The 284,466-nt window shown below is 37.5% G+C and overlaps 27 protein-coding genes across 49 annotated transcripts in view; 16 read left to right on the top strand and 11 right to left on the bottom strand.

Moving 5' to 3' along the window:
* The window catches only part of LOC124409573 (nitric oxide-associated protein 1), a 3,229-nt gene extending 168 nt beyond the window's left edge, over positions 1-3,061 (top strand). The window contains exons 1-5 of the mRNA XM_046887279.1: positions 1-1,228; positions 1,344-1,640; positions 1,764-2,070; positions 2,176-2,393; positions 2,561-3,061. The exon at positions 1-1,228 is cut by the window's left edge and continues 168 nt beyond it. Coding sequence (XP_046743235.1) covers positions 1-1,228; positions 1,344-1,640; positions 1,764-2,070; positions 2,176-2,393; positions 2,561-2,742 — 2,232 coding nt within the window. The 3' untranslated portion in view covers positions 2,743-3,061. The remainder of the gene's footprint in view (positions 1,229-1,343; positions 1,641-1,763; positions 2,071-2,175; positions 2,394-2,560) is intronic.
* Positions 3,062-3,149: 88 nt separating this feature from the next.
* On the bottom strand, positions 3,150-5,841 carry LOC124409577 (spermatogenesis-associated protein 6). 3 transcript variants are annotated; one of them, XM_046887285.1, is made up of 8 exons: positions 5,271-5,841; positions 4,841-5,200; positions 4,656-4,775; positions 4,475-4,575; positions 4,243-4,308; positions 3,724-4,137; positions 3,507-3,581; positions 3,150-3,332 (listed from the first exon to the last, which is right to left on the bottom strand). In XM_046887285.1, exons 1-8 carry the CDS (start codon positions 5,316-5,318, stop codon positions 3,191-3,193), a joined length of 1,326 nt encoding a protein of 441 aa, XP_046743241.1. In that variant the 5' UTR covers positions 5,319-5,841; the 3' UTR covers positions 3,150-3,190. The 3 variants fall into 3 exon arrangements, with proteins under 3 accessions (XP_046743241.1, XP_046743242.1, XP_046743243.1); XM_046887286.1 differs by lacking the exon at positions 4,243-4,308; XM_046887287.1 differs by lacking the exon at positions 4,841-5,200.
* A 99-nt stretch (positions 5,842-5,940) lies between these two features.
* Positions 5,941-6,697, bottom strand: LOC124409585. Its single transcript, XM_046887300.1, has 2 exons — positions 6,373-6,697; positions 5,941-6,211 (listed from the first exon to the last, which is right to left on the bottom strand). The coding sequence occupies exons 1-2, from the start codon at positions 6,612-6,614 to the stop codon at positions 6,052-6,054; spliced, it is 402 nt and encodes a 133-aa protein (XP_046743256.1). The 5' UTR covers positions 6,615-6,697; the 3' UTR covers positions 5,941-6,051.
* Positions 6,698-6,851: 154 nt separating this feature from the next.
* On the bottom strand, positions 6,852-34,761 carry LOC124409570. Of its 4 annotated transcripts, none has more exons than XM_046887272.1 (14): positions 34,589-34,761; positions 34,426-34,492; positions 22,280-22,393; positions 21,753-21,952; positions 21,188-21,658; positions 20,569-21,076; positions 19,265-20,450; positions 18,641-18,985; positions 18,074-18,450; positions 17,645-17,941; positions 17,414-17,449; positions 16,799-16,959; positions 8,474-12,932; positions 6,852-8,411 (listed from the first exon to the last, which is right to left on the bottom strand). In XM_046887272.1, the coding sequence occupies exons 3-14, from the start codon at positions 22,375-22,377 to the stop codon at positions 8,330-8,332; spliced, it is 8,220 nt and encodes a 2,739-aa protein (XP_046743228.1). In that variant the 5' UTR covers positions 22,378-22,393; positions 34,426-34,492; positions 34,589-34,761; the 3' UTR covers positions 6,852-8,329. The 4 variants fall into 4 exon arrangements, with proteins under 4 accessions (XP_046743228.1, XP_046743230.1, XP_046743229.1 ...); XM_046887274.1 differs by having other exon boundaries at positions 18,662-18,985; XM_046887273.1 differs by having other exon boundaries at positions 34,426-34,761.
* A 742-nt stretch (positions 34,762-35,503) lies between these two features.
* LOC124409580 (twinfilin) lies at positions 35,504-43,103 on the top strand. 2 transcript variants are annotated; one of them, XM_046887293.1, is made up of 5 exons: positions 35,504-35,775; positions 35,973-36,050; positions 36,470-37,129; positions 37,264-37,382; positions 37,981-39,282. In XM_046887293.1, the coding sequence occupies exons 1-5, from the start codon at positions 35,751-35,753 to the stop codon at positions 38,143-38,145; spliced, it is 1,047 nt and encodes a 348-aa protein (XP_046743249.1). In that variant the 5' UTR covers positions 35,504-35,750; the 3' UTR covers positions 38,146-39,282. The 2 variants fall into 2 exon arrangements, with proteins under 2 accessions (XP_046743249.1, XP_046743248.1); XM_046887292.1 differs by lacking the exon at positions 37,981-39,282 and adding an exon at positions 41,912-43,103 and having other exon boundaries at positions 35,512-35,775.
* Positions 41,017-44,606, bottom strand: LOC124409582 (RPII140-upstream gene protein). The gene is made up of 4 exons (XM_046887296.1): positions 44,334-44,606; positions 43,860-44,114; positions 43,484-43,732; positions 41,017-43,365 (listed from the first exon to the last, which is right to left on the bottom strand). Exons 1-4 carry the CDS (start codon positions 44,498-44,500, stop codon positions 43,245-43,247), a joined length of 792 nt encoding a protein of 263 aa, XP_046743252.1. The 5' UTR covers positions 44,501-44,606; the 3' UTR covers positions 41,017-43,244.
* Positions 44,607-46,244: 1,638 nt separating this feature from the next.
* On the top strand, positions 46,245-77,727 carry LOC124409006 (probable cationic amino acid transporter). Its single transcript, XM_046886393.1, has 14 exons — positions 46,245-46,527; positions 60,238-60,388; positions 62,369-62,522; positions 64,480-64,710; positions 70,222-70,430; positions 72,423-72,594; positions 73,490-73,673; positions 73,903-74,027; positions 74,108-74,358; positions 74,416-74,661; positions 75,828-75,972; positions 76,369-76,462; positions 76,902-77,029; positions 77,328-77,727. Exons 2-14 carry the CDS (start codon positions 60,242-60,244, stop codon positions 77,666-77,668), a joined length of 2,427 nt encoding a protein of 808 aa, XP_046742349.1. The 5' UTR covers positions 46,245-46,527; positions 60,238-60,241; the 3' UTR covers positions 77,669-77,727.
* A 22,332-nt stretch (positions 77,728-100,059) lies between these two features.
* Positions 100,060-171,917, top strand: LOC124409007 (latrophilin-like protein LAT-2). Its single transcript, XM_046886394.1, has 8 exons — positions 100,060-100,110; positions 103,000-103,210; positions 143,280-143,385; positions 166,115-166,374; positions 167,831-167,932; positions 168,324-168,510; positions 171,132-171,218; positions 171,834-171,917. The coding sequence occupies exons 2-8, from the start codon at positions 103,032-103,034 to the stop codon at positions 171,885-171,887; spliced, it is 975 nt and encodes a 324-aa protein (XP_046742350.1). The 5' UTR covers positions 100,060-100,110; positions 103,000-103,031; the 3' UTR covers positions 171,888-171,917.
* A 14,313-nt stretch (positions 171,918-186,230) lies between these two features.
* Positions 186,231-190,266, bottom strand: LOC124408477 (putative uncharacterized protein DDB_G0271982). Its single transcript, XM_046885422.1, has 4 exons — positions 190,089-190,266; positions 189,349-189,456; positions 187,910-188,623; positions 186,231-186,964 (listed from the first exon to the last, which is right to left on the bottom strand). Exons 1-3 carry the CDS (start codon positions 190,143-190,145, stop codon positions 187,943-187,945), a joined length of 846 nt encoding a protein of 281 aa, XP_046741378.1. The 5' UTR covers positions 190,146-190,266; the 3' UTR covers positions 186,231-186,964; positions 187,910-187,942.
* Positions 190,267-190,632: 366 nt separating this feature from the next.
* Positions 190,633-193,515, bottom strand: LOC124408478 (cleavage stimulation factor subunit 1). The gene is made up of 4 exons (XM_046885423.1): positions 193,400-193,515; positions 191,932-192,829; positions 191,659-191,752; positions 190,633-191,379 (listed from the first exon to the last, which is right to left on the bottom strand). Exons 1-4 carry the CDS (start codon positions 193,468-193,470, stop codon positions 191,135-191,137), a joined length of 1,308 nt encoding a protein of 435 aa, XP_046741379.1. The 5' UTR covers positions 193,471-193,515; the 3' UTR covers positions 190,633-191,134.
* Positions 193,516-193,721: 206 nt separating this feature from the next.
* LOC124408479 (ribonuclease P protein subunit p20) lies at positions 193,722-194,669 on the top strand. The gene is made up of 3 exons (XM_046885424.1): positions 193,722-193,923; positions 194,213-194,381; positions 194,456-194,669. Exons 1-3 carry the CDS (start codon positions 193,747-193,749, stop codon positions 194,563-194,565), a joined length of 456 nt encoding a protein of 151 aa, XP_046741380.1. The 5' UTR covers positions 193,722-193,746; the 3' UTR covers positions 194,566-194,669.
* On the top strand, positions 194,669-195,300 carry LOC124408480 (transmembrane protein 203). The gene has a single exon (XM_046885425.1). It carries the CDS (start codon positions 194,704-194,706, stop codon positions 195,115-195,117), a length of 414 nt encoding a protein of 137 aa, XP_046741381.1. The 5' UTR covers positions 194,669-194,703; the 3' UTR covers positions 195,118-195,300.
* A 1,366-nt stretch (positions 195,301-196,666) lies between these two features.
* On the top strand, positions 196,667-201,294 carry LOC124409316. 4 transcript variants are annotated; one of them, XM_046886859.1, is made up of 10 exons: positions 196,667-197,005; positions 197,526-197,736; positions 197,862-197,970; positions 198,111-198,212; positions 198,430-198,694; positions 198,809-198,970; positions 199,053-199,655; positions 199,774-200,207; positions 200,299-200,506; positions 200,627-201,294. In XM_046886859.1, exons 1-10 carry the CDS (start codon positions 196,978-196,980, stop codon positions 200,845-200,847), a joined length of 2,343 nt encoding a protein of 780 aa, XP_046742815.1. In that variant the 5' UTR covers positions 196,667-196,977; the 3' UTR covers positions 200,848-201,294. The 4 variants fall into 4 exon arrangements, with proteins under 4 accessions (XP_046742815.1, XP_046742814.1, XP_046742816.1 ...); XM_046886858.1 differs by having other exon boundaries at positions 196,669-197,005; positions 200,618-201,294; XM_046886860.1 differs by lacking the exon at positions 198,809-198,970 and having other exon boundaries at positions 196,669-197,005; positions 200,618-201,294.
* A 358-nt stretch (positions 201,295-201,652) lies between these two features.
* Positions 201,653-209,596, bottom strand: LOC124408451 (protein shuttle craft). Of its 3 annotated transcripts, XM_046885362.1 has the most exons (11): positions 209,461-209,595; positions 207,929-209,320; positions 207,656-207,829; positions 207,052-207,441; positions 206,651-206,932; positions 206,152-206,442; positions 205,616-206,079; positions 204,952-205,482; positions 204,759-204,865; positions 204,513-204,653; positions 201,653-203,174 (listed from the first exon to the last, which is right to left on the bottom strand). In XM_046885362.1, the coding sequence occupies exons 2-10, from the start codon at positions 209,244-209,246 to the stop codon at positions 204,542-204,544; spliced, it is 3,669 nt and encodes a 1,222-aa protein (XP_046741318.1). In that variant the 5' UTR covers positions 209,247-209,320; positions 209,461-209,595; the 3' UTR covers positions 201,653-203,174; positions 204,513-204,541. The 3 variants fall into 3 exon arrangements, with proteins under 3 accessions (XP_046741318.1, XP_046741317.1, XP_046741316.1); XM_046885361.1 differs by having other exon boundaries at positions 201,653-204,653; positions 207,929-209,307; positions 209,461-209,596; XM_046885360.1 differs by having other exon boundaries at positions 201,653-204,653.
* Positions 209,597-209,628: 32 nt separating this feature from the next.
* LOC124408452 (histone acetyltransferase KAT2A) lies at positions 209,629-213,451 on the top strand. Its single transcript, XM_046885364.1, has 5 exons — positions 209,629-209,726; positions 210,323-211,320; positions 211,435-211,995; positions 212,075-212,799; positions 212,876-213,451. The coding sequence occupies exons 2-5, from the start codon at positions 210,344-210,346 to the stop codon at positions 213,067-213,069; spliced, it is 2,457 nt and encodes an 818-aa protein (XP_046741320.1). The 5' UTR covers positions 209,629-209,726; positions 210,323-210,343; the 3' UTR covers positions 213,070-213,451.
* Positions 213,452-215,448: 1,997 nt separating this feature from the next.
* LOC124409774 (actin-5C-like) lies at positions 215,449-217,506 on the top strand. The gene is made up of 5 exons (XM_046887604.1): positions 215,449-215,751; positions 215,832-215,966; positions 216,093-216,471; positions 216,794-217,029; positions 217,093-217,506. The coding sequence occupies exons 2-5, from the start codon at positions 215,841-215,843 to the stop codon at positions 217,480-217,482; spliced, it is 1,131 nt and encodes a 376-aa protein (XP_046743560.1). The 5' UTR covers positions 215,449-215,751; positions 215,832-215,840; the 3' UTR covers positions 217,483-217,506.
* A 793-nt stretch (positions 217,507-218,299) lies between these two features.
* On the bottom strand, positions 218,300-221,934 carry LOC124409773 (male-specific lethal 1 homolog). Its single transcript, XM_046887603.1, has 4 exons — positions 221,279-221,934; positions 220,070-220,833; positions 219,761-219,979; positions 218,300-219,572 (listed from the first exon to the last, which is right to left on the bottom strand). Exons 1-4 carry the CDS (start codon positions 221,729-221,731, stop codon positions 219,482-219,484), a joined length of 1,527 nt encoding a protein of 508 aa, XP_046743559.1. The 5' UTR covers positions 221,732-221,934; the 3' UTR covers positions 218,300-219,481.
* Positions 221,935-223,195: 1,261 nt separating this feature from the next.
* LOC124409777 (SAP domain-containing ribonucleoprotein) lies at positions 223,196-225,395 on the top strand. The gene is made up of 7 exons (XM_046887607.1): positions 223,196-223,430; positions 223,888-223,984; positions 224,102-224,163; positions 224,341-224,571; positions 224,739-224,867; positions 224,961-225,032; positions 225,117-225,395. The coding sequence occupies exons 1-7, from the start codon at positions 223,380-223,382 to the stop codon at positions 225,210-225,212; spliced, it is 738 nt and encodes a 245-aa protein (XP_046743563.1). The 5' UTR covers positions 223,196-223,379; the 3' UTR covers positions 225,213-225,395.
* Positions 225,396-225,453: 58 nt separating this feature from the next.
* On the bottom strand, positions 225,454-227,618 carry LOC124409775 (formylglycine-generating enzyme). The gene is made up of 4 exons (XM_046887605.1): positions 227,002-227,618; positions 226,732-226,906; positions 226,313-226,496; positions 225,454-226,067 (listed from the first exon to the last, which is right to left on the bottom strand). The coding sequence occupies exons 1-4, from the start codon at positions 227,543-227,545 to the stop codon at positions 225,912-225,914; spliced, it is 1,059 nt and encodes a 352-aa protein (XP_046743561.1). The 5' UTR covers positions 227,546-227,618; the 3' UTR covers positions 225,454-225,911.
* Positions 227,612-229,687, top strand: LOC124409776 (solute carrier family 35 member B1). The gene is made up of 2 exons (XM_046887606.1): positions 227,612-228,362; positions 228,745-229,687. The coding sequence occupies exons 1-2, from the start codon at positions 227,967-227,969 to the stop codon at positions 229,321-229,323; spliced, it is 975 nt and encodes a 324-aa protein (XP_046743562.1). The 5' UTR covers positions 227,612-227,966; the 3' UTR covers positions 229,324-229,687.
* A 3,596-nt stretch (positions 229,688-233,283) lies between these two features.
* On the top strand, positions 233,284-236,141 carry LOC124409779 (general odorant-binding protein 83a-like). 2 transcript variants are annotated; one of them, XM_046887612.1, is made up of 7 exons: positions 233,284-233,440; positions 233,724-233,796; positions 233,888-233,940; positions 234,364-234,399; positions 235,163-235,262; positions 235,697-235,761; positions 235,869-236,141. In XM_046887612.1, the coding sequence occupies exons 1-7, from the start codon at positions 233,384-233,386 to the stop codon at positions 235,884-235,886; spliced, it is 402 nt and encodes a 133-aa protein (XP_046743568.1). In that variant the 5' UTR covers positions 233,284-233,383; the 3' UTR covers positions 235,887-236,141. The 2 variants fall into 2 exon arrangements, with proteins under 2 accessions (XP_046743568.1, XP_046743567.1); XM_046887611.1 differs by having other exon boundaries at positions 235,697-236,141.
* A 1,821-nt stretch (positions 236,142-237,962) lies between these two features.
* On the top strand, positions 237,963-241,664 carry LOC124409778 (general odorant-binding protein 56d-like). Of its 3 annotated transcripts, none has more exons than XM_046887608.1 (7): positions 237,963-238,126; positions 238,394-238,469; positions 238,574-238,626; positions 238,765-238,800; positions 240,950-241,049; positions 241,140-241,209; positions 241,271-241,442. In XM_046887608.1, exons 1-7 carry the CDS (start codon positions 238,070-238,072, stop codon positions 241,425-241,427), a joined length of 549 nt encoding a protein of 182 aa, XP_046743564.1. In that variant the 5' UTR covers positions 237,963-238,069; the 3' UTR covers positions 241,428-241,442. The 3 variants fall into 3 exon arrangements, with proteins under 3 accessions (XP_046743564.1, XP_046743566.1, XP_046743565.1); XM_046887610.1 differs by having other exon boundaries at positions 237,964-238,126; positions 241,291-241,444; XM_046887609.1 differs by having other exon boundaries at positions 237,974-238,126; positions 238,336-238,469; positions 241,271-241,664.
* A 1,424-nt stretch (positions 241,665-243,088) lies between these two features.
* Positions 243,089-249,316, top strand: LOC124409781 (sodium/potassium/calcium exchanger 4-like). The gene is made up of 6 exons (XM_046887613.1): positions 243,089-243,239; positions 245,232-245,668; positions 247,883-248,111; positions 248,196-248,387; positions 248,484-248,789; positions 248,882-249,316. The coding sequence occupies exons 1-6, from the start codon at positions 243,149-243,151 to the stop codon at positions 249,205-249,207; spliced, it is 1,581 nt and encodes a 526-aa protein (XP_046743569.1). The 5' UTR covers positions 243,089-243,148; the 3' UTR covers positions 249,208-249,316.
* Positions 249,317-254,099: 4,783 nt separating this feature from the next.
* LOC124409408 (voltage-gated potassium channel subunit beta-2) lies at positions 254,100-260,137 on the bottom strand. Of its 3 annotated transcripts, none has more exons than XM_046887000.1 (9): positions 259,884-260,137; positions 259,297-259,523; positions 256,879-257,092; positions 256,408-256,535; positions 256,116-256,322; positions 255,923-256,020; positions 254,944-255,000; positions 254,531-254,779; positions 254,100-254,457 (listed from the first exon to the last, which is right to left on the bottom strand). In XM_046887000.1, exons 1-9 carry the CDS (start codon positions 260,006-260,008, stop codon positions 254,356-254,358), a joined length of 1,407 nt encoding a protein of 468 aa, XP_046742956.1. In that variant the 5' UTR covers positions 260,009-260,137; the 3' UTR covers positions 254,100-254,355. The 3 variants fall into 3 exon arrangements, with proteins under 3 accessions (XP_046742956.1, XP_046742957.1, XP_046742958.1); XM_046887001.1 differs by having other exon boundaries at positions 254,531-254,740; XM_046887002.1 differs by having other exon boundaries at positions 254,531-254,737.
* A 5,613-nt stretch (positions 260,138-265,750) lies between these two features.
* Positions 265,751-273,773, bottom strand: LOC124409837 (sodium/potassium/calcium exchanger 4). Of its 2 annotated transcripts, none has more exons than XM_046887728.1 (8): positions 273,639-273,773; positions 269,526-269,699; positions 268,623-268,810; positions 268,091-268,328; positions 267,750-267,884; positions 267,275-267,490; positions 266,515-266,616; positions 265,751-266,353 (listed from the first exon to the last, which is right to left on the bottom strand). In XM_046887728.1, exons 1-8 carry the CDS (start codon positions 273,661-273,663, stop codon positions 266,010-266,012), a joined length of 1,422 nt encoding a protein of 473 aa, XP_046743684.1. In that variant the 5' UTR covers positions 273,664-273,773; the 3' UTR covers positions 265,751-266,009. The 2 variants fall into 2 exon arrangements, with proteins under 2 accessions (XP_046743684.1, XP_046743685.1); XM_046887729.1 differs by having other exon boundaries at positions 273,180-273,701.
* Positions 273,774-278,040: 4,267 nt separating this feature from the next.
* Positions 278,041-283,319, top strand: LOC124409836 (sodium/potassium/calcium exchanger 4-like). Its single transcript, XM_046887727.1, has 9 exons — positions 278,041-278,238; positions 280,514-280,735; positions 281,039-281,226; positions 281,308-281,455; positions 281,840-281,941; positions 282,012-282,062; positions 282,142-282,354; positions 282,441-282,542; positions 282,752-283,319. The coding sequence occupies exons 1-9, from the start codon at positions 278,103-278,105 to the stop codon at positions 283,084-283,086; spliced, it is 1,497 nt and encodes a 498-aa protein (XP_046743683.1). The 5' UTR covers positions 278,041-278,102; the 3' UTR covers positions 283,087-283,319.
* Positions 283,320-284,367: 1,048 nt separating this feature from the next.
* Positions 284,368-284,466, top strand: part of LOC124409838 (cdc42 homolog) — a 2,920-nt gene continuing 2,821 nt past the window's right edge. For 2 of the 6 annotated variants that reach the window (XM_046887733.1, XM_046887732.1), the window contains exon 1: positions 284,399-284,466. This exon is cut by the window's right edge and continues 108 nt beyond it. The gene's annotated coding sequence lies outside the window, so the exon portion shown is untranslated. The other 4 variants (XR_006929546.1, XM_046887730.1, XM_046887734.1 and 1 more) reach the window with 3 other exon arrangements.

Raw genomic sequence — 284,466 nt, 5'->3', positions numbered from 1 at the left:
AAAATTGGCAGCGAAAGTTGTTTGAGGTTAGGACAGACCGGGTACAGTCGTTCGTGGCGGTGCGTTCAAACTGCGAGTATCTCGTCACCGAGCACACAAACTGACGATGTGAATGCAGAGGATGTCAACACCGAATCAGGGGTGCCGGATGAGGTGAGAAAGAAGCTGCTGCTCTGCGAGTATCTAGACTATGAGCAAATAGCAATTAGTCACAAAACACTGCTGGCACTCAATAAGAGAAGGGAGATGCGAGCAAAGAATCAGCATCTTAAAGATATAGCAGAGGCCCCGGTTTACAGCGTTGTGGTGGATCAGCTTCGACCGAGACAGGATGAAAAATCCCTGGAAAATTCTGTTGATGAACAAAAAACAGGTACGGCATCGATTCCGGTTCACATGCCTTACTCCGGTACGAACAAATACAATCCGGTTGAAGCGGAGATGGAAAAAGATCAACAAGTACAACCCAACGACTTGAATGTGGAGTACAAAGAACTCTATGAAAAATACCTGGAAGCAAGAAAGGCGTCAGAGTCGGCCGAGGACTCTGAAATTTTGGACGAGGCAATTGAGACTAAATCTACGTTTCAGCTCGCTGACAATTTGGCTAAAATTCCACCCGATTGGATGACGGATTATGAGGAATTTGACGACAAGCAGGAAGATGAAAACTGGCAATTAAACTATGGTACTCCGAATCCAAACTCCGACGTTAGTTCCGTACCATGTGGCGGCTGCGGTGCGTTACTGCATTGCAAGGATTCGGCTATCCCGGGTTACCTGCCATCGGAAATATTTTTAGCGACAAAAACACAGGATTTAAAATCTCTCACTTGCCAACGATGTCATTTTATGGTACACTACAATACTTCCCTTGCCGTTAATGTTTCTCCTGAAGAATATCCAAGACTGTTATCATCCATTAAGAGTAAGCGTGCTGCGGTCATCTTAATGGTCGACCTGATGGACTTCCCATGCAGCATTTGGCCCGATATATTGTCTATCATTGGTACCCAGAGACCAGTCTTTGTTGTCGGCAATAAGGTTGACCTGCTGCCGCGAGACACAAAGAAGTTTATCCCAAATGTTATTGAATCCTTGTCAAAAGCTATTGTCGAAGCTGGGATACACAAGGCAAATATCAAACACGTTTGTGTTATATCTGCGAAAACTGGCTACGGCATTGAAGAACTTATCAATAACTTGCATAAGATTTGGGAATACAAAGGTAACAATGATATGACGAATATTTTTACACCAATAAATTACTTAACGTTGATAATTCATTGAGTATTTTTCAGAATATGTCTGTACAAACTGGTATTTATCTCTGTACTTTACAGGTCACGTTTATTTGATTGGATGCACAAATTCTGGAAAGTCGACATTATTCAACATGCTGTTGCATTCCGACTACTGCAAGTCACAGGCCGTTGATCTTATCCATAGAGCAACCATATCTCCCTGGCCTGGAACAACTTTGAATCTATTGAAATTTCCAATTTTAAGACCATCCGTGTATCGCCTTCGTTTGAGAGCACAAAGATTGAAGCGTGCTAATGAGATCCATCAGTTGGAGGATAATCTTAGAACTACACGACTTCGTGAAACGGGAGACGTGAAGTATGCACAGTTGATTGGTGCGTGTATGGTAGGAGCGAAAAGTAGCTTGAAAATGAATTTTGATATTAAATGGCAATAGCAAAACCTCTTTTTGCCTCATTTTCATGCTAAACAAAATTGACAGACGAATTTTTTTCCAGGACATATGGGGAGAACTTTTTCTAATGACGACACAGACGATGAAGATGGCTCGAATACAGGTATTGAGAAGAAAAGATTGGGTGTAAACATAGACAAAAGGGATTACAAAAATTCACATTGGTGTTTTGACACACCAGGCACCATACAACCTGATCAAATATTACATTTATTAACCACCGACGAACTGATGGCTACTTTACCAAAGCAAATGATTATTCCCAGGACATATATTATTAGACCAAAATACACAATGTTTTTGGGTGGCTTAGGAAGACTGGATTATTTCGATGGTGATTTATTCATCAGGTAGCCACATGATGTTTTCAATATTTAATTTTTCAACGCAATTACCACCGTTCCGCTCACTAGACAAGACTGGAATTTACGAAATAAAAATTTTTATTTTCTCAGAATCACGGTGTTTGCGAGTGACAAGCTACCGGTGACTATGTGTCGTCTTGAAGATGCAGATTACATTTATGATCAATTATTGACAACAAAAGCCTTTGTTGTACCTACAAATGATCCTGAGCGTTTGAAACAGTGGCCTCACTTGGAAGGAAAAGATTTTCAAATTACCGGAGTTGGATGGGACATGTCTGCGGCTGATGTTGTACTTTCAAGTGCAGGTATATATATTTTGCTTGGAATCCTTTAGTGATGTGGTTAAGACACATATATCCATATTGCATGTTATATTGCCTTACAACAATTGAAATTGATTTTCCTAATACATTTCAATTGCTAAGGATAAATGGTACGATACTTTTTTTGTTTACATTTTCCATCACTCTAGGTTGGGTCGCTGTTACTCCCGGACCACAAAAGACGGCAAATGTGAAAGCCTGGACACCAGAAGGTAGAGGAATCTATCTAAGAACTCCAGCTCTCCTGAAACATTCAGTCAAGCTACGAGGCACAAAAATCAGGGATCTTCCAGCATATCGTCGTCATAAACCAGTATACACCGGAGCATAACAACCAACTATCGTGTTTGCGTTAGGAACAACGAAGTTATAAATTTGTTTCAGATTAGTAAACTACGTTTCAATCAATTCATTTACAGCAATGTAGTAGAAAGCAAGGGAAGCCAGAATTGAAAATTCAATCAAGCCTTCAAAACGTCCAAAAATAATTATTTATAGCAATTACTGATATTTAAATATATTTGAATACTTTATTTAGTGTATGATATAATAATTACTGACATTAAATATGATTCAGTTGTATATAATTTTTATTTGTAAATGTTAAATTCTACCCTAGTAATTGCACACTTTTATCATTACCACCATGACTTCGTATATATATAGTTTACAAACGCAAGGTTTCTCTTACTTGATTAATAGACCATTTAACAACAATTAACAAGAAACATGTTCTTGGGATTTTACCCGATCCTTCAATGTGCAGCTTTCATTCTGCTTCACACTTGGTCAACTTCTTCTGCCCGCATTCTAGCCTGCTTGTACATTCTTTTATAAAATTTCTCCAGATTTTTGTAGAAACCTTGTCTGCCGCTAGTTCTGTCATAATTATGGTCGCAGCTTTGATCCAATTCAGATGTGCTGAAAGAGTAAAAAATATATGACAAACATTTTATGAACGTAATTTTTTATCTCTACTTTGTCATTTTTGTCATACCTCATCCATTTGATTACAAATAGTATCAGAACTAGCACTATATTATTCTCTTCAAATTATAACTCACGGATATTTAGATCATATTTATTTAAACTTACTCATCCTCCCTGTTGTTGCAGATATGGGACAATTTTGCTTTAGCCTTCTGTAGTTGTTTGATTTTTGCTTTTAGTCTGAAAACAGAGTATTCGCTCAATGATACTACTCATGAATAGAAGGTAATCGTGTAGTTGAATTTGAATGGATTTCAATGAATATCAGGAGGCAACTGATCGAGTTACAATGTCATCATTATTTTATCCACTTTTAACTCACAGCAATGTGGATGGGTCTTCGCGTGGACTTGGTGCACTGCTGGGTCTGCACAAACAGGAACTGTACGTTTTTTGCAACGAGGAATGTCCGACATAGTCTGAGTCATTCTTAGCACCATGAATCTTTGGTGAATGCCCTCTGCACTTGCAAGCGTACCCTGCACCCTTTCCTTCGCAGTTGCAAGCAAAGTAGCACTTGTACTTTGAACAAACTGCGCAGCTTTCAAAGACGTGAGAATCGTTGTGTATCGCATCAATTTCAGTATTTCTATGTGGGGATGACGAGGGGCAAGAACACTTTGGTACTTTTTTAATCCCATGGTAGCATCTGTCTGATTGGGAATGTGAGCGTCTGTTCGAGGCACTTGGTGAATACACACGTTCAATCTCAAGACTGCTTGTCTTTTGACTGCAACAACAAAATGAAAATGTTTTTCAGATTTTTTTTTCCAACTTTACAAACAAATCATTAAAACTTTTGTAAAGATATCATCCCCCTATTCTTTCATATGTTAATTACCATCTTGTGCACGCGCTGTGAGAGGGAGACAGCAAGCGCGTAGCCGAATTCTTTCTTCTAGTAACTCTATAACGTATCAATGATAAGTGACATCTATTCTAATCATTACGCTTCAGGAAAATTTGCGTCCGAGGTTTGAAAAACAATTGTAATTATAATGGAATAGTATTTATACGAGATGAATTTTGGCAACTAATTATTATACTTGCAAATCTAGATGAAATATACTTACTTTCGACATATTTGAGATCTATGCCTTCCTTGACTGTGGCAAACCTTGCGTTGTCTGATGATACCTTTGGATGGAGGTTTCCGGCAAAAACACGGTGCATTCTACAAAAACATATTCGAGTTTGAACCATTGTTTTAAAGTAAAATGTGGAGCAAACAGAACCTGAACAGTATTATATTACCTTTGAGTTTATCATCTTCGGATTGACGACATGGGCCCCTGTAGCAGTTGAATCGCAAATTCCTATGACCTCTTCGATCACGGTACGTGTTGAGATTTCAATTTTTGGAGCCAATATTCCCTAATGTTTGAAAAAAATTGATGAATTAGAATTCAATACTACAAGGTTGGAGACAGAAGACTTACTGGAAAGTACTTGGTGGGCTCCATTAACAAGTCGACATCAACTCCAGCCAGTAAGCCTTTGAAGCACGGAGCTGGATATAAAAGATCGACGAGGTTTGTTTCGAATGTAGCTAAAATAACACCTCGACTATTAGGCTTGGACCATTGTATTAGTTCTGCATAAAAAAATTCTTCTTCCAACGAGCGCTGTAAGTCGGCGAGTGTCGTTACTCCGGTAAAAACTTTTTTGAACGTGAATTTATTGTGAAATAGTAACGGGAATATCGGCGTTATTTGGTGAGATTCTATGCAGTTGTTGAACATGTTTAATTGAAGAGCTATTTTCCCATTAGGGCAAAGCCATACGCCGGGACATGTTATCTGAAAAATATTGTAAGTAGAATAAGTATGGATTTGAAGAACAGTCGATAGCGCAGATAGCCGTACTCACCGCATGTAAGTCAAGCTCTATTTTGACAGAAAAGCCTCTTCCCGCCATGATATCAGTTCAACGACTAGAGAACTAGAACTGTCAATTTGACCAAATCTAAATAAAAACAGCGTACCTCTCTGTACCTAAAAAATCGACTTTCACCTCCATTCTAAGTAAAATCACCAGGGTTATAAAATTTGTAACAATACTACGGCGAGGTGTCGATAAAAAATTACTTTATAATAATGACACGCCGGATAAAGACGTGTACAATTTTTATGTTCTAGGCCATCTTGGGTGAAGAGATTGGCAAGATTTGTTTGTTGCTTAGTAACTGTATGTATACATCATAATGTTATACTTCTGTATTGGCAGCAGAGCTTTATCACAAAATTACACTATTACAGGTTATTCAGAAGATTTCCTTATCAATCTAGCAACAACCTATTTTGTTGCAAAAACATTTTAATATTTATAATGCTAATGAAAAAATGTGTCCCAAAGAAATACACGCAAGGTCAATGCAATTCACTTAGAATATCTGATAAGTATCTTTGAAATTGGTATTTCACCTGAATTTCATCTTGTGGAACATATGATTTGGAGCTTGCATGCATGCCCTCTCTACATACATAAATTATGCGCATACCTATGTGATCGTCACGCTTGTCATATAATAAGATTTTTTCATAACAGTAACCCGTAATTAAACCGCGATAGACCGTAGAAATAAATTAATATAATGTATTTCAGAAGGCGTGTTTACACGCAAGAATAATAAAAATACCCTTATATTGTATCAAGTTTTAAATGGAACACCCTTGAATTTCTCCTCCGGAACACCTTTATTCTGATGTCTTATCAGTAATTCATTCTTTATGAAGTCACACTGCTTGGCAGGAAAATATAGTCGTGGATCTTTAGATCTTGGTATCAATGGCTCTGTGAACCAACCGTAGCTAAAATAAAACAGCCCAGTTATAAACTATGTAACATTTCAGAAACTGGTGAGGCGTCATAATGAAGAGGTGTTTCTTAATTTATATTCAAGTTGTCTAACTCGTGATAGTAAAGTGTAATACGTCTACTTAACTTCAAAATGTATTGTAGATTTTCTTACTCCATGTTAACAGCAGGTGGTCGATATTTATAAATGTCCTTCGGCACATAGCTCACGGACTTTGCTATAAGATCGATATATTCTTGCGGAGCATTCATTGATGTAATTGCTTCATGTTTTGCATAAAATTTTCCAGTAATTGACCTGTTCTTGGGTGTGGCGTAAAAAGTTTCCACCAATTTGGTTTCTCGGTTCTCCTTGGCGTACTTCTCCACATAAAATCTTAGTTTGATAGGATCCATGAGTAACCGCACAACTTACTCCAACACAGACTGCATTCAGTACAGCAGAATTTGATACAGAAAATATTGACTGCCAATGTAATACGTTCAATAAATGCATAATAAAATCTACAGTTGACATGCTTGAAAATAGTTGCAGATCTGTGTAATATGAATGCTACAAGTATGTCTTATTGTTTACTAAATTCAATGATAAACGGCTACAAGATGGCTGGGTGGGAATATGAAAGACGATAATTCATTTTAACTCTGCACTTTATTTTAAAATATGTATATCGATAGAAAACACGTACATAACATGCAGAAGACTATGAACCAGTCTGGGAGCAGTTGCAAGTATCCTAATAATAACTTATCCGACTTTCTTCACCTACAGTTACTGGCTCAAGTGATTGTTGTAAAAATTTTCAGCGTAATAACTACATGCTGATAATACAGATTTGCTTAGGCTCTGCAGTATTGACTGTTTGAATTGACATCTATGGCCTCCGAAAACTGGTGTTATTATACCAGAAGTCCAATGTTACAATTGGATCGAGCTACAGATTTTTGTTCAATGCTTTGTTTGAAACATAGAAGTCCCTTGGTAATTGTAAAGGATTCGATTCTTTGATAAGTTTTACTATAAGCATCAATTAGAGAGTATATTTACCAAGAGACTCTAAGAGATTCGAATCATTATTTACTAAGGACGAACAAATAGAAAAAATTAGCTAAAGAGATGTATGTAATAAAAAAAATTTCAGTATATCTTTACGTAAGTTGGAAATTAAATAAAATACACTGCTTGCTGGTATTTATGCTGCTATCACAATGAAACCTTTTGAATCACAAGGAAAACTCCTGTTTTTGCAATAGCTGCCAAATTTTCAATTTATATTCCTATAAACATTGGAGCCGAAATTAATTAATTTATCAATCGTAGAATTATTTATAACATTTTTCTTTATGTATGCAATACAATTATGCGAATCGTTAAGGGCTCATAATTTTTTTTTAATAAACTTTCATCGAAAACATTAACACTACTTTAATTATCAAGATCACACTGCTACGTAGCATAAATAATTTAAATAAATATTAACTTGTATACATTTGACAGGAAATATATAAAAACAAAGAATAAACTATAACTAAACACTCAAAACTTGGTGATTTATCGAGGGGTACTAAAAATCAGGCAAACTTGGCAAGTATATGGTACTGAAAAAATCTGTCAAATGTAGATTCAACCATACACATTCAGACAGTCCCTTGAACTACGATAACTGATTAAAATAGTGCTAAAGATTGACCATCTAAATATGAACAAAAGTCTGCATTTCATTGGCAGATTAATGCTACGTTTATACTTTATCGCATATAATATTTCTATTACAACATTAATGTCCGCATTGCATAGAGAGGCAGCGATCATATAACGCAAATTTTCGTTGTAAATGTTACGTATTTTTCATAAAAAAAGGCTACAGGTTTCTCGTTACCTAGTGTTCTACCCATTTTCATTACTGTGCATCTATTTCGTTTCTCTTCATTTATTGTATATATTGTTCTCTGACTGGAACGAAGATCTAATCAGTAACAAAATATTATTAGTCTGCTGGCAAGATGTTTTGAAAAATATTAGTGTAACTTAAAAATGCTCGAATACTTGTTTGGCGTTTTATTATCCCAATAATATTTAGGAATTGATACGGATAAGGAAAATTTTATTCTCATTTAGTGGAAGTACTCGGCTGAGGTTCAGATGTTGTTGACGACAGATCCTTAGATTCGTTAATGCTCTGGCTCTTGTCTCTGTGAACAAAATTGAATGTTGAGATTTAAGTGTCAAATCGAACGTTGGAAATCAATTATACCTTATTTGGTCCCCGAGCCTCCCATTATTTGTTTCAGTCAAACTCGGTTCTGCCATCTTATCGTCGGTCCCAGTAGTCTTCCATTTTTCAGCCTTAAATTGTGGTGATTCCAAATTTCCGTTGTGGTATCCGTTCCCACGAGTGTTCGGTGAATCTGCCGACGATGGAGTCTTCCTCGATGTTAAGTAATTCGAATTATTCGGAGCTAATAATTCTTCATAATACTCAGCAGTCTTCGGTTCCGAGCTCGACACAGTTGATCCATACTTTCTTGGTAATGTATTGAGATTTCTATTAGAATATGATTCTAATGAATTATCATTCAATAAGGAACTAGACAATGGACTTCTGTACGGTGCTGGGTCATTATTATCTGTGCCATAGTCGGTACTATAACATTTCCTCCGTATGCTTGACGAATCAGACAGAGTTGGAGATCGTGAATATTTTCGCAGTGGATCGTAAGACGAATTCAAACTGCTTCCATATTGTTCTTTCGGTGATCTTAAATCACTGGTGTACACTGATGCCGTACCCATATCCGAATATCGATCTCTGTCAATTGGCGATCTCCTGAATGGTTGAATTTCGTTATTATACATGTTGTAAGATTTCTCCTGGTACCTCTTTGTCGATGATACGTAGTTACTCAATTTATCATGATCATTCTCCCGCGGTCTGTTAAAGCTGAACTTTCTTGGCAGTGTTGAGCTAACAGGAAGAGATACTCCAGGCGGAGGAGCGTTGAGTGATGTTTTTCTTTTTCTGTCATTGAATCTCGAGTAGAAGCTTCTTCGTCTTATTCTATCCCCTACTGATTCAGTTTGATCTGCTCGAAATGATGGAGAACGTGCTGGTGAAGTTGGCGATTGTAATTCGCTTTGGCTCTGGTTCATATCTGCTGAGCATATGGACCAGGAATCAAAACTCTCCGTATCATCTGTAGGGGAAAACATCTCTTCAGGATGTTCAATTGGACTTTCCTTTGGTGGAGGAATGGGATTTGGGTTTAATATAGGTAAGTCTAACTCAAGGTTTTTCTTTGATATTCCTATTTCCTGTGAACACCCATTTGTATTCTTCGTATTGCTAACTTCGTTCTTCTCATGAGGCAGAACCCTAGTAGAATTGAGTGCTGTGTCAGGAAGTGATTGCAATACTTCGGCAGTAGTAACGTTAATTTCTTTGGTTTCGCTTTGATTATGGGATAGTTTTGGGCAATTGAATGATTTGCTGATGTCATGCGAAGATTGAGAAGTGCTATTTTCACGGCTTTCAATGTTACACTCGTCAGCGTCATTGTGAAGCTTTGCCATGTCTTTTGAGCATAACGGTTTGTCGATGATGATCTTGTTTCCTGTTATGTTTGCATGATGAGTTATTTTTGACAAGTTTTGTATCAACTTCTTCGCATCTTCCGGAGAAGTGGATTGTGCTTTGCCATGAGATAACTTTGGTAAATGCGTTTCTACACTTGGACTAGTTTTTGCCAATTCCGTTTGCGTTGAGTCTTTCTTCAAAATTTGTGGACTCCTGAACGTGTGTTGTGGAATTTTTGATAAATCTAGTTTTAAACTATTTCTATTGGACCGTGAATCTGTAGATTTAGCTTGTGGAACATCCTGAATGTTGTTGGATTGATTTTTTTCCATAACTTTTATGCTGCACAACGACGAATTATTCATTTTTAAATCCACAGCATTTGCTGAATTTTCATTTAAATTACTAGTAGACATTTGTGGTGTATCATTTTCTGTAAATGCTTCAATATTTTTATCACTGTTACTTGCGGAGGCTTTAGATTCTTTCAATGGATCAGGTTTGCTAGTATTGTTTTCCATCTTAAATTTAGGATCATCTTTTCGTGAGTTGTCAACCCCATTTGATATTTGTGTATCAGATTTCATTTCACCGGATGACAAGGTGCTTTTCTTGCTCAATAATTTTCGAGGCTTTTCTTTAGGTTCAGACTTGCTTTCCGAGCTGTCTGGTGATTTTTTCACAACTTTCTTGATAACCTTAACAATCCTCTTTTTCTTAGTTCCATCGACAGATCCGGATTCTTTTCCACCTGATTCTTTAGCTTTGACATTTTTTTTTGCTTTTTTCTCACCGTCGTCAACTTTTTCAATAACTTTTGTAGAATCATTTTTCACTAAGGAAGATGCTGTACTGATCTTTCGAACTTTTTCACTCTTTTTTGTTTCAACTTCAAGATTATCCAATGGTTCGTCGGACGGAATAGTCTTCGACTGTTCCACTGGAAATATTTCACCTGAAGCCTGATTTATATTGCCAACTTTTTCAAGCTGCTCAGATCGATTGTCTGTAAGTTTTTCTGGAGACTTGGCCTTCAAAGTTTTTACTTTATCTGAAGAATCATTTTTCTTATCAACACCTTTTTCAGGAATCGACTTTTTAAGCTCTTTGTTTACTTTCTCTGGGGAAAAACTTTTAACACTTGTAGACGGTCTATCAGATTTATGGGCGTCTCTGGCTGATTCCTTCGGAGGAGAGTTCTTATTATTTGGTTTCATTTTAGATATAGATTTCGTTTCTTCTGATTTCTTCTTAGACGATATTAAATCAGATTTACAAACTTTTGTAGGAATTTTACTTGAAGCAGCGAGATCGGCATCAGTCATTGAGTCAGAATGAGAACCCTTGTACGGATTCTTTCTCAACTTGCTGAATATCATACTTTGTGGTCGCTGCCCGTTGGAGGTTGATTTTGTATCAATATTCTTGAACAGTCCTAGTACAGAGTTTACTTTACCCTTCGATGAGTTTAGGTTTGCGCTGTAAAGTGGTAAATCTTCTACGCTAACTGCTCTTTTGATTAAACTGGACTCTGTGCATGGGCACTCTTTCGGCGGCGCAGAACTCTCGCGCAAGGATCGAATTTTTTGTTCAATTAAATTGCCATTATTGACCACAGATTTTGAAGCATCTTCGCTTGACCTAAACTTTTCAAGCTTTTTCTCCAAGGAATGTAGGAAACTGTGCTTCGTAGATTGTTTCTCAAACCTTGGCCTTGTGTCTTCTGAGATAGAGCTAATGTCTCTATCTGATCTGTCATCCTTGCATGAAATCTCTGACTGTTCTTTGGTGATGGAGTTTGCTTCGTTTTTCAATTCTTTGGGCGGTTTTCCTTCTAAAGATTTGTCTGCTTTCGATTCCTTACTCTCGCTTTTCTTCTTAATGAATCTTGACTTTCTGCGCTCATTTTCTGCAGCTTTTTGTGCTTCCTTCTCTTTGACGTATTGACTTTCTTCACGTGGTGTATCAAAGAAATCAGGTCGCAAAAATCTAGATATTCTACGCTGTCCACCAGCTTTTGGATGCTTTCCTCTAGTGTCGTTATCTTTATTCTTGTCAGGTTTGAAGAATTTACTTAGTATCGATCTTTCTGGAGTAGGAGCTCTGGCTCCTAGTGCATCCTGTGATCCAGTAAAAGAGCTGCGACGCGTCTTAATTTCAGTTGGGTCTCTAGTCAATGATCCGGATCTTAATCGTAGGCTTGGAATATAACTACGCCGCCTGTCTGCAATATTGGTTTCCGAAATAGATCCAAGACTTTCTTTGTTGCACTTGTCCGTATCTTTATAACTGGAGTTAAGATTTATATCAAGACTTGATGGGCCCAAATTTTTGAGCTTTGATTCCTTTATAAGATTTTCTGCAGCTAGCAGTCTATTTTCAAAGTCTTTCGATGCATCAGATTTGTATGAATAATTGTAATCCATCAAGTTGGATGTTGATGCATTGGGAGATGTTTCACTTGATTTCGCTGACATGCTAGATGCAGTGTCTACAAAATTATTAATAGAACTAGACACAGACATAGAATTGCCCTCCGAAGTTTGACCAATTTCGTAACCATTAACAACACTATCCACTTTGATATTAGGAGTCTTACATGAGTCATCCAACGTTTCCTCTTGAATTTTATCATTTTTTAAATTTTGAAAGTTTTCTCTACGTATTGCGCCATTGTTTGGTTTCCCCGAATCTCTGTATTTCCTACCAAGCGTCATGACGTGTCTAGGTAACGGTGGTAGTGATTTATCATCATCTTCAAATAGGCTGACACTTCTTCTAGGTGATCGGTAATCTAGCTTGTCAGCCAGGTCCCGCGATACTAATAAACTGTTCGATCTCTTGATGTTTCTTTCAGCTGATTTTCCTCTGTATTCTGTTTGATCCGACGTTGTAGAGCTGGGATTTTGACTTTCGATATCGGAGCCATCGAGTGAATTCATCATTTTTTGAGTAGGTGATTGATAGTTTTTCTCACGAGGTATCGACGGAGATCTGGGCAATGATTGCCTTGTTTGTTCAATGAAATGTCTACTCAACCTTCGTGCTAAGCTCGGCGTGAAGTTTTGCTCTAATGTTTCTTGCGCCTGCTTCCGAATTTGCGATACCTCGGCATCGGTGTTTTCGTGCTGATTTTTATCTGAAAAATTCATATAAAAATGTTGCTAATGGCATGCAGCTCATATATCACCACCTGTAATGGATTTTTATAAGGATATACAGAAAAGCAAATTATATTTTGAGTATGTACACTCGTTTATTTGTACGTACATAAACTCTCCTATAAAATCTCTCAAAAAAAATTAATAAATAACTTCATATACGTTTTGGAAATTTTCTCGCATTTTTATCTACGCTTTAAATACTATTACATAATGACAACTTAAATGATGTATACGTTTCAAACATTTAAATGTAACACTAACAATTACTTCATTTTATGATTGCGTAGAAAATGGAAGATTTTTGATACTGGAAAACTACTGTGGAAAATGTAGTACTGCTTGAATCGAAGATGTATGTAAATTGATATAAAGAAATGAAAATGTTTCATACATCAGAACATGGAAATGTCATATGAAAATAACAGAGATGCTCATTCCGAATTGCGGTAGTATTCTGTATTACATGTATAACGGCATTGCAGTGTGATCAACTACTAGGACGATGAATATCAATATCAGGTAAAAGAAATTATACATGAGCGTACCATAATTTACTTCTTCATACATAAATAGGTTGTTTAGTATACTATAAATAGCATTAATAAAGCATGCTGAGAGCGAATTGTAAAACGATAAAACATTGTTATTTAAACTCTAAAAACACAACAAGTATTAGCCAGTTCAGATCGACAAGTCAGGAACAATTAGTCCTTTCTTGTATTACACAATTACGTAACTATCATTATAAATTTCCTATAACAAGATTAATTCAAAGACTGCAGATGCAATATTTAATTTATATACACATGGTATATGATGTTTAGGCCTCGTACATGATTTATCCTGAAAATCACTTTTCTGACAACTAGCTAGCAAGGATTTATAGCGATTTCAATCAAAGCAAATAGTGAAAAATAGAGAACGTTTTACACATTGTATGAAACAAAATGATATAAAAATGGATCATTTGCATTTATAACAGATTCGATAATATTTTGTACCCAGTCACGCTTGTTTTGTCGCGAATAATGTTTTCCAGGATAAATCAAATTATGAACAAATATACATTTCTTTTTCAACAAGGGTTTACGAACAAAACAGATTTTCAGCTCATAGGTTCACAGCAGTTAGCATTGTGTAATATTTCTTGGTATTTATTTCTCGAACAAATGTTTAAAGTAGATGGCATAAATTTTCATTCATTGCCTTTATGTCTTGTTCGTGTACAATCTTTCTGTCCAATACAGCATGAACTTGATATATTATTACTGATATTGAAGAGAAGAGTTGTTTGAGAAAATAAAGGTGAGTGTATGTGGTAAATTGGCAAGGTTCTGGTTTTATGTGGTCAAATGGACAAATTTACTAGATTAGGTATAGTATAGTACCTAACTTGGTTTTCTACTGGGGATTAGCGTCGGCCCGCCTACGCAGAGTCACTCGCACGGTCGCTGCAACAACCGTCATAAAAGACCGTCAATGAATTATACCACAGAAAGCTGATGCTGACAATTGTAGAGTATATTTTCGGTAGTGGCTCAGTTGTGTTTTTCTGTATGTTAGTCTACTTACTTGCTACTAAAAAAATTATACAAACAAACAAGGCCTTCAATTTTTTTTTTTTCTTTAAGAAATTACCATGTGATGGCAATCTCTAATTACAATAATGACATAATCTGCATAATCTAGATTACAGAGCTTCCTTTATTTTTTTAATTGAACTGAATTTACTTACAGCCATATTTTTTTATAGACAAATCATGGTGAATTTCTTTTTTTATATATTTTAATTAGAATTTTAATTCACATAGATTGACATATGTAAGTGCAGATTGGTTTTCATTTTTGATGTCTCGATTTATGATTTTGTATCATTTATTAATTAGTAAGTTCAACAGTATTTGTGTTCATTTTCAATCGGCTATATATATAATGAAGGGGCCGAGAAGGCATTGTTACAGAATATCTACGAAAAATGATTAAGCAATAGGAGTTGCATCATTCAAAAGCAAGCACAATATGAACTGTGGCGTACCAAAAATATAGTCTGTCAAATATCAGCCAGCAGAGAATAAATAATTAGATTTAATAACTGTTTGAAGAGTCGACGATAGACTTTGAATATTTCAATGAATTTTTCACTAATAGGAGGTTTAGGAATAGTGGAAGAGAGTTTTTGTTCTTCTGTATATAAGGGTGTGTGCATCCATGCTTCAAACTTTAGTAAATTCAGTGAGATAGGAAATATGTCAGCTACTTCAAGTGTTACTGGTTCATCAAAATCAACAATGTACATGACAAAAACTATACAACAAATGTTACAAGGATTTATATTCAGACAGGGTTGGGATTTCAATTATTATTTTTTATAACTTACGCATTTTCGCGGCAGAAATAATAATGACGAAAAATTTTTAAGAATGAACCTAAGGCAAATACATGAACTTGTTTGTCTGCATAGGTATTAGCCTATACTGTACGCTCGTAGCATCCACTGATTCGTCAGTTTATTATAAACAATATTGATGACGCAAATATTTTATTTATGAATTTTCAACTTCGCACACGATTCATAACGTTGATTCCATAGCTTAGAATTTTACCAATATCGAAATTGGGAACCGCAAAAATGTTGCTCGACAAAGCTAATTAAAATTTATTAAATCACTGGATTTTACAGCTAAATGTGTGAAGTTACGATAAAACGAGTTTGGAAAATGAAAGTCAAGAAATTTGTTCAATGACTTTTTTTCAAGCATGTAGTAATCAATATCAATAATTATCGAATTTATTTCCTATCTCAATGGACAAAGTATGATCACATGTTATGTACTATACTGAGTTTCTTGTGCCTACAAAAGTAAATAATCTCTTGGTTAGACGAAATATATTGATAGATAGTTAAAATGTTGTTCAGAATTTCGGATACAATGACAAACGAGAAACTGAGCATGCTTGAAGTATTAAAGTGATATTTTGTACCACCATTCATCAGAATTGACAGTGAGACTACATGGGGAAAAATAAAGTAGAATGATTATAAGATAATCAAATTGTATGCTATGGATACATAACAATTTTAAAAATGATTCCATACGACTAACATGTAATAAAAAACAAAGATTTTGGTAATACCTTGACTACCCACCTGTTCAGGATATATTCCTCTATTTAAACTAGTGTTAGTACCAAAAAAATCGCAAAAAAACATGGCAAGGCAAAAATTAGGAAAAAAAGAATATTTATATGTATACATATATATAATAATATATATCTGAGAAATATACAGCAAAACAAAATTATTCGAAGGAGAAAACAGAGAAGTAATAGGTAAATGATTATAAAAAAAATATACATATGCTTTGTCTATCAACGACTCGACGACAGCTAGGTACTAGGAGATGCATGGCAAACTTCCCATTAAATTTTTTCACTTTGGAAGTTCTATGTGTAATATAAGTATAAAAATTCAATGGGATGCTTTTCATGATTTAACAGTAACTAAATACCCACCTTGATAACTGTACAAATTATAATAATTGTAATGATCGAATCTTTAATTAATGTACTAAAACCAAAAGTAATTTTAGCTTCTGTTAAATCACTTTCAAGTTCCATATAATTGTCAAACACGCAATTATACAATGTAATACGTGTACTGTTCATAGTTCATCGTGGAATAGACACTACACTGCATTTGTGTATGCTATGGTTCCTAAAAATGCACAAATTTCAAGTTAATCACTGCACGCAAGGTGTAATGGATAAAGATATGCCGAGTTTGAAAAAGCAATGTATATTCCACAGTGAGCTGTACAGACATTCTATTGCACGCTTTTACCTCGTGGAAGTGTGTTGCTACCCATTTCAAAGATGCTCTCCCGTGAGGGTGTATTGCGTGGGCCAGGACTGTTCGGAGTTCCTGGGTTTGAAGGCTCCTTTCTGCCAAATCTGTCCGTGTCACGACTCAACGAACGTCTGAACTGCGACTCTGACAACCGCCTGTATCGCGGGACAAAGTTCAATCAACATTCACACGGTAAAGTTATCCCGAAATAAAAATATTTTACCACAATGTGTGATGAATAAGAATTGGAAATCGGTGAAAAATGCTGGTGTCAAAAATAATATCAAATTTGTTTATTTGAAAGTGAATATGAGTGATGGTTAGTGCTTCGAACTATTATGCAATACCTAGACTATTAGCAGTTTTTAAATAATGGAGAAATGGAAGAAAAAAAATTCAGGGAATTTGATTTGGATATAATATATAAGGGAGAGACAAATATTTTAGATATCGATAAATTGAAAGCGTGATGCATGACAAGCGAAGAAAAAATTTTCTATATTACGGGAGGGTCAAGAATCAGACGTGATAATGTGAACAAATTGTGCAATCTATAATCAGAAAATAACTATTCACCAAATCCCTAAGAATTTCTTTGACTGGACTCACGTTATTACAGTCCTTGTCTCGGTATAGCTTTGGTAGCTTGCACAAATAAGCACATTTGTTAAATAAGATTTTCAACTTGATCAATATTTACCAAGAAATGTTTTAAATACCGATTTAATTGCATAAAGCAAATGGTAGTGTTAATATAAGCAATCGATATCAGATCATTTACACATATCAAAATGTTAATGCAAGGGAACATTATTTTGAGAAAATTTCCAACTGTATTACCTGGATAATGGTTCGTGAACACCCCAAAAACCTTGCGACGAATTAGATCCCAATCTACCGAGTAGTCTGCTGCTTGGGAATCCTGTGCTTCTGTTGTCATCTACATTAAGTCTTTGAGTCAAACTTCTAACTCTAGATAATAAAGTGGAAAACAAGTTTTCTGCAGTTAAAAGTTCAAAGCCGTCGTCGTCGTCATCCTCGCCCGATGACAAACTATCCGCATGTTCTGGTGCTTTTCTAGATGGTCTGGAACTTCTTAGCCGGTGCATATGTCGTTGCAAAATATCATCGTTATCTCTGTAAAAGATATTTATTTAGTTTTTAATAAAATGACGCCCGTGATTTTGAATTAATGTCATTCAAAAGTCTTTAGCCTCAGATAGTTTACGATAAAAATAAGGCGAATTCTTTCAATCGAGTTGCACTTGCCTATGCAAGGTTGAGAACGGAGATTCATCTTCACTGGCATCCGATAATAAAGAGCTCATTCTTCTCGGTCGTCCAAATCGTGATCTGGGAGCACTAGTGCTAGTTGGCGTGCTTGCCTTACTTTCAGGTTCTAAACTGCCTGATCTGGGAGTGACATATCCACCACCCTCTACTGCGATAGGAATTATATATTCCCTAGGACTCTTTCGAATTGGTTCAGGTCCCGTAGTAGAGCCTAATGCACTGTCAGTATCGGAGTCAGCTGTAGATTGGCGAGAAAGTGAACCTGATCGTTGCGACATGGAACGCTGCGGCATTGGTGGTTTCATCGGTGGTGTTGATGGTCCTTGCTGTGGAAGCTGACGACCAGATTCAACCTAATGAAAAGATGTCAACAAATTTATTTTAATAATTTATGGTTTATTGAAATATTACTGTTTTTGTTTTATGTGGATATGCTTTAGCGGAAGATTCAAAATCAGCTTCCACCGAAAGATTGGAAAGGTGAAGCTTAGTGTATCTTGATCCTTTGAAAAATCTACCTATTACAATCAATAAAATGTGTACCTGAATAGGTATAATTCTTTCCTTTGGTATATTTTTCATCCTGTTTTCTGGTTCTAGGCTGGAGCTCCTGTTAGCTTGAGGTACGGCAGCAGCGACTGGGAATGCAACCTCTGATCTTTGCGTTCTCAATTTTTGTGGATGGAAGGCGTCAATCTTGGCTTCTACTTCTGATTTGAATGCTGTATTGTCTGGTGATTTGACTCCAGCTAATGTAATTTCGGCCTTGCTGGTCTTTCTCAGTCTAGGTAAGGTGGCACTCTTCAAAGTGATTTCCATTTTACTCGACTTCTTTGGCTCGTCTGGAACGGAGCCACTCATATTTGATGATTCAACTGCGCCTGGCACCTGATAAAACAAATAACACATTTCTTAGCTTGCAAGACGTCATTAGCATCGCACATTTATTCTTGAGAGAGTAATTTTATATTCGTGTTACAGGAAAAATGGAAGTAGTTGTTTTTTTACATTCAATTATCTCTCGTTCTATAAAAGTTATGAACAAAAGCTTCCTTCATCAAATTACTTAAAATTTGAATTTTAGTATTATCTGCATTTGGTTTGAATTTATATAGGCGATACAGGTATTGCAAAGTGATACCCGGTTTGAATTAACATACAACTCACCGCCTCTGCCTGCAAAACTGGCTTTGATTCAAACGGAAACTTGGTCTCAACAGGTGTGGAGACTGACACCGTGGCATTTCTTAAGTCATTCGGTCCGACTTGCACTTTAAGTCCTAATTTGTTGGCACTAAGATTCTGCGGAGAAGTTGGAGGTGATCCATTTGCTTTTTTCATTACCGGTGGTTTACCGATTGCACCAGTGATAATGTCTACAGCACGTTTCTTCTCTTCCTCGAGTTTGCTCTGCAAGTATTTGTCTGCTTTATTGTTATTATTCTCCATACTTGGGGTGTTATTGATCTTTTCCGGTATCTTTTCATCCCTCACAACTGCAGGCACTTCGATAATAACTTTGGATGCACTGTGTTTTGTAGTTTGAGGAGGTGTAATTGACGAAAGACTGGCCTTGCGCTCGAAGGCACGCTTGGCACCTCCGACGTTTACCCCAGGAATGAAAATTTTCTTTGGTTTATCACTTTCAGTAGTTGCTGCCAGCTGGTTGAATTTTTCAGCAGTCTCAAAGATTTTGGACCGGCGTCTCTCAACTGGCCTTGTTGGTCCTTCTGAAGTGTCATTAACTACATCAGAATCTAGAGAAAGTGATTTTTCCTTCAATTTTTTTATTGGCTTCTTCTCATCTTTATTAACTTCCTCGGATTTGACCACAACATCGGAAGAAGACTCTTCACTTTGAGGCACAACCTCGTTATCCTCAGCTTGAGTCGTAGCAGTTACACCCTTTGTCGGTACCTCAGATTTCATGTTTTCAATCTGGCTATCTTGAGAGAGCTTCTCAATTGTCTCATTAGGCATCACAACTGGCTTATCGTCAGGGTTACTTTGTACAGTTTGTTCTATTGATTTTGCATCAGTTTCTTTCTGTTGGTTATCCGCCGTCTTACTATCTACATCTTGTTTCACAGCAGTCTGCGCTGTTTGCTCTGCTTCCTCTTCCGACAACTTTTTACTTATCGGCTCTTCAACTTCTTGGGTTGGTACTACCGGTGTTTTGCTTCGTTCATGACTGAGTACCTTCTCTTTTGACTCTTCGATTAACTCGAGGCAAGCTGCCGCACCTTCAAGTTGATTTATATCAACTGTTTTACTTGTAGGAACAGTTACCAGCACGGATGGATCCACTTCCATGGCTTCCTCTATTGGGTTTGGTATGGGAGCTGAATAATGTCTGAAATAAAATAAAAAATATGTTGTGAGCCACGGGTGGGCACTAAAATTGAAGAAAGTTATAGCAAGTCAATCGATTCTCTTTGTCAACTTCTTAATTATGTGAAGCGATCACGCACCTAGTGCCAGATCTATATTGTCTGGGTTCCCTCTCATCCGTCCTTTCTTTCCGTCTAGATCTTTCTTTCCTTTTAACACCAGCCGCGGCCGTTTCGTCCATAGACGGTGTAGTTTCCAACTTTCTTTTGGCATCACCAGTTGTCGCTGACCTTGGCTCTTCGTCAACCATTTCTCTTATTCTTCTGTCAGAATTATTTTGATCTAATTCCATCAAGCTACCAACGGAATGACACCTGGTTGGAACCAGAGTCTCGGAAGACATATTGCCAGTCGCATCGCCAGCGGCTTGCTGATCGCCTACGACTAATTTGTCAGCACTAGCTGACTGAGGTACCAATGAAAGTAACAGATCCAATCTGACTGGGGTTTGAGCTGCCAAGTCTTCTGCAATATCAAGGCAATTTTGTTCGTAACCTTCGTTCACCCACCAATGTGTGCAAATTTTTTCAACATCCGCTCTTCTCGCCGGACAAACAGTCAGCATGTCCTTGATTAGTGGGGAGGCAGCTGAAAACACAATCATAGATAGTATAGCGATTAGTGAGTCTAATCATCATTAAACAATCTATTTTCTGCTTCCGAAATTGTATCGAATGGATAATGACATGTCCAACTTACGGGATGGCTTTTTTGGTTCGAAATAGTCCGATTGTGAAATCTGTTTGACTAGTCTTTTAAAATTAGAGCCATCAAATGGCATGGCACCGTAAACTAATGTGTATAAAAGTACTCCCAAGCTCCAACAATCGACCTCGGGTCCATGGTAAGGTGTCCCCTTGACGATTTCAGGACTAGCGTATAACGGACTGCCGCAAAAAGTGCTGAGCAATCTCTGCTCGTCAAAAACGTTTGAGAGACCAAAATCGGCGATTTTCGCATTTCCTATTTGGTCTAATAGGATGTTTTCCAGCTTAAGATCTCTGTGGCAAATCTTATGCTTATGGCAATAATAAACAGCTGTGGATATCTGACGAAATATTCTTCGCGCTTCGTGCTCTGAGAGAACTTTTCGCTCGCTTAAATAATCATAAAGTTCTCCACCGGCTGCATATTCCATGACGAGTACCATTTTTTCCCGATTTTCGAAAACTGCAAGAAATCAAAGAATTCATTAAACATTGTGATCAGTGAAAACGAAAGTTCCACACTATTATAACGGTGTATTATTCGAACATTTCTTTACCTTCATATATGTGAATAATATTGGGATGCTGTACACTCGACATGATTTGTATCTCTCTTCGTATCCTAATAAGATCGGCCTCAGTTTCAATTTTGCATTTTTTAATTGTTTTTATAGCAACTTCTTGGCCGGTCTCTTTATTTATACCTAATTGGACTTTACCGTAGGTGCCTTGTCCTAGTTTTTTAATAATATCGAATCTGAAATAAAATGATACACATTAAATATGAACGTACAAAAACCATAAAAAAAATTTTGTACAAAAACAGCTCAGTCATTGTAGGAATGATTATTTTTATTCGGATGGCAGTCTGGCGCCTGTATGTGCCAACAATTAAATTCTCAATCAAAGATGTTGGCACGGAATGCAGGCTACTTGAATAAATGTCAACAACGAATTAACCAGCACTCAATTTAAATAACAAATGAGACTTCTTCGCTATAATGTGAAAAGCTACAGTTCCAATTTAAATGTTATCCCAAATATCAAAGGATATAAGGTAGATCCTTTGATTTTATATGCTTACCGCTGTTTCAATTTTCTTTTATGATTGTGAAGACGCACTCCTCCTGTGCTCTCCATCCCCCCCATTATATTGTGTATACTTGCTTCACCAACCACCATCTTGACTAATTTTTATCTGAAACCAACGTAAAACATGTTCAAGTTACTGATTGGCAGTATAATATTAATTATTACACAGAAATTCAATGCTTGTCCAATACCATCATACAAATCACTAGACAGCTCTCGACTCTTTGTTAATTATACAAAAAAAAAAAAAACTATAAGACACCGAGGCATATTTGAAAAGAACTATAGTTATGCAAGCCCTATAGATAGGAGGTTAAAAAATAAGAATATTTGCTTTGCTTTTTTGTTTTACTTTAAAGATCTTTGGTGATTTATTCACTGGATTTAAGCAGACATCGTGAATTATCAATTACTTGGCTCCTGGGAGAAGAATGGCAAATTAATTTGCATGTCTGTTGCAGATGTCTAAACAACAACCGGCTAAGTGAAGTGATTAATAAGCTGAATAAATTGTTGGGAGTCTGGGTAAAATGTAGATTAAATCCGAGGAGTGTTCAGACACTTGTCCATTCTTGTCACCATGGCACAATTCTTCAGAAGTAAAAAATTTGAAAAGTGGTAAATATGTACATAAAAGAAATGTGAGTCGTATTTCTCGCACAGCTTCTTGTCACATCGATGACCAAAAAGTTTGTTTCAGCCGTGCTTATAGCCGATCTTTTGCGCAAAAGTTTTTATCACTTTTCTTTGAAAGACGAGTAAAGACGGGATTTTCTACGAGATTATCCTGAACTATAGATACCGAGAACGATTCCCTAAGGCATCAGTAACAAAAGTTTACTTAAAAAGCGAAAAAATGTTTAAACTATTCTCTCTTTCTTGTTTCTGCTACTTTATTCCAGTGTACTACCCACGTTCTAAAACCACAGGTATACCTACACGGATTTATCTGTTTCTTCAGTTACTCAGGTGTGAAATCCGACCCATTTATCTAGATCACTACGCATAAATTCATCGTTAGGTGAATGTTTTTGTTTTCTTGTAGAGCGTTTTATTCACTCCCACGGCTTCGATGAGTGAAGAAAAAAGGATGAAATTTGCAATTAAATCTTGGCACACATTGAAACTAAAAAAGAAATGCGAGGATAAGGAAAATCGTTGTCTCCTCAACCTATTTCGCTGAATTACAAAATATGGGTCAACAGCAGCTCAATAATTCCGCCGGTAAGGGTCTGAACACTTATGCCGGTATACAAGAGCAACTGTATCAGGAACTTGAAGCTATACAATTGCATTAGAACAGTGTGACTAATGGATTGTCAAGTAGGCAGAATGGTGAGTCGATTGTTTTAAAAATAAAAAATCGGGTCAGAAAATTTCTCTAGAATACGTTGAAAAACCGCAAATTACCGTCCAACGATTAATACGACAGCTAGATTACACGCAGACCTCTTAGCAGATCGATGAATCACATGAAAATAATTCACGGATTACGGATGATCCTATCTATAGTAATCTAAAGTCTGATTTAAAGCTTTGGATTTAGATCAGCGTGTTTCGCGGAGAGCGGCGACCGCTGTTGACGTAAGCATAACTATACATACATACAGTCGAGATAGTGGATTGTACCAACATTATTCGAACATGCATACTTCTGATAATCTTTTGCGATATATCAAAACTGGAATTCATTCGTTTGAGACGCATCGTTCGGACTAATACCAGACAATCTTTGGCAAGGTCCGATATTTCCTGTATCGTACAGGATGCACAGGGTGCAGGAAGAGGGTGCAAAAAAGAGGCGGGGGGGGGGGGAGGAGGATAGTAAATAGGCGATACATTTTGTGTCTCTGTGAGAGGCGGATGACGCGCTTAAGGTCGCTGGTATAAGTTTGGGTTATATGAATGTGGGCACGAACATAGATGAAAAGAGAGAATGCGGAGGGCTATTTTCGTCGACGAGACGCCGTGTGTCGCCTTGCCGGCTTTTATACATCCACCTCTACCGGCGCAAGCCGTTGGTTCAGGAAGCCCGCGGACCCTGCAGCAGCCACGGCTAGCCATCAAATTGGTAAACCCACGTTCAACGGGTTGTTTGAAATCGCGAGACAGCCAAAGAGTTTTACTAATTTCTTATATTCGGTAATTTTCTTTTCTTTGCGTAGGCACAGCGCAGCGGGAAAATTAACTCGATTTATCGTCGAACATCCAAAGAGTATAAGAACGAAGGGATATTGAAGAAATTCAAACTTCGCGGTCTTTGTGACGTCATAAAGCACTGGCCAGTCGAGTAACACTGGCTCAGCGTGAACCGGTAGATGGCGAAAGGTGCTTTGAGCCAATGAAGTGACGTTGAAAAGTTGTGGAATTTTGTAAATTATATCGTTATACTTTTGTAAGAAAGAAAAAAATGTTTTATAATTATTTATTGTTGCAAAATTTTAACATCGTTCGAAAAATGATGTGTTTGACGTTGAAAGAATTTTTTTTTTTTTTTTAATCTCGTACGTTTTTTGTCAAATTTTGAAGCGATACAAGTAATAAGGTTTGTTTTTTTATTAAGATTTGATAGACGTATTCTAGCCCGAAGCAAGAATTCAAACTGCAATTTGTACGTAAGGCGTATCGCTGCAGGCGCAGATTCCTGTCGACAGAAGTGCAGCGTTGCAGTTATAACTGCATCAGACATTATTAACATATGGAGTAGTGAGATGATGAGTCACGATCAGTTTAATCGGTATAATTAAAAGTGAACTTAAGTTTCGTTAACCCCGAAGCTGTCTGCTCGTGCCGATATGTTAATACAATGAGATTGTGAAGAAAAAACTTGGACAGCTCCAATTTTATCTTACACGATTATGTAATTTAACACGCCGAGGTGATATATCGATTATAATTAAGAAAATGAAGCAACCGCGGGTAATGAACGCACGTTGCTTTACTAAACGTACCTACAACATTGTATATATATGCCAAAACGGTTTGTCAAATTAAAAATTCAAGTTACAGAATCCGCGAAGACTGTATAGTCAGTCCCGACGACTGGTATATGGCTAAAATTATCCGCGACGTATTACACACATGTATAAGCCGAAACGTTACATATAACACGTACGTCCAATTCATACGTGCCTTGACGTAGACGGTAAGTAATTAATTGACCAAGAGCGAATGTGTATTTTATATATGGACATGCGGTATGTATATATAAGCGAATAATAATAATGACGAAAGCAAATCGCAGCAAAACCGGAGTAACATTGAAATATCGGTGTCACGATTTGCGGGATAAATCATTGCGGGGAAAAAACAGCGGTTTCAATTCACCCTGAAGGGACGTTCGGTTACAGGTAACGCGAAGAATTTTCTAACGTAGATACATACATAATGCGTATAATTTAAAAAATTATTTGAACCGAGAAATTGAAAAAATGGAATAAAGTATGTTGAGTAAAGTTATAAACGGTATAAACCAAGGAGTAGCGTTTCATTTCAACGTTGCGAATTGTATATTCAGAAAATATCCTCCTTGTCTCGGCATGCATAGCAACTTTGGACTTGGTCTCTCCTACGAACACATGGAACGAATTTCAAACAGTAGTATGAATTTTAAACAGTAGTACGTAGGCATGAATCCGACCCAGTTCTCGATCTACGTTGCACGATTGCAGAATACACAGTTTACATTTTGTGCGGCGTAAAAAAGGCACTTTCCTTTCAGTAAATGGATACAAGATAATCTCTGAGCGACTTCGAGAAAACCTTCTTCCAGTATAACGCTCTGTCAATTTCCCGAAACCATTAGGCGATAGATGTTATCATCCCCTCAAGGTGATAGGCTCACGTATTATATCGATACTTTAACAAGTACAGAGAAATGAAATTTAACAGTGATTAGAAGGCATAGATTCATAGTTTGCTTAGTTAATGGAAGTGGTTTCAGGAAAAACAGGGGCCTGGAACGCAATTTTTTTTAACAAACCCAAATACGTTAAAGGTGAGAAGCAGAAAATACCAAGAAGAAAAACAAAGTTTTTTTTTATTTTAATTTTTTAAACTATTCGTTCAATTTAATAACGCAAATGAAATATATTAGAATCGATAACGTGTGAAACATTCGTGGGAATACCTCTGTGGTGCAAAGTGTTCAGGGTTAATAAGAGAAAATAAATAAATATATAATATCTATAGAAGTAAAAGAGTGAAATTTGATAAATTTTCGGCACCATCACCAGCGCGTTAGATATTTTACTGTAGACGAAATTTCATTTAAGCGAAAGAAAGCACGAGAGAAACGGATGCGGTATGGGAAAAAGGAAGGTGGAGGAGGGTTAGTGTTTGTACAAGTTCGTATACCTCCAAAAGCTAGGTTGGTGGACATAACGCGATGCTGTCTGCATATTTTAGCAAGCCTGCGGGTTGCATTCATGCCTCGTGTCGATTTTCTCCTCTGCGTATTTTCCGCGCAGATGCATGCATAGATGCATGCATGCACGTGTATAAAGCAGATGCCTGCACACACGGATGAATCTGCCCGCAAATGATGAACTCGGGGGCGACTCAGAGTCGCCGAGTTGTGTTTCATTCAACGATTTGTTCTTATATGCTAAAACGCTCCACCATCGTCTGAACGAACTTACCAACGAACCAGCAGGGAACTATAATAACCTGCAACGAATGGAATGGAACCGATGTTTTTACAACGTAGATGCAAGCAATGCATATGCCGAGATATGTTTTCGTTCCTAAGTGTATATCCTGCGTTCATGGTCCCCGTCCCTCCTCCAAAGATGGAAGGAAAGAGGAAAAAGGAAAAGAAAAGGGAGGCACAACCCTCTAGACTATACTTGGAAGCACGTTTTTCACGTAGAGCTTATCGACGTGAAGTTAGCAACGTTCGCGTAACGAAACATTGGGGAAAGAAATTATTATTTTGCAATTTTTTAGTGACTTTGAAGTGGCCAAGTTTTGAAATTGAATGAATTACCGCTTTGAACTGCATTTTAGAGATTCTTAAAATTACGAAATAACGGGTTTTCCGAAACGTGAATCATCACAATCATGATTACCAAATTCAGCCTTGTCGTTTTTCTTCTATATAGTTTTCTATTTCATCTGCAGATATAACTTTGAAATTAAAATCTACCGATGAGTGATCGCAACCGGGTTGGGATAAGAATGTAAAAATATATAAGAAAATAGAAGGCACAAAATATAGAATTTCTGAAAATCAGAAAATCAATTTCACAGAATTTTAAACTGTATAGGAACAGTCGCGATGAAGAGTCAGAATACAGAAAGGTCAAAGTACGATACAGAAATGTAGATTATTTAAGAATCGCCGGGATTCATACGATTCTACATTTTTCACTGCTGCGTTGCAATTTGTTCTAACGATTATATATATTATTTTGGTTCTCCAACCTTCATCTTTCTACATTTTGACATTTCCATATTACGATTTTCGTCTCCACTTTAAAATTCCATGAAATAGATTGTCGCGTGATTGAAAATTCTATATTTTGATCCTTGTATTTTTGGATCTTTCTATACTTTTCCTCCCACCCAAACAATGAAAATATGTGACGTCATGCCCCGAATGTTTTCCATAATCCTTAAAAAATAAAAAACGAAAAAAAAAAAACATTTTGGATAAACGAATAACGCTGCAGTCCGATGGATTACCGTATATAAACCTGCCATGGTTATCACCGTAAAACACGCGCACCTCATCATCCTCCTCCTCCTCCTCCTCCTCTTCTTCGTCTTCTGTATCGGATTTCTGAACAGCAATAACCTCGGTAAACGACAACGATACTATTTCCGCTGTCATGCAGCTGTTTTTCGTCTGCGTGATTCTCTGGTGCAAGCTTTCCTTCTCTTTTATTCTTTTTACTACAGTAATTATTCCAATTTTCGGTCACGTTATCAATGGCATTAGATTATTGATCCCGTAGCTAATATATCCACACAATACATACAATGTATAACTGTCTAATAACGTATCTGTTTAATTGCAGTAATGAAACCCTAGTAAAAAATCCGTTACACGCGGATAGAAACTCTGTCTGTTTTCTATATGATTTTTGGCACAGTTTCTGTACATATTTATCCGCGTCTAACGGATTTTTTTACCAGGTTAATTACATTGAAAAATGAGAAAGAAAAAATAAATAAATAAATAAATATTTTATTGTTTCAATAAAATTATTTCTACTCATATTTAAAAATAAACTTTTACTTGCTTCAAGTATGATAACCATATGAAATAAGTAAATGTCTGACAAGTATTTCCTCAGAGTGAACTATTTTTTTATTCCTTTCAAATATACTTCTAAAATTCAATCGAGATCTTGTTATAGCGATGAAAAAAAGAAAACTTATTTGCACGAGTCAACGAAAAATTGAAATCTCGAGTGTTCGATAGGTCCATAAAACCATCGGAAGCTGCACCCTCAAACTACTATAGGTACCTAATCGCAATTTCGTCACCGCAGTAACCCAGTAATGCGTGCAGTCCGGAGTGTCTTTCTAGTTTTGAGTGTATATATATGTATATATAAATATATATACCGTACAGCAACTCGGACATGGGCAATCCACTTTTACCGGACTTACATTGGCAGCGTCGAGGTAGCGAGGCGCACGTGTTCGCGTTTTGAAGGCGTTCTCGATACTCAATCGGCGTTACTGATATATTTTTAGACGACAGCTCGTGCGAAGATCGTGTCGCATGGCTCAGGATCCTGCAGCATCGCGTCCTAATGCTTCTGTCTTCGTCGAACAACATCGCCGACATTACAGAGGTTGAAGAGCCGATTACCGTGATCGACGAGGAGACCCGAGACCCATAATCCATCATTCGTCATTCATCCTCGAACGGTCCATCGATCCCTCGGGAAGAATTTAATGGATCCAATCAACCGTTTATAGGTAAGCCTTTGTCCAACCGCGTGCCAATATTTTACGCACGATCGGAGGGAGGAGGACCGTTTTAGAAGTCACTGTGTACGTATGTATCTACCAACCGTCGTGCTCGCTGTAGGTTAATCATAAAACAGGAGGCAGCTGCTCCGAAAGTCCGCAAGAAAATTAGCGATTTCGGTTAGTTTTCATCTTTGCAATAATGGTTTTAACAGTGTTTGAATTACACAGGAAATTGTTGTACAAGAAATATTTTCAGGGTGGTTAAAAAATTTTTGGAAAATAATTCCACGACATTTCCAGGTTTTTTAGAACGTAAAATCTAGCTTTCCCTGACATTTTTCTAGTTCTATTTAAGTTACTAAAATTTCAATCGTTCAACTTGTTAACTCTATATTCGGTTCAAATTCAATTTGAATTTAAGAATAATATAACGTGTACAAAAAAGTCAGTTTAAGCCAATTTTTTACATTCCTCTCGGTCAAACATCGTGTCTCGGTAAGAACTTATTTATTCTCACGCCGATATCAAGTTACCCTGATAGTTACGAGAAAATACACACAACGTTAAAGGTAGTAACGTTAACCCGACTAAACATTACGAAAAAAATGGTTACTTTGCAATTTTTGAATGAATTTGAAGGAGTTTGTTTTTCAAAATGTGACTCTGTTCTGCTTTATCGAAGTTTTTCACAAATTTCAGACTGCGAAAAAAAAGTTTTTCCTAAATATTTCGCTAACGTTATTAACTTCAACTTAACAAAAACACAGTAATCGAATATAACAGTAACACGTAAGTACTAGATTTTCTAGTTTCGGCCTCAGAATTCATTTACATTTTAAACCCAGAACCACGTTTTACTTTTCTATTAAAAAACAAAAAAAAAAAAAGAACAAAAAAAAAAAACCAGCCAAACGTGGTAAACTTTTTGGAAATAGAAAAATTCAGTTCAGTCTTATCCTCATAATTATATTAACGTATTAGGGGTTCAAGGTGTTTCACAAAATTTTGATTTTCGGACTTCTACGGATTTTCACTACCTTATTCGAATGAACATTAGAACGTTTGGCTGCTAATTCTCGCTGCTAACTTCAGCCTCGTAACTTGATGACATATATAATCAAATCCTTGGCTCATACAGCTGTGGTTTTCCTAAAAATTCTAAATATCATTATTATATCATAATTTTCTGCAAATAACCATAACGATTTATTCCGTGCTTCTGTATATATATATCGATTCACGTTTTAGAGACACGATGCACGCGTATATTACTCGAGAGACTTTCATCTGTATTTAATAGTAATACATAATATTCTTGCGTCCGGTGAGCAGATAGGTTGTATTATGCATACAAGTAAGCAGAAGTCGTTTATCATAGTTTTACAAACGATGGATGTATGTATGAAAAATATGTACAGCAGTGAATTTGCGATCACTCTGTGTGGTTTAAACAAATTTGCTTGACAAATTTTATCTCGGCCTTTTCGACCTTTCAACCTGACCAGCTGTGTGGATATGACGGATTATCATTCCGATCCAGAACTTCTGAAATCGTTTGTCGAAAATTTTGTGAAAAGCGTAAATCCGTTGCTGCAAAACCTCGTTTTCACGATTTTCCCAGTTACCGCACGTGACGGTTGCGAAAAGTGAAGAAATTTTACTACTCGTAGAATTTCGCGTTCGTTATTTTCATTCCAAGAATAACGATTAAATTAATAGCCAAGTCAAATTCCTTATGTACCGACAGCAATCGATGAGAGAAAAATAAATTAGCTCAAGAAATGTGTAAATATTGATTATTACTTTCAGCCGTGAAAAATTGATAAAGTGTACGAAAAGCAGCTGTACAAAGTTGAAATTATGATTTTTTTTTTCTTCCTTTTTTTTTTTGTTGCATTTATCACTCTCAGTCGATGACTCGAAATAAACTGAAATACTTCATTCAACCCTGCTAACACGGGTAAATTGTTAATCAATTTATCAACGTGGTTGCATTTTTATATGTCACGATTTCGTTTATCGAGGATCGATAGATCATATGTATAAGGAGATTATACATTGCAGTAATCTTTGGAAAATGTTTTTTTTCTCCTCAGCTTTTCGATTGAATAATAAATTTAAAACAAAAAATATCTTCAAGAGTTTCATCAAGTGAATTTTACATTTGCATTTGAGAATAACGACGTATAAGAGATAAAACGATACTAAATAGTGAAAACTGAATTTCGATTATGGGTTCTGTACATGAGGTTCGTTTCGGAGTCGGCTGCGCGTCTTTCAAACAATCCGTCAATCCGTTTCTATCTTGAACAGAAGCAGCGCGGTTTGAACAGCAAGCTAACTAAGAAAAGCACATACAATTTACACTGCGATAATAAAAAATGTACGCTGTACGAAGTAGTCGAGATCTAAGAAGAAAAGAGAAAGAAAAAAAAAAAGTACTAACAACTTACTTAAATACAATTCTGGTTCAAGAACAATAATTGAAATGGAGAATTAAAAAAGGTTGTAAGTGCCCGCAATCAAAAATTAAAAACAAAAACCATAAAAAAAAAAGAAAACCCGTTTTTTCTTGCTGCATTGTTATATTTATTGCTCGACACTTACAGACCTTTTTTAATTCTCATTTTCATTTACCCAGGCGGTTGGGTGATTGTAAAATAGTAGAAAAATAACAGTAAGTGTAAAATTCGAAACCACGATGGAAAATTTGCGAAAATATCCGAGGGGGGATAAAATTCGCTCTCGAGTCGACAACGAATGATCCAAATGTATAAAGTTGACTAATTTGTGCCATGCTTTCGATGCGAATTCACCTGCGAGCGTTATCGATCTTTCGAATAACCTGCATAGCCCGTGATTGGATATATATATAAAAAAAAAAAATCTGTTAAAACATAACAAGTTATAAAAGCTTGATATTAATAAAAGAATAACTATTATTGTTACACCGCGCGTTTGGTCAAGGTTATGAAAAATAGAAATATAACTCAAGTTATACATTGTTCGCAACCTTGTTGAATACTATCGTATAATGTATTGGCAATTTCTTTGAATATGAGAGTGAGAGAGGGACGCGAATGCAAGGATATTCATCGGTGACGTAATTCGGCACAAAGGTTGCGGTCATCAACTCGTGATTCACATTTCACGTGCGTGAAAATAAAAAAGAAAGAGAGAATGAATAAAAAAAAAAAAACATCGACATATGTATCGTGTAGCGTTCAATTAAGATACTTTATTATTATTCTTATAACTTCTTTCCCTTTTTTTACGTAGTGATCGTTGGAATACTTCAAGTGGGTCATCGTTTCGTTGTTGGAAGTATATAGGTATGTATATGTATACACGCATACGAGATGTTCGACGATGTATTTGAAGAATAAGAAAAAAAAAAAAAGAGAGAGATTAAATCTTGAATAAAAATAAATCGCAAGTAAATGTTGTTGGCCTGATTTTCTCTTTGCTTCAATTATCTCGGCTGGTGTTGCTTACTCCAAAAAACATTTCGATTTACACGAAGTATAATGTAGCCTTTGCGGAGGAAAAGCTTGAGGACACCAATATCAAGATGTTATGCTTATGCATAAAATGAATAGCCGTAATACAAAGAACGAATATTGAATTTCGCGTAGCAGAAATAAGAGAAAGAATAAAAAGAAAGAAAAAAAAAGGGAATGGTCCCAGATATCTGAGAATTCTATACCCATAGATATACTCGTATTTACGTGATACGTTTATTTTGAGAATGTCGGGAATAAGTGAACGGGGCGTGATATTTTTGACAAAAATAAAATTATGCATGATACTTCGCAATCGTTGTGGACTTGCGAAAAATAAGTTTCCTCTAACGTCTCCTATGACCACTGGATGTCCTTACAGTTCCCAGTATGTACAATATAATCCAAGTATATATATATTCGTATAATACATAATACGTAAACGATTGAAAAGCGAAAGAATGTGAGCGAGACAACGTTTGTGAATTTTTTACCCCAGGCTGACGCATCGATTTATTTTTTCTTAATGATTTCTCCAACGCTCAGATTTACGCGACAATATAGGAAATTTACGAATGTTTATTATCCTCAGCGGCGTTGGAATATGAAATTGATTTTGTAATTTCATTGTTTTAGCGCAGACTTCCTTCCTAATATGGAAATTAAAATGGACGGGGTGAAAAATGCCTCAACAAAATTTTCGATTCGAAATCGACGTTACGGAGTGTCCATCGCGTTTGCTTTACGCCGGGAATTCAATGGCGGGAAATCCTACGTTTAAAATAGTTATAAACCGTATACTATCCGCGTAACGGTCACGTTACGATATAATTTCTCCGGCTGGTATGTTTTCGTTTTTTCTCTTTTCTCGCACAGCGTGCATATTTGGCAAACGAACTGAGGAAAGAAACAGCCGAAATAAAAGTTCTCGAACAAACGATGGGTTACATCGAAATCATCGGACCCCGAATGAAATAGTAATTCACTCGAGTATCGTGCGAGAGTTAATGGGAAAGATCGTCAACTATTATTATCCATGTCACGTGGGTATTTGCGTAGAGTGAAGACTGAAGAATACAGTTTCGGGGAAATAAAAGTTGACGCGACGTCGGACTGGAGATGACGATGAATAAGCGGAAATATGTACGTATCGGGAGGTTTGCCGGGATTGTCAGAATCGAAAGCGTAGGTAGGTAAGGTAAAATGTGTCAAAGTGTGTTCTTGTCGCGCATCGGAGTTCGGTATGTAGGTTTCTGGTGGTTAAAAATAGCAGGTTGATATTTAGAAGAGGCCCTTTCTAACGGTGTCGATTATTCAACTCTGACGATCACTTGGAGACAAATGCTTTGAAACAAATGAAGAATAAATCAGCGGCACTGACGATCGGCTACTTTTCAAACGTGGGTTGGAACAAATATACGGGTATTGCCTTTCTTGAACGGGCAGAGAGAATAATTATTATTGGGCAATAGAAAACGCCCACTTACCCACGCCGCGATTTCTTCCTGCGTATGCACACATGCTTCCTATTCTCTTTTTTATTATCGCCTTCTTTTATTTACCCAGATCTATTCATCGCACCTTAGGATAATAGTTCGTGTAACTTTAGGTATAGCTGAATGTATGTTAAACTGAGTTAGAGCGGACGAAACTCGTGAGTTAAAATCGAAAGGCTCTCGAGGAGGTACTATTAATAGAATAAAATTTATACCTTGCTGTGAACTCTGGAGAAAAATTATCCTCTTTTTGTTACTACAGTTCTTCTCCGGTTACTCGGCCTTACATAAATTGTAGAAAAGAAAAGATAATGTATATATATGCCTGGATGGGTATGGTGGTATATAAATATATATCGTAATAAAAGATAAACACACTATTTACACGTCGGCTAATGTCTCTTCAAACACCCCTAACACTGGGTCTTTGTTTCTTTTTTATTTATCGACGATATCACTCCGGTTTTTATTTTCCACCTCGTTTTATCAGACATTTTCCGAGCAGCGATACGCCACACGGCTCAAACTTTGCCACCATCTTTATTTACTAATTTTGGAATTGAAGGGGGGAACGCGGAATCTTGAACCAGAGCGGCGCTACTCTACAGGCGGGAAATTCGAAAACTACCGTCGACTGCGTAGGAAGCCATTGTATTTGTTTACGTTAAGACTATCGTTTATTTACTCATGTGATAGCGAAAGATAACGAATTATTACTCGTACTTTGCATAGACAGACATGTTATTGAATCACTGACGAATTTGTTTCTTCAGAAAATGATTATATCCTATATTGGCACGCTGAGTCATTGTAGATTTAATTCTACGCCAGTTTCCCATGTAATGTGTGGTAAATGTTTAATCAGCGTTATTCCATTGAGTTATGCAACGGTCACGCATCATGATGCTGTATGAAATAACAATCGTGTAGCTCACGCCCTTGAAATGACTAACCATTCATCAGATTTCAAAACTGAGCCTAAAATTATATTTAGCCTCGATGAACGTGTTCAGTATTCCGTTATAAACGTAGTTGACTGACGTATGTACCTATGTGTAAAGTAATTCAGATAAAAATTTGGCTTGGCTCTGCGATTTTTTTCATACACGTTAGTATCTATGTAGATAGCTCCGTAGATTTTGTGGAAAAAAATTGCAGCGTAATCTTTGGCGACGATCAATAGGGTGGGGAAACTCCCTCGCCATTCCCGTTATGCCCTTGAGATAATTGTTTTTTCGAAAGAACCGCATATTATTTTTTGACAGCTATTTTCTTTTGTTACGGAATGACATTGCGGGATGCGAGATTGACGAGGTTTCCCATTGGCTGCGCAAGGCGGGCCGCATCTGTACGAACTTGCGTGGCCAATCAGAAGCCGTCGATGCCGTTGCGCGAGCAACTTACGCAGAGGCTGTAGGCAATAGGTGGTCGTCCGAAGCAGTCTGAAGTACCGTGGAGAAAAGCGGGCTGAAGTGGGTGGGAAAAAATAATAGTTCGACTGGTTCCGCGGAAGGTGAAAGATACCTTCATCAGTCAAATAATGTCACATCAAACGGGAATCAAAGGTAATGATGAACGAGGTATGAGGAAAAAACGAGGTAGAACTATGTGATCGAACGGTATTTGCGTTTGAAATCGTATTTCGAAAGATTACGAGCTATTTTTTTTAACCTCAAAACACGTCGTTATCTCCTCCGTTTTTTCCTCTCTCTTTCTTCTCTTTCTATCTAATTAGTGATTTACGTTCGTCCTCTTTTTTCAGCCAACGAAGCCCTCAAGAAATTATTTGCCAAATGCCGAGATGGAAAGATACGCGTGCTCAAAGTTTCCATCGAAAACGGTGAGGGGACCTTTGTAATGGTTTTTTAAACTTTTAATGGACTTGTATGATACCTTGTCGTTCGTTTTTATTATCGCGATTCCCGGTAGGCGACGCTTATCGCGAAATTTAATGCTTCCTGTGTAGGAAACATAACGAGAAATTCCTAAAAGTTCTATAAATAAAATGTTCATAATAGTTGCTGCATCAGCTCATCCAACCAACTTACAACTCACACTCATTATTTTTCTCACTCTCTCCCTCTTGCTCTCATTCACATTTGACGGTAGACTAATTGGTAATTACGAGATGAATCTACGTGTGATTCTTGCTACCAAATGAGCCATTCAAACTCACGGTTTAACCAGGGTTCTGGCCATGTTCCATTACTCAAAATTTGACCAAATTTAATATATAAAATTATTAAATAATAATTTCAGAGGAGTTGGTACCTGCCTTCTCTTCCAAGGCTGTCGGAAAATGGCAGGACGATTACGACAAGCTGGTAAAACCATTGATCGTCGAGAACCAGCCTACCTACATTCTTTATCGGCTTGACACAAAGTCGCCCGACTCCGGCTATGATTGGTTGTTCATTTCTTGGTCGCCCGACACTGCGGCTATAAGGCAAAAGATGCTTTACGCCTCAACGAAGGCTACGCTCAAGCAGGAATTTGGAACTGCTTCCTTCAAGGAAGAACTGCATGGCACAGTCCCTGAGGACATTACGCTAGAAGGATACCATAAGCACAAAAGGAACGACGCTGCTCCGGCGCCTTTGACGACAGCTGAAGAGGAGCTGGCTGAGATCAAGAAAACCTCCGTGCACACTGATTACAGTGTTGAAACAAGACAGCAGACTTTGAGCGGCGTCGCTTTTCCTGTAACAGAAGAAGCCAAGCAGGCCATCAACGACATTGGTAAAGGAATTACTGAGTATGTTCAGCTGAAAATCGACCTGGAAGAGGAGAAGATACATTTGGTCATGGCCTGCGATGTCTCACTTGATAAACTGCCAACTAAAGTACCAGCCGATTCTGCTAGATATCATTTATACAACTTCAAACATACTCACGAGGGTGATTACATGGAGAATATTGGTACGCATTCTGTCCTTTATGATCGATTAGCTTGGGCGTTTGCTATTACTTGATGAAGGGAAATCATTTACACTGTATTTGTGCAATAATAGTTTTTTTTTTTTTTTAACAACCTTGTAATTTATATCTTCCAGTTTTCATATACAGCATGCCCGGGTACAGTTGCAGCATCAAAGAACGAATGCTATACTCTTCGTGCAAAGGACCTCTTCTTGATCTTATTCAATCATTGGGAGTCAACATAATCAAAAAGGTGAGTCAAATTAAGTTATTTTATTCAATCGCTTTCAGGGTTGCAGCTTTGTGGGTATATAACAGGACAATGTTCGACGAGAACATGCATTTTTATCTTGGGTGACCGAAATTCCTGAAAATTGAATTTCAATAATCTCCAGCGTTTGTACAAAACAAAGAATCTGAAAAAGAGACCGCTGTTGCACACTTTTGTAAAAAAAAAAAAATAAGGAAATCGAGAGGAACAAATTGTGCAAATTACACATCAGCCAGATGTTGGCATTACATTGTTTCCAGTTGTGTAATTTCTAAAATAAATATAAAAACTTGTAAAGTACCATTGACCAAAACATAGTGGCAATTTTTATTTTCCAAAAGTGGGCTTGTTGCTAATTTTCAGACACTTGGTTGTGATTATACGACGGATAACGCATAAATCTTAGAATTAAATATTGGAAAGTGATCATATACAGTTAAACTGAGACAGTCCAGGAAATTTATTAATTGAACTCAGAGAAATTTGTTTGTGCCGTCTCTACTTAGTTATGCAAATATACGAAAATTTAGAATGAGAAACTGTTAAAATTGATTGGATATTTCTATATAACGAATCACAGTTGGAAGTAAATAGCGGCGAAGAGTTAGCAGACATGTTGGAAGATCCTCCGACCATAAAAGAAACTGCAGCAACAACTCCTGCCACTCCGTCAACACCTTCTGCCCCTCCACAAACTATACCTGATAAAAAATCTAAGCCAAAACGCTCGTGTGTCTTGAGTTAACAGGTTCTCTAATGAATTTTTGCTGCTTCAAAAACGGTTCTGACCTTGCAAAGGGATGTAATATGATTTCTGCTTGGAAACGTTAAATTTGCAGTTACAACTATTATCGATAAACTACATCAACCTCAAGTTTGTTAGAAATAACAGCAATCACAAGAACAACGCATGCTGATTACGGCACAAATTTTGATTTTCCAAGTTAGGAAAGATTGTTTTTATGAAATGTTCTACATGTTATTGTGTAGATTGAATTGAAATTTGAAACATTCTAAAAGTATATGCATTTACTGATACTAACATCTCTGGATTATTAGAATTAGTTGTTCAAAGTGATAACGTGCATCTATTTAGTAAATTAGAGTAGACCAAATGGTGTATTTTTCTAAATTCTAATACCAAAATTGGTAAGCCAAATTCTTGTCGAAGTAACTCGTATATACTATATATCTGTGGTAAAGAGAGAAAGAAAAAAGTAAATTACGTACAGAAAATATATCTAATAACTATTTCGATTTTTTTCGATCGAGTATGATGTATCATTTTTTTATTCGTTTGTTTTTTGGAGGGAGATTATTATCAACTTTCATCGCAACAAATTACACGTCTCAAACAGTTTGGAAAATAGGCCCTTACTGCTGGGTTTTTATGACAAGCTTGCATCAAAAATATTTCACTAGTACATTATTTTCGTACCTATATATTAATGTTAATACACGTTACATATGAAGTTGCATTCTAGACTGGTTGGCAGCTTGACGCTTTGTCACCGAATTTTAGCCCTTAGGTTTATTGAATATATAATAATAATGAAATTGTCATGTGCCAGATTTGAGTTAATGCATTAACTGGAGGATTTTTACCTCATTGGAAAAGTCATGCATACATAACCAGAATCAAAAAATTTATAAATAAAATATATTTAATCAATAAAAATATTATATTATAGTAATGATAAATAAAATAAAGTTTATTTCTCAGGTAGCGTGCACTAACGAATACATTTATTGATTATTCAAATTAGTTCAGAATGGTTGCAACTGTTATATCTGCCGCATTGTTTGCCGTTTGCGAGTTTTAAGACGTAACAATGAAAAAGAAAAGTAACAAAACAATTGCTCGCACATAGTTGTTTAATGTGTAAAAACCCAGTATATAATATACCTTGTCTCAAATTAGTTCCTAGTCTCAAATCAAGTGATACGTACATATAAGTTGTCTATTAATGTCTTTAGATGAAATTTAAGGGCCTTAATTCCAAACGTCAACGTCGACACTAAATAGAATTTAAGCGGTGTAGGACGGTATTGTTATAATTTAGTATTTTCAGCAAACCACATATAGCTGAATGTGATTATTAGAGAGTTAGGAAAGAATTCCATGTGCTCTAGCTAGCTAACGCCACTAACCTGACTGCTCTGCATATTCTAATGATAACATTGTGTTGACAAATGATAAAAAATGTGCAAATGTTATTGTTTAACGTCAGAGTTGAGCTATATTCATTCCACATTATCGAGTTATTTGCATTTTAATAGTGACGATAACAATATATATGTATATAATATATATTATATATATATATACATATTGCGTTATATATTATACTCTATACTATTATATTATATTATATATATATATATATATATATATATATATATATATATATATATAATATGACATATTAAAATTCACAAATATATATACGACGTAAGACTGAACGCAGCACATCCCACTTGCTGTATATCTGTGAGCCTTGAGTGCAGAGTAAGACCCAAATAATTTTTGTCATGTGATTCATATGACTGTTTTAATCTAATATTCTATCTCAAACATTCGTATTTCATTTAATCTGGGACGTTTTTTTCTTGCACAAAGCTATTTCACGAATAGCTATGCTCTTTTTGAATTGCAATATAATGTTCTAAAATTTGGATCAAACGCGCATTATTTTTTCAGCGGTTTAGATTTTTGAAAAATCTAATATTAGATTAGAAATAATGTATTTGATGTACATGTCTTGTTTTAACCAAACGAAATCAGATGACTCGATTTTTATTTCGTACCCAACAATTTTTTAACCTAAAGTCGAATATCTACTGAATGTATTTATTGTTTTTGCGAAATATTGACGCGGTTGATTCAAATACAGTTCAAAATCATATATTTCTGGGAAATCTTAAGTTAGTATCGAAGAATCATTTCCTACTAGTTACATGATATTAAAAGATATATCTTATTTCTTGACTTCCCAAGCACTTTGAGATTATGTCCGTGATTAAAAGTGATATATTTGTATCACTGCCTGTAAGAAGCCCAATCTTGTTGTTCAAAGTTTATTTTTATCACTGATAAAAGTATACATTATTACACAATAAATATTTCCTTAGCCATGATATCAAAGGAATATAAAACGAAATTGGTGATTAGATGTTCTATGATTAACGACACGATCGGCGAAACTGATCAATCGTGATTCAAATTTGCCAAAATTGTTATATCTATGTATAAAGTTGACTTAATATTGATCAAAATTTACACAGTTATACAGAGTGGGAGAGTTGTCAGATAGGCAACAACAAGATGATGATATTCGAGAGGCATTCTATTTTTCGTGACATGTATTTTTTAACTCTTGTAGCTTTTTATAAGCGTTTTAAAAATATTCGGATTTTGACTTATGATCTGGGACTTGTAAAAAAATAGGAGAAACACGTATTCTAAAGTATGCAAATTTACGTGGTCACTTTTCTTGCATTTTTATCTACTTTTGGTAGACAAAATAACTGTGAATTCATAATCCTATAGTAGTCACAATCCATCTTAAGAAATTTTTTACCCCCCATCCCCCACCATAGTTGAAATAACTTTTCACAAGTATATACCAGGGTGTTAACGCTCCATGTAGAAATACAATGGCGATTGATTGAATTCACTGAATTTCCGAATATGATATTATCTTGCATTTTTTTTTTTTTATCTCTGTAGTAAACTATATAAATATGAATAACAAAAATGATTTATGGTATTAATCATATCACAAATTTACATTGTCTGCTTTTTTGGAAAAAACGTGATCGTCTAAGTTTGGTACGATAGAACTATATCAAAATTTTTTTGGGCCCAATGGTTTTCTATATGACGCTCAAAATTCAAAATTGTGTTCTGATATATGCATAAGGGGAAAACGCACACGTTCGCCCAGGCGCAAATTACGTTTATAAGTACCACTGTTCCAGGCCAGGCCTATTCTGTAAGATGCGTTCTCTGTATTAATTGATTATTTATAAAGAAAATTTTGTTAAAAACATTATAGGTTCCTTCTTATGAACAAATAAATTGTATATTCTTGCCAATATTAAATATATTATGAATAATAAACACAATTATACAATTTAAAAAGAATATTTCTTACTTTCGTCAATATCTTACTATCATCCACAGTTCTTTCATTCATTTTATTTTGCTATTTACGTATATTACAAATGAAAATAGAGGAATAAAATTCAATAGGTGGGAATGAGTGCCAGGGTGATAACATCATCGTACGGGTACGTAATAGCGTTTAATATTTAGTACTTATATTTTATAAGCTTACAGTATAGGCCTGACATTGGTATACCCTCATTTTTTATTGTACATCATTTATGTCCAATCGTTTCAACATTTGGATGATAATTTGAGCTTGAAATGTCGGAGTATCTCTATTTCTTGTGATTGAAAATTGTAGAAATTTAATTCTGTATATGCAAAATTTTTCGATCTGTAGCTTGAGATTGATGACGGAAAGGAACTAACCATGGAATTTTTGCAAGAGGAATTACATCCGAAAGTCAATTTGCACCGACCTAAGTTTGCCAAACCCAAAGGTCCGCCAAACAGAGGTGCCAAACGTTTGACCAAGATTCAAACTCCAGAAACTACAGAGCAAGAAACTTAATATAAAACTCTTTCATGAATTATACAATTAGGACAATAACAAATTCAAGCAGGCTGTAAGATTTTTGTAAATTGCCGAACGCTTTAAAATTATTTATTCTGCAATATTACTCTGCGCTTAATTTCGACTGTCAAATTCAGTTTTTATTCACTTCTAGTACATTTCTCGTTTATTGTTCATTAAATTGGGAAAAAATCGGTATCCGTCGCATAGTGTAAAATGAAATCTTGATTGAATTAAATTAACTACAGACAAACATGTTTTTTCTCTATATTTTTAATTTGCATGTCGTATTTGTTGTTAACTATCAGGCCTATTCTGTGAGCGTATATAGTATTTATTATACACGCAGCAATGACTTTATTAACTTCAAAACTATAGAATAAACAGCCGCTTCGAATTTCCATCTGAACGTATTTTTAGTATTGGCATGAAAATTTTCAGTATTAATACTTGCCCGCAGAATAGGGTTCATAAATTATTGAATTAGGAACATCTCTCAATGTTTGTGAATTATGATCAGTATTCTATGAAGAATATTTTTGTTTCATTGTGAATATGCATCCTGTAGATCAGAATTTTACAGTCGAATTATTCATTTATAGAGATCAGTACACATTTTTCAGCGATTGCTCAAATTTGATTATGTATTTTATTGGCACAATCGGTATGTAGTTTATTGGAGTGATAGAGAATAAGATTGGTGACTTTTATAATCATTATATAAAAATCGAGTTATCCAAGCTATCATAATTTAATCAGCTGCAGGAAATTGCGCAAACCTAAAGAATTGAGAATTTAACGTGTTAAAATATAACAAATTTATCAAGTATTAGGTTAGACGGGTGTAATTAATGTTGAAAATAACGTAAAGGAATATACTTCGCACATGATCAACACCCATTTTCTTAAACGTACTCATTTACAATTCTGGTGATCATAAAAATGTGCCGTTGCCTTAGGTACCGGTGAATTACGTTTGCATAAGTTACATACATACAATGTACTTTAAATAAACAGATAAAAAACCACATATTAGAAAGTATTAATGAAATTATAATGGTTCTCTCAACAGTTTAAAATAAATTATAATTATGTATAACAACGAATAAAGTCTAATATCTACAAGACCAATGGAAACCAACCTACATAAATTGAGTGACTATGCTTTACTTTTTTCAACCTCTTGCTCTTGTATCTTCAGATTTTCCACTCTTTTGTCATGAAGTATTTCCATTTCTGTTGGCTGCTGGATAGCCTGTGTCACAGCATTCTTAAATGGCCTGTTATCAGAGAAAACATTTCAATTAGAACGGCTTATTCATACACAGTGTATGTAAGTCAGTTAAAAATATTTGAAGAAATGATAACGACACGTTTTAATCAATGCCAGTCTCTTACTTCTCTTTATTTTCCTTCCAATTGTATTGCCAGTATCGCATTTCCTCCATTGTCGTACCACTCAGTTTTAACAACGCTAGAGTCAATGCACCAGTTACACCACCGAAAACTCCTCCCACAGCTCCGCCAACAAGCATTGCTCTAGGACCCAACATTGTTTTATACATCCCTCCAGTTATAGTACCCGCAGTTACATACTCTAATAAGGATGACTTGCCACGATAAACTGCGACGGACGTTGTCAGCAATCTATAATTTTAACACACTTTTAGGGTAACTGTACAATTGGTAGTACGACTTGGCCAGATCTGAAAATCAAAATATTAAAAGATACTAGATTAGCTTGCCGTGTGAAATTTTGGTATAAGATTCTCACACAAAAGATCCAGTGACCAAGGCGATTCTCCATGCCCAGTGATAAGCGCCCTTGCCAAAACCGATTGTAACAGCATCTTGCAATTTTCTTTTTGCCTCAAACATGTTTGTGAATGCTGTCGCCTGATTTCTCTCGATGAAATTTATATATGCCATTCGTGCATTGAGTGAGCCTCCGTACACGAGTCCGACAAATGTTCCAAAATATGTTGCTGTTGCCGCGAAGTTTAGTTCAGGACTTCTGTTTCCATACTCGCTGTAACGTAAACAAAACTGCTGCATTATTTGTCGATGACACGATACAAGGGAATTCGATGTACCGATGCCAAGCAAGAAACAAAAAACAAACTGAAGCAACAAAGGGTAGAACGATTTGAATAGCGAACCAATTAGTTTTGAGGAATGAAAGTGTCCTGCGTTGATTGTAACAACGTTAATGATCATTGCTCTACTGTTAATAAAAGCAAGTACGTACTCGAGGCTGTACATATTTCTTAACCTATCCCAGCCGGTTTCATTTTCGTTCGCCTCCGTTTGAAACGATTTGGCAGTATTTGTCGCTTTATCGGGTATATCATACTGCCAAAACGCTAAATTTATACCCATCAGATACGGTATTCGTCTTCCCGCGACATTTAACATCTCGAAACTATTAAATTGGGAATTGTTGGTCTCGGTATAGCTGTAAGTTTTTGAATGGTGCTATGTAATATAACCTACAAATACAGGGTCACATGTAACGTCTCGATCACGCCATTTGCAAAACTAGCAGTTCAAATTTCAAAATATCTTGAAAATGTCAGGGGCATGCGCTATGGCTGCTCTGCTCTCTCGATAGTGAAGAACACGAAGTAATACTACAGTGAATGCGTGTTCATTTTTGTACCTCTTGTCACGGAAAAAAATTACCTTAGAATTCAATAAATTGTTCCAGTTTAAGATTCATGTTAGAATTGCATATAGTCAGCAGTGAAGATGGAAAATCGATGCTGAAATGTTGAACATGAAATACAAGAGGTTGATGTTGTACATAGTTAGTGCCGTTTTGTAGGCAGCATACAATCACGAAAGGCTTACGGGTTGCATACGTTGAGGCGCATTTCAGTAACATCGATTGTTTAAAGCTACTTGTAGTTATACCTATGAAAAATGCATCACCGCCGTCTGCTGTGCAGCACGGTAATGAGATTAGAGGCTAGATTTACAGCTGGAAGGGGAAGTGCATATAAAATGCACCCATTTATATCTCTTATCTTAACTGAGCCTCCTGCGATGTTTCACTTGCTATTGTTAAGAAAATGCAATTTAGATTAATAACCTCAACTAGTTGTAATTCGAAAACTGTGCAATAGATTCGAATAAAATAATTTGTTTCAGTTTCGATTGAGATTTGAAAATAGGTAGCTCAAGTCCGGTCCGACTACTTTTATACTACTAAGAATGGGATGAACTATTTATGATTCTTGAGCATAATCACGTTATTTTGTTCGAAAATATTCTCTCCAGCATTGAATGGCATATTATTTATGGGCGTTATGGGTATAGTTTACCGAAACTTGGGTTATTTTAAATTAGATTCAAAATTCTAATATTATTCTTTTCCTTTTTTTTTACGGAATTTGAATCGGAGGATGGAACGGAAGCTGCAAATGGTGGTGAAAAACGGCACAGGATGCTAATCCCGTGGTTCCCTCAACGACCCGCTAGGGGTGCTGGCGGAAAAGCGACGTGACGTAACGGCATTACGTCAGGCTCTTTCTCCACCCTCGATGCCGGTGCAGGGATGAAGGAGGAGGACCGTCGGGGGTGGCGAGGGCTGGGGGAGTAGAAACTCGCACGTCAATAGGACCGCCAGTGGCTGGGGTGTGGAGGGGGTGATGGCCGGCGTGTGCCAGGGGGTGGAAAAGGGAACAGGGGCGATAGGGGTGGTTTCCGAAGCGCCGAAGAGCGAGAAACGGCTGCGAACCGTGTGGTGGTACCGCGCAACGCCAGTGTCACACTAAAATGTGACTCGACGCAACGAGCACACAACCGAAATTCCATTAGTTTAGGGAAAAACCGAAGTATTAAAAAAAAAAATAAAGAAAATATAGAAAAATAATTAAATTTAACAAGTGTGCACCTTGGATTATATGCATCCGTTATACCGATAACTGATCACTGACAAACACTAGTCGGAGATATAATACATATCATTTTATCCTAGTTGAAAAAGATTCTCGCGTAGTCGTTGAGGGGGTGAAAAACAAAGAGAAATAAAGAAGCAAGCAGAAGAAAAAAAAACGAAATACATAGAATACACTATAAAGACAAGGGGAAATAAAAATAAATATATATATACATATGTGTTATGGTTAAAAAATTAATAATTTTAATTACTAAAAACATAAACTCTATGTACACACATATCTACGATACGATATTAAATTATAAGTTGATATTGTAAGAAATATACCGAGTTAACGTTAAACGGGGGGAAAAAAGAACTATATTCGTTGAACGCAGCAGTTGGTTCATTGTCAGTTGTAATTACAGTGCGGCGATTCTGCAAGTAAAATTGATTTCCTAGTTGTTTTACTTGTTTTATTTGACGCAATAAATATAGGATTGAAAAATCTGTGATTTGTGCTGCGAAGATAACATTCTCGGGAGACTGTTGCAGGCGACGGGTAAGTCGAATATGTACAATTAATGATTCAGCTCTTTCAAACCGTCTTGCATAATGTACTCGTATATAATGTAGAGCCATTTTGTCAGAGATACAAATGTAATTATAGACTTGCAAGAACTAGATTGATAAGGCAATTAGGCTTGTGTTAAACGCCAAAACTAGCACAACCAGACGGAGGGGTATTCGTCCATGAATATACCCATGAATTTCTACCTGTAGCTACAACAAGACGATCATTTACAAACGTAAACAATTAGCGGTAACGTGACACCTCCAAAAATAAGTAAAGAACATGAATGACACCTCGAAGGTGTATGGTTGTTTAATCGATACAACTAAAAAAAATTTATGAAAACTTGTCACGTTTCCTCGCTGACTGTACAAACGAAGTTTCATACTTCAGAATGGTTCTGAGTGTATTTTTATTTTGTTACTTACGTTTCTATCAAGGATTCTGTAATTATTCTGAGATTTGGGTAGAGTTTGTGGTAAACGTACTTCGGTATTCATCAAGGTTCCATTTCATCCGATCACGTTTGTTTTTCAGTCCCCTCCCCCCAAAGTTATGAGCAGGTACGAAACGTCATTTTTGAAGTTATATTTACAACGAATGTTTCTAGGTAAATAACGGCTGATCATCACAAGAATAATCACCGGTAATTGGCATTCGATGATAGCATTTATATATATATATATGTATACATAAAGAGCTTCAACAACCGCGTGCAGCATCGACATAATGTTCTCCGCAGAAAGGGCAGCAGCGATGTATAACAAAGCTCCATAGTGTCAGTTTTCAGGTCTCGTACCACCCTGCCTCCATAATTAATAATTGCTCGTATCAAGGTGCCCGGTATCCTAACGCTCGGTGTACCCGACTATTTTGTTATAAGTGAAAAATACCGATCGATCAGGGTCGACATGCCGGCGATAAGCTCTCTACAGTGTTCGCTACCCTGAATAGAGTGGTTCCAGTTTACGAATTGTCTCTGAATCATTTCTAAAAGCCATACGATATGAATGAATGAATATTTGATTTAACCTAAGCCTCGGTGGCAAGAGTCCCTTCCGCTAAGTAGAACCGTTTAAAATTTAAATCAGTCGTCGTGTACCGGGCTTTCGACAAATTCGGAAGCATTAGGCGTACGCAGAGCTGAAATACGACTGCTTTTTGAATTGGCTTTGGGTAAATTATAATGTACCACAGAGGCGAGCCGGAGGGTTGATCGGGGGTTAAAGCTCCTTCTTTGTTCTCTACGAGTTTGTGGGAGCGAAATGTAAACTGATAACGTCTTTCAAGATGCCCTTGTTTTCGGTTCCCTTACCGAGGCTTGGCTCCATTGATGTGACCGATTCCGCACGGAAAAACTTTTGATGTGAATGTTTGCTTTATAGCTTATTGATAATTACAATAAAATGTGCGAATTTAGGGGCAATTGAGGTACTATTATAGCCACTCCTACAATAATAGGTGATCATAGTATTGCTTTATCAATTATTGTAACCTTGACGAACAAGAGCTGGTACTGTAAGTTCAGAAACAGTATTGTTTACTGTTGCATAATTGGGAGTGTGAAAAAGTGACAGGGCCAATCATCAAGTTTTCCAAAAGTAACTCTGAAAGTGAGTATTTTCAATAATACAAGTGGTAAGAAATATATCAATCTTCAATATTCTCAAGAAAAACGCGTATTGAATTGAAATGCGTTTATATGACTTTCCGTAATTCCTGGCATCTCAGGGAAATTCTAAAAAACTATACGAAACATATAAAAAGCCATCGAGATTGCTTGGTATGATGATATATATTTTTTCTCAGACAGTAGCACTAATGCCACCTAAATCCTCGCAGTTACAGATTCTTTGGAACATTATTACTCTTACAATAAATTATGTATACTGAGGAAAAAGGTTTTTCCCATCTTAAAAATCGGAAAAAAATGGGCAATTGTTTTTGAATTATTTGAAGTTGATTTGGGTGGTGGGGCAGAAAAATTCGTCAATACCCTAAATAAGGACCGCCCTAATGGATGTATTTCACGTTTTTTTTTACAATTATTTGAATTTGATTTGGGGAGTGGGGCGGAAAAATTCGTCGTTACCCTAAATAAGGACCACCCTTATGGATACATATATGTTAGGTACTTGTTACCCTGATCTCAGCCCAACATTACAAGTAACGAGACGGTAGCTGGGTAGTAGCCATCTATGTAGCATGTTACATTGGGTTTGATAAATGTTACCTTGAGGTTATCGAATTGCGTCTGCTGAGAGGGTGACTGTCCAACGCCTGAATATAACCCAGACTAAGTATCTACTCGGGATTACGATATTGGCTTCTAAGCTCATGTCCCAGACCCCGATTTCGCCGTGAATTCCGTACTTCCTTAGTGACAGGATCAACTTTTACTTTTCTCACGGCTACACAAACTCGTGATGCTCAATTTGAGAGCGGAAACGCGTTAAATGTTCCGTACATCCTTGTCGAACTCGACGCCAGTTGTGTTTGTCGGTAAGCCGTCCGGCTTCAGATTTGTTGCTTTTAAAAATTTACGACACAATTATATATATACTTCTCTGGCTGCGCTGACTGCGGAGTAATTAATTATTACCAATAAAGTACGTCGTTAATTATACCGACGGCTGACCCGCCGAGGCGGTTCACCTTTGTCAAAAATACGTGTATAGGTGTAATATACACTTATACCCATACCGTACAGGGTGTAACGTATCTATCAGAAAATTAACTGCGTCTTATAAAAGTGTCCAACTCTCCGCGTGGGGTCCTTGAAATAGATTTTTATCACTTCGATAAATAAGCGTGAGGAATCGGCAAGATGGTGATGTTACGCGATATGGATCGCCGTTGGGACACTTTTACCATCGCGTTATGCGGTAAATCACCACTCGCCGATCGCAGGGTTTTACAGAATAAATGATAAAATTAAAAAACAGCCGCTGCTCTTTGTGCCGGCGATGGTTGGATGCCCCTTACAATATAGATAACGACAAACCATCGTTACAAGAGTGGGACCCATATCTCTCCCAATTAACGATTGGAACTGTGTGCGTTTCCTCCACGATGTCCAGATCCCCAAGACCCTCGTTATCCTGGATTACGTTTTTATCTCCTTCGCACTAGCGTTCTCTCAGCCAAAATTCTCCAGGCTACACAAGCAGATATACTCGCGGGAAACGGTATCTGTCCGGATTTGCGAAATTCTTCGGCGGAATGAGTAATGAGGAAGGCAGGGCTTGTACAAGCATATAGACCTAACGGAGTTGTTGTACCTGTGATGTCCTTTGTGGAATGTCTGATCGATGTTTCAGCCTGTTGCACCGACGCTGGTTTACAGCTATACGTAGATATATCAGATATTGAAAATCATTGACATGCGTCAAGATAAGTTTTCTCTGTATATATCTCGTCGGAAATTTTTCTCGCGAGTCTATTTTTACACCCTTACCATCAATTCAATCCTCCGTAATTCACGTCCGGATGGAATATATTTTTTTTTTTTACAAATAAAACGATGACGGTGCAGAAGGTGACGACAACAAGGCCGCAGAGTCGATACCCCGCCATCTTGCCGCCCTACGCGTAGGTACAGCAACATTTCCCTCCGGGTATAATACTGGCTGCATTATACCCTCCAGGTTTTTCAGGACATTCACTGTATATATAGTACACGCATGACACGCGCCAGGCGACGACTTTTCGTCTTGATATCGAGCCAGTGATACAGTTGTATTATGCATCTGTCAAAAAATAATATAAACGTGTATATATAATAAAAATAATTATAATGATACTAATAATGATAATAACAACAAAGCTCTGATGAAATTCGCTGGGTAAATTCTAACAATTATCATCCCTCTTCGTGCAGTACAGAGTTCTGTGCAAACAAGAGCTGTTACTTGTATGCCTGGAGCACAATGCTGTGATTGTTAGAATTCTCTCTACGGTTTATAGTTGTTTCGGTTCAGCCAATGGGAGAAAAGAACTGCATGCCATGGGGGGTTGACGTTAGTGGGACAACCGGAAGTCGAGAGAGTCGAGTAGGTAAGCTGGGATAAGTTTGCTGCAGTCGGAAGCGTCATATGATATATGCAGAGCGTGTCTGAAATTCAGTTTTAATTATGTGCATTCAGATGGTTATAGTTGCAATTGTGAGGGATGTAGTTCGATCTGGTTAGAATGTTTCAGACATTGCAGGTGTGGTGAATTTTGCATTTGCACACGTCGAAAATTTCGAGGTTTTCCGACGTTTAACTCCTTCCGCTTTCTGCACTCGTTTTCGCCTTTTATCCTATTTAATTATTCAAAATCGAGTGAAAGAAAATGTAAATTGAAACACAAAACACCGTGGAAGCACTGCCGTATAAAAAATCAACGCGAAGATTTAACGAGATACATTATGTATAATGATTATACTCTTACAAAAAGAACAAACTTTCTGTCTTCTCTTATACGTAAGTATCCGAAGTACCGGTATAACCGCTCTTTTGGAGTTTAAATTGAACAATACCGCCAATCGAAATTCATTTTCCCCTCAAACTCGTCCACCCCCATTGCAAAGTCGTGGAAAAATACGAGCGAACGGAGGGTAGAGAACAGGGTGTAAAACTTTGTCCCAATATAAGGTGATTTCGCGGCTGATCGGAATGAGAAAGAAGAGAGCATCGGTGCGGAAGGTAAAACCCGCAACCCCCGGAGTGTTTGCCAAGAGATATTTCGAGTTGGCAGTCGGCCGTTTCGTAGCCGACAAGTGAACCGTTTTCCGCGGACAATACAGCTCTTTTGAATAGAGGGTGTTCGCGTTTTCGTTCGTTTCGCAGGTTCGTCCGTTTGTTTCTTTTTTTTCCTTCTCTTTCAGGTATCGATCTTCTCCGTGTTCCCTTCGTGCGGAAATACACACACACACACACACACACACACACACACACACACACACACACGGCATACGGATATATCAAAGGCAGCGAGCGAAAGCCGCGTGAATCTCCATTGCTGGGGAGGAAATGTAATGTTCGATGGGTTATACTCGCCGCACATAAACACAATCCGTGCCTGGCCGAATGCCAGGTTTATCTATATACGAGAGAACGAAAGTTCGTGACTAGGAAGCCAAGAACTACCCGAGAAGCGTTGATTCCGCACTGTTACGAGATTAGGAAATATCCCAGCAGCCTAGCTCTGCTGTCTTCCTCATTGTCAGCTTTGGCTTATATTTTCATCCTAATTGATCCTCACTCCTTCCTGGATCTCGGAAGGATACACATATACCCACTGCACAAAGGAAACCAAGTTGTAATTCTGTCAAGGAGCTGCGAGAGCAACGCCATAGACTCACGATTAACGAAGCAATTAAAACTTGAACAAGTGCTAAGTTCGCCGTGCGTCTTCCCGTAATTCACAACTTTACCTGCACCGCGATATCAGCTGGGTTGACCTTATTTTAAACTGAAACTTAGCCGCGTTTAATTTCAAACAAAACATTCACTAACGTGTCTCAGTTACAGGTACGCAGTTAAACGTCCCTCGTGCACTTGAAATTGTGGAAATAATATGCTAATTACAGTCTTTTCACTTTTAGTTCTCCGTCTAAGACCAAATCTGCAAGTTTCAACGAACGCAACCTTGAGTCTAAATTTAATTCAAACAATGTTCAACAGTTGCGCTCATCATATTCTCGCCACTGCAGTTGTTGCGTGCAATTTTCGTGACCTCTCTTCCCGAACTGTAGGTGGTCAGAATCAATGTTCGAGACGATAATTTACGAGCGATTACCATCTGTCAACAGCGTCTGTCTGAGGGTCCGAGGTTCTCGGTTAACCGTGAGAAACGTCCTTGCAGAGAGCAGATCTGGGGTGGCGGAAACGCTCTGGAAACCAGCGAGGAAACGGCAAACGCGTGCGGGTTCGCTTGATTAATTCCTCGCCGAAAGACAGATCGATCGATGTCCAGGGAGAGGTTTACCTCCGATGTTTTCCCCTGATGGGTATACCGGATATACCGATCAGACGAAGGTCCGCGGATTTTTTCGTACGAATTTCTTCCAATTCGTTTCGAATGTATTAAATCTCCGACTAAAAGTCTGCCGCGTCGTTTCATCGGGTGGTTCGATGTGGAAACGATCCGGCCGATTCAAACCCGCGTTCGCATTTCAATCCCGGCAATTCGAGCTAACGACCACTTCATATATCGGCCATCATGATCGGCAGTAGTCGGAGCAAATGTATGGTCAGCCTCTGAAGCGCAGCTGTTGCGAGGCAGTTAACAGTGTCGTAACGGAGGCGTGTTCGGGGTCCCATGATTGATCCGAGAGCGGCAAAGGGCTGCAGGTTTGACGATAAGGCTGGGTAGTATGTAAATAAATTAGTCAAGGAGGTGGAGGCAAACCCTCTCGAATTTCTCCAAGGGGAGGTTCATTTTTGAAGTAACGCGGAGAAACGAAGGGAGGAAGTGGAGGAGGTGGATCAGGCTGTACTTGTATTTATCGGGTGTCCAGAAATTCACGCAAGAAATAAGCTTGAGAGAAAATATAGGCTTGTTTATTAAAAATTGGACATTTTTTTATTCAGTCGTAAAGTTTACAGTACAGGGTTAGGCATTTATCGAATAGCATATCGGGTAAATGCGATCTCCGTGGCTTTGCTGGCAATGAAATTTTCCTGCAGCTTTAATTTCGCGATTTAACGCCGTTGAACTTTATTCTTTGGGATTTTTTTTAAGTCTGAGGTTTATGCCAACAGCCATATTTATGCAAAACGTTCATGAAAAAAAAATGGCCTGAAGAAGGCCATTTACCCGATATACTATTTCATAGTTTCGTAGTCATTTACGATTGAATAAAAAGTGTAATATTTTCAATTACAAACCTGCGTTTTCTATCAAAATTAATTCTTGCGTGAATTTTGGGTTACCCGTTATATCAAGAAGTTAGTTTACCGCGTGGGCTTGACAGCGAAGACCGAGGAGACAGGAGATAGATATGGAAGGTTGGAAACGAGATGATGGGAGGGATATCATAATAAGAGAAAAGAGAAGAGGAGGAGGAGGCATTGCGGGAAGTAATAAGAAGACATAGGTACCCACGTATATTTCCGGTGGAGGAAAACGAGAATAATAGAGAAGCGCGAAGATCAAATGCCCGCAGCACTACTCTTTGTCTGATCCTCGAGGAGAAGAACCGCTGATTGCATGTCGGCACTCACGGTGCGCTTTCTGATTGGCTCCGTTTCAAGTGTGTCTTCCACTCGCCGCCCAACCGTTCCGTTAGAAAATTGAGGAAAACGAGAGAGCGAAAAAGGAAGGAAGAGAGAAATGAGATATGTGGCCAGAGTTTATTCTCCGATCCGTCGTCGTTACCCGCGCGGTATGATAGCGCTCGAAATGTCCTTTTCCGCTGTCGTTTCGGGCGTATCGGGTCTTCTTTTATCGCACCGTTACACCGCCTCGTGTTATACAATATTCCGAGAGATTTGATCCTTTCTCCTCGTACAAAGGAATCGAACGCCTTTAATTTCCGTGAAGGAAACTCTCTCTCTCTCTTTTCCTTTCTGTATTTTAACCATCAACAGCTTCTGCCTCAATTTATCTACCGCTGCGCCGAATTTTAAGAGAAGAATTAAAAAGGGCTTTGGGTGCGTTTTTTTTTTTTCAAAACAAAAGAAACCAAAAAAAAAAAAAACATCAACCTTATCCTTCAGGAAATACTGGCCGTGGCAGATACATACTTTTTGAAGTAAAAAATTGTTTGAAAAAAATGACACTCGCATCCTTTTTTAATTCCCCTCTTCAATTAGCCCTGCAAAAAAATTCTTTTGAGTATATTTCTGCCCTTTATTTCTGAACACTGTGCACTACTCTGTTCGTGACCTGTAATCGAATCAGGGTGAGACAGTGGCGAGTTTGTAAGTCTGCATCAGCAGTGCAGAGCTAAGGGTATCCGTGTAAGAAGAATCGCGGAGATAAATTACGCTAGCGGAATAGTAAATAGCGGAGAAGGATTCGATATGCAAATTCGCGAGTTCCGAATTTCTTGAGCCTTTGCCAAATGCAAAGGCGTACCTGTATCGGGTTCTATCGATTACCTGAGGCGTTCCTTACTTCAAATATAGTCGGCGAGCCTTTCCTTGTCCAAAACACAAGCATGTTTTGATAATTTTTTAAGTTTATCAATTTTTTGGAATCGCATATCTCGTTTCCTCGCCGCAGCTGGTTCTCGTACTTCAAAACTCTCCGTACCAACACTTATTTCCATTAGCGTTTTTAAGTGCAGGATATATTTTTCGAAAAAAAAAAAAATTTTCCTTCGTTAGCAGATGACGAATGCGGGTTTATCGACCACTGCCAGGATTCACGCCGCAAAACTTTTCTCTAGTTTTTCTCCCCCTTTTTCCCATTTTTCCCGTTCTATGGGGGAGAGTCGTCCAAAGGGGAAATTATCAATCAGTGTCACCCACGCTCACGGTGTTTACCGAGTTTTTTGAGTTGTTCATCACCCAACTCGCATAGCGTATGTTAATGTTCATTCTGCTCTGGTGATCGCGAAACCATCGTACCCAAATATAAGGTGCATGCCATGGTGAACCAGGGGTATGCAATATGGACGCAGATTTGAACGAATAATTGCTATGAAACATATATTTCCACCGAAATATGTTATAGATCGATTAATTAGACGATCTTTTTTCTACATTTTTTACACTTTGATTGATCTCCTTTATAGAATGCTACGATTTGGCCTTACCCACTTTCTTTTTTATGAAATCGTACGAATGATCCGAATTCTTTGAGTCACCCCGAGACGAAGAAATACGTGGAATTTTTCAGATAATAATAAATGACGAGAAATAAGTCAAGCGAAGCACATAAGATGTTAAGAAATGCGGTGAAACCGCACAAAGATTGTCAGAAAGTAAAGAAAAAAAAAAAAAAAAAAAAAAAGAAATAAATAATCGCGAGTATATTACAGAATCCTAAGATTTTCACAAAGAGAATTCATCTCTGTGTACGTCTCCAAGTCTGAATTCAGTAGACTTCTGTGCTTTAATTCTTGTTCTCTCTTTTACATTATATTATACGTATACACGTATAAATTCTTTATTCAGACGAGTTATCCAGAGAAATTTGAAGCGAAAAATTCCACCGTGAATATGGCAGACAGGAAAATATGTGTGCGAGGGATTCTTCCTCGCTTGGTTTAAGCTGAAAGTATATAGGGATATTGAGTGTATAATACGACCTCAGTGAGAGTGTAAAATAAAAGTGAGAGGAATCGCACGCCAAGGGAGACAGAGAGAGAGATTTCATTTGATTTATTTATTATGCCTTAGGCATGCTTTTGGCAAAAATGACAAAGAAAAGATTGCATATATAGATACAGAGAAACAAAAATATCAAAAGCAAGAAATGATAAATAAAGAAAACATGAGCATAATACAATAAGATAAATAGGGTTAAGAAGTGAATAAAGCAAAGTAACAAATCATAAAGGAGATACTATAACCAGAGTGACGTAGGCGTTAACAAAATAAGAGAGATAGAAAGAGAGAAAGAGTGAGAGAAAGTATGTTTATTTGATTCTGGAGTGTAACTTCATATAAAAATATAAAATATAAAATAACTAATAATAACCTAAGACCGAATTGATTTTAATAATAATAGAGAGAAAAAAACAAAGTCTAAATCAAAATCAAAATAAAAATAACAAATCAGTATGCGGAGAATCGACAGGAAAAATTGTACCAATCAAACTAGTCCTAGAAATAATAAAATAATCTTTACAAATATAAGCAACACAGAAACACAACTGCAAACCATCACTTATTCAGAGAGTAAGGAGAGAAAGAGAGAGAGAGAAAGAGAATAAAATTTGAAAGCTGTTTTTGCGCGTGCTCTTCCTTTCTTACCAGAGTTTCGTGCAAATAATAGCATCAGGTGGTAATCGCTCTCTGTTCCCTGCGGGAAAAAAGTCGTGACATTAGTCTTCCCTATCGTGGGGAACAGCTTGTCCCACACAGTCTGCATGCGCATTGCGTTGTGTTTGCAGAGTTTCATTTCAAGTAATTAACCGAGCCGTTCGAGTGTGCGTCTGTGGAGGGAAGGGTCGCGCAAACAAGTCTGAAAAAAAAAATTGAGGCCTCGAGTTTTTCGCCCACTTTTAGCCCTTATACGCGACGTGTCTCCGTGGAGAGAATTCCCCGGACATTAAGCTCGCCTCGAGATACAGGCTCGAATAAAAACACACATACCCAATTGCTTCGAGGAACGTTGTTTTATTTTTCATTAGGGTTTCCTTTATTTCGTTTTAATTTTTCTCATTTCACACCGTACGTGTGTAAAAGGTTAACGTTAATGTGGATTTTCAAGATGTCGATAAATAAACGTGGAAATCAAAGGCGCGGTGAATCGAAAAACCACAAATTTTAACTTAAGGAGTTACAAATTCTGAATTGATGAATCGTGATAAAAAGGAAATCTTACTTATGAAAATCGTACAAAGAATGCGAATTTAACATTCGTGTATGATAAGAAAGAATGCAAATGTGATTTTTATGAAATTATATTATCAACAACTGTACTTAGAATCGTGAAATTTGCATGGTTAAATTTTTTTTTTTGCCCCGACAGAATTAACGATTAATGTAAATTGATGAAAACAATAAAGTCAACTAATCGAATAGATTTATTATTAAAATTATTGTTTTTTGCAAAAAAAAATTTCTGCAACTTCAGCTAATACTTGAATCATTCTTGTGAAGATACTCGTTTTACTACAATTGTCACAGCGGCTACATCGAGAAATGAAATGTTTCTCAGAGTGCGGGATATAAAAGAGCAAATTGTCGACGCAGCGATCGAATAAAACCGATCACACACTGAGAGGGGAATCGTAATTCGATCGTGCAAATTACCCCCGAGTTAAACGGCCCCGGGGAATCGACTGCAAGAATTTACTGTGTCGTATCGCCGAGCTGACTTGAACAACACAATGAAAATCAGCCGGGTGGCATCGGCTCGATAACGCGGCGTTACAACGGCGATAACGCGGTTTTGTCCGCGGGTGGCATCCGGTCGCCGAGTTGGAGATTATTTCAGTAATTTTCTACCGAATACAACCCCCGGAGCGGCGCACGATTTATTCGACGATTGGCCAGCGGGTTGTTGTTTTTTTTTTTTGTTTTTTGTTTTTTGTTATTCGTTTTTTTCCCCATCATCCCGTGCGAAAATCTCCGTCTGTAATCCCAAGTACACTCGTTGCTGCGTATGTACTTGAATCGATTCAATCAACGAGGCGGGAACTTAAAGCGATATTTCAACGCTCGTATACCGGGTTCAATTCGCTCTTTTATCCCTCCGTTAAACGCTCGGTTTCAAAATTCACGGGGATGAACTTCAAAGGGGGAATTTTTTGTGTCTCAGAATTTTACACGAGGAAATGGGTGAAGCATTTCCCCTGCATCAGGCAGAGATGAAGGGTGATACATGTATACAGGGATGAAAGAAAAATTTGTTGACCATAAAGTTTTACTGTTTAGCTTGGAAAATAAAAAAAATTAAAATCAAGCCGCGTGAGCTAGCCCTCGAACTTCCTGTTTTCACACTGCAGGTTCCAAATTTAGAGGAGAAGAGAAATTTTATATTAATATGCAATTCGAATTTGGAACCAAAAATTGAAATTCGTAATTAACGAAAATATGATGATTTCTTCGATTTTGGAAATTTAGCCTCAGATTCGTGATCAGTCACCCAACAAAGCTTCGGTCAGCAATTTTTATGAAAATCCAAATATTTTGATGTTTATGTTCAACCTATTGAATACGCCAAATTAAAATTTGGAAAATCTGACTTCAGATTCGTGATTAGCGACCAAAAATCTAATAATACTAATTTTCATTTCAGACCATTCATTCATTTTCAAGATATCTTTATTTTTATTTGATATCATGGAATTCTGTCAAAAACTTTCTTCTTTCTCTGAATACAGAGAAACGAGAAGTTAAAGATTTCAAATCAATTTTTATCCTTTAGCGAGTTAACAAACTTTAGTCTTTAGAAAAAAACTTTAGAAAATCATGTATCGTTAGTTTGATCGAAAACTGAAAACATCCGTTAAAGCCTGTCAATTTAAACCTAATCCTTCTTACTCAGGAGATTTTAGTAAGTAAACATTTTTTTAACAAAGTTTTTTCTCATAGTCCACTGAACGGTGGCTGCATTAATCACTTTGTGAGAAACTCCTCACCATCAGAGCCTCCTTTATGACATTATAATTTAAGCGGAAAAGAAATCCTAACTCGTTAATAACTTGGCACCGTGTGATATACGTACCTACGAGCAAGAACGAAAAGAAACAAGATGCCTGCGTTGTATCGGATGAGGGTAGTCGAGTCTGTTTCTATCATTCGATCCTTACACTTGTAGAGGAAGACCGTATTCCCCGAGATATCGGAAAATCCTTTTACCCTTATTCGACGAATGAGATTCCAGTTTATCTTCTACCTTCCACCCCCGCAATTCTATATGTATAGACACATCCTGTGGAAACTCGAACCTTCCGGATCTTGAGGGATAAGACGACAAAGCGCATCTCGGGCGAATGCTATTCAAGTAGAAATCGCACTCAGGCGTCGCGACTTAAGACCTCCAGCACCCCGGACACTCAGGGTCGGTCTTAAAATCGGAACTTCCGGTTAACCCGGAAACCTTGAGAGGGATCGCTCCGAGTTTATTCTTTTCGAAAAAAAAAGAAAAGCGCTGTCTAATCAAAAAAGAACATTTTGATGAATCGTTTTTGCAATTTCTTCTAAGCTTCCTATATATGCTCGATTACTTGACGTCTCTGTTTGTTCGAAGTGTCGCGGATTGCTGCAAATCGCATAATATTGATCGCTCCATTCCGGAAACTCGCCATTTCAATTCGATATAATTTTCATTAATTATTATCGATGCTTACTGAAGTGAAAATGTAGCCAAGTGACTGAATATCCCTCGTGAGTTTAGGATGTCAGTGAATTTCGAGTAAAGGTTGATGTGCCCTCAACCTCTTCACCTTCCGATTCAAGCTTCAGTTTCGGTGTGTATAGTTGATTTCTGGTTGGTCGGGGGGATTCCCTGACGTTTGGGGGCTCCCTTCGGAGTGCCAGGACTCTCTAAGCTATGACGAGCTTTTAAGCTCCGCGTGTTTGCTCGCGGATCGCAACTTCGATACGACATTCAAGTCTGTCTCCGTAGAATTTGGACGAAGCTGTTTCCCTGTCACTCAAATAATTCTCCCCTTTTGACCTTTTGGCGAAATGTGCGATATGAGCAGTCACTCTGAAATTTGACAGTAGCTGAAAAACAAAGGGAGTCCTAAAAATACGGCTAATTTTTTTTCAGCACAAAGGCAATCATGCGAAAAGCATTCTCGACTACTTCCCTTGCAAGTTTATTTATTCAGTTATGTAAAAGGGTTTGTACTTGTGACCAGATTGCAGAAATTCAAAGAGAGAGTTAATTTCATTGATGCGCGCTTTGAATGCGAGTCTCTTTCGTTAGATTACAATTATTAAAATTTGCTTGCATCAAAGAGCGTAATTTTCGCGCACCGAATATTCCGACGTTGAGGATGTGTCTCGGACAATTTCGTGTACTCGTTAATGAAGATTAATCGCGTGCTGGTTAATTTATGCACCCCTAATTTTCTTGTTGCAGAAACATGAAGCTGGAAATGATGAACAGGGAGCAGGGCTTGCAACTCTTCGGAAAACTAATACGGACAAAGAACATAGAAGGTCTTCAGGGTGACCATGGAAAACCGGGTCCCGAACCGGCTGAGCCACCTGACTCAAAACAGAAATTACAGGTACGCTGTTAGATAAGAAGGTTAGTTTAATGTTAATTAATAGGAGTTTTGACACCGAATAACAGTTTCAAGTCCAACTAGAGACGATTACGCAGTCACTCGATTCTATCCTTAATGAAATTAGAGGTATCCCCCGGAGATAGGGTAGTTTGCGAAGTCTCTCTAATCGCCGACTCCACGGATCATCCCTCGCGTGTGGATTTTAGAACGGTTGGAAATGGGACGAGCTCGTCGTTTCTTGACGAGGAAGTGGATTAAGATTCGGAGGCTTCGGATCTGACGCGGGGTTTCCTTGCCCGGGAGAGAAGCTGTCGAACTGATTGAGCCTCGTGCCTCCAGCCACAACATGTCTTAAATGTTTTATAAGACCGAGTTGGGAGACGAAGCTTGACGAATAATTTATCCTTCTTCCCCATCCGTGGATAAAAATCGCTGACAGGCAAGCAGGGGAAAAATTCGCAACACAGAGTTTGCTCATCGAATTATACCGAATGAAAGATTTGTTCAATTTTGTCCCACTGCGCAATAACAATTAGAACTGTCACGAATTATTTTTCTAAAAATGGTGAAGAAGAAAACAATGAAAACGTGTATGGCTACGGGGTTTCCCGTCCCTCGGGATAATCTCGAGGTCCCGGGGACTTTTTTTTTAACTGTTTTCCGACATCCCGAGCCCAGCTCCTGCACCCAATTTCTTTGTATCGGGAATACAAAGTTCCCCCGGTTATTGTGTTTCAGCAAATAGTCCGTCACCCTGTTCAAAACTTATAAGTTATTCCACTCTAGTCGTTTCGGCGCGTGCGTTGCAGACCAAAACTTTTGGAATAACCTCCGCACCGGGTGTGATTTATTTTTCACCAATTCAGGGCTGTCGTTTTACTTCGCGAAGACTTCCTAAAACTCGCGTGAAATTAGACCTCTTGAATCGGTTTTTATCAATTTTTTTCTTTTTATCTACCCTCAAACGGGCCGAACTTTGCCCTTCGGGAATCCTCGGGTCTTTTGGACTATAATTAGGTTTTGCAAAATTTTGGATTTTACCTTTCAAGCTGAACGTCGTCACCGAGCTTTTACCCGCAAACATTGTGGCTAATTTTCAATCTTAAGTCTATTTAGGTTTTCAAATTCGCTTTCGTTCTGCACGTCTCTTGTCGCTGTGCTTCTGCACACGCTTATCATCGACGTTATTAGCATTCTTATCGCAACGGAAAGGTTGTTAGAGAACCTGAATCGGAGCAAATTCAAGAGCGACACGAAACAGCGTTGTACCCACCTGTCGTCAGCATTTGCCATCCTCTTGTCACGACATACAGCTGTTTGATTTTCTTGAAGATTGTGTTCATTGTGACTGAAGGATTCTCATTTGCACATCAGCTTTGATTTGATGAATGATTTTAAGATTGCTTACCAAAGTAGGTAAGGTAGGTGCTCTCCTTTAAATAATCATGAGAGTTCATTTCCCAACTTTGAAAATTTAACTCGTATATTATTGATCGACCTTTGGTGAGACCGCAGAAACAACCTGGCGAGAATTCGAGACACTTTTATGCACCCGGATTAATATGCAACGGCCTAGAAGTGTTATAAGATCGTGTGAGTAGGATATCGGAGTGGCCACGTCGCGCGCAGTGATAAAATATTAAACCCTCGTGTACGCCATGGTTGAATAATTTACGATGGTTTTGTTGAAAAGAAAATCGGAAAATCTCTTGAGAGCTTTTCCTCGCTCCGGGACAACCTTAGGCACATATCCTTGAGCCTTGGATCCATCCGAGAAGAAATTACTCGTCCTACCTTCACCCTAGATATATAACACACCCGCATACATATATGTACATACCTGCATATACCTACCGGAAGATTTTCACGCATGATTGAAGTCAATTTGAAAAACAGATCGGAGTTCTATAACTCGGACTCTCAACCCTTCCCGGCGGAATTTCACCAGCTTAACTTCGCCCCCGTAATTCTCTGTTACAGAAGTGCCTCACCACCCTGGACCTCACCTCACTCGGCGTTGGATCCTGCGTCGGCACCGGGATGTACCTAGTGGCAGGAATGGTGGCGCGCAGCGTCGCAGGACCCGGCGTCGTAATCTCTTTCATAATCGCCGCCATTGCCTCGATTTTTTCCGGTCTGTACAGGAAGCAATTCACCACCGTCCTTCAGCCCCTCGCATTAATCTTTACGATTAGAAAAGTGCCCGAGGTGTACCACACCGATTTTCTTTTCACTCCACGACACGTTATGGCACATCAGTAAACATTGGGCCCATATTTTTTTGGGTGCCAATTCGGTCGTTCAAAGGGTAAAAACAACCCCTGAAGCTTACCCTAAAAAAATACGGTGTGGAACGCTCTGAAATTCTTGAAAAACATCTAGTTTTGGGAGTAAACTTTAGAGGCTGCTTTTACCTCTTCAACGACCACGAATAGGCACCTAAAAAACACGTGTCTGATGTTTTTTTATCTTCTACAACGTACATCGCAGAATGAAGAGAAGTACACTTCGGGTACTTTCCTCGTGAGTCTCGACCTCTCGCTTACTTTCCCGTCATTCCATTTATCACGCAGCTCGTAAAGGGCCGGTCAAATTCACGAAATTGAAATCATTCGCTTCACGAATTGTTGGGGCCATCAGAGTCAGCCACTACTGTTATGATACATACGTGTGTGTAGGCAGACAAACGAAACGGATATGCTCAGTTTCCCCCGAATCGTCTGCATCGTCCACTTTCCGGTGAGTGGTCAGGTTCCTACAGACACGGACGTGACAGATAAAGTAACTCGGTTCTCCTGGTTTCGCACCTGCGCGTACCGTACATGCTTTATAAAAGTTCACCGAGCCATGAACGGCTCGGAGAAGCTCATGAAAATTTCAATATACTTCGCATCGGCGAATAAAATTGAGGGAAAGAATTTCACCCTAAACGGATTTCGCTGCTGCTACTGCTGTGAAAAATCGCGTTGACATCGAACGTTTAAACATAATACGAAAGACGTGACGAACCAAAATTACTTCTTCATTCTCAGCGAACGAATGAAAAAAAGTTGAAAAAACTAGAATTCTAGTATCCTTCAATTTACTTCGACGCGTGAACGTCGACGTGTAACGATTCCCGCATGAATAAAGAAAGTCCTTAATTATTGCGGCGTCACGTTTCTTACGCCCCTGCAAAAATCCGACGGTTGCTGCATGAAGAGGGATACACACCACGCGGTGTAGAAAGGGTTCTCCTCCAGCTCCCGGTTACAGTGGTGGCTGACCTTTGACCCGTGATCAGAAGCGGCGAACAGGCTAAGCTCGAAATCCTTAGGGGGCACCTTGAATCCCTCCACGCGTTCCTCTGACCACCCTTAACCCTCACCTTTTACATCCCGTTTCCCCGCCGCAGTAATATACTGTCGAATATAAAGTAATAAGCTTCCATTGATGTTGACGTTTCAGCCCTTTGGTGGGGTCCATCCTCAAAACTATAAGATTTTTTGAATGTAACTTACGTTATATATAATCCATTTGACACCAACAAATAACAAGAAACGAGGAACCATTTTGGCCATCTGGAACAACAATCATCGAGAACCAATAGGGGTTAAAAATAAACTAAACAATTACAAACCAATGGTATGCTTAACAATTTGACATGAAAGGATCACTTAAGTCATCAGTCTCTTAACCTACTGGTGCATTTTAAAAGTAAACAAAACCAACGTCTGAGAGCACGAGAAGATTAAGCGATTGACCTTAAGTGGTCATGTTATGTCAAATTCGTAGGTATACTATTGGTTTGTAATTGTTTAGTTTATTTTTAACGCATATTGGTTCTTGATAATTGTTGTTCCAGATGGTCAAAGTGATTCCTAGTTATTTATTTTAGTTTATAGTCGTTGTCAAATGGATTAAGTGCAGCGCAAGTTACGTTCAACAAATGTCATAGTTCTGAGAAGGGCCCCCACCAAAGAGTTTAAACGTCAACATCCACGGATGTTTTTTTACCATTGCCTTCGGATAGCAAGAAAAAAATCTTTTTCCTATGAATTAAGAGGGTAACGATTAATCCTCTATATATATTAATAATATCGTCGTTTCAGGCGCGTGTTACGCCGAGTTCGGAGTGAGGGTGCCTCACACCTCGGGGAGCGCTTACGTCTACAGCTACGTCACGGTCGGAGAACTGATCGCCTTCATAATCGGATGGAACATGATCCTCGAGTACCTGATCGGCACCAGCGCTTGTGCTTGCGCCCTCAGCGCTTGCCTCAACGCCCTTGCAAATGGCGCCGTTTCCGGGGCGATCACCGGCAGCGTCGGCACCATGTTCGGTAAGTTCTTGGACGCCGTGACATACGAGGAGCGATCAGTGGTGTGGCGAATCGTGCAGTCTTATCATATTGAAGTTAGTAACGGTATCGTAACGATTCATGCAAGATTCAAGAAAAACCGTCATTCCGCCATTTTGGAATTGTTTAAAATTCAGTGAAACGTGATAAAACAAAACACACTCGTACTTCGAAGTCTCCGTTCCTTCGAAATCATTGCAAAATTTAAAAAACGGTTATGCTTTCTCCAATTTATCGTTACGATAACGTTACTGACGTCAATCTCGCGCAGTCTTACGAGCTGTGACCGAGTTGGCTGTGCTTAACCAAGCTGCTGCACTGCACCGTTCTCCTTCTTCGCAATCACTGCAGTCATTATCTCTGCAGATGTAACAGCTCGGCTGGGTTGGCTGTAGAAACGGCACGTGCAGGTTACGAACTACGGTCACGCTATCGATTCACGTGTCAGAAAGCTCCGATTTATGCGAGATGGGCTCGAGTCAGAGGAGCTTTTTTCATTCGGGCCGGGCGACGACGTTATCATTTCTTCTATCCGGACCATCCTTAACCCCTTGACTCTCAGTGACACACGTATGGGGAGAAAAAAAAGTTGTGCCACTTTTGTATCATGACACGCATGCGGGCATTAAAAAAAAACATGTTTTACTGAATTGGTTTGACTGTAATTTTTGGTAAATCGTCGTTTTTGAGGTCACTGGATCTATGAAATTTGTTTTCCTAACACAAAAGTGGCACGAAAGTCTCTTTGGTGGTCACGAAGTTGAAGGAAATTTTTGTCTTCTTCGAAGAATTTATATTACTCGAGAAAAGAATCTACATTAGTGACGTACTGGTTCCGTTAACTCTAACAAGAATGTGCATAACGGAAACTCGGCAGACACATGAGGTCCGAAGGGTTGAACCTTTAATCAACTGTCGTTGCACTAATTTGAAAATTTGCAAATTATCCTGTAGGTTTTATTATTCGGAGAAAGTTTGGCCCCGGATACCATCATTACAAAAATTCATCAGCCACGTGTTTTACCTCTTATCTCACAATAACCCCGACTTCCGCTGCGCGTGGAAATAGGCAAATTGCGAAGTTGCACCCTGCAGGACGTAAGTATTTCGTCCTTGGAACGAGGGTCGACAGCGTGCAGGCTTTGAACGCCTGTATGGCATCGAAGGAAAGGTTTGCGTGACTAGAATTCCTGGTAAAGGTTTGGGTTCACGGTGCAACTTTGCATTCACGGTATAAACGGCTGGAGCTCAAAGTGAACTCGTGGAAAATTTCAGGGGGAATCCAGGGTTCCTAGTTTTCCCGGACTTCGGTGTTCGCGGATCTTTCAGCCAATGTCCTTGCGGAGGTTAATGGAAATTTATACCGCCAGAGGCTTCGGAGGATCTTCTCAAGAGCTTGTTTGGTTGAAAAGCACAAGTGCAAACACATGCCAGTCTTGTATTTCCCGTTGCTCTCTTAGCTGAACCCACAGCGATGTCATTTTAGGAAGCAAAATATACCTACCCACCTACTTCCCGACCATCTCGGTCTAATTCTCCCTCGAGTTGGGGTGAGTCGAAGGACTTCTACGAATAGCGAGGTCTCTACCCCTCGGCATTGTCGACGAGAAGAGGCCGCGTCTCGAAGGTTTTAACTTTTAATTAATTTCGGACTTTGAGGGCCGGCGAACCGAACTTCTTCGATGGGATTTGAGGGTGTTGTAGAAATATTCAATTCACGTAAAACGAAATGAAAAATTACTACCCTCGCGCTAGAATTTGGCGTTTGCTTCAAATCGAGCTTTTCATTCATCGCCGTCCACCATCCAAGGACTACGTATTTCTACGTACCTACTCCCGGGGTCCATGTCACCTGAAATATTGTGACGTCAGGGACTTTTCTCGTGAAATCATACGGACGAGATCGATAACGTGTCAACCCACCCCGCCTACGGCTCGTCCTACGTGCCGGTGAATGAGTCGGGTTTTATTAAAGACTCACGAGTCGGGCTACTGCCTAGAAATGTAGTTAAACTGGTGGCCCGGGTCACGACGCGCTATATTTTCACCAAAGTGTCGTTGGGCGTAATGAATATACCGGGAGTTATCGGTGAAACTCACCGCTCAGCGCCTGCAGATATGCAACCGTGGTTGCAGCTTGTATTGCTAAACATTTGTAACGTAACTTGGGTTGCCTATTTGCCGGCGTTGAGTAATCGGTTTTACGGAAAACTCTCGATGCGAGAGTCGAAATTTCAACCAATAGGAGGAAGACTCGAGAAAAAAGAAAAAGGCGATGCAGGTGATAACAGGGTGTAAAATAAATTATCGGTGATTAAAGAGAAGCGAGTTTTCCAACGACCTGCCGCCAAAGTTTTCTTCTTTTGAGCTTTACCGAATCGCACAATGAGACGTAATTCTAAGAGTCCGAATCTCGAGCTGAAGTGTTCCGGTTTACCCTGAAATTTCGTTTCCTTCCTCGGCGGTGTCTCGTTTCGCAGTTTTTAGTGAAAAACGAGATTTCCGCCCTCATCTTTCGCCCCCTCAAAGCTCGCCGCAGGGATAAAAGTCTCTGGAATAAAGATCCCGCACGGATCCCAGGTAACGTAAATCTCCGAGAATCACGTAATGATTTCGATGTCAAGTGGAATTTCCGCGTCAGACGATTCTGAAATCGGATATTTTTCTTTCCGCGAAAAATTCTCCGGACCCCGATAAGGTGCTAAAAATAGCTCTCGGGGTGTTCGGGGATCACGACGAAGTGGCAACCCGGCTAGACGATAGAAAAAGCATGCGAATGCATGTAGGTACATACATAGATGGGTAGATCCGAATAATCGCGATTGCGACACACGCTTTCTCGCGTCTGCGCGAAAAGCCAATCCACCGGCACCTGTGGACCGCATTGATCGTCCTGGCAAAGCTTGTTTCACACTCCGTACCCGACCGCGCTTCTACAATGCGATGCAGCTCTCTTCGTTCTGGGCCCTAATCTCTCCGTGTCATTGTAATTCTGTAGGGGTTGATAAACTAGACGAGGAATTTTGCTCCGCTCATTCTCCTTGCAGATTACAATTTCGCTCTCTTCATTTCTGCAAGCCGCAATTCAAAACGCGCCATGTGCTTTTTCGTTAGACTCCACGGAGATAATGAAAGAGCAGATTTTACATAAAACTGCAGAAAAAGAAGGACGTGTTAGATTTTTTTTGTAAAATGTACTTCGTAAAATGCAAAATTTACTCGAGAGACGGTGGGAACCACGGCGTGCAGACTATAATCTGCTACATTTGTAGTGAAAAATATAATCAATATGGGTCATTTTATTTCACCACAAACCTTAAGGTCTCCCTCTTTTCCCGCAGCTTTCAGTAAAATCTGATCTTTTTCTTCTCTTCGTAGTTCTCCCGTCATAATGTACATGCACTAGACTTTTTTTAGATTGGTAAAATATTTTTCTATCCTCGATGGGTCAGGGTCTGGAACCTACGAAAAATCCTTTCAAACAATATGATTTTTAGTTCAAGTCTATATTGGGTATCTCGTACCACGTAGTGATTCTTCCTCGTTCAATGAAATGACGTGTGAGACAGTTAAAAAATCATTCTGTAATACGGTTTGACAATTCATCTGGCTTTATTGCAATGTAAATAATAACGGATTTGTTTTCGTAGATCATGGAATGTCGGCTTCGGTCTCCCATTTTGAATGAAAGGTACAAAAAGTCCTGATTGTGCTGATATCTGGTTTCTGGTTGCTTCAACGTAAAAAAGAGGAATTATAATTCTTGACCAGAATTTATTCATCCATACAATTAAATACAAACAAGACTGACTCGCGGTTATTATCGAAAATTTCGTGAAATAAGTGGAACAAGTACGTTTTTCTTACATGTTATTTAATCAAATGACAAACGGCTACATGCTATGAGGCAGCTCTTGCTGCGGTTGAGCTAAAAAATCTCATCCCTCGAGATGATTTTTTTACGGTGAAAAAGAGAGAGAGAAAAAGAAAACGAAAAGAAAAGAAAATGTTCGGAACTTGTTCTTGCAGCAGATAAAAATAAAAATAATTAATGTTGTCCTAATTTGAAGCAGGCTATTACGTTCGCACAATAAGCGTTGCTTGTCGCTCATCGGAGAACAATCGAAGCCTGGTATTGTCCGTTCGGCTTTATACTTTGCTTCCGGAAGCTGGCAATCGAACGGGGGTTGGCTGCTGGCTGCTGTGAAGTGAACGGAAGTGCTTCGAGTGACCCTATTCTGAGTAATTAACGAGATTCCAATGTACCCAACCCTGCAGGCCTCGAACCTCGACGTTTCCGATATACCATAAACCACTTTCCCATAAAGTATCAAAAATTATTATGGAGACCACAAAAGCAGCCAGGCATGACCGCCAGCCCTGGATCGATATATCAGGTCACCGAACATCGTATGTAATAAATTGATCAACCCCTAATTAATCTACGTTCCAAGCCCGCTCTTACATTATCGTTGGTGGTGGCAATTTCACTCAGTAACTCCTAAAAATATAATATTATGTTATGGTATGAAAATCTCCGGAGATAAATATTTAAATATCGGAGGAATTTTGATCAGACGAAGTCTCTGTATGAATTTTAGAGTTTTTACACTGCCAATGAGTTTTGCAGGCTGTGCGTTTCGCACACCTTATTCGTTGAAGCTCTTCTTTAAATATTTTTCAACCACTTTGGTTTGGTTCCCAGCAACCGAATTATTTGTAGGGTAATCTGCTTGTTCATTTTTGCTGATGAAACGAAAATATTCAAATGATTTTATTACGAGTTTAACGATCTAAATGAACTTGAGAATTCAATTTGAGCCTGTGTTTGATTCGACTGAAATGTAGTTTAATCAACAAACGGGATGAATAGATTTTGGAACAATTTTTCTCAGTATACCCATTTTCCTGAATTCGTGCAAGTGAAAATTAATTCCTGTTCAGTCAGATTTTAATTTGATTTCAGGTTCCCGGCGTATAATAACAAGAATAAAAAATAAATTAACACCGCTTCTAGAGTTTGCAGGATAATTGAGATCCGAAATTCATGATAAACGTACGAATTTCGCGGAAAAAACGAAGGTTAAAACTTTAACAGAAATTCAAAGACTTTTCGTCGTTTGAAAAGAAATAAGGAAACAAAGAATTCCGCTTAACATCGCATTATAAAATCTTACAGGATTACGAAATAAATTCGCCATAGTTAGTGACGGAATTCTTTTTCTGTTATTATTTATTAATATTTACAAAGACGTGCTAATCTTGAGAGGAATTGAAAAGCTTGCGGAACAAAGATCAATGGCAAAATCTTATACCTGGTTATGTATCATACGGAATGAAAGAAAACCGCGATAACTTTAGAATTCAATAAACAGCATTTATCTGCAGCGGAAATTCTCCGCGGAAAGTTTTGCGGTGAGAATCTTCACCGTTGAAAGAAGGAGAGAGATGTTGATCAATACCCGGCGTGATGATGAATTTCAAAACTTTCAGGACGCCCACCGGATTTCCTCGCCTTTGTCATCACCGTTCTGATGATGATACTGCTCGCCGCTGGCGTCAAGAAGTCCCTGGTATTCAACAACGTCTTGAACGCCGTCAATCTCGCTGTCTGGGTATTCGTGATGGCTGCCGGAATGTTCTACGTTGATACGAGTAACTGGTCCGAGCACCAGGGTTTCCTTCCATACGGTTGGAGCGGGGTGAGAATACTCATTGTTGCACAATTTTCGCCGTCGATTACACACACCGGCTTCTCGCGAATCCCGTTTCAGAAAGAACTTTCAAAGGATTTGATGATGGGATGAAATAGAAAAAACAATTTGCTGAGAAGTTGAAAAAAAACGTGAATGAGCTACTTTGCTAAAAATAGCCACAGCTGAGCGATCGGATGCCAAAGTATGACTTATATAGTACTTTTTGTAGCAGGTGATGGAAAGTTTCATCTTTCGAAATGTCGACGCTTCAGTGTTTAATAAATTTCCACCAATAGCTGAAAAGTCACGTTTTTCACAATATAAAAAAGAAAACAGTTTTTTTGTTTTCTAACGCTTTCTCGGAAAACAATCAATTTACTGTTTAGCCAATTCTGAAACAAGCTCTATATTTATTGTTTCTGCAAAAGTCTATCCAAAAACGAATCTTACATTTAGGAAGACGAGACTTTTAGTACTCGAAAAAAAATGTAGTGTCGCCTAATCTGGATGTTATCTGTTTTCTCTTTGTTTTTTTTTTTGTGTGTCTTCTTTAATAGCCAGTGGACAAGGAATTACCGCAAGCCAAATATCGCGTGCACCTAATACAAGCGGCGGTGAAATAAGGAGAAATAAGAAGACTCAACGGTCTGGGGAAACTAGGGAGGTCGTAGCATTTGCCCCGGGGGCAAATACCGTCTACTTTATCAAAGCGAAACAATAGAAAAGTTTCGCATAGAGTGGAAGGAAGCGAAGCAGCGTTCGATATTGTAAAATTCCACCTGTATACTAGTGTAAGCTGCGCTTATCCGATTATTTTACGCGACCTACAAAGGTCCGGGCTCCCTGTTTTATTCTGTGTCAAAGGAATTGAAACGCGTTCATGGCATTCACATTACCCGGGATCATCCCTCGACTCGTTTCTTTCGAAAGTTTTGATCAATGGTTAATATTCATGCACCGAAACAGGTGGTAGATACCTACGACCAAATCACCGTGCGACCAAAACACGCGCTTCCCTCAACCTTTGCATTATTGTTTATCGGGTAAAGACTGCGACGGGTCTTCGACAAACCGTATTTTAACTTATTGAGATGAAACTGGTGTGCGAAGGATAATTTTGTGAAGACAAATTCTCCTCCTCCTCCTCCTCCTCCGCCTCCGCCTCCTCGGAAGCCGAAGACGAAATAATTAAGCAGAGTAGGGTAAGGTGTTTCTTTTAGATGTATAGAAAGGGGAAGAGAAAGAAAGGGAGAGAGAGAGAGAAAGAGAGAGACATGAAGGAAATAAAAAATAACCCCTACTAGAGTGGTAAATTTTTCTGAATTTCAAAATTCCGCTGGGAGAAGAACAAGATGAAGAAGAAGAAAGAAAAGATGGACGCAAGACTTGGGCTTGATTTAGTGCGGGGAATAAATTTTAACGAGTGTTTATAAATCGGGGTGTCTCGCTTCACGAGGGGCGGCTGAAAGTGCGAGAACGACCGTAAGGCACTCAGCAGCTTCAGTGATGAAATATTAATTATCCGTTGTTAGTACAGGGATGAGCTAGCTAATTTGCAAAGCCGGCATTGCACTAGAGAGAAAAACATCAACAAGACGGTAATAGATCTATAAAAAGCGAACATTGGTAAGTAAAATTTTTCTATTTTTGCCTTTTGGTGCAAATTCTAACGTACGCGAATTCTCCTCGCGACGCGACGCGTGTCTATTATACGATGTACATATTGTATACAGGTATAAAACGGCGGAAATGATCCGCGGCTTCGCTCTCGACCGTAACTCGACAAAGGGTGAAATTTAATACCCCATAAGGCCGACTGAAAACCGAAGTTGAATGTACGCCCGGCTTGAGCGACAAATGACGTCTTTCGAAGAGATAAGATATAAACCAAGTGAAAGCGAATAGTCTTGTACGACGCGGATAAACCAGGGCGTATATAATGTGAAATTTAGAGGGCGAGCAAGCCGGACGTAAAATTCACCCACGTTGCTTTTCCAGGTTTTTACCGGCGCCGCTACGTGCTTCTACGCGTTTATAGGATTCGACATCATAGCAACGACGGGGGAAGAAGCGACGAATCCAAAGAGAAGCATCCCCCTCGCCATCGTCTCGTCACTGGTCATTATCCTGATCGCGTACGTGACCAGCAGCATGGTTCTGACGTTGATTGGTAATTTTCTTGCCATCCAATTTTCACCATGTTTGCAAATGCATTTTACACTATAAGCACAGAAGCACCCGTGAAGCGTATTATTACTTGTATGGCATTTAGTTGTGAATTTCGCGCGTTGTATCGCTTCAAAGTTTATCATAAATACTCACCAGGTTGAACCTCGGAATCTCCGGGGTGAACCGCAACTTTAACGGGCAGGTGGTTGCTTGTGCCAACATTGTTTCATCACACTCTACAGCAACGTGCCAAACCATCGGAATGGAAGCTGTTTAGAATATTACGATGACGGTATATCAGACACGTGCGCGATTTCCCTGAGCTCGTCCCTCAATTTGAAAGGGGGTCGTTTTACACGTTTGCCGTGTCTAATATGTTCAACAGTCGCTGTGACAGGCTGATACTATTATCTATTCTGCAACGTGGGTGGGCCTCACGTAGAGAGGCAGTAAACATTCTTTGTGTTAAGAGCTACAATATAATCTCAGAAAAGGGGTGAATCCGCCAGATAACTGTCAAACGTATAGCGAAAATTGATCATCCAAACTATTGCCGTATTGACGGAACGCTTCTAACCTAGTATAAAAAGTCTTTGAAGCTAAAAATATCCGTTAGAAGTACGTGAGTTTTACGATTTGCAGAATTGCTGAACTTGTAGAACATATTTTGACAAAAGCACATCGCGTGCAGTATGTAATGGAATGTGGTCGTAAGCGCGCTGACATACGACCCTTCGTAACGCAACGTGAAAAGTTGCAGAGTCGTGCAATTCTTATTTCGTCGTCTCCGCATCTCCGCGATAGTGTGCGAAAGTAGTATCATCGGCGAAACACCGAGACGTGATGGGTCGTAAACTCTCGAGCACAAAGCTCAGACGAGACTTTCCGCTTTACAGTTCCGTACGACCAGGTAGACCAGGACTCTGCATTGGTCGAGATGTTCGGTAAGGTGGGCGCCTACAAGTGTAAGTACATCGTCGCCGTCGGTGCTTTGGCAGGACTGACCGTCTCGATGTTCGGCAGCATGTTTCCCATGCCAAGGATCGTCTACTCGATGGCCCAGGATGGTCTGATTTTCCGGTGAGTCAACCTGCGTGTATAAGGGTGCAACTACATACGATTCAGAGAATCGGCATTTAACGTACTGCAGATAAGCCAGCCTATGCAATTCAGTTTATTTATCTATTCGAGCAGTCGAAGTTTATTCGATGTTGTCAGGACAAATGATATTAGCGATGGCCACGAACACGATTCTTCATTCGCTGGCATTCACCCTATTCACCCTATGCCGGAACCGGCTGTTTTCCAGGACACTGAGTCAAGTCTGGCCCACGACCGGGACTCCGGCTCTGGCGACCTTCGTTTCCGGTATCTGCGCAGCCTTCGCCGCGTTGCTGATAAAACTCGAGGTCCTCGTAGAGATGATGTCGATAGGTGAGTGTTGCTTTGAGACAATTTTCCAAGAAAGCGACGAAGTAGAACGAAATGGAACCTGAACCTCGCACCCTTTCCAGGCACCCTTCTCGCCTACACGTTGGTATCGACCTGCGTCCTGATCCTGAGGTACCAGCCGCACTCTACGAACCTCGTCGAGCTGCTTCCCCAGAGTCTTCGAACGCCTGGCAGATCGCCGACGAAGGAAGCCCAGCCGAATGGCCAGGTGGCCTACGGCAAGGACCTCAGGCCCGATCAGCCGACGACAGCGCTGAACCCAATTTCCGGTCCACCGGCGGAAGCCGCTCCCGGGAACAACCAGCGTGTTATGGTAACGGATTGCCCTTCGATAATATGTACGCGATCTTTGATCGGCGTTTTACCGCAGGTACGGAGGATCACCAGGAGGTGCAACAGCTCCTCGCCAGACTCCGACGACACCTACGGGGGCGAGGAGGACGACGTAGGACTGGGAAAGGACGATCAGTATCTGGTCAGCGATCGTACGGAGAATAAATTCTACGGCAGTGTTCACGCCGCTGCTGCCGGATCCAGTTGCGGAAGCAGTCATCAGTACCCCGGAAACACGCCGATCATTGGACCGCCCTTGAGCTACCTTCAGCGTCGTCTCCAGGTATTCGCGTGCTTCGGTTCTCAATTTGAAATTACAGAGTCTGGTATTTTATACACGGACGTTGAGAGTTTTCGCTTCGAAAATTGCGGCCTCCGATTTTTGCGAATAATTTCGCTACCTCCATTCGTTGTAATAATAACTTTTCGACAATTTTTACCAATTCGTATACGTAGGCTAACGTATTATTATACCCTGCATTTGTGAATACATGAATTTATGAATAACGAATGATTATCGTATACGTGAATATATACATATATGTATATAATATATATATACGACACAACCACGTGGTTGCGTATCTCATCGATTAAGGTGCGGCAAAAATTGGGTGGATAAGCGGTGCGTGAGACTCGTAAAGATTCGGAAAGTCAAGTAGCCTTCGAAGTCATCTGTTAGGTATGCGCATAATATCTAGGTACCTGGTGCATATACACATTATGTGCACTAGGGTGGTCCTCAAAAAGGTAATTTTTGAATTTAGACTAGCTCACCTCCCTAATCGGCTCCAAATAATTCCAAAATAATTCCCTATTTTCTTCACATTTTTATCACTTAACCCTTTCAGGGGTAGATTAATCCTAACGAATGGATTTCGGTAAAATTTGACAGAAGGGGGTTCCTTGGGTTGCTAATGACGAATCTGAACTCTAAATTACAAATTTCAAAACTGCGAATTCAATATGACGGACCAAAATTTCAAAAGTTACTTGGCGTTGCCACATTAGATCCACGATTTTAAAATTTGAAATTCGAAAATCGATTACCAATTTTCGCCAAATTCGAGTGACTTTTTGAATTGGGGGTTAAATAGGGAAATTCACCCTCTTACGAGCACGAGTTAGAGCTGAGATACAAATTTGAAAAAATTAGGGAATAATATTTGAATTACTGGGTAGCAATTTGGTGGGTGAACTGTTTGAAATTCAAAAATACCCTCCTTAAGGACCTTCCTAAAATTATGGACAGACCTGTATGTACAACCAAGTGGAAAAAAGGAGTCGCACCGGGGCATTGAATTTCAAATGTAGCAACACGCAGTTTTCTCTTGAGCTGTGTTTTACTTCAAAATACGGAGTGTCGCAATTAGAGCCGAGTTGACGGAGGCTTCGTATAATTAAGCTAATTAAACTCTCTCTCTCTCTGTCTCTCTCTCTATCCCTCAGGCGGCGCAGTACCTCTGTCCAGCGATATTCCCTTGGGTCGACAGAGGACCAGCGACTGAGGCCTCCGGTCGTTACGTTATGAAGATGGTCGGTGTGCTGTATATATTAATTCTGATATTCGACTTGATCATCGTCTGCGGAATGGGTGAGCTTTACTAATTCAAAGCAATAAGCAGCTCCTCGCTAACGAGGGTGCGATATTCATTGAATCGTCATATCGCGGTTATTACAGATCCGTAACTACAGCTATTTACGTTTGTATATTTCGCGTATAAATAAGTTGCGATTTAACTACTGTGCGGTCATTTGAAACGCTCATCTTTTTAAATAACTATATCGTGTATATCTAGTCGCTTTTATCGCGTTTACTTGTAATACGAACAATATTTGAAACGTTGCTGTAACGATAGCTACGCGTTTAATAAAATTACTTAGCAACTGTAAGTTTATTGACGATGAAATTGTTTCTAGAATAATTAATCGGTGTACGACAGGAGTGTTGACACGATTTTATTATCATTTTCAAATCACTTCTCCGCAGGTAATATGGGCACTTTCACAACGCTGTTGACCTTCCTCTTCCTATTTGCAATAATCGGAGTCCTACTGGCCATCAGCAGAAAACCTCAAAATAGGTAATTCCTGGTATTTTTAGTTAATTATATAAAATCGGATAAACAATGCGCAAAATCGCCGTGAAGATACGGTGGGATTGACTGCTTCGGTAGATCTTGCAACTAATTTGTGATTGGTCAGAAACAAAAAACAAAAATCACCTTAATGCAAAGTCAAATCCTGCTGTCTAGAAAACAAAAAAACAAAAACAATGTAACTTCAATGTACTTACTTAGTCAAACGTTACAATTAATTACGATTGACTTCTTAATTTCTTTTTATTCATAAATAATCTTTCTCACACTCAATCGTCGATCTATAAGACAGTTGAACCTACCGGAGCAGCGCAGAAATGGAAGTGAAATGAAAAAAACATGAAACCCGTAAATTTTTGTACAACTGTTGTAATTTTGTAAGAAATTCTGCAAACCGATTTCACGCAAAAGTCGTTATTTCCAGGAATACCCTGATGTTCATGACTCCGGGTCTTCCTTTTGTGCCGGCGATCGCAGTGACGGTGAACATGTACCTAATATTCAAGCTAAGCATCCTGACACTGGTCAGATTTACGATTTGGATGATAATCGGTGAGTTAAACGGGCGGTGTTTCGAGGCGGGGTTGAAATTCGAAATTTCGGGCGAATTTGAAAAGTTCGAGTATTTTTAATTTCCAAAATTTTGCTCAATCGAAACTTAACATTTCGGAACTTTGAGTCGTAAAGTTTGATTTCTTCACCCCAAGTTTCGCCATCAAATAATTCGAAACTCGGCGCCTTCGGAGCTTTTCAAATTCTGAACTTCACCCCCTTCCCTGCGTTCCACATCAGTGGTACTAAACGAATTTCGCTAATACCAAATTCCTCCCCTTGAATTCGATTCCCACAGGTTTCGCGATGTACTTTTACTACGGTATAAAGCACAGCACCCTCGAGGAGCAGGAACGCGGTGAACACGCGGCGGAAAGCGGAGATTCCGTCGGCGGAAACATAGAGCTAAAGGTAACCGAGCAACAAAAAGCTTCGAGCTTTACCTTCAACAGCAGCCAGGGAACGGAGGGTGGATTCTACGAGGGTCAACAGCTCGACGCTTTTGGCCAGCCGGTATTCGGCAGCACGAATTTTGGCGGAACACCGAGTCACGTTGCGAAAACGAATCCGCAAGGAACCGCCGGAGAGGCGAACGTCCTTTTCGTATCGGAGCAGGCCTTCCCAACTTGGGACGACTAGAGAGTGTCCCTTTATTTTGCGTAGAATATTGTTGAAGAAGAAGGGAGGAGTCGAAGGAAGTATGAAAAACGATATATTAAAGTATGAAATGATAATACAACACTGCTGGAGATATTTCGTGATTATTAATATTATTGTTAATACTATTACAGAATATCCTATCGGCTGATTCTTTCGGAAATTGTTGCTATATACTCACCTCTAACATCATCGGAACAATTACCCGTGAATTATATTTGCGTTAATGCGAAAAGAATCTACGATGAGCATCGTGAGAATCAATTTATTTTCTGCTTCATTCTTGCTGCAAAAAAGGTTTACCTATACAGCCTGGTGTATTCATTCCTATTTATTTAAGTTACTATTATAATTATCAAGTATTATACGTACACAGATCGTTTGTATAGACCGATTTAACTGCTCAAATGTAGAATCTTGCGAGTATTTTCAAAGGTTCAAAGGGTTACTACGATTCTCCAAAAGATATGTAATTTGCTGATTATACATACTATAAAAGTGTATCGGGACAGATGATAGCATAAATAATTGCGGCAATATATACATAACTACAAATATATATATATACTTAATATTATCACTACTGAATTCTCATCGTCATTATGAATGTTACTGTTATATTGTTATCATTATTATCATTATTGTTATTACTAAGGTAAACCGGATTTTGTTCGCTTGCAGTTCCTCTCATTCCAATTTCTAAAATTCAATGTAAAATTCAATCAAGTCGTTCGTTATATGAAATACAAAATTTACTTCTGTATACTTATTGAAAGTACACAGTTAAGTAAGTTTTTAATTGCGGTTGGACAATTCCAGGTTTCACTTCCCCCGAGTTCAATGATTTAATTACTTGGATGTATAAACGTCGTGACTATTATTATGAAATATGATTGTGATTACGATCGATGATATTATCATGGTGTAAAACTGTTGATGATAAAAATAGAGAGAAAAAAAAAAAGAAAAATAAGCTGTAAGCGCGTGAGTTTAAAACAAACGAATTCATTGATTATGTATCATGTAACATATTATAGAGAAAGCAAGGTAAAGGATAAGGAGAAGATTGTCAGGTCGATTGACGCAAAAAAAATTAAAAAAAAAGAAACGGAAAAAAAAACAAAGATAAAATTAAATTCAGTAAAAGGATTAAACAAGAATAGAAAAAAGGGGAAATATTGCGAAAGCGAGCTCTGTTGATATAGATCATATTATTATAATTATTAATTTTTAATACACGGGAGAAAGTAAATGGAGAAACGACCACTATTTTGTAATGCAAGGCAAAGAAGAAGAAGAAGAAAAAAAAAAATTCGAGTTTTCCGTTATACCTGTAATAGGCAAGATAGTCTTATTATATCTAACTCATAATTACGCATGTAATTGCATAAGTTCATTATCTAGTTTAAAACAGTCAAGATGTAAGTATATACAATATGCATTATACCTATAATTATAGGAGAGCCAGTTAATATCGCCTAAATCTAGTCTTTCCCTAATCTTATAACATTGTTATACAATCCTAAAGCTTAAATCTTTATGTAATACCGTCTATAAGTCTCACCTTCAAACAAACTTATGAGCCAATCCACCAATTATTAATAACGAATAATCTAGACGTGAAAAAATTGATTTTTTTGAAAATTTTTTCTCTTCTAGCGTGTACTAAGATTGAAAACTTCACCAAGTTTTAACATTCTAGGACTTACCGTTCGCCAGAAATGCCACATCAAAGTCCATCATTTTGACCTGACTGAGGTTTAATTAATGTATAAAAAAAAAAAAAAAAAAAAAAAAAATCCTATAAGGTTAAAACTTGGTGAAGTTTCCAATCTTCGTACATGCTTAAAGAGAATAAATTTTCAGAGTAATCAATTGTTTCACGTCCAGATCATTCGTTGATAATTGGTGGAATGGTCCTTATATATACTTACCTATACAACATACATACCTACCTACACGATAAACAAATAAAACAAAAAAGCAAAAAAAATGAAAAAAAGTGGTTGAAATACCCTAAAAATGATTTGTATTTAAAAAAAATTTCAGTAGATATGTCAGTTAGACAAGTTACATATATGGTACGCATTTCTCGAGAAATGTCTTGTACTCGATTTGCTATTATATGTTAGCCGAAAGAAACTTGTTAAAACCTTTTCAGACTAACTTTGTGAAACGTGTTGACGAAGATGAACTTAAACGATAATAATAAATTGAAAAGAAAAATACGGTTATACTCTTACATTGCATCCACGTTTATACAATGAACATTTAATACATCCACATGCCAAATTCGTATTTGAAGAAAGAGAAAAACTACTCCTTCATCAATATTTCATCAAATTTACACCCACACCCTGCATATGTACCAAATTGTAGGTAAAAAATTATGCTTTCTGAGTCGTTTCAATCATTTTCAGAGTATTTAGGATACAGATTAATTGATCGGTGGATGATAAGAGAGATCAAACGTTGTTCGCCATTTTATTTTTCTCCTTCCAAGTACTCACGCCAATTATATATTAACTTATCTCTCTATCTATACATATACACAATTAATTAATGCATTTTGATGGGTTTTTTTTTTTTTTTTGGTTCTTTTCGCGGTTTGAAGACAGGTGTCGATCCTCACATGCCACTCTTGTCCAACCTGCAACACCTCGAACACTGCAGGGGATCAATTACACGACACTTCGTTCATTACACCTCAGTCCCGTAAGTATAATCGTAGGATGAATTGATCGTAAATATGAAAAGCAGAAAATTAGGCAAAAACAGATGGCTTATAAATGTGAGAACTCGCTGCAATTGAATAATAGCTGTTGCACACCTAATTAGAAAATCCGCATCGACTAAGTGTGTTTAATTAATTCGAAGTAAATATTACGCTTCTTCGATCCTATATTGATACCTGATACTATATATATATATATATACAATATATATATATATATATATATATATATATATATATATATATATACCATGCAATATATACATACGATATAAAAAGCATACGTAACAGCGTAGAACATATAAGATGTAGGTATAAACATATTATGGAGCGAAAGCGACAGATTGAATGAAAAATTATGGGTCGAAAGAGAAGATCGTTGGATGATTTTTTTCATCGGATTAATAATTTTAATAATCTTAGGTTTAAGCTGTTGTTTAGTAGAGGGTAGATTCGCTATACGTACTTACGTATGGATATTATTATTATGCATATACGCGTTATCAGGGTGATATTAATATACAATTGCAATTTAATTAAAACAAAAACTTGTTATATTATATGATACATAATATATTATATTATACACATAGACGTTCGATGTTGTAATTAGCGGTTTACAGTTCGACAACATATCACGCAAAAGTGCTTTTGGTCCTTCTGACTCTTGTCACTATTAATTATTATAAAATACATATATTACCAACGATTACTATTATATATATAAATACACACAAACACACACACACACACACACACATATATATATATATATATATATATATTTAATCGTTATACATATCATTAAAAGTTTATATAAGATTCGAAACACGATTATTGACCCTCTTCCTAAATTAAATTCGGTTAAACTTGGAACTCTGGAAATTATGTAGCCGGAATAGTTATAGCTTTCGAAAAGTAGTTTTAATACCGGTGCAGAGTCTAGGCGATTTTTTTTATGATTAACAAGGACTGAGTTTATGTCTTCTCCGTTAGCATACAGAATATCCCTTCCGAATACATACTTATTTTCCATTTAAGATAGGAAAACAGAGAGTGAGAGGCTAAGCAAATCAAAGGTTGTCTAAAATTGTACGTTAAACACCCTGTATACGCATATATACATTAATTACCTGATAAATTATAATAAATGTATATTATACTGTTGAATATTTTGAATGCGCAACTTTACAATTTATCACGTTTCAAGAATAGAAGAACTATAAGAAAAGAAAAAAAGCAAATAAATTACGACGATTTATTATAATTAAATATCGTCAATACTTATAAAAATGTTTAGTGTTAAGATTGCCGGAGTTGCTGTTTTAATAACGCGTGAAATGATCAGGAGCGGAAGAAATCCAGTTTAAATAATTAATGAAAATTTTGTTGAAACGAGAATAAAGAAGAAACCAACTGAAAGATTTTTGAAATTCCGTAAATCAAAGCTTGTGAAAAGAGTTATTATATACATGAGCTAATACGTACGTAAATATATAACATGATATATTTGTATTTAATTTTATTACATATATACATATATTACATATTGTATTAAGGTATAATACATACATATGTATAGTTCTTTCGCTGTATATCGTGTACCTACCTATAATTATTTCGATCTTTGAATTTTTTATATAGATATAGTTCAAGTTTAGCGTAGTTTTAATTTATTTAAAAAAATTTCATTCCATGTATAAGTGTCTAGTGTGAATAGCGCCAATATTCTTAGATTCTTAATACCCGCGGTGCGAGGAAAAGAAACGAGAAAAAAAAAATTATAAGCAGAAAAAAAAACAAAAAAAAAAAACAACCGTACCTATACCCGTAATAAAAATAAGTACGACTTCCGTGCAATATATATATATAATATATATATATATATATACATACATAAATATATCAAGTACAGTATGTTATTACATATGTATTATGGGAATGATGCAGAATTTACAATTCCGTTGAAAAAATGTTATAACAACAATATTCTGGTAAAATGATACGATATTAGATTCCTTAGATAGAAACCTGCGAACGATTTAATAAATTCATTTTTAATCTAATACTATTATCAAGTGAGAACGTACATTATTAGCACATACATATATACCTATACGTGTATTACATTTTATCAAGAACAGTGCCTGTACCCCAGACGCTAGAAAGAATTATGAAGAAGAAGAAAAAAAAAAAAAAAAAACAATGAATATTAGATTCCTTCGAAATTTCAAAAATGTAGTGGAAAATTACAAGGTATATACATATAACGATCTATTTTTCTGAAAGTATGAAAATTAAGTTCTCCGCCCTTATGACAAGCTTAAAAAATTTAACATAACGATATTTATTATTTTATTATATCCTTGAAGTTCGAGTAATACATAAATACAAAATTCACTGCACATTATACTTTCTGCATTGACAATTTTTTTATGGATAAACAAAGAAAAGAAAAAAAAAAGAAAAAAATATGTATTATATTCACATCTGCGTTGCTGTTTGAATTTATCACGAAAGTAAGAAAAATTAATTTACTACATAAATAATTCAACTTTATCAAAGATTACGTCATTATTATTACTGATGCAGAGAAGACTGATTCTCACGCATATATATGCAATAATTACTATCTACGATGTGAAATTATTATTCACACATAGTAATAATAACAATAATATTGAAAGAAAAAACGCCCTTTGCTTTTTAGTTAGAATTTCTAATTCTTAGATAGGAGGAAAAGGCCTGTCGTAATATTATAACCTATATATAATATATATGCAGGGTGTCCAATAAAATGACAAGCAAACGGGAGTTTTTTTTTCTATTCTATCTTTCTGCGTTCTTTGTTTTTTTCATTTCATTCGACCAGACGACTTTTTACGGATCGAATATTTAATCATCCGCACTGACCACCGTCATGATTCTTTACAAATTCAATTGACCAATTTTTCGAATAAAATTTAACATTATATTCTAAGGGGACGCCGTGCATATGTATATATATATATATACATATTATTTGTATTTCGAAATAACTGTAATTTTGATTGGCGGTGAAAGATATGCGAGAGTTATGGTTAATTCAATAGCGCATCAACATAAAAATCATCTTTCAATTGAAATACAAGGTGGAAATTGAATTTAAAAAAAAGACAAAAAAAACTAAAAAAAACTTAACAAATACTAAAAACTTACGACTCGTTCGAGGTGAATGAATTTTAAGCTAGACAAAAAATTATAAAATTTGTATAACGATCTATGGGAAAAATGAGAAAAATGGAAAGAAAAAAAAAACGATAAGAAAATTTTCTCTCTTACTGGTTGTTGTATTGACACATATTAAACATTATACATATATTATAATTTATTACTAAGACGAGGTATTGCAACATTTCACTGTTATTACGAATAGGTTTAAATTTAAATAAATATAAATTTATTATCATTATTGTACGTCGTGAATCTAAACTCGTTCGACGTACGTGGGGTCAACGGTGACGCTACGTAACGCAAAGTAACGTAGCACGACGTAACTTATATCCTATACCTAAAATATATTGTTGGATATAAGGAAAGGAGGAGAATTTCATTCATGCGCGACGATTACTCACGTGTTATAACGATGCATAATATAATACGCATATGTATAAATAATTTAGCCACGAAGCTTGGATCGATGTCGATCACTTAATCAACGCCATACGAATTATAACAACGATCAGTATGGTATTTTCGTCCTTCAGCTGCCTATATTATTATGTATACATAGTGATAAATATATGGTAAAGTGGGGAGCTTTGTGGCTGAAAAGTATAATGAAATAAATGAAAAATAAATATAAATATATAAGCGAATGAATTGGTATGCAAGAAAAAGAAAATGGATAAAAATTAGGCTCGAAATATTATCGTAGGTAAAAAAAAAAGGGGACAGAATTTTCCATATAAAATATACATGCATACCCTGTGTAACTAACTAATTACGTTATTTAATATCGATAAGGGTATAAAAAATAAAAGTGATTATTGAAAAATATTTTCAAGTTATGGTGTTGACCTTCATTTAGTCGAATCCTGGTTATCGTAATTATTTTGTATAAAAAATACACGAAATTGTCTTGCGTACGATATTTCAAGGTGTTTTTAACCGGCGAAAAATAATGAGGCAGAAAATTAATTCAAATCCGGTTCTAAGCTTTGATGAAAAAAAATATTAGCAAGCTTTGTGTAAAAAGTTGGTAAAAATCGTAGAGTAAAATATTGTTGTTCGCCACAGTTGTTTATATATTTAACGAGATATGTCGTATGATAGAAAGATCGCGATTGAACTGTTTGAAAGAATAACTTGAGTCTGATTTCCCGAGAGAGGATCAAGTATCCGGTAAATTTGACCCTTTGCAGAAGCCGCTTATTTCAAGCAAAATTTCGCAACATGCTTTCAACCATTTCGAATTCTAGTCTCGACGAAAGATTCGCGAGCGACGATTAGTCGTAATCTACTCTTGCTAATTAGATGCGGTGATTTCACAGAAGGTGACCAAGCTTAGGCTGTAAAATTTCCTCGTTTGAAAATCTCGGAGGACGCCGAAAAGAATATGACGATGAAAAAAGACAGGATTTTAAGACGTTGATGGAAGAGCCAATATTTGCACACATCGGTGCAACGATGGGTTTGAATTTTAATTTCGTGCCCGTCGTTTACAGCCTGAAGTAACGATGTGCATAAGCCTCGAAGCGCAAGTTCAATTCCTGTTTCCCAGTCTTTTATAATTTTCTATTTCAATGTTGGAAAATTTTTTCCCGCAAGCAAGTAATCTCATCGATACTATCGATCGCATCTAAGCTGCGTTCGTTTCACCCTAGATTGTCTCTTGGGAAAATTGCTTGTTTATCATTTCTCTTTTACTTTCCGTCTGCAAAACGCACATTTATGTAATATTTGAGCTGTATTTTTCCAAACGCAACTTTCTAGCCGGTTAGTATATTTACGCTTTTCCGCATTTTTATATATTGTTTAGAGGCTTCGAATGAATCGCTGCAACACACAAATTCACAACTGTGCGTACAAAATGAATGAAAGTAAAGTTGAATTCCGTGAAAAGCAGCTGGTGAAACAAGTTTCCTGAAGTAATTTGGTTTCATTGACACATTATTTACCTACACCCGAGGTGAAATTTTGTATATATATATATACTTACTTCAATGTTCTCTGCATCGTTTCTAATTACCAAAGTTATCCACCAGGTATGTTTATTACCAGGAACACCCCTTGGATCGAAAAAAAAACTTTCATTCTAAGAAAAATCAAGTTGAAAGTTGACAGCGTAAAACGCCTATAAATTATTGAGCAATAAAAATATACAGTGGCGTAGAAAAAGAGTTGTTAAAAATTTTCAAGTCATTAGCTGGGTAAAAAACTTTTCTACTGCAAATAAAGAATGTGATAAAAAGCAGAAAATTAGCACAAATCCAAGTCGAGCTGTTCTTAAGTCCTCGACAAGAGAACCGATCTGTAAACACGTTTACAAGGGTTAAGCTCCGAGAGGTGTGAAAAGTAATTACTTTTCTCGCGCGAAATTAGCTACGCATAAGCTGCCTTTTAATTTCCCGGCACTTCGCGAGTACTCGAGTATATATATATATATATATATGTGGGTGAAAAGTATATGTGCGTAACAATTACACCGGTTAATCGTACCCACTAAACAAGAGAGGCCCGTTGGAAAAACGCGACTAGAAAGTATGAAAGGTGAAAGGTGAAAGGTTTTAAATGGCGAGAAAAAGCCGCGAACTTTTGGGGAAAGTCGTGGGTTTGTTCGATAATTGTTTCCCCGGTTGTTGAACGTACCGTCTGATCGAATTTCCCATCAATTACTACACCGCGTGTGTAATTATTCACGTGATTTCGTTTGCGCCCTTTAATTACGAGATTTGAGAATCTTTTTCCTTAGGGCGAGGGTGAGGAAAAAAACTTGGAGAAGAAAAGTAGGAGTGAATTAGCGGATTTTTTTTTTGGCGGCTTGCGCGCAGCTGGCACTTGTCCCAAAGTGAGTTAACTCGGGTAAACAGTTGTGAAATTGGCGAATGACAAATTGAATCTGGCTCGAAGAATCCAGAGGTTTCGCATCGATTTTCGGGGGATGGTCAAGTCGGCATTTCCAGTTTGACGAATTTCGGGGAGACTCGAGAATTTCAACAGTGCGAATAAACACACAAGACTCCCAGTTGTATTTACACTTGGAATTTGATTCTGAAACGCTGGTGGTAGTAATTCGACGGTTTTCAAATTAGCTTCAAGCGTTGAGAATAAAATGCGAACGTGATACGCGAAATGCCAGAAGAGTTTTGATTGAATCTGCAAGGGAGGAAAAAACGGGAAGAAAGGAACCGAGATAAATAGAAACACAGAAACGCAATTCCCTGGTCTCGAATTTCGCGAAATGAAATTTTGCGCTCATCCATACGAGGGAAGAAGAGGAAGTCTAGGAGGAGGAGGAGGATATTTCGTATTCTTTGAGTGTTTTTACCTCGTGCACGCTCGGACGAACATTCGCAATACGATGTATTATACTTGAAGTGTGAAAAGCCTCCTAACTTCACCATGGATGGAGAAAGGTGATGATTCGACGCAGCCGTTTCTCTCTTTTCATTGCCTTCGGTAAGGGAACTAAGCTTTGAACTGATGCGCAGCAATAAACACCCAAGAATTTCGCGTATAACCTAAGTGTAAAAGCTTTCATGTACATTAGGGTGGCGCAAAAAAACCGATTATTTTTTTTTTTTTTTTTTGAGTCTCGTGTGACAAAATGTTAGTTTTTGATGTTTTAAGAGCGCACTCCAAAGGACAGCTCAAAAAAAAAAATTTTAAGAGGTCGCTCCAAATTTTTTAAAATCTCAAAAATCGTCAGAAAAGTAAATTTAAAAAATTACATTTTCAGTATTTTGTTTGAGTTTTAATTCATGTCGTGGTGTATTGTTATCGATTCTTTCTTACTAAATAAAAGAAAAAAAATGTATGACATTTTAATATGAATATTAAAAGGTCGCTCGAAAAGATCTAAAGAAATGGACCAAAAAATTGAAAAAAAATTATGAGCGACCTTTCAAAATTCAAATTTTGAACTGAAAATTTCGTAAACTTATTCTTTTTTTGTCTATAAAATTATACCGAAACGAGAAATTTTTTTTTTTTTTTTTTTCAATCGATTCTTAACTATTTCTGACGTTTTAAAAAATGTGGAGTGACCCCTTAAAAGTTTTTTTTTGAACTTTACTTCGGAGTGGGCTCTTAAAACATCAAAAACTAACATTTTGTCACACGAGACTCAAAAAAAAAAAAAACAGTCGGTTTTTTTGCGCCACCCTAATGTACATGTAACAAGCTGTTAAAGACGGATGGGCTGAATTAATTAAGTTATGAATATAGAAAAACCGTTCAAAGAATATCCTGCAGTGTTTATACTTATACCAATGATGCTGAGCACGAATGGAACAACATTTTTACTTTGTAAAAGAAACGAGTTTAAGAAAAAATTTGACTATGGAAAAGTTCAAGACGATCAAACTCTGGTATTTCTAATTCGATTCTAACGTCTTATAAACTGACAATAGACTATTAAAAATTTATGCATGAAACTTCCTAAACTCTGTTGGAAGTTTTATTCGTATACAGAACAGGTGAATTCACCATATTTTCACTGTTTATTCAATTTACAAATGCAATAAATTTACTACGAAATTTAGTATTTATTCAAATTACTTCTTCTTCTTCTTCTTTTTTTTAATGGTTTTTCTGATAAATTTTACATAGAATTATATAGTAATTCACGTCGCTACACCGAATTTGTGAAATTTGAATGTGGAGTAAATTCAAAATAATTTTTAGGAGTATAAATACGGTGTTTTATTCGCATTCACCATCACTGGTAGAATTATTACGGTCACCAAATACTACAAGCGTCCAAAGAACATCTCAGGCTGCTTTTCCCTGGCATAAAATCCTGCTATTTTTCTCTTACTTCGTTCTTTTCTTAATTTTTTTTTCTTTCCGACCGTTTAGCAGGTTGCGAGTCATGATACAGGCTACAACGTTAATCCCGGATGTGCGTAGGTCGAAACTTATTATACCGCGGGGCGGAAAATAGCCGAGGGGATCGCAATTCAAGCTCCCCATATGCAATATGAGTAGAGAGCAGGTGGTCGGAACATGCGAGTACCCACATGTCGGATTAAATGCTCCGTTTGTCAGGGAGCGACGCTGACAACTGGAATATGAAATTTCGGATAATTTTTGAAGGTCCTGTGGTGATCATCTGCTATACATATATCTCACGCGGAGAGAAATTTGTGCCGATTAATATTCGCTACCTAATATTATACGGATAATATTATCAGGCTCTAGCTAATTGGGCATCAGAAAAAAGGAGCTTTTTTCTAAAGCCTTACGTTTTTTCGTACAAAGTACATTCCGGGTTCGCGACGACGAGCATATTGCCTGCGTGTAGAGTGGAAATCCAGGGATCTTCTACGATCGAGTTTTCTTCTCGCACAGAACCGCTTGCAAGTAGCGATTTAGTTTGAAGTTTGAAGTTTGAATTCGCGAACGGGAGGCTGTTTGAAGATGAATGCTGCATCTTCACCGAGGCGGAGTGGAGGAATGGAAAAAGGGAAGGAGGAATATCAAGGTATTCGAGTTCGAATCCTCTGCAGAAGATTGCTCCGAGTGTGCAAACACTGCGAGACAATATTCCGTCGATAAAGTCCAATTGAGCGAGGTCGAAGGTCTCCAAAGGAATTTCGAAATCTCCGCGTATTGACGAGACAATATTTGTCAGCGGAGAAAGCAGATCGCGGTTATTCGTCTTGGCACACACGCCTGCGTCTCAATCTTGTCTCTACTTATCGCCAGCCTGTCGCTATGGATTTCTATCACTTGTTGATTTAGGTCAACCGTGAAAATTCGCTCTTCCTCGATCTCCAGAGGAGCGTGCAAAAAACTAAAAGTCAGAGAATCGCAGGGTGAGTAGGAATGAATTTTTCCACGATATCCTAGGCTCAAAAATCGTCTACGATACGCCCGAAGCCAGGAACGAGGAATAAATTATTTCAGGGCGATCGATGCTAGCCATGGTCAGGGTCGAGTAACGAGTGACGTAAGGACGAGCCAAAATACAGGGCCACGAATTATTTACGGAAACCCTGACCTCGTTCCAGGATCAGCAAGTTTTGTGGAAAGTTGCTGCTGCTGCTGCTGCAGGGGGGGGGGGGGGGGAACAAATATTGTTTTTTTTTTTTTATTATATACACGTCCGCAAGTTTTTACTCCGCGGTTTTACCGAAGTTCAAAAAACAATCGACCTCGGAATAATATTATTTCCAGCCTTGGGTCGTCAAATGGCCTTCCGAACTACCCTCCAAAGTCTCGTAATTTTCTTGGCTTTTAAGGCAAATTGATGTGATATATTTTCATTCCCGTCTGAACTAATCAAGGTAAGGATTCGTCCTATTAGCGATGCTCCTAACGTGGCGAGGCAATCATTGAGCAAACCCTAGTAGTAATGATGTCAACCCCTGCATTATCCAGTAGCTGTCGAACAGCCCTTCAAGCACAGACAGTCGCGCCTATACCCGCAAGTTAATGTATCCTGTTTGAGTGACTCGGGCTTAGGCAAACCCCAGAGACACGCAGGTGACACCAGCAGCGAGGGTTGTTATTGCGACTTTGATCACGATCAAAGATGAGCTTCTTCGTTCGCCGTTTGTGGCATCTGTAGAGTCAGAATTTGGTTCTCCGTTTGCATAAAATTTCTAAAACTACTCGAGTACCTCGATGTCTTGAGAAGACATGACATTTCCATATGAATGGAGGCGTATCTAGGAAACAGACGATATTGAAGACGCGACAAGTTTTAGCTTTTCACAGATTTTTATACTTACATGGATCTGGCATGTTTTTCAAAAGGAATAATGTCTTACAAATCACGTTAGAATAACTAAGGCGTATCTTCCTCCAACTTTGTTTTTCCTAAAAAATGGACCTACGCTCTAACGATTACGTACTGCTCATGAATTGATGCCGAGTAAAGTGTGGTTTTTTGTGTATAAACAGCAAACACGAACATTGCAATTTTCGAAACGGTCAATATTCGTGGTACAATCTAGAAGAAAATCGTTATTTTCATCATCTTGTATAATTGGCCTCAGGTTTTTTAACCGCTAAAACGTACACAGAAAACGAATCGGAAGCGAGTCGTCAAAGTGTAAAATGGAACTCTTTATCCATGAAATATACGCGAGCAACCGTGGAGGACGAAGCAAGCTTTTCAACTTGTCGAGGAGTGAAATGACAGTTTAACAGACGTCATTCCTCCCCCTGTGACAATAACGTTTCACCCGACTGGGGCGAGATCTGCCAACTTTGTCGCTTTTTATGCCACCTCGACAACCGAGCGACGGCGTAATAACGATCCTGGATATTCAGTCGGGATTTACGTTACATTTATACCAGATCGATACCAAATATTCAGCTTAATCGAGGCCTCGGAGGAAATGCGCGATGGCCAACGGCTTCCGCTGGATTTACTCAGGAGGTGGGGTGGAGTATAACCTTCTTGTGGCTTTGATTGAATTATGGTCTGGTTAAGGTTGGACCCTGGATTATATATGGCTGTATAGAAAGTATGGCGGGGATGAAAATCTGCAGAAACAGAAACACGACAAAATATGTCGAGAGGTCAAGAAGTAAAACTGAAGCTATTAATCGAGTTAAATTTAATAAAAGAACCTAAAAGAACAAAAAAATTAATCCACGTAACATGCAATTTTATTTTATTTTTGCGATTACTTAGAAATGAAAAAATAATGATTGAGAGAAAAAAATATTACATTGAAATCCAGAAAATAGACATTTTTACCAGACGATTTGAAAGAAATTAAGTTATAAATAAATTGAGCTATTATTCATAGAAATCAAATAAGCAGTTTGGATTTACGTAATGTTAATGCAATGAGACGTTGACGGTTAAAATTTGGTGTTTAAAATTTTTTATCCTTTAACTATATTAGCTTTAGCGATATGTTCCAAACTTTTCTTACTTTTCATCACACTTTTTTGACCTAACTTTACATACGTCCTATAAAACACACGATTGAAAGTAAAATTATGAAGGTATTCGACAGTTGTTGGCACGTCGAAAAGGAACTTTCAAAATAAAAACGGTTAAAGATATTCGGGAACGCGAAGATACAGAAGGTTTCCAAAGAATGCTCTTAATAACATTTGGTTGAAATGAGTTGCCGTTGTTTGGGGCGAAAGTTTGGCCAAAAGGGGATTGTGCAAACAAATCCATACACGATGCACAAAGTACATCGTATAGGTCGACCTACCTTTGGTCAGAATTCGGGATTGTTTGCTTTCCCGGAGGGTATAAGGAGGGGGATGAAAGCCGTAGGAGATGCGAATTGAAGTACATGGAAAGGGAGTTACGCGAATGTCACGTGAAACATTGAAGCCGGTCTTCCCAGAATTGCGTAACTTTCTCCTCCCACTCTCGGGAGAGACGAACGGATGGGGTGACATTTGGACTGCCCCAGGGAAACATTTGCGTCTACCATATACATGTGGCCGAGTAGTGCGGTACAAGACAAAACTCGTAGCCGACTGATGGGAATTTTTTGTTAAACTTCGCGTCGAAAAATCGATGCTAATAATCAAGAATACCGGATAAAATCAGTAAGTTGATTCGACTCGATTATCAACCGGGTTCGTAAAAAATTTGGAGGGAAAAAAAGTTCAGTGATGTATCCGCGACGATTCCCCCCCCCCCCTTCCCCCCCCCTCCCCCCCCCCCCTCTATTTCCCACTTTTCCGCAGATATGAAAAATAACACCGCCAAGTATAGTCTCTCGATACAATCAGCGTTGAGGGATGAACTTGACCTTCGAAATTGGCTCCGAGCGAATTGTTCGCGGTTATATTACATTACAGACTCCCCTGGTATCATCAGCAGACTCCGCGCAATCAAGTTCCCTTTCTTTCACCCCGTCCCTCTCTCCCTCGGTTAGCGCTAATTACCATTCTGCATGAAATTGATTTAGCTCGGAAGACATTCGTTAAAGTGAAACTCCAATCTACCGTCTCAACGGTGCCCGAAAGCACAGCTTGCGATCTTCCAACAGCCTCCTGGATACATGTAAGGTAGATTTACACCCCTGCACGCCTCTATGTATAACCGCGTACCTACCAACCCCCACTTTGCATGGGCCAGAGTTGACAGAAGCGACGACGACCTTCTCATAATGAAATTCTACTGTAACAGCTGCAGGCGCTTCGCGAGATCTTTCCGCCGGTTGCATTATAAACGCATTTCACCGCCTCGTTTCTCCTTTGCATTGCGCACTTCCCTCTTCTTTTCCTTTTTTACAGACTCTTGCCAATTACCTGTTATTATTTTTCTTTTTTTTTTTCTTTCTTTTTTACTGTATTTTTTGGTTTTTTTTCCACACTTCCAGCCAAGCGTAATAGATATTATCATTTGCACAAGTTCTTCGCCGAAATTTTAACAGTCGTAATTTACATTCTTTTCCAACATGAAAATCGAAGACCATGATTATTCAATTCAACGAAATAATTTTGTCGGTGGAAATAGTTGTGACAAGTTAATAGAGAATTGAATGAAGCCTTTGAATCGTTAGGCAGACTATCAAATTAATTCAAGATAAAGTAAATTTTGTAGTTAGAAAATGTGTGATTCAAATGATTGAAAATTTTATTTAACGCACCTCGATCGTTTTGTTTTAAAGATGTGAAATTGTTGTGTGAAAAGATATGAAGCTTGTTCTATTGAAATTTGTTTTTACAAAAATCTTTTGCACTGAGTGAACGTTCGAGTTATTCAAGCGCATAAAACGTACTCTTCGAATAATGTAATTTCATGATTACTTGATTTATTTGAAGTACTTAATTGTTTCTGTCAAGGAACGTGCGACGTGGAGGAACAATGCATAAACTTCAAATGAAATGATATTTGGTGACTCAATTTTGGAAACACATCAGAAGGTTCACTAGAATCGATACCTCACTCGATCCCGAAAAGAAAGACGATTTTGTTGAATCAAGGAATTCGCTTGACTAAATCATTTTGACAGACTAACCAAATCTAAATTGTTCAATCGTAGTCGTCGTATTTTGAACAAATAAGGGACACTAGATTACAGTAAATGGACTCCAAAAAAGTCTATTTTATTAAAAAGTATCAGTGATATTTGAAGATATTTTCAAAACTGCGCTCCGGATTGAATTATTATCAGTTTTGCAAGGACGTCTCAAAAGAAACTACGACAAGAAAAGGAGGAAACTTGAAAATAGAACCCACGCGAAGGGTTTGCGATTTCTAGAATTAGCTCGAGGATTGAAAAGCAGCTGCAGTAGGTGACGGGGTAAAAATGCGAAAGAAACGGAGAAGGAACAAGAAAAGGGAAAACCATTAACACAGCATCCTTTGTGTCGGTAGCATCTGGCCACGGTAAGATCCTTCGGAAAAAGGATAACGCGTTCCTCTATTTTCCGGTTAACCGTATACGTATTCCACCAACCCTCCGACTGTGTTGTCCAGCCGAGGTTTTCAACGCTTTGCTACGGCAAAGATTACGACCCCCAAGTTCCTTCGGTAAACCCTTGAAGGCGTTCTGATTAATTTACCTCGAATGCAAAGCACGTCGGACGCATAAATTGTTTAGGAAGCATTCTCGGCTGCTGACGATATTTGAAAGGGATTGAACCGTTTTCGCTATATATATATATATATATGTATATATATATGTAAACACAGAGAGGCTTATACCGAGATGGTTTACAGTAGGATTTCGAAACCATGTTAGGAATAATATTTGCCGAATACCAAACGCCCTTTAGTCTTTCTCCAATTTCCATTCACATTTATGACGAAAGTACTCGAAACGATTTTCTTTATTCTGCGATATCTTGTAGTATAAAAAAATAAAGAAAGAAAAACGAACGACAACAATATTTTACAAGTATTTTTTTTTTTTTTTTTGCGTGGTAATTCGGCTATTTGAGGCACAAAAATTTTTACCTCAGAGCTTATTTCGTTGTCGAGAAATTGGAGAAAAAATGGATTATTGCTGGTAATTTTTCAGGAAAGGTCCGAATTGGTAGAAAGAAAAAATTATTCGTAACAATCCAAATTCCAAATTCACACGAGGAATGAATCTATAAAGATTGTCATCGTCTGAATGAAGCCAAGCAAATTTTTTCTTCGCCTTAATTAATTCAATACGCTTCTCTCTCATTCGTTTTACTCTTGTTATAATTTCGCATTGTGTCGCAGCTTTTACGATCGCTTTGAACCGGTTAGTTATACGTCAAAGCGACGTGATGAATGGGTGCCTAATTGCAAGGAATAATTATCACAGAAATTATTCCGGTAACTGCAGTGTTGCACAAGATGCAAACGAACGAGTATAGTTTTATGATTGGCCTCGTTCGCGGTGAAAACTTTATCCCCTAAATAACCAAGTTCAGTTCAACATTATGTATACAGGTGGAATAATTGATTTCAGCAATAAAGCTGGCCGACAAAAGCTCCAAGCTTTAAGCTCAGTACACGCTATTGATTCGCAAGGTCTTTGTCAATAAATTGCGTAAATAAACGTATATGTCTACCAATAGCAATAATTTTGGGGTGAAATTCATGCTCCGGGTTACAGAAATTGAAAATACCAATAATTTAAGTGATACGTGGAATCACGTATCGCAGGAACTCTCGCTGATAACTGAGATAATCAGTGAGATAACGATTAAACCGCGCGGGAGTTAATTTTTTTTATTTATTTTTTTATCCATCGCCGTGATTTATTCATCGCATTACAAATCAGCACCCCATCAGCGTGAGAACCGATTTTTCAGCAGCACCCCTCGCAGTCGTTCAAATATGTCAAAATCAGCGTCGATGTTAAAAATGAATGCGATAATTAGGCGATATTCTGTATGGCAAAACGAAATACGCGACGGGGGTTCAAAAGGTGAAAAAAAAAATGTCAACCAGGAATAGAATAATTTCCCCTGAAGACGAGATTCGCGGATTAAAAAAATCTCCAGACAAGAATTACGAAGCGTGATTAATAATTTTCGATCAACATTTATAACGAGGAGTGTCGATGGGAGAAGTATAAAATGTAATTCGACGAAATAACGTCAAGAATTTCTGGATCCACCAAGTCATTGCTTTTCCCGATGCGAAATCTTCGCGTTATTATCTTCGACGTCAGGAAGGAATCCTACAGGAACGAACTACGCTATCGCCTTCCCCATTACCGAGGACAAGGGGGAGGCTGAGGACCGGAAATGTATCGTTTCCTATCACCTATAGGGACGGAACAACGCAACATCCGTTCCTCCGACTTGTACTATCACGCAGCTACAAGCGACCAAATCCAACCTTTCGCCGTGTCTGATTGTAGCCTTTTTTTTTTTACCGCTACTGAATCCGCTCACTTCGTACTTACATGGCTTTCGTATTTTCGCGAAACGTTATCCTCGGTAGCTGTACGCGATAAAAATGACAAATCGACGCACGCGTGAGAGAAACTTTTTTTCTTCTATTTTCGTGGTGTATTGCAGCGAAAAAAAAAAAAGAAAAAAAAAAACGAAAGAACGCGGAAAAATAAAGTGTTTTTTTTTTTTTTGTTGTTCACCGTATTTTCTGCAACATATTTTTATACACTTTTTTTTTATCGCAAACGCGATAAGTGAAATGAAATAATATTTGTGATTCGTATTTGTATGTGGATTTAATTATTGTATGAACTCTGCTTGGGATGAGTGGGCGGAAAAATTGTTGAACCGTTAATTTAGCAAATTTATATCGTAATAGGTTGGCATCGTCGAGTGTCTGTCTATTTAGCAACATCGTCCTGATGACGTGACAGCGGAAAGCTCGATACGTGAATTCGAAGCGACGACCGAGCGTTAATTTATTCATCCAGGGTGAAATTGGATCGTTGTCAAAGATAATTATGACTGGGTGGTGAAATGGAAATGAGGATGGGGGTAAAATTGAATAACAATTAACAGCGGAAAAAGAGAGGAAAGAAAAATAAGGACGATGAGGAAAAGAGAAAACGCTATAAAAATAATAAAAATAAAACCAATTTTCTCTAATATCGCGCGAAAGCTTTTCCGAAAGCTGTAGGTGAACGAAAAATGGCTTCGCCGTCTCGTGTGTACTTATAAGTTAGATTTGTCTTAACAAGGGTGGATCACTTGCAGACAGAGGAGAAAAGCTCGCAGGACATTCCGATACCGAACAAGACACGCCGGGATCTTCGAGTTCTATGGTTGACCTTCCACAGAAGCATGAAGGGTCTCTTCTTGAGAATTTCAGGAACGCCGTGAGAATACGAAGCCAGACGAGTCTCCGATTTCACCTGCTATCATCTCAGACAGAGCAGTCTGCCTCTACGATTTAAACTATTCGACGAGTCCTTTCTTCGAGGATTACGCCTGAAGAATTTTTTAAAAGGGTTAAGGGTTTTACGATTAAAATTTTCACCCTTAGCTCTAAGTTCTCTCGATATTTTCAAGAGATGCTAAAAATCCTCTTCGAGAGTATAGAAAAAGAAACAAAAAATAAAAAAAATAACTGTATCGAATTTCAAAGCTTTACCTTCTGCGATCAGATTTCAAAGAGAATCGAAGCTCTTGGGAGTTTCCAAAATCTGAAGCCTCGGGTTTCTCCGCCTCCTGCAAACCTTATCGGGTTTTAGGCTCGTCCTCTGCAGCCGAGGGACCATTTATCAAAGGAATTATTAAATTTACAAGGTGGAAATCAGATTCTAAATCGCAGGAACTTGAACGACTCGAATATTCTTGATAAATAACGAGGTTCCAGATAAATTAAAACGCTGGAAATTATTGATGGTCTTTTTAAATACACGACGCGGTTGAAGAGATTATAAAAACCGGTTCAATTGTCTAGTAGGATAAACGTCCTCTCGTTGATTTCCGGTCTACCAAAACGATTCCCGCATCGCTTACCAACGATTTCTTGTAATTCTGTCGAATCAAAAAAATCAATGCAGATTACACGACAGGGTAAAAATCGATAAAAATCACTGAAAACCGACGATGATGAATCGGAATAACTCCTTCGATTTCTAAGCTGCGTATTTTCCAATCGTCAGCAGTTGATCGACGCAAGTTGAGACGATAAGACCGGCAACACGTCATCGGGACTAAAAGCAAAAGGACGAGGATAGGCTACAGGACCTCCTGGTTTAACTGATCGTTTGTTTAGGCGATTATCCCTAAATCCCATGACGAGCCCTTCGCCGGACGGACTTGAGCAGCGCCAAGGTGTTCCTGCAGGCATTCGGCGATGATCCGGTTGACGAATGTCTGTCACCCAGGATGGCAGTGAGAGTCGTCTCGTTTGCCGAGGATTTGATATTCGAGGAACGTCGAGTTGGCGGGGCTGCACGCGAGTCTCGACGATCTATGGGAATATTTTCACCGTGATGAATGTGGGATGCGAGAATTTCATCTCGCCGTTTAGCCGTCCGTGTCCTTCCGTCGAATAAATTCACGACTATACCTACATTGTGTCCCCGGTAATATCGGCGAACAAACGGCTCATAAATTCACCCTCGAAAACTCTGCACAAATTACCGTATTTCGCACTCAACTGCAGGAGGGTGAAAATCGAACCGTCGACACTTTGGTTTCCGATCTCACGCTGCCGATAATATTAAAAATTCCAAAAATAGACTCGCCGATTTTACCCTTCGATTGCCTATTCGAAATTCGAATCTATTTATAAACTGAAACACTTTACAGTGTAATAAATTTTGGAATATTGATAAACGATTGAAAAAAAAAGAAAAGAAAAGAAAAGAAATCAAAGAAAACTTCCGTCGATCTCAAGTTTTATTTTGTATTTTCAATTTTTTTTCACTCTTTTTATTCTGCGCACTTTCTGGATGATTAATTAATAAACGTAAACAGACGAATTTTAGGACACTCTGATCACGGTTCGCGGAGTTTCTCGTTTACACAACTGCCGTAGACTTTCCTCTGCCAGAGAAACAGAGCGGTTCTGTTGTAGGTATCGACGCAAATTACAGGCAATTAACGCATCTTTTCACCAGGAATTCGAGCGAGGTCGACCTTCCCTTTTTTAATTTTCTCCACCGACTTTTCAGCTTATACCGATATTATTATTCCCCTACAATATATACAAAATGTGAATTCAACAGAATCTGGTATCTTTCATAGATCGAAAAAGTTTAAGGGGACGCCCTGGTCGATTTCTCCAAATATCAAAGTCCACGCATCTCGAACGTGAAAAAGGCTTCAATAACCCCATTCTATACACAATTCTAAACAAAACCACTCCAATACTGTTTCCTTAGACGCAGTAATAAAGAAATGGCCTGTACTCTACCAAATCGCAATTGTAAATTCGCAGAATCCGTGTCATTTCTTTATTTCTATTTCAAATGAAAATGCAATGGAGTATTTTCGTTTAGAATTGTGTATAGAATTCCGCTGTCGAGCCCTTTTTTGCGTTAGGGATACGTGGGCTTGGATATTCGGAGATATATACGTGGACATTGAAGTCGCCCAATCCACCCCCGCAAGAACCGAGAGACACACGCGTTGTTGATTATGTCAGCGAAAGAAAAAAAACAAGAATAACAAGAAAAAAAAAAAATCAGTGTCTCTCGAAGTTGAAAAGTAATCGCGGTGACGGGAAAAAAAGCTTTCAAACTTCATGAAACTCGTTCCAGTCGTCGGTTTTCAACGAATCAAATTCAACCTTTCTAACCCCTTGGAGAAAATGTGAAATTTGAGTGAAAAAGTGAGGATTTTCAAAGAATTATAAAAAAAAAGATTTTTATTATGCAAAAGAGTACCTTAACCTCCAGCCTAATTCATTCGAATTCGAAAATCGTGAACCACCTTTTCGACTTTGAGTTAAAAACTTGTCCTTCGAATTCTATTCCGCTGATACGACGAAGCGCGGAATTCTCGCACGCTATGTATGTGCGTATGTGTGTATGGTGTCCTGTAGGTGCGTCGGCATGTCTGGTAGTCAGACGTCGGTCTCTCTGTCCATTTCCGAATGAACATGCGCACGATGAACTTGGGGAAACGCGATACAGACTTCAGTAGCGCGTCGCACGCCAACCGCACAGCCGACACTCGCGGCTTTTCCTTTCGATTCGTCGATGCGGTCGAGATTGAAAGAAGTTTTTCACCACCGCCTGAGAATTTAGCCGTGATTTTTTGAATTTGATAACGTGGTTTCTGAAAAATAGATAAAACGGGAGAATCAAATTTCGCGTTATATTTTATTATGACTTAATTGTAAATAACGTTTTGGTCAAATCCAATTTTTTTTCTCCCGAAATTTTCTTCGATTCCAATTTAATAACAGATTCGATTTTGTAAAAGGAGGGGGAAAGGCATTCGGGGATTTTATGCGAAAACGTGCCGATAGCTGTTTAATCGACGCACGTGCGAACGGCGATAAAAAAATTACAATTTTTTTTTTTTTTTTTTTTTCTCAATAATAATATCACGTGACGTGCGAATTTTCTTTTCAGCCGAAAATTTCTTCGGTTTATTTGTTGAACTTCGACTGTCAACCCTCGCTCTTATTCGCATGGTAAGCGACTTGCACTCTTGCATTATAATACAGCTTAATTAATTATCACCTCGTTGAGGAAATGAATTGCAACAATTTGCAGAAGTTGGTATTCCTGTTTATCATCTCCTCTCGTTTCTTCATAATTCCTCGATAAGAACGCACCTCGCGTACAATTTTGCAATTCGAATTCCCCACGTGCCTCAAAGTACCTTGTATGCAATTTTTTCCCGATGTGAAGTGAGTGCTTCAATCGAACGGATGCCGGGTATTAGGATTAAATTTCCTGTCGTAACAGCGCCTAACTGACCCGAATTGTACTTCGAATAGAATTCAAATTCGAATTTTTCCTCTTGAGGTGACTCATTTGATCGTCTAGCCACGTAGCAGTCAATTTAAATGCCTCATATTTGTATTTGTGAAAAGATTTGTTATGAAAAAAAAATAATAATAAAAAAATGGATGAATAAACATTGTATCAATGCGTTTAAAAAATTTTAATCATTTTTTACTCATTTTCCGTTTCACTCTTACCGCCCTGTTTTCATGTTAGTTCGATAGAAATGATATACATGTGTGTTGATATACATATTTGTATATATGTGTACGTATAATTGAGAGAGAAATAAAATGGGAAAAGCAAAAAGGAGAAACAGACTCTTTATGCATCGCAGGGTCGTCAAGCTGGCGACCGAAAGAAATATTGGAAAAGTTTTTCGTGGGTTTGCTTCCGGTAATTAAAACTGTGTAACTTCCATATCGTAACTTTTGGCTTCGTAATTAAACAACCGAGTGGTTAATTGGCGGTGCAAAGAAGCGGAAGGAAAGACGAGGAAAGGGTGTAAAAGAACGAGTGAAAATTCGTTAAAACGTGGAAGGCAAAAACAGACTTAGCTGATGAAAGAAAATTGACGAAATTCCAAAAAAATGTCAGAAAAAATCTACCTCGGAGCCGAGGAAAAGGAGCTCATAATAAAAATGCGAGAAGGTTCAATTTCCGTTACGTTACGTTATCACAATTCGTCCGAAGAATAAAAAGGGAAAAAAAAACAAAAGGAAGACTAACAAGACTAATTTTGTGTTTGTTTTGTTGCTTGATAAAAAAAAAATTAAAATTAAAAATAAAACCAACAACGACAAAAAAAAAAAAAATTATAACTGCTTTTAAATTCCTGAGGTATGTTTACAACTTTATACAGATAAATATATTATTATACCGTATATCCTGCGATGTTTTATGAATTTTCGTTTCGCGTTATTGTGTACCTTCCCACCCGAGTTATATACATTATATAGTCGACGGTGTTTGGAGAAGAAAGCGAAAGAAAAAGTCAGTATAGTAGTCTGTCGGGATATTTTATCTGAAAAAGATTTTTCGCTTTCTATTTCCCTTCCCTTATTATTTCAGGGGCTGATTTTTTTCTCAAGATGTGGGTGGAAGGGATAAAAAAGAAAAAAAGAAAGAAAGAAAAAGATAAGTTGAAGTAAAACATTCCGGAAGTAAAACAACTGGCAAAATGGACGTTGCAAAAAAGAATTGCGTGAAGTAATCCCTTTGCGATGGGTTCACTGTTACTTTTTGAAACCCAGCGCGAGGCTATTAAGCTAAAAATAATCGATGCATCGATCAATCGGGTCGAAAAAAATAAGCGAACATGACTCGATTGAATCGGTAAAAATTAATCGATTAATCGATTAGTTCATATTTTTTTATAATTTATGGTTTCATTTAGAATATTTGTTCAATATCAGGTGAAAATATTCAATTATCTTTTACTTATTTTATAAAAATAGGTACTCAGTGAGTAAGTCGATGATAATAATTGATTCTTTGATCACCTAATTTGATATTTTATTTCATCTTTTAAATTATGGAAGTAAAGAAACGTAAATCGATCGTCAGGAAAAATAATCGGGAAAAAATGATCGATTCAATCGAAAATCAATTATTTTTGGTAATTCTACTGGTAGACTATCTACATCTGTGTATCTACGTATCTACGTACCTACGTATATATGACATAATGAAAGCCGGGGTAATCTCGATACTGTAATATCGAAGTTGACAAAGAAACCCTTTCACAATGCCTACATCAATACGATATTTCCGCGGCGTGCGTTCCGATAATCTTTATCATCGCAAAGATAGCCAACCCTTTTCCTCGCTCTCCCTTTTCTTCTATACGTCACGCAACGAAACTTCGACGAAAGAGCAATCGAATCTACGTCCCATATTTCTTCGGCATTCGTTTCTACTTCCAAAAGCTATATCGATAAGGTATACATATATAGGCACCACCTGTGCTCCTTTACTTCGATTGCGAAAGGGCCTTTTATCCAGTTCCCGAAACGTCCTGCACCGGCTATTCATAGCTGTATAATAGAGAGAAAGAGAGAGAGAGAAAGAGAGAGAGAGAGAGAGAGAGAGAGAGAGAATGAATTACTACAATTCAGCTTTGCTCTTTTATTCCTGTCCACTATATGTGTTCTACCTGCGATTTATTACATCTTTAAAGAATTGGACGTATAAATAATATCGTTCGACGATTGCTTTGAGCTACATGAGGAACATTTTCACCGTCTAGCTACTTGTAATCGAATTTCTATTTCGGGTCCAGATGGGTATAAAATTTCTAAAGATCAGAAAATCCAAGATTCACGATGTCGAGTTTTTAAAGTCGTGAAATCTGTAGAATTTTCAGAATTCAAAAAGTGGATCGAAGCGGCGAAAATATTGGAAGCTAAACTGTTTCTTATTCATTTCGACCTTTTCACATTTCGAAAATTCTATATTGCGACACTTGATTTTTCAATATTTCTGCTTTTTTAGCGCCACACACTTTTCATTCGTAACGCGTCTTTATAAATACTCTCGTAACCCGCCAATTTTCTCTATCATTTAACTTTCAGATGACGAATTGAAGCCGACCGATTTATACGAGATGGAAACTCTTTACACGGGGGTTGTGCACGGCTTCCCTCAGGCGAAGGGGCTGGCGGGCGGAGGCATTTCCGGGGGGATTGGGGGCGCCCTGGACCAAGACGGCGCCCTCAGCCTGATCGTGGTTTTGGGAGGAAGTCTCTCCCTTGTGGCATTGGTCTTCGCCTTTATCACTTACAGGTAGGAAATCGCCCGTTTTTAAATCCGACATTAAGTTGAAGTTAACTTACTCGAGTTAGTTACCTACGTCAAGGTAGATAATTTCATCTACTTTACTCTATTAGTTGGATCTGAAAATACGGAACGTTTGTAACAACGAAGCGACGATGTAATCATCCTTATCGAGAATATCCACGATATTGGCTGAGACCTGAAAAGCCACAGACTTTATTTTAAAATCCAAAATAACAAATTATACCCATAAGATAAAACGTGTGTTTGAAACAGTTGCATGAAATATCTGAATTATTATCACAATTCCGTATAAAAAAACAACCACCACAAGTTATTTGTCCGTGGGGTTTAGCGAGACAAAAAGTTACATCTGTGGAAGCGAATACGTATATATGTCTTATACGTATAATATATATACTTGTAATACACCTTATTGTTAGACGAAACTTTGAGAATATTATTGCAACAAAGAATGATGTAAAGATTGAGAAAAGAGAATTTCCATCGATCCAATTGCAGATGTATACGCTAGAGAAGCTCGTATGGAGTTTTTTCTATTTCTTTTTACTCGAGTGCAGAAGGTACTGTATAAATATATGTATACATATTATGTAGATAGGTAGATAGGTAAGCAACGAAATTGCGACGTTTCTTCCTACAGTTGGACCTTATTCTTTGCTGTACATACGGTATGTATGTATGCACATACATAGATGTATATATATTATACATACCTACGTGAAAAATTCAAAATAATGGAAGAGAATAAAAATAAACTGAGAGCGATACGAGAGAGGTGGATATACATTTTGAACACAATTCTGCAGCTCACGCGATATTCAAATCTAGTATTTATTTTATTTTTTTTCCACTTTTGTTGTTTTGTTTCTTTTTTCTTCTTCATCTATTTGCCACCAGCGAGCGTAGGCGTCGTCGCAGCGTTTTCGCTAAACGTTTTTGCTAGGCAACTGTTGAAATCCAAGTGCTCAGAGAAAATACGTTTTGAAAGGACGAGCAATGAAATGAAAAGAGGAATAGAAATAAATAGTAGAAAAAAAAAAAAAAAAAAAAAAAAAAAAAAGTTCTCTTTCATCTGTAAATTCCGTTTCACATTCTAACGGGCTGTGCCATCCTGTGAGGATGGATTACCGCTTTCTACAATGGCATAAATGTCACTCGTAGGTACTATATATACCTTACGCGATATACGAATTTGAAGGATTGAATTCTCGCAACTTCGGACGCAAGATTCTCCGCCCCTGTTTTCCTGCAATTTACAGAAGAAGCTTTGGCACGATTGTTCGTTCGGATGATGAATCAAGACGATCTCGTACTTTAAGTTCGAGTTTACTTCGAGGAATCAACGTGTATAACAAGCTCGATTCGTCTAATGAATTGGTCGAGTACAGGGCGCTTCGCCAGTTCGTTTTTGGGTTGGTAAGCTAAGCTATAAACGCGGAGCAGTTCATCACTTCAGAAGCACCGCCGCAGGGTAACAAAAGCCCCTTTGTATTCACCATTCGAAATCGAGAATCACGGCACCCACGCACGTAAACGAAATCCCATTAATACAACTTTTATTTCTGTACTTAGTTACAAGCTTCTCTCGGGTTTCCCCTCTTGCAGGTACACCTTGTTTCCGTATAACAGACGAAAGGAAGAATACGAAGAAAAAGAAGAAGAAAACGAAAACGACTTCTTGCAGCGCGAAGGGAACCAATTTTCTCTCTCCGTCTGGTAATTAGCGAGTATTTAACTCGTTTTGTTCTCTGCCCCTCGATTCGATCTCCAACCGCTTTTATTTCCCGCGGTCCGTGTAAGAGGCCAACAAGCTCGGAGATTTCTCTCACTGGCATTCACTCTCCGAAAGACTGTACAGAAAATAACGGGGCTATTCTGTCACCGTTGTTTTCCTTGCCAAATCAACTGTTATTCGTCGACAAATTGCCCGTCTAATTTTACTTCGTCGCTCTAGAGAAGGTAGAACGAGTATCTAATTGGCCGATGATTTTTTCGACTTATCTAAAATCAAAATTATCCTGTTTATATTAAAAGTTGAATTTTATGAATATATTCTGTACCTTTTTTAAATATCCATGTGTCGATATATTTCTAGTCCAATTTTCATTACGCTTGTAAAAATTTCAAATCATATTCCGAAATAACTAACATGGACGAAAAAAGGTTTATTTCTTAATCCTTCGCACGTGCACAGAAAAAGCTGAAAATATCGAAAAAGACGGTTTCTTTTTCAGTTCTTGCGAGTCCACATCGAAATGGATTTCATGAACGGACAAAAAAAAAATTCCGATTCGAAAACGTGATAAAATTGATCAAAGTGTTCTCGATAAACGGTGAGAATTATAAGAACCTGGCAATTGCAGGATTATCATATCAATCTCAATGTGCATATTATGACATATCCAAATCACAGTCGGATAGAAATTTCTACCCTATAAAAAACTGGTTAAAATTCAAGGGATCCGCTCACGTATGTACACATTCACTGGACGTTTCCTTCCCGGATACCTGAGCAAGCACTTTTTGGCAATAACCCAGAGTTATATAGGGTGAAATTTTTACTTCCGCAGGATAATTAATTATCTGCTCGGGCGGTTTTCGTGCACATATAATATAAGGTGTATTATTATACGTATAGTTACATACACAGACACACAAGCACGTGTATATATATATATATATATTTAATCGAATAAATATTCCAGGTGTAGATCCGCGAACGGGGATGATTTTCGGGGTGAATTCCGCCGGTCTTTATAGCTTAGTTTTTTTTTTTCTTTCTGCTTTTTTTTTGGCTGGTGCGACGATCTACGTTGTGTGTTAAATCCTGAGGATGCCGAGTGACACGCCACGAGATCATGATTACGCGAGGATGATATGTGAATTGAATTCTGGGAACATTAACCGCGTCTTTTCATCCCCCGGACTGGCGCTGGATAACAGCTGTGTATGAGGTTTAAGGTACTGTCTTTGAAAAAACTGATGTATGTACGTCATCGCGGTTCGGGGTTCATACATCATGCACATTTTCCGTTCAAACGATCGCCATCACCGTGACGTTATAAAAGCAGCTTTGTTCACGCGTTGCTCGGATAGCCGCGAGAATGATGGAAAATGAGGAGGAAAATCGAAAAAAGGAAATTCTATTTCGTTGTAAATTGCCGCACACGTGATGTGTCACCGTTGGATAAGAATCGCGCGTAAAATATGATCGGAAAAGTTATCACGGATGATCTTAACATTTTTACGATTATACGGTATAGATCGCTCGTCTGTGTACCTTCAGAGTTTCAACTGCATTCGCGAATGATCGATCCTTCGAGTTTTTGCTTCAGGCAATCGATCATTTTCACACGCGTCACGGATGGAAATTACACTGAAAGTTTGACACAGAGAAACAAAAATAAGCTGGAAAAACAGTTTTTTTTTTTTTTTGCCACACTTTTCATCACCGTGAAAAGAAAAAAAGTCTGTTGGTCTGTCCGATAAACTTTCGCGATCATCTCGAAGACGGCCGAGTGAAATATTTGAGAGTGATAAGCCTTGGCAGTCAAATGAAAAAGTTTTGAAAGACAAATTGGAAAAATTCTAAAGTACAAAACATTTATAAATTAAAAATAAAAAAAAATATGAACTGAGAAAAAGTATATGTTTGTCGAGAAGACATTGAAACTCGATTTATTTCCTGCAGAACCGGAAGTTGAAATTGAACGGGACGTGGGAATTTCCGTTTTTCGGATTCGTTAAAATAAGAAAAAGTGACTTTCGACTTAAGTCAATCATTTTTTCTTGCATCATCAAAGGCGATGACGAGTGAAAATCATTCAAAAACATGCAGGCACTTGTGCAGAGAGCAATAATCGCGCTGCTAGATTGAAATTTGCGTCCCACACATCGATAAACCTGTAGCAGGTACATTTTTCTGCAGACCAAAATCACTCCCCTTGAGATGTAAATTTATAGGTTCATCTCTTATGTGACAAAAAATTTTACGCATACGCGGTAGCATACGCGACACGCCAAAGCCGAAGGATTCCTTGAAAAATTGAAAGATTTACTCGCAAGTAGCAAAACCGATTTACCCAATATCTCGTTTAACGCTTTATATACCAGAATATAATCCGCTTATGTTTATGTACCGTTGAAACAGGCCATGTATACCATACATATATACTTAAATTTGACTCAGCGAAGGCGCGGATAGAAGAATTCAGAGATTCGACCGCCTTCGGTCTCATATTACGGACAAATTTATATCGTTTGCATATCAAAACGGGCGAAAGGAATCGGCCAATGATGTGTTATTAATATGCCAGGTTTCTCAGGAACGATACTTGCTTGTCGATATCTCATTTCACGGAATACTGTGGTGGAAAAATCAATTTGTTGTCTTGTATACCAGTAATAATATATTACTACGACCCCTGAAAAGCTTCCAAAAAACGTTCAAATTTTTTTTTATCACTCATCTTTACCCTACGAACTTTTAAATCCATCTCAAAAATACACAAATTGATTTTTATGAAACAAGAAGCCGAAAAAAAGCGTTTTCACGTTTTCTTCAGTTTTTTTTTTTTTTACATTTCTTTAAAATTATTTCTTCTGTTTTCATACCTGTTCAAAATCTATTATAATGCATACCGCATCTCCGATTTGATTACCGATTTATTTAATTATTTCTCCAGTTCCAAAATACACCAACGATTTCTTTCAAATTTTTATAAGAAAATTTTTTCACAGGTATGAAGATAGAAAAATCGACTATAAACAATTGTCAGACTCAGTTGGCGTAGAATATCCCATATATACGTTTGAGGCGAATCTTTCAACAGCGAAATTGCTTTCTAATATTCATTTGTACCGAGGTATTCGCCCCATTTAATTGACTGTGAATATTTTCTAGACATGACAGCGAGTTTCGCAGACTTTCTGTATTACAACAACCTCCCTGTATACGAATTTTCTCTATAATCCAGTCGTAAATTACAACAGGATGTAAGACACCTTATTCGGTGAAATTTCTCCTCCTCGATAAACTGGTAACAATTTAGATAATAGTTAATAGAATGTGGTCAGGAGGTCGGAGCTTGATTAAGTGACGTTAGGTGATGTTAGGTGACGGTAGGTTCGATAGGCAATAACGCACGTGGTGCACGAGCTTCTCCTTATGAGTGACACAAGTCGAAGGGTGGCGTTGAGCTGGAAGTGCCAGAGTTTCCACGCTCCTTGCCGCAAGCTTAGCTTTCACGGGGTCTCGAAACCTTTCGGGGATGACGAGCGAAACGTCGAGAGGTATACGTAAGTGCCCGGTTAGGTTGTAAAGTTGAAGTACGAGGGTTTCTGGAGCGCTGAAACACGCCGGAGACACCGCGGAGATGAAAGTGAATATAGGAGAAAATTAAGAGAGGAGTTGGACGGAATTTTGGAAAAAAGAAAACGAAAATGGCAAAAGGGCAAAAAAAAAAAAAATATTGCTACCAAGTCGCAGGAAACTTTCGTGCGAACTTTTTCGCCTCGGTCTTCCTTCCTCTTTCCCTCACTTTTTCATCCCTTGACGGAAGCGGTGACGCGAAGGGTAGAAGGGCTCTGTGATCGAGTGCCCTAATGCGGAAATTGACGGGAAATGAAAGAGTAAGCTTTCATAGACGGACTGTGGAGGGGGACTCGACCTGGAATCTCGAAGAACCTTCTTGTCGTTTTCTTTTCCCTTACACAATAATATCCAGTGGCGAAAATTGGATGAGAGAAGGAAAAACTGTGTACTGAAGTGAGTGTCCCAGTTACTGACCTCTTCTGGTTGCATATCTTTGATCCTTACAAGGAACATCGGTTTGGTGTTCCCCTCTGGTTTCGTTGACTCATGTATATTGTGGAAAATTGAAAACTAAGAGACACCTAATTTTTTTTATCTGTGGAAAAACGGTTTAGAGGGGTGGAAACGACCCCCAAAGATGGAAACCCAACGAGGTGATTTCTCGACGTGCTTCACGTATTTCAACGAAACCAACACTGAAATGTTTTTTTTTTTTTATGAACAGGAAAACTTCAGCGTTAGTTTCATTCAAATCCATCTTTGGGGATCGTTTTCACCCTTTACAACCGTTTTTACGCAGATACAAAAAAAAATACGTGGTTCTTGGTTTTCAATGTTCTACAAAATCATAGGGGGATACCAAACTAATGTTCCTTGTTAGTTCTAAAGTAACCAAAAAATACATTTGCAGTGTCTCACCCCCAAGCAATTGGTTTTAGAGTCATTGAAAAATTAAAAATTTCTCTCCTCGATTTATAAGTTTTGAAAATAAAACGGTCTACACGTGTCAATGTCAGCTACCTTACTCCCTGAATTCAAGGTCATCCACTCGCTCCAACGGAAAGAAACGAGTCTGCTTTTCGCTTCCTTCCTTTCGACCAGCTCCGCAGGATCTATGAGGACGCGGACTGCAACTGCAATCCGAGATTTTATGGATCGTTTGATTCCCCCCTGCAGCTCGTTTAACGGGCTCACGATAAACCATGGCTGCAATGTCGGTGGAAAGAGGATCGTGATGAAACCGGGTGCTTCATGGAAGCAACCGCGGCTGCTTACCTCACGTCCGGATCTTGGAGCCTCTGAGCATCTCTCGTGGCTACGCTTCTTTCCCTTTCAGTCAGCCTCTCTTCTCGAGAGTGAAAAGGGCGGCTTTTCGCCGTTATTCGAGATGAATGTGCGAACGGGGTGGCGGGACACGGACACCTTTTCCCGAGGGGTTGACCGTTCGGGAATTCAGTGTACGCACCTGACTTTTTATACCTTACGTAATGGATTTGGTGACTTTTACGAATTCGGGGGATTAAAGTGGACACGAAAATGAAGCTCTCACGCGAGGAGAAAAGTTTTTGGCTTTTTGAAAAAATCGATTTGTAAAGGCATTTTGTAGAAAAAAATTTCTCGTGGGAACACAATATTTTATTGTTAATACCAAAATTAACGAAATAATTCTTTTAAAATTGAAAAAAAATTTTACTGAATAAAATATATACTTATAAATACGAAATCGAGATTTTTCTTTATTGTCAATTCAATGAAATAATACTTCTTTCACGGTATTATCAAAATATTGAATACGCTCCGGTAGAAGCAACTAAATCGCTTCGCACAGCCCACCAAATTTACTCGGTGGATAAAGATTAGTAAATTTTACGAAATCATGAGAGCTACTAATGGATTACCGCTACCAAATAATATGTTACATCGTAAGTCTATGAAATTTTTCGTAGAAGTGGCAAAATGTTCTCTAACGCGTTAAAAATCCTCTCTTGCGACAGAAGTGAGATGAGCAGTTGTTAGAAGGGATTCCAAGCATTTGTCCGGTGTAATCGGCAGAACTAAATCATTCGTGTTCCGACACCATTGAATCAGCCTGTCAATTCACAAACGGCATATTTCTTCGTCGTTGTTTGATGTGGCACTGAATTTAACTTGCGTAAATTACGATGAAACGATAACCTTTTTCAGTAACAAAAACTAAACAATCATTTTTCAATCTTCACAAAATGATTTCACTGAGTAGATCCGATTTCGCAATCGCAACAGAATCTATGGGGTGTGGCGGCAAACCTTCTCTTAGACATTACTAAACATTTTGTTTTTTCGCGCACTACAAAATCAATTAAACTTTTTGGTCGTATGAAAATAATGTTTGGTCGGACGTAAATTACCTAACCTTGAAACTTGGTTGCCAAAACCAAACTTTGGTCATTACGACCAAATTGTTTTCCGAGTGCAAGTTTGTTCGGTTCACATGAAATTCTATAACTACATCACGGAAAGGTTTACTCAAACAAGCATTTTCCTGAAATTGATGTTCCTCACCTGCTAACCAGCCTCCTAAAAAATTATCTCAAATGATCTCCAGTATCTCGTATGTAATCAATACTTCAATCTCTCGAATTTTTCCAAGATTACTTCGAAATCCTAGACAATTGATCCACTAACGTTAAAAAATCTTGAAAAAATCTTCGACGAATTACGTGTCCTTTGGCGTTTTTCGACGTACTATTTAGGCGAACACACGCTTGCATATGCATGTATCACTCATACCGGGATATGAGGGATTAGGTACACAAAGGAGGGAAGGGCATTGCGCAGCGGTTCGGCTTAGCCTTGGCAACATAAATCACAGAGTACGGGAAACTATAGTCTGAGGTGATTTATGATCCAGAAGTGTTGGCTGCCTCGTAAGCAAATTGACGTTGCGTTCGAAGAGCCAAACTTATAGCCGGAGTTAGAAAGTCAACCTGTTCCCATATAACACAGTATAATGGCGAACCCTTTTTCTTCCAGTAAACGGGCGATTATTGTGTTCATATTGTGTTCGTACAGACAGCACAAACTGTCAGGACACATCCGTGCTTCCGGCCGTTCGATAAGGATCATAATGTCCCGGTGATTTATGCTTTTCAACACGTTCTTTCCGAACGAGCTGGAAAAACTGCGCTTCATGCGTTTTTACGGTCTCCTTTAACCTTCGTATTACCTATATAATACGCGCTGCAGGTGGTAGGCCTCATTTTTCGAGTCAAAAAATTTCCAAAAAAATCCGCGTCCCCTCGTGAATCGAGTATAATACTGAAATTTTTTAAATAACAAGGAATAAAATTAACAACCTCAACTTTTTATTAAATATGAATTATTTGGAATTCATTTACTCGAGTAATTGCACAACTCATAACGCGAAACGTTTCAACTTATGCTTTACTCTCAACTCGTCAAAGTCAAATAATTTTCTGAACTCGAATTTATCATCACTTCTCCTCGATAAAGCTGGATAATAATTTAACATAATTTTTCGTATGAAAACTAAACATTTTATTCTAATTTTAGGCATTATTTTCTTAAGGGACCTACTTTGCCCCACCCTGAAATTATTCGGTCGAATTTTTGCAACTTCCGCAGATCAGTTTATTGCTCATTTAATTGCTAAATTTTAATTAGCCCGCGCGTTTATTGTCCGCCTCGAAGATCTCTCGAAACCTTTGAGTCCTTCTTCGCTTTCTGTTGACGGAATAATATCAAGGAACGTTTTGCAATTATTCAGTCGGCGATATCCCCTCGTCCGAGGGGAAACGGGAGGGCAACGATTCGTTTGCGTGATGAAAAACATTAAGCTTTCGTACTACTGTTACGTAGGTACATGTATTCGTATATCTGTAGGTCGGTGGTACACTCAATTTCCAGATAGCGAATGGCCTAGTTATGCGATCGTGAATTCACCCTTGAATTCAAAACGATTATTTAATTAATCATCGTCACGCTTGATCGATCGGCTGCAGGGGGGGGTGGAATTCGGAATTTCGACCGATGAGAAACGTGACGCGAAAGTTGAGTAAGAAAATTGGAATTCAAATATCACGTTGACACTGTAGAAAATATTTCTACGTCACTTCTAATAGATCATCTAACTGCTACTGATGTTAAATTGACTCGAAATTTTTAAATCGAGCTCGAAAATTGTTCTGCAAAAGTTCGTACCAATCAATTTCAAAAGCAAATTTCTTACAACGTGGAATTCACTTGATTTTGTCTTGTTTTTTAGTTTATAACGCTGAAATGTTTAATGTATCTACGTAAATTTTCGCCGTACGTTTTGAGAATCTACAGCATCCACCGAAGGCAAGAAAGCAACGTATAAACATGACCGGAGGGTTGAAATATTAAGCGAAAATGGGGGGAATGTATGTTTGCATACCCTGGGTATGTATGTATAGATTGCACTACTTATGCATAAGCGATCCAAAGCACCAACCTTCTAGAATAGACCAGCATGGCTGAACTCGTGGAATATTGAAGATGAGCCAACGTCCGTTGCCTCTCTCGAGTCAGTATCTTCGAATGATTGCCGCTAGGCATATGAGAATAAAAAATGATCAGAGAATGTACCGTCACTCCTCTAGTCGAGATCGAGAAATCGAATTATATCCCCGCTCACTTCTCTTATTCGGAAGAAAGTTTTAGACAGTTGGTAAAAATAAACGAGAACGAGAATCGGAGGCTGAAGTATAAACGTGAGAAATTTTTCTGCGGCTGTAATAGTAAAATTCGGAAGATTAAAATATACTCACACAGCGTAGTTTACTCGATGAGTGGGTGCAAAAAATGAGAAAAACACTGAGAATCGGAATGACCAAAATTCCGAACGTAAAAAAACATGGAAAACAAAGAAAGATCAAAGTGGTGAAATTTTACCGAGTCAGAAATTCACGGAACTGAAAATCTTCGATCACTTAAAATTTCGATGTTCTAGATTTTAGAATTTTCTCATTTTCGCAATTCCGGAACTTTGACTCACCGGAGTTACGCCCTTTCGGCATTTTGTTCTTTTGGTCAAAGTTTAATTTCCTTACTTCAAGTTTCTCGACCAAAAAAACCCGGATTTTGGCGTTTTTGATACTTCTCAAATTCGGAATTTCAACCCCACCCATATTTCCACGTTTCGCTAAACCATCCATGTTCTAATTTCAATGTCACACTCAGTAGATATATACAGAAAGTTACATACTTTGAAGTTCGACTCGTCAGTCTTCATCAAGCCGCGCTGTAATGCGAACAGCTTTCAGGAAAGCTCGTTAGTATAATTTGCCCGCTATCAAGAACCCGAGTACCAAGAGACAGTAACGTTGCGGCAAGACTTCCGTGTCTCCCATCCGCATAATAATTAATCCGACCAATTTGCAACGCACCCTTCCAAGATTTCTGCTAAAACGGCGTAAGCGATTCTTTCTAACACGTGTCCGAGCATTCGGATCCTTAGAATAAGGATCTCCGCGTTTACATCGGGTGTGTAGGAATGTAGCAACAGCCAGTGGAAGCGGTGACGTCATCGAGGATAATCTAAGAGGCCGCATTGCGACTGTGACGTAATATCCGGGTCCGTGTATGCAGATCGGAGCAGGTGTTTTGTGCCACAAACCAGCTGTAATACCGCTCAAGTTATTCGTATATCGCGGTGTGGCTAGTTAATAACATTGGCTGTTAAACCTGGCCGCGAATTTTCACCGAATTACCACAAACCGTAAATCAACGAGGCAACGAGTTAATTTTCATTAGTATGGAGAGAGAAAACGTGTCCCATGTAATAAACGAGCCGGGTAGAGCTAAATTGAACAATTTTTTTCAACCCTTGGAAAGCAGGGAAATCGCGGTTTCTAGGTACACACGATATACGTGTACGATTCATAGTTCGCAAATGTTTAAACCGACTCTTTTCTCTTTTTGCTTGTCGTTATACTTACTGACGACGAAGAGGATGAAAAAACATCCTTTGGATAAAGTGAAATATTGCATGTGCAAACGTATACATATATATGGAAGATAGCGAGCCTTCTTTGGCCTTGACACGTAAGCTTCGTCGCTTATTTATTCATTTCCAAGGGGATCGAAGGGCAGAAAGTGTCCGTACGATGATCGAGCGTTTCCGTCAGCTGAGCTGTCGGACAGTTTATCGATGATTTATCTCCGCTCGGTGCGCTAAACGAGACTTGCGAATTGACTAAATTAAAAATAGTTGCATGAATTCATGGCGCCGCAGTTTAGGCCATTGCAATGTGCTCGTATACATGTAGAGAGAAGCTAATAAATGGTGTTAAGCTTGTGAAGTGACACGAGGGTCATACGTCATGTAGAAAAAAATGTCCTGTTTAATGTTATTAAAAATATCTTGTCTATGCCTTTGCGTTCTGTTTGTCTTTGACGACACAGACGATTGTCCAATAGAATAAGATGATTTTGATAAAACTAGCGTCGAGTTGAAGAATTTCACAAATTTCAAATTTTCAGGAGATTTCGTCCTTTCGGCATTCGGTGAAATATTTTTTTGCATTTTACGGCTGTCCTCAATTTTTAATTTCGAAACTTTCAGTTTTCTACATTTTCACATTCTGCGCTTTCTTCACTCGGAATGCAGACTGTTCTGAAATTACTTTTCCGGTTAAATAAACTTTCAAGAAAACAGTTATTATACTGGGTGATCCATTGAAAATCCGGATTTCGGTACCCTGATCATTCCTTATTTTCAAATTCGTATCTCCAAAGTTCCGACTTTTCGAACAGCCGACTTTTTCGTCTTTCAGCATTTTCACCCCCACCCACGTCCATGCACGTCGCCACGCGCAGATAAAACTATCACCGTTCTTCAAAATTACCCATAACCCCGCGCTCAATGGGAGAAAATTAAAACCGACGAATCTATTCACCGCTCCACGGGATCCCGCAGGATTGGATGGGACTCGACCCCTTCAACCAATCAGTTCCGTCGCCATTCCATACCGATTCACCCTTTAAACCCAAGAATGCGCGGTGAAAGCTACTCAGCAAAATTTCTCCTTAAGACTGAATTCTGAGTAAATATAACTGGGTATAAAAAAATTGGTTCAGCTTGAATATCTTCGCAATTTATTCAACCTAATCAAGGATCATAAAAATCACGTAATTCATTAAGAAAAAAGACACGCAACTTTATTATAATCGATGCATGAAATCTTCCGAAAACTTGTCACGAGTTCCTATTGGATACACTTTACTGGCATCTCGAAAAAAATTTGTTTAATAAACGAGGTGAAGGCAAAAGCAATCCACTCGAGAAATTTCCACCGCTCTCATCGTTTTCCGTGCTCAGATCAATAATCTATGCTCGACTGTATATTTTATTCCACGGAGGTGCGGAAACGTTTAATTCCCTTCTCTTTAGAACGTGATTAACGTTTCATCGGCAATCAAAAGGCTTTCTCGCTAATTGTGGAGTCGAAAAAAAAATGGCGACTACGGATTGGTACTGTATAAATTTTGTGTAGAATCACCTCGCAGCAATGTTGGCTGACGTAGTTAAAACTGAATAATAAGAATTAAAGGAGGAGCTGCTGAGGTCGATGAAATTAGTAAAAATAAAGATTCGCCCGGCATTCGAGGAGCAAAGTTTAAAAAAGGGCTTTTAAAAATTCTGAATTGTGAATATGAAATCGATTTGAAAACTGTATATGGCTTAACATTAAGGGGTTACATACTTACAGTTAAAATTTACAAAAAATCGATTTCTTTTTTATTTTGTTTTTGTAATATAAATATATTTAAGTACGCACACAGAAAATTTCTTGTCAATCCGGCAAATATTGACAAATTGATGTAAGTTGAAAAAAAATTTCTGCTACTGCATGTAAAGTGCTTCTGAAACTTTAAACGCATTTTTCTCAAAACTGTGTTTTTAAAGTCGGTGAGCAAGATTTTTCGATTAGTCTCAAATTTTAATACAATCATTTTAAGTATATTTTTTAGTAACCAATCAAAGGTTTTTACTCACCGATAAACATTTTCCATTTTATAAAAAAATCGTTTTTTTTTTTACAAGCCGCCATTATGTAGAAAATTATTATTTGGCTTGTTCCTTCGATCAATTACAAAATAATCCATTATATTAACGAAATACTTTCGGTTTTTTCATTTTACATTATTCAGTCTAGACGCCTCTTTTAGTGGTGCTCCCAAAGATCAGCTAAAACAGCTTTCAAAATAATTACTTTTACAAACAAAAAATGTTAAAATACAGTTAAAAGTCACCGTAACCTGTTTACAAATTTTTCTTTTAATAAATTCAAGGTCTCCTCAAAAAAAATTCTCTAAAAATCGATCTTTTTTGACCTCCTGAATGTATTCAACCCCTTAACAAAGGTTATCATCCACGCATGTCTCTGTAACCATAATAATACACACATATATGTACCCATATTCGAACCGAGAACAAGGTGCGCAGCATGCGTGACCCATGAAAGAAAAGGTCAACTTAACAAGCTTGCGTTCATGGTTATACGTATCCTTTTATAAAGGTCAAATTTGCTCGGTTTACCGGGTCGGAACCATCCCGGATATATCCAAATGCCCCGACGTCTATTGTTCCTGTTTTAAAGCCACGAGCAGCCGGTCTGGCGGTGTTTTTTCCCAGGTAATCGATGCCCCCGACGAAAACCCGAACAACCCTGCAGCCGGGAAAGTCGGGACTTACAGTTTTCTTTTCTTTCTATCCGTCCCTCCGGCATCCGGGAAAGTAGAAGAGTGACTATTCCATCGAATAAACGCGTACATCTTCATTCCAGTGAGTTGAATTTTTTGTCTTTTTCTTCCTCCTTTAGCGCGGACGTGGGTGGTGTGTGTTTTTTTACTGGTGAGGGTGAGGGAGGATTTCCGGTGTTTTTTCCCACTAGATTCTTGAAGTAATGAAGCTTGTTCACTGGAACAGTCTCATCGTGACGAGGAGCAATTAAAGCATTTTTTTTTTCCTCAGAGCTTGTATCGCATCCCCTGTTTACCATAAGGCAGCAATAAAACGTAGATCGCAATATTATCCATGCGAAATGTGCCGAGATAAGGATGTGCGAGCATGTATCCGTCTGCTGCGAATATCTAGGTACAATGCATACCTAGAACGAGATGGTATATAATCAATATTCGTGTGGAATCGAGTCGTAAAGCTTGCTCTGTGCAGCAATACTAGCCGTCAAACTTGCCTGCAGAGCGTTGGGATTTTCTAGGTCACGCACGTGACTGTTGGGGGTTGGTACTCATATATAACAATTGTGGGGCGTTGATAGAGCGTGAAAGTTTGACGAAAAATATAAAACAACGCTCGAAATGTGGTGAAAATACTCGCTTGGCTTATCGTTCACAAGTTAGTTTGACACAATTAGAAGAATGATTCTGGATCATTCTTCATCCCTTACGGGTTGAATGTTGAATCGAGAGATCAGCTGCTGAAACGTTCGTGTGATAGTGAAGACGCGATTTTTTCACCGTCGCAAATGGTTGCTGGTAACCAAGTTAGAGGGAGTTGATGGTCGATGATGATGTCGAGTGGAGGGAGACTTAACTTCGTTTACCTTTAACCGGGTTAAAACTGCGCGACCTAATAGCCAATTAGCGGGCGGAGAACGGCTTGTTAATTTTAAGATATTTCAAGTAAATTTCAACTTTACTCACGCGACAAAAAACAACTCGTATTTCACGTATGTTAAGTGCAGGTTAAGTTCTAAGGTCAAAGGTAACGTAAGCAATCCGGCAAATCGATAGGTCCAACCAGTTTTACAAGATTTCGCGAATCGTTTCACCTCGATGCGAAAAACAAGTGGCGAGAGGGGATGTTGAGAGGAAGAAAGTAGTCAATCGGTCTCTCGATTCTCGACGACGTGGACAAATACGCGTTAACTCCAATTAGCGAGCGCTGACAATAATGAGCGAGGATCTTGTCTTTTCATAATGGGGTGGATGATTCAACCGTACAAGAGACGGGGTGGCCTGCACCCCCGTGTAATTTCGAGCCACTCAACGACAAGGGGTTAAATCCATTTTGCACGTCATTGACCGAAACGCGTCGCTATATATAGACGGTGTTTTTTCCTTTACTGTGCATGTGCTGGAATATGATGGAACGGAGTGGTTGGACCAAGGAAAGTTTCAGGTTACACCATAACGCCACTGCTTTGTGGTTTCGAAAGCTTCTTAAGGGGTTTACCCAATTAACGAGCGAAAAAATGGTTTTTGAAAAAATTTTTAAATAAGTTTTAACTGTAAGTATTGATATAAGCTTTGTTAGGTTTTCAAAAAATCGAACGGTTTGTCGAATTGAGACAATCCGAAGAAACTTGCGTTTGCGTATGTCGTCGCTGTTTTCCGTTATAATTTTTGCCCATGATGCATGATTTGGGTACAGAAAAAAAGGAATCGATGTGTCACTGGAAGGAATATTTTCCCAAATCGTCTCCCCTTGCTAGCTTCTTCACGTTTTCCTTTGTTCGTATGATTATATTGTAGTTGATGAGATTTCATGAATTTTTCGGAATTTTTTTATCCCACTTTGGGGTACTTTTTAAAGCACCAGCCATGAGTGACCCACCCTTACCATTTAACGGTGCCGAAAAACTTGTTACCATTTAAGGGTTATATAGGCTGTGCGGAAATATAGAAAAACTGTGGGGTTTCATGAAGTTGGATACATTACGAATATCTCTCTCCCTCCAAATAGTAGGTACGTTACCCCCCTCCACCGCATTATTGTCAATAATTTACTTTTACTTCCGCCGCACCTGCAGCAGGAGTAAAAGTTCTGCAAACTTGTTATACTGGAAATTCCCCTGTCTGGAAAGGAAGAAAAAAATTGATAAGGAAAGAAGAAAGGAGAAAAAAATTTATGGCCACAAGGGATGAAATTTCTTCGAGATATAAGATATAAAGCTGCATCGGGCGTTCGCCACAAGTTGCTATACATCCACCTTGGAGCGATATAAAAGAAATCTAATCGACGAATATGTTCAGCCTTGAAATCTTGGTTTTACCCCGGGGTAAATTTTGTTTCGGTAGGGTATCTGTAATGAACGCGTTTAATCTCAACCATGACCGAGACTCATATGGTTGTATAATGTATATACACATGGGTTTAAAAATTTTTAAATTCCGAAGTAGGTGATAAAAAAAAGTAGAAAGAAAATTCGGCCCACATTTCTTTTAACGGGGGGTATTTTGTGTCATTCGCTGGATTTTTAGGAATTTTTTCACAATTTTCAAAAATGGGCATTCGCAATCAACTTCAAATATTTATTTAAAAAAAATAGTCGGATAAAAAAATTTGAAAAAAATTCAGGTCGCGTTTTTTACGGAGCAGAATGTTAGAAAAAAATATGGAATGATTTTGAGATGGTCAGGGCTTAACACTGGACGAGTTAGCGTGGAATACCCCATATATACATATTGGGGTGGTCCTCATTTGGGGGTCGGGAAAATTTTCATTGGGACGCCCCCCAGATCTGTTACAAATCGTTAAAAAAAATCTGTGTAAAGTTTTAAGCCTTTACGTCAACTGGAAAACGTGCCTCGAAGCTCCGAAACTTTTAAATGTAGAAATACATGTTGTTTTTATAACCTGCATTTACTTCGTTTTGTACGACTTTGGTGTAAATTAAGGGGCTGATTTGAAACTTGGTAGAGTTGTTGTTTGTAATAATATGAACCGACCTTGGAAGTTTCAAAACTTTACAATTGTTGTTCTCCTATGTATAAGCTTGATAAAAGTGATGCTATTGAGCTTACATATGTAAAAAAGAAATATGTTATAAAATGATGATAAAAATTTAAAATTTTCATGGTTTGTTCCAATCATTACAAACATCAAGTACATTTAACAACATTTTTTACTGATTTTAAAACAATTGTCTCGTTAATTTTGGTGTTTACAATAAAATATTGTGTTCCCGCGAAAAAATTTTCTACAAAGTGCGTGTAAAAATAAATTTTTGTAAAAAAGCAAAAAGTTTTCTCCGAGTGTACGAGACTGTACACCTGATACACATGCTTGTTAGACGCCAGACGATCAAGTCCTGGGATCGAATGACAGGCAAGAAATAAATAACGGTGTATGAAATCCATATATTTTATACTTACATGACGTATCTCCTAAGTATATAGGTATATATTATACATATATACTAGGGTGGCGCAAAAAAATCGACTATTTTTTTTTTTTCGAGTCTCGTGTGACAAAATGTTAGTTTTTGATGTTTCAAGAGCCCACTCCAAAGGGCAGCTCGAAAAAAAAAATTTTAAGAGGTCGCTTCAAATTTTAAAAAATGTCAAAAATCGTCAAAAAATTAAATTAAAAAAATTATATTTTCAGTATTTTGTTTGATTTTTAATTCATGTCGTGGTGTATTGTTATCCATTCTTTCTTACTAAATTAAAGAAAGAAAACTTATGAAATTTTAGGATGAATATTAAAAGGTCGCTCGAAAAGATCTAAAGAAATGCACTAAAAAATTGAAAAAAATTATGAGCGACCTTTCAAAATTCAAATTTTGAACTGAAACTTTCGAAAACTAATTTTTTTTTTGTCTATAAAATTATACCGTGACGAGAATTTTTTTTTTTTTTTAAATCGATTTTTGACGATTTTTGACGTTTTAAAAAATGTGGACCGACCTCTTAAAAATTTTTTTTTGAACTCTCCTTTGGAGTGGGCTCTTAAAACATCAAAAACTAACATTTTGTCACACGAGACTCAAAAAAAAATAAAAATAGTCGGTTTTTGTGCGCCACCCTAATATATACGTATGAAAATCAATCGGCACTTCGAAACACGAGTTATAGGTATCACCATTCCAGAGTTGCAGGATGGAAACCAGGGAGTTTATTAGCACACACATTCCCCCGTCTTGGATCCTGACCCGTGTGGCGGATTTGGAGGGGTGAAAAAATAAAAGGAAAGAAAATGTGGCGGGGATCGGATAAGGGGTGAAATATCGCGCCCTGTCACCTCAAAGGTTCCTCGGTCTTGTCAGGCACAACACATCGTATCTGGGGGCCAACATTCTCGGGTACAAGTGGCACTACAACCGCTGTCAGAAAAAGTAAGAGAAAAAAAAAAAAAAAAGAAAAAAAAAATGGAGAACAGGAAAACTCTCGAGCGTGCTTTTTGCCCTAACGGGACCACCGGATCGCCACTCCTATCGGCGAGAGGCTCGAAGTGGCGGAGAAAGAAACGTGGCCAGCAGGTGCTGGAGAAGTTTATTCTTATTGACCGAAGTCTCTCGACCTCCAGCTCGACACCCGCTGATTTTAGTCAGCCTTCGCCTTCCAGAAAAAGGATCGATGAGTCCTGCAGGAAGGCGGGCGTAAACTGAGTGCAAAAATTGCGCCAAATATTCGTCTTCCCGCCGACCTGCTGCAGACACGATTGAACGAAGTTGCCAATCCGCGAGTCCTAATCGCCAATATTAGACCCTCGTGCTTCCCGAACGCTTGAAAAGGTTCCGGTCATCATCATCGGGGAAGAATTTTTTGTCACTGGATTTAAACCCCAGGATGAAAGGTCACCGTGGACGGTGATAACGATGATGGAACACACGGGTCGACACTTTCTAGCTCGTAAAAACTGAGCCGATTACTCAACCACGACCCAGGAACGAAGGACGCTCTTGCCTTGTTCAACTTCCGCCGTTCGTTCCAAATTCGAATATCAGAAGTCAATTTTTTATGATTATAATCTTGGAAATGATCAGATTCTAGTATTTTTTTTACTTCGTTCAAATTTTTCTCTCCTTTAACAAATTTTGATTCAGACGATGGATTCGATCCACCCTCAAATGGTTCAGATTCTTTAACGATGGGAGAAAACTTCCGCTAATCGGTTCAATCGATCATATATGCGAATTGTTTTCGCTGAAAAAAAGTATCTGAGATATCTCAGGGATAATGGCGTTTGAAAGCTAATCGAATTCGACAGTCAGCAAGGTGTTTCGTGTTCCACGCAACATAGCGATGGTGGATAAAATACTGGGAACATTTATATCAGTTGTGGAAGAATTTCGTCCATCATAGAAATTCTTCACTTCTCTCGTCTTTCTTGTTCTTGTCCTCTTCGTCCTTGAGATAAAGCGAAGAATTTCTTCTTTTTTTTTTTTGGCAGAAAGCCTGGAAATTACTATGCGCCTCGGTGTTGAGCGGCAGGTGTCTTATGGGTAAACGCGATGGAAAAACTGAACGAATCTTGGGGATGAAACGAGCGAACGACCGAGTGCCAAATCAATCAGTCTTCTCACTGCATTTATCCCGCAAAACTAGGTGAAGGAAAAATTCCGAAGGTCTTTAAGGCCGGCAAGTAATCTCGGTAAATTTTTCAAACTTCTTTTTCAAGCATTATGCATATTACACGCACGTTTTTACTGCTCGATCAGATTTAGAAGCCATTACTTGTTCCAGAGCCAATCTAGTCCTGTACTTAAGCGCAGTAATTTCCCCTCGCGATTCGATTCTCTTGTCTATAGCTTAGCTTACGAGGCTGAGTTCAGTTGACTTAACGTAAGGCTTGACTCTAATTTCAAAAAGATACTCTACGTCGCGTACCTATAGAAGGAAAGCAATCTGTCCCGGATTGAGATTCTATTAAAAAATGGATTTCCCATTTATATACATGGGAAATTACACGCAAACCCGATCAACGTCTGACCCTCACCGTTTCTGATTTTGTTTAAAAAATTCTCGGCAATTTTCCCAACTTTGAAACAGTACCTTGAATTTTCTCAGGTTTTTTTTTTACTCAACTGCTCATTATTTATAAATATTCAAAGTGATTTTGAAAAGGATTTCTTTGAGAACTTTAAAACAGGGGTCCCTTTCAAAATCATTCTCAATATTTATAAATAATTACCCGTTTGAATAAAAATATGAAAAAATTCAGTTCATTTTTAACGAAATCAAAAATTACGAGAGTTTCCAGACGTTGATTTGGTTCGCATAGATTTCTCCATATGTTTATGGTGCGGATCTATATCTATAAATATGTTATATAATCTACATACCTACAGCATTTACTTTTCCATTTTATAGAACCGGCTGTGAGCCCTACAACAAATACTGATAATTTGGTTTTGTTTTGTTTTTTGCTTCATTAAGTGATCCATGAACATAAAATATGTGACAATTTATAAAGATGATTAACTCAGACGAGAAGTTTTTACGGAAAACTGTATTAATATGATATCAATAAGGTAATTAATTTAGGATGAAAAAAACCAAAAGTATCGGAAACCTTTTCACCGCCGAAAGCTTTCTCGTATATATCATTTTTTAAGACTGTACGGAGCGGGTGAAAGATCTTGGATTTCATGGAATATGAAAATGTGAATCCTACCTGTGTTAGGGAAAGTTACAACGACGAAAGTCGCGCCAGTTTTAAAGTTTAATCACGATATTGTTGTATTATGTATAATATCTTCTAAGAGAGTTTCGAGACTCTGATGTAACGTAATTATAGAAAAATTAATTTTCCCCTCGTTAGACGAGCATTGTTTCATTCAACTTTTACAGGTTATTCGACCCGAGGTTAAATCCGATTAGAAGAGACCAGCGGTTTCGATGTGACCGTTCCGCGGATGGTTGGTGAAATTGGTGAAATTTTTACCCTTAAAAATATACCCTTATAAATATTAGGGTGTTTCAGAAAGAAATAATTTACGATTTTTCACCGTAGCATCGCCTGAAAAAATTTTTCAGATTGAAAAAAAGATTGTAAGACTGTAAAAAGATGAGCGTTTTACCTTATGTGAAAGATCGCGTTCGTTTGATTAATCACTTTTGTCACATTTTTTTGAATCTGCGAAGAAACACGTTGTAGCCCTGTAATTATTATTTCTTTACTGAGATTTATATTCAATCCGAAGATCACGATCCATAAAACAGCAATGTATCAACGGGGAATCTTGTTCTCTTAAATTAAAAGTTCATATTAAATTTTATCTATTTGATGAGATTTATTTAATAATGTAAAAGTCGTCAGATAGACTTTTCAAACATCAACTGGAGACTTGATGTTAAAAGTATGAGTTTTCTTATTGTTCGTAACGTAAGTTGATATTATGATTGATGTAAGCGATGAAATAAAAAATTATATTCACGATTCTGCATAAATTTAAAAAAATTTATAAAAGTAGAAATCACCTGAGCCCGATCTTCCACGTAACGTAGAAAAGTTCATCTTTTGAGAAAACCTTTCTTTTAACCTGAACAAACTTTTCAGAAGTTGCCATGGTAAAAAATCGCAGATTATTTTTTTATGAAACACTCAAATTATAATATAATATATACCTACCCTCCGAAAAAGCGAGTCGGGAGAATTTATACGAATATGAAAATAAATTAAATAAAGACAAACGCGAGGTAAAACGACATTCCTCGCGTCGTTACCCGGCTCAAATTCGTGATCCGTTCCTTTCAAAGCTCCGGAAAGCTCGACGGCAACCGAGCGAAGCAAACGTGACGTCACGTTGGCGAGCCAAAAGGACGAGGAAATGAAGAAAAAGCTGCAAAAGAAGAAGAAGAAGAGAAAGAGAGGGGAAAAAGGACATTCCGGCATTACAAACGTATAAATCAGCAAAAACGCGAAAGTTTGGTTCCATGCATTGATTTAACTCGTCATATATATGTATACACTCAATTCCTCATCAATAATTAATTCCCTTAACCAAAGCTATACCAACAATCGAAGTTTATAACGGGGAAACTATTATAGAAAAAACAAAAAAAAAAAAAAAAAAAAAAATAGCAATTATAGACCCATTATAGGTAAATACTCGCTGGATCAATTTATTCGCAATATGGATTGCATTGCCATAAAACTCTCAGCTCTTTTCGCTTCCCTGCAGACGCTCGTGATTTACACCAAGGGCTGCGAATACACGAATTCTCTAGAGTACCGTGATTTATGTATGTTTCTTTTGCAATCACCATTCGAAGCTTCGAGGCAGTCCTGGAGGATTAATCGATTAATCGTTGGCTTGGATTAATTATTATTGATCGGATTTAGACGAAAGAGAAAATTCTTGAATAATCAATTAGTAAAAAAAAAAAAAAAAAAAGAAAAAAAACATTAGAATAACGGGAAAAACCATTCATCATGAAAAACTATCAAGAATCGAAAAAAAAACTATGGATTGTAAAAACGATCGATCGGCATCTTTCCAGTATAATCAGTAGAACCAAGTCATTCGCCGTCTAATACGTGGTCGAAATTCATTCGTATATAGTTTTTTTCGTCGGTATAAACGAGACACGGATTCTGACATCGTTGTGGATGCAGAGCGGTGGAATTGAGTTGCGGATAATATGATACGTTGTAAGAAAATATAATACCTAGCTACGTGAATCGATCAGTACGAACTCGAGCCGGATTTACCGACGTTTGAACATCTCGTCACGTGCTCGATCTGTAATACCTATATATATATATATATAAATAAATATAGAAATGAACAGGCAGCAGTATTTTCGATATTATACTGAGAATCTGGAAGCTTGATGAGGTCGGAAGTAAATCCGATTTCGAAAAATACGTTTATTCTTGTATTGTTTATATATATGTATACACATATGTATATAATGTTTTGCCTCGTTATACTCGATTATATTATATTCATCAGTTACTTGTTTGTAAAAAAGTATTGGACGTAACATCTCGACAGTTTTGTGGATAATATTTTTTCTTGTTCCGTTTTGATTTTGTTATTATTATTAGGTACTATTATTTTATTTCTTCTTCTTATTATTATTACTATATAGTGTACAATAATAATTCACATATTTACGCTAATTTATAGGCATAAGTTTCTCTCTTTTTTTTTCCATACCGTAAAATATGTAACGAAGATTCTTTATTTTATTACATTTTGCCTTTCTCCGCAGGTGTAAGAAAGTATAAACCTACCGTCGGGCTACAGCATTGAATAAATATCTTGTAATAAGAGAGCGTCTCGCCTTTCCCTGCTCACATATCGAATCTGGATGAGGATGGGACGTTCCCAGCCTCGCTTTGCATGGATACGATTAGATTATCCGGTGGGAGTTCCGTCCCTCAACCCTTCGAGGAGCGAATTTATTCTCACCGAGTCTTCTCCTTGGACCAAAGTTCGTTTTTCGCCTGCCGAATATTCCCGAAAAAATCAAGCTTTCACTTTTACATGTATAACGGAAAAAGAAAACCCATCATTTGCGCATCTTTTCGCAATTATCGTTCCGACGTGGATGATGACGAAACGAAAAAAGGACAATTCCAGGCAATAACAGGGACCGAAATAACTCGTCTCATTTTACCAAACCGAAATAAGCAAAGAATAGTGAAGAATAACAGCAACAACAGTGATGTAACAAATTTCTAAAACCCCGGCAAAACACGGCTCGTCAAATCGCAATCATCGACCATACACACATGTAAGTTACGATCACGTGTTCTACTCCTAGACTTGACCGCGATTCGTTATATTCATGAATTATTCATATTCTTCGCTTGCCGCCCTTTTTCAACGCTCCTTGAAGAGAAGATCGATTCAGATAAGGCGAAATGTGATTCGTTGGTCAGTCGGAGCGGCGGTATTGCAACTGTTTCGATGCACGGGAATTAGAAGAGGTATTTATTTTTGATTCTGAAGATACAAATTTCTAATTCTACTTAGATATTTTGTTGACTCAATTTTTCAAGCTACTTTTATTTCTCATCATAATCCAAAAATTTCATAGAAAGTCAAAAAATAAAATGAATTTTAAAACTGTAGGTACTTGTTCAAAAAAAATTTCAATTTATTTTTCACAACCGTTTCGGGATCATCCGAAGTCTGCGGTTGAAATCACCGAGAGAAAATGAATTTTGAAAGTAGCCCGAAGCCATGAGGTAAAAATTAATGGAATGTATAATTTTCGTAAAGATGAAAAAAGTGCAAAAAAAAAAAAAGAAACACAAAAAAAAACACACACACACAGACACATATAACATTCCTTTGAAATCCTCACATCGTGCGCATACCTTCCAGACCTTATGTATATAGCTATACGTTTAATTAAAACTCAGAGGTGAAATATTAAATGGCCTACGGAGTTCTCTTTGACGCCTGAGCTTTTTGGTCTACCTAGACATAGGTATATATACGTACATACATACACGCATGACGAATGTATTATAGGTATACATATATGTGTATACGTACGTGAATTACGGCTTCAGATTTCCCGGCTGTATAACGATCGCTGAAGGCTGGCTTTATCTTTAATTAAACGAAACGTTGAAAGATTGAGGGGCTGCAAATGTGGCTGCTGGATCTGTGCAGAGCAGGTGAATCGTGTATTCTGGGGCGGGGTTGAGATTCCGAATTTGAGAAATTCCGAAGACGCCAAAGTCCGAGTTTTTTGGTGGCGAAACTTGAAGTAAAGAAATCAAACTTTGACGAAATGTCAAAGTTTCGAATGGTCTGAAAGAGGGCAAAATTCGAAAAGGACAAAATCCGAAAGAGGTGTAAATCCGACAAGTCAAAGTTCTGAAAGTGCGAAAATGAGAAAATTTAAGCATCTGAAACATCGAAATTCCGAATGATCAAAGGTTTTCAGTTCCATGAATTTCTGGCTCGGTGAAATTTCACCATCTTGATCGTTCTTTGTATTGGATTTTCGATTTTTTTACGTTCGGTATCCTGGTCATTCTGATTTTCGATTTTTCCGATTTTTCACGCTCACTCGTCGAGTAAACAAGGCTGTCTGAGTATATTTTAACTTTCGAAATTCTACTTTATCGAAACTTTACTTTTCGGAACGTTGATCCGTCGGACTTCCGACCATTCGAAACTGTGTTATTTCCCAAAAATTTGATTTCTTTACTTCAAGTTTAGGATCTTTTCAAATTTGAAACTTGAACACCGCTCCTATACATATACTACATATTTCCATACATACATGCAGCTAAAAGATGCTCCCGAGTTGTATTCCAGGATTCGAATTATAGACTTTTGCCTTCTCAGATACGCATTTTGCGCATAATGTAACATTATGCGCGTGCCTAATGCTGTAGCGCTATACGCAGACATTCCGCATATCGTAACGCATGAGCGGATGAAAAATCGCGAAAAATATTTCTGTCTGGGCCTCCTTGGTGCAAACTCATGTATTATTCTATATATGTGCCTATCCAGTCGTAAGTAACCTGAGATAGCTCTGATCCTCTTTGACTTGACTTCGTCCCTGTCATGCTTAAAGCTGAAAGCTCTCAAGCGTTGTCGTAAGTATTATTCTATCAAGGCGCTGCAATCATACGTGCAACGGATCTCGAGATAATACAAAGCTTGAAATTCTCTACCGGAAGAGTAAGAAATGAATGTCGATATCGTTCTGACGTTTATTCTACATACGGAATAGAATCTTTGATATACGTATCCTTGAAAGCTTTTTAAATGTGATGAAATTTGCTTTTCATTTTCTTCCTCTCTTTTAAATCGCGCAGAATTTCTTTACATAATCTTGTTAAAATACTTAAAAATCTCTCATCGAGTTATTGAAAATTCATTAAATGATGATGAAAAAAAAATTTATAAATCGTCAAGACTCGTTCGTGCAAAAAAAAAATTCATTCGGATTTCGCATTTCACATCGAATCCCGATAACGGTAGTAAAAAGTAAAAGCCAATCTTTCTCTTTCTTTTTACGCTTCCCCTTTTCTCAACATCGCCGTCACCTTCGTTTGGGAAATATTCCAGAAAACGAAACTGCGGTTCGTGTATTCTGTAAAAATTACCTAAATAAGTTTCAGGAATATTTGTTCAGTATAGACGCAAATATTTGACCAAAAAAAATATACAACGTATAGGTAGGTACCTATATACGTACAAATTTGAAAACTGATACAAAAACGACAAAGCAGAAAAAGAGGAGAATAGAAACGAGAAGGAAAACAAAAATTGGTGTACACGTGTTGAAGGTATAATACATGTAAGGTACGCACCACCGATGTGCTTCAATATTCGATCTCTTGTAAGCTCGCGAGATTTTTATCTTCGGCTTAGCTCGAGGTCCATCACGACGTAAGAATTGTGTTTGGTAAAAGTGTTTTCAGGTGTCAGCTTCTGTCGTGAACTGACAATGAGTCGAGGTGAGTGTAAGAGGGACAGAAAATGCGAGTGAGAAATAAAATTTCACCCTAAAGAAAATAAGTCTCGACTGATAAAGTAAAGGGCGGACCTGCCTGATCCAGAGGGTGAAAAATTGATCCCCGTGAATTGAAGACGAATGAGGTATATATGTACATGTATATATACGTCATGTATATATTTAGGTACACAGATCCTGCAGGGGTGAGAAAAAAAAAATCAAAATCTAGTTCCTCGGTTTATCCAAAGTCTCGTCCCAAAATTAGCTGTCAAGTTTCGAGTTTAAGATTGAATACGGATTTTAACTTAACAAAGTCCGATCAAAGTACAATTTTCTTATTGTTTTACGCGAGTCTCTACAATCTCACGGCTCTTTGCAGCCGGAAAATTTTTACGAGTGATTAACCTGCTTCCAAAAATTATCCAACTCAAACACCCAAAGATTTATTTTATTTCAAAGAGATTTCAAAGGCAGAGGCAGATTATATTATACACACGTAATACCTATACATTAAATCGGAAGAATATAAAGCCCGAAACGATCGTGGAAACAATTATTTGGTTCATTAATCGGGATCGGGCGGAAAAGTTAATTGAATCACCGCGCGAGTCTCATTCAATTTTTCTCTTTCTCGCTGGATGGGGTTTTTGAAAGGATATGATTGTTGTTGTTGTTATTATTATTATTATTATTATATTTGTTGTTATTATTATTCAGGTGAACTGAGAATCGAGGGGCGAGTACTTTCAAAGGGCAAATTAATTAATGCACAATTTGTGCGACTTCTTTCATTTTCACACCTCCGGCAATGAACGAACGAGAATGAATATAAGGGTAACGAATTACATTTAATACGGATTCACGCAGCGCGGATATACTCGTCAAATTATTTACGAATCAAGACACAGAATTCTTTTGTACAACGATGTGTAGGTACAGTGGGCAGGCTACAACTTTCGACTTAAAACTTTCTAACCGAACGTGGGAAGGAAAAGCCAACCTACCGTTCAACCTTTGTCATCGAAAAGTTGTTTCAGCTTGTTTAAATTGCTACCAAGTTACTCAGCCACCGCTTACCCTCCCCCAAAGACACCGACATTTTTTACTCGTTTAAGGGGATGCTTTACTTTCCTCGCGACTCAACCAAGGAGGACAATTTTTTTATCAAGTGTTTTAATTTTTCTAATGTTTTTTTGGAATCAGTTCTACATACGAAGTGTAATGGAATATAGTTACCAGGCTAATTTCAAATTTCGTCAAATTATGAGAGATTTTTTGCCGCGCAAATTTCTTACCCCCCCCCCCCCCCCAGATTTGTTTTACTCTTTTTTCGAATAGTCACAGCCGATGTGTAAGGAAATGAAATTTATTAGCCTGATGGATATTTAATTCCTGTGAAAAGTTGTAAAAGCATCGTGAGAGAATCTAAATGTTTTCAATTTTAAAAATTAATGAAAAGCAGGAACGTACGTTATGATCGAGACGGTCGTATTCTTTAGTGGGTTGTGAAAATTTCGGGCAAAATGAACCGTGGTTGTTTGATGTTGAAATTAACGAGAAAGCAATTAATCTTGTTATAAAACATGTTTGAGCGGTGAATGGGGTGAATTTTAATTGTCACCTTTTGCGGTGTGTGGGAGAGGGGAAAGGTTGATAAAATTTTGTCGAGTGAATGGCGAAAAAAAGGTTTTCGCACTTTCGCTAGATGAGCATAACTTAGTAACCTCAACAGCTTTGCTTTAGCAAAAAATTCTCCACCCAGATACGTTCAATTTCTTAATTTCTTTTCTATTTACTTACTCGGAAGAGACTTTGATCTTGGCAAAGAAATTTCAGGGTTAATATATAATAGAGTTGATATACATCCGATCAAACATTATTTTCTTACAAACAAAAAGTTTACTTGACTTTGTAGTATGCGGAAAACAAAATTTTTTAGTAATGTCTAAGAAAAGGTTTGCTACCACAACTCCACAGATTCTGTGCGATTGCGAAATCGGATCTACACGGTGAAATCATTTTGTGAAGATTGACAAATGATTGTTTAGTTGTTGTTACTGAAAAAAGTTATCGTTTCATCGTAATTTACGCAAGTTAAATTCAGTGCCACATCAAACAACAACGAAAAAATATGCCGTTTGTGAATTGGCAGGCTGATTCAATGGTGCGGAACACGAATGATTTAATTCTGCCGATTATACCGGACAGATGCTTGGAATCCCTCGTAATAACTGCTCATCTCACTTCTGTCGCGAGAGAGGATTTTTAACGCGTTAGAGAACATTTTGCCACTTCTACGAAAAAATTTCTAGACTTAGGATATAACATATTATTTGGTAGCGGTAATCCATTAGTAGCTCTCATGATTTCGTAAAATTTACTAATCTTTATCCACCGAGTAAATTTGGTTGGCTGTGCGAAACGATTTGGTTGAATGTACCGGAGCGTATATGTATAATATTTTGATAATACCGTGAAAAAAGTATTGTTTCATTAAAATTGTCTCCAAAATGCGTCTACAAATTGATTTATTAAAGAATGAAAAAATCTCGTTCAATCTTGGAAAATATACTCTACATTTTCGAAGACAGAAAGCTTTGATATTTTCACTTGACTGTAAAAGACTTGCGCATTTCTTTTTCTCATTCGCTCATCGTGTCAACTTGACGATATATAATTCCCCATAGAATGATGAACGCATTTTTCTATTCCTCCGATTGTGCTTTTTAGATTCCTTTCTCGTTTTTACTTATTATCTTATTCCTCGCTTATAGGTAGACGATCACGTCAAGTATACACGGCTTATAATGGCGATGTATAAAAAGCATCGCAAATTAAAGCGTCTCGCAGCGGGCGAGAAATCGTTGAAATTCTTTTAAAAAATCACCCCAGCTTCGCAAACGAGGTTCGATAATTGGTTAATCACTATTGATCGTTTGCTCCATTTTTTCATTACACCTTTATCACGAAGGGGGATGATTTGATGTATAAGATTCACGCCTCGGCGGTGCCTGGAAGAATTTTCTCAGTACGATATCATCGCAACTCATTTATCCCAGAGGGGGAAACTTGATGTGCAATCCCGACGTTGTGCACATATATTTTCCTGCAGCGTGAATATCTGCCGCGATAAGAAATGGAATGGATGCGGAGATTGTGTAGGTTGTGTATATATGTATACCTAAGGGGAGAAAGAGATCTAAATTAGGGTATACATCAAAATCCTCATTGATCATTTGGGGAAAATGGCCTAACTTTGAAAATCTACTCAAAGTTATTCCTCGGGGTGACGATTTGGTGGAAAAATTATAAAATTCCATTACGAAAATTGAAGGAAAGTAGCGAGACGAGAAAGGGGATGAAAAGCTAAAAATTTCCTTACCGCAGTAAAGGATAGACGAAATTGCTGCACATGTACAGGGTAAAAAATTTGTTGGTGTTCGAAGCGCCTGAAGAATCACGTCATTCCGCTGGTTGAGACGACGTTTTGTCTCTGCGACGTGAAACTAATGTGAAACCATTTTTTGAAACTCTGCGCCTGCCTGAACAACCGCAGATAGCCGAGAGCTGCAATGCTGAAGAATTTTGAGGCGTCGTTTTTTTTTCTCCCCGACTCGCAGTTAGTCTTCTCGGTTAGACTGAGGCTGCAGCTGTTTCGCTTGGAATTAAAAATGGAGGAAAAGAAAAAGAGAAGGAAAAAAAAATAAGAACAACCAATAACAAAAAATTAAATGAAATTGTGCAGCCATTTATATGACCGATAAGTTTGTTTTTCTTTTCATTCAATTTCAATTTCCTCAGCTTCGTCGACTCTCTGAATTTCTATGACGTAACGTGATACTAGGTATATTATATATGGGGTATTCCTCGCTAACTCGACCAGTTTATTTTTTATAAATATTTGAAGTCGATTGCGAATGCCCATTTTTAAAAATCTGAGAAAATTCTCAAAAATCCAGTAAATGACCCAAAACACCCCATGATATGACAAACGTGGGCCAAATATTTTTTTTCTATTTTTTTTTTATCACTCAATTCGGAATTGTGAAATTTTTAAACCCAAAATTAACACAGAATCAAATCGAAAAACGTCAAATAAGGGTCAATTTACTTGTAAGTGTTCGGTTTCACCAATTCGATGATGCACCACTCTAGTTAGTAAAGATAATTTTGGGTTTAAATATTAAAAAATTCCGAATTAAGTAATAAAAAAATAGGAAAAAAAATTCGGCCCACGTTTTTCTTAACAGGAGGTGTTTTGTGTCATTCACTGGATTTCTGAGAATTTTTTCAGATTTTAAAAAATGGGCATTCGCAATCGACTTGAAATATTTATAAAAAATAAACGGTTCATTAAAAAAATTTAGAAAAAATTCAAGTCACGTTTATTACCGAACAGAATGTTAGAAAAAAACATGAAATGATTTTGAGATGGTCGAGGTTTAACACTGGTCGAATTGGCGAGGAATGCCCCATATATTTTATAGGTATATTATATATTTCCACATGCATCGTAAGATATAGAATTTGGAAACCGATGGATGAATTTGTGTCGAAAAGTGCTTGAACGAGTGCGATTGTAAACAATGTGGACCAGAAATGTTCTTCCCTTAGGTGAAAAGTATAACGACTCTTTGAAAATATTGATCAGGTTCGAGTGTGAAGGAGGGAAAGGAATAGAAATCCTACGAAACGAGCGCCGCATACACATAAATCCTAAAAACGTAAAGAGTCGTTCAGCGGGGGCAGAGGCTCAAGGGAAGAACGCGAACTACGATCGTAAATTTTACAAAATGTTTTTTTAAACGTAAGGTTAACGTTTAAACCATATATAACACGGCAGAGTAAATCGATTCTCAGGAATTGCTCGTCGAGAAAGCAAAGAATTCAAAGATATAACCCAAAAGTAAATGAAAACGAGATAAGAATATCGGGGACGAGTTTTCAAAGGGTATAAAAAAATCAGGTTAACATAAATTATCCGGTTTGCTAAAACCGGACTGATAATTAGGAGAGAGAATCCGAATCTCAAAGTCCGAAGTTCAAACCCGTCTACACAGAAAACTTAATTTTTAACGCGTAGATAAGAATGCAAATAAAATCTTTATCGTTACAACGACGATTGAATTGCAGAAAAGTGTGACGTACAATAAAAATTTTAAGAAGGGGGTAAGGGTTTCAGCTTAAAAAAAAACACTTTTTTTGTGAATTTTTTTTGAAAGTATGCATTGAGCAAATTCATTGAAACCTTTTGTACATTATTAAGCATACTTTTAACGATATTCTGTAATTTTTTCATGCAGAAATATTGCAAAACAAGCCGGTGACAGAGCTTGTCCCAGAACGTCTTAGAAAAAATGCCATTTGTGGTGTTCACTATATCTCGGTCGGAAATTATCTGAATTCAAAAACCATTAAAATTTAGTCAAAGTATTATCAAACCCTCCCGCCAACGTTCTACGATTATTTTTTTTTTTCATTTAAAAATTTTTGGTTGCCATCTAAAGTGTAAACTGTTATTTTCCACGAAAAATTCCACCATTTTGCGGGTGGGAAACCCCCTTAATGTTAAAAAAAAAAAATTAACTAAACGTTGGGGGGAGGTATTTTATATGTAGAAAAAAATGTCTACCAAGTTTGAAATGAATCGGTCAAGTAGTTTGTAAATGGCAGTGAACACGGACTTTGAAAAAGTAGTTTTGAGAAAAACGCGTTTAAAGTTTATTGAGCTAAAAATGTGAAGAAGAAAAGCTCTTTCACCGGCTTGTTTTGCAATATTTCTGCATGAAAAAATTACAGAATATCGTTAAAAGTATGTTCAATAATGTACAAAAGGTTTCAATAAATTTGCTCAATCCATACTTTCAAAAAAAATTCACAAAAAAGTGTTTTTTTTTTTACGCTGAAACCCTTACCCCCCCTTCAAGAGTTTTGCTCAGATCGATTTAAAATTTTGAGAATATATTCTTGAAATGTTTAACAATAAGATAAGACAAAAAAAAATTCGATTTTTCGAAAGTGTAAACCCTTACCCCCCCCCCCCCCCCCCCCCCCCTTAATATGATTACGGTTGTCGATACTAGATTTTCTGGTTTTAGCAACATTGGATCTTCCTACTTGCTTAACTACTTTTTTTTTATGTAAATTAATATAAAGCGATGAATTTTCTCGTTGCAGTTCTACAAGCCCTTATTTTAACTTTGCTTTTTTATAAGTTGAAAAACAAAAATAATTAAGGGCTGTGCTGTAACCGCACTGCAGCCAGAAATTTTTTCGTTGTAACGGGTGGCTCGAGTTTTTGCCTCCCGCGAATGAATAATATTCGTGAAGAACGAAGGGCGAAGGTCGAAGGTCGAAAGGGGAGGAAATCAGCGCGGCAAGGGGACGGAGAAGCCTTTTCGGGGTTGGAGTCGAGAAGTCGGTCACAGTTCCGTTTCGTTCCGTTCCGTTTCTGGGCCGCCGACCGGACCATTAAGAGGAGGAGGAGGAGGTGGCAAATGGATTAATGGACCCGGCGACCAGAGGCCCGACCACATCGCCGCTTTTTCCTCGGGGGTTGAAAGGCACCCTTACTAATGGTGTCGGACTCGGATCGCCAATACGATCGAGGCGTTTTCCCGTTTCTCCAGCTCCGACGGCCGGAATCTAATTACAACTTTTTCCCCAACGAATCCTCCCTCGCTCCAAGTTCCATCTCCATTAACCGGTTCGTGACACTCCAGCTATAGTCGAGGATAGAAATTTTCAAACAGAGATCCATGTTGCACCCTTTTCATGGTTCTTATCGAGTTTTTCAAAGTCTTTTGCACATTGCTCGTAGGTACGGTAAATCCGTATGAAACCGGATCGCAAAGCGAAGTTGAGAGACCGAATATTTTTTCGATATTATGCCGCTTGTATCCAGTTCTTCGTTTATGCCCAGATTTGTGACAGATATCAATTATCGATTGTCGAAAGCTTTACCTGCTAGGGGAGAATGGGGCAAAGTGGGTCCCTTAAGAAAATAATGCCTAAAATTAGAATAAAATGTTTAGTTTTCATATGAAAAATTATGTTAAATTATTATCCAGGTTTATCGAGACAAAGTAATGATAAATTCGAGTTCAGAAAATTATTTGACTCTGACGAGTTGAGAGTAAAGCACAATTTGAAACGTTTCGCGTTATGAGCTGTGCAATTACTCGAATAAATGATTTCCGAATAATTCATAATTAATAACAAGTTCAGGTGATTAATTTTATTCCTTGTTATTTAAAAAATTTCAAGGGGCTCACTTTCCCCCACCAACCCCTACATGTATGTACAGGCTACGAGAAAAGTGTTATTATAGGAATTGCAAGCTGCGTGGATTAGATTAAAAATAAAAACACATCAATTCAACTTATACTACATAGTTTAGTAATTCTTCAAACTTTTAAACCTTTTCATATATTCGCAACATATTTCGCGGTACGTACAGATTGCAGAAGACCCGAAGCACTTCGGGGGATGAAAAGTGGTTTTGAAATTCAGGCCGACGGGTGAATTCGCCTCTTGATAGTCCGAGCGCTTCGCGGAAGCGAGACGAAAGCACTCGAGGGTTTGCTCTCGACCGGAAACGGCGCCTCGTCCACGATTGTTTTTTTTTCTATAATTTTTATTTATTTTTTTATTTTCTTCAATTTTATAGCGAAACACGTCCAAGAGTAAAAATTTAAGGGATAGAACAACGATGATTCGTTTCTTCCACCCTTGGGAACGTTGATGATGATGATGATGATGATGATAGTGCAAAGCCGGGGAACGGAATTCCCGGATGCAACGGAGCTTTTCGTAAACAGAGAAAATTCGCTTCCGGAAAAAGAGAAATCCGCTCTGCCGGGAATCCCAGGAAGGTAAAGGAGACTCTCGAAGTGAAACCCGCATTTCCACGAACCCCAGAAAATTGCTGCTTCGCTCGTTCATTTCTGTTTTCAACGATGCGCCCGACCAGAGATCAGGATAATTAATTAACTACGAGTTTGTCGGTCGTTAAGAGCGAGAGTCTACAGGTTAGCAAAAAAAAATGGCAGCAGTCAACGAAGCGTAGAGATTAAATGACAGCTTGGGGCTCTAAAAGTTGCAATGCGGATGATTCAAAATTAGCCAGCCTACAGAATTACTTCCAAACCGGAGGGTTCCAAATCCACTCTGCTCTGAATCAGGATGGATAATCAGAAAGCCGGAGGTAAATTGAGAGGCTCGCGGTGATTATCATCGAGGGACTCAAGAGGAGAACCCTACACTGATAAAAAGCATTTGCGGGTAGGGATTGCAAGAGAGTTTTCGAGTTGATTAGGCTGGTCCATGAGGCGGCACGCGGTGCTGGAAGTTCGCGCTCGAGCCAATCGCTACATCGAGGAATTGAAAGGGTCGCTCGGAGAGAATTCATTCGACAAGTTTGAGCGGCGGGTAACCGCTCATCTGCTTTTCATCCTGTGAAGGCATAGGGGAGAGGGGAGGGAGGCAAAATGGGCATCTTAAAATTTTTGATATCTCAAAAAATTTAGGGGCAAAGTGGGTACCTTGGAATTTTTCAAATAACAAGGGATGAAATTAAACACCTGAACTTTTTATTGAATATGAATTATTCGGAAATTATTTACTCGAGTAATTGCACAGCTCATAACGCGAAACGTTTCAAATTGTGCTTTACTCTCAACTTGTCAAAGTCAAATAATTTTTCTGATCTTGAATTTATCGTTACTTTTTCTCGATAAAGCTGGATAATAATTTAACATAATTTTTCGTATGAAAACTAAACATTTTATTCTGATTTTAGGCATTTTTTTCTTAAGGGACCCACTTTGCCCCACCCTTCCATATTTCCACTACGGCAATGCGTAAATTCAAGGAATTTAGTTGGCTAGGAGTCGAAGCTTTTTATCAGTTTCGTTGCAAGATAGTTGAGTGCATTGAGTGTTCGCAGAATCATTACGTTCGTAAGGTGCGAAGATGTTTTAAAAATGTACGAATCGAGGATTATGTACTGAAACCATGAAGAAAAAGTTGTCGTTAGATGTCGATGTTTCGTTTCAAATCGTTTCAAAACCGTTAAAAATCTGGAATATTTGCGCGATTTCACTCTACGATAGACGCTTTTTTTGTAAACGAATATTTTCTGCGAATTTACGGAAACACCATAATTTTTTCAGCATTTTTGGTATTGTTGAAAAATATTGTTGAACAGAAAAGAAGATCGATTTCAGGGTGAACTTTGTACGAAATAGTCTTTCGAACAAAGACTGAACTGTCGTGAAGTGAAACCGAACGAATGTTACTAGATTTGAAATAATTTTGAGGTGATTCGAAGTAAAGCAGTGATATCTATAAATTTTCGTTCATAATTCCAGTACAATTTTAGAGTGAGGGTAAAATAATAGCAAGATTAAAAATTGAAGGGCTAATTATGCGCAACGGAATCAGCCGCGCATATCCAATACATAACCAATACAATTCAGTAAACGCTGCAGGGCAGCTTGATTCAAGGATCGGTTTAAACCCCTGCGTAAATTCATCAGCCCAGAAATTTGATCCTCTGATCATTGCAACAAAGGCGTTTTTTATACGGAAAAGAAACTTTTACAATAAAAATTTTCAGGTCCCGGACTAACAAAATTTTCTTTTGTCTTCATCCGTTTTGTAATCACTGAATTCCGTGTATTTAATTCGATAATTATGTGCTCGTAAACTTTTACAAACTTATTCCGTAAACTATATGGAAAAAGAATAGAATTTCACATAAAGTCTCCTGATTCTAATAGTTTCGATTCATTTTTTTCTAAAAGTATAATAAAGTAGAATACATACAAAAGACTATACATTATAAGGCTTAATAACATAATAAGAACAACGTGGCAGTCTACATTTCGCTTTTCGGGATTCGCACCCCATTGCTTCAGTCGCCATGTTGAATTTGAAGTCTTAATCGAAAAATATCGATCCTAGGGAAAAATTGAAAAGGACCAAAGGTGTAGGAAATTTAATTCCAAACAACTTCGGTGATTACCATTTCTCGTGTAAAATAGAAAATAAAAGAGATAATATAATATTTAGATTCGACCCCAACCTATTTTCTGGCCTCAATCGAAAAATATCGATCCTCGGTAAAAATTAATAAAGATCAAAATGGTAGAAAATTTAATTCCAACCAACTTCGGTAATGTCATATTATCTCGTTTATTTTCCATTTTACACGACAAATAGCAATTACCAAAATTGTTTGGAATTAAATTCCCTACAAGTTTGATCATTATAAATTTTTCCCTAGGATCGATATTTTTCAATTAAAACCTCAAATTCAAGATGGTGGCTGAAGTAATGTAGACCGTCAGTGACCCCCATCCCCCAAAGATTCCAATTTTTTCCTTGTCAAATCCTAATTCGACTAGGCTACAAGGAATTCCTCTCGTCGTCTCTCGGATCTTAGATGTCGAGCAATAATACTAATAATTAGACCCTGACCCATATTTGCAAAGTTAATTTCACCTGCAGGGCTGGTTGATTACCGCTTTCGCTTGATACGTTATTACTAGCACTCGCTGCAATTATCTTGCTAATGGACTTTCAAAGCGGGAGTAATAAATATACGCCGTGTAGGTACATATCTACGGCATGTAAATTATAAGTATACAGAATCCTGAACCTTATGTACTAAACACGGGGGTAGATTCCCTCGTCGCGTCGAGTATAGTCCGCGGAAAATTCGCCTCCCTTCGCCGCCGTTCGCGTCCTTTCTATTCCAGGAGGCTGTAAGCTTTCACTCTCCGCGGTCCTCTTATTCTTATGCCACGCTGTCCTCTCCTATTCGTTCCGCTCCAAACGACATAATCCCGTCTTCCGAACCTCTTCGAAGTCGCAAAGTGCTCAGGGCTGTTCGACTTTCTTACCCGCAAGACTCCCTGGCCGAATCCTGCAGGATGTGTCAACGCCTTGAGCCATTCGCAAAACGTATATGTATGTATATATAGTTATACAGATCTGTTTGTGTCGGGACTGTTTATACTCGTATCGAGACGGATAACGCAAACGGAATGAATTTCGTCCTGTTTAAATATCTCAATTTTTATTTCATGTTTTTTCGACGAATCTAAGATTTTTATATTTAGCTATACAAGCTATATAGTTTGAAAAAGTAAGCTTTTAAGAACTTGAAGAAAAATTTTGAGACCGAAAACATTAAATAGTTCATTTTTCATAACGATTTTTATCGCTGGGGTATAAACGACCCCCAGTGTGCCAAATAAAGGTTCATATTGTAACGATTTTTTGTACTTTGGTTTTCGTTTTTTTCTTTCTTCTTTTTCCTGCTCAAGGCATTTAATTTTGTTAAGCGGTTTTCTTTTTAACACACGAGGCTAATTTCTTTGGCTTGTTACAAAAAAGAGGGAGACGGTTAAGGGGTTGTTTTAATCCCTTTTGTTCGAAAATTCATTGGATGAAAATACCGCACAGTATGAGCAGCTGTTTCAAATATACTTTCACACGGTTAAATTTAACCGCTCAATTATTACGTACCTTTGAATATCAGGCTCTCTTTTCTCTCTATCTCTCTCGCTCTCTCTTTATCATGTTTCATTATCAGCTTAAAACAAGATATAAATAAATAAACTTCGTTCAATATACCGGGAAAAATTGATAAAACTTCGTTAAAAATTCACCGATACGACAGCAACTGATACTGAATGAATTGAAATTAATTCTTCCCTTCTTTTCTTTTTGGGAAGAAAATTTTCTCCGAACTAATTTCGAATCATGGATAAAACCGTTGTGGATTACGTCTCGTGGTTCAGCCGGCAAAATCTGAATCCCCAATTACAAGTCTCAGGCAGCAATTCGTCTCTGTGAGCTTTCTCCCGCCTAACCGAGAGAAAACTGAATTAACCTCCGAACTCTGAAGCTCGGCGATCGCCGTAAGCTTTGAGGATTAACAAAATCGAGGATTATTCCTATCCTCCTATGCGGCCAAGTAATTCGTATCACTTCATATCCGAATGTGGGAAATAAAATTGAAAAAAAAAACATAAAAATATCACCTATTTTTCCCTCTCCTAGAAAATTGTACCCAAAATTTATTTCATTTCCAAAATCGAAACTCGATATACATCATTCAAGGCGCAAGTTTTTGGCCCTTTTTAATATTCCTGAAACGTACCAACATTCGAAAACTACTGCAACTTTGTTGGTACGAGGAACAGAGAAAAACCGAAAAAAACGTAACAAAAAATCTTCGTTGATCAATCGATCGTCAGCAGTTATCGGAAACTCGTGACGAGACTTGGATACCCTTCTTAACTTAATACAGCTATTTACCGAGTGGCGAGAGGCGAGAGGCAAGGAAATCCAGTTTGAATTGAATATTTTCCTTGCTCGAAACCACGGTGGTCGTTTCAATGTCGAGGATCTTTTTCACGTTACAACAGTGACTAAAAGTCTTTACAAACACTTGAAATCCTCGCGGTAAAGAAAAAGGGCAAAAAGCAAATCGTTCGCTAAATTCTGATTTTGCCTCTAATATTACGTGTAGATACCTATATTGGGTATAATTAATTCAAAGCACGGTATTAACTACGACCGTAAAATTATTCATACCATGTAGTGATAAAGTTTTGGGGATAGGCTCGTACGGCTGGTACGAGATACTGTTTTACAACAATAACTCCGAATGATGCACGCCGGGAAATATAGTTTAACGATCCAAATTGTAAAAAAAAAAAAAATTGCCCGAAGGAGGGAAAAATAACTGCGTAAGAAAACGTTTGGATCAGTTAATTTATTTGCTATAAGTAGATATATCTAAATTTAGTTAATTTAAATTCACGGTTCAGAGGCGGGCTTGAAATTCCGAATTTAAAAAGTTCCGAAAGCGCCAAAATCCAAATTTTTCGGTAGTAAAGCTTGAAGTAAAGAAATCAAACTTTGGCCAAACATAAAATTCGGAACTTCAACGGTTCAGATGTGGGAATATTTACGGCTGATTGTAAAACTGATAATCGCATACCATATATAGATATGACTGCGTGGTGAAAAAATGGCGAACGTAGACGAAATGGGCGTGGAGTAAAAAACTTCGTGGCAATCAGCTAATGCGGTTTTTAGTAACTAAGCTTCTGCAGCTTGGGAATCCAGTATGTATGAGGATAATCGAATCTTTGGATGGAACACGAGTCACGGCGTTGTAATTACCGATCAATTACTTGTACCCGATACCCAGACTCAATTAGTTCTATTCAGACCGCGGCAAACACGGTCTGCTAATTTTCTCCATCACCTGTAAAGAATCCGAGGATAGAGTCCTGCAATTAGCCTAACGGCGAAAAAACAGGAAAATGTTTAGAAGAATTTGTGTTGAAAAAAATTTCGCGATGCGAGACTGAGAATGAGAAGAAAAATTATAGGATCAAAGGAGAAAATATGAAGTATTGAATTCGATAATACAAAATCACTCGGAATTCCTTCAACTACCTGAACATCAAACCGATAAACCGACTGCCTGCCTGTCGATTCTTTCCATTTTTTCACCTCACGAATCGCTAATGAAAAGTTTATAATTATTTCTTGTTTCAGTTTATTCTCAGATCTTCGAAGCCTCGCCGGTACGACGCTGATGAATTTGTTAGCAGCTCTCTTCATGGTTCAGCTCTTGTTCATCATCGGAGTCGGTGGAGTTCAGGTAAGGACCTCGACAATGCCTATTTAATTTCGCCCCTAATTACTTCTAGCTTTGTTCGGCCGTTTTCTTCTGCTCCCTTTTCATCCGCGATCGAAAAGCGGCGTAATTACGAGTCGGAGAATTTCAACGTCGCAATGACGAGAGAAACACGCTCACTTTGCTGTCGTACATACTGTGTGTATGTTGAAAAAAAGCAGTCTTCGAAACGTTGGAAAAACGGAATTTCGAGAGAAAAAAATACTCGCTCGATCTGAGATTGGATTATCTGTGTAATGAAAAATTGGCACTTGCTAATTATACGTTCAACGAATGTTTTAAATCGAAAAACTGATTCTTGGTAACGAGATTTTATGTCAGGTAGGTATTTGTTGAAGCTTATAACTCAGTTGCAAAATAGATTGAGGAAAAGAGGAAAAAATCGTCTTTCCGTTAGTCAAAGTTGAAGAGCATTTTATAACGGATGAGTCTAGAATTTCAAACGTGCTGAATGGTAATTTTATTTATACTAAAAGTAACAATAAAAAAAATAAGCATCTTCTTCGAAAATCAGAGCTTTTACAAAAACTATCAGCTCTCTATATATACCCAAAACATCGTGAAAAAATCAGTTCATCTGTTCAATCCAGTTGGAAATAACATTTTAAAATTCGACAACTGTTAACAAAGGTAGATTTTTTCATACGATGAAATAAATATTTCGTTATTATTATCAAATTTTAATTAAGTCAAATATGATTTATAAAGTATTAAGAAATTCCCATCGATCATTATTTGGTTCAACTAAAATTTGATAATAATAACGAAATATTTATTTCCTCATTAGAAAAAAAATACACCTTTGTTAATACTTAAATAAATTCCTTTGTCAGTGATAATCAGTAATCAACGTATCGACGAAGAAAAATAAAGAAATTCACATGCATGAGGTACAATTATATTTAATATGTATATATTGTCCAACAGAAGAGAAAAAGCAAAAACAAAAAAAAAACAAAAAACTGCAGACCTAAATTAAATCTCGGTTTATTTTCGCAGTAAAATTTCAATATACGAGAAGCGAACTGCGTAGAGTGCAAAATGAACGAAATAACGATGCACCGGCGGTTTTGCTATGTTCATTTCCGCATTTGCCTACACATAATATGATAAATACCACGAGGTATTTATGTATATATGTATAATAGATAATATATATATATATACACACACATAGACGGGGGTTGACAAGCGGCTTTAATTAAGCCCGCAACGCGTCGGCTGCTCTCGCCTCTGCACAAACACCAATTCACTCGGCGTTTATGGGTTTAAAGGTATGTGGAGGTGGGTGCCTAGGTGCAAAGCGTGTGTATGTATGATTTACATTTTTATTAAATTTCTCTCGATTGTTGGTGATTTTTATTCGTTAGCCCGGCCTCGTTTGTGGGTATATCCTAGGCGCCGCGGAATCCCCGCATGCGAAATCCTCGCTGTCGGTTCCTCAGCAAACAACCTCGGAATTTAATATTCACAACGGCTCTCCGACGCCGAGGCAAATGATTGCAGTAGGTAACCATTTTCCTCGTTACGCGATTTCCACTCTTTCCCTCAGAATTGTAGAGAAGATTTTTCACCTGCAGTGATTCACCCGGAGACACTGCTGGCGGCATGAACTGAATTTCAACACTGCGCCACTTTTCCTTTCACCTATATTATATAATATTAAGGAAGTTTCTGAAACTCTTTTTATGTGAACCAAAAATATAATTTTGGGTTTAATAATTCAAAAATTACGAATTAGGTGATGAAAAAAAATAGAAAAAAATTCGGCCCACGTTTACCTTAACGGAGGGTGTTTTGTGTTATTTACTGGACTTTTGAGAATTTTTTCAGATTTTTAAAAATGGGCATTCGCAATCGACTTTAAATATTTATCAAAAAATAAACGGTTTCATGAAAAAATTTGAAACAAATTCAGGTCGCGTTTTTTACCGAGTAGAACGTTGGAAAAAAATATGAAATGATTTTGAGATGGTCGGGGCTTAACACTGGTCGAGATGGCGTGGAATACCTCATATGTTGCACGTAATAAATTGCTGTTACAATTGGATCATGCACTGAATTTTCATAGAGAAATATTTTTATTTTGAAGGATCTATACAATTTTTGTTAAAGTTAATTTTTGATTTCTAAATTAGGGTCACACTTTTATAGATGGTTGAAAATACAAACATTTATTCATAAAAATTAAATGAAAAGTTTAATTGCAACAACAATTCATTATGTACTTGAACGGTACGTTGACAAATAGGTTGAACGAGTTCACGGCGATCTGCAGCGTTGTTTCAATTTTCTTCAAACTTTTCCGGAATTTGTAAATTTTCAGCTTCCCTCAATTAGGAAAGTTTCTATAGGGGTAGGAGAAAAAGAAATTTACAGCCCGGTGCAAACAGAAGAAGCCATATTGCAAATTCAATATTCGCAAAACACCCGCGGAGTTGGACAGAAGTTTTTGTCCCCAGAATTATCAGAAGGATAAAAAAGAGGTAAGAAAAAAGAAAAGGAACAAAAAGCATGAAAGGAAATGAAGAAAAAAATCACTCACCAGTAATCGAGTTTTTTTTTCTTAACGAAGAAAATTAGCGAACGTAATTCGGCGTTTGCTTATAACGGACTGCTATATGCATATTACATATAGCATAAAAACTGTCTTCCACGCAGATTATTGCTAACAATTTGCAATCAATGCACGCAAAAGTGATTGTAATTTAATTCGTAATCGTATTATATACATAATAAACCGCGGATTTAATTCGCGATGGCAAAAAATCGTCTGTAAATGTCAGAGACGCGGTTTTCTGATTACACATTGTTACTCGTTACATATTAGTATCCCGAAAAGCGAAAGAGAGAAAAATGAACAGCTGATAATCCCAGCTAATTGAAACTTTTTGAATAAATTTCATCACGTATATAATTATTATGCTTGTCGAAAATTTCATTGACAGTCGAAAACGTGCAGAACGCTGCAAAATATGTTATCTGCAACCTCGTGGTGTATAAATTTACATGGCAAGTAACCAAGTGTTCAACATTATCTACATAAATTATACAACGAAAGAATCCTACAGCTAATCGATTTTGGTGAAGTTCACGCGTTAAATTCTTTGACAAATAGAAAGAAACTTAAGTTTATTGTAATTTCCTTAAGTATTATTATTTTTCATCATAAACGAAAAATATGTTTCGAAGAACAAAATAAGAAACAAATTCGTAGTTGTAACAAGAATATCCGGTATGTGTTGAAATTCTTTTTCGTAATGATACCCACGAAAAGAAATTAAAAAATGATAAATTGCATTTAAAAAGTTGCAAGTTGATTTTTTCGTTTACTTTTCAGCATTCACTTAAGACGTTTTTCCTATCTCAAATTGTTTTTCCATTATCTTCGAAAGCTGCTATGTTCTTGTTTTTCAACTCTAAAGTTTTCGTCGATAATTCGACGTCTGTAATCAAGCAGGAGTTGTTTTTTTTTCCCGTGAAAATACGATGCATCTTTCAAACTTCGATCGAGGGAATGATCGAACGATTTACTTCGGGAACTTTGAAAATTAACGTATCGACAAGAAGTTCTCTGAGTGATCTGACGACAACGATTGACCGTCGGTCGAACTTCCTTGTGGCCAACAAGCTTCCTACTAAACTAACAAACAACTATAACAGTTCAGCCTGGTGCAATTGCTTCTCTCGTTGCAGGCGACAGACTTCCTCTGGACATTATTGCAACTCGTGATTGCGGTTTCATGTCCGGCAGTGGAACGACACGCAACACGTTAATCTGCCGACCAATCACGAGGGCCGATATAGAGTCCAATCGTGATGCGAATCCAATCAATTCTCGAATACGTGCAACGCGGAACGGAGATATTATTCGCGACACGCGTATGACTCGAATCGCATCAAAGCTTTACGTGGCATGAAAGCAAATCTCATTTAGAAGAGCGTAATATAAATATAATTGATACCTGGTAGGTATGTACGTACATGTTTATGGGTGTACGCGAGGAGGTAATAACTCGCTGAATCGATGTGCCAATAGGTTTTTGAATTAATGCTAATTCATCTGGATTAATGAGAACTAACCGAATTGATTGAAAATTACTGAATTGATGAGAATCGAATGAAATAATTAGAATTAATTGAGAAAAAAATTGAATTATGGAAAATTAAGTCGAGTTGATTTGAATTAGTTTGGATTCGTGCCAGAATTATGTGTTGAAATGAAAAAAAGTTGAGTCATATTAAAAAAAAAATCATATTAATTGACAGAAAATGAACAAAAAAAAATAAATAAAAAAAAATAAATAGAATTTCTTCTTGTTTACCTCACTCAAAGTGAATTAGAGTGAATTGTTGAGAGTTATCTAAAGGGGAAAAAAAAATTGAAATTCAAGAATTAAAATAAATTAAGTTTAATTAAACGAATTTATCTGAATTAAAAGAATTAATTTGAAATAAAAAAAATCGCATCACATTACATAAATTAATTTGAATTAATTGAATTGAAAAACTTATTGTGTCACTTAAATCTAAAGTTATTTCCCCCTCGGAGATACGTAAATTCGTGCAATAAGGTGCAAAGAACGGCTCTTGCGCAAAACTGAGTGGCGATTAATCATCAATTGCAATTGCATGGTGAAATCCGAACGAACATTATAACAAAATGTACTATATAGGTACTATAGATACCAGATTTTCTCCCAGGTTGAAAAAGTCTGAAAATGAAGTATCAAATCAAAACTAGAATTTCCCAATTTTTGTTTCTGTCTCCTCCCTGATGGATTTCTGAGGAAAATTATCGCGGCTTGAGAACAAGAGCATAAAATTTTATAAATAACTAAATAGGCGAAGACCGTAGGTATATATTATACCGTAATAAAATTGATAAAAAAAATATATATCAATTCTCGAATGACGAGTTGCTCGGCTTAAGCGACGCTTAAAGTGACGAGAGCGTTTCTGTTTGGTCGATAAAACGCGGTGGATTTGTCAAGTGGTTTTTTGAGACACGGTGAGGTAGTAGATACGGGGCTGATACGATATAGCTGAAAAATAAGGAGAATAATAGTACAGAAGACGGAAAGCACGAGGTGCGAAAAGGGCGTCGCGGGGCATTTAACGAGGGTGGATAAGAAGCGTATAAGCGACTTAGTGCGGGGAGAAGAGTGTATTGCTAAGGATGAGGGATGAAAGAACGAGTGGAAGATTGCTGGAGGGAGATATGGGGGGAGGGGAGGGGATGATTTAAGAACCCGGCTGAAAAAATGGCTCCAACAAGTTAAACGCCGCTCGTCATTTACAGGAATATATCGCAAAGTCTGCAGCGTAGAAGTTGGAACGAGTTTAGAAGAGAACGTCAACGTCAGCGACGACTCGAAAACTCGGATTGAAAATCTTGTACTTTCGAACGCACTTTGATAAAAACAAGACGGAGGAACGGTTTTTTTTTTTTGGGGGAGGGGGGGGGGGTACGTTTCATCACCATGAAAAGGGAAAAGTTCGTCGGTCTGTAAGACAAGTTCTCGCGATCATTCCAAAAATGGCCGTGTGGGAAATCTGAAATTGATGGAACTTGGTAGCCGAATGAAAAAGTTGTGTAAAAAAAAAAAAGAATGTATAAATTTAAAACAATAAATATATAAACTGGGATAAACATAATTGTGTAATTAGAAAACGTAATAAGGAAGAAAAAGTATAGGTTTGTTTGTAAAAAAAACACTGCAAAGCGTTTCATCTCCGGTAAAACTGGAAGTTCAAATTAAACAGGACGTGGGAATTTATCACGTTCATCATTTCGTTGCGAAATTCTGTAAGCTTTAAATTTTTTCTTCGAGCCATTTCGAAGATCATCGCGGGAGTTTGTTGGATGGATCGACATTTTTCTAAAAACCTGTTTTTTAGATTGCAGAGGTTCGAAAACGTAATTATTGGTTGAAATAAAATTAAAAAAAGTGATTTTCGACCAAAACCAATAATTGTTTTTTTTTTTTTTTTTTTTTTTTTTTTTTTTTTTTTTTTCATTCTATACATATGAAAAGTAAAAACTGCTAGTTTTTGTACACGTTTTAAGATATAACAATATTTTCTGCACTTGGAGGAAAAATTAACCTGAATTTTCCCCGCAAGATTTTGGAATGCAAACATGCAGGCTATTTTCGCATGTAGGAATTTCCGACAAGGGTCTAGAGAGACACGTAAAAACCAAGCCGAGCTGAATTAAGCAGCGTGCAGACTCGCGGTATGGTGTCAAAAGTGAATTCCATATGAAATGCACAGAGATGAAAGCTGGGAGGTTGTGCATCCGCAGTGCTGAAAAACGACGCCGGAGCAAAGATATATTCGTGCAAAGTTTCTCTCACGACTTGCCGTGTATTTCCAGAGACCAAGTGAGATCCTCTCAATGTGTTCGTACAGGTACAAAAACCAGCCGAGAAAAGCGTAATTTCACGCTCTGGAAAACAGAGAATGCAGGATGGATGCGTTATATATGTATACATGTATGTATGCATAACCGGTGCTTGGACGAGGAAAAGATATCATGTATACCCGCGCACCGTGAAAATGACGATGACGATGATGATGATGATGATAGTGGCGGTGGTGATAAAAATCCTGGAATTCCTTCTGCGAGACCCAACTACGAGGTGGGGAATTAGTTATGAAGAGGAAATAAGATTCGAAATTGACTTCCCTCCCTTGGGAGAACGAGGATGATAAACACGACACTATATATATGTTATAAAGATTGTATGTATATATATATATGTATATGTATATATATCTAAGAAGAAGATCTAAATCATCCCTCGCCTTGCGACGCTCTTTCACCGGAAATTAATCACACCGTTCAATTAAGTCCTTCCGATTATGAGAATTTTCGGGAAATTTGAAACATCGTATAACATTTATCGCTGTATTACGTATTGTTATTGCTCTGACCAATAATTAACCGGTGAAACGATTATGAATAATTAAAAAAATTTAATTTATGAGTAAAATAGTCGTGGAGGTATATATGTAACGCAACGAAACATCATAATTATTCTGAAATCGATTTATAATAAAATAGTGATTTTTTGTTGTAACCTGACAACCGAAATTGTTTTTTCCTAAACTAGGTGCTAGAATAGAAAAATGGATAAAATTCATGCGACGAAAATTAAGGGAAAAACACGAATTTGGTATTTAGGTCTGTGATAAATTGAGGGAAGAGAAGCGTCGTCTGAACTGAGTTTCCTGCAAACAATGGAAGCGTCGTCTGGTGTACATATCGGAATGATAATTCACCATCTGGGTAGAACGTTGTGTGCACAAAGGTGGGTTGTAGGTATGTACATACAACGTGGAGTTTCGATGCAATCCCTCTCTCGTTGCTCCGGAATGAGATTCGCGTAAATGGATTACGACGCAAACAGATCCACCTGCCAATAAAAAGCTTTATACATGTATCGGATAGCTATTCGTCTGCACAGCAGCTTGCAGAAGGAAAATAATGTAAAACTTTCCTCTCTGCGGCAAAAATTTTCGCAAAACGAATATACGAAGCTTTTAATTGATGAAAAAAATTGTACGTCGAGCAATATATATTAAGTTTTCAAGAAAAGATTTATTTATTGTCAATATATGGTACAAGCAGCAAGAATGCAATTCATCGCAATGGGAAATATAAAATATGTTTCATGTTGCGGAAAATCTTCTTACCCTCTCGTTATTAACGCTGACATTTTTTGGTCCAACGAATAATTTGGAAATTCGAATTACGTTGTTGAGACTTGTGTTGATTCAATTCCGTTTTCCCCTTTTTACGCCCCCCAAGGCTTTACCAAACTATAAGGGACCCAACTTATAAGGAACGATATTTCAGTTAAAATTTAATGCGGGTTTGGTTGGATCTCTGCAGTTATAAGGTCAGCCTAGATTCAGTTGGTTCGGAATAGATTTCATTTTCCTCGTACCGTCGAATCCCTGAGGCGCCGGGAGGTCTCGCTTGTATTAGGTTTCCCGTTTGTACCTTCTTGCTTCCCTTTTCCTTTCACTCTCTCTGTCTTTCTCTCTCTGTTTATCCCCACCGTGCCGTTACAGGGAAACAGAATTCAACAACCCCCAGAAGTTTTTGAAAATTAAAATCCTTAGGGAGAGTCAAGCCTGTATGAAAAAAAAAATATTGGATAGATATATAATACCTGCTTGTAATAGAAACACACAAACCGCGAAGTTGCCTCGTAGAATCGAGGAATGAAAATCCTCGGAGAAATTTTCTCGGGATGAAAAAACGAAGGAGAAAAAAAAAATTAAACGCGAACCCGTGGAGGGTAGAAAAAATGTCCCGACTCTGGGGGATGCCGGTGTTCTCGGTCCGACGACAATAAAGGACCATTACTCAGGAGGCGTGGTTCCTTGCATCAACAGGCAATCCTTTCATTATCCAAACAGTAGGTAGACGACCCGTGAAACCGAACGAGTACGAATAGAAAAATCAAGCTCGTCATTAATTATGTCGCACGAAACAAAAATCACTTCGTTTTTTTCTTTGACTTCAATTTAAAAAAGTAAGGAAATAAAACAACATTTTACAAGGGTTTTCCAGGACCTTAGATATTCGAATTTAAAAGTGCCAAAACCTTGGATTCTCACTCTTTTATATCGTTTCTAAGCTCGGGAAAAGAGATCTGAACTTGTGCTTTAAATAAAGAAGCTAAAATCTTTGCCTTTCACAAAAAAAAAAAAAAAAATTAAGCTCGTTGGGCGTATTTTATTAATTTAACACAATTGATCGAAAAATAAAGCTCAAGTCTTCACCCTAGTGTGAAAAGTATTCGTGTATTAAATACCCGTCTTTCAGTCATTAGAGATAGATTTTTTGATCGTGCTTTCCGCTCGAGCTGAATTGAAAATTCACCGATCTCAATGGATACATCGATTCGAAGACGATTCTTAAATTACCGATTAAATTTTGTTAATAACGTTATTAAAGAATCTCAGGTCAGAGAAATACCAAACAACACTTGTAGACGAAAATTGTTGATGTTTTGAATATTTTACATTGTAATTGGTAAAAAAATATGTATCAATTACGTTGTCCTGAAAAGCTTATTCTTAACAAGGACAAGTAAAAGACTGCAATAAGTGACGCGATTTGTATCATTTTTTTTAGAAAAGCTCTCTCGTCACGTTTTCTTCTCACCCTTCCGATTTCACGTCGAAAAATCCAAGTGTCACGTACATCGTTCCGTTACGCGTCTGTGAACATGTCACACGCGATAACTAGATTCTCTCTTTCTCTCCCTATCTCTCTCTTTGATATATCTTTTTTTCTTTTTTTGTAAATTGCCTGGACTATAAAGGACCTTGAGTCCTTAGTCTTATCAATAAAATTCAATATCTGTCTCACTCATATACACAACTCTGAACAAAAATATTCAAACATATTTTTATTTAACACAGAATGAGTGAAATTGCATGAATTCTACGAATTTACTATTGCGATTTCATACAATCACGAGTAATACACGAGTAATTTTTGTCGCCAAAAAAAAATAACATATATGTGGCATTCCAGATCAATTCGACTAGAGTCTGATCCTCATCCTCTTGGATTTGATCCGCGATTTTTTATATTCTTGTTCCAACTCTGAAAATCATTCCAATTTTATTTCACATTTTTCTTACCCCTCCCCCCCCCCCCTCCTCCCTCCCCCGGTTTCAATTCAATTTCAAAGAAAATTAAAAAATTGAAATAATTTTTTTTTTCAGTTTTTTTTTTTAGATTTTTCAATTTTGAATTTTAATAAAAATTTCCAGATTCTTGTTGTATTGAAGAAGATATATCGAACTCTGAAAATTCAGAAATCAATGAATAAAAAATTAACGTTCCGCCTGCTCGGTTTAATTTTGGTTAAAATATTTTTGGTTTTGGCCACAGAATTTACGTAATTTTTTTCTCAATTTTCAAAAAAATCGTATATCACTGTCAAAATATCATCATTCAAGGAGCTATAAAGGGCGCCGGGGGGAAGGAAAAATCCGAATTATAGTTCGAACAACAATATAAAAAATTACGGATCGAATCCAAGAGGATTATCAGGGTCAAACCCTAGTCGAATTGACGTGGAATGCCTTGTATATTAAGGAGACCAAATAATCCGATTACCGACCCTTATATGCTGTTCGAAGTGCGTTACGTGACATAGATTTTTTCGTTATTTCGATTTGTTTTTCGTCTTTTCCTCTCCGATCTTCTTTTTCTTTTTGTATTCCCAATATACGATAGGAAGAATCATGAATAATTCAATGCAAGTCAATTCAAATTCCGATCCATTTCCTTCGACTAAAACGGTGTACGGTGAAAAAAAGGAAAGTTTTAGATTTCCAAAAAGAAAAGAAGAAAAGAAAAAAAGCTTAATAGTAACGCAGGTAAAACATGAGCTTGCAAGAATCCAATATGTAGTGTGTAATGCAGTAATTTGTAGTCAGATCAACAGACCCGATTTTTTACGTGTGCAGAAGAGGCAAGTAGGAAAGGGGAAAATACAGAGACAAACAGAAAAAAAAAACCGGAACACACTGAGGAAAGACGACGTTGGCACCTGAGCAAACTTTTCAACAAAATTAAAGCAACCCCCGCATTCATTCATTTTCCATTCTTATTTATGCTCCCTGCGCCCCAGAGACCAATTAATTAATTTCATCATCAGCTTGCGGTACGATCATAATTTTTCAACCCCGAAACATGTAGGAAATGTATATAATAACACGCATAGAATGCTTTGTGTAACAAAAATGTTACATATCTGTCAATCGATGCCAATCAAAGGACGTAATTGGTAAAAATTCGGTTTTAATATTAGAACGCGTAAACGTGACGAGAAAATAAAAAATGCCTCGACTTGGTGGAAAATTTTTATCCCTAATTTCATTGGTATAATTATAAACTTTTTTTTACCGTCCGTTTATCACTGTGATAATAAAACAAATAGAAGAAAAAAAAAAGCGGAGAAAAAAGAGGAAAGAGGAAAGAGAAAAATTTTCTTACGAATGGGAACATCGTAAAGAAACTTTACCTCAAATATCGCGTGACTGTTCTGCATTCGCAAGCCTCCCGAGTGTCTTAATGGCCGGAATTTCCAGCCGTCTTTATACCCTGCATATGGGGCATTCCACGTCAAATTAGCAGCCCACGTACCTCACTTGCTTCGATTTTCATCAATTTTTAATACGATGTTTTTACCCACCGTAAAAAGTCTTTGGGATCTTTTCAGATTTACTTTAACCATGGGTGAAGACACCATTTTTACAAATCTGAAAAAATTTCACACTGATTCTATGATTTCAAATTTGATTTCTTTCGCAAGTTTTTAATTCTTCCATGACGGAATTGATTTTTTTTTTCATTCTGTCATACGCCTCGATCTAACAAGATTGTAGAATCACACTATTTTCGTGATTCTCGCGATTCATTTAGGTCGAAAAGAAACCTTCAATTCCGACATGGAAAGACTAATAAAAAACGTTTTTGGAATTGGTTTTTCAATTCCTTTCAAATTTCACCAATGACTAAGAAAATCTGAAACGAATTCCGAGACGCCTTTGAGTCGGTAAGAAAATCCTCCCATAAAAAATGATTCAAATCGAAAGAGGCTTCTAATTTGACGTGGAATCCCCCGTATATATTGTACAGAGGTTATGTAGAGTTTCCAGAATCACTGTTTGCCGAGGTTGCACTTGATCGCGTGGCCTGCCGTTGAATTATTAATTATAAACGGCAGTCAGTCAGGATGAAGCGCTTTCAAATTGATCGGCTCTGCCCGCAGCCGTTGGGTGGTCTTCGTATAAGAGCTTGCAGAATTTGCAATGCACATCAGCCGTCGGCTTGTAGGTATGTGTAGAGGTATAACTATAATGCAGTTGAAAGCACGCGGATGTAAACTGAAGCGTGCAGCGTTGACGGGTTTATAGGACGATTGATGCGTGTGTTGATGAAAATTTTTTTTTCTTTTTTTCTTTTTCTTTCTTTCTTTTTTTGTCTTTTTTATAGTCAGTAGAAAATTGCATGGTAAAATATATTTGAAGTTGGCAGGAAATGTAGACGTACAAGTATAATAATTATGATTGTTCGATTTGATTATGGTTGTTGATACTATACATTTTTTACTTACACATTGCAACGTTTAATTTGTCTGTTTTCTTTAGCGACATTTCTTATTTAGTTTGTAAATGATGCCAGAAAATCAATTTGGCAATAGATACAGGGATTAACAACTAATTTGCCCTGGTTGAATCAAGTGCCACATCAAACAACGACGAAGAAATATGCCGTTTGTGAATTTGCAGGCTGATTCAATGGTGTCGGAACACGAATGATTTGGTTCTGCCGATTACACCGGACAGATGCTTGGAATCCCTCGTAATAACTGCTCATCTCACTTCTGTCGCAAGAGTGGATTTTTAACGCGTTAGAGAACATTTTGCCACTTCTACGAAAAATTTTCTAGACTTAGGATATAACATATTATTTAGTAGCGGTAATCCATTAGTAGCTCTCATGATTTCGTAAAATTTACTAATCTTTATCCACCGAGTAAATTTGGTTGGCTGTGCGAAACGATTTGGTTGAATGTACCGGAGCGTATATGTATAATATTTTGATAATACCGTGAAAAAAGTATTATTTCATTAAATTGTCTAAATTAAAATAAAATTTTGATATATACTTACAACAAAATATTCTACAAAACTTGTCTAAAAATTGATTTTTTCAAAAAAGTTAAATAGTTTCCGAGAGTTTTGATCGGAATTCAATTAAGTTATGTACTAAATATTTGTAATAAGCTCACAGTCAGTCTCAGAGTCCGTGGAGATTTCTCAAAATTTATATCGAGTCTTCACACCCTTTTCACACCGACGTATACTTTTTTCGCTTAATTCCGTTCGTCGAGATTACGGATCAGCTTCCGACGAAAAACCGCGATAAAGGTACATACGTGGCTTCGCAGATCCCGATCTGTGGATGCACGTGAAAAATGGACTGGAATGAGTAGCAGCTCGCCTTCTATAAGAGCCCATCGAATAAGTGAAGTTGATTTCCACCCTCAAAGAAATGCTTTCAATCCCGACTCCGTACGATTTTAGTGAAAGAGAATTTTCTCCGTCTGCTTCATCGATGGCTTCTTATGTGCCCACATCAATGCATCTCGGTACTACATACACAGGTGCTACAATGTGCGACGTCGAGACGTTCAGGCCATGCACTGAATGGGTTGGAACGAATCATATCCAGAAGGAAGTTGATTCACCAGAATTCTATACTTTTCATTAATTTCATTGATTTCACTACGAGATAGCCGAGAATTGAGTATGTATCTGTCAAATTTGATTATTACATTCATGAGATTTGAATATTTTTGTTCAGGAACTAAAAGATAAAATATATACTGGAATTACAAGCAGAGGTTTAAATATCTATGCTTAGTTTTAAATCGTCTCAATACGAGTCTAAAAAATGTGGAAAACTGATTGACTAAGTTATTGAAAAAAAATTAATTTCTGCAAAGTCGTTGAAATGGATTTTCTTCGTTCTCAGCAGCGAATTCGATATATTCGATATTGCCATTTGACTAAATTTTTGTCAATTTCGAAACGATTTGAAATAAATTACCGCCATCCAAAACTAGTTTTCTTCGTGATTCCAGTATTTCCTATTTTTGTATTTCTCGAACGATTTCTGTGGCTTACGAATGTAACAATTCGATGCATAACAGAAATAAAAGATGTCGATTTTTGGCTAGCCAAATGTTAATTCGTTAACCTGCAATAAGAGTTTCTGCCGGCTTGGCGAATGTTCAAATCGAAATGTCGATTCAGCAATTCAAGCCAGGTGATCGTGAGTAACAGAAACCGCCCTACGGATTGCTGCGGATTAATAACGTGGGCGAAATCGGAGCTTCCGAGGTTTCCTTAAGCCCTCCGGAAAATTGAATCCCCCGATTCTGACTCAGCTCCGTAGCTGGTCTGAAATGCTGATAACTTTGCAATTGCAAAAAAATATATGTAATCAAACGGTGGAATTAATTTTTGCTTCGACCTTATCTCGAGCGAAAAAAAAAGTCGACAATTGATAAATTTCGTTTTGTTGAAATATCAAACTCGAGGATCGCGGAGTTACGGAATTTCAACCCCTCAAAGAAATAAAAATAATACCACGACCAATAAAATTTCAAGAGTCCCACTCGATGCTCCACCGATCTTGAGACTTGGTAAATGAAATTTTGCGGCCGTCTAATACTATTCGATTATTTTCTTTTCATCATAAATATCGTTCTCAATGTGCAGTTATATCACCATCCAACCCTCACCATTTTCGATTTTGTTTAAAAAAAATTCTGCAATTATCCCAATTCTCAAAAAGTACCTTGAATTGTTTTAGATTTCAAAAAAAAATCAAAAATGATGAGAGTCAGACGTTGGTTAGTTTCGCATGGAATTTCCCATACATAACGTATAAATTGGATCACAATTTATTATAAAATTGATAGAAAATAACCAGCCCACCAAATAAATATCTCGCCAGATGAAAATGAAAAAAATGGCGTTATATATTTCAAGAAATTTCACGAAAAAAAACTTACTCGTCGAAATTGGCAAATACGGGAAGTCAAAAAAAAAAGCAAAAACAACGCCAAATTTTACCGCCTCGTGTGAACCGGTTGAGGTTTCCGGATGAATTATCGGGGTCAGCGTTAAGATATCAGCTGCACACCGAAGGATTACGGCAGGCTCGACTATAAACAAGGATAAACGACGCGTGCGTAATATGAGGGGCGTTTTAAGCGTTTGGTGTTGGAAATAATTGATGTAAAGTCGTTTTTTTCCGTGGTGGTGAAAAGATCGCCACAGGATAAGATCATCGGGATTCGTAATATCGCGTCGTCCTATAAAAAGATGGAAACATCTGCAAAGTTCTTTCCAGTGTTGAGAAGAGACGACGTTGGATCTTGTTACGTTGAGCTAAAGCTGTAGTGTATATAATACTGTAGACGTTTCGTATAACATAAGCTTCTTATAACGTAGCTCGATAGTCGCTGTTGTTTCTGGGCGAAAAGATGTTTCAGGATCTTATGACGGTTGGGCGTCATTTCCTGAAAGAATTAGCTGAAGATAGTGTGTGAAGATAAAGTAATACAATTAAAAATCAAAAAGCTTTCTCTCACCCTTAATTGAAAATATTTTCTACCTATACATGTATTGTAAATGAAAAATTTAAGAGATTTTCAAAATCAATTTTTACGAAAGACAGATATGACGAACGATGTAATTAAATATTAAAAGTTTTAGAAGAAATTATTTTTCTTGACATTATATATTGTAATGTTGATAAAATTCATTATTCATCAATCATGCAATGAACACTAAAAATTTATCGCGTAGTTTTTTGAATATTTTCTCAACGATGCTAAGATCGGACTTATTTCTTCTTGATAGAATTTCGACAAAAAGAAACTCTAACGCGAATTTTGTAATCTTTCGACGAATTAAGTGCAGTTATCGTTATTAAAAATTTTGTCACGATTTTAAGAAACAATTTAGGTTCCACCAGGTAGACGAGTTAACATTAAGTAATTAGCAATTAGAACAATGTCGGTCTAACAATACGCTGTGAATTAACCGAGGCGAAGCATCGAATCGATAACTGTATAGGCAACCATGAATTGATACAATTGAAATTGGCATCGCAACGCAGCTAGCATTACGAATTTAAGGTCACGTAATCCTCCTACCCTTACCGACCGAGCAAACTATGCTTTGTCTTTCTATATTATCCCATTTTCTGATTTTCGGGATATGAATGACTTTCCTGAATTGGAAAGGAAAGCTATTTTCGGTAGCTTGTAGAGCGGAGAATTCAATATTCAATGAACACCGAGGTAAAGATAGCAAAGCGTCTTCAAATATTGTAAAAGTGTTTCACCTTGTGAAATAAATAAATAAATAAATAAATAGGTAAATAAATAAATATTGACGTAACAAAGATAAAGGCAGAAGGGGAAGAAGGGGATAGAAAATAAAATCAAAGTAAAATAAAACAGAATAAAACAAAAACCAGAAAAATTGTCGAATGTTATAAAATATCACCGTTGCAGAAATTTCGACGTTATAACTTTTGTTTCTCTTATTAGTCAAAGGGCTGCCGTATATAAGTATATAGGTACATAAAACCTTTCACCCTTTTCTTCTGGATTTTCTTTCTTCGTTTAATTCACACTCGATCGCTTGTAAATGCGGTGAAAAAAATTCTGAGATATTTTCAACTGCTTGAATATTGAGCATGTCTATAAACTTTAATAATAATAATAATAATAATAATAATAATATATTATACACGTGAATTACGCCCACATCGTTTTGCTACGTGCTACATGCATACTCACGTAATTACATATTGAGGTTTGATTCACGAATAACTTTCAACATTATTCCCACAATCCCGTTTGATGCTTAATAATACATCATACCTTACGTATACATATATATATATATATATATATATATATATATATATATATATATATATATATATATATATATATATATATATATATATATATATATATATATATATATATATATATATATATATATATATATATATATATAATACGAAATAACTGAAATCTGAATAGCCTTTGAGTATTATACGTATAAGTTATACGCCTTTGAAATAGCGATCGTACAATTGGTTTGCCGTTTTCGATTATAATTATATTTCGATATATATATATATATATACTATATATTATATTATTCTATATATAAATGAATGAAACATTACGCGTATAATTTACAAGATTACAATATATTATTTTGTCGTTTGATTATTCAAGTAGATTATGTTATACAGATCATGAGAATTTTTTAATTAAATATTGAAAAACCTGTTCCGATTTCGGTTATTTATTTGGCAATTCTACAGTTCGCAACGCGACTGATATTCTCTGCCGATATATCGATGTGTTCGAGAAATTTCTGGAGGATATAAAAATTCATTGTCAGTGCAGTAAATATTTCAATTCGACGTGATAATTCTACGGGGAAATTGCAGCAGTTGCAGACATACTGTGAGAATCGAGATGGGCGTAAATCGAGGAGGGCGAGGAGTAAACTCGTGTCTTGGACGTAATACACGTAATATCGAACCGATCTGTGCAAAGGACTTTACGACCCTCCGTCTCTCGTGATCGCGAATAAAGAATACTCAATGCATACATATAACAGGCGAAGCTCTCGATGTTACGTGGGTGTAAGACGAGGTAAGCTAGCTGAAGGGGTGGAGAAACGGTAGAATAGCTGCAGGATGAAGAGGAAAGAGAAGAAAAAGAGAACGAGAAAAACGTCCCCTTCTGGCCTTCCTGCAACCCCGAGTTTCTCATTTTCCGCCTCTGTATGCACGGATATCTGTGTATACACTGTACAGTTTTACGTTTCACGAAACACAAAACGGTTCTCAATACTTTTTTTTTGTACTTTGTTATCAGCAGGAATAACGGTGGGGGAGGGGTTGAATTTGAATTCTGAATTTGATAGTTCTGAAAGTGTCAAATTCCGAGGCTTTCGGCGGCGGGACTTAAAGTAAAGAAATAAAACTTTGACGAAACATCAAAGTTTCGAATGGCCTGAAATCCGACGCTCAAAATTCCGAAATTGCGAAAATGAGTAAATTTAAAAATCTGAAACAACGAAATTCTGAAAGATCCAAGATTTTCAGTTCCGTGATTTTTGGCTCGGTGAGATTTCACCACCTTGATCTTTCTTCGTTTTGGATTTTCGATTTTTTTACGCTCGGAATCTTAGTTATTCTGATTTTCGGTTTTTCCAATTTTTTACACCCACTTGTCGAGTAAACAAGGCTGTGTGAGTATATTTTAATTTTCGAAATTCTACTCTATCGAAACTTTACGTTTCGGACTCTCGAATTTCGGAACGTTCAGCCGTCGGATTTCCGACCATTCGAAACTGTGTTGTTTCCCAAAAGTTTGATTTCTCTACTTTAAGTTTTACCACCAAATAATTCGGAATTAAGCGTTTTCGGAACTTCAACCCCGCCGAGAAACGATGTAACGTCACTTTCTGCAGCTCCCTTATTTATTCTTTCTATTCGCGAAAACAGACCCTTTCCATAATACTCTTCTTCTATCATTAAGTAATAAAAAACAAGGTGAGTATAAAAATGAACAAAATCAAATCAATCAATCAATAACCACATGTCTTGCTAACATTTGCAGGTGCAAATTCCGTTCAATATTAGCAATGATTTATTGATTTTTTTCCTAAACCAAGAATTAATTCGGTTGGTTAACATGCACAAAAAAAATAATAATAATATTAATAGTAAAAATAAAAATTATACAGAAGAAAATATTCACGTTGTTATATATTATATTACGTCATATTACGGATTTTGTGAAACCGCTGCAGGAATATCCTCCTGAATATCTCGCCCCCGCGGGATATTACGACGGAAAAAAAAGGGAGGAGGAAGCGCGTTAGCTTGAGAAAAATTTTACGGACCCATTTTCTCGGTCGGTCACAGCTCGGCGGCCACTGAACGATTTTTAAAACAAGATACTCCGCTTATATCGAAGCGATGAATAACCGTTCAAAGCGTACATTTCATGGGAATAGTTTGGGAGAATCGAGGTATACATGAAGATTTACGTGCAGCGGCACGTTTTAACGAATAACCAATGAATTAATTCGGCCTGGAATTATAATCGATGAGGTAAATCGCTTGAGGAAATGGTAAGTATAGTCAAGTGCCACAATTTGCTAGAGTCAATGATTGTAAAAGCGTTATTTATCAGTTCACGTAGTGAGGGTGTAATAATGAAATCTAAAAATTTTAGCACAATTAATATAAAAGGTGTATTAGGGGCCAGTCATTAATTACGTGAGAACGATTTTAGCCATTTTTAACCCCCTCTACCCTCCCGTAAGAACACATAAGATTTCTTGGGCTCCGCCTAGCACTTCTTAGGTAAGATTTCACCGATAATATTCATTTACAAACTTCAAAGTGTGCAAATATGAACACATTTACGATTTTAAAAACTTATTATGAAATGAAAATTTTTACAATAACAATATATAAATAAAATTGTACATCAAAAATGAAAAGATAGATCTCATAGTTTGTGGAACGTCTAAATAGAAATTTTTTGTAGGTTTTGAAAGTGCCCTTTAATTTTCTGTGCGATTCTTCTTTCCCGAGACATTGCTGTACGGACATTTTGTCTCGATGGAAAATTTCTATTATGCACAATTCGACTTGCAAAATATCACGCAAGAATGACTTTGACCTCTCCCCCCCCCCCCCCTGGGACCCTTACGAAATTAATAAAGGAAAAAATTAGATGAATCGTGTTCTCCGAATTTTTCTATCCTATTCCAATTACCAGCAATTCAATGATTTTCAACCGAAAAATTCTTTTATTGAGCTTGCAATATAATTGAACCATTTTTCAACTGGTTCTAAACATTCTTTCTTTCTTTTTTTAGCTTTCAGGTTTATATCTTTCTTCTTTCTCTCAAATATCTTACAGATGTAAGCAAAATAAGAAATAATTGCAGCCAAAAATGAGGAAGAACGTATCTTGGCGTTAATTTTCATGATGATTTTTTTATTATAGTAATCCACCGCCGGGCTGTTAACGTCGACTCGTAAACGAGTCGAGATGAGACTTGGAATTGCTTGTAAATTATGATTCGTAAAAAATTTTAACCCCGCGTGATTCGTCGTGATTAAAAAAAAAAAAAAAAAAAAAAAATGATAACGTAAGTGGAGTGTTAAGAAGATAGATTTTTCATTATCACACACGAAAGGCAAAGTTGTAATCACCAGTTTTGAATAAATTATTAAACACAGGTATTAAATCATAGGTACAATATTAACAACAAATACAGAAACATTCTCACCCTCGATCTTCTCTCTTTTTTTCCTTCTTTCGTCGCGGTAGATATACGACTTCACCCCAATTTATGTACATATAATATGACGAGTTTCTTTGACGGATCACAGCAATTCGCTACCGCAGGTATATAAATCGTAACGTACGTATTTAATAAGAAGCCGGAAACGGCGGCTCTGAGGTGAAGCCACAATTTTCATCGTACGTACCATATTTTTCAAAAGATATGACGCCGCTAATTGGCAATAAGTTAGATGCACGACCCAAGTCGTTTCTTCCCTTTACTCACGTGCGGGAATATAAGCTACGTATTTTTTATACATTAGAGTGTGTAAAAAAATCTGCTATTTTTTTTTCAAAGAACATTTAACAATCGTCAGAGTATCAATAAATAAAAACCGTGATAAAATATGAGCTCTTAATATTATTATTTAAAGGTAGCGATTCTCAATTTTCTATTTCCATTTAAATAACGTTGGAAATTTTTTTTCAGAACTTTGAAAATTTTATTACTCGTCAACGAATCATTATTTAATAATAAGAAAGACAGATTTTTGTAGGAAATTGAACGATCTATAAAAAAGGGTGGATCATAATCCAAATTAAAATCGACCGTATAATTTTAATATTGGTTATTATAACACCGGTGTGTACGTTTTTAACTATATTAATACTTATGAAATTGATCGTGAGTGGATGAATTAGCTTTTCATGTTGAAAAACAAAAAAAAAAAAAAAAAATACTCACAGAATTGAACTTGTATATCATAATAAATATGGCGTATAATAAATATCTGGTATTGGCAAAAAACTTTTTATGCAACTTTTTTACTTCTCTTTCTTTCCTTTAACTCGCCTCTTTCCATTCTACACATAGTTTCATTAGTCTTCTCCTTGTTTTATTTCTATTCGAGAATATAAATTGCATGCAGCCTGGGTTCGCTCGACTGATCTTCAAAAGAATTTTACACATCGAATTTCGGTATTGAAACTCGCTACGTGAACATGTGTATGCCATGTATGTACAATAAGAAAGACACGACAAAAATCTTGCCCTCTCGGTAACTCTTGCGAAATCCTGACGTTGCAAAATGTTTCTCGACAAACTCGCCGCTGCACACGTCGAGGAGAAAATTCTGTGATACCAACGAGAATGCATTTTCCAATATTATTTGGCATCAACCGTGCGGAAAATTCCCTCTGAAATTCTGCAAGGATGGAGAACAATTTCGCAACTTCTTTTAAAAAAAAAGCCTTTCATTGAACTCGCCGTGATCTATACCCTGCGAAAATCGAACGTTACAAGAAAACTTTGAATAAATTAACAAGAATACAAGAAATAACAAAACTACGTTGATAGAATCGTCAAAGACTTTCGTCATTGATACGCTTCGAGAAAGTGTCGACTTCAATTTCGTTCTTGCGGGCATAATATAGAGTAAAATGCGACTCTCAATTCGGTGATGGAATAAGTTTAGACAAATGTGGAGCAAGTGAAACTAAATTTCATAGTTCAAGTTTTGAAAACAATGGCTGCGGTCATCACGAATGAATTTCAAGGCTCTGGGACTTTGCAAAATATTGCCGAAGACTTCTTCCTTCGTAAGGTATGAATTTCATCAAACAGCCAAGATTGCTTGTCTAATAGAAGTAAAGTCCTGTTTTTTTTTTGTTTTTCGCCAGCATTGCAATTGGATATATAAAAATCGCCGCCTCCAAGATTGTTTTTTAATATTTATTTATTCCGTTAAAGTTTCATCTCGTTGCTTATATATTACGTATCACGTCGAGAAGCGAGGACGAAATCAAAGGCTGCACATGGATCTTCATCCTTCGACGCCAGGACGAGACGGAAACACATGTAGAATTCAGTAGCTATATTTGTTTTCTTTTCTCGATTGTTTACCTCTGTCATACATATATTATAAAAGTTATTCATCGACGTTCATTTTAAGAGAATATTATACATACACGCAATGGCGTCCATCGTTTTTACCTTTCGAGTATAAAAATATATAAAAATCTACATACATCGTACAGCTGGTTTTACAACTAAACGGCAGCGGTCGTAAAAACCGCCTTAAAAAGATCTAGCAAAATAAAAATGCTTTTACTATAAAATTGGCATTATTATAGACTGAATATAAATTTTCATATCAAATGACGTAGGTAGGTATAAATATCAAGAGCTCGAAGCATTAAAAATGAAATCGTCTTTCATGTTTTCACTGTTTGATATATTTTTTTTACCACAATCTATTTACGACGTTACAATATATTGTACTTAAAACATCCCACATTTCCGTATACTTGATGTACTTATACTTTTTACGAACAAGGTTATAACTTATTGTTATTATCACTATTATTACTATGGCAATCGAATTTTAATCGCGGTATTTCCGCTGCATTTATGTTTTAATTCGCCAGCTATAGAATGCATCGAATGAAAGAAAAAAAAAAAAAAAAAAAAAATGAAAATAAGAGGAACTAAGAAAAGTATTTTCTAGAAAAACTAAGAACAATAAAGAAAATTTTCCAATATAGAAAACAATTACAACCGAATGATTTTATTTATTCGTTATTTTTTTTTTTTTCTTCTTACATTTCTATGCAATTTCGTCGTGTCCGAAATTTGCAAAAAAAAAAAAAAAGAAAGAAAATAAAAAAAAACATTAAATCGTAACTACAGTATAATCCTTATTAATAATAATTGGATCGCAAATTTGTTCCAGGACGCCGAGCTGTGCATCTCCCTGGGCCTGAGCTTGCAGTATATAAGAGTCTGCGTGGTTTGTTGGCTCGCGGCAATGTGCCACCACCTTTACGCGACCGTGGCTTCAATACCCTCCCGAGACGAGCCCCCGGCCTACATAAAGTACAGCATTTTCGCCTGGGGAACCCCCCTTCTGAGTCTAGGGGGCGCCACGATGATACAGAGTCAAGAGTCTGGCGACCTTTGGAACGTAACCAACTTGACGCCGTTCAACTGCTGGTGAGACGCCTTAATCGTCGTTATAACGAGTGTAAAATTAATCCACAACAAGAATGACCTGTCGTAAATAATAGTAAAAATAACTGGGAACAAAAATAAGCAAAAATAAAAATTACCCGGGACGAGAAAAATTAAACTGTATTGAATTAAATCAAATTTCACGCTTGTTATTTTTGTCGTAAGTTATTTTTGCTCGAGTTGTTACTCCTGGGTGAATTGGTCTTAGTCCTTCCCTTAATCGAGAATACAATTGACGATTCATTCAGATCAGTTTTATTCGATGAAGCATCGATATTTCATGGATTCAGGATTTGTTTGTTGAGATGAACTTGCAAAAAGAATAAATAAATATAGGGGAGGGGCGTGGCGGGGAATACGAGAAGAGGGGGGAGGAGGGGGGCAAAATGGGATACCTTTAAGATTTTATAAAAAAACTTCTGTTTTTCAAAATGTTTTATAAATACTCAAAAATTACTTCTATAAACATTATTGAGCATATATTTATTACGTATTATACAAGTAATTATTTTAGCATTAGATTCTGCACTTTAATTAACGAAAGTATAAGAATTTTACATTCATAAATAACGTCGCCTTTTAATAAGCGTACGACTGATTCTCCGGATGGATTCGATTTCCACATAAGACAATTCATTCGCGAAAATTTGAAGCTGCACGAGAAATAACGAATGGAGAAAAAAAAATTGGAATTTAATTGATATTACGAAGAAAAATGCGAAGCCTCGCGGTAAATGAAACAAAAACGTATACAAACAACCGGAGGATGATAAAAAAAAAAAAAAAAAAAAAAAAAAAAAAAAAAAAAAAAAAAAAAACGGAAAGAGAAGAACGGAAGTAGGTAAAAAAAAAAGGGAAACTGTTTTTTCAGAAAGTGACAAATGACGACGGAGAACTCTGAGCAAGAACAAAAAAATCCGCTCGACTAGAAAGCCTGATGCAGTACAGAACAAACCTCGATGATCGAGTCAGTTTTCACAAGTCGTTAGAAAAAATATGAAATATATATTTCATAGACTGTGCCTAGGAAAAAAATGTCGATAAAATGAAGACGATAGAGAAATTCTGGGATTAATTTTTTATCCCTTTCAAATCCATCGAGATATATAAATAAAAACAACAATATATCGAGGAGAAAAGAAACGGAAGTGAATTCTCGTTTCTATCTGTTAGTTTTTTTTTTTTTTTTTTTTAATTTCGGTAAAACGTTGCTCTGCGCAATCCAATTTATCGTCGGCCATATATTGTATATAACAAACAGCCCGAATATAAGACAAAAGTAGGTAAAAACCGGGTGGATTGAATTCTGGGGAAAAAACATTCTCGAATCCTGTTTGCATATAGTATATTCGCATTATTGGATGGCAGGTCTCATGTTTCGCCAATTTCGTTGAGTTTGTTAATTTACTTACCGAAATTTGTCTCGTTGATTTTTCAGGTTTCTAGGGAAAAAAGCAACGATCTACACTTACGGTTTACCAGTTATTTTTCTTCTTCTACTCTCCGGATTTTATCTCGTCAAGGCGGCCATTGTTGCAAGGTGAGTATTTATACATCGATCGTCAATTCGAGATGAAAAAATATTTTAACTTACACTAAAGTATAAAAAAAAAAAAAAACGCTGTATTCGGACGATTGATAAAATCAGGATTTACAAAGTAGAACTGAATTCTACGGTGTCAAAGTTTATTTAAAGAATCTGATTCACAATGCTATCTAGGAGGGGAAAAATTCTGATACATTAGATCGCAATCAAAAAAAATATTCGTTTCTTTACATAAATTTAAAGAAATTTATACGTTGTTGTTTCGTTTTTTTTCGTGCCAATTTCGTTGATATCCCTTAATTATTCAATTTTTAGAAAAAAAAAAAAAAAAAAAAAAAAAAAAAAAATTTACCCCCTTTTCTATATCTTTCCGTGTTAAAAAAAGGTACACGTGCAGCATGCAGCTGGAGATAAAGCAGCGGGAGAAAATGAAAAAGAGGCGAACTCTCCAGTTGGTTTTGTTCCTGAAGGTTTGCTTGACAGTTGGTTTGGTCGCTGGTTGCGGGGTTGTGGCGAGAATTTGGGAAATTCCATTCCTGTGGGCTATGTTCTGCACAGGGCACTCCTTGCAGGTACGTAAAACCTACTGTCTGCGTGACTAATTATCATTATCATTCGGTACTCTGACACGTCATGACGAAAATCATTTTTTAACTAGTAGCGATGACAAGATGCAAATTTCATCTCGTCAAGCGACAAAGCACGGTCCAAAATCCAAGTCCAAAATTGAAATTTAAATTTCAAAAATATCAGCTCACTGAAGCATAAAACGGTTAACATCAAAATAAAGCTCGAGTTCTCGGGTTATTTTTTTTTTTTTTCTTCCCATTTCGGTTTGTTGAATATTCGTTTTTTAATCACTTGTGGATAAATTTTTCGAATCTACTTTCCGCACGAGATCGTACGAAATGTAAAGTACATTTTGTCTTATGCTTATTGCGATTGGATGACCGATGTGTTGACGTCTCAACTAGCGAAAAATAAAATTGATGCATTTCTGGGGAATCTAAGAGAAGCTCGAAAAACGTAAACAATGAACGAGAATCGGGAAGGATATTATAATCCTTGAAAATTAACAATGAAATATGACAAATCACTAGGATTTTCGTATCCTTTTTACCACTAAAAATTCCAGCTACGTTCAACTTTTTTGTTTTTTTTTTCAAGCCATTAAATTTATCTTAGTGCGACAATATATGTATATGTACAAAAAAAAAATCTTGATTTGTTTATCAAGGCAATTTCATGTTGCAGTGCAATGTCATTGTTGTTATTATTCAAAACAATAAGATACAACGACTAGTTGTAAAAGTTGTATCTCTTATTTATTGATTTCAATATCGAGAAAACAAGAAGAAAAAAAAAAAAAAAAAATTGCTTTACAAGATTATACAGAGCTGAAAATGACATAAAGAATAAATAAAGGAAATAAAAATAAAAGAAGAGATTCCGCACCGCGTATCTTATCGTTCAAACGGCAAAACCAAGTGAAGGAATCTTGCTCTCCTTTCACCGGCATTCTCTGATCCCGAGGGCAAAAGTCATCAAGATAAATACGGAGAATCGCTCGGAGCGAATTTGATTTTAATAATACGCAGGACTCGAAGAGGGGGCGAAATTCATCCGAGGATAGAGATAAAAGAGAGAGAGAGAGAGAGAGAGAGAGAGAGAGAGAGGGAGAGGGAGGAAGAGGTCGATTCACGGCAGTCAAAGGTCGTTGAATTTCGACGATTATACGCCTACAGTGAAGCGTGCCAATCGGTAAATTTGACGGCTTTGAAGCTCTCGATTTTGAGGGGAGGGCAAACAAGAGAGGGAAGAAAATATCCCTAATATCGCTGGCGAGATCTCTCGCGGAAAGAGAATGAATGAGAAAAAAAGATAAAGGAAAATACAAGTGGAAATGAAAAGAATAATATCATTTCCAACATCTCAGGGGCTAGGGATAACGCGACACAACTCACAATTCCCTCGGGATCGACATTATAACTGTAACATCGCCTAATAACTGCACGAGTCTGAGTTAAACTAAACATTTCAGAAATCCCCGGGGATGGCTTCGCCTCGGTGGTTTTGGGAGAGTAAATTTCGTTAAATTACAGGCACGTCCATGCATTGTGCACGAAAAACAGGAAGAGTAAAGCTTAGATGAAATTTCCCTACTTGGGGAACTACCCTTATTAAAACCCCGGATTAAAAAAATTTTAGCCAATCGTAAGCAAGGAAAAATGTCTGTAATAATGCCTCAAAAAATTGATGCATAAATTGCCTCAATTTATTGCGGATTATAGATTCGTCGATACTTGCGATGAGGGAGTTTTATTCATGCTTGACTATCTTCATTCCTTTTCATCACCTTTGGTGACATAAAAAAAAAGGATTGTTTTCGGTCGAAAATCACCGAATCTTTACGTTTTTTAACCTCTAGAATCCGCAAAACAGGTTTTTAGAAAAAATGTCAGTTTGTTTCGACAAACTTCCGCGATGTTCTGGGAAACGGCGGGACGAAAAAATTTGAACTTACAGGTTTTTACAACCAAATGATGGACGTTAAAAATTCCCACTTCCCGTTTAATTTGAACTTCCGGTACTGCCGGATATAAATCGTTTTTCAATATTTTTCCGACAAACATATACTTTGTCCACCTCATTGCGTTTCCTGAATAAACGATTATATTTTTCCCACTTTGTGTATTTGTTTATACATTTATTTATTTTTTTTGTTTAAATTGATAAATTTTTCTTCTTGAGAAATTTTTCTTTTAAATAACTTTTTCATTTAGCTGCCAAGTCCTATGAGTTTTATATTTTCCACTCGGCCGTTTTCGAGATCATCGCAAAAGTTTGTTGGACAGACCGCCAGATTCTTCTCTTCCCATGGCGATGAAAAGTATCGCGTAAAGACTGTTTTCCCGGCTTATTTTTCATACGTGACACGTCGTATAAATCCGCAAATTCTGCAAGATCGTAACGCTCCGGAGAGTTGCAGCAAAATTGCAACGGTTTATCTCGCGAACCAACTTTTCCAACATCCGTGCCGCATCAGTGTTACATAGGTGTGTATACATAGGTACAGCTAATATAGCCATCGGGGACCGAGCTTTGGCAACGCGAGCTTTCGCCTAGCTTGCAATTCTATAGCTATAGCCATAAAGCTTCTGCTCTCGGTTAATTGCTTAAATTATTGTCGCAGGGATTGGCCGTCGCTCTGTCAGTTGCCTGCAACTGCCGAGTTCTTAAGGTCTACTCGAGGCAAGCGCGCAAACAACCGAAACAGCAGGTAACGATGTTGTGCAAAAAAAAAACTTCTTCTTCTCCGTCTTATTGTTTTTTATTTTATTTTTTTTTCTTTCTTTTTTTCTCTCAGAAAATGGAAACACTTGCAGCAATTCTAGGTTGAGATCTTTATTATTGGTAGTTTCAAAAATATTTTAGAATTTTTTTCATCGAAATTAATAACATAATGGCGGCATGGCGAATATCGTTCGCTACTTATATGCGTCATGGCACCATTTTGTTATTAATTTCAATGAAATTTTTTGAAGATGTCCCCGAAACTAAAAATAATAAATCCCTCGAACTCGAATTGCTGTGTTTTCATTTTCTTGAAAAAAAAAGATACCTCCTCAAAATGACAAATTCGAAGTTTTTAACATTGAAAAAAAATCATATCACGTAATATTGATAAATTAGCTCTTGCATTGTCGTGGAAATAATTTCGTTTCGATTTCTTTTCTTCTAATTTTTCTGTTCTTCTTTTTGTTTTGGCAACGATTAATTTAAAGTGATCGAAGAAAATATTTCCAAATTCTGTTTTGTAAAGTCCCTTTCTATCGTAAATTATACGGGACCTATTTCAGGAAATTTATATATTTTCCGATCTCTTATTTCACAGATCGCCAAGTCGTCGAGTATGCAGCTTCTAGCTCCAGCGCCGGATCCTGTGTAAAAAATACGCATTCGCATTGTCGCACAAAAACAAAAGCTGAAACCAAAATTATATACAATCCGAAAAGAGAATACACATTTTTATCCTGACAGATATATACATATATGCAAGTATAATTGCCGATTCAGCTCGTTACATAACATTTATATCTATACCCCTATTTTTTCACGGTCTTTGTATTCAATCGTTAGTCCTGCTTGCACAAAATGGCGCTTCGGCTGCTCAATAATGATAATTAACAGAAATTCACCTCCCTCTCCTTCCTTTGCACTCTACATTGTTGAAAATTGTTGGATCAAATTTGAATAAGTTATGTAAAAATTGTTTGCTGAAATATATATTGCAAATTATATTGGTCCAGACGAATTAATATAAATGAAAAATAAATCGGACTCTTCGCAGAACCGGTGAAATTAACAATTCAACAATTGAAATATTAAACACTGTGTAAATATAATATGTGAAAACACTTAGTCAGAGTCTCAAGTTTTTGTACCTTATATTTATTGACAACCAGTGTATTATACCTTAAGTTCGCGACGTCTGATAAAAAATTTATTTTCATTCGTTCTCAAAAATAGTACATACGCACAAAGTGACGAACGAATACTCGAGAAAATAAAGAGAGAGTTGAACAGAGTAAAATGTAAAGACAGCAAGAGAGGAGACCGTAAAGTGGAGAGAGGAGAGAGCAAAACATTCCATTCCACCCTTAAGCTCCGACGCCGTGAAATAAATTATACGTTATGTTCAAGGATAGGCTATACAAAGAAAAGTCTATATCTAATAGCGTCGTAATTAAGACGTTGTGAATACTACTTGCCGAGAAGAAATTATACACACATGTATAAATGACAATTGTTATGAGGAATAAGAAGAAAATGGAAAGTTATATAATAATTATTAAAATGATAATATTTAAAATTAAAAAAAATATAGGGTTACATATCAGTGTAAAATATATTGAATATACATCATAGCCAGAAAGCAAAAAAACACAAATTTCATTGTTCAAAATTTTTAAGATCCCAGATGTGTAATTAATACAAAACGTTTGTTATACTATAGCAATTAATGATTCATATCGAGCGGAACCGCTATGGCTATATAAACATTAACGCATTTTTCGATTTATTTATACTATAATCACAGGTAATAACTCGAGCAAATCTACGATGAAAATATGGATTATAATAATAAAAATAATCTCACAACAATCAGATCGATGAGAGATTGAAGATTATTGTACAGTGTTATGATTTCTTGATCAAGCAGGCGTGTCGGATCGATGTAAAACAGACGTAATAATTACAAACTACAATTGATCAAAGTCCCAGTTCACTCGCATTTGATTTACACATCGGTAATCTTCATCGGAGCAAATAATCGGGATGTATAGTATTATAATAGCAATGACGTATATACTATACACCTAAGATTGAGACCCGAGATACGTTACGTCGAAGTATGGTGTAAGCTGATAGGAGAAATTGATAATATCCCGTGTATAACGAATACCTAACATGCACAAAGGAGCGAATCAGCGACACAATGCATGATAGGGACAAAGTTAATTATCCGAAAAGGCTGTATACCTACGCATTGTATCCGACTCCATGGATTTCAGGGAGTTAATAAAGTTGACTTTTCAAATTTACCGCCGGGGGGCGCAGAAGCCAAGCGAGAGATAAAAGAGCGTAGCGAACTTGCGACTAGTATGTATGTACTGGCTGCAAGATATATATCTATATGTATTATGTAATGTTGCATACATGTACGTCGTGTGTGAAAGGGCTCTTTTGTCCTTCTGTGCAGACCATTGTGATGTTCCATGCGCGAGAGAAAGACCCGCAGAGAGGCAAGCAAACAACTTTCCACGCGTGTATGTTTCTCGCGACGATGTTTATAGTGTATACTCCATGTGCAATATATACGTAGGTAAATACATACCAACCGTACAATGCCGGTCATATGTACTACAATAAGCACAACCCCTCGGTAAACATGTAATATACAACGCAAACACACCCTCGATGTCCACGTGTGTGAATATAGGTATAAATGCATGCCTACTTCCAACCAGCAGCCTGAACTTGCGTCTGTGTGTTTCTCGACCGTTGAGTTCGGTTGGAGTAGGTATATATATATATATGTATAATTTATAAACATATGCATATAGTAATTACGTAAATTATTATATACTGGGTAATGATTAATAAATATTTTGAATCTTCAACGCAGCTTATTAGGCACCTACTCCGGAATCCCATCGCGATTCAACATGGCGGAGAACGCAGTCTCGCTGCTTACCGTATTTAATTTTAAGAATCGTTTTTTCTCCTATCTTTTACGTCTCATGAAATGAACGAGGTAAATTGTAAGTCTGACAGCTTGCACGAGTATTCACGTGCTTTGATAAACGCGGTACAGTTTCGACAAAATGATCAGCTGATCGCGCTTCTCGACGCCATATTGTTTCATATTCGAAAATCTCTTCTTACACTGTGTTGTTACAGAAATATCTAAAGCAAGATCCCTTCTTTAATTTAAATTACAACTTCAGGTAAAACGGAGAATTAACGTAAGATTACACTGCATTAATAACGAAAGCGGTCCGAGGTAAGTAAGTGAATTAGTTATATTTCGTATCTGAAACCAAAAATCAGTGATTACGTGCTTGCGGGTTGGAGAAAAATTGACATTATCATCAACTTATAACTAATTTCGCCCACACCAATACGCCAAGAATAATAAGTATTGAGCTTGCCGAGAATTAGGGCACGCCTATACATATAGCTAAAGTCAGGGAAGAGAATTCATTTCCTCGACTAACCTTCGTCACAGCTGTGTTCAAACACCGCGATTAATTCACCGGGCATGAATGAAATAAAATAAAAATACACTCACAGTAAATAAGCCGAGGAAAGTACATATAAATTAGAGGAAAAGAAAAAGTGAAAGAAACCAAGGGGTGGGGGTTAAAAAACTTTGTTCACCATCTTTGCGTTTAATCACCCGGATAATCTTAAACCAAATTTACCATCGCTCAGCTCGTCTCGTCGTCTTCGTCATTTATTCACCGCGTATAATCGTATAAGGGTTTCTTTATCATCGGTACAGAGAATTTCATCCCCCTAACGCCGCTTTTGCCATGCCCGGAAAGCGCGGCTGCGTAACCGTCACACATACAGGCTATACAAATTGTACACCCGTATTATAGTATACCCACACCTGTACATATATACTAATAAGATTCACTCAAGGGAAATCTCCCTTTCAACCCTGGATTATAACGGCGGAAAGTAAAGGCGGTGACAAAGGTACCTGCAGCCACGCTAGCGACCGTTGACAGTATCACGAAGTACCCTAAAGTCTAATGGCTTGATCGTGTAGGAACTTTCAGAACAGTCTCGGCTCTCTCAGGATGCGCAGAAAAAGATCACAAAACAGCAGTTCAAAAGCTCTGACTCCAGACGATTCTACTCAACTTCAACTCAATGGTAAGAATATCTCATTTAACGTAGACGAGAAGAAAAAAAATACAACAGCCCCCAATTTGAACGATAAAAAAAGTCGAATTAATGATGCAGTATTCATCGCATCAGAGAAATTACATAACCGCATCGTCGCTTGATTTATTTTCATAATTTTTAATTTATTAATTTTATTTATCGCATAGCAATGAATACGCATCGTATGAGATTAATATCAAACATCAAACAGCTCCTCGGTTTATGGCACGAGATGAAAAAGGCGTGAGAGGTAATATCTTTATAAGGTAATAATATGAGGTAATATACTTTTTTAAAGTAATACGTAAAATTTAAGGAACTTAGAATACTCTGTAGAAAAACGTATTGTGCGAGAAATTGAACCCGGAATGAATATGTAATTTTGAAAAATTTAGTACGATACGACTGATTCAGTTTTTGCTGGCATAAGGTGAGGTTGATGCGATAAGAAACCATTTGAAACAGTACAACAACCCACGAATCCTGAGGGTGACGAAGGACGCCGAGGGCGTTGACAGGCTCGGAAATGAGCATCGGTAACCGAAACAGCGCAAAAATATCGCGTGCAAATATCTGTTTGTGTAAAGTTATAAGCTAATTACGGATATACCCAGACGAGTAATAAAGTCGTCGGTCTAAAAGCTATAAGGGTTAATAACAGAGGCGAATAGTAATTGAGAACTCAAACGCATACTATAAATAATTCATAAATGTATTACGTCTAATTGCAAAGGCGAGTTGGATGAATTAGCGATGAATAAACAATAATATAAATAAAAATAAATTCAAGTTATGTAGAAATTTTTTTTTAAAATGCTGTCTGCTGATTTCATGCATATAGTGCGCTGTATTAGTCGTTAAATAGGTATTGCAATTTTCAACGACCTGATCCTTGTGGACTGGAATCTCCGGGTGACTCAGTCGCGTGTTGCCAAAAAAGAAGCAGAGAGCTTTGGCGCCAGGACGTCTGGAGCCCCCTCATCGACCTGCACACCAGCTCCTCCTTCCCTCTCTCACTCCCTCTGTCTCTCTCTCTCTCTCTCTTTCTCTCTCTGGTCGCTACAGCAGCTGCTTTGAAGCAGCCAAAACACGCCTGGAGAACGCGAAGGTCGAGCGAAATCTGCGCGTCACGGAAGTCAAGACGTCGTGAAAATCCGAGGGGAAAAATTCATCCTTGAATTCGGTATGAATAGCGGCCGTTCTCAAAAGTTCTAAACGAAAAGAGGAAAAACCTTGGGCAAAAAAAGTTCCAGCGTTCAATGTTATTTGCGCCGGTGACAAGTGCATGAACACGAATGAGTGAAAAACATCCTCGAAATGTGAGAGGAATGAATTTGCGCAAATTCGAATAACGCAAACTGATATATTAATCACAATTTGAGGATTAGAAGTTTTTTCATTATTATCGATCGTTTACAAGGGTTAAGCTTTCCACGTATTTTTTATTCGATCTTAATGTTTTTTACCCTATTCTCGTCGTCAAGTAGTTCAATTCTGAAGATCTCGCAGTTTTAAAAACTCATCTAATTTGTATACTTGTAACCACAGAGAAAATTTCAAGAGAAATTTAGGGGAAATGATTTTACAAAATAAATAAAGAAAAGAGAAGTTCGTACCCTTAAAATACAATTATTTTACTTTCCGGGGAGGATGAGTCGAGAAAAGTTTGCCAAAAGTAAGATTATATCCGCAGCTCGGGGTAATTATGCAGGAATTATGGAATTTCACGATCACCATCTTTTTTAAACTTAATTAAATCAAAAGATAATGATGACTCGCGTCTATAAACTCCGCAATGCAATCAGGCTGGCTCTTGAATCTTGGTTGATTTTAACGAAAGACACGGTATACGTAACATATTGAGAATCGAATGTAACCAACATATTTCGATTGATTCAACATGCAACGGGTTGATAAATAATTCATTGGTGAAAAACGAAGTGAAAAAATTTCGAAAAGCTTATTTCCAGGTCATCCTGCGATTCAGTACCAGGCGATTAAAATTTGATTAGCTCGATACTGCAAACTTGCAAAAATGGAAACAAATTTTAACAACAACCCTACAAGTGATCGAGGCAATTGAAGATATACGCAAATATTGCAAAGCGATTTTCTTGAAACGGGCTGAACCGAAACCATCAGTGGATCATTGCGTTTGGCAGTAATGGAGGTTCAGAATTTCGCAACTCATGCCTTACCTATACCTATACGAGAGATGAATTTAATAACTCAATAAGCCGCAAGCCGTCGCTTGACCGATTACCCAGAATTCCCCACGTTTAATAATCTCACACCGCGCAAATTTACTTTATACACGCGTGGGTGTAACGCCCATCGAATTTGCACGCCGCAACTCTCCACCTACGTTTAATAGCGACGGGTATTTGAGACGATGATCGATGACCCCGCCAATTAAGGACGGCGCGGGCGGTTTGCCAAAATTGCGCGGAATTTCTAAGGCGTCTTTATTACGCCGGGGGCAAACGGACTCGGCGAAGTCCTCGAGGATCTTGCAGACGATCGGTAGGATCCTCTCGACGAACTCCGAGGACCCTCGTCAGTTGAGCGAGTCTTTCGTCTTCTAAGCTCTCCGGACGTGTAACCTTCGTACAACGTCAAGTTAACAAATCCTGCACTAACGGCTCGTTGTCCGATAAATGGGTTGCAGAATGTTACTTCCAATTGAATTCGCCGGATTTCAATCGGTGCGATTTAGTTATACGAAATCAGGAATGATGGATTCTTCTTTTATACAACTGTACCGCAATTATCCACTAATTAACCGAAATTTGCACAGCTAATTTTTCGCAATTACTGCGACGATTCAAGTCTGTGTTTCCGCTTCCACATCCGTCAAATTAAACGCGTATACGAATCTCTGACAAAAGAACGAACTGAATAAACGTTGATTTTATATTTCTTCTTTCCGCTTGTTTTTTTATCTCTTCTTTTTTGAAACTATCATTATGTTTATGTGGTTGATATTCCCGCGGTGAAAAGCCTCGATACTTCGATTAGTACCTAGACCACTTTAAAGCGTGTATTCCAATCTTATAATACTTAGGTATAATATAAAAAGTCAGAACGAATGGAATTGATTTTTGCACGAAATGCGGATACAATTATTATTATTAATGTAAAAGTTGGCTGTGGATTGCCGTCATGATGACTTGCGAGTCATTTTTTGTTCTCGCGATGTTTAAAATACAGGGTGAAACATTAAAAACATATAAGGAGATGATATAAATTTTTTTTAAATTAGGCTGAGTTGTATAATATATTAATATCGCGAATTTGCAGAGAACGTTCGTGGGTAACACGCAATACGAAAAATGAACTGTTCGAGTTTTCGTCTCGCGGGTATTAAAAAGATAATAATATTATCGCGTTGATGCGAGGTCATCAGTACGTGTCATCTGGTAGTGGCATTTGTAGTTCGAGTAAGCTCTCAGCTGTTCAATAACAAGCGTGTGTTGTTGGGCAGAAAAACTCTATTCTCCATAATTCGCGGTGTAAAATAATATTATTTCAAAAACACGTGAGTGTAAAATGATTTTCGAAAATTTTTTTCCCAATATTTTCTCATTTTAAAACCATTTTGCAATAAAATATTTGCTACGTACAGATTTCGAAAAAGATTTCCCTTTAAATAAAAAAAATAAAAAAAAACGTTTGAATTTGATATAGCTGTCCAATAATTTTGTAGGATTTTGCCTGTTTCTTCTTCTCCCTGTAATAGTACTTAACTTTTTCATTTAACAGTTTCTCTTGCGGATCGCTCAACTACAGTCTCCGAAAGTGGCGTCAAACGATTCTGCGTTTCTAGGAGATATATTGTCAAATTATACCGTAGCCGCGGCAAAAGTATAACGAGCAAGTAATTCAATTTCAAGATTAAATTCATCCCAGATGGATAAATCACAGGCGTGCAGTTCGTTTCGTGAATATAAATTATCATCCGTCGAGAAGTCGTATTATAAAGTGCGTCAGGTTATAAGTACTTTGTTGTAACTTTACATACAAACACTGCAGGAATTGTAAAGGGAACAGCATTTATCGGATCTGTTGAAAATGTTCGATGGAATGAAATATATTTAAAAAAATCGATCGCCTGTTATACCTGAGGCTGTTCCGAGTGATTATTATTATTATTATTATTATTATGCGTTATTCAAACTTCACAGAGGCAGACGGGCGAATTGAAAGTTTGATATCCTTGAATTGTTTCACGGTAACAATAACACGAGGAGCCAGAGTGGGCGGCGGGTTGAATCTAGAAATGAAATGAAATCCAAACAGAATTAACTGTCTCAGTGAAAATTGGCCGACGCGACAAATAAAAGCGTATTTGCCAGTGGAGCGACAAGACCGAGTTTGATGGGGTGGTTTCGTGACGATACAAACATATCAGGTCGTAAAAAATTTCAGAAGTTACTTTCCTCTTTTTCTTTTTCTTCTTCTTTCTAATTTAAATAGGAAACGAATCATTTTCAAAGGCGAATAGCATCACAATCGGCTGTAACGCAGTTCTGAGGCGTCGTTAGAAAGCGAATTCTATGCAATTGCGAAACGAGTATAATAAAAGTAAAAATAATTTAATAAAAACCTGCAGAAACAGAGCTGGGGTATAAAATGCAGCACGATTCCTTCTACTCGTGCGAGCTCGACAGCACGTGAAACTCAAGAATAAGAAAAGAACTTTTGTCACCCTACTTTGTATGTATTCCGAAACCAAGTTCTCTCGACTTGTAAAGTGAACCTGCGGCAGAAGCGAATGATTTATGTCAGCGCCTTGGGCCTTTAAGGAATTCCCGCAGCTTCCATGAGAAAATCCTACGCGGGAAAAGCGAGAACGTATGCAGAGAGAGCACCGCGAGGAGGCTTTCTTCACTCTCGATTTCTTCCTTTTCTTCCTCCTTAAATCTGTTTCACCTTTTATCAGATGATGGCCTGCCAGGGAATTGAATTTCAGGTTTTAAATATTTACAGAGTTGGATAGTGCAGTGTGCGAAAATTCTGCCGAATCGCGTTTCGTCCACGACCCTTTACGTAAAACGCTTGAACCGTTAAAACTCGGCGAGTGAAATACCTCAGCTCTACTTATTGACGGCTTTTCCAAGTGCACAAAGTGCACTTTAAGCCCGGAAATTGATCGAACGACCGCGTTCACGATTTCGCAGAGCTTATACACCGTCTCGTGGATTTTAAAGGAGAAGTGCTGAAGACCGATAAAAAATTTCACGAAATTCTGTAAGATTTTACTGCACGGCTCTGCAACGCGAGGTGAAGATATCTGAAAAATAATGAAAAGTAGAATGGTATAAATTTTACTAATTATACGTGGTTATTGTACATGTTGAAAATTTTGAATCGCATAAAAATTAAGTTTCGATCATTTACAGAGTCATTGTAACAGTCTGTAAAACGATTTCATTTCCTTTACATTGTCCATTTTCGGCGATTCTGATACACCATCCCACGGTATTTTTTCTTTCTTGCCATCTGCGACGAACGCAAGTCATCGAAATAAAGGGCAAAAACTTGCGCGAATGGAAGTTACGTTATAAGTATATTTCGAGATATTTCGCGGTGAATTGTGAACTATTTATTCAGAACTTCAGACAGCTCAAATTTTTTCTATTATTGATACAGGGACGCGCGTCAGACGAGCTACAATGAAAAGTGCGAAACCCGACAAGAAAAATATAAATATATAGGTAGTATAATAACATCTTCGAAAAGGAAGCTGAGTTATTCAACGAAATTGATAAATGTCAAAGTTGGTCATAAAACGACTAGAGAGATGGGAAAGAGAAGTTGGAATATACATTTTCGAACTTGAATATTGTCACTCGAGTGAACAGAAATAATGACACGAACGAAATGAAGTCCGTTCAAAGCTGCGTGAATATAATCGCACATTTGAAAAATTCGAAGGCAAAGAACGTGTGTGAAATAACAAAAAGTGGTGATGAAAAGTGAGGAAAAAAAATCAAAAAAATGTCGTCGGAGTGAAGAAAATCCGCGCAACAGAGGAGAGAATGAGAAGCGGTGGTGTAAAAAGAGATTTCAGCTCTTGAGTAACGCCAGTCCGCTGCAAATCTGACGACCGGTGAAATATGGAGCTTCTCAAGACCGCAAGGCTCATGGGGCTGAAGCACAGCAGGTGTTCGTACAGAGTTCACCTCATTTTCTGCTTACGTTCTTCTCCTTCGCTCTGATTTATAGCCACGAATACTGTAACTCTCTTACGAAAAGAAGAAACTCTTCTTTCTTCACCATCTTCATTCTTCTTTTTTTTCTTTATTTCTGTTGTTCTTCTAATTCGTCATATTTCCTGTTTTTCAACGAAAAACACTCTCGAACGGTAAACTTTTTACTAACGATAAGAGAAGCAGGATTCCCTGTGGATTAAATTTTCTGCCGGCATATATCTCGAGTTTCTCTATCGGCGGAACGTCCCATGCGGCTGAGGCCAGCAACCGAAGTTACACCTCATTGAAACGAGCCACCTCGGCGCCTACGGATAAGCAACCGGGCGTTACAATTTCATTCGTGAGATGGCAAATTGTAACTTCGGTTGCCTATCTGTAGGCGGTAGGTCGCTTGTTGCCTATTAGTGGACGTAGAACCAAAGCTGTATTTTCTATTGCTTCATATTCGGCATGTGTCTATGTTGCCTATTTGCCGGCGTTGAACCAAGCTGAATTTTGTGTGGCTTTATGTTTGGTATGTATCTACAGTTGCCTATTTGCCGGCGTTGGGCCAAAGCTGAATTTTGTATTGCTTCATATTCGATATGTAGCTATGGTTACATGTTTGCCGGTGTTGAGTTGTGAGTTTCGGAGAAAACTCCCGCGGTACATACGCAACAACTTGGTTCATCAATCAGAATAATTCATGGGTACGGATGACGGTATATCCTAAGTAAAGTTGAACGAGCATGTTTTTGTTACACAGCATCACCGTCCGTGATAGTTTTCCCGACAGTTTCCGCGTTACCGTTAATTCATATTCAATACACCGAAATACCTATCTTGTTGTGTGATACAGGCTGCTGTACTGTAGAAGTTCAATCCGAATCACGTTACATTTTCCGCGAAAATAACATGACAAATCGTAATAAGCGTAAAAATGACATATTCCAATATTACGGATCTTCTTTACAATATTCCCCACGTTTGAAATGAACAATTCAGAGTGATTTTCAATCGGTCAAGAAAAGCGCATTCGTTATACTCATTGCGACACCTTCACCACGCGTATTTACTCAACAATTTGATGCGTTTGACTTGAGTCACAATGTCGAACTGCCTACAAGCACAAAAGTTTCTCGGAATTATACGCCAGAACAAATTATACGCAGATATACATATGTGTCTATGCATACAATAGCAATCAAGAAGCAGCCGCCTTTCGAATGCGATAAATTATCGGCTATCCGCTGAACCGATACTTGAGATAATCCTAAACCATCTATTGTGTTGTGTATAATTCGCAGCTACGGCCTGTACATTATAATTTCAACATAATTTTATGTCATATTTGCCATGAAGATTGCTTCTCAATATTCGTCTTCTTGTTCTACTGTTGGTAAAAAAAAAGAAGGATACATCAATTGATATGATTTCTTTCATCACTTGCGGCCATGAAAAAAGAAACGTTTTATCGCACATTTTCCCCTCCTCGTACAGTTATAAGCTTAGCGTTTATCAAGAGATTAGAAAAACTGTAACCGTGCCGTAACCGTTATCTATCACATTATATCACATACCTACATACATCTATACCTACATAGAAAAATTCAGCAGTTTAAATTTGCTGTAGAAACAAAATAATGGTTGATGATCATTGTCAGAATTATTTTTTCTATCGAGTTTGAACTATAATTCACACATAACCTACTTATTGGATGTTGAATCTACAAAAAACTTCGATTTGTTTTTTTATATCCATTTCTTTTTGCTTTGCTTACAAGCAAAAAGGTATAGCCGGGTTTGTATGGGAAATCTGTCCCCGCGGCGTTTTTGATTTTCACTTGGGGGATCGATTTGACACCAAATAAATATAATTCAGAAAAATTTTTAGCTCATTATCTCAAACTCAAGATTTCCAAAATTCAATATGGCGACAAAAAATTTAGGAAATGGTAGAATTTCATTGAAAATTATACATATCTTGAATCCGCCATCTTGAATTTCGCTAATCTGATAGCGGATTCGTACCCCAAAAACCCCCGTGCGAGAATTTCCACGATCATACGATCATTTAAAAAATGTATGCTGCAAAGGGTTAACACAAGATTTGGATAAAAATTAGTTTTTAATTTTTTTTATAATGTTCCACCACTTAAAAAAAAATGAAAAAATTCCTGAGTGTAAAGGGGTATAGAAGACATTTTTTGACAAAGTTTGGCGGTGGACACTTTCAAATAACACGGTAAAAAAATTGTTATAGTTTTATTTCTGTTCTTAAAAATCGGCTTTAAACGGTTTTTTTTCAAATCTCGAAAACCGTTTCAGATAATGAGCTAAAAATTTTGCTGGATTATATTTATTTGATGTCAAATCGATCCGCCAAGTGCAAATAAAAAAAAGTGGCAGGGACAGATTTCCCATACAAACCCGGCTATACCCTTTACCGAATCTCGGTTCATTCAACTTCAGTTTAATTTCTCGCTCAATAATCAATAGATAAGAGATAAGCTGGGTACGATAGTGTATAAACATTGATCACTCGATGCAGATGGACCGTGTCATATAATTGAGATTAAAACTTATTTAATGATTTTATTGATTGAAGCAATTTCGTTACAAAAGTCTATCAATCGCCAATTGATTTCTCAAGATCATCATCCTCGTCATTAATTAACTCCTACTATAAAAATAATAGCAATACAGTTAACAGAAACAGAGGAGTACTTATTGTTAGGTACGTGTCAAATACCTACACCTAGAAAGAATTAACAAACGGCGAATCCTTATGTCCGAAAAAAGCTACGCAATAAAGCTCGTTAACGTTAAGAAGTTTGCTTCGAACCCAAAGGAAAACATGTATAAAAACTATTGCATGTCTCACATCCACAAATTCACTCGTTAATGATTTGATATTTTTTTCTCTCTCTCTTTTTTTTCATACGTGTGTATGTTATTTTTGTCAAGTTTAATATTAATATGATAAAATGCTAATATATTTCATTACTTCTTAACACTTATACAGCGAGTTATCAACTCCACGGTATAAGTTTTTATATTCAATATTGTTCATATAATAATCATTCAATTAATATGTTAACGCTATACTTAATTGCTAAATCTGAGCCGCACCCAACGAGACCACAAGACGAACTTTTCATTTCTTTCTTTTGAAAGTATCAATCAAATTTCCTTAATTTCCACGATATATGCAAAAAAAATTTATCCTTATCTAATTTCACACGCAGTAAATCCTGAACATGCCTTAATCATTATTTTTCTCTCATCATGCTATCACTATTTACACGGGCTACGATAATAATATCTATAAGGTCCTAATACGGCGATTATTTGAGAAACTAGACTTTCTCCTTGTTAACAACAATCTCGAGCAAGTTTCCTTAAGACCAAAATTTTTTTCAATTCTTACTTTTTCCTCATTTATTATCTGTTTTCCAATTTATAAAACACGATTGTCCTCAATTTAGTTCAACGAATGCTAATACAATCGTTAATTTATTTAAAATCTATTTATACACGGAGATGTCAATATTATTTGTTGTTGGAATGTTTTTAAGAAGCCACGCGAGGTAATCGCACGAATAATAGAAAAACATGATTGATATTGTTGATTACCAAAGTTCAGAATACAAACAATTGGTACGTGAATACATATATATATATTGCAATATTCATTGACGCTTAATTTAGAAACTGTTCAACAATTATCAACTATAACAACAGAATAATTGATTCTCAACGTGGTTGGAAGTTCTCGTTACGTGCGGTCTGTTTTGCTGGATATAGTGCATCAATCATATAATCTATCTGTACACTCACAACCGTTCAGATACACAATAATATTAACATATTTAATATTGGACCAGGAAAGACAACAAAATTGAGAATTGATTGAATTTTCAGATATTTTTTCACTTCTTTTTTTTTTTGTTAGTTTTTCTTTTATATAAAAGTAACGTAATGTTTACAGTACAATATACGTTTATACATTTGATAGCAAAGTGATGTCGAAAAAGTGTTTTCTTTTTTCTCAACGTTTGTCTAAAAAGATGATTAATATTATTATTATTATATCATTTCGTAAACTGTTTACCTTCCTTAATATTACGAGAGAAAACGAAACGAGAGAGAAAAATGAAAAAGATGGAAAGAAATAAGAAACGACAAACAAGATGTAAAAGCAACATCATGTAACTACTTCTGTAATTTTTAATACTTTCTCGTACGTTTTACGCACGGTAGTAATGTAGTAACAGATTATCGATAAAGTAAATAACTATCCTCAAAAAATAAACTTGTGTATTACGGAGAACGAAATAAGGAAAGAAAAATCCTCGAAGATAATAAATCGATTTAATGACGTAACAGGTAAGTGTTTCTATATAAATCAGATGTATCATTTCGAATAACATGATCAGAAATTTTATTTCTGTTTATGACAAGAGAAGGGAGAAAAACAAAAAAAAAACCCAGACAGATCACCTCGCCATATAATATTCATATACTCAGTTTCATTCAATCGTAAATTCACATAAGTAAGATATTATAATAATTTTTCTACAAAGATATTAATTAAAACTATTTTCAGATCAATGCCACGATCGGAGATTAATTAGTTTTTTTTTATCTTTATATTTTCTTTTTATTTATTTATTTATTTTTTTTTTTTCAATAAAAAACTCCGGTCCGAGCTCGGATTTGAAAACAGCGGATCTATATAAGTCCATATTAAATATATTTTACAATAATATTATCATTGTACATGAACAATGTATGCTCTACACCATACTTTGTTAACGCCGGCTAACCAGCACAACTATCGTGATCAAAGGTGTTACATATTGGCAAGCAATAAAGTTATTTTCGAGAAGTCGTACCTCTATGTATGCAATTTTATATTTAAAAGTGAACATCTATCATTTATCCTCAATTGAGTTGTGTCTGAAGAAATAAAGGAATAAAATTTTATAAGCATCCAAATCAGGGATGGCAGAGGGAATCAGACCCAAGATCTACTGTTTGCTGTCTAGACTCTGTGCGATCTACCAATCTCAAATCTTCACCACAGAATTGAATGAAATATTTTTTGAAAAAGTCATGTATTTTTCTTTGCCTTGTCACGATGGACTGATCTAATAGCCACTATCGATTGGGTGGCCATCCCTGATCTACAGTGATCGTTTTTCAGATGCTTAATTTAAGAATTTAATAATATCCATAATAATTATAATAATATTATGGTAATAAAGATGCGCTGATTAGAATGACGATTAACAATAAGGTGTCACTTAGTTAAAATAGAGGAGGGGGACTGGATTTGTGAACCCCGATGTGTGCGCCGCCTTGGTACCTGTTAAAACATTACAATCTTAGAATTTTATCAACCAAACTATTACCTGTTAACAAAGAGTACAATTTTTAAATTCTAATGTTAATAATATCTAATATTATGACATCACTTTTCAAGTATTTAGTAGAGCATTCACAGCAAAGCGATTTGTGGCAAAGTAGTAACGTCTGTAAACTTTAATTAAATGTATAATTATACGATATCAAACATCCAAGCTAAAACCGCTTATACTCCTTTTTGTGTTCTGTACAATTTTTTTCGGTAATTTAATCTATTTGGCCATATAATATATTTACCTAATGTCGAAATTTGGGTACTAATTATTTTCAGGTAAACATTTTACAGTTAGTATTTAATTGTTTGTATTTTTTAATTATCCATAAGACTAAGGAACAAAATGTGAAAAAGTAATTTAAAAAAAGGAAGTAGTCAACAATTTACGAATCCATTAAAACAAAAATACAACTCAAAACTACAAAGTTCGTAGAGAGTATTTGGAAAAGCTCGAGGGAAGATGGGAGCATGTTTTAGATATTCCGAAACATTAATAACAGACTGAAGGATTCAATTCGATGAAACTATCATTTGTCCCTCTATATTGTGATATGCATATGAAACGCCTATTTCACAATGATTTGAAACGATACAAACATTCGAACGATCTCCCCACCCATATTTCAACATCTAAGCAAACAATAATAAATGGTCAGACCCGTTGAGATCCGCAATCGCAACAAGTTTAACATTTTAAATAAAAATCCAATTGCATTGGAGATTGAAAAATTACAAAACTGCATGCCAATGCCACAGCACTGTAACACACTTTCTCAAATTTTTACCAATCTTGACAAAATTTCCACCTCATTTTCCATCGAGATTTTCAAACAGGAGGCCAATACCTCTCAGAGTTGAAAAATAAAGATGATAAATCAGTCCAACACTCACATGAAAGATGTGGTTAAAGAAGGCGGAGGGAGGTTATTCCTTCTTATCCTCATTGGTGGTAGAAGTAATGGTTGTTGTATTGCCTGTTGGAGTGGTGGCTGTGTTGGCAGCCGTGGCCGGCGAAACTGTTGCTGGGCTCAAGGTAGCAGCTGGAGCAGATTTTTGGGGCTCCGAAGAAGGTGATGTAGGAGGTTGAACGTCGGCTGGCGCATCCGTTGCATCTTGGCTCGAGTCCGAACTGTCCTTCACTTCATCATCTTTATCATCCTTTTTCGCTACGTTAGCATCTGTTTCGCTTTTGGTGTTTTCCCGTAAATCTTCCGGCTCCTCCGTCGTTTTCTCATCCTTGGAATTTGTCTCTGGTTTCTTTTCCACCGCCGTTACCTCTTTGCTCTCTACCGGCTCTTCGGGGCTCTTTTCTTCGCTCGACGGCTTGTCGACTTCGTCATCTTTGATTTCATCAACTTCCATTTTTGTCGATTCTTCCACTGAACTCTTGTCATTTTTATTATTCACAATCTCTTCTTCCGCATTGTTTTCATTGTTTTTATCTTGTCTTTTCGGACGCCCGCGTCCACGGCCCGTACCCTTAGCAGGAGTTTCCTTTTTCTCCTTTTTGGGAGGAGATGGTGCGGGCGTTGGAATCCCTAGCCCCCGAGCCGAGCTGCGAGTACGCCTTCTGCCTTCAACTTCTCCAACGGAAGTGTTCAGACCCTTGGAAAAAATTTGTCGTCATTAATAACTTGCACAAGTCAGCATAATTTACTATAAAACATGAAAAGTACTTTGAAAATTTCTTACATCGACTGATTCACATTTGTTCCTCTACACTGCCTGACACAAGTGAATCGAAATTGAAAGTTTGTGAGAACGATGACAGACACAAACATTCATAACGGAAAGCCGAAAGATTCACTTGATCACAAATTATATGATAACCATAAGTCAGTTTCGAATACATTTTTACCGTTATAAATTTAGATAAAAATTTTTTATTCAACAATTAGAAGGTTGTTATGAAAGAAAATAAACGACAGTTTAGCAGTAATCATTTTTCAACAAAATCAAATCTAAGATTTCGGTGAGTTATCAACTTTCTATATCTGATTACTAGTTCACCTGCAAACATTTATCCGCAAACTATAGTTCAAGTGCTGTAGGTGCGTATATCGTAAGATAAATCTGGCAAAATGATAGGAGGATAATTCATAAAGAGCGCTCGTAGGGCAAAAGGTGGGGGAAACCTCTCCCTCCAGTTCCCCCACTCCGAGCTTTACCCCCACTTTCACCCCTCCAACGTTCGCGTAGGCAAAGCCGGCGGGGAGGCAAAATGGAGGGAACTGATCAGGCAAGGGGGTGTAACCTTGGCCCCTTGGATCTTAGGAAAATTCCCTGTAGATTATGCAAAAAGTTTGGGTGTAATTTAACCCAACTAATACCTTTAATATGGCCTCGCCTTCCTGGGCTGTTCTTTCTAAGGTCGACAGCCTTTTCGAACCTCCACGTTTATTTTTGGTCGGAGTTGGTTTGTCCTGGACTGTTTGATCCTGGGAAAACAAAAGGAAAAATGCATCAGTTTATCGGCGAGATTAGGTGTCTCTGAAGTGAGCTGGTGTAACGGCCAGTAAATGACTGAAGCGATAAGATTAAACGAGTTGGACAGAGACAAGAGAGTTTCGTTTGTTTCAATATATGTCGTTGATTTGCTTTCTTTTTTGTTTCCCGCCATTTTGATTTTCCCACTAAAATACTTGTAGCGCAACGAGTATGGTACGAAAAATGAACACAACATTGTTAGACTTTGCTAACGGGAAATTGTTGTGAAGGGAATGTAAACGATTTCCCGCCTTTTTAATCATCTGCCGGCGTGCACAGACTACTCCGGACGAAAGGCGCAAATAAAAAACATCCTCCATCTTTGCCACTAAAGGACAAATGGTACGGCTTTGAAAAATCGCTGAATATGACCTCACGCGTATTAAGAAGAACTTCTCGAACAATATTAATCTCCTGCATCTAGGCGATTCACAGCGAGCCTATAATTGCTTAATACCCGCATGCTGGAGAGTTGAGAATTTTCGAGATACCGAGCGTCGCCCCGTATTTGAGGGACTTACACGCCGCCTTGGCATGGAAACTCGGCTTGACGAAGGGTTTTCACTGGTTTTCACGCACTTACCTTAGACACATCGTCGACACTGTTATCGTTCTTGGTCTCCGCTTTTATCTCAGACATTTCTTCGTGCCGGAATCACTCAAAAACACACGAAAACCACTGATTTACTACTAGAAATCGCAGGGAGCCCGGTCGCACTGTTTATACGATAAGCAAAGATGGCGGGTAGCGTGGGTCACGTGACCTCGTCAAACGTAGAGCGGGACGAGAGCCGCGCCACCACACGTCGCGTTCCTCAACTATAAACACCCGCGGGTTCGCTTGCGCCGATTCAAACATTTCTATTTCAAACATACATTTCAACTCCCGCATGCTGCTTTTTCCCGCGCCGCTTTATCATTCGTACTTAAAAATAGTAAGAGCTGCGAAGTGATGAATATTTTTGTCGCTTCTTTTTCTAACGGTGTATAAAGAATGTTAGTGAAATTTTTCAATATTTTCGTGAATACTCCGAAAACTAGGGTTGTACTTGCGATCACTTTTGCTTATAGGTATGCAAAAAAATATATGCATTTATCTGTAAAAAAAAAAATTTTTAAACAACAATGGAAAGAAATAATTTCGAATTTTTGAATTGAGATATTGATTATTCCTAGGAATAATTGTATTTCTTTTTCAATCTCAAATAGTTGCATTTTATTTATAGAAAAGTTGGCTGCTAAAATAGATGAGGAGGGAAATCAGAAAAAATGTATTTTTCGGTCAAAGTTTTCGGTCTTTTCCCCATTTTCATCTTGTCTACATAACTGGAATGAATCCAAAGCTTTATCTGTATTCAATTCAGCAATTAATGCCGAAATTAAGATTCATATACATACTCCGGCCGAGAATTGGGTCTTTTAAAAAGCGAAAATAATTAATAAATGTAGCAAATCAGTTTCGAATCAGAAATTAAATGAACAAAAAGACATTGATTTTATGGCAATCTTAATTCTAATGTACAAAGATATATCAATACCTTCAATGTCGAAGGGTGCAATTTCCTTACAATCTTTATGTTCCCGTGATAAATAAGGTAAGGTCCTAATTTAAGTTTTGGTAATCGCATCTCAATGCGTAGGCATTCGCCTGAACCAAAACCTTGCTCTAAAGTCATCGCTGCATGTTAAGAAAGCTGGAGCAGTCGGAGAATGTACAATTAAACGGACAGGGCCGTTGTGACCCAATGACAAAAGCTGCTTTCTGGATGCATTTCGGGAATTCCAAGCACAAAGAGAAGTTGTAGCCTCGTCCGGAAACATCACATAGTCTTCAGTGTGATTAAATATTGCTTGAGCTTTGTGCTCCTGTTTTCCTGAGAAAAAAAATAAAAGATAAATTTAAAAACGATCACAAGTTACGACTCTTTCCAAAAGTGCCCGAACTCTTCATTTCGGAGACACAAGCGTGACTTGACCACGATTTTGATTTAAAATTTCAATGACCACTACATTCGAGCCTGTTTTCTGTGAATGTTTACAATTTCAAATGCTTGGTAAATGTGGATAACACGTGAATGAAAAACTTTGACGTGTACCACGATGTATGATTAACATCTCAAGTGCCAGATCAAAGAGACTCGAAAACCTTTTACCTGTTGTACCAGCACCTGTGTAAGCGATCAAACATCTGCTTGTTGACAGTTCCCATAATTTAATCAAAGAATCTTTTCCAGATGACAGTAAATACTGAAAATGAATATCAAAAATTTATACTCATATTCTTTACCAAGACACCTTAGTGACATGGGAAAGCACGTCCCTGAAAGTCACGGAGACAGCAAAGTGTAAGTACAATTCTCATCTGTGTTTGCCTCAGTCACAATTATAGATATCAGTTTAATTTATAAACTAGGCAAGAAACGTACCTTTCCATTTCTTGTAAACGTCACGGAGCAAACCTCGTACCCGTCGTGTGCTTTGACAAAAGTATTTATACATCGATTGGATACACCGTCCCATAATTTAATACTTCCATCCTTGCCAGCAGAGGCATAAGTCTTACCGTCCAGAGAGTATTTAATACTGGTTATACCTGCTGTATGCTGATGGCTTGGTATACTAGACACAAAACACTGCGCCGTATTTACATCGTACAATCTAACGACAGGATGATTCGTACCAACAACAAGAAAGTCACCAGTCGGATGGAACGACAAGCATCTGATCTGGTCGGCGTCTGTTATAGTGCGAAAAGCTTTCTTAACACTGGCTTTACTGAAGTCGAAGAGCTTGACTGAGAAATCTCTGCTCCCAGAAACAAGGATTGGCTCCCTAGGATGAAACTCTAAGCAAGTCACCTCTTCCAAGTGATCGTACAGCGTTCTGATCACCGGATGCCCCCCAGTTTGATCACCAGGTGCCATTTCATCCGGTGCAGACTTGGCCAACATTCTGTCAACATCTAAAATCTTTATCGAGGCATCGACAGAGCCTGTGGCAATTAGCTGCCCATCTGCCGAAAATGCTCCTGCTCTACAATTTCCTTTATGCGATGTGACATATGCCGTTTCATACTGTGCCGGTTCTGGTGCCTGTGTCTGAGCCTCTGTTTCAAATTCCAAATCTAATCCAGGACCAAGAGTATTATCGACATTAGAAAATGTCGGTAGGTTATTCACTTCTTTCTTTGTACGATCCGGCTCATGCGCAGCCCCGATCAACATCAAATGCAACAATCTATCCGAAGGTGGGCAAGGCGGCTCAGCTTGTATCATATTTGACAATTGAACCGCCAAAGTTTGGTGACCATCATAGAAAAGTTGGCTGAAAAATGGGTTTTCAATATAATTAGGACCAGTTTGTCGATTAGTGAACACAATTTCGTAACGTCGACAGAATGACGTGTCAGACACTTATGTAAAAATATGTAAACTGCAGAAATTGTGAGACTGTATCTCTTGCAATTTGATATGTAATTAAAAGAGAAAATCAATTTGACTACTGCCTAATATTTGGATATCGCAGTCTGGAATTGTTAAACAAGATGTTTTGATGAATTGGATGCTTAAGGTTTTATTACATCACTAGAAGTTGAAAAAACTTAGCAATTTACTCAAGTGCTTGTAACAAATATTCCATATCAGAAAATTTTCTTACAAGAAACCGATTTTTCAGATATCCCTAATTGAGGTGTATAAACTTTCATTGCCCCAGATATATTGTAAAATGAGTTTTTCTAAGCCCTCTGAAAAAGAGTTGTAAAGACATGAATAACCGTTTAGTTAATTTTCCGTTATTTTTTTACGAAATCATAAGTTGAAGTAATGGTGTCTGAACATAAAGAAAACGTGAAATGAAAAGTTTGAAGTAGTGAAAAATTTGAGCTTTACTTACCTGATCATAAGCCGATAGAGCGATTCTCTACTTTTAATAATATTCTTCGGATCTAAATCTGGCTCCTTCATGTTCAAATGATAATCTTTATTCTCCTTAGGCGACTGAATTTTGTCGGTTTTATTTTTTCAGTCACAAAACTGAATCCAAAAATACGACCGACGACAATTCGTGGTTCGCCTCTGTCACCGTCGTGATCTCTGCGTGGTGAGAGGTTATGTTGTGTTGACGCATTTCGCCTATTCGAAGTTAGTCGCACGATTGGATATCAAAATTAGAACCTCAACTATCTCCATAGGAATTGCCAATCGGATAACCTCCTTTCACGATACACCAGAAATGGCATAATGGCTGCCGCGAAAAGCGAAGCTGAATCGAGTCAACGAAATTTGGCCGAAAGCTTAATCAAGGATTCTAAGATCAAACTGCGACCAATTTCTGAACACGTTATAAGAAAGAGATTACCGCCACGTTTACCGAAGGGTGACAAGGACTTCTATATCACCAACAAAACAAACTTCAAGGTAACCTCAGAGGACCTAACCTCACTTAGTACGTTTAAACAACTCGATATTTCGTACCATTTGCCAATTATTTTATATAAATATCCATAGTGTGGAGTTGGGAAATTGGCAAACATTGTAACCCAATCTTGTACCGTTTCTTCTCAGCTTGTTTCTGGTTATTACAATTTCCAACACTCTAGCTATCAGAATTTATAAATTCTTGCATATTTAGCACGATTTGTTGCTTCATTGTAAACAAGAATATAACTATGCATGATTTTTCATGATACTATCGATTCTGTTCAAGGCTCAGCTGAATAAATGTGAAAAACTACTGGATTCCGGTGAACAAGAAATTGTTATTCATGCTCTTGGTGCTGCGGTAAGCAGAGCTTGCAATTTGGGCTTACAACTGAAAGCAAATCACCACGGAACTGTGGATTTGGACATAAATACGTCAACTGTAGATATAATTGGTAGGTGCGGCTGAGCTAGGATTTAAATGTAAAATTGTTGTCTGTCAGTGGTATAATTGATTTGACTTTTATAGATGATTTTGAGCCCATCACAGACGATGCTGACTATGAGGTAAATCAACGGCAAAATTCAGCCATTCATATTCGAGTCTTCCGCACAGCATTGTTTGGGACACTAAAATAATCACATACTATTAATTTTAAGTGAGTTTATTCAGTCTGAGGTAGCGTTTGGATGTAAGGTTTATACTTTATAAGACAATGAACAAGCTTAATTTTGATATTTGATATTTGTTTTTTCTTCATTCTGAACTTCCTCAAGATGATATTTTCCCTCAACGAATTAGTGCACTGGCTGGGTTTAACGATATTCGAAATATGGATCAATCTTATGTCTTTGACAATATTTACGATTTTGCTCGCCATGAAGTTAGATAACCATTATTTCTTAGGCAGTGGAGGCTGGTGGATTGTATTCTCGCCATTATTTATCGCTGATGGCTTGAACACGTATTTTTGTGCAATTATTTTCATAAGAATGCAAATGGAGGGTATAATGAAAAGTGCTATACTGAGAGCACTTTGGAGTTTGACTTTTCTTTTGTTAGTTTTTGTCTTCAAGTATTTACTTTGTAAAAAATTGTCAGGTCAAAGCAGTCTGGAATATTCTGAAGTTTTAAGCCCTGTTTTTATTCTGTTACAACTTATCGCTGTCAGGGCTTGTCAGCTTCACTGACCCAGGGCTTTAGATAGAAATGATCCCGTCATAGAATTTTCTTTACAACAATCTTCCATATATGTTGCAACTGAGCTTATGTACACCATACGATAAGTGAATACGAGGTGCATTTGTGTCTACCAAAACTTCATTTATGGCCATAAATAGTTCTCATAAGTGCGTATTCGGAGAAACTCAAAGTAATTTTAAGTAAGAATTATGTTAATTGTTTTCCTCAAGCATTAGCATGATATCTCAAATAGAAAATCAAATTTCCTATTAGTCAAATATTCATCTCTTATTGCAGTGCTCTTTGAAGGGAAAGAGACTGATTGTGAGATGCTTCAAGTTCCGAAATTCTGCTTTGCATGATTTTATTTTTGGAGCTTTTGAATCATTTCACTATTGTGGATATATTATTTTTCTGATAATTCAAAGTTAGAGCTGTTGAAAATTATATAATATTATTTTAAAACAAATATCCAAACTTTTTACACTGATTTTAAAATCTAAAACTATTTATATGTGATACATTTTTGCAACAATATTACATTGCTTAGTTTGCATTTAATTCTTTGTAATGTATATTGCGCAACTGTTGACTGTGGCCCAATACATTGAATTATATACTGCAGTATAATGTAAATTAGATTAGAGGTAATCCCAATTTACTTAGGTTTTATACAATCAAACATAAAATGTGTAGCTAGCAGAAGCTGTACAAATAACCGAAGATAAAAAATTCCAGCGAAGTATGATGTGTAAATACGATGAATAAAATTAAATTAAATATTGGATAACTTGGTCAATTATAATTAGTTCAATTTCCGATTTATAGTTAAAACAAAGAATCACATCAGACCAGTAATATAAAACTGTTTATAAAGAAGGTAGGTACTTTACAACATTAGGAACTGAATTACAAAGCGAGTATTACCGAAAATTACATATTAATAAGGTAAAAATTATTAACATTCATCAATAGTATGATTGTTAGTATTTTGTATCTGAAATACTTTGAGTGCAATATTATATAATCATGTTTATACGTGAACATGAATGTATTTGCTGTGATAACAGTGATCATCTTTAATACTGTATTAGGCCAATATTCCCCAATAATAATTTGATTAATTCTGTTCTAAACATAGAGCTTGTTAGCTGTGGTAAACAATACTTGAAACAACCCGGCACTCAATACTCAACTACAGTATGCGTTGAGATATCCAATTTATTCGCGTTTAATGAAAAAAATTAAGAAAATTTCCACAGTCAATCAAGTCAATAAATAATGTTCTAATTGTCAGAAATGCGTCCATTTCTAGATGTATGATGTTGGGAATATATTATATTGTTTGCCTAATATAAAATATGCAAATGTGAAATTATTACTGGTTATCATTACATAATAATTGTAATTTCTCTTTACTTTCATATTTCATTCGTATTTGAGAAGTAATTACGTTGTAGATATTATTCTATTCTGATAATCATTCAATTTGACCATAGGTTGTTGGTCAGTGTTTAAATAGGGGAAACTGACCCTAACAATGCCTCGACTCCAATCCCAAAAATAAACAATTTAGTCGGTATAGCCTGTGACGGCAAGCACCCTCTTTCCTGCAGCCTCCCTTTACTTCCCTTTCCTACCCTTCTCCAACCAAGATCAATATTCCTAGCCAAAGGGAGACGGAAAACCCCAACGTGAAGTGGAAGGGGTGTGAATCAAAGCACTCTATAGCCAAAGCCTGTTGCTGCTAGCATACTTGAAACTGTCTTGGCTGAGAAAGTTTTAACTGGGCAGATAAATTTGATTGAGTTTGAAAAAAGAGCGACAATAAAGACTAGTGATGTGTGGTGAGCTCATATCAAAAGATTATGGACAACCTGGGTAATTGGACCAACGGTGAGCTTGTAGCATATTAAAATTGTTATTATTTTGCTTTAACACTGACACAATATAACATCTTTTACTTGTTATTTAAGTATACATGCCACTTTTAGAAAATCGAAACAATAAGAAGTGACAAATTAACTGGCAGAAATGTGATAGTCCACTGGAACTATAACTGTAGCTTGGCAAACTAGTTTATGAAAGCAAAATATTGTTCAATTTATCTCTTTATGAGGTCAATATTTTACTATTTGCAACTCCTTACTGATTCACATATATATATATCACCAATACTGCTAATGAAATTTAGACAAACATGAAAGAAAAGTTATTCTAGTGGATTAACATGGTGAAATCAAATACTACTGTCCTATTGTCTCGCTGAAGGTATGTAAGAGAGATACATGATACGAAATTATACAAGAATATCAATTTTCCATACTCTATAAACTTGATACAAGAAGTAAGCGTCGTGACAGGATGTGAACTATTCATCCCACATGAAACACGATCATTTAAATATTGTGAACAGGTATTATCAATGTGACAACACCAGTACCAGGGCAAAATAGCGTATCCAGTTTATCAACTTCAGAACCAATTGACAAGCTATTAATCGTCGCACCTTCATTGGTGGCGGTGAACCAGGATTTACGATGGATATTCTTATTACACACCTATGGTTTTGCCTGCCTCTTTTTTGTGCTCAGCTTCTACACATTTTTCTCCATACTAAATTTAAGGTATTATTACAATCAGTCGTTCGTTAATTGTAATTCCTTCTCAAGCGCATAATTATTTTTGTAAATATGGAATGAAAATATTGGTGCAAGTGTACATATAAGGTATATCATCTTATATTTTTCAGATCTCTCATTTCAAGTCGCCCCTTTATGTCAACTATAAATGTATTCCTTTGCTTACTCGGTGCTTCGAGGTCTGGTTGTCTATTCGTAGATCCATACAATCTTAAAGAGGTAAGTGATAATAGATATTAGAATACAAATGATTGTACAGAAAGTCATGTACATATTCCTTAGCACATTACACATTCAGGCTTAACCAATGTGCACACCTTATTTTAATAATGAAGGAAAACTTTTAAAAATCATTCTAGACCATGCCTCGAGTTATTGGCTCAATAATGTGGGACATCGGATTTCCATGTGTGACTTCTGCTTTTTGCCTAATACAATTGGCTTTTCTGCAACTAACACAGGTGATACATACGTTCCACAGTATCTGAAAGAGCATAGTGCTACGGCTGATAAAACCCAGGCAATTAGAGGAGACACCGAATCTTGAATATACTATCAGTCTTTGCTGTGTGTCATTAATGCATTTAATATAATGGTCTTTGAAATGTTCTGTCAAATCCTTATAAACTGCTTTGCTTATAAAATCAATTTAAAATATGCATACATATTAATTTTCAGCTCAAGTTTGGTCCTGAAAAGCTACAGAAAGAATCTTGTCTAAGTCTAATAATTACGGCTCATTTCTCCTGCATTATAGCAAGCGACGGCGTTCTTGCCTTTCATAATCATTACGTAGCGAAGTATGTGATTCAAACTATATTCCTTGTATGGAGTATTATGCTGTATTTGACTTTTCTTCATGCTGGCTATAAAGTCATGCATTTACTAAGAACTGTGCCAAATAGTATGCTAACGCGGGATAATTCTCACATGAATCAAAAAGGTTTGTTATCGAACTAACTTCTTATAGTATATAATAGCATAATGTCATTCTAAACATTGATCTCAGTCGAACTTATGCAAAATAGATATTTAGTAATCTTAAATGTTATTGTAGGAATAATGCAGCTTGCTATGCTTGCGCCTTACAATAATTTAGCCACCTCTGTAGCCGCGGCGCTAGTGCCAACTCTACTTGGCCCAAAGCTGCGAGCGTCTGATGATAATAATGTGCCTGGAAGTATCGCTAAAGATTCTGAGCATAATCAAAGCTTGAAAGGTAGTAGTAGCACTGCGCTAGAAGAACCAAGGGTGGTGAATATTCCATTGATAAGAATAAATGTGACAACATATATTTTCAGCTCACTCGACAAACATAGCAACAAAGAGCCTGGAATGTAATCGTAAAGACCCAGTTGCATCGTCAACCACTTTGGGCACTCAGTTACTACTATCAACGCAAGCTAATCAACCAATACCAGTAATATCTACCGTACCGGAAGTTTACGTTAGACCACCAACTCCAACGCCGTCGACTGCCAATCTACCGATTATTACAGTTTCAAGCCCAAGCCGAAGAAGTTCATTGGCAAGTAGGAGAGGGAGTGATATTTCTGGGTCATCTAGACGTAACTCTGAGTGTAGCGTTAGATTCATCAATGAAGAAGAGACATCACCTTCTAGAGAATCACAACGCAATTCGGAGTTCAACGTCAAGCAGCCAACCAATTCAGAAAGACCACGGACACCGGAAAGTATATTACGCAGACATTCAGAAAATGTTACACCTGCTAGTAGCACCAAAGACCTGAGAAGATGCTCAGATTTTACTCACGAAAAAAATCGCAGCTCCCAATTTGCAACCAAGTTGAGACGAAATAGCGACTTTGGTAACAGAACACCGAAAAGACTGCTTTTGACTGAAGAACAAAGACTGCCTAGCGTGCTGGATCATAGCCCTACAGGTACAATCGGTATTAAAGATTAACAGCAATGCTGAATTAAACTGACAACTAGAATTTCTTGAAACACAGGCAGAAAGCCGTTTTTTTGTATAGAAATTCATGCCTGTTAATTTTGCAGGTTCCAGACGGAATTCGGACATAGGCAGTTTGATGACGACGACAAAATTAGACTCTCGTAGAAACTCAGAATTCTCCTGTCGAAGGAATTCCGAATTTTTCCAGATCAAGCCTTTGGTAATAAATCGTCGGAGTAGCGACATAAGTATTAGAACACTGGATAAAAGTCCGACACACTATCATAGCATTGTCCCTGAAAATCCTGAACTACAAGAAAAATCAGAATCCGATTCTGATCAACCAGATTGCAACGAGAAGGCGGCATTGATGAATAATAAATCCACACACAACAAATGCAATGAAAAGGATGAAATAGCTAAGACGAGGAAAAAAAATTTGTCATGGAAAAATGACAAGTGTAAAGACGATCCAGAAGAGATTACAGCAGAAAGCAGTTTACTGCCAGATAATGCAACAGCAGAAGGCAGAATTACGGTAACGTAAATTTGAAGTTGACTTATTATTGAATCCAGAAACAATTTAATAATATTCAGATTCCTGATAAACAAAGTGACATGTCTTTCAGGGGGCTGATTTTACACTTCACTCAATATTAAATCATATTGCATATGTAAATAGAGCTAAGTCTGATACACCGCTGCATATACCCGAGGCTGATACAGCCGCAGCACGAAAGTTACAAATACGAAAAGTCTTGAACGTTACCTACACTACAGCAATTTTGGGCATAATTTTGTGCGTTGCAGATATTGGCAGGATATTTGGTCCTTACGGTGAGATTGAAAAATTTTAATATCATTCATTTAAGCTAATATAGATTTTACCCAGCAAATTTTGAATGCGAGATTAATCGCTCGCATCTTTTGTACAATTAATATTTTTAGGACTTCTAGCAGAAACAGCTACGTATGGCGCAAGGCATAATCCAGCACAAATTCCCCAGCCATGGCCCTGGCTACTATATCAAACCTTGTGCCGAGCACTGGAGCTCATAATGGGATGTGCTATGGCGAGTATAACTAAACAGCCATCGGTAAGCCCACGTCATCAATATCTGAATACCTATCCCAGCTATAGCTTACGCATGAAACAAAGAGAAAATCTTTACATATGAAGCAATACTCAATTTCATTCTGAAATAGACTGAAGAAAAAAGAGAAAGTATATCTCAACTGCCTGTAGAAATTCAAAAACTCTGTAGGACTTTGGAAGTTGTTTACGCCGCTAGAAAATTGTTATTTTTGTGGAGAGATTGAAAAAATACATTCATGTTGGAAAATAAATAAAGGAATGTTGAGTTCCAGCACTATTACTACAGAAAATAATTGCATGTAACAAAGTCCTTAAGGCTTTTACGAATTTCCGGTGGTATTCTGACTTAAAATTCAAAACATAAGTGGCATGAAATAACAGTAATTACTGATATAACTATCTTCCAAATTGATTCATTTAATTTCCTAGATTGGTGAAAAGTATAAACCACCCATTTAGTGAGACTGTCCTTTCCCAACTTGACGATTTACAAGATAAATATGACGTGTATAAAATATTTATGAATATTTATTTAAAAAAGTCGAAACCATGAAAGATTGAGTTGACTGTCTTCAATTGACAAAGATTTGAAAAAAAAAAGAATATATCACTTCGTAAATAAAGTCCTTCTCAAGAAATCTATTTTGATCGATAGTTATATTTTTAACATTAGATTTAGTTATGAAATATAAAACATATTTTTCCCGCAGTCGTAAGTATGTATATTTTAATTTTTCTATGACCTTTTGGCGATCCAAGGTGAAATGAAAAAAAAAGTAATTAATTAATGATAAAAAATTCTTTTTAAAATATTTCCATCGAGTGAACGAACATTTCAGAACTATTGCGGTTCTCTTATACAATTCTTTTATAATTTATTAAAGCCGCAATGGTAATAGACTGTATATAACCCAAAAGCTTTAACTTAGTTTAGTTACTGGTAGGGAGTAAGGGAGTAATATCATGTGACAAAATATCCTTTACACCTTAGGCAGTCCCTTTGAAAGTGCCCTATTCTTGAATGTTCAAAAAAATATTTAATACTAAAACTTGGTGTTTAAGTGGTTAAAACTACAAATGAAACTTGTAACTGTGTTGTGATCCTATATGTGATATGCGTTTAAATGTCTACTATAAAAGGTCTCATTATGCCTGTGTAAGATTATAAAATTTCAGTCATCTTCAGTTTTTTCATGAAAAATTAGATCTAGTTTTTGTCTTCACCTTTGAAACGAAGAAATTCTAGAAGAAGTTCAAAAAGTTTTCATGTAAAGGAAATAAATCATTCCTTACAGATATTTTCATACCATCAAATAGTATCCTATAACAATGAATTTTTCTGTGGCTATTGGAGATGACAATTTTTTCAACCAAAATATTATAATTATAATCTTACACGATTGTAAAAGAATTGGACCTTTTTTGTAGAGTATAGACATAGTAAATTAGGTAAAAATATATTATCAATGTTTAATGTGCCAAATATTCGTGTTATCTATTTTAAATGTTTACGATAAATGAGTTTAGTACTGTAGAAGAAAACAAAGGGAGATGAAAATGACTATCAGAAAAATGTTACATTCAAGCTATTCATATGAATAATTATTTATATAAACTGATCGATGTGAGCTTCAAATTATTGATGAAAGTACATCACTCAGAGGGATTTGCACAATCTGAGGTAGCATGTAAATAAGTATTACTGTCAACGGACAAACAATATCAGTATTAAAGATCTCAAAATTATTAATAATATTTTCTATTGCTTCAATTATTCAAGTTCAATAATAAATACACGTGTTAGGTAAAATCTCGTAGTTATTTCGCTCTTACATAATTTCTAATATATCAATCAACAATGTAGCAAAACATTGGCTTGACAACTTTACTGCTTATTGCAATGGAACAGGTGTGAAACAAAACAATTAAAAGTATCAAAAATATAATCATCAGTAGCTTCTTAGTAATAGTAAAGTGTGCGTTGTTGATTACTGACATCAGGATCAAGGACTAGAGACCCTTCCTACTTAATATTATTACTTACAATTTCTAAATGAATCCATATATAATGTAAATAGTAGAAAATTCAGTAATATTCACTGATACAATAATGAGTTTTCATGACAAGTTTATGATAGCACGATTTCAAAGTATTCCACCAGATTATCATATCGAGTACATATCCCACACAACCACCAAATTTCGAGGGCAAGGTATATTTTCATTGTAACATGTAATATATGCTTCCAAGTTACAGCAAAGTTTTATTGATTGTTCGTGATACTAACATCATAAATATTGACATTAAACTTAATTGCTTCAAAATAGGAAGAGTACATGTATTTGACGTCACTGCTCCAAACGGTAAACTCCTTCTATTGCTGTCATTCGGCCAATTTGTTTTCAATACTCTGGTCACAACGTGTGAATTGTAAAGTCAGGATGTAACGAAACATAATGGTAGTATACCTTAGAAATGGTAGAAGCTAGTTGGCATACTATTTTCTTGCCAAATCTATCTCTGAGAATTAATCAGATAAGTACAATATAGTTGATATAAACGAAATAAAATTTTACAAAATAATACCGTTGCATAATTTATTCCAACAGCCCGAGCGATAGCCATTCTAATCTGGAGTGAAAGTTTCTAATTTTATTATCCAAAGACTACTGTAAAAAAAACCAATAAAGACCAAGAAAGAGATAATACCACATAATAATTGCTAATGTCTTTTAGAAGTTATTTGGCATAAACACAGTAATTTTAGTTACTTTTCATTTCATAAAAGTAACACACATTTTCTTATACCTTAAATTCAAGTTTACATTGGTACTATTGCGGCATTCAAAGCAATTTCAAGAGTAACGATTCGACTGTGTTGGAATTTATGAAAAAGTTTTAACCTAATTTTTCATTATTTATGATATGAATAAGAAATGAAATCGAGATTATTTTACACAAGTCGTTCTAGAGCAAATAAGAAAATAAATCTGTTCAAGTTTCATTTTTTTCATGCGTTCTCTACTTTCATGACATTCAAAACATCCAACGCAATACTCAAATAGCATTATGATTCTGAAATTGGTTGCTCGATTGCACCTAATACCGCAGATACTCGTTGAGTAATTCAGAACTACAGAGAGATTTTTAAGTCACTGTCTCCTTGGAATAATTTCATAGCACATACATTCGATGCCGTCAAGCTTTTAGTAAACATTTTATAAAAATATTTTGAAAAAGTGTAATGCAAGATATACGTCAGGACGCAATTATTGATACAACCAACATTATTCATCATAATTTCTCATTCATTAATACTAATAAAGAGTGATATTAGTCTCTGAGATTAGTCGTTTATTATAATTTTAAATTTTGACAAAATAATACCTGATCAAAAAGCATGAAAGCCAACCTTGTTAAATTAAATATTATATGTCAGAATTTAACATGTGCAATGAATCCTACCTCCAACGCAAACTCAGCAAGCCAAGCATATTCTGTTATATATTCAGAAACTTTCAGAGAATCAGACTTAACTAATGTCCAGTCAAATGACTAACTAAAAGAATCAGTCGAAATAATTAACATCATTGTTACTAATTCATTTCAATTACTTGACTGTAATTGTATTACCAATTTGATTGTTATCTATACTTCAAAATTCTTAACTACAATAGAAGAAATTCCATTTAAGTTCAAGTGATTTTATAATTGGAATTCAACTGCCTACCGACTATTATACGTACCTATAATCTAATTTATAGAACCGAACCGATCAACCCTGATAGTCAAAGTAATCAATTTCAGGCTCAGGTGATTTTGAAGTCACTGGTGCAGACTGGACCTTATGACTTTTTTTAGTAGGCAATGGTAACACTTCTACGTTCCTGTAACACACAAGTTCAAATATTTCGTTTATGGACTTGAATTAACAAAGAACCATAGTATCTCTCACGATTAGGTTCATTTTAAAAAAATTTTCGTTATTTTACCTGAAAGAGCTTGAAGCTGTTGCGGAATTTAACATTGGTCCTGGTACTTTCCTTTGGCCACTTTCTCTTTGTAGCATTTCAAGTAAACTTAAACTTGGTAACCAGCACTGGAATTGAATGAATTATACATTACAAAATTGAATACCTCAAGTGAAGAGGCAACATATTACGGGTAGCGAATAGTTCAGTATACCTTATCTTTCACAGCAGTAGCAACAATATTGCGTTTGGGTTCTCGATCGTACGCTTGACTTTCGCATCCGAAGTGTTCGCAACATTCATGAACAAAATGACGTTTGTCACGGTTCATACTTTCGAATGAGTAGCTCCTAGATTTTTGTTTAGAAATCTTAGCCAGTTGAACTAGTTCAGTTAGTTTGTCGTGTACCATCTGGCAGAAGACTGGATCTTTTTTACCCCACTGCTTCATAAACTCAGTGTATCTCGGCATTAATTTCCCACTTAGATCTGGATTGACTATTTGCAGGCCTAACGCCAATCTTCGATTTCTTTCAATCATCTTACACTCCTCGTTACATTCCAAAGTTTTTAACTGGTTTTGCTTTCTTGCACCCTGTCCTAGGACGTCTTCCAAATCCACAGAATGTCCCAGCTGCATCTCAGCCATTTTACTAGCCAGAATTCCACTGGCTATTCTTTGGAATTCACGAGAATTCTCTGCACATGCTCGGCTCATAGTTCTATGTCCACACTGACACGTCACCTTCAAAGGACAAGATATACAATTTTTAAAATTAACTTGATTGGTGAACGAGCCTTACAAATTTCCAAGATAGAATTTATGCTTTCTTTTTAATACTTAGAAATTGCGAATGCTCTTTATTAATTATGCTAACCTTGACCATCTCTTTACATGGCATTTCAGGACATTTTCCTTCATGACATGGTGCTGAACAAATATGTCCGCACAATTCCCTTGCAGTTGTACATGGCTGAGCACAGACTTGCCCTGGTTTCTCACACAGCCCAGGATGACAAATGGTTATACATTTGTGCCTCTTACATGAAAGAGGCTTATTGCATGCTAACCCACATGAAACTTCATTAACATGACAGGGAACTGCTTTTCGCAGTTCGTGTTTACCGTAACACCATTTTTGCGTGAGTACTGTGCATGGCGGACACGTTGGTTCACTGTGACAATTATGCAGCACAGAGTGATCGCACACATGCTGTCGTGAGCAAGGCCTGTCACACGTTGGACGTCTCGTCCCACATGGTACAGGAGGGTAGATTACAGCGGCACCACACTCACAATAAAGTTCCTCAAAACTGCTCCGCCAGCAGGGCTGACATCTACCTAAGATTTTTAAGTTTTAAATTGTTAAATAAAGCAATTACAATGTGACTAAAAAAAGCTCGAGGCACTTACCTTTGTGACAAGTCTGCTCACACTTGTGTCTTCCGCAACTCAGAGAATGCGTACAAGGCAAAGGACAGATGTGTTCAATGTCGATGCAACACATCTGGTTACATTTATGTCTTCCGCAAGAACGTTTCTTCGTGCATCGTTTCTGGCACCGTGCATCATCTGCTTTGGTCGTCAATTCCTTACATGGGATCTCTTTGTCCATGTTGCCGCAACGACATTTCACTTTTGTTGTCAATTCGCACTCAGGGCATTCTCCCTGATGACAGTTGGATTTGCACATGTGAGGATTACCTGAGGGAAAATTGAAATGATCACGTGTTATCAATTATTATATGTTCTTACGAATTAATCTAAGGTGTAAAGTTGAGAAATGGCTTGTTTTCTACATGTGAATATCATTGTAATTGACAACAGCATAGCCCAATACATAAGTTATTTCCAAATACATATATGTAGAGATAAGAAAAGTAATGTTCGTTATAAAAGTATGCCAACTTACTGGGTTGCCCACACTTGAGGCGCTTGCAGCACTTTTTGTCGCAAACTGGAATCTCGTCCAAGCAGCTATTTCGTGGCTCAGTTAACGGTGTTTGTCCACAGCAGCAGTGAGATACAGCTTCTGGTCTAAGTACACATGGCTCGCAAGGCCCTGGGTGACATACAGCTTTACAGTTATGATTACCGCACTCTAATAATTTGTTACAAATAGATTCGCAGCAGTAAGTTGCTGCAACATCAGCCACACAAGGGACATCACGACTATCTTTCCCACAGTAACATTCTGTAAACACATGAGATGAAGGTAATCAGTTGAAAATACTACATTGTATAGCTCATTCAATTACCGTAATATAACTAATTTCTATTTTTTTCATTGGTACAAATACATAAATTACGAACCCTGATGCACGAGTTTTTCACAGTCTCCGCAATCTCCAAGATGACATTTTCGCTCACAGGTATGAGTTGTGCAGTTCAAAATTTTCTTACAAGTTTCAGAGCACACTAATGGTGTACCAGTACTACATTTTAAAGTTTGTGAAGTTCTGCCGCAGCCGCAATATTTCGTAACCATCGCAACACAAGGCGGACAAGGCCCAGGATGGCACAGTAAATTACATTTGTGTATACAGTTCGATTTTGATCTGAGACGGCCACAAACATCGCCACACGAGTGAGCAACATCTCGCCGATCCCACTCTGGATTGTTGGTATTACCACAGAAGCAAAAGTAATCCTCTGGAATAGCTGCAGTCACATTTTGACAAGCGGGGCAACGCCATCCATTTTCTGTATGAAATAAGCAAAATCACATACCTCAAAGATCAGTGTGAAAATTTCTGGACTGAATTTGTGTCACTTGACGAAATAGCATTCTTTTCAGGAATTTCACATAGAAATGGATACAAATTGGCTATTGCAAGTTAAAATTGTAGTGTACAACATTTGCAGTGAAGGGTTTGAAACAAAATGCTCATTTACAACGAATCTAGCGTTTGTTTACCAGCTTGTGAAGATTTTGCCCATTTTTTAGTGCACTTAAGGTGAAGCACGTGATAGCAATTCGAGCATGACCACACAGCATCTTGCTGCCTGACACGATCGCAACAAACTAAACATTCCAATTGTCCTCGGTTTAACTGTTCAGTGAGACGTTCTCTTTGACTGGCGTCATCATCTGTGTGTCAGATGAAAAAAAATTAGTATAAGTAATTTACTCATTTGAAATACTGTCAACTGAATATCATCCCAAAAGTAAGGGTCATTGATATCTTACCTTTTTCCGATCTTTTGTTACTCAATCGCTTCACATTGTTTCCTCCTTTGACATCTTCGTCGTTCTTGTATCGCCAATTTTCCCTCTCTTTATCCCTGATACCTTTTGAATTATCCTTATCCTTGGACTTATCCTTGTCTCTGATCCGATCTCCTCTTTCCTCTCTTTCGTAATTATTTTTGTATCCATTGTAATCTGCATAGCTAGTTTTCTTCTCCCTTATTGCAGATTCATACTTATCACTGTATCTATCTCTTTTATCACGATACCGTTCTCCACGGTCCTCGTTAAAATATCTTCTAACACTCTTACCACCCATTTGACTGTGCTCCATGTCAGAATTGTGACTAGAATAATTTTGATCGCCGTAATACTTGGCCGCACCACCAGACTGTCGAGTATTATCATGTCTAAAGGTTTTATAGTGCTTATCAACAGTCCCTTCCACAGATGGAATTCCATCTTCTTCACCGTGATACGAACCATTCTCAAAATTTTCTCTAGCACTGGAATTACCTGTCCATTTTCTTCTATCGGTATCCTTATCACTTGTATAATTACAACCATTATCCGAGTAATGTCTGGTGTTAGAATACCTATCGTTTTGGAATTTGCGATTCTTCGGATTCTGATTCCGGACAGAATTCTTAAATAAACTTGTATTTTGATATTGAGCATCCTGAGCGTCCCTTTGCTTATAACTATCGCTTTTTTTATTTCCGTCATATTTTCTATCCTTCTTATCACGCTTATTTCTAATATCCACATGGTCCACTTTCGGTGTGTTTGAATCGTGAAAAAAAGTTAAATTTTCCGACTGCTGAGTCGAGGAATCATAATTTCCCAGCACAATTCTGCCATTATTTTCACTACTGCTAGTAGCGGAGTTTGTCCCAGCTGTTTGCAGCACCTTCAAACAGCTGGGTATAAACTCACCAGCAGTTGCATGCAGGTTTGAATTCTCAACAACACTGGGATCAATCGTTTTCTGAGGAAAGAACGGTAATTTACCGTGGTAGTTCTTTTTCCTAAGTTTGTCGTTCGGGTTCCCACTCTTGCATTTAAACGGTGGAAGATTCGGCTGCGATCTGTTGTTCTCAAAGAAAGGTTGCGGCCTTGCATACTGAGTACCACCAGCCATCTGCGGATCCTGATAGGCATTGGCTAAGGGCTCTTGACGCAGGTTCGAGATACTCGGCTGCACGTTGGAACCGTTCTCAGGATAATAGCTCCAGTTGCGCGCCACATTCCCCTGATTTGAATACCCATGAAAATTTGGGTCTTCAGGCCCGTAATAGGACCCATCCCAGCTTGCCATGGCGATGCCGCGACGGCAAAGGGACTTCCCAGGCTTCTGCCTCCGCCAAAGGGTGGCTCACCTACAACGGATTTTTGTAAATGAGTTGAAGGATTACAGGCTTCGAGTATGGGGCAATATGGTGCAATGATCTGGTTATAAGCTGATCTCAAAACAACTAACCAAACTCCATAGTTTAACCAATATCTTTTAACGGAGTAAATTACCCACATACCTGATAAAATGGGTCGTCGATTCTGGCGCAGAAGGATTGATTCAGGGTATTTGGGATGTTCCAATCCGGCGACTAGCGCAGTGTTGCGAATATTGATAAGGAAAGTAAGGTGGAATATTTTTACTTATTTCTTACCAGCGTTAAATCAAAATTAAAAGTAGGCAAACGCTCCGTGCGAATCTCTTGGGTACGTGGCGTTCGAACGAACTAAAATCACGTAACAAATGGAGGCGAAGCGTCACAATAATATGTGAACGGAAGCTTTGGTAAATAAACATATTACATTTCATTATTGTTCTTGTCGTAAATTTAGACCTGTTTATCATACGCGTTTAATTATTCACACTTAGAATACCCTTGACCTCGATTTAAATGATTAAATAATCACTAATTGAGAGTCTTTTTTTCTCAGCTGTACGCACAACCCACAGACATCGATAATTGCGCGAAAAATTAAAACTGTCAAAAATGACATTCCACCGACGATAATTATACTCATCGGATATCTCATGAATTAAAATCCCCATTATTTCGTAATGATGTTACGTTGTCTTCATTCCAATTTCGAATTCGCACTACGTACTTTGCCTCAATGTTTTGTCAGCAATTTACGCGGTTTGCGTAACCTCGAATTTACCCTTCTTGTAAAGTTCAAAATTCATTTTTCCTTCAATGAACAAAGTCGATAGCCAGCTAATGGTTAGTTAAAATTCAGTAATTGATTTGTTATTCATAAGTACGACTAATTCTCGTTCGAGTATATAATCCAAAGTAATACACATTTTAATTCCCATCGATAATTCATGATACAAATCTGGGAAATCTTGAACATAAACATTGTTGTAAATTTGATGTTTTTTAGGCGCAATAATTTTAGAAGACCATGTCGATGGATGAAACTACCAGAACCATGTCAAGTATGTCGTCTGAGGATCGAGTGCAGTCCGTGACGAGTACGTCTCAAAACCTCGTGAGCAGTAACAGTGCAGAGTCAAGTTCGCCACGCGGTACGGACCAAGCTAGTCGCCAAAACAACTTGCAGAGGATTCAGCAACGCAAACATCAAGTTTTCAACTGGCCCCAGTTAAAAAAGCTGTTAAAACTGGCAAATTACAGCTCGTGTCAAGCTGACGAGTGCAAATGCAACGGATGGAAGAACGCGCAACCTCTGACTAAGTCTCCAAAGAATGACATGCAGCAACCAGCTGCTAACTTTTCCGATCCATGTCGAAGCTGCACCCATGTACTCGAAAAGCACATCACACATCTGCAAGCCCAAAGTGACGACGAAATTAACAAACTACTCGGCATGGTCATTGACGTCGACAACATTTTCATGGGAATGCACAGGGAAGAGGATCCGGATACAAAAAAAGTCTATTACTATTTATTTAAACTTTTGCGAAAATGTATCCTTTCTATGACTAAACCAACAATAGAGGGACCTCTGGGTCAACCACCTTTTGAGAGGCCTAGCATAGCTAAGGCTATAACTAATTTTGTGCTCTACAAATTTGGCCATTTATCCCAACGCGAATGGCAAGCGATGTACGATTTAGCCAAAATGTTTTTGCACTGTTTAAATCATTGGAATTTTGAGACTCCGAGTGCCAGAAGAACAGCTGGTAACGCCGAAGAAGCACCCGCCTATAAAATAAACTACACACGTTGGCTTGTCTTTTGCCATGTACCAGCCTTCTGCGATTCCTTACCACATTATGATACTACACTCGTATTTGGAAGAACTTTGCTTCAAGCTGTATTCAAATCAGTCTGCAGACAACTCATGGACAAATGCCATAGCGAACGAGACAGAATGTCACCCGAAAAGAGAGTTCTAGTCCTGACCCACTTTCCTAAGTATGTGTAACACTTTTTTTGGAAGCTTCGATTTGTGACAGACATAAATTTCCAAATTTACTAATTCCAAATACGTATCCCAATTCACTACATTCTACATTTTCTGATGTACAGGTTTTTATCCATGCTAGAAGTGGAAATATACTCTGATGGCTCTCCTATATGGGATCCAGAATTTAAACAAGTACCCCCGTCACATTTACAAGCTGCCTTAGAATCAAAGGGAAGTCAATCACGGCGACCTGGTGAATTTGAGAAAATCAGTGTAGCACACAATGATAAAGACAATTATACGACAATAAATATAAGCCCAGGAATAAAAAAACTTCCTGAAAAACGATCTCACTCAGAGGGAAAGCCTGATTTGAAAAGGCGTAGGAACGAAGAAGCTTTTGAAGACTTGCCGGAAGAAACTGTAGCAGAAATTGTAGCGACGATAAATGATCCTAACTATATGTGCGGACCTGACGCAGTATTCCCACCAAATGTGCCGAGAGATGAAACTGCAAAAATTGAGGAAAGCCGAAAGATAATAGAGTTCCATGTAATTGGAAATAGCCTGACACAACCAGTATCGAAGCAAACTATGCTCTGGTTGATAGGATTGCATAACGTTTTCAGTCACCAATTACCCAGGATGCCAAAAGAATATATATCTCAACTCGTCTTTGATCCGTAAGTAATTCTTATCTTCTTGGGAAAAACCTCCAAGTTTCATGATTACTTCTGATTGTCCTTTAATTTCTTTAAACAGAAAACATAAAACTCTGGCGCTTATCAAGGATGGAAGACCCATTGGCGGAATTTGTTTTCGTATGTTTGCAACCCAAGGATTTACGGAAATCGTATTTTGCGCTGTGACAAGTCAAGAGCAAGTCAAAGGATATGGTACACACTTGATGAACATGCTCAAGGATTATCATATAAAAAACAATATATTGCACTTTTTGACATTTGCTGATGAATTTGCCATCGGGTACTTCAAGAAACAGGGTTTTAGCAAAGACATAAAAATGTCTAGACCCATGTACCAAGGGTATATCAAAGATTACGAAGGCGCTACTCTGATGCACTGTGAACTTAATGCTAAAATTGTGTATACAGAATTCACTGCAGTTATAAGAAAACAGAAAGAAATAATCAAAAAATTGATATATCAAAGGCAACAAGAGATACAAAAGGTTCATCCTGGCCTGACTTGCTTCAAAGAAGGCGTGCGAGGAATTCCTGTAGAATCTATCCCAGGAATACGGGAAACTGGATGGAAAAGTTACGCTCAAACGAGAACAAGAGGCGTCGCAAAAGGAACGCAGGGACCAGAGCCAATGGAGGCTTGTTTGGATGTGACAGATTCATTATACAACGCCTTAAAAAGTGTTCTGAATACTGTTAAAAATAATAGCACTGCATGGCCGTTCCTAAAGCCTGTTGATAAAAATGATGTCCCTGATTATTATGATCACATCAAATATCCAATGGGTAAATTTGTTACATATGCATCGATTATTGTAATAGAGATGATGATTAATGTTTTGTTTTTTTTTCATATTTTCAGACCTAAAAACTATGAGTGACCGTCTTAAGGCCAGATATTATGTCACCCGGAGATTGTTCATAGCTGATATGACACGAATATTTACAAATTGTCGATTGTACAATAGCCCAGATACGGAATATTATAGATGTGCCAATGCGTTGGAAAAATATTTTCAAACAAGAATGAAAGAAATAGGTCTTTGGGACAAATAATGAGGACTTCATCAAGTTTAGGATGATTGTACCCTGTCCAGTCTACAGCGTCGTACCAATTATACAGTGCAATTTCAGTGACATTCACCTAACTGATGGCTGAGTACTGATTTTATGACGCTTTGTGCTTTATGCACTAAACACTTTTATTATTTATTATGCTAAACTATATGTTTCCCGATGTATGCTATTGCGTACTATGATATTTACGAGAAAATCGCTTGCAAATGAATAACGTTTCGAAAATCTGCGTTAATTAATTTGTGAATGACTTCTTAAGTAAATATTTCGGGTATCAGAGGATGTCAAACATATGTTTAATGTGAGTTGTTCTTATAGCTAGGAGTCTCACAAAGTAAAGAGCTACGAATATGTGATTCCAGGATTCGCAGTCTGTATATATTATCGTAAATTAGAGAATAATTTGAATTAAGATTAGCTACTGATTAGTTCAATTTCGATTTAAGTAATGTTAGTCAGGTGCTGCAAATGAATAATCAATGGATATACATGCTTATGTATATGTAATATACATGCAATATATGTTTAAATAAAGATAACCGACTTTTGTAAATATATTTCTATCGATTAGATAACAATTTGTAAATTCATTAAACGACACACTTACAAGGCTGGAGAAAGAAATTGATATACTCAGTCTCAGGAATTATTGTATGAATCGTTGAATAACTCAAGTTTTGTATACTATTGTCAAACAAATTATCTGTGTAAAACAGTCAAGAATTTACGTAGGTAGAGAATTTTCAAGCGTTGCATTGGAGTTCAACTACATTGCTTCATGGTCTAATTAATGTAACTAGCCAAATAGGTAATTAATTAATGTAATACAGTGATTATAATAATGCCTCTCTTCATGGTCAGCCTCTGGAACAGTGCATTCCTCAAGTTCACGACAGTAGTCATGATATGTTGCTTGAATAAAACTTTCCTACTACTCGTGATTCATTCATTATTTAGACAAAATAAATGAAATTCGTTCATTACTATCGCAAATTTGTATTCTAGTAATAGGTATAAAAAGAAAGTCAGATTATTCTATTGTGGTCTGCAATGAGTACCAATTAGTTTGAGAAAGTTTCTTATCTCTTTCTGGTAAGAAGATTTATAATACTTTTTTTTCCGTTTCTGAAACAGTTGTGGGATGTTACAAGTCTCGGATATATTTTCTTCAGTATTCTAAAAAAAATTTTCATAACTTTCTGAAAAAACAACCGAAAACTAGTTCTGGAGCAAAAAGTTTATTCCAGAAAACTTAATGTTCTTTACCTTTGTGTAAATATGCAGGTTTTTGCGTATCAGTATCATAAATCAAACCGGTTGTTTGAAAAAGATTGTATAATGCGGATGTATCTTACTATCACTGGGGAATAGCTAACTTAATTTTATACTTTTATAACAATGTCGTATATCAACGAAGCTCATGCTGCTATCATTGTCTCACAGAAATGGGGAACTCTGCTACACAACCGATGAATCTGAGTACAATGCACATACTTATCATTTTTTTAAAAGCACATATGTTACGAAAATAGCAATTATTAGCATTGTGAAAACGACGGTAGTCACTGAAATAATACATCCGTGTGGTATTACTATGACTTCTGATACAATTATAGCAGGTAGAACAGTTAACGAGATGGTTGGAGGTCGTCAGATGTTATCATGAACTTGAAATCAGTTTCACTAAAAAAACTTCACATACCAGAATGCATGGAACATAATCAACACAAAATGTTCTCCCTGAAAGTTACCTCATTCATAAGCTGACAATAACAATAAGTTCACCAGATTCATGATCATTATTATTGCAAATATTCATCAGTCAGTTTGTGCATATTCTACAGGTAGTGCAATATCTATAAACAGTGAATGAGATCACAATAAGGAATTATTTTGAGTTTACGCAAATTGATGTGTTAAGTTTGTAGAAGAAGAATGATAATGGCAGGAAAATAATTGCAATAATTCTATTGCGTTAAAATGCTTTATTTCAAATATGTGAAGTGAATCCCACAAATTTCTCTTTACGCCCACTAGGTGAAGCAGGGGAAGAAAATATTCTGCATGCTCTGGTTGCTTCAGGCACTGTACGTTCAATCAGTGGGATATGGTAAAGTGCAATTAACTAATTAGTGCATATGCCATTATATATTATTTAAAGATAGTGATTGGGATCCCTATCAATTTTGTGCTAAAAGTACGAGTAACGCAGTAAAATTTAACGGTGTTTATAATTATTTTCCAGGTTTATAACAGCATTAGCAACATTGTATAAATTATTTTAATAATTTATCCATCAACTGTAATTCAACTTGCAGGTTTTAACTATGAAAAATTTTGTCAAATAACAAGCATACAATTGTACACCAGTCGCAGTGAACAAAACAGAAAAGAGCCTAGGAACACAATTTAATTTGCGCTTATGATAAATAATTGTTCGACACACAAGTATGCTGAAAATGATGATCCTGATATTTGGAGCATACAACACTGAAGAGACAGGATGAGGCCTGATTATAGCAGCAGCGTTCGAGCAGGAGAAGGGAGATCATATAAAACTCCTTTCTCAGTTGCAATTCCGCACTCTTCAAGAGACTAACATACCACAAGGATCGTGTACTGTCTAGTCAGTTGGTTTTAATAGTCTTAATCAAACGCGATGTAAGTTGATAAGTATATGTCCTAGGACTTTCCAACTGATATTCCCAGTATTTCACTAAAACATTATCCATATATTCTAGTGTTTTAAAATGTGTGACGACGATGTGGCTGCACTAGTTGTCGACAATGGATCAGGCATGTGCAAAGCAGGATTCGCCGGAGATGATGCTCCAAGGGCTGTTTTTCCATCGATCGTTGGAAAACCTCGATACCAGGTAACCTTGGTCTGCCAATACTTGACCGTAGTATTCACAATCAAGTAATTTACATCATATCAAATGATTCGACTGTAATTTTGCACATTTTTGTCTACTTAAAGAAAACTGTTGCAATATTTTCAGGGTATAATGGTTGGTATGGGGCAAAAAGATAGCTACGTCGGAGATGAGGCTCAAAGTAAGAGAGGGGTACTCACGGTAAGATATCCTATCGAACATGGTATTGTTACAAATTGGGACGACATGGAAAAAATTTGGCATCATACATTCTACAACGAACTCAGAATCGCCCCAGAAGAACATCCTGTTCTTCTCACAGAAGCCCCATTAAATCCGAAAACAAACCGTGAAAAAATGACGCAGATCATGTTTGAAACTTTCAACTCACCAGCCATGTACGTCGCTATCCAAGCTGTCCTGTCTCTGTATGCGTCAGGAAGGACCACAGGCATAGTCTTGGATAGCGGAGATGGCGTATCACATACAGTCCCCATTTATGAGGGTAAGAAGAAGTGTTTAGTCACAGTTACATAAACCAAATTACAATTTGAACATTTTTTTCCACGTCATAATAATTCTTAATTTTCTATGTAAGCCTATACAATATTTTGAAATTATCTTCTATAAGTTTAGGTTCTATTATAAGATGAAATCCAATGTGGTCGTTCCCATTGTAAAAGAAAGGTACCATCAAGAGCAATGATGAAGTTCCATTGTCTTAGAATTGTAATATTGATTATGAGTAACGCTAGTTCATACAAGAATCTTTATATTAGTTTGTGCCGACATCAATTTTGTAATGAATAACCTGCGTTGTAATACAGGATATGCTCTGCCACATGCGATTCTACGTTTGGACCTGGCTGGGCGCGATCTGACCGATTATCTGATGAAAATTTTGACTGAAAGAGGATATTCCTTTACGACAACTGCTGAACGGGAAATCGTGAGAGATATTAAGGAGAAACTTTGCTACATAGCTCTAGACTTTCAGCAGGAAATGGCAACAGCTGCTGGATCCAGTGCTTTAGAAAAAAGTTACGAACTGCCCGATGGACAGGTGAGATAACGCCAGTAGTGAAACTACCGAAATAGAACACTGTCCTGGAACTCTATTTTCCAGGTCATAACAATTGGTAACGAACGTTTTCGTTGCCCAGAAGCAATGTTCCAGCCAAGTTTCTTAGGAATGGAGGCATGTGGTATTCATGAGACTACGTATAATTCCATTATGAAGTGTGATGTTGATATTCGTAAGGATCTCTATGCCAATTCTGTACTGTCTGGCGGCACAACAATGTATCCTGGAATCGCAGATAGAATGCAGAAGGAGATCACTGCTCTGGCTCCATCGACTATGAAAATAAAGATAATCGCACCACCAGAAAGAAAGTATTCGGTGTGGATTGGGGGATCTATTCTTGCGAGCTTGAGCACCTTCCAACAAATGTGGATATCTAAACAGGAATATGATGAATCAGGCGCATCTATTGTACATCGAAAATGTTTTTAACGCTTAATTCTTCTCGTTTCTTTTGCAATTACCTAATAAAAATATATATTATGTAAAAAAAACACAGTTTCGAATGGAGTGAACGACATTCTTGCATGAAAATTTCAATTGTTTATCCTATTGCACATTGATAATATCACTTTTTACTTTTTAAGCGGAAATCTTTTCTTCGTTAACTTGAGAAAACTTTGATTATCTTACCAAGGTTCAGTTTTCGTAATTTTTATGTTAATCGACAGTTTCATTTATAAGATAAGAAAAGTTTAATCTTCTACAGGGGACAAAAAAACTTGCTGCGATATTTTTTATTACTGAAATTTACACACCATATATCGTTACACGTCAACACCTCAGGTTATTATATTCATTGATTTTGATTTTATACAGTATTTGAATATTTGAACCAATAAAGAATATGATAGAAAAAAAAATTTATAAATTTATGCAGAAGACCCGAGTAATTTTTTTTATGTATGGTTTTACTCTTTCATCATAGTTTACTCTATTTACATAACATATAGATTGTATTTTATATTGAAACTAAATTAAAACTTGTTTTCTGATTAGTACGTTATCATTCTAATATACTTAATGACACCTGATAATCTGTATGGAATATTTTAGGTGTCAAGTTGCATGGTACGAATTTACCCCCCTCCTTTTGGTCAGGTCATGGCTTCTGTAAAACAGTTATGACCGGCTTATTTCAGAATATTAAATCGGTTATATGTATAGTCGAAATACTGATTTCAGTTTTTATTTGTGAACCTTATGCACGTCTTTATGACTGTTATAGTCAGATAAGTTATGATTTACCGTAGTTCAGTGATCCGTTGTCCAATTGTTCTGTTAACCATGTGTGAAAATTATAATCAGTAACCGTCCATTAGCACAGTTCGAGACACTTAAACTTAGTTTGAGCCCTGCGTTTGGATTTTTAACAATAAAATTTGCAAACCTTATTACTTGGAAAACAAGTGCGTCAAAAAAATAAGAGAAGTAAGACTTACAAAATAATATTTGAACATGAAAATTTAAGTTTTGTGGTCTTTACCTGATATTGCCAGAGTTCAGAGTCGCAATCTAACCTCATGATGTATCACTTTGTAAAATCTTAATTATCGAAGACTGCAAAAACAACCAAAGATGTCAGAGCTTATATCATCCAATCTTATTTCGTATAAAAATGTGGAATTATTGTTAGAAAATCCTCCGTAATGTTGATTTCATAAGATTGGTTTTTGATTTAGATAACTGTCGTTTTCTGCATTAGCCGGAAATTGAGTTTGATCATGAGAAATTACTACAAACATTAAGTCTTGAAAGAAACGGTGCGTAAAATATTTAATTTTTGTATTTTAATTAGTTACGACCATTTCTACACACTAATCATTACATTATTTTCTCACGTGTATAGTATGCTAATACTATATAGTTTCATTTATATCTTTTATACAAGTGTTTTAAGTTAAAAAAAAATGACAAAAAAAATACTGCAATAATCGATGAAGCCAAAATTTGTCTAAAATATACCGAATTCAGAGCTTAAAATAAATGATATGTTCTTTGTATACAATAAAAGTAACAATTTACAAAGCTTTACAGAAAAGTGACATTCCAATATGAACATCAGTTTATCAAATTTTTGCGACGTACGTCAAGGTATTACAAATAAATGGATAAATGTTAGGTATCTAAATCAATTTGTAAAATTAAACATCTTAATCATGCGTTGAGTTACACACGTCAATGAGTGGCAGGTGGGCGTGATTGTAAATGAAGAAAATTGTAGAAAATTAAATCGATAAGAGTAATTCATCGATTTAGTACATCGCGTTCATTAAAAATAAAGAGTAAAAACATCTTTGGTGCCCCATTTTAACACTGCAGGAATAACGCATTTCAGAGTTAAAAACAAATCATTAAGAAGACGTCGCTACAGCTATGTTTTAAAATATTAATTAGATTAAAAACAAGTTCAGCCTGTTGCTGTATTAGCTTATCTTCTAGAAGATTTTCTTCTACCTGTAGATCGTTTGGTGCGTCGATTCTTGGACCTCGCCGTATGTAGCCATGGTAAAGAGAATTCACTGCAATTCAAACAGTAATTGAATTTTAACAAGGTAATGTATACTTTAGACCAATGTTTTTGTTTTTGCACAGATTAATTGTCAGTCTGAGTCTAGATGAATGATTGCAGTTAAGTCGTACAATCTAGGGTCGCTACTGACACTATATTTGAAATCAAAACTATTTCTAGCATCACAAGGTAACTTACGTTGGGGTAAAGGTGGGAATGGGCACACCAAACGCTGTAACTGGCAGTCGTGAATCAACTTGAAGTCCCTGAATTTGCTCTGGTTCTGGCCACAATGTGCTTACTGCTTCTTCTGCCGGTAACGTTGGACATGGTCCGGTGTGATTCGTATTATAACATGTTGCCTGATGATTTTGACGTTCCTGTCTTTGTTTTAGCTTCTCGATATGCCTTTGTTCCCTGCAAAACAAAATTGAATGTTACAAAAAAAAAAAAGAAACTTACCGTAGGTACATAATTTCAAAGTAGGAAAATATTCCAGCCACTTACCTTATCCTCTGAAAATCCCATCTCTTTCGACGCCTTTCATCATTTTCCAACTTCAGATGTCTCTTGTTAAATATTTCGTCATCCAAGTTCTCTGTTCCCTCCATTGTGTAACAGCTGGTGTAAACTTTAACCCTCCAGTTTGGGACTTCTAGGGAAGCACTATTATCTGAAGGCACGGGTTCCGACAGACTTAACGTGTAGTTGGGTTCACCTATGGATGTAAAATAATGTTCTTCTGTTGTTAGAAAGGATTCCTTTTTAGTAATGGATTTTCCCTTTTTATCCGTCTTCTTAACATTCTCGTGAGTCACACTCTTGTTATCTGGTATCGTGGAAGTTGTATCGTTGCTGACTGTAGATGAGCAAGATACTCCTCTCTTGCGTTTCCCAATGGACGTTGTACTAGATTCGGACTTTCTTTTCTTCTTAATTTCCCAATCATGTCGAGAGTCGCTACTCGATTCTTGTCGAAAAGTTTCATGCTTGGATTCATTCTTGACATGATTTTCACTCGACTCTTGTTTGACCGTAGTTATACCTCCGCTTGTGTTCAAACGTATTTTAAAACTCTCGCTGTACGGAGGACTGCTGTTTTCGGATTCGGTATTCCTCTGATGATCACTAGTGGATGCCGCATTTGGCGAATTCAGACTCGTAGGAGAACAGGCCCCGGTGTGATCAGGTACTATAGAATTTTCAGTTACATCTGACCGTAGTTTTTGTAGATTGACTCGTCTGTCCATCCGTTCCAAACGCAACTTCAGCTAAAATACAAATAATTAAGATGTGGTAGGAAATATTAGTTTTGAGCAGGAATGAGAACTTTCAATCAACAGAAGTTGAATTTTCAGTAGGTTCGACAAAGTTATTCAAATTAAGGTATTCAAATATTCCGCGTGAAACGCTATCGGTACTGAGTGAGAGTACATTACCGACAGAGCAATGTCATCGGAAATGCGTCAGAGAGTGAATTGTAATGTGTATAAATATATGTGATTACAACGCCACCCAACGGCAGGTACACGAAGCACGACCTTGACGGTGAAGCGAGATTATTGAATGACATTTCAGCATGTGCGTGACAACTTTGTTGTCCGAAGCATGTTTAGCGACATGGAGCGTCACTTGTAGGGAAATAGCGATACGCTTATATCTCTGTACATAAATACTGACATATCAATTAGTACGAGTGAACGTCTGCGTATATACCGTTTCATTCTCCTGCCTTAGAGCCGCTAATAGTTTATCCTTGGTAACGATTTGCTCGGATTGTTGTTGTATCAGGTCCAGATGTAAAAGTAGTAGTTCTTTGAGGTGCTTGACCTCGGTGAGGTCATGGTGACGAGCCTCGTTGCCGCGGAGGGGGCTGACACCGAGTGCCGATGTCGCCGGGGCACCGCCGTCTGTCATACTCGCGTACATGTGGTCGAAGTCGCAAGGGAAGCTTAATATGCCCGCCTTGCTATCCTCGGCAGTGGTTTGGAACTCGTTTTGCCTCGCGTTAGTTGATAAATGTTCGCTCATTGCTGCAACCATGTTGTATGCCGCACGAGCCGCGGCCGCGTTAACTCCACTAGCCGTAGTTCCAGGTGCCGTACGCAGTTCCCGAAAATCCACGCTCCCAGTGTTTTCACCATTTATTACTGGCGAGGTGTTTGACATTTTCCCTCCGTGACAACCTCGTTAAGAACTTTCCTGATCATTTGTGGCCGCAGTGAGCGTACCACGCGCCCAATCACACTCATTAAACAATCTTACGGGCACACCGATGATCTTTTCACTCTACAAAATAGACAAACGCTCGCGATATCACTCTCAATTTTAACCCTGGCTCGAGATGTTTACTGACAAAACTCCGCCGACAGCGTTCTCACACTAGAGACACCAAGCGTACGCGGCTCGAAACAGTCCAACGATTTCCCGCCATTGCAACCACGTGATTTCCGTACCCGTCAATCACGGCTAGCCCCGTTTATTTGAATCTATCCAACAAGGTTTTTCCCGCTCTCCGCGTCTACGAATAATTGTAACGAATGGACAACCTATTTGGTATGTTGATCGTACTCTCGAAAGCCTGGAGGAAAAAAATACTACGGATATTACTTTTGATAGAAATTTTACAGCAAAATAAATCATCGACTGCTGAGAAGCATGTTCACCGATAGCTTCGCGTAGGGTGCAGCACATTTCAGATCAGCAATCTTTAACGCGATGTTTTTATTAATCGATTATGCCGCACTTTAATGAGTAATTATTAAACTCATTACTATATAAGACACAATTAGTATAATTTAGGTGGAAAAATTACATTTATAAGATAGCGATATCATAGGTCTTCAAGTTAGTTTATTAAAAAGTATCAAAAAATTAACGTTCGCCGTATGGACGGTTCACCGGCGTTGTCTTATAATAACAAAAGATATGAAAATATTGAAGCGTCAATAAATAAATAAATCGGTAAGACACCTGGCAGGGGGTTGGAATTTTTCTCGCCCTGAATAATTGTGAGTGTAATAATTTTCATTGACTATAACCTCACTCCGTTCATTAGTGCTTTACATGAGTTTCATGTCGCAGTAAATCAGTGTTGTTTTGCGAATATGGTAAGTGAATTCGCTAGCATGTTCACTGCAATACGTGCAACCTTTGTTGAAAATATTTTTCAAATCGATATCCGTCCGAAATATTGCTTTTCGAATAACTGTCTCAATTACCAATATTGAAATAGCTATCGCAGATATCAAATATCAGATTATTTCACTTACATTACTAAGACATGGTTTAAATTTATTTTTCAATCAACCACATATGCGCCAGAGAGAAGCCTGACGTTTCTGAATGTTATAGATTAGATATTTTTTTTGTTTTGAGCTTCCGGAAAAAATCAATGATTCGCAATTAGAATCTTCCTAGTTCGTAACTGACCCAGTACAACAAAGAAAATAGATTTCACTTTTGAAAAACCAGGAAGTGAAAAACTGAAACGAGGCAATTCCGTCGGTTAGTATGGAGTGCGGCATTGCCATTCGGAAATTCAATCAACGCGGAAAACGAGCCGCCGATAAAACAGGGTTAAATCAGTGTGGCCAAGTGCCGCCGGTAGTGACCGGCGGGATCGGTGTGACTACATTTCGCCATTCTGTTCCTCCGGTCTTTCGTATCCTTTCACATTTCACAGTTACAAACTGTGATTACGAATTTCGGCTGGCTTACTCCGTTGGGTTTACCTTTACCAAAACTCTGTGATAGATGAGATAAAATAAGAAAAGTTTTGCCGCTTGTGAAATTTAGTATTTAAAAATCATTCGTTATGGCTGATTCTTCTTACGAGAAAGGATTAACCGAGTTATCCAAGATGAAGGTATGTGCATACATACTTTATTATTATTTCACGCGGCGATTGTATATTTGATATTGACGTTAACCTCAAACAAATTCAACCATTTTATTGCACCTTGAATGATTATATTTTGTAGAAAATTTACTTTCAGTTCTGTCATTTGAATAGTAATATGTTTTATGTTTCAAACATCAAACCTTCGTCATCCCGAAATTTGTCAAATTACTGAACACGTTTTGCCTCGAAGATGCACAAATCAAACTTTAAGAATTCCAGTAATTCAAGTCATAAAGATCGTTTACTGTAAAGAATGGTACTCCAATCCTTTATGGATTGAACTGTGCCAGGTTTTATTTACAACGTTGATTATAGATTTTTTCGAAATTTCAATACAATTTCCCAACCACTCATTACTTGAGAGTTACTTAATTATATCGAAGAATGATTTTCATGCATCAGTTGGTAATATTCATTTCAGGTAGCAGATCTAAAGTTAGAGTTGAAGCAACGAGGACTGCCCACGACTGGAAATAAAACCGAGCTAGTAGAACGACTTCAATTAGCAATGCATGGAGGTAAGATTATGAAAATGTGAACCAGAATCGTCGGCTTGATTACAGGCTACTCTGGATTAATGAATTGCGTTAAAAAAAGACTCAATAGTTGACCACTATCGATATTTTGTTTCTTAGATTCGACTTTATCACTTGATGAGACTACAGATGAAATATTGGATGAGGATGCTGTTCTCGGAGTAAGTAATATTATTTACGACAATCTATCTTTCAGAAACGTTGGTAATATTTCGAATATAAGATAGTGAAATGTATTGGTTTATTATGTTTCCTCTTGAAAATAATAATGCATTTAGGTATGAATCAAGTCCACACGACATCTGTTCTAGTTCTTATAAATGAATATGTGATTGCAGGATGAAGAGATAGAGGAGCTTTCTAGCAAACCTGACTCACAGGAAGTGGGTGAAAAGCGAAAATTGTCCACAGAAAGTAACTCTGGGAATTCCAAAAAAATAGTACTAAATCGCAATCCAATACTCGAAGACATCCAAAGCGAACTGATTGGAAAAGAGAACAATAATAAATCAGATACAAGTGAACCTGAAAAAAAAGTCATCAAGCTTTCTCAGCTCGGTGTTAAGGAGGTGAAAATGATAGCTATACGTTTCTTGTGATTGTCATCTACCTGCATGTTTAACTGAAATTTGCAGCTTCTAAATATCGTCGTCTATTTCACTTGTTGAAAAATGATTGATTCTGCAAATTTTATACTCTGTCCATCCACCATCTGATTATCATCGTTTTTTAACAGAGACTGGAAATGAGAGCTAAGAAATTTGGCGTACCTCTATCTGAGTCTGCAAAGAAAGAAGCTAGGTCAGCCAGGTTTAATTCAAACACTCAGAATAGTAAGTCAGCAGCATCTATAAACGTTCCAGTGGTAAGTTTTGGACTAAATCACCTTGGTAGTTAAGTTCGTGGAACACTTATGACTTGGGAACAATTTAAAAATCTCGTAAAAAATTAATTTCAGCATACGACCTTTGAGGTGCTGAAAAAGAGAGCTGAAAGGTTTGGCGCTTCAGTTTCTAGTGTGATGGAAAAAGTACGTGTCAGCTTTTTAATTCATGCAGTCTATCGGTTACTATGAAATGCCATTGAAATGAATCAAGTAATTTATTGTTTCCAGGCTGAAATGGAGTCGCGAATAGAAAAGAGGCGAGCGAGATTTGGCGAGGTTAAGCCGATCGAAAAACCCGTAAAAAAAATTAAGATAGTAAAATGATACTCAATTTCATACACCCAGATGATACTTTAGGTTAAGGTTATTTTAAGAATTTATTTTTCAATGAAACCAACAATCAAACAGTCATTAAAAAGTAGACGATATTTTCAATATTCAGTATGGGTTGAAAATATTTACATTTTTTGATTCATCAATTTCTAATAGAGATTTACTTATTAAATTTTTAAAAATAAGAATATCAGATCAAATTATAGCATTGGCGATTTTTTCATCGCCAAACAACATTATTGATGTATAATTCCCAAATTATGGAATCCCTGAAAATAAATGTTATTCATAGGAAAAGAATTTCAGAGGCTCCTATAAAATTAAAATAACCTGTTGATCGCTGGCACAAAAATGTGCTTGCATTGAGTGAAACATTGATTCTACATTGGGAACCCCTGAAAAATTAATACCATTTTTCCATACACACATTTTACCTGAGGTTACAATCACAATTTCTTTAAATCTGTAACTTGAGGTCCTAAATTTGTATTCGTAATTATTGAGGAATAATGTAAACCCTGCATATTTCGATACGATTCATTCACATATTTACTAAACTTCTAATAGTATTCTGGAAGACTTGGGCCTCACTTTAAAATCAACTCAATATTTTGATGAAAATTTATCCGTTCATGCGTACATGTATTAGTATTTACAAAATATTTCAACCTAAGTACAATGCAGATGTTGCTAAATCGACACAGCACATCTGAAGCCGAGATTGCCAGCAGAAGTATCAGGCGTGTTTTGACTGCGCGCGGCACACCTGTATCTGTAGCAGTAACTCTCATGACACAGATACGAACCTCCTTTTTTAACTTTGTCCGTACCACTTGGCGGTCCGACCTGCAAAACATTGATTGATTTCAAATTTAACCGCAATTATTGCACATACGCGTGGAAGGAAGGCGCTTTGCATAAACCACTAAGGATATTAGCACTCGGAATTGTGTATCTTTACTTAGCACAATCATTTAGCAATAAGTCACAGCTTTTTGTGATCCTTTTCAATTGCAACATTCCTGTGTTAGAATAGAATTCCTTTTTGCAAGGGTATCGGGTGTATGTTATTAGAGCAAAGTTATACTTACAGGATTTTTTTCAGGTTTATCACTGTGTTCAGTTACCCACCAATCGGAAGTCCATTCCCAGACATTTCCAACCATATTATAAAGTTCGTAACCATTTGGTGGAAATTCTGTGATTGGTGCTGTCCCCTCGAATCCATCTTCAGCACTATTATTGCTAGGAAAAACTCCTTGCCAAATGTTGGTCCTGTATGGAATAATTTAATTAAAATGCTATACTAGTAATAAGATTAAAGAAATAATTAATAAGTAACAAGTTTCCTAAAAGAATCATGTAAATGTGTTGTGTGTATTTCGTCAAAAAAACAAAAATAAGCACTTGACAATGATTTATCATTTAAAAATGAATGTGTGTCGCCGAATCTGAGGAATGAGATGAAATAAAAATTAAACAAGTAATCGTAATTCCAGTACCAGCTTACCTGTGTTGATTCTTTGGAGTGAGGCGGTTACCCCAAGGGAAAAGACGTTCAGTTACAAGTCCACCTCGGCACGCAACTTCCCATTCAGCTTCCGTAGGCAGCCGTTTGCCTCGCCATTTACAAAAGGCTGTGGCGTCGTTCCAAGACACGTGAATCACAGGATGATCCATTCTGCCTGTCATGGTGAACGTGTTTAAGATTGTAACTATCGAAGCACGTCTACTTCTTACCAATTTTCTTGGCCTACCCATGTATAGAAAAAATTCTCACCCAGTATGTCGGAATCAGGACCCTCAGGATGACGCCAGTTGCAGTTCTTGACCGGTAGCCACCAAGGTGCCTGAGCAACCGCCTCGTCGATCTTAGACTTTGTTTCCTCGCTCAATAATCCCTCAAATACAAAGGAATCCCCAAATTTCTCAGCCTCTGTTTGATGTCCCGTAGCCTTTGCAAACTCCTCGAAATCTTTGTTGCTAACTTCGTAAACGTCAATGTAGAAATCGTCCAGGGTTACGTTTCGTCTCGGACCCTCACCGTCGGCCACGAATATCGGTTGGTTTGTACCGACGGCAAAGATGCCGGAATTTATCATCGCCATTCCATCGTGAACGTTAATTCTCCGTTCGTACTTATCCTCTTTAACATTGCAAGCCTCACTCTCACCGGCGGAACAGTAACCTTCCGTTTCGCCGCCCTGATCGTCGTTTGTTTTTCGATTCAATACTTTACCGCATTTGCAATCCGTTCCTTCAGGTTCTGCAGCATTGATAAGGAAAGTACAGTGGATTAAAACTGCTACAAAGACGACACGCATTTTCTCAAAACAATTGACTAACGTCAACTACACCCCTTTTTGACGTTTCGAATGGAGATCGTCGTCGCCGCTGTCAATTGTTTAGGGACAAATAATCCTCGATCAATGGCTAACTAAAATTAACCGCGTAGAATTGGGTGATCTACAAACTCGCGTTATCAATGGATTGGACGCATAATCGTCGTGTCGCACGAAGACAGGCGACACTTGGCGAAACGTCAGTTAAAGTTGAAACGGTAACCGCGTGTTAAAATCAGTAAGTACACGGGGCAGGCGAGTTCAGTCGCGTGTGTAAAGTCACAAGAAAGAGTTGAAGCGGGTGAGACGTGGACGTGTCGGGTATAACCTCGATGAGCATATGTCGCGGTTCTGATACCGTTTGGAATACGTGTAGAGATTGTTTGACAGGAACTCATCAATAATGACAGGTAGTCAGAAAACGTCTAAAGTAAAGTTGCTCGTTTGTGCAGCTGGTATTTTCGTGTGCTACTTCTATTTTGGTGTTCTTCAAGAGAAGATAACAAGAGGACAGTATGGAGATGCCGAGAAACCCGAAAAATTCACATTCGCGTTTGCATTGGTTTCTGTCCAATGTCTGCTCAACTACGTGTTTGCCAAAGTTATATTATTGACTGTTATGAAACAGGGCGAAGACTCCACTCGTACAATTTATTATGCTCTTAGTTCGCTTACTTATCTACTCGCTATGGTTTGCAGTACTATGGCTTTGCAATTTGTCAGCTATCCTACTCAGGTCGTCGGCAAGGCTGGGAAACCTATTCCTGTAATGATACTCGGCGTACTGCTCGGAAGGAAGGTGAGATTTCAACTTGTCTATTATTCAAAACTTTCACAGAGTTTGCAATTATTTTTTTACCTATTAATATCAGTATTACTCTGTTGTGTTTGAAGCAACAAGTCTATGATGCACGATCGAAGTCTCTCATTTTTAGTCTCTAGCCAGATTACAACTACTGTAAATATCCCTCTTGTCCATTAATGCATTAATTAGGATTTTTTTGGCAGCAAAAACACGATTCGTTCATGATTTTCTCAACAACATTAGCAATACTGTATTATTTAAGTTTAAGACTGGTTCGTGAGGCAGGAGATGATGAAAAATGAGAAAAATGATGATGACTCGTATCTTGACCTACCCGTGTTGTTCAACTATAAATATTTTTCATTTCTCATTCAAGGTTTATCCATTGAGGAAATACCTGTTCGTGTTACTGATCGTTGTGGGCGTCGCTCTCTTCATGTACAAAGACAACGTGGCAAATGCCAAGCAGACCGAAAGCCAAATGGGCTTTGGGGAATTTTTGATCCTGCTGTCATTGACGATGGATGGACTGACTGGAGCAGTACAGGAAAGAATGCGCTCAGAGCACAAATCTAAATCTGGCCACATGATGCTGAATATGAATTTCTGGTCGTTTATATTCAGCACTTCCATTATCCTAGTGTCAGGAGAACTCGTACAATTCTTGTCATTTATGCAGAGACATCCAAACTGTCTGTGGCATATTGTTTCCTTTTCATTGGCAGGAGCGTTTGGACAATTTTTCATATTCTTAACAGTGTCGGATTTCGGCCCTCTTCCATGCTCCGTTATGACTACTACTAGGAAATTCTTTACTGTATTAGGTTCTGTTCTGTTATTTGGTAACAATTTATTACCCAGACAATGGCTAGCTACGTTTATAGTTTTCTCAGGGTTATTCTTAGACGCTATGTATGGCAAGACTAAACTGCCTATAAAGGAAACTACGGAATGAGTTTAATTATAACATCATAGTATAATAGATGAATTACGTTGGAGGTTCTGAAATTTTGTTCAGTTCATTTTCGTATGAGGCTGAAGTTAGTAACATTAATGCAACGTGACATCAGGGAAAAAATCATTGCTGGACAGTTAGCTTTTCAAAATAATAAGCGAATGTGTTATTTATCATGGTACACTAAATTTTCAATGTTCCCAAAGGTGCAAAATAACGATTTTTCCTAAACATGCATAGTTACAGTAACCTTACCAACTTCGCCCTCATACCTTCTTTAGGTACAATTCATATCGCGACGAAAAGGTGTGTAGAATAGATCAACATCATCAGTGAATAGAAATAACTTTGTAACTCTCCATCAGTGTGGGGCGTTTTTTTAATCAATTGCATTCTGATAAGATTACAAATGTAATTTGTTAGTAGAAGAAAAATCAATACTTATTACATTCTTGATTTGTAATTGAAATTTTCCTAATTACAAATTACAATTGTCATTAGTGATTTTTTCTTTCCACCAAAAACCGTGTGTATATCTCAATCAGTACCTATAAAATTTTAAATTTGGAACATACACTGTTAAAAATTTCCATAAATTTACTACACATTTACTACACAAAAGTGTAGCTGAATAAAAAACTTCGTGTTTTAAAGTGAATTACTAAGTAATCTCATTAAATTTGCAATCAAATTTTGTCATTTTGCTTAACTTGGTTGAAGAAACGCAAAAGCGTATTTTGAATTTACTAAATTATGTAGCACATGTATTATATTTGTAAATTTACTATACATTTGATATACGGTATTTGGAATTTACTAAACACACTGCTAAATTCACATGATAAATGTGTACAGAAAAGAAATTCGATCACAGTCTGTTAATATAGATTTATTGAAATTACAGCACTGATACTTAGCAAATTTACGGTAATGTTACAGTAAATTCGAAAGATTAGTTTTCGAAGAATACTCGAAAAAGGTTCAGCAAATTTACTCCTCCATAAGAGGATAAATCTTCCATTATAATATTAGTAAAGTTCCAACAAACATTTTTAACAGTGTAGTATAGGGAATTACTTGGTTCACAATCTATACATATACGTACAGATTGAGAACCATGTGTATGTATATATATTTCACACAAAATATGCATAATACAGATTATACATCACAACGTTTAGTACAATGCGCTCAAATTCATTTATTTATATGACTGTTTATTTATTTGTACAGTACTTATGGCTGTAGAGTTGTTCCAACATTTCCAACTATAAAGTTTTCCCGATTAACTGTATAAGACTGCTCTTTAAGAAAATTAAATGACAACTATTTTTACATACATGTTTCGATCCCCAAACTACACGTGTATAAAATTATCTCTCAGGCAAACTAACTGAGAGAAAAAAGGAAGAAAAAAAATTGATATGGGTGTAAATATTATAAAAATCTATCACTGCATATCTATACGCATAATGGAATGTTATGTAACAAGGGAATAACTGGCTTTATTCGCGTGGTGCATACAGGATTTTGTTCCCTCCTTAACTGTCGTCACTTTATTGACTTGATATATTATATTCTTTCCCCGCAATGTGCGGGGAGAAAGTATGAGCGGGAATCATACGGTACTTTTGTCCCGCTTTTTCGATCAATAAAATGGCCATTACAATTGAGTCGTGAATAAATATGCTTTCGTTAATATTTTCTCATATAATACTTATATAAAGTATATACATGTAGTTATAAGATATATTAATAAATGAATACCACAAGGAATGATGACTGTTTAATTTTTGTGAAAATTGTTAGTGCATACTCATAAAATAATAATGTAGTTATGTTCACGACATCCGGCAAAGTATTTGAGAAATGAATTCTAAGTAGCAAACAAGCTTGTCTGGGGCTTTTCATCACTTTAGTTGCTCACTTAAAGTTGTTCACTGTAAAACAAATAATTAGCAAAAAGTGGAAGGCCAGCCGTTTCGGAGGTAATTCATTGTCAATCGAACTAACTGAAAGTAAAGCAGAAAGTAAGACTGACATTCAGGGCAAACCGATTTTTCCGTTCTAGAGCTCACGAAACCTAAAGACATCGCAGACGTAGCAAAAGTCACTTTTCGGCCACAAGCAAGACTTCCATGATCACTGTTCACACACGAACGAGCTCCCAATAGTATTAGTGTAACGTTTATTTGAGCAAATATTGTTACAAGTGCTGACCTCAATTAAATACCTTATTTAGCCCAAGTCTATGAATAATGACTTAACTAAAGTAGGCTTCGGCTATTTTACCTATTAGACAATTATCAGGGAGGCTCGAGAAGCAAGAAATAAAAATATCAAGAAATTTCAAGATCGATTTCCTCGTATATCATCGCGTGAAAATACCATGCAGGATATTTTGCATTGGCTGATGGTATAATCTGACCCTTTCATCACAAACTTGAGGAAAATAAATCAAAAGAAATTGAAACAGTTGTCGTCGGAAGCCATTCTACTGCGGGCGAAGTTAAGTATTGCAAATGAATATCTTCATCCGGATTTTTTTAATTTGTAATAATAAAGACTTTGTTTACCATGTTACGGGAAAATAATTATTATTCCTCAAATTTCCGAATTTATTTTCTAATCTATTACAACAGCCGCTTCGAAAAAATATTTTCACTCCACCACATAATAATTTCGAATTTTGTTTTCTCAAATTTTCATATTATATTCGTAATCAGCAACCCCAAAAATGTTATTATACTAAATTTGGCAAAATTCCGGATAATACCCTGATTTATAGCCACGATTTTGCGAATATTCTCCATTGCGTGTCGCCCTAAAATTTCTTTCAACAGATTCACGATGTACGAAAAAGACAACACTTATCGTATAGTCGCAACAACATTCTTTAGATTTTTACAAGGGATCGTAAAAAATTAGGAATTTTGGCTAATAATTCTTCAACGCGCACATAGTTTATATTTCTTTTTCCACTTGTTAGGAATGGAGAGAATCGCGGCGTATAACTACTTACTTAGGTAAATATGAATGCGAATTCGTGTTATTCTCGTTCCGAGCTGTACTTACCAACCGCAGCCCGTATTTATTGGTATATCATTTCGTATAATTGTCTCACAATCAGCCATAGGTGTATTGTTGCGTAATTCTATGTGCATGAAATAACGAAATTTTTCGTTCATCGGGCAGATTTTTTTTCTGCTGATTGTGTTTCTTGTTATAACTACATGTTATTAGCCTCACACCAAATCACATGAAATATTCTCCAATTGAGAAAACAAGAGTCCCCATTCAGTCGTGCAATTATCGGATGTATCGTACTTTCGACGATATATAAAGTATCGTAATGAGAGTAGGAAACGCTGATATTTTTAAGAGGTCACTTGCCTGTTTTGATTATATTATTCACCCTGAGATTATCATTTTTTTTTTTTAACTCAATGTAAGAAATATCGTCAAAAGTACGATATGTCCGAAAATCAGGAATTTTTCCTTCGGAAAAGTGTCTCGGTTTAAATGTGACAATAATATCAGGTCAGTTCTGATAGCAGAAGTTCCCCTCAAAATTAAAAGTGCTTAAATAGAGATATTTGTCATATTCTGAAGTGCATACTATTTTTCATTTGCAATAAAAAATAGCTAGAGTACTTGATCAATACTGTCTTATTTTAAACATGTAAAACGTCGTTTTACCATTTAAATACATACTGAAATTGAAAGCATTTCAAATACTACCAATTGTCTTGTCGCTAACGCGTGTTGCCTTGATGGAGAAAACTTACATCGCTTCAGTAACTAATTATACAGTATTGGATTGTGTGTTTATGAAAATGACGGGGTTAGGCGCGGTTAGGGCTGCACTCGGCAACACGTAAATGTCATTAACGTAATCTTTGTTCATTAGTTCAGGTAGATTCAGGAATGTGCTTTGTCTATATAAGAAGTTGCCCGAGTAATGCCACCTTAGTTTGATCCAGTACCTGAGGTTTATTGCGTTTCATTACCGATCTGTAGGTAATTAGTGGGCTCAGTTTTTCGCCGCAACGACGATAAAATGTCTACGGTTATTTACGGTCTTGTTATAACGTTATTTATTTTTGGCAAATCGATGGTGAGTTTTTATTTTGCGTGCGCCCGTTCTACTCGTTGCTGCGAATTCCAACTTTGATGCGTGGTGTTTAGCTTTCTGCTCCTATTCCAATTTTCTTTCGTTACGAAAATTTTTATACGGGATTGAATTTTTTTCTCTCCTTTGCTACGCTATTCAAATTTTTTAGGAATGCACTTTTTGACTGTCGTATTGACTCATTTTTATTTCAATCCTTTTTTTCGTCAAGATCGGAAATTTCGTATCTTAATTGAGACCTTAATCATGTGAATCATACTTTTAACAGGCAGATGATGGACTGGCCGAAATGATGAAAATGCTACACGACACATGCGTCGGAGAGACAGGCGTCGCTGAGGGTAAATGAGCTTGTGTGATTAAACAGTTTGCTGATAATTTCGCTTTGTATTATCGTATCACCAAATTGTCATCTATATTTTCCTTTTACAGACGTGGTCATCGCGGCCAAAGCCGGTAATTTTGCGGAAGATCCGAAGTTGAAGGTAAGCAATAATTTGTGGTCCAGCTAGTAGGCTGATTCATTTCTGAAAAATGTTTCTTTGTGAGGCAAATCGAAATGAGAGAAAATCTGGCCTTCGCCTCAATATTCAAAATTATTTTTTAAAGCGAAGCGAAGTGAATAAAAATAGAAATGGTAATGGTTTTCAGGTGAAAAAGTTTTCATTGATCACATGAAAAAATTTAATTACTAAAAATGTGTTCAAAATTTGCGAAAATTAATTATGGAGGCCCCTATTATCTGGGGGCTCTGGGGTGCCTCCCTTGTCACCCTGCACTAAATCCCACCCGATGATTATTTTCCATCAAATTGTAAGTGTTGTATAGTAATTTCAATCTAACCCCAAGAGATTGTTTTATATTTCTATTGCAATTCGCTTATGGTAATTACAACGATTCTGTTTCAGTGTTTCATGCTGTGCCTGTTGAATGAAGTTTCTGCTGTAAGTGAATTTTGTTATTTTTATCAATTATAGAATATAGAGTTATATATGAATGAAATTTCGTTAGTTTTTTGGAAATTTATAACACGAACAGAAATTGAGATAAAAATCAAATAATTGCGGGCTATTTTTTATAAATCAAAAGCTGTCATTGAAAAAAAAAAAAATGGAACAATGAAGAATTTCGAGGGTCAATGATTCGATCAGTTCCAATGCGAAAGACTTACATGAGCATGGTTACAAATAATTTTTGACTGAGTTCGTACAATTTTGTGTGACTTCCAATCCTTTCAAGTACAGATTTCGCGTAGGATTGCAGGTATTGTCAGTTTACTTCAAGTCATTTCGTATGGTTCAGAATTCTTACCCACCGATTTCATTGCGAAATAACTTCTTTAACACAACAGTCATTAAAAGACATTTCTTTATTAGCCACCTTTTTTTGTTCATAATAGTGTTTTACACCACGCAATGAACGAAAACTTCAAAAACATGTAGCAAGATCGTTTTTCCAATAATAACCCAGTATAAATCCATTTCACGCCGTAGCTACAGCCATTGAGTAGCGCGGGAAAAAGCTCACAGAATTTCGCTAAGTTCGATTGATCCTGTTACTAATTTCTGGACTATTTCCAATGAAAAAGAAAAAAATTAAAAAAATATGACAACTGATCGATTCGAAAATCGAAAATCCGCATCACTTATAGTGAGACGTTTGCTGTAACCCCCAAAACGCTATCTACTATAATTGTTCCGTGTCCAGTTTGATGACGGCGAGATCGACATAGAAACACTCATCGCAATAATACCCGAATCCATGGCGGCCCAGGTTGAGCCAATAATTCGAAACTGTGGAGTAATCAGTGAGTATATTAAATGATATCCGCTGTAATCGGAGGTCTAGCTAAATACATCACCATTAAAAGCTTATTAAAGTAGGGAAGTTTGATACAATTTTTTAAATTCATGTTTTACACTAGTTTAGGAAAGAATAATTTTGTCATTAAAATTATTATCTTTCTTCATTTGGTAAACAAAGTTAAAGCAAATTGTCAGCAGGTTGAAAAAGATACTGTCTGACGTCACCCATACGAAAGTATATGGACATGTAATATATGTACTTGTAAAAAAAACACCATCATTTAATAACACGTAACTTTTACAATTATCGTTTGTAACCGAAGTGAAAATATACTATCAAATTATTTTGAAAAATTCTACTTTATGCACCCGTACGAAAACTTGGAATGTTTGTGCCACGAAACTTCCCGACCATGTTTCTTCTTTCCTTTTGCAGAGGGTTCCGATGATTGTGATACGGCGTTCCTGACGAACAAGTGTTGGTACAATGAAAATCCAGCTGTAAGTATGATGATTGGCGGAGGATCGAATTTTGTAATTTTTATTGCTGCGGAACGTAAAATAGGCAAGTAAGAACAAATAATTACGCTTTTCTCATTTGTTTTCAGTTATACGCGGATTTATAATTTCGTTGGGCTCGCAGTAATTTCCAGGAGTCCCCTTCAAAGGAGAAAAACCTTGCTGTGTTCGGCATAGACATACTACATGTTTTCAATCAAGCATTTTTTGGTGAAATGACAAATTTTTTAATGTAACGATATACCCCAACATGTTAATTAATGCAGCTGTCCTAAACATCCGTGCATATCAGTTCTCAAAATTTACAGCATATAGCATATACCCATGTATATGCACATATGTAAGATCTTGTAATGATTTCAGAAAATAACGCCCCCATATTTCCAATTTGAATTAGCACTTCGTAACTATATTGGCAATGTATAACTCTTTTGGCAATAAAGAAGAAGACAAATGTTTACCAAAGAATTCAATGAGAACTTGCAATCGGAAAAGCGGCTTTTCCGCATATTTGAGTTTATTCTGTCGTTCTGTAATAACAGCACACTGGTCAGTCATAATACCTACAAGTAAAAATATTGTCGCCGAATACCGATTCAAATAATATCTTGGAAAAATACTGTAAATGTTTCAATTGTGAGCGCCTCACTGTAGGCAATTTCTGTAACAGTTCTGTAATCCGTAAATATTTGATAATGGTCAACGAAGCTATCAAGGGGTCTAGAAGATGGCGCCACGTTGGCGGGAATATAAGGAACTGATTGTGCCGCCAGGTAATGAGCGGGAAAATCAAGTTATAGAAACAGCTGCGATGTTGAATTAACAACAATGGTATTGGGATGATTAAATGTCGGTGTGCTGGGTTGTTTGGAAGATTCGGACCTAGGCACAATGTCTACGTTAATAATTCAGAAAATCTGCACTCCTTATAAACGAGATAAGGCCCGTTCGCAAAAAGGCCCTCGATTTATTCCAACAATTCAAAATTTCACAAGGCTGCGGAAAAAATACGGAATTTTAGCTCATCAATTTTCAATATTCGTCATTTCTATCTTGGAACCACTTGTGAAGATGAACATAAATGTAAACTCCTGAATTTGCTGAGGGTGAGTCTTATCACAAGTAAAGGTAATTAATCGCACATCACACCACAGTCGATAACTGCATACCTACAGTTGCACATGAAAGAAACATTTGTATACGAGACGTGTAAAATATTTTAAAACAAATTTGTTCTACCCGTAAACAGAGCAAAGGGATATCAAATAGTGAACGAAATGTTTTTAATGAAGAAATTGAATGTCGTTTACGTAACTACGTAGACAAGTACGCGGACTCTGCATTACATTCGTTACGTAGTGATCAAGGGAGTTCTCTTTATGCGGATGTTTGTTTGCTTATGTAACTGAATAGTTCAGAAGCGATTCCGCGATTCCATGATCCGGAAAGAGATATCTACAAATGCTGAAATATTTTCTGGTCGATGAAATGCCAAAAAATTTTGCAACAATAATAATAGAATAGCTTTAATGTAACTGTAAAAATTTTAAGTGATCTAGTTTTCGAATTCAAGTTCGAACTTAATCCAATCATTTTTATGAACGAAAAGAATTTCGTAGAGCATATATATATATATAGTTTCAAATTTATTTTCTTTCTGGTATGGATGACGTTTTTCTTAATGAGCTTAATCAAAAAATTTTTGAACATTACTTTCTGTTAACGATTCTCGGGTGATAATTATCCTATCATGTGCACGTTACCCGTATCTGTATTATGTAAAGCATAATCTCCGTCTTTTCGCTCCCCACGAGTGAAAAATACCTATAACATATCTGAAAAAGAAGCTTTACGTCACTTTTAAGCTTTCGTTGAAATATTACTTCCAACTGTTCAATAGGAGGACTGAAATTTGCTATCTCGGAAAATAAAACGATTGCAACGTGCAGCGTAATGGCGAAGACGAGATGATTAGTGTTGACATTGATGAACCGGATTGCCTTGGTGGAGGAAACTTGCATCGCTTCAGTAATCATACAGTTTTCGATTACGTATTCATCAAAATTATGGGGTTTCGGCGTGCTCAAGACTGCATTCGGAAAGCCGTTAATGTCATTAAGTTAATCTCTGTTCATTAGTTCAAGCAGATGCAGGGATGTCCCTCGCCTATATAAGTAGATGCCTGATCAATGTCACCCAAGTTTGATCCGGAATTTGCGGTTTGTCGTATTTGATCACCGGATCAGAAATAATTATAGTAAATACCGTTTGTTATCGTAACGGCGATAAAATGTCGACGCTCATGTACGGTCTCGTCTTGACGATATTTCTTTTTGGCAAATCGATGGTGAGTTTGAATTCCCGTATAGATCATACAATGCGCGATCACTTTAACGTTTCTCCTTTCACTTCAATCTTCTATCGGCTTTAAATTTTCGCCTTGTGATAGCCCAGTTTTCTATGTTTTCTTATAATTTCCAATTTTTCAAAAAAACTTCACACGGAACTGCAGTTATTGTTTGTTCTATCAACTCTTTCTTTTTTCTAAAATCTTAGCTATAAATCGAATTCTTCAGTTATATGTGGAATACTTTCTTAACAGGAACATGATATCGAAATGACCGAAGAAATGCAGGAAATGGCACAAATGCTACACGACACATGCGTCGCGGAGTCAGGCGTCGCCGAGGGTAAGTCAAAACACGCGATTAAACGATTTGAAAATAATTTATCTTCGTGTTATCACGTCAACTCATGTTGATTGATATTTAATTTAGTATTTTACCACTTACAGACTTGATCGTTAAGTGCAGATCTGGTGATTTTGCAGACGACCCGAAGTTGAAGGTATCAACCAATGATTTGTTGTAGAATTTATAGTTTCATTGTAGCGTTCGTATATATTCATTTCAATCGAACGTCAAGGGATTTGTTTTCTATTTCTACTGTAATTCGCACCCGGTAATTACAACGATTCTGTTTCAGTGTTACATGCTGTGCCTGTTGAACCAAATTTCTGCTGTAAGTGGTTTTCTTCATGTTTTTCGCATGGCATACAATTTTAGTTAATTCTTCCCGTTGCATTAATTAATTGGAACAATTTCATTACGAAACACGCACGAGTTAGACGTAATTCAATCCTTAATCGCTCTTACTTGTTGACCGACATGTTATCAGAGTCATGTTTTATAGAAAATAAAAGGCTGAGGTACTCACGCGAACTGGTAGAGTGGCGGTATTCAAAGACAGCTAGCGATATTTAATTAAATGAATAAACAAAAAAATAAACAAATAAATAAACTCAAATCGAAGAAATTAAGAGGTCAATCAGTCGCATATTTTGTTGATAGAGTTTACAAGTTTCGAGGCAGTCAAGTTAGCTTACAAGAATTAATAACAGAAAATTAGACGTCAGTCGGTGAAAGCGACATGATACAAAAATCTACTTAAAACTACACGTCACTAGACGACGTAAATTACGAGGAAATCATCTATAGATAGTGAACCCTATAATTTTACGATAGTTGAAAATTCGAGATAATTTGCAGGGGAATTCTTACATATATAATGATTTTAGAGTCATTATAATACTATGAGAGATTATGAGATATTTAAAAAGGTTTTTGCGAGATAAGAGAAAACTGAACTGAATACACCTTGTTACTATAAAATCAAAGATAGTAAGGGGGAGTTAAATTAACAACGAAATACGATAGATGTAGCACGTAATAATCACTACAGAATTTTTAACAAGTAATAGCAAAAGGCACGGTAATAGTTAGCATCTTGATCTATGCTCGGCCGTACTCGAAGGAACTCGATTTACGACACGAAATCATGCACAATTAGCAAATAAAATATGATCAGTGCTACTAGAGATAAGAAAAGATAAGAATAGTTCGAAATGGGATATAAATTACAGAAGATATCTGATAGAAAATTACGGGAAAATCAGAGAAACTCAAACCACGTATAACGAGGGAAATACTTATTCGGTAATCAGGAAATCGCTCAACGAAATTAATTAATCAAAGAACACACGATGGAACCAAAAAAATAATTGGTCCATCGGTAGTCCGCAACGTTATCGTCCTTGTTTACTTGGACCAAAGCGCGAAATGCAGATTTACAAAGGAAGAATTATTTCCCATTAGCTTATTGTCTAATTTGTATCGAGTTGACTTCTAGTATCCAGCAGGGACGCGTTTTCACTACAATTGAACTGAAATTACATTTAGATTTCAAGGTGTAAAGAATTTTATACTCTGTACTTTCTACTTTGTAATTGCATTGAAAACATACCAAAGTTCGACCGAAAAATCGCTGAAATAAATTTTTTTTACAATCAATCATTAATTAATCAATCAATTTTAACCGTAGAATTTTATTTGCAAGTCTTAAAAGAGAAGAAATTATTCTTACGAAATACCCAAGATATGCGTAATTTTATAAATAGTTGTATTTTGTAAAAGTAAAAGCAACTTGTTTTACTTAGAAGACATTGAAATTCAAAAATTACAAAAAAAAAAAAAAAAAAAAAAAAAAGTGATTCAAAAAAAGTTTTAACTTGTAAAAATTAGAGAAACAAATAATTTCGACGACAGCTAATTTATGCATTAGCTGATTCCAAAGACTTGCATCTGGGAAGTTAACACAATTTTTCGAAAAAATAACTTCTCGAGAAAAATTATTTGACGAGACTTAATTATTGTTAGTCAAATTCGTAAGTATTGGACTTATAATTAGGAGATCACCACTAATTGATTAAATAAGCGATATCTTGGTGATGCATAAAATAGATTTGTCGAGTGTAATTTTGGTAAGCCTGCAGTGGAAAAATTTCACAACTACTTGGAATATCACTCTAGCGTCACTGATTTTAGGATACACTGAAACAACCCTCTAAAAAAGTGGTGAAATCGAATCCACCAGGGATAATCCCCGTTCACAAACGTCAGTAGATTCGATATCTATTTGCCTGCGATAAACTAGAATCTGTAACTAGCCACTCGAAATCTGCAGATGTAAAACTCTATAGTATATCTATGAGCTTAAAGAAAGATCAAGTAAACTTATATCCGTTTCTCAATGATGCTTACTTGCATCGTGTATAGTATTATACTTAAAAAAAAAACCACGTTATCCTATATACTAATTGTTTCACGTTTAGTTTGAAGACGGGGAAATCGACATAGACACCCTCCTCGCAGTGTTACCGGAGGAAATATTGGGCGATGCCGAATCAGTGCTTCGAGGCTGTGGAACAGTCAGTAAGTATATACTTATAATCGGAGATGGAGTCAATCTCACCATCAATGGGCTATCATAATTCGTATTCATTTTTATTTTCTCCTCTTCAGAGGGCTCCGATGATTGCGACTCCGTATTCCAGACTAACAAATGTTACTACGGCAAAAGTCCATTGCAGCTGTGAGTATGAAGAGATATCGAATTTGGATCGTTTAGGTGTTGGTGTTGAAACGATATTAAGCTTCCCTTATCTTTTTTCAGGTGTACTTTTTGATCCAACTTCGCATGGTGCACGCTGCAGTAGTTTCCCGAAAATGAAAGAAAATCTCGATGTGGATTATTTTTCAATTACGTTTTCGCTGCAGGTGCATAGAAACGAGTTTTCAGATGTAGTATGACAATAATATGTTCAATCCCTAAGGTGTATTGTAATAAACCGTGTGCATGCGCATGTATAATCGGTTCTCTAATTCACCCCACGTTTTATGCAACGATGTATTACACAAAAATTGCACTGATTTTAGCAAATACTGTCTTCATTCTATTCCATGAAATGCAATACTTTTAAAATGTATCGTTAATAAAGAAGGAGACAAATGTTTACCGAAGGATTCAGTGGAAATTTGCCACCGGGAAGCCCATTTCTCCGTCTACAAGTTTGTCCGAAGGTTATTTATAAACAGTATTATATACCAATCAGTCATCCAATACTTGCAGAGAAAAATATTGTCGTCGGATATGGAATAACATTGAATGATTCAAATAATCTTTAGTAAAAACATTGTGATCGTTTTTTTTTTTTTTCAATTATACTGAAATACGAATTTCGTATTAACTAAGAAATTCAACTTCCTACTCCTTGAAGATGAAGATTATCGAAAAAGTATAGTGTTATCCGACGTGAGACATTTCATGTGTGAAATGTTAATCTACTGATCTGTAATTTGTTCTGTAAAGTCTTCTGCTCAATGCGTCGTCGCGGTGGTTGGCTGTTTGACGAAGAATAACATATCTTATGAATCTGCGACGTTGACAAATTGGTCTGTAAATTAGCAGATTGAAAAAAGAATCTCAGGTTATAGTGCTGTGTGTGGATATCGATGAAGTTCGTTGATTAAATACCTGATAGCTTAAAATTTTTTTTCGATCTACGTTCACTGGGACTTCTGACCGTCACGTTGACTTATAATAATACCACATGTACGTGACAAGCTAGTATTTCATATACGTGTGTGAAGATAGCAGGCCTGCACATCAATAACGGAGTTCTTGGTGCTCGAGCCACGTGGCTGATGATAAAATTTACGAGCCTGAAGACCTAAACGGTGGAATCTAACTTAGTTTGTAGATAGAAAAAGACTGCAGCGTGTTCTTCATTCACTGTAGACGCGTACTAAATACCTTTACACTGTTTGGCCTTTATCAAGCACCTCGAGCAAGCATGCGAAGAAAAGGAACGAATTTTACCCATGTTCATACAGTGTTATTCTAATTGATTGTGTTTATCAGTGAAGATCCGTGCGTTTTTTGTCCGAATAATTATGTTGAAAAATATTTCTTGTTAATTAAGGCGACGGGTTTCTCCGCAGTTAAACGATTTAATCAGTTTATATGGTCGATCCGATCAATTCTTTGCCACTGTCTGCGGTACCCCGTTCAGAGATTAGGCTCATCCGCAAAGCGTTAATTCACGCGCTGTATAGATTGCATCAAAAATCAGATGATCATAATTGTTAATCTGAAAATCACATTATCTACATGTCAGCTGCACACTCTGTTAGCATGAAGGCGAGATAAAGATTATGCATGAGATATGAGCGGTGGGGGAAGATGTAATCAGTTGTATTTATCATAGATGCTTAAGTTCCGTAGAACCGACAGTTCGATGGCATGCGTTAACAGGATGTCATTGTTCCGAATTACTTAGTTTTACAGATATATATCTATATATACATGTGTATATATACCGTATATTTATTATTTATCATTCATTTTCGGAAACTATATAAAAAAATTATCATTTTATTTTTGTGGTGAATATTTATTATTTTTCTTTCTTACCTTTTTCATCGTTACTTTTTTTTGTTTCACCCGTTTTCTTCAATTCTCACACTTCGTTATGGATTTTCGTACTTCCATTTGGGTTGTATTTCTCACCCTCGCTATGTCCGGTGTTTTCACGGCAGCTGCGGTAGACTTTTTGGATTACGGTAAGTTTTATACCAACCAACGGTTCACCGGTTTAATGCATAATTTCTATGAAGCTGTTAGAAATTAATCTCTTCCGTTGTTTTTTTTTTCTTCGTTTTTTTTCTTCTCAAACATCGAATAATTGTTTCAAGGTTGTAAAACTCGGCTTGCAGACGAATTAACACCGTTTGCTTATCGCACTTATCTGCACTTTGATGTAAACATTGCAGAGGCCGGAGTGTCGATCGCGGGAAAGCCTTGTGCAATTGTTTTATGTTGAAAAGAAAACGGCTTGTCAGCGATTAACTTCCAATGCGAGAATAATGAATTTGATTTGTTTTTCACTGCATCACTTTGTTCAGACCGATAAAGATTTCAACTGTAAATTTATTTTCTACGTAAACACAGTATGAAACTCGTGGCAACTATTTATTACAAACATTTCCGCGACGTTTTTTTTTTTCAAATTTTTACACGCAACTAGCGCAGTTCTTTTGGATTATCTTAAGATCGATTCGAATCTGTTAAGATCCGATTATCAATTCAAAGAAAGAAACCTGAATGATTAAAATTACCGAACGAATTTAATTAAAAATTCATTTATATTATCAAGTATAAATTGTTTATAAATTTTCAAGTCAATGTATAGAAACTTTTTGTATTCATTTTGGTCGAATTTCCGCAACGCACGATATACGCATTCGTTGTGCTCCAACCAAAAGCTTAATTCAATCCACAAATGAATTTCTATTTAAGAGTTAATTATTCTGCAGTTACACTGACTGAAATATTTATGTTGTTGTGGTTGTTGAAAAACAATATCTTTCTACAAAATATTATCGGTTAATAGTATTTTTATGAGTATGACACATCTCAAATTCCTTGACTAAACTGTGAAAAAATTTTTGGATAGAGATCGTGTAGTTTGAAGTCTGGGTGATTTACTTGAACTCGTACAAATCGCAATCAAACTCATAAAAATTTATACGAATTACAATCTGAATGAGAAAATTTTCCTCAACTTTACACGGCTTGGTGCAAATTTTGTACGAATGCTTGAGGACTGAAATTGAATAAAGAAAATTGCCATTTTTGCACCAAAACGTGTGAAATTTCAGACGAAATGTGCTCCTTCTAATTTTTCACAACCTGCCAACACAATTACCATACATTAAATAACTTTTGAAAGGGTAGATTTATGTCAAAATGATAACGGACCTTTTTTATAGGGCGCCCAATTCCCTACCAAAATACATTCCTGTCTTATTAGTACTTTAATGCGTTGGCGAGTCATAAAATTTCGAAGTATAAAAAAAAATTTCCCTATCTTATTTAAATAGGAAATATAAAATCACGATGTTGAACCTCTGAATATTAATATTAAGAGCTCAAACTTGGTAAGCATTCTTTTTTCGTCATTTGGAAGAATATTTTCGATTTGAATTTGGAAAAAAAATAATTGTTAATTTTTTTTATACAGTCTAAATTGTATATCTATACGCATTGCCGCATATATCCTCGATCTTATTCCGTCCCAAGCAGTTCGAAACCGGAGGCCATAAAATAGAGGAAGATAAGTGTGTATACCAAGGGCGAGATAAATGACGCGGAATACCTTTGTCAGCCTCCCTTTTCGGGGCACATAAATTCACCATTTTCTTATCAGCTTTTGATGGTAGTTCACGGATCGTGAAGAGGATGTAATATCGTAATATACGTCGTGTGCAATCCTTCAAGGGAAAACCTGTATATCAAGTATTTCTTGAGCCAATAGCTGTGGCGTATAAAGATAGATAACATTAATAAATGTTGTAATTGCGTGCGCCATTCGTTTGGCTAGAACTCTTTGAAAAAGTGGGTAACTCAAAAAGATGATTCGAACGAAATTTGTATGAAAAATTGACAATGCTCTTGAAAGTCGCAGCTACATGTCGGGCAATTATCTTCAATCCAAGAAGCGAGATTTTGCTATTATCTCCATCCTCGCTAATTCGGTCTCTTTTTTTTTCCAGACGAAACTCGGAGTATCGTTCGCGACGGGTTTCAGGCCTTCGCCGAATACGCAGACACGGCCAATGTAGAGACGACAGAAAATTGTACGGAGAGATCCGTCTATGATTTTCCGCCTGACTTGTTCACGAGGTCTCAGCGGGAACAGGGGGCTGTCACACTCCATTTTTTTGCCGGTGTATACACGTTTTTTATGGTCGCTCTTGTCTGCAACGATTACTTTTTACCCGCCGTTGATTGCATTTGCACGGATTTGAAGATCAGCCGGGATGTTGCAGCCGCCACTTTCATGGCAACTGCGACATGCACTCCCGAACTCTTCGTCAATCTGATTGGAACTTTCCTTACGGAATCTGACCTCGGAATTGGGGCGGTGGTCGGATCCGGCGTCTTCAATACTTTCGGGGTTGCTGCTTGTGGCGGTTTGGCCGCAGCTGGGGTGAGAGAAAATTACCTATTTTTTAAAGTCAACCATCTAATCCGACTATCTTAGAAGCAGAATTTGTATATATGAACCAGAAACAGAGTTAAAGTTGGGAGAAAAATACTTTTCAAGTATTTAACAGAAATTTTTACGTACTGGAAAGAATCAACATGGCCGCCGTAGACGCGCTTGCCGTTTTATTTCAGCCCTAAAATTAATTTCGGGATTTGCCAGTTGCTGCGCGTTATTCCAAGCCAAACAAAAAGATGGCGAGAGTAGTTCAGCTATAATTTTGCCTTTGAAAAACGACTGAGAATTGCAATTTGAGCTTGTAAAATTAACTCGTATGCACGTGACCTGTATTTTTATGTATGTACATACACATATGACGGATTAATCAGAAATAAATTAATTCTGAGTTTTTTCAATTCTTAGACCTAATCAAAGTTGATTTCGCGATATCAATATTAAATATCCGAGATAAACAATAATAGCGCGAAGAAATTGAATCGTGCCTATAATGAGATTGCATATTTCCAAATTGGATTCTTTTATCGTTGGATGTTTATGTATACCTAATTCTCACAAAAAATCCGTGTATGTATACATTTCTTATTTGTCACGACAAAATTTTTTTACAGTTGCAAATATCCGAACTAAGTATATTAAACGAGATAAAAAATCATTGCGATACTTTTGCCTAATATGCGATTCAACAATTCGATCATTCTATCAAAGATTGACATCAACGTACAAGCCATTTGCTGTTATCCGCCATTTTTTCAATTATCAACTCGTCAATCATCTTTATACTTTTCATCCATTATCTCATAGGTAACTAATCATTATGCCTGCCAAACTATTTTGGAGTAAACACAATTGTGTATCATACAGTGTCGTAATGTCGCGATTATCATTTTTTGTGTTCTAATGTCAGTGACAACAAATCGGTTTGGAATTCTCCCGTAATTTCATGTTATCAGGTGGTGATGAGTCAGTGCCATTATAATGACAAACTGTAAACTTTAATATTCTGTAATCGTGTCTCTACGCGGGACCTCACATCGCAAAATTGCCATTTAGCAGAGCAGATCTTTGACGTTGCTATGCATCGCTAAATGTCAGATCAATACGAAACTACTCATATCTTTCTTTTAACGAATGTGACCTTATTAAGACGATACGAAAATAGTACTAGTAACCGGGCGGTTCCAAAATATACTGTTAACCATTCCACTTTGACTAGAAAATAGTTTTGAAAAACAAATAAAGACTAATATAAAACATGTCAATGGTTGGTCATTTGAAAAAAAAAAACAGTTTACAGTAGACCTTGGTACGGGAAGATTTAATTTTTTTAAAAAGATCCCATCATATGTCCATTTTAAATATTGGTGAGTGAATGCACAATCAGTAAATGGTACGATATTTTTCTTAAGATTTCGAAATTAGCAGTCGATGGGTAAGAGTGAGGTAAAAAAATTGAGCCAATAAAATTCACGTCCATAGGGTTATAAGATAAACATTATGTTGAATCGAGCGTCAAATCTGAAGGTAGGAAATTATATACTGAAATTTAAAAAATGTTCACGCAGCGTTTTTACCGTTAAACAGTAAAGTAATTTTTTCGTTAGTAGCATAATTTAGAAAGAAAAAACAAAATTACAGGATCATTCGAAATGTTGCTCCATATTTTAACTCCAAAACGTCGGTATGGCATGAAATGATTCATACGCGATTTTATCTGTAGAATATATTAAACTGCGATAACTACAGCAACAAATTTGGTCCAACTCGACTGCGGATACTTTTTATAATTATCTCTACTTCCGAGTGCTGTGACATTTCTCCGATACGATCTGTTCAACGTACGTGGGTGAAATAAAACAATTTAGATGTTGGTATCACTGATTGGTAACTTCTGATTTGATTGATGACGCACGTTTATAAGCACGTAGATCTTATTAGCCAGATTGAAACAACGATGAAAGAATGTGATAGGTTCACCATGTCTCAGGTAGCTCAACAATGTGACAGTTTCATTTAATTTCACACTGCGGACCAACTGGATGCGAGATGCCATCGTATCGTTAAACGGTAAGAGGTCGTAATGAACGTGCGTCAATACATCAGTCAAGAATGGATTGGCCACTGGCATCTTAATCTCAAGAAATTTTTCTCCAATCAAATCCGATATCTCATACGATTGTAGCGATTTATTAACTACAGGGTATTCAAATGGAATGGTGGCCACTATCTCGAGATTGCATCATCTATTCGCTGTCCATCGCCCTGCTAGCAACTATGATGTGGGACGGTGTGATTACATGGCGAGAATCCATGGTACTGATGATCCTGTACTTCATTTACTTCGTCATTCTATTTTGTGACAAAATGACCTCGCGTTGGGCTAATCAATGTATCGGAAAGCTTACGAGGAAGAACAAGACTCTCGCAGGTATCCATTTCATACGTATGAAATGACGTATGCTGCAGAAAATAATTGAGAACACTGAGTGATGAAGACGGTCTCTGATTTTAGAAACACCTGCCAAGGATATTCCGGAGAAAGACGAAACCTTCGGTACTTATCGGCCCTATTTTCATGGCGAGCTCGTCATCGAATATAGACATAGTGTGTCCGTGAGAACGTCGATGGCGAAGTCACAGACCAACGGATTTCCGATCAAAGCAATGGAGGCCGCTGAGCCGGTCGAGGAGTATGTGGAACCAGGTATCAGACGCGTTATCGTGTTGACATAGATCTTCTCAATTCTCATTGCCACTTGAAAGTGAAGTTCTCTCACTCACAGCGGAATCTTGCCAACAGGAACACCGTTCACCATTCCGAAAAGATCACTGTGCGGAAAGATATGGTGGTTCTTTTTATGGCCACTGCGTTTGCTGCTTTTCATCACCGTTCCGGACTGCAGATTTAAAAAATGGAGAAGATTTTACCCGCTCACGTTCATAATGTGCATATTCTGGATCGCGGTAACATCGTACATCGTTTCATGGATGATAACGGTGGTCGGTGACACAATAGGAATAGCGGACGCTGTGATGGGACTCACGTTTTTGGCTGGCGGAGGAAGTTTGCCGGAAGCAGTGTCCAGTGTAATAATGGCCAGACAAGGTGAGTCAAAGCTGCCTGTTTGTCGGAAGAAAAATCGTCTCCAAACGTTACTATTTTTCCTTTTTTTCTTTTGTTTTGTTTATTTTACACAGGCGACGGTGCGATGGGCCTGAGTAACTCGATCGGAGCCAACACTCTCGACATTCTACTTTGTCTGGGACTGCCATGGCTGATAAAGACCACGGCACTTGGAACTAACATTGAAATAGTATCTGCGACGCTTAATTACAGTTTTCTAACCCTAATGGTAACCGTGGTATTGCTCTACGCCGTGATTGCGGTGAATGGTTATCGGCTGAACAAGAAGGTCGGAATCGGCTGCTTCGCCATGTACATCGGCTTCTTGGTCTTCGCGGTTCTCCTCGAGTCCAACGTGTTCATCTTCGTCAACTGGCCAATGTGCGACGCGACGGACTGAAATTTGAACACAGACACGCGTAGATAGCGGTGACAAATTTGTCAAGGAAAAATTACTACCTGCACTCCTGCTGTAGTGACTTGTCCTCGTTAGCGTTCCCTGATCCCAGCACGAGGATAAAACTCGTTTACAGGGTGGCTGGAAGTTGAGGAATGCGAAAGGACTGGAATCGTTCTGCAGGTATCGAAGCGCCGGAAGGAAATTGGTAAACCAAGTTGTCTAATCCCACATATTATCTCACTCGTCTCTAATACCCCTCATTACCTTAGTCGCCTAATTTCTTTGGTCCATCCGGTCACGTCTTAGCTCCCAGTCATTGAATCCTTATCCCCGAATTTCCTTCGAGTCTTATACGCATGCCTTCTAGTCTATTGTTATACGGCGGCAGTATTATACGTTTCATGTTTCAAGAATAAACTTCCCTCGACATTTTCATTTCGCAATGTTTTAAGAATGGTGATAAAATGCAGAATAATTGCGATAATGATAATAATGATATCAATCTGAAACTACGCGGAAATAATCGTAACTGATAAATACTCTATGAATAATGAAAGAATAGGAAAAAAGTTGTACAATCAACCGCCGTGTGTATGTGAAGAACAATTGTAAGACATTAATTTATTTTTATATATTATGATGACAAATGTACGTTCAAAATATTGTACAGGACAAATCGATTCAATGTTTTCAGTAAGCATTTTGATGTGTGTAGTTAATACTTACAATTAATAATTAATATTAATGCGGCAAGAATATAAAATAAGTATATAAATATAGGGAATTGTTTCATCGGACAAATATATCACTCCTCGGCTATATTGTGCAGATGAAGGAGACTCGATTTTAATTTACGAGACAATTATTACTTTTGTCTGATTTTTCCACTTGAACAAAAATTCTAAGGCTTACTTTCAGCCTCTCATTGCCGTTATCATAAAATTATTAGCCCGACGGTGTTGAATTCATCTTTTATCACCTGGCAAAGTCCCAGATATTTATCTTTCGACGAAAGATTTTTGGATCACGCTTGGATCACTGTTAAAATCAGGATATTATTGTACCTATTTTTATCAATATTAAGAGAGGGAGAGAGAGAGAGAGAGAGAGGTTTAATTATGTTGTATAAACACACTTGCAGCTTATAAGATCTACGATTGTTTTTCTATTTCTTATACGATGCGCGGTATTATTTACTTCGACTCGTCAAGTTATAGGTATCATAGACACTGGAGTGAAAACACATATTTCGCACGCGTGAGAAACATTATCAATTAAAACGATACTTAGTAGATAAGGTGAGTATAATGTAAATGTAAACAACTGAAGGAACAAAAACAATTTGAGTAACTGAGTTTGTCAATTGCGAATTAATCATTTGTTCAACTAAGACTTTCGCAAATATTTATTGGATGGAATTTGCAAATGAAAACGAAGTCTGCGATTGGTTGGAACACGTGAGTCAGGTTCTACTTATTGTTAATCTGATTCATCGTTTAGATATAATCATGATGATCAGCCCAGCAGTGATGAAAATTATTGATACGTTTATAATTGGAATGTTGACAATCCACCTGGCAACAATGATTAATAATTGAAGTCTAATAAATTCAAAACCCTGTTAATTTGTCTGGTCGAATGAAAGCGGGTTTAACGCTCGCCTCTAACAATAAGAGTAAATTTTCTCATTTTAAATTGTATGAATTGAATCGTAAAAACGAACTTTTTCTCCGTTGATTCTATACTTGCACAATTCGTGCACTTACTTCTTATTTATATAAAAATATACTGCGGGGGGGTGAAGAAATGAAACGATGTCACTGCGTTCGAAAATTATGCATTTAATATACGTATATGTATAGAGTATTTACGTACCTATACGTATATTTGGCAATTGAAATTTTTATTAAAACAATTTGCATATTCAATGAACAAGATAGAAACAATCAGATATTATATTCTATATAATAATCTTAAAACGGAGTGCACCGAAAAATCACAAATTTTATGTATCATGCGACGGAAATACCTGATCCATATTTGCACCCTACAACAATTAATTACATGTACAATGCATATTATTTCTAGGGTCTAGCTGGCGATCCGATCTCTCCGGTATTATTTACAGCTGATATAGTTTGCTCAGCTCTTTATGTCATTCGCGCAAATCACAAAAGCTAAATCACAGCCGGTGCGGAGCCACCTTTATTACAACATCGTATTGTTGTATAATAATATGGCCGATGGTCCGCGCACTCCGAAACTCTCGTCATACTCGTACCAAATATTTTCGTTTGTTTAGTTACATTTGGTTTGCTTTACTTTGCGTTTTTTGTTGTTTGTTTTTTTTTGTTTGTTTTTTTCTCCAATTTCCTTCCTCGATTCGTTCGCGGTAAACTTGGTGGAAAAGTATACTATATAATAATACCGTTGTTAATATTATTACATAATTATAATTATTATTGTTGTTTTTGTTGGTATTATTATTAATATTATTATTATCATCATCATCATCAATATCAGTATTATTATTATTATTACTACTATTATTGTTATTTTTATTATTAAATTTATTTGTATTATTATTGCACAAAATCACGGAAAATTTGAAGAAAACTAGATAAACGATATTGCATCATGAAATGTACATAAGCTAAATCAAAACCTAGGCCAATTTGACTAGTTTTTAAAAATGTATTCTCCTCTGGCGATTAGTATACATAATTTGATTTCGAACTTGAGCAAATCGAAATTCAAGCAAAAGTTTTTAGTATTATTGAAAAAAGTGATATCGTCATGTAGAGAGCATGTAGAGGGTTTTAAAGGAGACAGATTGTACATATACGTATAAACGTGCACCGGAACTGTTGTTTCAATTTTCTTAGGTCGTGTTTGGTTACAAAACTTTCACGTGTAATAATTGTGAATGTCAAAAGATCAGGCGATACATTCGCCTAATATACGATCACCTGCGCATCTAGGTACAATCGTGAGTGATGGGTATTTTATTCTGAAATTATTGATTATGACTATCTTATTTATGTATCGAGTGTACGTATAATTAAAAGAGTTTGATAAAGTATTAATATTTGTTAAGTAATATCAATAAGGTGATTATTACTGTTATTTAAATCTGGATAATTCTATAATAATATATCGAATGAGCGATTGATTGTTTTTTTTTTTTTTCTTCTTTACGTACGCTATAGAGGCAATTATACTTGCAATTATATCATGATGGATGCAAAGTGCAAATATACTACGACGTATATGTGTTTGTGTGTATGTATATGTGAAATATCAACTATCTACGTAATGTATGTTATAAATAACGAAATTAACCGGACGATAAATTTTACATTAGTTGTATAGTAATTTTATACACAGGACGATATGCGGCAATTCAGCCATTCGTTATTCAGAAACGTTTATACACAGGTGGAATCACCCGTTGTTGAAAAGTTTGCATTTCTTTACGGAATATATGTTTCATTCGGTGTTAAAAACGTATAGTTAAATAAACTTCGAACGTTGAAATAACCGTAGATCGTATTCAGGTATCTGTATAACGTAGTATTAAAAACTATCCTCATTTTTATCCAAGATTTTGTTGAAGAAGATTCATAAAAAAACAACGATATAATTGGAAATACTTATTTTTCAGGCCACTGGCTTTGTGTTATTTATTTTTTTTTTTTTTCTAATTTTGCGAAACTATTCCGAAATCATTCGTGTGGCTTTCGATAATATTTCAGAAAAAAAATTCATCAATTACCTTTATATTTATGTACATATAACCTGCAGAATTCTATCACTGGATCTTCCAAAAAGATCTTTTCTGATCTCCGTCTGACGATGTACTTAGTTAGTATTGATCAGCAAATGGAAAACGGATGCGTATCAGACGAAGGAGTTTAGCGATTGTAATTTCTGTTCCTTAATTAGTGTTACCTGTGCTACGCAGCCATTTTGCAACAGCTTTACTGACAAGAATAATTTTTTCTATTTAGTTCCGACTCTGCAGACTCTGGTGTAGAGCCCTATCTGGAGATGATCTATAAAATAATCTTTTCGAAGATTAGATAAATTTTTTTTTTGTCTTTGTTTTTTTTTTGTTGTTTTTTTTTGCCAGAGTTTTTAGTTTTTATCTGATTTAAATCTGCATGCGTTCTTTTTTCACTTTGAGCATATAAGTAGACTCTATTTTTTTATTTGAGCGTTTATACGTATATAATATCGTCGATATTGTAATATATTAAGATTGAGGCGAACTTGAATACAAAAAATTCACCAACATATTTTATCGACTTATATATATTAGGTCGCTAAAATTGGATGGATCGTACTGTACAAGTATTTTTGTTTCCTCTTCTCTCTTATTATTTTCATTCACGTCAGATAATAGGCAAAATTGCAAACTTATAAGCTACAACCATTGTTGTTAATCATTATAACTATTATAATTTGTGATCTTAAAATTACACATACTTTAGCGTGTGAACGTTATACTTATTCAAAGAGAATCATTCGCTTTCAGCGACAAAGTCCGTATTATGTTATACAATGTCACACAGTACTCTATACATACCGTGTGTACAATTCTGGTGTCCTATTTAAATACAATGTAAAACCAGTTATAATTAATAATTATACGACGATTGAATTATCGTATTTCATCATAGCCATCCCCGAATAATGTTGGATTGTAAAATTTGTGCCGATTTATACACCCCATATACATACTTATTGTGTTTCGATGTACGAATACAAGTCTTGTAGGTATAACAAAAATTTTCGGCAATGGAATTTTGCGTTCGATTCTATTACGGTATAACTAGCGAATTTGATTCACCCCGATTCCGTGCAATATCATTTACACCCCCGAGCCTACACACGTGCCTCCGAATTCGACCTCTATTGGCAGATGCATTGACTGCAGTTGGACGCCAGTTCTGGCAGTCGTATTTGGGCTGCAGATTCGGAGGCTTGGGTCGGGGATGGATCCGACTGTCACTGGATCTCGCAGAAGGAAAGTTTGTTGGTCGTCTCCTTGGTCTGTTCCTGGTCCTGGCTGGTACCACCCTCGCTTTTCGGGCTGCCACCCTCTTCGATGGATCCCCCACTGCTTCCGTGGGGGCAAATCGATTGTCATCTGAGTGCCAAGGTGGACACCATCGGTGGCCTGGACGGCTTGTTGTCGAGTATCCGCTCGATTTCGCTCATCATACTCGCGTTGAGCTTCGGGATTAGCTGGAAGAAAATTAATCGCTTCCTAGATAGTAATCGTCGCCCCGAATAATCGTCTCCTAGGTGATAATCTCACCTGTAAACTTTGGAGGCTATCGTAGAGCTGATCTGTGTTCGCTGCACCGAGCAGAAGGCACTGGACACTCTCGTTTTTCAACGACCAAGCGATCGCGAGCTGCCCGAAGGAGCAGCCCATCCTCTCGGCCAATGCCGAAACCTCTCTGAACTTGTCCGAGTACTTTCGAGTCTCTTCGTCCACCAATTTATCCTTCCAGCCGTATTCCTGCTGCGGAAACTCGTTGCGTTTAGACATTGACTTATCGGACTGCATCATGGGAGAGCATTCGAGCGGAAACAGAAAGACGGTGTGAAGCAGGCTGCTACATCAACATTAGTTACTGGTGCGCCAGCTCAATTTCAATCATGCTTTTTACTTTTTTTTACCTCCGTTTTATCGTTAGTTCGCAGCTACACATGTAATATACCCACCTCTTTGTACAAAGACTGGGTTTCATCTTCCGTCCAACTGAACGAGGAGTATTTGTTCTGAAACGACAATGCGATAATTACCGTGAGACTCAGACTCGGTATTGAGTTTTTCGGTGTTACGTAGTATACCTTCAAAATGAGACTAAAAATTGAGAACAAGGATATGAGTTACGTTATGTAATTGCAGGTTCCATTTGGAAGTCCGTTCGTGCAGGGTTTTCTAATCGCACTGAATGAGAACCGTTGGGATGCTTATAAACAAAATAACAGAAAAATCATCTCAACAATGACTTGTAGACGTTCAATCATTGTGTTACGTAATCACTGCTGAACGAGGCTAGGATTAAGAGTTAATACACGAATCGAGAGTCTGCAGATAAGTGAATGGATCTTAAGTACAACACGTGCCCGTGAACGTTACTAGACTTGCAAGTTTGGCCTGGTAAGTATTTTGATATTGCAAACTCTGCATGAGTCGAATTCATTTTTGTAATCTAGACAATGCTAATCATCCCGGTATGACAACAACATTTCAGTGCGAATTTATTCTTGACATATTTACGATGATGATACGACTGGTCTATCGGTGGAATTATAAACTGCCTAGGAACATTTTGTGTGGATCTTGACACAATCGGCGCACTGATGTCTGAATTCGTGCCGTTCGAATTGAATCCATCACTAATGCAGTTGAGGACGAGTTAACCTGCGGTTTCAAATTTTTTGGTTTCAATATAAATGAGTCGGTAACCGAATTTCAACATGCACAGAATTTTCCAGTCTCTATGTCGAGATATAGTACAGGAAAAGCGATAATGTGCAAGTGACGTAGAATGTCGATAAACATAAGAAAATACTCTTTGAAATGCAACTGCATAGGTTACAGCGGTGCAGTTGAAAAAGTATTTTTGTGTAAAACGCAATGCTCAAAGTATCTGCGAGTAAACTTAGTTCCGCTGATAGTTAATCTGACATTTACTTTGTAGGAAGATCTCGAGAGGAAGGACATTCCGCAGTCTTCACTTTTGGTGGACACCATTCCAATAGTGACTGTCGACCAGGCCATGAGTCCGACTCCTGAAAAACGATAAGACGTATGAAACACTCGATGTAGTGACGATTTGAATTGATAATCCAGGACAGTTTCCATCCGCTTCCAATATCGTTCATACCAATTTTGTTGTACAGCTCCGGCATGTAGAGTTCTGGCTTTTCTCTGTAGAAAAGGTGGTACTCTGCCTGCTCGACGATCGGTGTGACGCAATTGAACTGTCTACAGTTCGTGTAGGCTTCCATTATTTCAACGGGAGACCATCGAGAAGTGCCCCAGTACATGACCCAGCCCTTGCTTATCACGTAATTAATTGCCCGAACGATTTCTGAAAGCATGGCAGACGTTTACCAAGGTAGTCAAAAATCGGGTGGCAGGTGCCGCGTTGAAGTTTCACCACAGCCAAATCGTACCTTCCATAGGGCACATCGGATCAACCTTGTGGATCATTACGATGTCGATGTACGAAAGCTGCAGCCGTAAAAGCGAGCCCTGAACCGATTCGATAATGTGTTTGCGGGATAGACCTCGTCCTTCGGTCCTGCCAAGAACGATCACAGCAATGGAACAATACCCGAAACCTTTCGCTTTGTGCATTCATTGTCAGTATACTTTTTACAGGCTCATCAGGTTTGGGGGAAGGCGTTTTAGACTTTAGTAATGGACTCCAAAGTTTCTTCGGAGTTTGGACATTACCTGAAGCATTGTTGCTCAGATTTAACTCCCCCACCCTATCAATCTGCAGAACCCTGACTTCTCCAATGTTCATGAACCAAAACGCTACCCAATAAATATGGCGCGTTTCGCAATTGGCTTCCCCCGTACCTCGAATTCTTTCCATATGGGGTAAATCTATATATGTATAACTGATCGAGAAAACGCACTTGGTGTTCCAGTATATCTTTGTCGTAACAACGTATGTCGTTCTGTTCCAGGCTCTGCGGGATAATATCCTGCCCAGTTGGGTCTCGGCTCGATGTCCGCTGTGCGCCTCGCTAAGATCGAACACATTGATCCCACTGTCGTAGGCCAAGGCGATCACGGCTTCGGCGGTTTCCTCGTTCCCGCCCCTGCCAACGCCGAAAGTAGTCCATGTACCTGTCGATCAATCACCGACTCAATGCTACATGCAATGTACGGATATTTTTCGTTCGAGGAATATTCCCCGGCAGCTAAGATGCAGATTGGAATGCAATTCAGAGCAGGCAAACTGGTCGGAGCGAAGAACCGGACGAAAAGTAGCAATTTCTGGCTTTCGGACCGGCCAGTTAAAGCTGTCGGGAAAATTATGGGTCAATTCTGTGTCGGCGGTTCTGGGCTCTGATCTCTTACTAGTTACGTTAGAAGGATGGTTTTTATAGAAGAGAAACCTACATCTTGTCGAAGAGATTTACAAGGTCCATTGATCTCTGCGTTTGGCTACTATCGCCAGTACGGACAAGAGGCTGGTCCAAAAATAGGCCGTGAAGGTTTTTTGGCGAACTGGTGAAAAACTAACGATAAATATGATGAAACGTAATTCACTGTCAGACATAGCGTAATAATTCACTCCGAGATAAGCTGGATCCCGATGTAAAGGCTCGAATACCTGGATTAATCTGGCGGGCTGATCCGAGCACGATTGCAGAATAACCAAGGCGTTTTGGTTTAGGATTCGTAAAGCTGCTTGAGTGGGGCAGAACAGTTAAAGACTCAGATACAACCGTAGATTTTGTGCAATGGTTTCCTTATCAACCTCCTGCATCACCTACGTCAGTTACATACACCAGCTCCGGATGGTATATGCGATGGTTACTTGCCGGCGTCTTGAGCCACCTCAATTTCAATCTAAGCCGCTCTAGATAAGCAGCTTACGGAAGGAATTCTAATTCTCGCATGCAAGAAAATAGGAAGCCCTATAGTACTCGATATTGTGACGTTCGTTGAGCTGGTTTCGCTATCTTTTGTCACACCGCATGTCAGGCCATATTTTTTCAATACTGCTGAACTTATTCTTTTTAATCTAGAATACGTGAAGTTGGAAGTTATTTGTAGTAACCGCAGTGCAATCAAGTGATTATCTAGTTCCCAATGTTTGGCTTAAAATAAACTGAGACAGCTGCAAACTTGGCCGAAGTTGTGAAAAAAAAAACATTATATCAGGAAACGCTGATGTAACAATCAACATGGCGTCGACATCGATTATAAGCCTGCAATTTAATTTCGGCTTTACGATCGTTCTCAGCGCTCGCCAGTTATCACACGCTTTTTCACGCCAAATGAAACTACGGCAGGAATAGTTTGGTTATGATTTCGCCTTGAACGAAAGCCTGGATGCCGGGAATTTAGGTTATGAAAATCATTAGGTTACGCGTGCAGTTGTACGATCCGCTCTTAAAATCAGTGTTGAAACGTTGATGTTCATCAGTTTCTCCTTCACTTCTCTGTCAAATTGGGTCGTAAAACAAAACCTTAAATCCACGAGTTCGAAAGAACGCAAACCACTGCTGTATAACATGAAGGTAGAAACGTTACTGTTAGAAAATAGTTCAAAAATACCGCAAGCACTAAACATCGACAAGTATATAAATTAAAAAACCTGTCTGCATCACTAAAAAGAACGTTATTCGGTAGATATTATAAACCAAAGTCTGAAATTGGGCCGGATGTTCGCGACTCGTGCTTTCTACATATGTATTCTGGATAAGTCGCAAGCGTGTACCCACACAAGTGCATACAGAGCAGTATGAAGGTATCCAGAGTCGCGGGTTGAACTTTGTCAGTTAACACTCGACAAACGGTACACGACTAGCTAGTGTAAATATGTCCCGCTCTCCGCAGTATGTATGTATGTACATACATACATACATACGTACGTCATGTACCTATGTCACGTCGTGGGTACGTCGATTACGAGAGAGGCTGCTTGTGCAGAGCTGACGATGAGCTGCGTGCTGGGCCGTTGGGCCGATTAATAAATACAAACAAGGTTTCACCAGCGCCCGCATACCCACCCAGACTCCTAGAGGAACAAACACGAGACTATGAAAGTAGAGAGCCGGCGATGAGCAAAGATTTTAATTGCCGAGTCGACGGCTGATGTTGAATGTTGATGCATTGCATATTATACAATCACACTGCAATGTGGTACCTAATCCTCGTATAAGAGACCTTTTAAAGTCGCCTTTGTATAAAAGCCCGTAAAGTTTTATCACCTACTGCACCTTGTACAATAATATACACCGCTTGTCGAGCGGTGACCTGAATTGGAAAAATTAATATCCCTCGCCCTCCGTCTGTCGCAACGACGCATTGATGCTCACCCAGGCCGACGTTTGAGACTCGAAGACCGCTCTTTCCCAGGTTCCGGTACCGGATGCCCGGCGATGGATGCTGGAGTCGGTGCGCCTGAGCCGCGATGCAGTTCGTGAGAAGTTGCTCCTTGGTTCCAGCGGTCGGCCCGCAGTTCCCCAGCCCTTCGACGCCGCCCCCGCCACCCCCGCTGTTGAACTCTTCCATGCAGTCCAAGCTCGCTATCGGGGCTCGGCATCTGCCACAACATCATAAATGGGGTAGAATTTCTTCCATATCGAACGCTACGTAACTTATACAGGCCTCGCGACCTTTCGGCCTCTGCACTTGTATCCGCACGTATAGCCGAGTTCTTGCCACGCGGAAACGGAAGTTGCGCATTCAGCATTCGAGGAGTCACGTACGTGGTTTTGTGTGGTTTTTTTTCGAATTTTTTTACGTCTACACAATTCGTTATTCTACACGAGAGAGAGAGAGAGAGAGAGAGAAAGACTCTACTTTAGTTTTTTTCCGCCATCGTGGTTGCGATTTCTTACTACGTGTTTAAAGGATCTAGATCTTGCCGTTGAAATACACATTCTTGACGGTATATCCTTACCTGTATATGGTGGGAAGTGGATACGAATCGTCATCTTCCATGCTGCTGTTTGTGTTAGCGTTATTATTCGTGTCATTACCGGCATTCGAACTGTTTCCAAGGCTACACAGCATCAGCTGTGACATTGTTGTATTTAATGATTTTTCAATTTTATTAGAACCTTCTATCTCTCTCACAATAATTTTTAATTGCTTTTCAGCAAAATTCGAATTTTATATATTATATAGTAATAACTATATATCGATGTAAATGGTGGACACGCAGCTTTTTTCAATTTATCATCTCATGTTATAATATGATAATTTTTATTTTTATAGAGATTTTTAAATTATTACTATGTATTATGAACCAATTTTACCGACTTATCAACTGCACTCCGCACTTATCAATATTAATAAATAATTCATTGGAATCTTTGAAGCTAATAGTTACGAGCATTGATTACGTCTATTATTATTATCATTATTCTTATTATTATTATGATTTTAAAATCTGAATCTTTATAACGTAAATCTTTAAGGCTTAGGTACTATGTCAGCACTAAAATAATGTATGCATCTATATGTATAATATACTTGTCGTATATCTATGTATAGTTGTATCGAGAATGATTTAAGCGAACGAATTAATTAATGTATTGCACGTACGATTTAGGCACTAGTTTATTGAATCATTTTAGGCACCGCATATAAGAAAACTCTCCTTAGCAACTATAATATTATCATGGTACATATATATATATATTCTGTATTTATATACGAACCTTAAGAGTTATATGAATTAAACTATTTGCAACGAATGGTCGATATGAGCCTAGATATGTGACACGATTTCATTCGAGTCTCACTATTAATACGCCCCGCGGGTTTTTAACGGTGTAGATACACCTACGAGCAGCGACGATACTGCACCAACGTAAGATAGGTATGAGAGCACATACATGTATGTCACATGTACATGCATACACACGACACGTGTGTCATGTGCTATTTTTCCTTTCGTCTTTTTATTTTATATCCTCTTATCCTTCTTCCGTTTCTTGTTGTTGTTGTTGATGTTGTTGTTTCTTTTTTTCTTTTTCTTTTTCTTTTTCTTTCAATTTTATGTATTGTTTAACAATTTTTACAATATATTATTATTAATCGTACACGCTAGCAATGATTCGTATGATATTATATTATATATAACATACATGTATATATATAAACACATAAATACATACATATGTATACATATACATATATATATACATATATGCGGGATAGAGTTTAAATAACGTAGTTAAATAAGTTATTTTAACGATATTATATTATTATTTATTATTTTTTCTTCCTCTTCTTATTCCTCTTCTTCTTCTTCTTCTTCTTTATCTTCTTCTTCGTTATATAAGATGCAATAATTGCGATAATGGGTTTAGAAAAAAACACACACAAATTTTAAACGAAAAGTTTAGTAAAAATATTTTTTAACGGCTAGTGTTGTGTCCCTTGCGCGGTAGGCAACACTGCGCCGGCAATCGCCCCCGCTAAGGGTTGCGTCTGCCTGGATAGGCGGGGGTGCAGGAAAGGCGGGAGGGATCACGTGACCCAGCGCATGACGACCGACAGTCTACGGCGCACGGATCGACTCGAAGAATATATATATATATACACACATATATACACATTTACAAACACACACACACATATATATATATACATATGTCATCACCCACATGTACGTGCAACTGTACCATCTATGCACGCTATACACTCACACCCTCAGCATTTCGGCCTCATACGCCTGTATTTTGCCTGTGGAACACACGCCGTTCCACCCTCGCAGCCGCACGGAAACCGTCGGGTCGGTCCGCTGGGTGTAGGTGAGAAGGTGGAAGGTGGAAGGCAGGCGAAGGTGGTTGGGCGAGCCGACGATCGTACGGCAGCACCGCAATGCGGACCTGAATTTGCTGTCAGCTTCCGTGCAACCGAGCACTGGGCCTATTCCCAATTTTCCCTTTGTCCTTTTGCTTCGCACAAATCACAGGAAGTCGACGAATGTTTACGCGATGGAGAAAAAACGAGGAAACAGAAGCAAAAAAATAACAAATACAACGTTTTTTACGGACGTTCAATAGGATTTGCACGATTTATCGATTGATTATATCATTTAACCTCCTCGTCTTCGTAATTCCTTTTCTCACGAGAGCGCCTCGCGCTCAGCGCCATCTAGTGACGACCCGCTGCACTTTAGCTGTAGTAACGTGTAGCGGCTGTTGTACGGCAATAATGAAACAATGGTAAAAAATGTTACACTTTCTATAGTTGAAACATGACTCGGAAGCCAGAGGCAGGCTGTGAATCACGTATCTGCATACATCTTTGCCAATATCATTTTCTGGGTTACGTTAATAACTCAGTAGACATCTTGCATTGTTGCTAGACTGTCATCAGCTGTCCAACCATTAGTCGGTGAGTCAAGAGTGTTCCGGGTTCTCCTTACCGCCCCCGAACTAGGTTGGCCAAATTCCAGGTCAATCAGAAATAGGCTTGTCTAGAGTCTTCACGTAGCCTTATATTTTTCCTTCTTTCTCTGTTTCTTAGCTCTTCTGCCAGCCGTTTGAATTTGCATTTATTACGTGATGCGACTAATTCTGTCCCCGAAATTCAGAGCAACTTTGGATGGTTTTAACATAGTTCTAAAAAAACGATTCCTCGATGAGCATAACTTTTGAACGATTGTTCGACATTCAATGGGTCAGAAGGCAACCACTGCGACTGACTATGAGGGGGAAATTCAGCCGAGAATCAGACTCTACGACCCAGCAGAAAAACACTTTTGGAGACACTCAAGACCAACAAATTCGTTTTATGATGTCGTCGGTCTGCCGCATCCCCGCATTTTCATGTTCGACCTGACGAGCTTAAAATTTCATTGCCATGCACGCAGCTGGAGGGGCGGCTACGTGCCCGAGAGAAAATGTGGGGCAATATGGCCGTGACGTTGGACGGTGGGATGAGGATCGACGAGACTGCGGAACTGTAATACCTACAGGGAGTTATCTGTGAAACTCGACACCCAGTGAAAGCATGAATATGATTGAATATGCCAATTTGAACATGTAGTGATACAAAACGTGGCTGCTTCGGTTGCCTATCCGTTGCAGGCGACGAACGTCGAGTTAGTTTTACAGAAGACACCCGATAGGCGAGGTGGACGCAGAGAAATGAAATTACGAAGGACATAATTTGCCTGATGACTTTCCGATTGATTGACGGAAACTCGTTTTCATTGTTCAATTTCCGGATTCATTTAAATCGCTGCTGCGAAGCGCCACTTCAAATCCTCTTGCCTATAGATTATACTCACCTGCGTAATCTGCAAGTTTGCAAGTCGTCGCGAGATGATCAATTGAACGGAAATAAGGCGCGAGGGGAGGGAAGAGGTGGAAGCGGACGGCAGCAAAGTTTGCAACAAAGATGACGAAGAAAATGAGAGGAAAGCGAGAGAGCCTGAGGAAATGACGAGATAAAAATTGATCATTTCATTTATCAACGCGGGATTTATGATTTGTAAAAAGAGGACGGAATTCTTACCGGCTCCGGATTACATCACTCTCTCCGCCTGGATTTCTCTCTACCATTTGCACGAGGAAAAGATTTAACGCCGAGCTTTTCATGCTCGCGTTCTCTTGAGAATTCGCGAAAATACGCCCGAGTCTCGACTCGGGAACGTTGATGTCTATTTCTTTAATTTCTGCACTTTCAACGTTCAACTTTACACAGAATTTTTTAACTACCCACCGAACAAATTTACGATTTAATTCCTGTATTTAAACGGTGTCGAGTGTAGGGCTTCTTGGTGAAAAGATGCGTCTAGTATATCGACCCGGTTTGAAGAAGCAACGCCGAGCTGTCCCATTTGGCAAAGACTCGCGTTATTAAAATCCTGGTGACCCTATTTTATGTTGCACACTTTATTCTCGTAGGTGGAATCCAGGTGTACACTGTTATAAAATTCACGGTGTCAATAAAAGTCCACACCGTTGAGTATAAAATTGAACATTATTGTTGTAAATCGTTCGACTCTTAAAGCCAAGTGGTTTTAAAATCAATACCAAAATGGTGTGGACTTCTATAAAATATTTTCGGTATTGCATTTAACACCGCATTTGTAAAAGTATAGAAATTTTAATATACAATGATTTACAACTACAAGAAACACCGTCGGTTAACATTTTCTTTCAATTCATTATGGTGATTTTGTAACTATTTTTTCCGTTGCAGTTATGTTTTTCATTTTAAACAGTTTATTAATTATTCAAATTAGCCTCAGTCTTAACACCATGGAATTTTGGAATATTATAGTTCTTTAATGTCAATTCTAAGTATGGTAAATCTGGAAGTCGTCGTCAAACGCGTATACCGATTTGGTATTGTAATTTCGACCTTCATAACTATCCATCGTCGACTATTTGTTTTTTCTATTTCCCCTGTTTCACCCTTCCGCTTTAACCAAATTTCTCTCTCTCGCTTCCTTCGTAATGGCTCGTCCCGCGCCAGGAGAAGTAGCTTCCAGACAAACTGACGCCAGAGAAATTGAATGAACGAAGGAATTCCAAGGGGCGACCGTCGGTTCTTCTAGTTTTCTTGTTTTCCGTGCAGAAACGTAACATAGGTTGCAGAGCCACGCTCCTTGTAACTAAATAAAACAAAGTATTTCTTGTCCCAGATCCGGACGGACGTGAAACAGATTTCGCCCTTAAAAGAGAATCTTTCTTAACACAGCTGTACATCTCCAATACACCGTATGATTTGAAAATTAAGACAGAACTGAATACAAAGAAGAACTATAAATTCTTACACAAAGTGAATTCCATTTATTATAAACTACATAATTTATTCGCGCAATTTATTTTTCACTCCAAAAAGCCCGTATCGACTTTTCACTGAATTTCGAACGCTTGATACAAATTCGAAACGTCGAGTCACTCTCGTTAATTATTCAACCCGCAGCTTTTACATAATTTTGCAACAAGCGTATAATCTCTCCGGTTGATGCTCTGAAACGTGTAGAAAAAAGCTGCCAAATTCTTGAACAATAAACAAACGATTATTTGACTGTTACAAGAAAGTATTATGAAAATGAACAGCTGCAGGCTTATCCAGAACTTTTGTTAGGCTTGTATATACGTTTGGCAAATGACGCGAAACTTTTGCATTCTCTGATGGTCTAACTTTGCAGTTTGCCCAGAATATAAGTTACATATACTCGTACACTCCGAATCCTGGAGGCGTACGAATCCACGTTATTGGATTTCCATCTCGCTCTTTCATACCCTCTCTCTTTCTCCAAACAGCACGCTTCTTGTTCCTTGGCAAAGTTACGCTGTCTTATCTATATCTTTTCGTCCTTCGGGATGAGGAAGAGGAAGAACGAGGAGGAAAAGAAGTCGACCACTTTACCATATGTGAAGAAGGAATATAGTTTGAAATTCGGGCGAGTGAAACGATGTGATTTTAATCCCCCCGAACTTGCGGTCGAACAACTCTTCCGAATAGAAGAAAAGCATAAGGATTCAATTTTGTTTTCTTTCTCTTACTCAATTTTTTCATCTCCATTCTAAAGTAAAGAATTCATACATACATATACATGTATATATATATATACACACACACATATATACATATATATACATATATGACTAAATATATATAAAGTGTTATAATTTAATATAATGCAATAGATCTACACTCGATATTACGCTACATGACAAACGTATAAAATGCTCTGTTTTTCTATTTTGTTGTTGTGTAGTTTTTTGTCTTCTTGTTTGTTTGTTTGTTTGTTTGTTATTTTTTTTTTTTTTCTTTCAACCTCCGTCATTCTTTTGTTTTTGTTTGTTTAATATACCTCGTTTACGTAACATTAAAACTGTACACACAAAAAAATCTCATGTAGTCAATAATAAGCACCTCCACTTAAAACGTGTTTCTCCCGTAAGCTTGGTTGCGTAAACTTACGAAAATAATACAACAACAATAATATTAATATTAATATTAATAATAATAATAATAATAATAATAATAATAACAACTATGTTATGAAAATGAAGTTGATCGACGGGTGTAAGATAGAAAATGGCGATCAATTGACCGTCCTCTGGCAGGTGGGGAGGTTCACCCTGAAGAAGACGTTGAGCTCGATAAGGGATGCCAAGATCAGAAAGACCGCGTACATGCAGAGGCAGGCTCGACCCACCTTCCGGTCGAGCTGAAATTTGTTGGAGGCGAACGCTATGTAGAGGAGCATCAGTGTCGAGAGTAGTGAAATTGCGCTGTACTCAAGCCCGCCGGAGTTTATGCTGATGTAATGCTTGCCCGGCTGCGTCGGCGAAAAGGAGGACTTTATCAGCCATGGCAAGCCCAGGCATAGCAGAATGTCGAAGGTGTTCGATCCTATTGAGTTGCTGATTCCCATCGAGCCGTGTCCTGCAGGTTTACACGAAACTTTAGTTAAAACTGAGAACCAGAACCCTCTTTTTCTCGCTTACGTACGTATACCTGTTCTAGGGAGGCTCAATTTAGTCTCACCTACAGCACATACACATTCATACAGGTTTGTTCCATGCATTGGAACAACGGATTACTACCTTGCTTAGCGACGATCACGCTGGATACCGCTTCCGGAACGCTGGTTCCTGCCGCCAGGAAGGTAATGCCCATCACCGAATCCGGTATTTTTAGCGTGTCCCCTGGACGGATGACAAATTGTATGGTTGGAGGATTAAATGGGGTTGGTTAAGGTGATCTTTAAACGGAGGGTAGTATTTTGCAGGCCCGTAAGTAGGCTAAAACCATTCTCGATGGTTACCAAATTAGACTGGCTCTTGATAAAAATGAGTTTTAATTAATTATTCTATCTAACGACAAACTGGAATCAATCATCTCTCGTGAACTGTGCTATCAAACATAACCGTTGACAAGTTGCGGTTACAAAAATTCTTTCTCTTCTGACAGTTTTTCAAGTTTTATCGTTATTAGTTTTCTTAAACATTTGGTGACCCCCAGTTTTTATCGTTCTTATGGATTTTTCAGTATTTTTTATACGCGTAGGGCAATTTGTATCAGACATCTTGAATTATTCAGTTAATTATAAATTGTTTGATAAAATTGTGACCGCGTGTCAGCGTCATAAAATACTGTATAAAATTGACGATTTTTAAAGTTGCAATTTTAAATTTTGAAAACTTAAAATTTTTCTGTGGACTGTCTCAATGGCATGTGTTTGTACTTTATTACAGACAAAAATCGGTGAATTTTCAAATATTCGGGTTTGTGCCAGGAATACCTTAAATACGCCAATCACGCCACCACTTTTCATATTCGCTATATTTTTCCATATATAATCACCTATTATCGTAATCATCCATGCCACGACGTAGCTCAGTGATCCTATCCATATGATGCACATGAGAAAGGTAATCGGGAACCAGTTTTTGAACCTGGGTTTCTCGCAATCGGGTATGGTGCACATGAAGACCAGATGTATGGGCCACGTCAGAATCCAAGCAGTCTTTCTTATCCAGCCACCACGTGCCGGCCAAACGAGCAGTTCGTATTCGTATTCTGTAAAAAATCGAACGCGGTTCTGGTCTGTGAATCCAAATTCCGAATTACAACGTGGTGCGATCAAACGACCAGAATCGTTCAGCCGTATTATGTTCGTTAGATCGGCTATATATGGGCTAATGACCGGTCTCCAATCTTTGTGTGTGATACCCTGCGTGACCTCGGTTCACCCATTGTCGATGAATTTCGATTGTCTCTAAAAATGAAAAAATTTCAGGCGCAAGGTTCGCTGTCAGGTGGGATTGGCCTCACTCACCCGGTTCAATGTTCTCTTCCTGTGTTTTAGTTCCTCCGTTCTGAAGGGGGACTTCGATCGTCGCAATTTGTTCTCCACGGTCTCCTGGCGGTTGAAGTTTATCCGGTCTTGATAAGTGAAGCTCGCCGGCATCTCCTGGGGACAAATTGAATTTGACCAAGTTAACGTACCTACACACCTCTTTCCTCCTTCATATCCAACAACAGTGCAAGTTTCATCCGCCAATTGATTCCGGGTCCCTTGTGCCCAAGGTCCTAGACGCCTCGTGAACCTTGGACGACTGCAGGATGCTCTCTTTTCAAAGTTAAGTCGCTGATGAAATTGTCGCGCAATCATCTCACCTGTAGGTATGTGACTGTCCTCGGACGAGAGCTGACTGTTCTTCGTACGAAACCTGGCACAACGTTGGAACGACTTGTCCCAGTACATTACAGCGATGTAGACGATGTAGAGGAGGACCAGCGTCAAAGCTTCGTACCACTCGACCCTTTCATCGTGGATTATGCAGATCAAGATCGCCACAGTGACACCGTAGGCGAGACAGTCTCTGCTCACTGGCCACCAGTCCAAAGGAACGACCTGAAAAATAGCTCGTAGATTACATCGGATGTTTCCTTTATGTTCCCGCACTTTTCAGCAGTAAGCCATGTTCGAAAGACTCGGAGAAACTGAAATGTCGAATGACATCCCGAACTTGTTGTAAAGCGAAATGAAATTATAGGGGGAACTCTTAGATCGATGGTAGCGGAAAGGTAGGGAAGGTGTACGGGGAATGCGGATCGACGGATAAGGGATGAAGGATGGGGTATTTGGGGTAAGGGTGAGGGTGAGGGGGGGGGGGGGGGGGATTGGTACGAGGCACGTTATACCCACCATTCCAGCTCCGATCCCACAACAAGCTGGAACCGCAAGGATATTGAAAACGGCCGACCCTACAATGGTTCCAACGCCAATGTCACCCTCAGTGATGAAGGTTCCGATAGCGTTCACGAAAAGCTCCGGGGCAGATGTCGCCGCTGCCATGAACGTCGCGCCGGCAACGTCTTTCGACATCGAAAGTGCTGGAACAATAATTCCGACATGCAATTGGTGGGTGGACGCTTGCGATACAATTTCGCAAACAGATCCAGTAGCTCGTACTTGTAACTTCTGACAAAGTTTTTGAATGAATTGTAAAATTGTGTCACTGTTATCTCAAAAATTAATTCTTCGAAATTCGAAGGAAAAAAATAAAATTTCATCAATGATTTCGAGCGATTTCAATTGATAGTTAAGAGAAGAAAAAATTACTACCCTGATTACAGAAGATTCTTGATAGAAGTTTGTATTCAATACTGTTCATAATAATAAACCTCGTCGCTTTTTTATTACACTCTTACGATTTGAAAGTATCAATTTTATTTGGTACTAAGAAAAAAAATGAACAAAACGCAGCTTTGTAGAAGTTATTTGAAGAAATTTGATGCTACTTTTTGCACGTACCAAATTTGACCAAAATTCATGCACGAAAACGAGTAACCCACGGTTATATGGACTGTACGAGGTTTGCTTTGAAAATTTGTGTCACACTAGGTGGATAAAACGTTAAAAGAGAGGAGATATGTCCATATAAAAATAATTTCAATTTATGAAATTACCGACAGTCTTCGCTGACTTCCGTTTTCTATTGTTGAGTTAAAATTGGGTTATCTTAGTACCGGACAAAGGCTTTATCGTTCAATGACGATCCGCGCCGAAAAAACGTATATATATATATGTATATAAGCGTTTGCTTACCGTGACATATTTTTTCTACTGCGGGTACAAAAAACTTGTCGCATACTACTGCTAAGGCGATGAAAAGGTACAGGGAGACGATGACGTGAACAACCACAGCACCATCTTGGCGTTGCTTCTCGTTGAAGAGGTCGTAAGGGAAGTCTTCGATTGCGGGTGGTGTGCAATTGATACCTTTAAATTAACCGAGAAAAATTTTACTCCTTGACATTGCGAGGCTGTATCGAATAATCATGGAATAAAAATTGTTGTTCACATCCATTGTACATACATGTATAATGCATATAATATTATGAATCACAGCCTGACATATGGTGCATGGCTATAAAATTGTCAAGATCGGTTGGTTCGATTGGTAAATATTGTGATTGTGTAGAAAAACAAGAGACATAAGTCGCAGCAACTTTGCCTCCCAAGGAATATTGTTGAATAATATTTGTTGCCTGGATTACTTTAGATATTTTTTCGTCGTCGGCCATTTGTGGAGTAAAAATTTTCCGGTGAAACGAAACCTGCATTAACACGAGATCACGACCTTGACACGGTATATTTCAAATTCAAGTGATCGCGTGGTGCACATCACGGCTTGTACAAACACGTGTATATTCGACAATTGAGTGAAATTGAGGCGAAATTGCGTATAAGTATTTCATGCTCCAAATAACTGCACAGAAATTTTCGCAACGGGCCATTACACGAAGAAGATATTATCACAAGTGAACAGAACAGCCTGCCACAATCACTAATGCGTGCTTACGAACGGTCGAGCCGTTTGATCCCGTTATCATTATTGGTTATCTCATTAACTTATCGTATCAATTACATGTACAATATATAGTGTGGAGCTCGGCTAGTGCGAATCGCATTTAACACCTCAGCTCTGTCGCGTGAGAATATTATCAAAAGTCTGAAATTGACGATAATTTAGACCATGATTCCTTGGATCGCAGGGCAGCATGTGGAATCTAACGTCTCTACAATACTTTGACATTTTTTACATCATACGTTGGCAGTTATAAACTATATTTTCGTCCTAAGTCGTCGCTCTTTGACGCCATCTGAATTTTTCCTGTCGAACCCTAGGATTATGAACTTGAAATGACTTGTAAAGGTCCACACCTTGCTAATACAATTCTGTCGCAGACGTCATGCAAGGCATAATTCTTACGTTGGATTGATAAAAAGTCTGAGAATTTTCATCCCGTACAGGTAGGTAAGAGAAAGCGCGTTAATACTAAAAAATCCAGGTTGCCTGTACAATTGACCCAATTCGCAGAGTACATTCACGATTATACGGTACGGCTGGTACCATTTTAATTTTATCGTAGTACTCAGCGAGCCATAGATTGTTAACGTTTCATCGGAAACTGTCGGCGAGGATCGGTAGTTCGCTAAGTAATTATAATATTGTTAACGGCCAGTCGGGTCCATGTTCCGGATGCACCACTCCCATCACCGCGGAGAGCCGTAAAATATCACCGTTTTACGTAATGCCCCGTTAAGCATTAGGCTGTGAATAGGTCGTTATCGTCTGATAACGAAAATAACCAATCTCGTCCACCTCCGTCGAATGCCAGCTCAAGGCTTAAGGAGAAGCTCCGAGAGGCCCTGAGAAGGATTTATTCCCTCAGCATCTCGACCGCAAAGTGTAGCTCTCTTGGCAGCCGTTGCTTGGAGCGCGATTAAAGGAGACTAGATTGAGTACGAACGTAGGTACAGCTCAGGCCTAAAGCTAAACCATCTACGACACGATTTAGCCGTGCGAAGTGCCGCGTGACCAGCTCCATAATCGGTAGGAACACGAGAACGCTCGTTTAAAGTCGCAATCTTCTCAGGTCCGCTCACTGCGATGCGCAATTATTCCGACCGAGTATCAATTACCCTCGATAGTGGCTTGAGGGTAATTTTCGTTTTTAAGTTTGCGGAATAAACGCGTTCTTGTAGACGAAGCAACGCGCCTCCGGGAACCAGACGCCACCTAGCGGGAGAAGTCGAGGTGAAAGGCACGGTGTCCGTAACAAATTGAACCACATTTTCAGGACATCTTCAGTTTACTCAAGGACATTAAGAATAGGATATATCCTGAACTCCACGAATTTTAAGGGACAAGCAAAATTCAAGAACATTTCCAGGACCATTGGACACCACGAAGGGATTCGAAATTCGAGAGTCTCTGGCGTCGTCGCGTGGGTAGAGATAAGAGATTGGAAATATTTCATCTATGGTATTCAAATTTTCAGATTCTTCTGAGAATAAGCAACGCTGATCGTGAGTCGCTCGGTTCGCCTCGTCTCCGGCGAAGCGGCCGTGGAAATTGGACCGGCCGAACGAATGGATAAACAATAAGTAAATAATAACGACGCCGACGATTCGAGCTGGTTGCCGAGCCATTGGATGTGCCCGGACTTGCAGCACGGGGAGCTTACAGGGCCTTTTCTACGTCTGCGTCTGCGTGCGCGCGAATGCGTGTTTTCGTGTGCGTGTGCGTGTGCGTGTGCGTGTGCGTGTGCGGGGCATAAGTAGGTACATACCGCTACGTACGGATACCCTGATGTTCGGATGACTTGTGTAGGTTATACCTACATGACTGATGTGACTTCCTACCGATTAAGCAACCTAAAGAAGTTAAATTGCTCTCATTCAGCCGAGCATAGTAGATGCCATTCATGTCTAATGTACGCCGCATGAAGTGTAGGTATAGTATAACACGTAACACATAACACCAGCTACCGCTCTCTCAACCAGCTCCTCACTTCTTAATTATTAGGATCTTAAGCTATTCTTAATTCCCGCTCAATTAATCGTTTAATAGATCTACTTGGCTCTCTGGTTTTATTGCTAACAAACCGACGATTGTAATTTACTCATTATTCCATCGTTGTTGGTTTACTTTTTTTCACATTCTTTTTTACTTATCCCTTTCGTATGTGCGCAACCGCGGCTCTACTCACGGTACTTACGTATATGAGAACAATGCGGGTGCGATAAACAGCCGACATGCGTACCAGGCGATGGTTAATGCGAATTTTGAAACGTTTGCGTCTTTCTAATTCGACTGATATTTTTTATTAGCCATAAAACTTATATAGTCAAATTTCGCGAGACCATCGTCATCGTGGCTCGTGTCACTCAGGCCGTAGATGATACACGAAGAATCGCTGATGCGAAAATCGGTCCCGGGTTTGAAAATATATTCTTCAAATGAAATTAATCAGATATTTAGATTTTCTTGCAGAAAGATATAGAAACGGTCCGGGCGTTAGTTACAGCAATTGGAAAACTGGTTTAGATGCATTAATTAATTCAAGCGCATTTTTATTCATGACGGCTCGATGACACTTCAAGCATTACTCCGTCAGTGGAAAAGTTTGGAAATTTAGCACACACGTGAAGTAAAAACTGTTGAAGAATATGATGTTCGTAAGATTTATTATCAAAATTACTTGTCGAAGCAGAGAGGGATTAAATTTTGTCAAAGATCTGTAGAGCGATGCAACCTTCTTGCGAAGATGTGTGTTTTGTTACATTGTCGAGTATAGATTTTGAAAAGAAATTTAGAAAATTTGAAGATGAAACAAATAGGACGAAAAACAAAAGTAAACAAAACAATCAAACAAACACAGCACAGATAGATTTATTTTGTTCATCCCTTACCAATTTTACCCATTTGACTAGATTAATTCTCGTTGAAACTAGAAAATCGTCTCCTGCCTCGTAGGTCCTACGATGGCGTTCGAAATCGTAGCTTGAAAATCGGGCAATCGGGACTCGAGTCGATTGCAGCAGAGGAAGGACACTTTCTTGACCACAATCTCTTTCTTCATCGATCAGAGCGTTTTTGCGCTTATCGTTTCCAAGATGTACCAGCACACGTGATAGAACCAAACCGAGAAACATTCAGCGGCGCAGTTTTAGTTCGGTGCTCGTGCGCTCCTCTCTGCTAACGCGCTTCTTCGTCCCGGGCTCGGATTCGATCGACGCGAAATTTTCAAATAAACTAATCACACTACTTTGCCGAACGATCCCAGGTTAAACATCTTCTTCAATATAACGCAGCTCTCGGAAATTCTCTACGCAATATACAATTTATATTCTAAAAAAGTTCGAACCAACCTCCTCCTAGGTCAGACGTATCCATGTTGTCAATCCCGTTGTCACACACATACTACATTAACAATTACTCCGAACTCCGACATCGTTTGTTGAATCGTCTGCCCCTCCCAGCGAACGCATTGGTCGACTCGATTCAATACTATACAAACTTTTACACTGGCATAGAAAACATGAAACTGCTCTGTCACATTACGAGCTACGTGTGTAGGATACGTATCTAAATTCCCGACCGGCCACCCCTGCGAGAGGATCCACCAATTTCGCAAACTAAATCGAACGATACCGAACCAAACTTAACTGCCTATCAAACTCTCTTATTCCTCTACACCGCCGGTGACTTTGGTATTGGCACTTGGCAGTTTGGAGTAATACATACTTGATGTATGGAAAATGTAGCGGCGAAATTCCCAGGCGAAGGCTTCGATGGAATCAAATTAAAATCTTACGATAATAGGGCCCAAAAACTTTTGGACATTACGATCGAGTCACACGATCAAATGCCTAGGATTTTTCGGGTATTTTCGTATCTCTGAGATACTTTACTCGTTGATTTGCGTCAAGAATTGCACATTTTTTTGAGGATAATTTCAATTGTTCCGCTGCTATCTAAAGATTGATTTATATTGCAGCGTACATGCAAAAATGGTAACAGAAATAGATCGCAATTCCATCATGAATAACTGAAATGTTGAACTTTTAAGTTACTTTTCAACTTATTAAAAAATGACGTGAAAATGAAGTTAATCTGTTTTGAAAGTACGGGTATAATGTAAATCAAAACACAATACATAAATTCAATAATAAATTCCACGCCTGAAAAAATTACAAATCATCGGTGCTGTTCTTTTCTCCATCTTTTCTCTTCTCTGCAGGCCTCTCTGACAAGAATACATGTATAATGCTTTAACTCTTGCATCTGAACGACGTAGGCGGAAAAGCACAACCCACACTTTGCCCACATCTATTTATACAAAAATGAAATTTTGTTGACTTTATCGAGTATGGCGAAAGAAATATTTTTCTAATTCGAATAAATTACATTCCACTTGGTATGATATAAATTTTTGTTCCCAATCACTGTTTTCTTCAATCGAATATTTCTTTCGGTCGAAAAAACAAGTTCTTTTGCCTTGTTTGCCTTAGCAAACATAACATAATTTTTTTACTTTTCTTACCAATACCAAATATTTTTCCACAAAGCAAATCCCCTGCGTGGCAATGTGTTAGTTGCAAATTTTTAATGATTACAATACACGAAATGAATTTTTTTTTTTTATCAGCCAGTAGCTGGATTCGTATCCGTATTGTAAGTATGCTTATGGTTGACAGGCCTCGATCATAATCGCCAATCATTGTAAAGCTATTAGTGTGAAATATTGCATAATATAATTACATATCTAACGGTCAACGACCGAATCGAGTGATTTCGACGATAACCGACCGTCGTTCCAGGAAAACAATCTGATCGGACGATAAAAATTCCGGTAACCGATGCATTATAACGTCTGCCAATTGTATATACCGGTTTCCATTGCCTATCACCGGCTGAAGGATCATCGCCAGGGTCCTCGAGTTCACATCATCAGCAAAATTCGTCGGTTGAATTTATACCGATCTATACATCAAATAATTCCTTATACATATGAGATTAAAAAACTGGTTAAAACTGCGACGAGCTTGCGAAAGAAATCTGCATTATCTGCCCGTCATAATTCTTCGAATCGATCCAGATGACCGATGACCCCGACGATCCATTAAACTTCGACCCGGCGCGGCGAGCTTTCGAGCTTTCGAGGTTCGAGAAGCTTCAGGTGACCTCTCGTCACGCACGTCGAGCTTACGTTGAAAACGGGGATCGTGTAAGACGATGCCCTGCCGGACTGGCTAACGAATCCAAAAGATTCGGTATAGTGCAAAACCACCAACGTTTATTACCACGCCAAGGTGGTGGTAATGCAATGCACGGCTCGACGCGTGCTCACACGTTCGAATTCCCTCCTTCGTACTCGTGCACTCGTGCACTCGATGGTGTGGGTGCAACGGGTCCGTCAAAGATGGGAGGAAGGGCTCGACGAACGAGGAAGAGGAGGAGGAGTAGGAGGAGGAGGAGGAGGATAACACCCGCGGTCTCGTCAAACGGTCATGCTCTGACGTAGATATTATGTTGAGTACAAAATAGGATAACGAGAGACCGTCAGGACCGAGAAGAGCAGGGACGCCAGCAATCCTCGGGCACTTTGCATACCTACCCAGCTTTGTGCCCCCGGCTGAAAAAGGGCATAAAATATTGGCCATGCTCAAGGCCATTTGGCACGAGGAAGATGACAAAGGTTCGAGAAAAATTCTCCCTTAAATTTCTCCCGCCCCTTTCGTCAAAGAGCGTCAATACGCGACAGGAGTGAGCGTGTTTATTCATATTTCGAATTTCACATTCCTCCAGTAAAATGTTTTATTTTTCTATGACAAAGGTGTGTACTCCGCACAGACACACGTTCATACAATAATTGTTCTTCTTAAGTGGAAGGCTCGCAATCATGAAAGCAGCTGCTATACACGGGCCCGATATACGCCGCTCTAATTTCGTCCCTGACAGTCGAGTCGAGTGTAAGGTACTGTACATACAATGTTGCAATCATAGTTACACAGTTTCAACGAGGGTATAACTTGTGATACAGGACTGTTTAATCAGCTCACGAGGTGTGTCTCTTGCAACTGCAGTCTGCAAACAGCATCGTCACATGTAGACCGAGCTGGTGGGACAAAAAATGAAGAGGAAAAAAAAAGAAGCAGTGCGCAAACTTTCCCGCGTAATCAATCAACCCAGTTGAAAAGCACTTTACTGGATTACTGTAACGATAATTCTTCGTGATTTTATTCTCACTTTTTTCCCTCCCTTTCCAAGTGACGCTCGTGTTTACGCACAACAACCTCATCCTGCAACGCTGGAGACGTGAATCTCAACATAAGTACCTTACACTTATACTCCGCGGAACGTATGTAACGTATGCATGTACATATACCTATATATATACACATATACACACACACATACATGTACATGTGTATACACGTTATACACGTTATACACGTGACGCGGCACTAGTATAACCGCGCGGTGACGAAGAAAGAAAGAAATAAAAAAGAGGTTGTCTCGTCGCAACAGAGGGTCATAAGTAAATTGAATTATACTCTACAGGGGGCAACGAGTTCAACTGATTCCATCCCGCCTTACAACTTATAATAGGAGAATGTTTTTTTAAACTCGGCCTTTAAGGGCCTCATAAAATTCTTACTGCATGAAATTAATCGCTACAAGAGTGATAATATATGTTGCATGCTGCTGCATATTGTCAGCAATATACTATGTATAATTCGCTTCGACTGTCGAAACTCGCGCGGGGTCAAATGTCAATGAAAATAATTGTCTGATCTCGACCTGGCCGAAAATGTCCCGGCTTTGAATGTTATGTAAGATGTTATATTAGACCGTTACCATCGACGTTTCTTTGATGGACGTAAGAACAAAGAGGAAATTGAGTATTTTTTTTTTAAATTTATAAAATACGGGTTACGCGGTCAGAATCAGAGCGTCGTATAATGCTTATAGTCGGTATGTATCTGCAGGGATATTATTTACCGTCGATCGTTCGTATCTTCTGAGATTTTTTATTATATCTTTGAGATAAAAAGGTTTACCCTTTCTAAATACGATGCGTGTGTATAATATACTTCATGGGCGTAAAATTTCCACAGTTGAAAAAGTGGAAAAAAACGGGTCCTGCATTAAGTATAAGGTGTGAGGATGTATCACGTGTAATGAGGGATTTAGTCGACAACTTTTAAAAAAAAGATCAAGATTTTTTCTATATCTTTCGCTTGCCGTTCACCGAGTCGCGGCAATGTTTTCACAAGTATCTAAGGAGAAAAATATTGATCTTCAATCGTCCGTCGTTGCATTTTTTCCTTTTCAATGAAACTTGTGTCTGCGTGTGTAGATATAACTTTTTTTCAACTTCTCTTTATCGAAACGTATGTTGCAAAATTGACGGGCTTGGTTCGGTCGTTACGCGCGTCTGCAAATCGGCGATCAGGATGGACGTACACGCATGTATGCGTAGGTAGACATACAACGTTACAACCGCAATGTGCACAAACTAACCTGGGACTATGGGTAAATATTATCCCGTTTATCATATGTAGAATAAACTGCTTATTCTGAGCCGATATCTTATCGCCCAGATAGTGCTCATGTTCAAAGGTATTATTGAGCGACGTATCGATGTATCGGGAACAGTATCAAAAGCGACATCGGTTGGTCAGCATCTCTAAAACTCCTCGACGAGCTTGCAATTCCACGATCTGGTTAAAAGAAGAATTTTTTACTTTTTTTCTTTTTTTTTTTTTCATAGATACGTGCTTCTTTTTTACTGAAGGAGTCTTGTCACGCTGAGAGAATATTTCTGCATGGCCAGGCGACACAGATATATAGTGGGATGCAGGATCCTTTTGGTCCTGGTCATCCCGTCGATGTACTTCCTCTGCATCAGCATCTCACGTCTAATTGCCACCGAATCGGGTCCGCAGAATCACGACGAGTTAGGTGAGTGACTCCATAATTATCTCATTAATGTTAAATACTGCGCGTTGTCGAGCATGCTTCTGGTGGATATCGCGTTGAAAAAGGATATGAGACTGCTAGGCGAGACCGGCTGCAGCCGCACACTTCTGGAACATGATATTTATTGCCGTGTACGAGGCAAACCTGCGGATTGACAATTCGCGCCTCGCGGTTTTGCTTTACAAGTTTCAATTATCACACGGTCAACTGCCGACGAGTTACGTCTCGAGAAAGCCAATATCGTGGGAGTAATTTGTTGCCGTAACCGCAGGGAAAGTAGATTATTAAGCTCTGATAGAAGCAATATTTCACACCGCTCTCGAGGATTAATGAAAATTTACGAGTCTAGAGTCCGACGACACTGATTTACCGATTGCAAAGGCCATAAATTTCGCTAAGGCATCGCTAAAACCGGGAAGGGTGTATAGGCAGCAATAATAATATAATTTGTGGAGCTAGGAAGTGAGATTACCGAGAAAATGAGCTTTGAATTAAAAATTCAATCTAACTATGACGGAAAAATCACTCATTCATGTTTCAATTGTTCATTCGGCATTGTCGTCCGAAAATAATGCAGGCTAAAAGATAGTTCTTTTTTTTACGAAAAATTTTCAAAATATGTCGAATATTCCAATCACTTTAATGCACTTTGTTCTTGCGCATTTTTATCAATCCAACTTGAAAATTAGTTGAGCCAAGTATTGACACTTTGGTGCTAATAAAACAATGGAATTATATGAATAGTCTGTAATTTTCCGACTGAGTCAATGACCCAATTACCTAAATGTGATCCATAGCAGTTTAAAAATCTATTGGAAAGTTCGATCGAAAGTTGATAGAATGTTTACACTAATTGGAATGTCATATCTGTGATGCATGAATACATGGCAATCGCTTGAGTTAAGATCTAATCGATGTATGCGTTGATTGTTTTTGATAAGAATGCGTTAGCGCCATAAAAATGAATAAATCTATACGATGTAATAATATCGTATCAAAATACAAGGTGCTTGATGCATTCGCAATTCTATTTATCTATATTTACCGTCCACTGTGTGTGTTCACCTCTTTTCTATAACTTCACTTTGTAGGCATGCGCAAATATAGACGTAATATATTTTTGATGCATCGATAAGGCTGCCTATCAAAGCATCAAATTTACCCAATGATTATAAATCTGCAGACTGATAAATCCGTACGCATAAAATATTCCTTAGAATCTGCAATAATAATAATAACCTAACTATTCGCAGGTTTTATCGTATGTGGGAGTACAGTGAACTTACTTGTCACTATCATTTATGTCACGCACCTGAAAATCAAACAACTCTCGGGCCTTGATCAATGAATTGTACCCTACATACTCGCCGATAACGGAGGAGTCCTTGAATGTTAATCAATGTCTGTACACACCGATATAATATATCGTTATGTTACTATTGAGAATATATGTGGCGTATGCATTTTTAATCACCTTGACACTATTTTAATGAAATTAATGAATCTTTTGAGGGGACAAGGATTGAATGTTTAATCATAAACATAACATGCACGTTGCAGCCCGTGGAATTATCATAAATACATTACAATGTATAACAATAGACCACCTATCTCTGCGATAATAATCTCTCACAAATAACAATCTCACATACGCACTGGCGGTGGAATTATCTGTAAACATTAGTCATATAATCATGTTTATCGATCAAAATAGACCGCGTAGATTTTGAGTACCGCTTAGCTGAAATCGATCGAAGCTCGAGTTTTAAACGGCTGAAGCTAGTTTTTTCCGATGTCCTTTTTGGTTCGATTCGTTTCACGGAATGCATGAAAATAAACGTATACGATTTGCGAGTATGCGCTAGTTTGAGATCGTGGGCAGTCCCGTACGTGTTAATTAAGGTTCAGTTTAAGAAAATAATATCTCCAAGCTGTTGCGCGGTAACAAATTGCCTCGAAGAGGGGTGGAAGTTAATGGCTTGCAGGACACGTGAGATGTAAGTCGGATGTCACAACAGAGCCGTTTAAGACAATAGCGCGACTGTCTGCAGCTTTATCATTTCATCCGTTCAATAATCTGGTATCGCCCACAGCGGCTTTGTCTTGTTCACTTCGGTCTCTTGGAAGCTTAAGCTCCAATTACTGAATTCCAAACCTTGCCTCTCGGGCACGATCTTTATCCCCTGCAACCACTCGCTTATACCGGTGACTCACAATCAGAGCCGTACCTACATCGCTCTATTACGCTATTTTTCAGGATCACGAAAGCTGCTCTGGTTGGAGAGCCCGGATCCTCTACTTGGAACTGCCAACTGCTCAGCACCGGCTATTCAAGAATTTCCACCAGATGGTTTCACGCGGGAACAACGCCAGCACGGATTCATCGCCGTTCATTTCGCCATAGCTTCGTACCTCTTTCTCCTCCTCGCCATCGTCTGCGACGACTTCTTCGTACCATCGATCAAAATGATATGCGACAGTTAGTAATCAGCCCATTCTACTAGGTACTTCCATCGTTCCGTAACGCAGGTAGATGGGATCCGAAATTTTCTAGTATTACCGCGAACAGTTCTGAATTCTCAAGCTGTCGCCGTCGCGGACATCCCCCATCGGCATAATTGTAATTATCGCTGAATACTCGTCACAGCGTGTAACCGGAACTCGATCTAAATTCAGTACATTGAATATTAATTCAGTTAGCATATTTCCACTGTTAATCACGACCGCAATCACCGCTATAGTACATTCTGCAATTACATGCGCATCATTAATTTCCTCGCAGAATTGGGCATGACCGAGGACGTCGCGGGGGCGACTTTCATGGCCGCGGCTACCTCTAGTCCTGAATTGTTCATCAACATAGTGGGGACCTTCATCACGGAAGGAGATCTCGGGGTTGGGACGATCGTCGGGTCTGCGGTCTTCAACATCCTTGCTGTACCCGCCTGTTGCGGGCTGTTTGCAACCCAGGTTTGTATGTCAGTGGCGACTGGTTCAGTGGAAGGTCTTCAATCACCTTACTTAAATACTTACACTCCCGATGACTTTCAGGTTTTAAGGCTAGACTGGTGGCCAATAAGCCGCGACTCATTGGCATACGCAGTCACCGTTGTGCTTCTCATCCTGACCCTTCGAGACGGTCGCATTGAGTGGTACGAGGCTCTGATTCTCGTTATCTTCTACCTTGTGTACATTTGCGGTTAGTCAAGTACCCCAATATGTCTCACATGTCAAATTCTCTCCTAACTACGATAGATTGTTTTTCTACCTCACTTCTCGTAGGTAAATTGAGATTATATATTCATTCGGAACATTCTCGAAATAATTATGGAACTTCTGCGCAAAGTTGAAAACTTATACCCGCCAGTGGAGCCAGTTTGATCCCATCAGAAACTGCTTACCGATATCTCTTAGTAACCAGTTTATAGTCCGCTGCGAGACTAAGGATTTTCAAATATCCTATATTTAGTCAAAGTCCTCCCGGCCTACCAAGCAAGCTGCCCACTTCGAACGTATATTTACTTTCGTAAGTACATTCTTGACTTAAATAACCAGTTTCATGAAGAAACCACTTCTGTTACAGCCATGATATTCAACCGCCGACTTGGCGGATTTATGAAGGGATTATGTAGGCGGAAAACAATGTTTAAAAATTTATCAGAGGAAAGTCCGCTCCTTGTAACAGGTAAGAATTAGATTGTGAAAAGTTATCCAGCCGAGGAATAAGTAACAAAAAACCAATGACCTTTTGGCAGAAAAAGCGAAGAGCAGCTCTTTAATTTACAACATGGATGACGATACGGAAGGTACGCTATTAATTTTCGCTAACTCGATCGCTAATTCTATTTCAGTTGCAAATTAATGACCAACCTTGTTATTGCCCAGAGGACGAGATAGTGAATCTGACGCAATGGCCCGAGGCTGGATGGGAGAAGGTTTGGTGGTTCCTGACGTGGCCCATCAACTTGATGCTCTTAATTACGGTTCCTGATTGCAGGCGGCCTTCCTTAAAGACTTGGTACCCGTTCACCTTCGCGATGTGCATTGTGTGGATCGCTTCTATGTCCTACATTGTGTCGTGGCTTATAACTATTATTGGTAAGAGTTCAGTGGCAAAGCAGGATGAAGGATCCTAAATTTCACAATTTGTGCAAACCTAGCAACGACATTTTGATTTCGCACAGGTGATACTCTACACATTCCCGATTCGGTAATGGGGTTGACATTCTTAGCTGCAGGAATGAGCGTACCTGAAGCTGTGTCAAGTGTGATCGTGACCAATCAAGGTAAAAACAATGTTACATTAACTAATACTTAATGAATTTATTACATACATTAAGCCTACTTCTGTGTTAAAAAAGCTTTTACAGCAGTTAACTTTCAATTAAGAGCGTCTGACAGGACGCAAAGCTATACCCAGACAAAAAGGATGGCTGAACCTGGTCATCAGCTAGTTCCATTTGCAAATGCCTTATCACCGCGTTTTTACTTTCAGGTCACGGATCTATGGGGATAAGCAATTCGATAGGATCTAACATCTTTGACGTACTTCTCTGCCTTGGCCTGCCCTGGTTTGTAAAAGCGGCCTTCTTGCCCCAGTTCCCCGGCGAGTACTTTGTGAAAATAAACTCTGAGGGACTCATCTATAGTTCCGTCTCTCTTCTCTCAACGCTAGTAATATTGTACGGTGCTTTTATATGCAATAAGTTTAAGCTCGATAGTAAGGTTGGCATTTACTGCCTCGTCATGTATGCTGCATTTCTGATCCTTGCATCTCTAATCGAACTCAACATCTTCTTCCCCGTTAATTTACCCACGTGTATTCACTGACCCATGCACCACTTATGTATAAAAATACTCAAATTTTATTTCTCAGAATATTATGGCTTGATATATTAATGCTTGTTGTGCCGTCTCATAAAGTTATATATTTTGCATCTTACAAAGACAATTATACATTACCACGCGATTCCTATAAAATTTATTTCACGTTCCCCGATCTAGTATTACAACCTAAACTTAAAAGTAGTGATATATTAGATGATATTAATAATTATTTAACGAGTTGTGTCGTACCCTCGGTCAAAAACTAAATCACTATCCAGAGTGATCCATCGATCGTGTAAATCAACTCTGGATAAATGATAACCAATTAAACTTCTTCACCATGACGGATAATTGAGCTCGTAATTGATAAAAAAAAATAAATAAATATAGAGAAAGAGTAATGTTCAATTTTGAATTGATTTGTTTGTAAAAAAATTGTTTTATGAAATATTTTTACCATCGCCATAAATCATGGCAAATGAAACACTTTACGAGAATCTTATCAAGAACAAAACGTAAATGAGTTTTAATTGTTTTAATTAAACTCACGATGCCATTAAGAAATAATAGAAAATTAATACAATTGCAGACATCAAGCAAAGTTAGAAATTCGATGTCAATAAATCTTGACTACTGACATCTACTCATGGTAAATTGTACAATTGATGACGAAAAGAATTTGAGATATGACTTAATTATTCCTGTGTTATCGGCAAATCAGAAGCACTGTAGCATATCACTGTCCTGAGACAGAAATCATCGGTGTATTACCGTACGCCTTATAGACGGCAATTAAACGTTCACTTACTCGGATGGTTAAGGAAAAATTTACGCCTAGTTACAGGCAACTAGGCGTACAGAGAACTCCGTCGAGTAGCGTCTCTTCTTCCGATCATCTTCTCCGTTATGATTTATACTTGAAGTTAATACGACTCTACATGGTCAGTCCATTAGACAGTTTGTAGCTGCTGGATGAATCTGAGTGACCTACAATCCAGCCGTTCTGGAAACAACTCCAGTGTCCTTTATTTACCGACTAGCTTGCTGTTTGTAACAATTTTTTTCCCTGACTTAATTCGGCGGAAAAACCACAGGAATTGGTCATTTATTCCTCAACCACTAGATCGAATGATAATCTTTTTGCATTACAAACACTGGCCTTTTCCGGGAACGATGATGCGAGCGGATATACGGTCTTTCCTAGCCTCGCCACAGTTAGCCAATGACGTCATCGCGCCAAACTCGCAGTAATCCCAACAGACGGCGCGACGGTAAGCAAACCCAATCGGCGCCCATTTCTCTTCCAAAGTTTCTTCTCTCATGAAGAACATAGTCTTCTGACAGTGAAGTGTTGTCGACGCCCAGTTACTTGTGAGTTTTTCG

Source organism: Diprion similis, chromosome 8, assembly GCF_021155765.1.
Source record: "Diprion similis isolate iyDipSimi1 chromosome 8, iyDipSimi1.1, whole genome shotgun sequence".
NCBI classification, from domain to species: domain Eukaryota; kingdom Metazoa; phylum Arthropoda; class Insecta; order Hymenoptera; family Diprionidae; genus Diprion; species Diprion similis.
Note: the sequence above shows the minus strand (reverse complement) of the source record. Positions and strands in the feature narration are given on the sequence as shown.

Coding starts and splice junctions, on each gene's coding strand:
- LOC124409577 (XM_046887285.1), bottom strand. CDS start 5,318: ATGGCGGGAAGAGGCTTTTCTGTCAAAATAGAGCTTGACTTACATGCG. Junction 4,576..4,655: donor CGAAGATGATAAACTCAAAG/GTAATATAATAC, acceptor ATGTTTTTGTAG/AATGCACCGTGTTTTTGCCG. Junction 3,333..3,506: donor TGCAACAACAGGGAGGATGA/GTAAGTTTAAAT, acceptor TTACTCTTTCAG/CACATCTGAATTGGATCAAA.
- LOC124409585 (XM_046887300.1), bottom strand. CDS start 6,614: ATGGATCCTATCAAACTAAGATTTTATGTGGAGAAGTACGCCAAGGAG. Junction 6,212..6,372: donor CCACCTGCTGTTAACATGGA/GTAAGAAAATCT, acceptor GTTTTATTTTAG/CTACGGTTGGTTCACAGAGC.
- LOC124409570 (XM_046887273.1), bottom strand. CDS start 22,377: ATGGTGGTTGGTGAAGCAAGTATACACAATATAATGGGGGGGATGGAG. Junction 20,451..20,568: donor CAATATAGATCTGGCACTAG/GTGCGTGATCGC, acceptor ATTTTATTTCAG/ACATTATTCAGCTCCCATAC. Junction 17,450..17,644: donor GTTCACGAACCATTATCCAG/GTAATACAGTTG, acceptor TATTTGTGCAAG/CTACCAAAGCTATACCGAGA.
- LOC124409580 (XM_046887292.1), top strand. CDS start 35,751: ATGTCACATCAAACGGGAATCAAAG. Junction 36,051..36,469: donor CAAAGTTTCCATCGAAAACG/GTGAGGGGACCT, acceptor TAATAATTTCAG/AGGAGTTGGTACCTGCCTTC. Junction 37,383..41,911: donor GAGTCAACATAATCAAAAAG/GTGAGTCAAATT, acceptor TTCGATCTGTAG/CTTGAGATTGATGACGGAAA.
- LOC124409582 (XM_046887296.1), bottom strand. CDS start 44,500: ATGTTAAATGTCGCGGGAAGACGAATACCGTATCTGATGGGTATAAAT. Junction 43,733..43,859: donor TTGGTCACTGGATCTTTTGT/GTGAGAATCTTA, acceptor TTAAAATTATAG/ATTGCTGACAACGTCCGTCG. Junction 43,366..43,483: donor TGGAAGGAAAATAAAGAGAA/GTAAGAGACTGG, acceptor CTCTGATAACAG/GCCATTTAAGAATGCTGTGA.
- LOC124409006 (XM_046886393.1), top strand. CDS start 60,242: ATGAAGCTGGAAATGATGAACAGGGAGCAGGGCTTGCAACTCTTCGGA. Junction 74,028..74,107: donor CGTAGAGATGATGTCGATAG/GTGAGTGTTGCT, acceptor CACCCTTTCCAG/GCACCCTTCTCGCCTACACG. Junction 76,463..76,901: donor AGCAGAAAACCTCAAAATAG/GTAATTCCTGGT, acceptor CGTTATTTCCAG/GAATACCCTGATGTTCATGA.
- LOC124409007 (XM_046886394.1), top strand. CDS start 103,032: ATGGAAACTCTTTACACGGGGGTTGTGCACGGCTTCCCTCAGGCGAAG. Junction 103,211..143,279: donor TTCGCCTTTATCACTTACAG/GTAGGAAATCGC, acceptor TTCTTGTTTCAG/TTTATTCTCAGATCTTCGAA. Junction 168,511..171,131: donor GCACAGGGCACTCCTTGCAG/GTACGTAAAACC, acceptor TTATTGTCGCAG/GGATTGGCCGTCGCTCTGTC.
- LOC124408477 (XM_046885422.1), bottom strand. CDS start 190,145: ATGTCTGAGATAAAAGCGGAGACCAAGAACGATAACAGTGTCGACGAT. Junction 189,457..190,088: donor GTGTCGACGATGTGTCTAAG/GTAAGTGCGTGA, acceptor TTGTTTTCCCAG/GATCAAACAGTCCAGGACAA. Junction 188,624..189,348: donor AAGGCGAGGCCATATTAAAG/GTATTAGTTGGG, acceptor ATTTTTTCCAAG/GGTCTGAACACTTCCGTTGG.
- LOC124408478 (XM_046885423.1), bottom strand. CDS start 193,470: ATGAAGGAGCCAGATTTAGATCCGAAGAATATTATTAAAAGTAGAGAA. Junction 192,830..193,399: donor CTCTATCGGCTTATGATCAG/GTAAGTAAAGCT, acceptor CCCATTTTTCAG/CCAACTTTTCTATGATGGTC. Junction 191,380..191,658: donor CACAGGTGCTGGTACAACAG/GTAAAAGGTTTT, acceptor TTTTTTTCTCAG/GAAAACAGGAGCACAAAGCT.
- LOC124408479 (XM_046885424.1), top strand. CDS start 193,747: ATGGCTGCCGCGAAAAGCGAAGCTGAATCGAGTCAACGAAATTTGGCC. Junction 193,924..194,212: donor CCAACAAAACAAACTTCAAG/GTAACCTCAGAG, acceptor ATTCTGTTCAAG/GCTCAGCTGAATAAATGTGA. Junction 194,382..194,455: donor GTCAACTGTAGATATAATTG/GTAGGTGCGGCT, acceptor TGACTTTTATAG/ATGATTTTGAGCCCATCACA.
- LOC124408480 (XM_046885425.1), top strand. CDS start 194,704: ATGATATTTTCCCTCAACGAATTAGTGCACTGGCTGGGTTTAACGATA.
- LOC124409316 (XM_046886858.1), top strand. CDS start 196,978: ATGGACAACCTGGGTAATTGGACCAACG. Junction 199,656..199,773: donor GCTGGATCATAGCCCTACAG/GTACAATCGGTA, acceptor TTAATTTTGCAG/GTTCCAGACGGAATTCGGAC. Junction 200,507..200,617: donor CAGGATATTTGGTCCTTACG/GTGAGATTGAAA, acceptor TAATATTTTTAG/GACTTCTAGCAGAAACAGCT.
- LOC124408451 (XM_046885361.1), bottom strand. CDS start 209,246: ATGGCAAGCTGGGATGGGTCCTATTACGGGCCTGAAGACCCAAATTTT. Junction 207,830..207,928: donor TAACAAAAGATCGGAAAAAG/GTAAGATATCAA, acceptor TCTGACACACAG/ATGATGACGCCAGTCAAAGA. Junction 206,443..206,650: donor CCTCAAGTGTGGGCAACCCA/GTAAGTTGGCAT, acceptor ATTTTCCCTCAG/GTAATCCTCACATGTGCAAA.
- LOC124408452 (XM_046885364.1), top strand. CDS start 210,344: ATGTCGATGGATGAAACTACCAGAACCATGTCAAGTATGTCGTCTGAG. Junction 211,321..211,434: donor GTCCTGACCCACTTTCCTAA/GTATGTGTAACA, acceptor TCTGATGTACAG/GTTTTTATCCATGCTAGAAG. Junction 211,996..212,074: donor TCTCAACTCGTCTTTGATCC/GTAAGTAATTCT, acceptor TTCTTTAAACAG/AAAACATAAAACTCTGGCGC.
- LOC124409774 (XM_046887604.1), top strand. CDS start 215,841: ATGTGTGACGACGATGTGGCTGCACTAGTTGTCGACAATGGATCAGGC. Junction 215,967..216,092: donor TTGGAAAACCTCGATACCAG/GTAACCTTGGTC, acceptor CAATATTTTCAG/GGTATAATGGTTGGTATGGG. Junction 216,472..216,793: donor TACAGTCCCCATTTATGAGG/GTAAGAAGAAGT, acceptor GTTGTAATACAG/GATATGCTCTGCCACATGCG.
- LOC124409773 (XM_046887603.1), bottom strand. CDS start 221,731: ATGTCAAACACCTCGCCAGTAATAAATGGTGAAAACACTGGGAGCGTG. Junction 220,834..221,278: donor TAAGGCAGGAGAATGAAACG/GTATATACGCAG, acceptor TTTGTATTTTAG/CTGAAGTTGCGTTTGGAACG. Junction 219,980..220,069: donor TGGGATTTTCAGAGGATAAG/GTAAGTGGCTGG, acceptor TTTGTTTTGCAG/GGAACAAAGGCATATCGAGA.
- LOC124409777 (XM_046887607.1), top strand. CDS start 223,380: ATGGCTGATTCTTCTTACGAGAAAGGATTAACCGAGTTATCCAAGATG. Junction 223,431..223,887: donor CCGAGTTATCCAAGATGAAG/GTATGTGCATAC, acceptor TATTCATTTCAG/GTAGCAGATCTAAAGTTAGA. Junction 223,985..224,101: donor TCAATTAGCAATGCATGGAG/GTAAGATTATGA, acceptor TTTGTTTCTTAG/ATTCGACTTTATCACTTGAT.
- LOC124409775 (XM_046887605.1), bottom strand. CDS start 227,545: ATGCGTGTCGTCTTTGTAGCAGTTTTAATCCACTGTACTTTCCTTATC. Junction 226,907..227,001: donor TCCTGATTCCGACATACTGG/GTGAGAATTTTT, acceptor TCACCATGACAG/GCAGAATGGATCATCCTGTG. Junction 226,068..226,312: donor ATAAACCTGAAAAAAATCCT/GTAAGTATAACT, acceptor AATGTTTTGCAG/GTCGGACCGCCAAGTGGTAC.
- LOC124409776 (XM_046887606.1), top strand. CDS start 227,967: ATGACAGGTAGTCAGAAAACGTCTAAAGTAAAGTTGCTCGTTTGTGCA. Junction 228,363..228,744: donor GCGTACTGCTCGGAAGGAAG/GTGAGATTTCAA, acceptor TTCTCATTCAAG/GTTTATCCATTGAGGAAATA.
- LOC124409779 (XM_046887611.1), top strand. CDS start 233,384: ATGTCTACGGTTATTTACGGTCTTGTTATAACGTTATTTATTTTTGGC. Junction 234,400..235,162: donor TGTTGAATGAAGTTTCTGCT/GTAAGTGAATTT, acceptor TTCCGTGTCCAG/TTTGATGACGGCGAGATCGA. Junction 235,263..235,696: donor TCGAAACTGTGGAGTAATCA/GTGAGTATATTA, acceptor TTCCTTTTGCAG/AGGGTTCCGATGATTGTGAT.
- LOC124409778 (XM_046887608.1), top strand. CDS start 238,070: ATGTCGACGCTCATGTACGGTCTCGTCTTGACGATATTTCTTTTTGGC. Junction 238,470..238,573: donor GGAGTCAGGCGTCGCCGAGG/GTAAGTCAAAAC, acceptor TACCACTTACAG/ACTTGATCGTTAAGTGCAGA. Junction 238,627..238,764: donor CAGACGACCCGAAGTTGAAG/GTATCAACCAAT, acceptor ATTCTGTTTCAG/TGTTACATGCTGTGCCTGTT.
- LOC124409781 (XM_046887613.1), top strand. CDS start 243,149: ATGGATTTTCGTACTTCCATTTGGGTTGTATTTCTCACCCTCGCTATG. Junction 248,388..248,483: donor CGAGGAGTATGTGGAACCAG/GTATCAGACGCG, acceptor TCTTGCCAACAG/GAACACCGTTCACCATTCCG. Junction 248,790..248,881: donor TGTAATAATGGCCAGACAAG/GTGAGTCAAAGC, acceptor TATTTTACACAG/GCGACGGTGCGATGGGCCTG.
- LOC124409408 (XM_046887000.1), bottom strand. CDS start 260,008: ATGTCACAGCTGATGCTGTGTAGCCTTGGAAACAGTTCGAATGCCGGT. Junction 256,323..256,407: donor TCCGATGTGCCCTATGGAAG/GTACGATTTGGC, acceptor CCATGCTTTCAG/AAATCGTTCGGGCAATTAAT. Junction 256,021..256,115: donor GGAGCTGTACAACAAAATTG/GTATGAACGATA, acceptor ATCGTTTTTCAG/GAGTCGGACTCATGGCCTGG.
- LOC124409837 (XM_046887728.1), bottom strand. CDS start 273,663: ATGGATACGTCTGACCTAGGAGGAG. Junction 267,491..267,749: donor GGAAGAGAACATTGAACCGG/GTGAGTGAGGCC, acceptor GATTTTTTACAG/AATACGAATACGAACTGCTC. Junction 266,617..267,274: donor ATGGATGATTACGATAATAG/GTGATTATATAT, acceptor TCATCCGTCCAG/GGGACACGCTAAAAATACCG.
- LOC124409836 (XM_046887727.1), top strand. CDS start 278,103: ATGGCCAGGCGACACAGATATATAGTGGGATGCAGGATCCTTTTGGTC. Junction 280,736..281,038: donor GATCAAAATGATATGCGACA/GTTAGTAATCAG, acceptor ATTTCCTCGCAG/AATTGGGCATGACCGAGGAC. Junction 282,355..282,440: donor GTGGCTTATAACTATTATTG/GTAAGAGTTCAG, acceptor GATTTCGCACAG/GTGATACTCTACACATTCCC.